The 288,358-nt window shown below is 38.8% G+C and overlaps 3 protein-coding genes across 19 annotated transcripts; all 3 read right to left on the bottom strand.

Annotated features, from left to right (window-relative positions):
* Positions 1 to 18,079: 18,079 nt before the first annotated feature.
* On the bottom strand, positions 18,080 to 26,062 carry LOC121643870 (neurturin-like). Its single transcript, XM_041991457.1, has 4 exons — positions 25,964 to 26,062; positions 25,392 to 25,803; positions 19,550 to 19,850; positions 18,080 to 19,019 (listed from the first exon to the last, which is right to left on the bottom strand). The coding sequence occupies exons 3-4, from the start codon at positions 19,821 to 19,823 to the stop codon at positions 18,586 to 18,588; spliced, it is 708 nt and encodes a 235-aa protein (XP_041847391.1). The 5' UTR covers positions 19,824 to 19,850; positions 25,392 to 25,803; positions 25,964 to 26,062; the 3' UTR covers positions 18,080 to 18,585.
* Positions 26,063 to 28,598: 2,536 nt separating this feature from the next.
* On the bottom strand, positions 28,599 to 30,185 carry LOC121644771 (la-related protein 6-like). The gene is made up of 3 exons (XM_041992952.1): positions 29,926 to 30,185; positions 29,660 to 29,846; positions 28,599 to 29,573 (listed from the first exon to the last, which is right to left on the bottom strand). The coding sequence occupies exons 1-3, from the start codon at positions 29,940 to 29,942 to the stop codon at positions 28,668 to 28,670; spliced, it is 1,110 nt and encodes a 369-aa protein (XP_041848886.1). The 5' UTR covers positions 29,943 to 30,185; the 3' UTR covers positions 28,599 to 28,667.
* A 2,163-nt stretch (positions 30,186 to 32,348) lies between these two features.
* Positions 32,349 to 213,496, bottom strand: LOC121643850 (receptor-type tyrosine-protein phosphatase F). 17 transcript variants are annotated; one of them, XM_041991410.1, is made up of 36 exons: positions 212,931 to 213,496; positions 151,547 to 151,721; positions 140,115 to 140,260; positions 139,144 to 139,285; positions 113,534 to 113,722; positions 111,673 to 111,690; positions 107,681 to 107,791; positions 100,899 to 101,168; positions 99,326 to 99,907; positions 99,005 to 99,138; positions 98,399 to 98,543; positions 94,368 to 94,673; positions 93,396 to 93,589; positions 87,822 to 87,848; positions 84,598 to 84,715; positions 81,398 to 81,970; positions 80,524 to 80,624; positions 79,669 to 79,916; positions 77,768 to 77,846; positions 76,372 to 76,596; positions 67,161 to 67,303; positions 65,480 to 65,491; positions 63,336 to 63,448; positions 58,509 to 58,541; positions 57,029 to 57,126; positions 53,771 to 53,894; positions 53,276 to 53,451; positions 47,589 to 47,708; positions 46,464 to 46,618; positions 43,995 to 44,280; positions 42,936 to 43,114; positions 38,868 to 38,994; positions 37,837 to 37,962; positions 36,185 to 36,339; positions 34,821 to 34,956; positions 32,349 to 34,330 (listed from the first exon to the last, which is right to left on the bottom strand). In XM_041991410.1, the coding sequence occupies exons 2-36, from the start codon at positions 151,644 to 151,646 to the stop codon at positions 34,262 to 34,264; spliced, it is 5,760 nt and encodes a 1,919-aa protein (XP_041847344.1). In that variant the 5' UTR covers positions 151,647 to 151,721; positions 212,931 to 213,496; the 3' UTR covers positions 32,349 to 34,261. The 17 variants fall into 17 exon arrangements, with proteins under 17 accessions (XP_041847344.1, XP_041847343.1, XP_041847346.1 ...); XM_041991409.1 differs by lacking the exon at positions 212,931 to 213,496 and adding an exon at positions 169,781 to 170,092; XM_041991412.1 differs by lacking the exons at positions 111,673 to 111,690; positions 212,931 to 213,496 and adding an exon at positions 169,781 to 170,092.
* Between the last annotated feature and the right edge of the window lie 74,862 nt (positions 213,497 to 288,358).

Below are 288,358 nucleotides of genomic sequence, written 5' to 3' on the forward strand. Positions count from 1 at the left end.
ACAAAGCTCTTATGTAATTACTCAAACAACTTCTTGTACAAATTCCTCACAGAAAACAGATTCCAGCTGCTGTTTTTGCTCCTCTTCACACTGTCAGCCTTGGTTAAATGCGTTCAAAAAAAGACCACATTTTTAAGACTTGTAACCACCTGTGAGATGGAGCATGTTTATAGAAGGCAGATTTGTAAATGAGTCATGTTTTGGCAGTGTTGTAAGGACAGTCATGTCAGAGAGGATTACTTTAGTCAGTGAAGTTTAAATGAGGATTTAAAGTTCTGATCGAGAAGTGAACGAAGGTAAATATCTTTCAAAATCAAATGATCTCAGTGGCAAAGCAGGTGCCACATAAAAAGCTGTCTTTTAAACAATAGTAAGAGGAATATGATCTCTTTTCAAGATGCCCTGATGATTCTTTATATGTTTACATTTATTTTATTTGCAAGAAATCAAAAGAGATTTTGGAAAATAAAAACTACTTTGACGCGATTATCTCTTTAAGGACGCATTAGATGCCTTTCCCTTCAGGATTTGAAAGTTGCTTAAATATGGTATATTGGATAGAATGAGATGCAAAATGGTTGGGACTTTAGTTAAAAATATAAATCTAATAAAATATGATTAAAAATTGTGCATTTATTAGATATTGTTCAGTCTGTAGGCTGTTTTGGACCTCTTTGTTGTGTTTATTTCCTTTTTTTCTTTTTATTATGTGCCAGATGTTGTCAATTTGTGGCATGTCTGGAATACAAATAGGCCAGATTAAAACCCATATATATATTATTTCAGTCATGCTGTTTTAGTATGTGCTTGTGTAATTGGGCATTGTCTGCATAGTACAATAAATAGCTTCAAAACCTGTATTCAACATTTAACATGGTAACAGTAGTAATCCATGCTATTCATACTATTCCTGATCTTGTTTTTTTTTTTTTTTTTTTTTTTTAAATTTTGATATGAAATCAAACTTCCATTCACACACACAGACACACGCATGCACGCACACTCACTCATTCACTAACATGCATGCTTATGCAGTCACTGTGTTGACCTGCAGGTTTACTAGCTACAGTTGTGTTTTCATATATCTGTTGCTGGTGTTGTTGTTGTCATTGTTCATGTTTTTCTAAGTTTGTTTTCTTGTAGGTGCTCCTGATGATTCTCTGCTTTGTTTTCCTCACAGAGGCCTTTAGATGTTTTCTGTTAAGTTTCTTTAAAGTTGTAGCAGTTAGTTGTCTGTTTTTTCTGTTTGGGTTTTTATTGTACAGTTGTTGCTCCTGCAACAACTCCTTCCTTCTCTTATCTGCCCACTCTTCCCCTTCCCTTGTTCTGCCTTTCAGCTAACATGCAATTTAGCAGTAACCAAATTGAAACATAAAGACCAACTGTCAAGGGCAGTGTTATTATCACAAAGCTTCGATCCCCTTACATCCATCAAGCTCTCCTTTGGTAAAGCAGATGTGTTCGGCACAGTACGGTGGCTGAACCCTCATTCTGCTTGCTGTAATGCTGCACAGGACAAGTTGTCTCTTCACCAATGATGACCACACACTGTACAGGAAAGAGGTGGAGCAGCTGACCAGGTAATGTGATGACAATAACCTCTCCGTAAATGTGCAGAAAACCAAGGAGGTGGTCTTGGATTTCAGGAGAGGCAGCAGTGAGTACCCACCCTTGACGATCAATGGCACGTTAAAAGAGTCAGTAGTACAAAGTTCCTTGGAATGCACATTGCTGACGACACTACCTGCTCCATTAACACCACTGCTCTTAAAAAAAATAAATAAAAAAGCCCAGCAACGCTTTTACTTCCTGCAAAGACTAAAAAAGGCCAAATCCCCTCCACACATTCTACAGAGGGACAATAAAAAGCATCCTGACCCACTGCTGCAGACAGAAAATTCCTACAGCTAGTAGCAGCAGAGAAGATCATTAGTGTCCCTGTACCTCAGACATTAATAGAGGGTGATGTGTCAGAAAGGTGACATGATGGGCCCGCTTATCCTTAACACTGTTTCTTTGTTCTCCTTTCATCCACAAAGAGACTTCAGAGAATACAAGCCAGGACATCCAAACTTCATAAATAATTCAGCAGCGCAGTGTTTCACTTTTCTGTCATCCATCTTTAACACACTCAGTGAATGTAGCATGCACTAATTCCCACAAAAACTTTTTTTTTTCTTTAATTTTACTCCTGCTTGGGGTTTAAAGATCATGGTCATGCAACATGTGTCTTTTGCCTTGTCCCTTACAGACAGATTTATACCCATAATGATGAAATCCTCAAATTCTTTCAAGTTGGGAAACTTTTTAATTAAATGGTTTGAGCTATTTGCTTAACAGAGTGGTGAATTCCTCATCTTTACCTCTAAAGCACGATTCCTCCCTAGCATGCTCTCTTTGTATAATCAGTCATGTCACTGACTTATTTCAGTTAAACATGCAGTTGTTTGCATTTTATCGCAACTCTGGAAATGCTACAACTTTTGTGGCAACAAGAGGGCTTCACTTGCATTATTTATTTATTTAGTTAGTTAGTTTTTATTTCCTCTTCTTGTTTTCTTATTACACTTAGCTTAAATGAAGATAAATTTTTTATTTTTTTTTTAATTTGAAGCCATCTTGGCAAAGCTGCCTTGAAAGTTGAGAATCAAATGTGAGTCTTGGATGCAGAAACACCCAGTAGAACATCCATTTTTAAGTTATTCTGTAAAACAATTAATTCAATGTTGATAAAAACCGATTCTTTCTTATTATGGCAGTAATGCCAGATTGTAACAGGTTATGCGAATGTAGGACATTTTCCCTTTACATCAGTCTTATAATCGTTTCTCACGTTTCTTTTTCATGTGGGTACTTCTTCCATGACTGCTGCTCTCTTTAAAAAGCTACATTTCTGGAGACAAATGTAGATATTGATATATATTGTTCTATTTTGCTATGGTTACCTCAGATAGGGTTTTTTTTTCCCTTCAACTTCCATTCCCTTGTAGTACCACATGGTGGAGCTGTGAGGTAGAAAAGGTGAGAAACAGGTAAATACTAATAGTCCAAGATTTATTAAGGAATTGCAGGCCACTTTAAGTTCAGAAATGTATCAAGCATTAAATATATAATATCAATAAGGTATCTGTAAGTTCTGGATAGGTTTGAAATGTTAGAAATATATGCTTTTGACAATTTTACGCTACTCTTGACATGATTCAGAGTTGCACAAAAGCCAAAAACACAAAAAAGAAGCAAGAGAAAGAAAAGTCTGCAAACAAACATTAAGTAAGAAAACAGAACTTTTAAACATTTACAACTTAAATTAGTTGTATCTTCCTCAAATGTTTGGTAAAATTAGCATTTAATTAGTTTTAAATCATCTCAAATCTGACATAATTCAAATTTTAGGCAGATTTCAAAGTTAAAACTTGTTTTATTCTGGATCTTGTTATAAGACATCGAAAAATAAACATGTTTATTTTAATTTATAAGACCCTGCCTGAGTAGAAACAGCAGTTCATACTGGTGTAAAATAGCCGATTGACTAAAGTAATTAATTTGATAATAGTATGTAGGCTAATAAAAAGCCAAAGTCCGAACAGAGGCTTTGAGGAGCAGCTGAGGTGATCCGCAGGATCATCACTCCCTCCTGCTTTCTTGCTCTACACGTTGCCCCACTCCTTCTTCCCCTCCCGTTAATCCCCCTATTTCATCAAATCCTGCCACTCCCAATGATCACCCCACCCCAAAGCCCCTACAAAATACTCATGCTCACTTCAAACACTTGCAAACCCACTAGCACAAAGAAATAAACATCATAGCACGCACAGGTCTTTATGTATCTGACTCAAAGCAAAAGAATTTTTAACTTAAAATACTTCTTCCCTGCCCATAATGTTTGAACTGAGTAGCTCTTTTATAAAGAGCTAATGGTCCACTTACAGTTCAAAGGTTTTAAGGTGTGGAGCATTTTCCGATCCACGTGGAAATCAGTGACCTAACAGTTGAAAATACCAGCAAGTCACTCAGAAAGCAAACCATCAGAAAGGAATATTGTGAGGCAGTTAACTGTCAGCTGCTGTCAGCTGCAATATCTCTGAATTCTGTCAAAAACGCTGGCATCCTTACAGCCACACTCAGATCATGAAGAAAAGACTCAGACTGGAGGACATACTGGTGGTGAAGTACTGTAAACACACACCAGCCAGCTCACTGAATACCCATCGAGATGGTTTCATCCAAGAGCTACTTAGAGACTACACTACTAAATTAAACGCCATGTGCACCCCTAGTATCACAGCCTCAGCTAAGCTACTAAAGAAGGTAAGACACCTGGTTACTGTACTCTGATCCACACTTATAATTAGCAACCTCTACATGTGAATCATAAAATGATTGTCCTTAAAGTAGATCTTATATTGTTGTCTTTTTCCCCCAGACATAACTCCATGAATTATTGATTATTTAGGTTTTAAGTATTTATGAATGGAAACAGCAAAGTGAACATGAATTATGAATTAATACAAGGTGTCATTAGCATCTGTGACTTGTGCGCATCTATCTCTCTTATTGAGTTATCCATGATCTAACATTTCCCTCCAAAAGGAATTCAATATAAATCTTCTCATGTAATTAAAGATGTAACACCCACTGTCTCAATGTAATAATATTTTTATATAAAAGATGAAATACAGCCAAAATGGACTTTGTTAATTTACCTCTGGAGAATTCAGAGTTGCTCAGGAAGAGAAGAAACACCTGCTCACTGCAGTTGTTCGGGCTGTTTGGGTTCTCCAGAGTCAGTGCTGCATCCTCCATCAGTCCAGCTTCTGAACTCCCTAACATGTGCAGCTGGTCATGGGAGGGGGTTGTGAAACTTTGGCATGTTTATTGTAGATCTTGTCAGCGTTGTTACCAACAACAGATGTCTTGTATACACTGACACTATTACACATTTATGTGGCTTTCCTTTACATCTGCAAACACACAACCATGATTTTGTAAAAAGTCAGAATGCTGTGTAAAATGTAAAGAAAAGCAGAATGGAATGATTAGGAGATCTCACACACCCTTATTTTATTCTCAATGGAATGTCAGTTGTTGAAACACACATTTTATCTTTTAAAGGAAAAATTTGCTAATTTTCTATTTGATGTCAGCAACACATCTCAAGAAGTTGGAACAAGGGGCAACAAAAGGCTACAAAGTAATTGGCACAAATGAGGAGCATTTGACAACTACTGCAGTTACCTGGCGACAGCAGTAGCATGAGTATACAGGGAGCATTTCAAAGAGGCAGAGCCTCTCAGACGTTAAGCTGGACAAAGGTTTACCAATATCCAACAAACTGTTGTGGAACAGTTACAGAAAAATGTTCTTCAGTGTCAAATCTGAATGATTTGAAGATCCCACCATCAACAGTGTATCATATCATTAAAAAATGTATAGAATCAAGAAGAATATCTACACGTGAGACATGGCTGAAGGTCTGGACGCTTTACTCCTCAGGCCTTTACGCAGCACTGCATTAAAAACAGACTCTTCTAGAGTCAATTCTCTACTGATAACCACAAAATGCAAAAGATTGTCTGTGACCACTGCTCCTGCTATTAATAGCTTCTTAGTCTTTTTAGAATCACTTTTTTTATTGCACTTTTAAAAATGTTTTATTTTTTATGAAATGGTGTCATGGCTATATCTTTGTACCGGTTTAAGTTTCACTGTTGCCACTGGTCCAGGTAGTTGTTCCAAATGAGAACTAGTAACTGACCTTCCTGGTAAATAAAGGTTTAATTTAAAAATATACTGACTGCTTGGGCTTAGGAACACTTTCAGAAATTATTGTCTTTGAGCATAGTTCACTGTGCAATACATAAATGCTGGTTAAAGCTCTATCGTGCAAAGAAGTCATATGTGAACACAATCTAGACATACCACAGCCAAAGCTCATTTAAAATAGTCTGAGTCAAAGTGGAAAACTGTTCCGTGGTCAGATGAATCAAAAGGGACCATCCAGCTTGTTATCAACAGACAGCTCAAATGCCTGCATCTCTGATGATATGGGGTTGCATAAGTGCTTACTCATCTGTGAAGTCTACATCAATGCTGAAAAGTACATAGAGGTTTCAGAGCAGCATCTGCTTCCATACAAACAACTGGTCTGCCTGCAGTCCCAACCTTTCACCAACAGAAAAAAAAAACATTTGGTCATTATGAAACAAAAAATCCTGCAACAAAAGCCCAGTAATGTTAAGCTGCTACAATCCCAAATCAGACAAGGATGAGACAACATTCCTCTCCTAAGACTCCAGCAACTGGTCTCCTCACTTTACAGATGTTTACAGACAGTTGTTGAAAGAGAGGATGCGACACGATGGTAAACATCATCCTGGTCCAACTTTTGTGAGATGTGTTGCTGCTGTCAAATTCAAAATGAGCTAATATTTTCCATAAAATGGTAAAATGTCTCAGTATCAACATGTTGTTTATGTTATACTGGGAATAAAAGATGAGTTTATAAGATTTGCAAATCATTGCAATATGTTTTTATTTACAAATTATCCCAACTTTTTTGGAATTGTGGATTGTAAAATAAATAAAGAATACATGTGTTTTTCTCAAACATCAACACGTGGACAGCTCACAACTGACCTTGTCAGCACAAGATGGTGAATCTACCAAAGAATATGTGAAAGAATTTAAATAGGGAATAGATGATGTTTGTTTAAAGTTTTTTCATGGCTCATTTTTTAGTTATCTGTTGGGATGAAGTTTTCTTTTTCTTAGTTTGGATCTCATAAAATCTTACATCAGGAAAAATAACAGGCTGTAAGGATTATTTCTTGAAAATGGTCAAAATACAGTCTAAAAGTAGTGCTAATTTTTCTAAATAAATCAGATTTTGTGATCAAATTGCTGCCACGTGTCATAACGCAATCTGAGTTGCTTTGATTAACCCAGGATCAACATTTCTTTCTGGTAGGCCTTTCACATCACTGCTGAGCCTGTGCAGACATTTTGGTTCAAGGCCCTTTTCTGCAGAAATGTATGTTTATGTCAGCGATAAAGTGGTTTCTTTTTCTGCAATTCTAAATATTTTAAGCATATTTTCAGTGCTTAGTGTATGACAAACTAGCAGGGACGGACGTAAAGACAGCAGTGTAAATAGTGGAGATCTTTTTCTTCTTTAGCAACTCAGGCGAAAGTTATTGTTTCACAGTGGAATTCTTGATATGTTCTCTTTAACTACATCCAAATGTTTGAGGATTTTATGGCTTTGATGTGATGAAGACATTTACTTTTATGTTTTTCTTGAAGCTGTTTGTAGAATATGAAATTGCTCAGAATATAAACTGCTGAAATCAATTTACCCCCACAGTTGTAGTAAACACAAGTCACAGTCAAGCTGAAACATGTGCAGCACTTGGCCAAATAAAACCCATGGGGTTTTTACCCACAAATATACAAAAGTTTCCTCTGACCGTACATCAGCCAGTATGTTCTGTGTGACTGCTCTCTGATCGAATTTAAACTCAAGCTGACTTCTGTGCGCCTGCAGTCATAGTTTACAAATGAACTCCAAGAGCTGGTGTTGCCTCATTGAAGCTGAGCAGGAAGTTGTATAAGTTGTGATGTCTGGAATTTGTTGGGATTTGTGTCTCCTGGGGAAAGCAAGCACTAAGTTTTCATGTATGTAAAACTCAGGAGGGGTGTCCCCTGCTTAATTTTACATGCACTCAGGGGACGAAATACAGTTAAAACATATTAGACTTGAAATAACTTACAGCCACAGAATAATCTAGTACAGCTTGATAGCAAAGAAAGCTAATACCTCACCTGACATACACTACCATGATTCCTGTCAAGTAGACCTCCAGTGTAGTGTTGTCGTATCAACTCCAAATCAGTGCTTGGCGGCTGCTAGGCGTGTATTCACCTCAAATAAATCTTGTTCTTGAATTTCTTCCACATGAAAAACACTGTATAAATTGTTCTGTGGCTGCCACGTGAAAAAGCCTCTGACTTCTATTCAAAGCTAGATTCTTGCTCAGATATTTTCACACTGTTGAGTGGAGTTGTCACGAACTGTTATCATTAGCATTTCAGATTAAACCACATTTCCCAAAAGTCTCTCCATTGCCCCTTTTGTTAGTGTTACACTGGACTTTTTTCCTCACAAGAACATCACAATTACACCTTATTAATCAATCTGTCTCATGAAAAGGCTGTGGATACAATTAGTGGCACCTTTAATTTACCAGTTCTATGTCATGTTAAAAAATTTCAAAATGTAACAGGAGAAATGCCCTTTAATCAAAATGCATAGGTTTGTGGGGAGGCTGGAGCCTATCCTAGCTTTCCTACACCATTTATAATTGTTAACATCTCCCATAGACTGTACGGTGATGTGGTGGCTAGCACCATGGCCTCACAGAAAGAAGGTTGCTGGTTTGAGCCTCGGCTGGGGGGAGTTTTGAACAGGGGCCTTTCTGTGTGGAGTTAGCGTGTTCTTCCCGTGTATGCATTGTACAGTGGGGCAAAAAATTATTTGGCAGCAAAGGATTGTGCAAGTTATCCCACTTAAGACGATGAGAGAGGTCTGTAATTTTCATGACACACACACACACACAAAAAAAAATAAAATAAAAAAAAACATCCAGGAAATCACGTTGTATGATTTTTAAAGAATTTATTTGTATAATGGTGCAGAGAATAAATATTTGGCCAATAGCCAAAGCTCAACTCCATACTTTGTAATGTAACTTCAGTTGGCAATGACAGAGGTCAAATGTTTCATGTAGTCCTTGACCAGGTTTGCACACTGTACCTGGTATTTTGGCCCACTCTTCCATGCAGATCTTCTCTAGAGCTTTGATGTTTTGGGGCTGTCGTTGGGAAACACAGGCTTTCAACTCCCTCCACAGATTTTCTATTGGGTTGAGGTCTGGAGACTGGCTAGGCCACTCCAGGATCTTGAAATGCTTCACATCCATGAGAGCAAAGTGATGTCAATTTTGTTCCCATGGCCTCAAGAACAAGAAAAAAGTTCTCGCTTCTAGCAGAGTATGTAACAGCCTTTAGTGTTGGGCACATGCCTCCATGTAGGTTGCAACTGCAATAAAATGAGGGAAAGTTTTCTATTGGAAGAAGCGTCCTCCTAAAAATGAAAGGATGTGGAAGAGTTGTCTTCTGATTGGTCGAATTCCTGGAGGCTAGCTGAGAGGGGCGAGCAAATGGGTGACAATGATTTGTGAATGCCCACTATCAACCAGGAAGTTACCACAGCTTGTAAACAGAGAAATGTATGACAAATATGCTGCTTGCTTGCTTGTAGTTGTTCAACAAAGCCGATGATGACTTCCATCCACTTCACGTCTTAACGGTGGGTTTGTTGGTGGCTGTATAATCCCGTCCTGGATCCACAGGTCCTGTTGCAGAAGGAGTAGGTGCAGACTCAGTGCTATGGCCAAACTGTAAACTATTGTTTATTGGCCCTCTCACCCAGGAAATAGGCTATAGCCTTGTTGTTTTAATTAATACACTTTTGAATATAATTTTCATTTATTTTTATTTAGAAGTTACTTTTATAGTTGTACTAAATGATCATAATTAGAAACAGTTCCTGCTTGTGTTTTTCTGCAGAGAAAACACATTTCTTGAAATATTTGTATATTATATATTATATATATTTTGTATCTCAATAATGGGCCCTTAGGCCCAGTGTGGAGATGCCTTTTTTTTATCCTCTCCAGCTACATCTTACTCCCCTAATGTTACCTTTCACCTATATCTAAGACAAGGAGCGCTGTACAAACGGCTGCTGCCTCAGTTATGCCTGATCCTGTTTGTGTTATATGTTGTTATTGTCTAGTCTTGGATGGGTTGTACTGGAAACACAAATTTCCCTTCAGGAATTAATAAAGTATTTCTGATTCTATTTAATCTCCAAATCCACCAAATCTCACGATAGTGCACAAAGTCATTGGCTAGCTTCAATGAAGTAGTAGTAGACTGTTTTCTTTGGACAATGGCCATAAGAAAGTGGTTAAATAATAACACAAGGAAAGGAACATGTGTTAGGTGTAACGCTGCAAGAATCAGTCAGTATATGCAGCTTGGATTTTTCCACCAACGTGAGGACAAGACCTAGCAAGATCAACCGCTGCAGCAACCTCAGGTACATGTGTCCTTTCTTCTCCTCTGCCTTTTGAGGCATAGTCTACAGCTGGATTATACAGAGGAAAAAACAAACAAACAAACAAACAAAAAAAAACGGATTACTAAATTGAGTTATGTTTTGCAAACCTTGCATGCGGATTTTATGTATATATACACAGTATGCAGATTCATTAAATCAGTTTTTGATTTCTTTTTTTTTTATTTTATTTTAGATACCCATCATCTTTGAGGAAGACACACGGTTGAACAAGATCATTGCAGACCTGTCAGACTTTCTTGCTGGCTACAATCACCTGTCTCCTGAAGTCTACACCATGATCTTCAGGGAAAGGATCAACTTTGTCCTAAATGTGCTGCTTTCAAAGGTAAATCAGCAGGTGAAATTATACATTTGACCCAAAGTGCAAATCATATGTACAGAAAGTAACTTTAGCAGCAAGTTTTCCAGGTGATAGATTAAGGCATTCAGAAGCAAACTTGGACCAAACCACATCACACATGGATCATTTTATTGTTTATATGGCAACTACAGGTAATTCCTTTCATAAAAATTAAAGGCCTTCAAAACTTAGTATAGATAAAACAACTTATGTTTTACAGAGTTGAAGTAAGTTGCACAAACTTAAACAAGATCAGTCAGGTTGAGCACTGGTGACCTTTCTCTACAATTAACTTATTGAAAGTACTTGTGCAGGTTAGTTACTGAGCTCTGCCCAACATTTCCTCTTTGACTGGGATGTAGAAGTTTATTGAGTTGCAAGATTATAATGAAAGCATCTGTGTTGAGCGTCTTTTGTTCTGTGTGAAATGTCTTGACATGGGGGGGGTTAAACATGGGTCTAAACATATCTCTCGTAATATCACTGTTGAGCTTTTAGTTCAATTTAGTTTAGTTAATTCATTTTTGATACAATCCAACAGAACCAGACGAAAGATCAGCTAAAATGAATAGGAGCAAAAAGAAAAATCTTACATAAACTGCTCTTTTTTTACATGGCAATTTAATCCAAATACATCACTGTTTAGATGTTTTGATGTACTGACCTTGGCCTCAGACTGTCATTTACTATAAAGTCTGATTATTGGTTAAAATTACTAGATTGAGTTTGATATTCATAAATGAGATGTTCTATTTTTTATCTGTTGGTTTGGATCAGCAGAACTGAATTTTAAGTGTTGGCAAAAGATGTTTTTTTTAAATCGTAGAGGAAAATGCTTATTTTTAAATTTTATATAGGCAAATATTGAATTATTAATCTAGAATTTGTTCTTTTATGAATTCACTTGATAAATGGGACCCGCCCACAATTGACCAATCTGTTATTAGAGATGTGACGTTCATGAACGAATCGATTCTTTTGAACAGCTCTTTTAAATGAACGATGGGAACCGAGTCACAGCTGTGAGCCGTTCATTTGTGAGCCATTCTTTTTATATACAAAATTTCTACACTGCCTTTATCACATTTGTGACATCATAGAAGTCTGATGTCCAACACGCTCCATTCATGTGAAGCATCTATAGACAGAGTATTGTTCGGAAATAGAATTTGCACTGACTCCTCAGGTTTATCCTTTTTTTAATCTACAATTTTCCTATGTTTTTTGTATAGTAGATTTTATATAGGTACATATTTTGATTGTTTGTCATTGTTATAAATCATGAAATTTTTTAAGATATTGTAAGAACGAGCCAGTCTTTTAAATGGCTCCTCAAGATCCGGCTCCCTTCAAAGAACCATAAATCCCATCTCTACCAGTTACTATGTCCTGGTGCCAGGACTGAACAACAGGACACCAGGGGCCTCATTTATAAAACTGTGCGTAGCAAAGCAAACTACAGGCGGATTTTGTGGCGCAGAAAGGAAATGTGGCTTATTTCAACTTTCAGATTCATCACAGCGTGCAAATGCTTGTCCTACGCCTGTTTCCATTTGTAAATCAGAATCAACTCTGAATCTGGCGGACATGAGGGAGCACCTTCCCGTGCCCACATGGTGGCTATAATGGTCAGGTGAACGCAATATTCATCACATCATTTGCATGATGGCTTGGGAGGGAAAAAGAGAGAAGAAGTGGATTTTCTCGGAATGTGAGATGGAGATCCTAATAGCCAACATTGACAAACGCAAAAAGGTTTTATTTGCAGGGCACGGCGTGAGTATTACTTCTGTAAGAAAGGTAGAATTGTGGCAGCTGGTGGCAGATGCTGTCATCGCAGTGTCAGAAGGTAAGACACGCCAGACACGTTACCATGCAGGAGATTGAAGTTCGAATCCCACCGGGGTGAAGAGTAACACCTTCCAGATGGGGTCTTAGGGCAAGACCCTACAGCTCACAGTAAATTGTTTTGGAGACAAGTCTCTGAGTCAATAATGGTGCCAGTAATGTAGTCTTTTATTTTAATTTATAAAATAAATATGTACAGATAAATCTGAGATTGGTAGCAGTTTATTTAGTGTTAAATAATATTTCTTTATAGTTCCTGGGTGTTCCAGGTGGGTTGGCAGTGCTGCTAGAGAGGGTGAAGCCAGAGACTCCACGCAGCACCGCAGCAGACATGTCCTCAGAGGAAGTCCTGCAGGTGCAGAGCAATACAATCACTGCTATTACCAATGTGGCCAAGGAGCTGCAGGAAATGGAGACTGTCTTGACAGAGGTTGAGACAACAATTAAAAAAGGATTGTGTAAAAATAAATAAATAAATAAAGGAAATCCACCTCTTGTGTGTTTCATAAGTGTTGCATCACTTCTAGACGCTCCAGTCTGTCCCATTCTGCTGGATCTCAAAATAAATGACCAAACTTACTTTACGCATTTTATTTTACTGACTAGTACATGTTGGCAGCAGACTCTCCACCTCATCATTTCCTTCATCTTATTCTGTACCATTGGTGTCGCAGTTTCCTGTTTTCCCAGGTTTTGTGCAAACGCCATGGTCAGAGTTTGTTTGGAGATAGGAACATTCTCCCGCCAAGTTTAGTTTTTATGAATCCCAAAAGTTGACTATATTTGGTGTACACCGGTTTTTGTACCTACGCCAGCTTTATAAATAAGGCAGGACAGGACATTATCAAGGGGCTGCGGTGTTGCTGATGCTAATGTTGGGATTATTTTGGGAGAAATTGTGAATTGTAACGTTATTTTCTCCAAAAATCATTCAGTCAGTTACACAAATGAATCTTATACACAATGTCCTGCAGCCTAATCTTAGTTATAACAAAACTGTGCCAAATATTTGAAAAATAAATAGAAAATTTACAGCCTTTGCAAAAGTTTAAAACAATTTCTTTACCAACTTTTGATAAACCATTATGACAAGATTGGCATTTTGAATCCCAGTACAGAGCTGTTCTTTACTGGGATGCCTCAGTAAGTTTTCCAATCAGTCATTCTCAGAATTACACACCATGACTGCAGCCCCTCCCAGCTGTCATAGGGTCTGTTTTGATCAATGAAACCAGGTGTAACACACTTACTTTTGTGCCTACTTTAATCATCTTGCTATCTTGAGAAAACAAACTTCATTTTCTTGAGATAACGAGATAAATTATCCCGTTTTCACAAGAAAATGGTCTTCATTATCTTGAGATAACGAGAAAATTATGTGTTATCTCAACATTTTAAAAAAAAGAATAGTCAAGCAAGGCCACTCTCAGCTTCCGTAGAAAATTGACATATGTTTACTTGGTCTTTTGTCTTCTGGTCGCTCATAAACTAACTTAATTTTGTGGTTTTTGTGTTAGAAAGAAAACATTTCAGCTTGTTCTGTGGTTGATTCAGAGCCAGTGGACAGCTGGTGCTGGAGAGACAAATTGCTGTTGAATTTTCTGTGATGAATGCAAGTTTCTCTCCACCTCGACTCCATCTGGGTGAGCGCAGGGTGAATCCAAATGTGTTATGATGCTAAAAATTGCAAGAGGTTAATGATAAAATATGCGGGTACAGAAATGAATGAATGATGAAGCCCTTATTAAACTATTCTGCATGGTGGTCAAACTAAAAGCAAGGTTATTTATGTTCATCTTTGAAAGGTTTACTTGTATGAGAAACAGTGGTCTGGCCTATGAGGGATGCATTTATGAATCAAGTCAAATTAAATTTGCATTTTAGTTATGACTACAAGTCTCTTTAAAGGGGAGCCACTTGAACTAAAGGTTTTAAAAGTGAAATAAGGGACTATTATTTTCCTTTGTTGGAGCACAAATCTCTGTTAGAAGAATGATGAATGTGGAGCTGGTTCACTAAAATAAACCACCTAGCTTATAATGAATAGACATGCCATCCAGTTCAATGGTATATTTTGTCTGTATGTTTTTAACGGTTTTTTGGGGGGAAAATTTAGCTTTTGCAACAAAACAATCATCTCTGCTGCTTTGATAACTTCAAATTATGATCCGTCTGTTGTTGGTTTTGCTCTTTTCATGAGCTACGTTGGCTAAATGACGACTACATTGTTGAGTATTAAGACAAAGACAACTGGCTTGCTTTGATTAATTTCTGCTTTGATTTAAAATGATAGCAGTCACACTGATTGATGATCATTACACAACCTCTCTGGCCACCTGCCGTGTGGTTTAAACGGCTTTTTAGAACAGAAGCTGCTGTGCGTCGGTAAAACAGATTATTTCAGATGAAAAATCCTATAAAATGATTGTCATGAAATTGCTGCTTTGCTTTAACCTGCCACATGGTTTATTCATTTAAATCTGATCATAAACATCTTCAGCTTGACTCTCACCACACATATCTCCTTTTTATTGACACTGACTTAATTATTAACAGCACCACTATTTCCGTTTATTATTTCTTCATTTTAAATACAATCTGAGTACAGTTTTTCTTTTTGACACTTCAAAATCGTTGACTTTGGAGAAATGATGAGCATCCAAACCTTTGAGCTTATGTTTATTCAGCAGTCAATATAGAGTATTAGATAAAACATTTTTGGCACAGTTGCTTGATGATAATAAGCTGTCCCGTTTTTGTGTTATAATCTAAATAAATATGCAATTCCATAATTTATTCCCCAAATAAATACAATAAAAACTACAACAAAGATGCACCGCATCCCTAATCCCTCTCTTTACTTCCTCCTCAAAGAAAAAGAAAGAACAAAAAACATAATTTACTATACTTCAGGCAGTTACAGTAAATTCAAAGTGAATAAAAATCATTGAGGGGGAAAAAGATGCTTAATAATTTTACTTTAATGGCTTATTGTTGTTTTTTCCTACCAGGCAACACAATGCAGAGGCATGTTAAGGGCCAGTGGAAGGCTATACTGTGGGTTATGGGTTAAGAAAAGTTTAAACACAATCTCTGATCCAAATGTCTGCTTCAGTTTTCTGCCACTGAGAAGAAAAAGAAAACATGCCACTACTTTTCAGTGAAACCATTCTTCTGTTTTCCACTGGAGTTTTGCAATCAGCTAAAATCAGTGAGAGTGTAAACTTTCACAAATTACACCCAGAGACAAGAATTAAACAGGTTATTTCACCTGGAACCTGAGATGAGAGATGTTTATGAATGTGACTTTGTGAAGTCACTGTGTGTTGCCTTGACTTGGTGTGTTTTGGCAATTATTTAAGCAAAAATAATTCTGGAGGATTATGGGTGATTACATGTTACATACAGGAGTTATTTCAGGAAAGTAGTTAAAAAAAGGGAGAGTTGGTCTATGGAGAGCGGATGGGGACATTTTCATATTGTTTTGTTACTAAAATGTAAAGAAGGTTTATTTAAAGCTGTCTAAACAATATCAGAATATATAAAACACTATAATTAACGGTGGATATCAAAACTGGAGCTATAGAGAGTTATTTTCTCTCTTTGTCAAATTCCTTTCAACAACATCTCTTTTACCAACACATTTTCACTCCCAATTTATCACATGATGCCGTTTGGTCAAGAGACCCACTGATCAGTTTTCAATGCACGGGAACTGCTCTCTAGATGCACATTGCCAGTTATCCCTCTGCAGTGGCAAGGATGGTCTCTATAGTAAAGGGTTATTAATAATTATTAGGTAGAGTCAGAGGAGAAATACCTGCCTCCCAAGCATGTTTAGCCCTGTTTCCACCAACGGGTTTAGGTCGGCATGAGATGGTTTGGGTCAGTAAACCCTGATCTCTGTTGGTTTTCCACAGTCAACCATACCTTTATGCCTAAACTATACTTGCTGTTAGTTACGTGTGATATCATGGATGCATCGCATATTTTGCATCTGTTTGACGCAGGTTTTTTTTTTCGCATGTCTTTAGAAACTGACGTTATGTATTCACGAGCTGCAATATACAAGTAACCACTAGAGGCAGTGTAGGGACTGGTTTCACCAGATGTAAGCTCAGAGGAGCAACAGTAAAAATGAAAGAACGTTTTCAAGACAGTCTTGCTGACCAAGTGTAAAATTACCCTCATCTTTATGATGAAGCAGGGTGACAAATATGCTTGTCACAACAGCTGGAGAAAGATTAGAGCAATTTTAGAAGTTGACTTACAGATGTATAAAAAGAGGTGGACTCAAGTCCAAGACTATTATGCACGCTGGAAGAGATGATGAAATACAGAGTGGGGGCAGTGCTAATGGGGTGTTTTATCCATCAGTTAGTACACAACTATACTGACTCAGCAATTCCGTCAACTTCTGATCTACTGAGCCTAATATCCCACAAAATAGTACAGTAAGTATTATACATATAACAGCTTCTTTGAAGCTGTTTCGTTTCTTATAACGGCAAAATACAAACAAGGAGCTAATGTTCAAAATATTGTCACCATGTTTGTTGGTTTGTTTACACCCAACAAATTTGACAACGTTATCCAGTCTGGTTTCTCTGGTTCCCCCTAGTGGTGTCCTTCAGTAAGAAGTGTAGTACACAAGCAAGTATGTGAACAATTATGTTCAAAATGTAGGTGGTTACATATGTGAACGCAAGGTTAAACAGCAAGTAAACTCTCAGCCTTACTCAGTAGGTGGCGTACCAGCCAGATAGCAATAGGATGCATCAGTTATATAAAAGCATGATATCACAGCGGCATGACGCCTTCCTTGAATTATAACAAAGAGAAATACGACACAGAAACAAGGGATGAGAATGGTGGACATCAGGCAGTTTGTGTTTTGTCTTCTTTGCATTTGTTTTTAAACAAGAAAAAGTCTGCTGTACACATGGCGCTGTTGCCTCTTTCGACCAATCAACAGACTGCAGTAAATTCCACCCTTTTGGGTGGGATCGGCAAGACTGAGTAAAAAGGTAGGATGGGTTAGATTGGATATTCTGGGAGGCGTCCCATATTTTACCAGTGGAAACAAATAATAGAACAGAATAAAATAAAAGAAATAAATAACGCATACTATCCCATCCGGTACCAACCTGGACCTAATGGTAGAAATGGGGCTTTTGAGTCAAAACGTGACTTTCTTTTTCACTTTTGCAGGAACACTTCTTTTTTTATTGTTTTTTATTTATTTTCTTGGTTATAGTCAGAAAAATATGGTTTTGCATTAATATATATAAAAGTTGTTTTTTTTTAAATGTTTCCATGTTGCCATGGTGACCTATAACTGTTGTTTTGCCAGCTTGGGAACCCCTTTTTCTTATGTTCTGCATTCAAAACCAACACAGCGGACTTGTGACCAAGTATCAGTTTGTGACCAGTTGGGAGAGAGAACAGGTTGTTTTTACCTGTGTAATAACACTGCAATCAATAACATTAACACATATAAACAGGGAAAAGAAGCCACAAAGAAATGGTCTGTGATTGTAACACTTCAACACACCTTTCAGTCAGCATATGCACAGAAGATATCGCCACTATCTCCACTTTATTATCAGTTCAGTGGTCCAAACTGTCTTGTGCAGAACTTAAAGTGAACCTCAGTGGTAATATGTATTTAAGTTATAACTTCTACATTTTTAACAGTTTTCTTTTTTTTCTTTTTTTTTTTTTTTTAAATTATTGCTCTGTAAACTCCTGGAATTGGACAAATGTGGGTAAGAAGTGCAGTAGCAGCAACTGTCTAATCCACCCTGGGTCATCATTATGAGTCTAACACATGTAAAACTACTCAAATGCCATGAACACAATGTTGCTAAATTGTTGTTACACCATGGTTTACAGTGTTACCACACAGATAGAAAAGATGTTTTTGGTATGAGCTTTTTTTTTCTTCTTTTATCTTTTTTCATTTTCTGTGGAATTCAGACACACCACACCCCTCACTGGCCATGTGATTTGGTCCTAACGGGGTGACAGGCCCAAAAACGTTTCCGTGGAGCAGCCATAAACATATTCCAATAGTTTCCTCCTCTCTTTGAGCTTTTTGTTTTCCATTGTTTATCTTTAACAGCATCCATGTTTGAGTTTTCCAACAGAGGCTGAGAGCAGTGTAAAGAAATTGGAAGTCTTCTGCTCTGGGTCATACACACTGACATGCCTTTGCTGACACATTCTTTATCACATGATATTGGAGGTCGTCGCCCAGAAAGCGCAAGTCCATATCATATTCAGTGGGTCTGCAGCAGGGTCCACTAACTTTGTGCCTTAGACCCCGCTGTTTGAAGCGTGTCCGAACCACGTGCTCCATGGCCATGTCGTAATTCTTCCGGGAGGCGGTGCATTTACCAGTACAGTAGTGCACCTTAACTGTCTCCCCGCTCTCATAGCCGAGACCCAGTTGACTCACTTTCAGGTTCAGTGTCCTCAGAGAGCATTGTTTAGGCCTGTGGGCTCTTTTAGTCCTTCTGGGCTGCTTCTTGCCAGCAGGCTGGCTTTTCGTTCTCTTCCTGTCTAGCAACGTTTGAACCACGTGTTGAAGCTCGCCCTCTGTGAAGCTCTGGAGCATCATGGAAACTGAAAATGAGGACAAAAAATCAACAGCAGCATTACTGACAGGTGGCAAATAGACACATATTCAGGTTTCTTGATAATTTTGAGGTAAATATTCACAACATTTATGAATTTCTACAGAACATACGGAGCAGATGGCTCACTGAGATACTGTTGGTAATAAAGGATAATAAAGGTCAGGTGCTAACAGCTGTACAAAAGTTTATTTTATCTAAGATCTTGATGGTTACATACTGTTCTCATAAGCAGCAGCGTGACAGAAAGCCTTATAATTCCATAGAACCAATTACACTGATGAATGCCTATCTTTGAAACCATGACAGAAGAAAAGAGAAGGCTATTTATTCTCATCTTATATAGTTTTTATTGCACTTATGGTGAGCCAGTGACCTATGAGGTGTCAACTGATGTGAGATATTAAAACCTGCTCTATAAACAACAGAGTCAGCTTGTAAATGTTCTGTGTGAACCCTGACAACCTTCTCATGAAACATTATCTCCTAGTCAACAAAGGAAGTAATCGTTCATCTTACACTCTGACAGGAGCGTGTTCATGTTGTTGTCTGCTGAGCGGATCTTCCTATGAAGTCCTCCTGTCTGCTGCGACAGTGCTCTTGAATCTGCTGAAGAAGGTGTTCTCGATGTTGATTCTGATGGCGAGGAATCTCTCGATGAGGGCGAAGATGCGTTTGGATGTTTTGTCTTGAGTTTAAACTGTCCAATAGTGGTCATGTTTCTAATGAGGATGGTGGACAGGGCTGCACCACAGAGCATGAAAGCAAAAGTAGCACCTTTCCATAACTTCATCTTAGAACGTGGAGGAGCATTGAAACTCTGTAAAAAGAAAGAAGCAAAAAAAGAAAAAAAGAAGCACAAACGTCAGGCATGTTTAAACAGTCACTCTTTCAATCATGGAAACCATCTTTACAGCTTGACACATTAAAGCGGACAGCCCTGTGCTGTAATGGTAATTCTTTCATATTTCTGTGACCTTTCCGTAACGTAAAGAGGCTTTACTTTACTCCCAGTTTACTTTTTCTGATCTGCTGTCAGCTCATTTTCACTCAAAGTGGGTTCATGATCCCAGAGCCCTACATCACTCGCTAACACATGAGAATCCAGTGTGTTTTTAAAGCTGTGTTGATGCAGCCTGTAGAGTAAAAAATATGACTGCAGCTTCATATTTTGCACCCTCCCTCTGTTTGACAGTTGTTACGGGTGAAATTATTATTATTTTTAGTTCAAAGATACCTTATGGAAATGATCATATATTACTTTTTTTTATTTTTCTAGAAGTAGATGTTCTTTTAAAGAAGGAAGAGACATTCCTGCTTTACAGGAATCTCTTAACCACACCTATGTGCAATGTTATGTATGATGAGACCTCAGTGTACACGTGCGCTTGTACATCCCTTTATGTTAAACAGCCCTTCCCTCTTTATAGGCACTGCAGCCACAAAAAGTCAGTGTGTTGGACTCCTGCTTCAAGTTTTCTTTTTGCTGCTGATATTTGAGCTGTGTTTCAAGCTCACTTCTTTGTATTTTTCATATCATGTCACAAGTGAGTAAAGCATTTCCCTTGAGCCGGAAATGGTACACTGGCAGCGACTAACAGCAAATCCAGACCAGCATCCCAAAGTGCTTTGCCAGACTGGATTTTGTAGAGCTTGCATACAGGCGGCTGGACTGTTTACAGAATTTTACAGATTTTTGTCTGGTTTATTAGAGAAACAAAAATCTCACATTAATATTTTCTGTAAATCTTCAGCTCCTGTAGATCAATTTAATCACAACAGCTTGCAAAAAACTGTCCAAAGTGGTAACATTTAGGTTTTCTAGTGGGCTCAAATGTTTTCAGTGGAGTAACTAAAGAAAAGAAAAGGAAAAAAAAAAAAACAAGTATAGGCAAATTACAGTTTCCACCGAATCTGAGTGTTTTGGACCACGCTGAGAGAAATAAAAACAAACTGCACACATGAGTTGCAGTGGTATAAACAGCATATAAACAGGTATAACCAGTCCATTCAGTGAAGGCGTGACTCATCACTCATAATTCCACATGGGTTTGACATGGTGAGGAGTCTCTGCACAATAGTGTTCATTTGAAAGTCAAACATGTCACCTCACAGCCTCATTTGATGCACAGTCTATGTAAATTAAATGTGGAACTGCAGGCCGGCTATATGTCTGATGTTGAGTCTCAGTGTTGTTTTTAACACTGAGAAATTTCACTCTGTTTCTGTTGGGTCCGCACAAACTATTCACATTAGAAATCGTTCTGTTACTGTTTTAAATGTGAAAAATTCTTTATATTAAAAGCAAGTGTCATATGGTATACGGCTGAGAATGAGATTGCTGTTTTTCTTAGTGTATTAACAGGTCACTTTGGGACATTTACTCATCCTTGGAGTTAGCCGTTTCACACAGCAGCAATGCTTTGGTGTCATCAGCTTGTTAGCTCTGCAGCTCATCTTGATAAAACAATTAACTCATCAGGAACAAATGAGGCCTCCACTATCTCTGTGGCTGACACTGGACAAACCTGGTTTCTCAAATACTGATCTCATGTCCCTTAAGACACTTTGATTGTCATAATTGCTCCACTCAGAAACACATTAGTTACATCTGCAGTCGATTGGCAGCAATAAAACTGCCAGGAAGCATTCTGCAGCTTGTTCAGATGGTCACAGAAGATTAATCAGTACAGACATTTAATATCCTCTGCTGGCCTCTGCTGCTGTGGACATAAATATACAGATATTGATAGGGAGAAGGGGGTACTGGTGTTTTCTTTGGAGAGAAATGGAAATTCATGGGGGGGGAAGCTGCCGTTTTCCAGCAAACAGAGAAGAACAGAGGACATAGCGGAACCCCAGAGGTTTCCAGCAGAAGGAAAACCTATTCTCAAACAGAGACATAAAAGCGCAGATGAGCTGCAAAGACAACTAAACCAGCTTCCACACATCCCCAGCATGTCTGACAAAGGCATTGTGCGGCGATGTGCCCATGCACGCTCCTTTGTGTGGAGACGATGGCCAGGTTGAATCTGTGAGGCCCACTTAATCTATTCATAAAGAGAAGAAAACTAAGTGAAAACATAGGAGTTTTCATGTAGGAATTTCTGTTTCCTGACTGAGTGGTCTGAATAATACAGCACACCTGATGCAAACTGTTCAGTATAAATCACCTGAAGTGCTACTTACAAACAGCAGCCAAGAAGATCATTAACATGTTCGAGGCAAACCATGAAAGTGAATTGTTTAGCCAAGAATTTTAGAAGTTTAGCTGAGTCTGTCAGAGTCATTCCTAAGACATGACATATGCTGCAACGCATGCATTGTCTAGTTAGAGCCCAGTCCTCAACCATCAGCCGAGCTCTTGTCGCTGACTCAAAGATCGCATTATCCCAAAGGATACAAAAAAATTGATGTTTTCAAGGAATAATTGGGTCAGTGGCCATGGTGCTGCTAAGCCGGCGGTAATGTAATTACAGCAGCATGCCACTCATGTCTCTCCACTAGTGCCAGAGGGGGAGACACTCAAAAGAATGCAACAGCCTATGGATGATGAACCAGAGATCTGTCAAAATGGAGATAAGGGGCATCTGTGGTTAGCAATTCTGAATGAAGCCAGCAGACAGGGGGGCTTTCTTGTCAGCTTGCTTGAATCTTGACCAATGTGGAATGACTGCAGTGAGGAGAAGATCACAGAAAGATGTCAATGAAGAGCTTCTTTGTGCTGGAATAAAAGCAGATAGCAATGTCTCTCTATTCTTTAGCATATATATACTATATATATATATAGTATTTATATACCCTAAATACAGCGTGTTTTGTTTCACACTCTGTAACTATGTGACTCACATATACCATAAACACACATAAGCAATTGCGTGGTTTCACTTTTCCGAAATTGTCTGACGCAGATGTTCTTAGATAAACTTTCCAGCCTTCCATTGTTGGCCAGACACACTCTCCTTTGTCACACTCCAATAGCACAATCACATGATAATCTGTTTTACATAATACTGCTGTTCTTTAATATCAAGAAATCTTCACTGTTCAAATCTTTGTCTGTTTGCCACTGTACAACTAGAGGCCTCTACTTACAGAACATTAGTGCCACACTGTGCGTTCCAGCTCTGCTCTACCCATGTGATCAGCTGTGTCTGCCTTACATTGAACACACCCCATAAATACCTGCAGTGAAAAGATAACAGCAGCGTAACAAACAGTGGGGAAGGCACCTACTGTGTTGTTGCAAGAAAACAAGGTGCTTTATGGTGTCCCAGAGAGACCTTGTCTTGTCTTTTCTCTCTTAAGTGAGCATCAGGAGGCCTGGGGACAGCTAGAGAGTGCTTGGAAAAGGTAATAGGGACATATTCCAAAGATCAGGGCGGGATTAGCACTAATGCTTCCCGGGTTTATCTGCAGTCACGTGGATAAACACCTGGCTGCAGTGTCGGTGGCGGAGCTCAAGTCTTGCTGCGTGTGTGTGTGTGTGTGTGTGTGTGTATGTGTGTGTGTGTGTGTCAGTGTTAATCCATCTGACACCTCAAACTCAAGGGTTAGGCCAGCATGTGGAGCCTAGTGAAAGAGAACAGACACTTCTTCCTCTAAAACCTGCACTGTCCTCAGAATGTTAGAATAGTGAAGGAGCAAAGTGGCTAACTTGGTGAGTTAAATCTGTGGTGTTGGCAGCATAAGGTTGTAAAATAAAGTGGGTGATCTGTGCCAGGATTGGCTGCTCTAAATGCAGCCTATGCTCTAATGCAAAAGAGAAAGACTGTAATTTCGCTGGGCAGCCACATCAGTTGGCTCAAGCTCTGTCAACCAGCAACCAAACGTTGATTAAAACAAAGCGTCTTGTTTCCGAGAAAGCTGCTGTTGAATATTGAGAGAAAAAGCATTTTTGGGAAATGGCAGAGATAAAATTTTACATTCTATGAATTGCATATCAGTTTAATTAATTAATTAATTTACTTTTTTTTATTTGGAAGGTCTAATATCATGTCCCATGGATCAAAACGGAAACACCAATTAATCCCGATTAATCCAGTGATTTGATGGCCCTTCACAAAATGGTACAACTTAAACTTGTTGCCTTTTAGGTGGCATTAATGTGGTGTAAATACACACTTATAGATGGACATTTGACACATGGGGCTATAATGGGAATTCCTAGGTTTAGCTCTGACAGCATGTTTAAAATAGCCCACTTGACACACAAAGAGAAGTTACATGACAGTTGGCAGGGCAACGTGGTCTTGCTTCATCAATATTTGTGAGAGAAAGATTGATGTTGTCTGGGCTACTTTTTACAGAGTTTATTAGCTGCTATTCTAGCTGTTAATCTATCCATGCCAGATCCTCTTTTAGCAGAACAGCATCGCCTCTAAACCCACGTTAAACATGTCAATGCTTCTGTTTCAAAAGGTTGACGGCCATCTGGCACATGTTGAATACCACTTTCAAATGAAAGCAAGTACAAGCAAGCACAAACATCTGAAACATGAGTTTGACAACACTTATAACCTATGCTTTATGCACCTTTATTACTATTATGCACAAAGTGTTTGTTTTAGCAGGAAAATGAAAAAATAAGATGGAAAGATGACACATTATGAGGTTCTTTGTGATTTCAGCTTTAGTCATAACCAGATTTGGAAGTTTATGAAAGTTAAATGACTCAGTTGACTTTGGGCTTAACCTCGATCCGGGCTCTCAGGACACCGCAGATACAGTATAATCTGTACCTATGATATAGGCTTAGTGCAAAGGGGATCATCACTTCAGTAAGTATTATTAAGTTTGCTCCTCTCAGAGTACCTCTATGTTACTGTGAGCCTGATCCGCTAAATAATTTGAACTATTAAAGGTGACGCTAGAAAAAAACTAATCTCTGACATAATAAATGTAAAGAAAAATATTTATATGAAAACATTATTTCATTAGACACTTAAGTGGAACAACTTACTGTAAAGAAAACCAGAGTATTTATGGAGCAATTATGCATACAAATGAAGCAAACCAGCATATTAAGAGTGACAGGAAAGAAAAATACCACACAGACAAAATAAACTTGTCTTTGTGGTTTGGGTAAAAGAATTGTAATAATAATTCTTTTTCTTGTTTTTGTTACAGCATGGTGGCATGCACCTTGTAATCAGTGGTAACCACTCTGCAAACATTTCGTGCCAGGCTGCAGTGCACTACTGTCGTGCGGTTCCAGCAAGGGCCGCTTGTTGATACAGATAATCCAACGTGTGTTTTCTGCCACTCAAGCACTTAGTGAGGCATCTCTGTCAGCAGCACCCAACGCCTTCCCACATAAGCTGCCAGCTTAAACCAACAAAAGAAGATGCGCTGTCCTTACCGTTCGGCCGGCTAATCCAGACTTAGCTGCGTGGCGTCGTCTTCAGCTGACCTCCTCAGACAAGTGCTGGCTGGGTAAGTCCATCATCATCACTGGCAAGGAGCGAGGGCAGGACTCCTGATTCTTGTCATTAAAATAATCGCAAGCCCTTGCCCTGCAAGTACGGGAGATGTCCTGACTTGATTCAGGTCCAGGATGTCTTATTCTTTTTTCATATTTACACTTCCATAGAACTCTTTTAGGTTGCAAAGATCAAAATCAACATTCCTCTGATCGAAAGCAGCCACCTTGTGCCACTCAGGTTTATCCATTCAAAAAGGTGATGAGTGGATGACTTAGCCTCAGTTCAGCAAAGTCTTGAGAACGCGCTCCACCATGCAGAACCTCTGGTCTATTTTTCAGAAACTTTAACCTAAAACAGAAGAATGGAGCAGTACTGAGGTACAGTGGCATGCAATAAACAGATCGCACAGATGTTTTAACTTTTATCCCATCTGTTGTGAAACTCTCTCTCAGACCACTTTATCTCCCTAGAAGCAGTGCTGATGGAGGGACAATACACATCTCCTTACCAGCAGCAGGTCTTCTCTTCGGCTCCAGGGAAGGGAACAATGCGGGTCGAGAGGATGGGTTAGGGTGAGAAGGGAGAGCGTGGTTATCGTAAGTGGAGCACACAGCTTCTTTCTGATGCCTCTGCCTGCCTCCCACCCCCCTCCCCACCTCAACTGTTGCTCCTCCTCCATAGTTGTGCTTGTGGGCCGAGTCGGATTACTCCTGATATGTTAATCTTCCTGGCTCTAACTCCAGGAGCACTGAAGGATGCTTTGGCCTGAGCAAGGGCTTACATTCACCTTCTGCTGCAAGAAAGCCTGCCATCTTAAGCAGGCACTTGGTAATAGCCTCACTTTGGGAGATCAGTGCCCTTGGAAGGGTCTGCTGAAGCAAGCATCTTCCAATCTTTTATGGGGAATTAAGAATGTTTACAACCGGTGTGAAAGGTGCTAAGACAACTTTAACCCCATTTAAATAGAATTATCACAGCAGAGGTATTTCATGATTCAGTCTACAGTTGGCTGGGGATAAAACGACAAGTGTTATTGTTGAAGATCTCAGATTCTCCTTCAATACAAACCAGTGTTTTAGCCCTTGAGCCCTGGAGCAGCAAATGAGGAGCAGATGGCTGTGCTTTTTGAAGGTATCAGGCCCTCCAGACTGCAATCTAAATAAATACCCTATCCCCGGAGGAAATGCGTCAGGTGTTTGGGGTCAGTAATGTATAAACAAATGCCAACCAGTTTAGAGATGAGCAAACTGATGGACGACGCAGGGAAGAGGTAGATGAGGTAGATATATACAAAGCCTCACAGGTGCTGTTTGAGAGCATAAAAGCTGCTAAATTAAATCTACACTCTTGATCCAGAGACAAGGGTCTGGAATAGAATCCAGAGCCATAGATTGTAAAAACAACAGCCATGTGTTGTAGAGAAAAATTAAACCAGCATCACAACAGGAAGCAAATAACAAAAAACTCATGCTGTTAGAATGAAATGTAACAAAAATCTCATTTTAACAGCATGAGTCATTCTGACATCCTGGGGCCAATTTGTAAACAAATCAAGCTTAGAAAAGTTACACTAGTAAAACTGAAATATGGCTCGGCACTAACTTTCTAGGAGTCAAAATTCCTTCAGTGTGGAGTGGGAACAAGTAGGAAAAACCAGAGGAATTTTGTGTCATACCAGTGAGGTGACAGTATTGACCTTAAAGGCAGATTTCTCTCATAGTTTAAAGCAGGAACAACTAAAGCGTCTCTTTTTACAAGAGATGATTTCTAGTCTTCAAAGATTTTGGTGATTAGCAAGTGTGAAATCACCTAGATTCCCACTATAAAAACACTCACAGTTTTGTGTCTTGTGTTTTGACATACAACTAAATTTCAGTCCAGGGAAGCATATCGTTAGCTTCATAGCATAATTGCCTAAGTCATATTTGAAGGTTTTCCAAGCAATGATTCACAGTCTATCAGCAATATTAGCAGCGCACAGTTAGACAGATATAACAATTTAGCTGAAATGTGACTTAGGCAATTATGCTATGAGGCTAATGATATGTAAATGCATAATTACTTCCAGTTAGCAGGCAAGATTGTACTTTTTTAGCTTTGATAAAAGTCTATCAGCACAGAAACGTTTCCTGACATGAGGCAGAAACATTTCTTCCCTTTGTATATTGTTCACAGATGTGTAGTTTTCATAGCCCAGCCCTTTACTGCATTTAAAGTTCAACAGCTGTTAATTGCAAAATCAAGTCAAAGACAGCAAGAGTTAAACACTTGATCTGTATACAATGAAAGCTCTCACTCAACAGCTAAGATTACATTAGTCACAATGATACTATGACATATGAACACACACAGACAAGAAAAGAAAACAATAAAGTATGTTTCCAATCTTGATTTGACTGAATCTCAAGCACAGTGGATTGAACCTTTTCCACTGGGTGTGGATAAATGAAGAAACACATTCTGTTTAGGTTTGGGCAAGATTTTAAGGAAGCCCTCAATCAGTAACACTATAAACAGACCATTCCAGTCGAGGTGTCATTAGAAAGGCTGGAAATAAGGTACAAATGTTTCTGCTCTGCTCGTCTTGCACAATATGCGGTTCAATGATTGGACAAGTAACCCTGCGCCAAATGTCATCTCGGGAAGTGGAAAACTACTTTTTAAAGAAACAAAGTCTAAACAGGCATTTATGAAAAAGATGCAGACAGACAATGAGGGCTTTTTCAGAGCACTTCATGTTTCTTTTTAGTCTGAGAAAGTGGTAACAAGGTAAATTCATCCTGGCCAAAGAACAAATATACAGAGCAAATTTGCAGTTGTGACCAGACAAGCTGAAGCCCCAGAGGTGCAGAGGCCACTCATGTTTCCAAAGAAAGCTCATATGCCTTTCAAACATTATCACTTCAGCTACTAAATACCCCTCCTCAGACTAAAATGTTTTCTTCTACCTAATATGTATAAGCTTTTCTATGTATTCATGTCCACAACTACATAACCCTGCGGACTCACAGAACAATGTTCAGAGGTAGTCATGTGAGCACAGTTAAATGCTGCCCTCATCTGTCAGAGGTTTATTACTACACACTACCAGGGTTAAACACACTCTCATCAACAGGATTTTGTTGTTAATGCAGATGATTTTATTTATTTAAGCTTTTAAATTTCTGCAGCATTTTCCCATAAATCAACCGATGGTGCTCCATCCAAAGAGTTTAAGCTCTTTCACTGGCATTAAAACCCTTTGTTTCATCAGGACCAAAGGGCTGACGCAGCACTCTTTGTTTTAGGCAGGGGCCATTCAGGTGTGTACCCGTTTTTGAGTTAAAAGCTTTGGCTGCAGATTTTCGCTTGAGTACCCATGGGCTCCTGGAGCTCTCTTTACAATCTCCAGAGCATAAGCTTAGCCTACTGTACCTTTGGATCGGTCCACAGGACTGGCTGTAGCTGTTAAAGACTCCTTGTGTGGAGTAATTTGAATGTTCTTGAAGCTGGTATGTGTCTGGAGTTTCTCCAGAACCAGTAACAGTTGAGCAAGGTTCCTGCTGGATTAAGTTTGTGGATATTTCAAGTGGATTTTCTTGGATGTCCATCACGAGTTGATCCATATCTTTCTCCTCTGATGGTACACATTTGGTGAAGTTGTGTGCTGAATGGCTTCCCAAAGGTAACACACACAAGCCCTTCCCATTAGACTTATCTTTTGCTGCTTTCAGGGTATTGTAGGCCCTCCGAGTTGCCTTCAAACTATCAAATTTCACCACGGCACACAAATATTGGCCAAGCTCTTTGTAACGTTTGGCATAACATTTCAGCTCTTTGGGAAGTTCTTCTCCAGGGTGCAGGATCCAGACAGAAGTGCAGCCGCTTGTAATGCCAAACTTTTGGAGGATCCTGAGTAAGAGCACAGGATCCTCGGGACCTTGTCCTGCTCGGTTTTCTCCTCTCTGCTTTGCAGAAACGTCCCAGACAAGGAGGAGCCTGCTTGTAGGGGAACACAGCAGCCATTCGGGAAGTGGCTTTTTGCGTCTCACTTTAGTGCATTCATCATTCACCTCCAGAAGGTCTGAGCACTCTGCAGCTGCCAGAGTCATGTACCAGTTTGTAGTCAGGGCCTTTATCTGCAGCAAACATTGACAAAGTGGATTGTTTTCATTCAAATAGCTGCAATTCATAGACCACACAGAGCACACAAAACGTTGTTTACCTTTTTCAAACAAGTGAGAAGCTTGATATTGATGTAGCCCATTTTGTTCTTCTGCATGTGTTTGAGCAGGAAGCCGTCCTCTGCCAGGTGACTGTCGGAGAACATTTCCTCCAAGAGAGTTTGAATCTTGAAGCAGAGCAGCTCATCTTCACAGTTTTCATCCTCTTGGACAGACTGGGCATAAATTCTATGACACATAGCCCATAATCACAATAACAACATCAAAAACTGTAGATCAGTCAAGCATATGTTTTAACTTTTCTTACCCATTCAGATCACTCATGGTATCTCCTGCAGTATTAGTGTAGTGATGATAAAAAAGATGCTGAACTATACCACTGTTTTAGTTTTGGCTGTTTCCAAGTAATGTAAATACAAGTGTTCAGCAAAACCAGTTGGTTAGATTGAGTTAACGCTGCTGGAATCAATGCTGCTATAATCAATGTGTGGAAAATGTTGTCAGTTGTCACGGTAAAGATGTCAGTTGCTTGTGTGGAAACAAAAACAATATTTTTTAAAATGCCACAACCAACATTCCACACAACACAATGCAGCTTCAACCAAGAACCTGCATTCAAAAGAGTTTATTCTGCTGTACGTGAGCTTCATGTAGGCATACTATTTTATTAGTGCTAAAGCTAAGCTCCACTCTGCACAGCAGAGATAACAGCAATGTGTCAACACAAAAGAGCTGTGACATCATTATGTGTGCACATTTCTGCAGTGCAGTTAAGAGCCTAGAGCACAATTAAATCAGAGGAAATATGATGCTGCTTAACTCCCACACACACAAAACTGGATATATCAGCTTTTAGGTGTAAAAAAGCAACAAAACTGTCCTTTAAATCCAGCTTTATATACTTTTTGTGTTCTTCAGTTAATTCATCATCCTCAGCATGTAACTGCTACTACATGGTAAAGGCTACAAATGCATCACTTACATGAAATCCTATGTTTCGGTCAAAATAATTTCCATCTATTTGATCGATGGATGATAAAGACAACAGCGTAACCCTCATCCTATAGTTACATTACATTAGCAGGTACTGATTTAACTTTGTGTGTGATTTCTATTGAGAGGGAGACTGAGTGTTACTGAGGGGAGCAGAGATGATGAAAGCTGAGTATGAGCATGCACACCCACACAGACACACACATTTCTAGATAGCCCAAAGTCTAACAAATTCATGAAGAAGTTAGTAGTAGTGATATGAAAAAGCTAAATCATATTTCCTTATTCTGTGATAAAATTGTAACACTAAAAACTCAGAAAATAGGATTAATCTCAAGAAGTACTTGTGGTTTAAATTAGGTTTTAGTGACAGTGTTGTCTCAATGGCAACACAGATGATTGTAAGAAACCAACAAAAAATCTCAGTGACTCATTCCTTAAGATTTCTCCAAGGTGAGCAGTGAGCTTTCAGACACTTATGAATCAACACTATATGCCATCATCACTGACACTGAGATGAATTGCTTTTCGGATTGTTAGCAGAAGGTGGCACATCAGTCATGGATACTACATTTTTGCTCCTATTCTTCAGAAACTCAAATAAAGCCCACCGATGGTTAGTGCTGTGGCTATTAGATTTCTCAAATGTTTCTAACCCATGAAAATACATGACATATTCTGTTTAAACAGAGCAATGTTCACTCTAAAGCAGCCAGGGGACTAGTAATAACAGCCACTAGTGAGCAGTTAGCAGAAGTTTTACACTTTAATGTTGATGCAAAACTGCAAAAAAAAAAAAAAAAATATATATATATATATATATATTGTAAGATCTGTAAAATGCAGTGGTTTGTATTGGGGGGGGAAAAATATATATCTATATATAAATATATATATATATATATATATATATATATGTAAATTAATTAGTGATGACAAGATTGTTACCACAGCCAATGAGAAACCTCAGTCTGCTAAGGACAACTTTAAGATTCAATTGTTTACAGTAAGAAGCAGGGTAATGTGATGCTAGATTTAGCTTTTTCGAGCATTTACTCCCCATCTTAAGGCACTATGAGTGTAAGACTAAAAAGCTGCTGCAGAGGTTTCATGTCTCCATGGTAATACGCAATCAAATAATACTAACATTTGGATTCTTAAACTGATCAATTCTGACTGGTACAAAGATAAAAGCTGACATCACAAACGCTCCTGGAAAGCCTCACCCTTTTCCAAAGCAGTGACAGGAGCAAAGACAAAAAACACAAATTAAGATGTGAAATTACCAGACATGTTACTTAAGAAATGACTAACCCATCATCACCGAGACAGCTAAGACATCTGCTGTGTTCACTGTGAGATGTAATTGAACTCTGGAAAAGTCACTAAGAACATTATTATTATTATTTTTTATTAACTTTTTTTCTAAGGGTGGAGTGTTTATTTGGGGTTGAAGGTGCTTTCAGAAGTAGGTTGAGGTGGGTATCTCTTGTTACACCCTTGCTAAAGCACATAAACATTTATAAAATCAATGAAATCAGCTGAAAGAAGGAGCAAAAGAAAGCAGTTTTCAGCAGAATAAGAGGTGATATTCTCAGCAGGTAAAACAAACATATTCCTGATGTCCTTGTACATGAAAAGCAAAAAAATCAAGCCTGTAGGACATCACGCTTTACAAGGGAAGGCTTTTGTGAAGAGTAATAAAACAGCATTAAGAAACAAAGCATCACAAGCCAGTCTTTGTACAAAAACCCAATTATTTCACTTTATTAACATCAATGTTTTTCTTTTTCATCAACAGGTTCTTTTTAAATTCCAGTTCTTTATCAACAGATAGAAAACAGACTGTGTACAACAGATTGAACCCCTACAGCACTAAGCATTCACAAGGTAAAAATGAACATTTTTGTGTTTTTTTTTTTTCTTATTTTATGTTTTTGCCAGCGTTTTCAAGTCCCCCCTCCCTCCTTCCGTTCCTCCCACTGTCACAACGCTTAGGCCTCTTGGATCAGACGCTCCCCTCCTGCAGTTCGTGTGGGAGAAGGTGTGTGCTTGACGAGCGAGGAGTCATCCACTTTGATGGATGAAAGAGGGGTGTGGTGAGGGGGGAGGGGTTGTGCTGTTTTTCCTCATTCAGACGGACAACCAGCTGTTGAAGTTACTATGATAGTACAGTAGATACAATGGTGATTCCATTAATACACATTCTAGGACAGCAGGCTCTCTGCAGTGTCTCTAGATAGATCAGCAGTATTAATCATTTTTACCAATATATTTTTGAAGCTGTGTATATATCTATGTGTAATCGTACATATATATAATCAATCATAATTATATATATATATATATATATATATATATTTATAGTTCTATTTCTGTATAAAATAATATCAGGTTTCATTCCAAAGGGCTGAGTCTCTGTCCCTCTGGTAGGAATGGTTGATTCTGTACAGGTACCGATGTTGATGGCTCTTCTCCTGAGCCCATGTGAACCACTTCCACATCTTTCTGGTCCGTGTGGTTCCACTCCATCAAACTGATCAGGCTAATGACAACAGAGGAGATGGGAGGGACTTGAAGAACATCTTTATTCAGAGATCGGGAGTTTATTTTTCTGTTGTCTACCCTTTGGGTACAAAAGTCTGTTTTCTTCAGGTAAATTCTCCGCTTTGGAGGTATGAAGGCCTCAATGCCACAGGCTTCTGATGAAAAATAAAACCAAACCAAAATAAAAAAAGAACATAAAAATAATGTGCTTTCCATTTGTGTGCACCTCTGATTTAGTATAGATCCTTGTTAGATTATTTACTTGTGTTTTTAGCTAGCTACCACATTAACAGAGGGATGACTAAAGCAAGTCTGTGTCCTGAAATCAATTGATTTGATTTCAAAACTGGGTAACGGCAAGTGAAAAGGCAATTTGAGTTACTGAACTGAACGTGAACAGAAATAACTATTATGACACATAAAATGAATGAGAAAAAAAAACCAACAAAATAAACCATCATATGACAACAGAAATCTGACAGCAGCTCAGAGAACAGTGGTCCTCCTGTATTAGTATCTAGGAACATGTCAAAACACATGTCCTGTGTGCTAAAGTACCCTAAAAATGATTATGAAAATAATGCATGCCCAAAGATGGGTAGTTTAAGACAGAACAAATGTCTGATATTAAAATGATTATTAAAAGCAACATAAAAAGTATACTAAACAATAATATTTGACATAATGAATCATAATATAGACAATACAATTAACAAAAAAGAAAAAAAAGACAGAGAGGATGCTCTCTTAGTGCTACCAGTAGCCTTTGACAATCAGGGAGGTTTGGCTTCGACAGAGCAGAGGGGCGAGCTGCCGGTCTGCGCTGTCGGATCTGTACAAGAGTTGTCACGTTTGTCATAGTCACTGTAATGTTTCAGGTATTATATTTAAAGCAAAATCTCAGGTGGTTGGATTACTCTGCGTATATCTCTGTGATTTGTTAAAACCCTCAATGGGTCTGCAAGCACATCCCTTTCTTCTTCCCCTCTGGTAGCTGTGAGGGGGTCGGATTTTAGGGGGTCAAGTGAGTTGATGGTGGCTGAGATGGGACACTTGGCACACTCCTGAGAGGTCTGACCGGGGATCCTGCTCGCTGGGAGTGGTTACGTTGCATAGTGGTCAAAGCTCCCCAGGTACTCCAGTGCTGCCCTGTAGCACAGCTGGTACTGGTCCTAGAGAAAGGAAGAAGGCATTGAGCAAGACTTCATCCTTTCTAATTCCTAACCACCTCATCTAATACTATGTTCAGAAATGTAGAAGCATAAAATTCCGAGAAACATTTATCCAGGAGACTCCTCTTCGTAGCTTAGAAGTAGCTATAGTACTTGTAGGCATTACTGAAAGTTATGACAGTTTCTAAAGTTGCCTTAACTTTTTTCTTTTGATTTTAAAACTTTACAAACTCGTTCAAATTCCCACTGTAACTATGTTTGACAAAAATCTGAAAAGCATGGGTAGCACCAGATATTTTTGTTATGGGATTTCCTGTGGGATGATGCCCTCTAAAACCTCTATTAAGGAGGGATTTGTCACTAAGTCTTTGTTTTTATAAAGCCCTCTTTAAAAAGGACGTTTGGTAATGTCAAGCATACTGTATATAACATTGCCTTACAAACAAGAATCCAGTCTTTGTACAAGTTTACGTTTGAACAACTTCCTTACCTCGGTCTGCACCATGGCAGGCCTCTGGGTGCGGAGCGTCTTTACTGTCTGGAATAGGTCGACCACACCTTCATACCTCATCCTCTCCAGCACGATGCTGAGGGTGATGAAGACTCCAGTCCTACCTACCCCGGCACTGTATAACACACACACACAAACACACAGTATATAGTGATTATTACACCTTCTGCAAGATGAAATCTCACTGATGAAGGATGATTTGAAGTTGCTCTGCCTGGAAAGTTCACTTTTGTTCATTTAGATGTTATTACTTTTTGTTTACTGAATTCTTGTGGAGAGACACTACAGCTGAAATAATACATTCCAAGGTGGTACAAAGGATATAAATGAAGACTTGTGAGTATTTCACAGTAGAAGATGGTATCATACATAATATTAAGAACATGAGATCAACCTGGCAAGTTCTATAATAATGAACTATTTAGCAATCATCAGCTTTTATTATTTTAAAATTATTTTATTGTGCAAGTTCATTTAAAAAAGAAGTGTGCTCAGTCACGTCCTGTCTGCATTTCAAAGGCAAATATACTCTTTCAGACCCAAACACATCTGGCACTTTCAGACTTCATCTACGTGGTTTTCTACGTGGCTCTATCAACCATCTCCACCAACAGGACTCTGTGTAGTTCTGTTACAATATCTTACCTTCATCTGGGCTCATTTGATGTTATTATGATCCCAACTGCCTGAAGTACCTTATTTTTCATGTTTGCATTTTGAAAGAAAATTCTTTGCTGCACATAATCTTTCTTATCAAGCTCACAGTCGAGGTTAATTCCAACGTCACCCCCTATTTGCATCCTGGAAATTGTAATGCTAAAATGTTCCATTATTCTAAGAGTTAACGCTGAAAATATTGTCTTGGGATTTGGGATGCTTTACTGTCGGGATATGCTTTCTTTTAGATAATTAAAGCACATTTCTTTAAACATTAACTTGATTTTGTAATTGTTCATTTGTGCAAATTAATGGGTATTTAATCAATGAATGCCTCATTTGCATAATTAAACAAAATTCCAAGAGAACTGTCTTTCTCTAAGAGTTCAACTGGGGGGAAGTTTCATGATATTTATTCATTGAAAATGTGACTCTTTTCACTTGAAGTGTCCCCTTGGAGATATATTTATATTTTAATTATTTAATGTTAAAAATAAGAAAGGTTTAATTCTACAAATTATTATAAGACTCATAATCGCTGAAAAATTTGCTCTACCAAACAGTAGTTAATGGAGCTGTGTGTTGTGCTTAGGTCAGTGTCTCACCTGCAGTTAACAGAGGTCAGGAAAAAACAAAACAAACTCAGTGTATATGTCTAATCAATACAAGTCCCACCCCCTCCTTACCTGCAGTGTACAGTGATTGGTCCATCCTGTCCAAACTGCTCTTTAGTTTTGTGCACTTGTCCAATGAAATCAATGAAGCCTTCTCCAGTTTTTGGCACTCCTTGCTCAGGCCAGTCAGTAAACTGGAACTGGCGGATTGTTCTGGATTGTCCATCCTGAGGGGCAACAAAGAATGTTTTTTCTTTAACATTTACGTGTCCCAGTATAAAACACTCCCCAGGTTATGCTCCATAGATTTCTCTGTTCTCTGCATTTAAACTAAAAAAAGAAAAAAAAACAGAGGCTTTCAGGATGACGCCTGTTAGTGTAATTAACCCTGTTGGTCTAATCTTTGAATTTCAAGATGAGGAGCAATACGAGTAAAGCTGAAAAACAGGATGGGAGACAAAACCAGTAAGGCTGCATCACTTGTGTAACTGCAACTTAGAAATATCCAACAAGGATGCACAAATTTTAAAGCACTCTAGAGTTCGAATGCACAAATCCAATTTGTGTGCATACTTGGAATGTACTTCTAAATATATCAGTACAAACTCATCATTTGCTCCACATTTTTTCATACAGAGTGGTCCAGAGAGAGCTTCTGCTGCCCTGTCTGTGTTCAGGACCCTAAAACCATGTTCAGAAAAGTAAAAATATACAATCAAACACATATTCAGACCAGATAAATTGCAGAGAATAGACACACACAGATATAAAAGAAAGAGTGAATGTGGGATTAGAGTGTTGCTGTGGTGTGAGCCTTCAGATGACAGAGAAGTGTATTTTTAGCTCATTGAAACTACTGCATCACAGGGAGTTCCAGTACTGGCCCTCAGGGGCTGAAGGCTATGCTTTTCATGTATTTTCACAGCAATCTCCAAACGCACATCCGCACAGACACAAGCATACACAATCCATAGAGCCAACATGCTGTTTCTAAATCTAAGTAAACATGTTTGATGGTGCATTCACTAGATGTCAGCCTGTCAGGGAAAATAACATGGGACACCTTTTGATCACCTCCACCTTGAAATCACAGCCGGTGTAGTTCTTAGCGTGACTGTTAGTATTTGTATGAAAACCTAAAATTAACCCTTTCATGCAGGAATTATTAAGAAACAGTGCCACATGTTTTTTTTTTTTTTGTTTTACATACATTTTATCTCTGCAGACATATACTGATGCCTTTATTTCTTCAGCATATTCAGCCTTTATTTATTTAATTTATTTTTTTATATACTATAATTTTCATAAAATAATAATAAGTTTTTATTTTTCTGTAACATAAATATTTTATAAAAATTAGCTGTATCACTTCATTTACCTGTTTGTTACTGAGGCAAATTCAGTAATTACAGTGTATGTATAAATATATTTATTTATTCTACAGTGAGTGGCAGTGTATTGGATGACTCACTGATTTCTATTGAAGTAGCAAATGTACAAATACACCATTCCCACCCATGAATATTCTGTAAAACAGCTGTCAAATAGATGTCCACTGTAGTGGACACTGCTTGAAAGGGTTAAGAAGGATTTGGGTGGGTTGGTTGTTACGTGTTAATCAATCATGCCCTTCCACCATGACAAGCATGCTTGAACTTCTTGGAAAGCACACAAACACAAGAAGGAGAAGGTCTGATTTTCATGCACAGAGTGGACCAACATACCCTGGCATCTGTGACTTTGAACTCTCTGAGGATGTACTGAGGCATGTTGTACTCAGCCATTGGATCCACCACGAAGTACTGGTACCTAGCTGAACGCTCGGCTGGCCAGTACTGATGACATTTCTCCTGTAAGAGAAAAGGGAGGCAGAAATGTTTAGCAAAACCTTTTATTTCACATAATGAGAACCTGGTATACAAATGCAGGATTTATTTTTAAACATGGGCTGCTGTAACGTTATTGATCATTTTGAGTCATGAGAATGTCTGTGCTTAGAAAAGAGACTCCCAGCAGACTAATCTGTGGTTCTAAAATACTGTCTGATTCATCTTAAAATGACAAAATATTTACATAGTTTGTTTGAGGGGTTTTTTTTTTTTTTTTTTTTTTTTTTAAAGGAGCAATTTGAAGTTTTGGGAGACGTGTTTATTCGTCCCTTTCTGAAAGCCAGATGAGGTGATCAATATCACTTTTGCGTCCATCCCTTAAATATGAGGCTAGAGTAAACAGTTTGTCACACCAAAATAACTGCCCTAATGACATAAGCCTATTGAGGAGAACAAGTCTTGAGGTATTTGACATGGCAAAAAGACGAGTTGGAATAAAAGACAAACCACGCACTAGAGTTTTATCATCTCCTGTAGCTGCACATCCTCAACAAGCAAGAGAGTGATTCTGAATGTATGCTAAAGATTAATTTTTTAATTTCATATAAATGCTCAAGAACATTTATTAATTTTTAAACAATCAGAAGGAATAAAAGAATGGGGAAAAAGAACTTTGGATTTATAGTCAAATCTGACACAGTATCATTTTAGTTTAAACCCAGGTATGTTCCAGCCACTGTGATAAGGAACTGAACTTTGAGCTGTGTTTATTGTTCAGGTTTGGAATGAATAAAATTTGAGCAGTGTGGCGCAGCAGCTTAGCTGAACCGAGCCAGCATATAAAGATTATTATCATCCCTTGAAATGGTCCAATGACCTTAACAGGTGCCCTATCTATTGTATTCAGTGTGTGTTTGTGTTATTACCCGGCCCATCTCTCGTAGCTTGGTCAGCATGACGACAATGGTAGAGTTGTGCTCCCACAGCATCCTCCAGAAGTCCTCAGTGGTCTCAGCCAGTGGTCCCTGTGTGGCCAGGTAAGCTTTCTGCTGTCTAAAGGTACACATTGACACAGAACAGGTGATCATTATTTATTGACATTAAATGCTTTTTTACAACGGGCAGCATGAAGCATATATCCAAACAATAACCACAGTGTGTAGCAAAGAGTGTACACTCAAAACCTGATATTTTATGATAGCATACGAGGACCATCACTGTCTTTAGGAAAAAATAACAGAGCTGTGGGAGATAAAGACAGCATTCCTATAAAAAAATCTTAAGATTTGTCCAAGACTAAAAACTCAATATTAGACGGAAATTTGTCTGATTCAAGTGAAAATCTATTGGAAATAAAACATTTACTGTTTGCTTTGGTTGTTTTTGGAAGTAACCACACTGTAACTTTGCAATGTTGAATCTATTTTGTCATGTCACATGAGCATTATGCCTGCAGTGGATGACCTCATTAATTATACTTGATCAGATTTAGCAGTGAGGAAAAAGTCAGGATGTTGCTCCAGATTCACAATATTATTGTACTGTAAGTATCTGGACTTGGATGAAGATGCTCTTATTCTTTAACATGTTTCTATGGGGCACCTTTGATAAGATAAAAATCCAGCAAAGCCTGCCCTCTACTTTAAAATTAAGTTGTTTTCTTGGTCTTTTCTTTTTTTATGTTTTGAACTAAAGTCTAGTCTCTGGTTGGATTATTTGATGCAAGTGTATATCTGTGTATAGACACTAATATGTTCTTGGCCCATATAAAGGCTGAAAGTTTTAATAGGCACTGAAACTTTATTTATTTTCATTTTTTTATTAATTTTCTTTTTTTGAAAATTCTAACATCAATTTCAAAATTCTGTTTTTCTTTATGACTTTATGAAACTACGACTTTATTGTCAGGAACTGATTTATTTGCAGTTTTATTATACTCAATTATCTGGGTTTATGTCATGAAAATTTAAGTGTTACAAGTTTCTGACTTTAAAATATATGAGGAATATTTAGAGATTTTTTTTTTCTAAATTTGAATTGGCTCAACTTTTTAATCTAACTTTATGCCAAATAAAATGTAAAGGGTTTTAGGATGGGTTTGCTGCATCATCCCGGCATTTTCAGACTGGTCCTTGTACTTGATCATTGTGTTGTTTTGTTTATTAAGCCCTTTGACACTGATCGATGAATCATGTTTTCATGGCAACATATGAGAAAATGTCAGGCGGCTCAAGACCTTTGCACAGCGTTATACATAAACAGACACAACAGTTATCTGCTCTGAAATAAAGGGGATAAAAACCCTAAAACATTCATGATTGAAAGCATTCAAAAAAGAATGCCAAACCATTCTGTCTCAGTACTCTGTACATACTGAATGTATGATTTTCAGTGCATTTAATGTACCAAGTAAGTCATTAATGGCAACTATAATAATCCTCAGGCAATTCAAGCCTATATAGATCCTCTTCTTCTGCTCTGTAACACTACAGAATTAGAGAGCGAGCCTACTTGATATGCTCACAAAACTAGAGATGAGCTCATCCGCTGATGTGCCAGAGCTGTGCTGGTATCCTACGTGACTTTGGTCCAGCTGAGCAGTTCTTTTGTCAAACAGCAGGTGGTAGCAGCGTGCTGCTGAACAAACAGAGCTGAGTAATGCAACATACAAATGCATGCATAATTAAATGTAGACACACTCTCACATGTTCGCAGCACATGTTAACTTGCATCCAGGTGTACGCATTTATAAGGCCAGTGGTTTTGCATGTGCACTCAGACATGCTGCGACTCACACGCACACACTCAGTCACACACTGAGCCATGGCTGAACAACTGATGAAGATGCTGCAGGCGAAGCACTAATGTGGAACTGAGAGATTAGAATATGCTCAGGGCTTCACTAGTACAAGAACAGAAACAGCAGATTGGTGGAGAAAAGAAGAGACGACATATGAGGAGAGGAAAGCAAGAGTAAGGAACCAAATTTAGAAGAAGCGAACGGGAAAAGGGGGGGAAAAAAAACCAACCATAGAGATCTACAAAGCATAGAGAGGATGTGGAGAGGAGATGAAAAGAGCGAGCACTGCTCTTTCCAGCTGGTCATCAGAGTGCAACACAGGACTCACTGCTGAGGACAAGAGGCGAGGAAAGTGCTGGAAAAAGGAAGTTAACAGCAGAACAGGAAGAAAGGGACAGCAAGGAAAGCAACGCAGGGGACGAATGGTAAACTTCAAATTGTAAAGAGTGGACTCCTTTAACCTTATAAAATGTCCCCCAGCCAAAACAAAAAAACAACAGCTTTATCACACAGTACTGTCTTCTCTGTTTGCAGTTTCCCGATGAGCATGCTGCCAAACAGCACAGAGTACTCTCTGCCTCATCCCACATGACTGCAGTGCTGGAGGACATGGTGTTTCATTTCAACCTCATTACAATGCTAAAACTCCAGCCCGCATCGGAGCATATCCAGGGCTCGCGCCCCTGATAGCATAGCTGGAATCAATGGTTCCCCTCTCATTAGCTTAGCATATTATTGGCTTTTCTTGAAGGCGCTGGGGTGAAGGGCACTGGAGGCCCCCGTTTAGTTTTTATTTATGCTTGTGTTTTAAAAGCAGCTTAATTACACAGTGCCGCTGGTGCACACAACAGGTCCCCACCCGGATGTCTGTCTCTGCCATGATGTTGGGGTGGAAAATCAGGATAGTGAATGAGAGAAGACGATGAGAAGAGAAAGAGATCGAAGAGAGCTGCAAAAAAAGACAGGTTGAAGAGGAGAAAAGAGAGAAAGAAGAAAAACAAGGTGCTATATGAACAAGTGAGAAACAGAATCTGTAGGAGGGAAGAAAAAAAGGTAGGAGGGGATAGGGAGTTAGAAAACACTCTTCATTACTATACTCGCTTGCTGCAATTATGCTATTTACACTGCAACAATGTAGGCTGAGCCTCTCTGGAGCACCTTCTCATTAACAACAGTACTAAAGAAAGGTGGGGTCCGGGGAGATGGGAGGTGTTGTCTTTGTCTTTGCTCAATCCCTGACAGAACCCTATATGGACTAAATGGCATTTCACGCTCACTAAATCCATCCCTTCACTTAAACCACAGAAGAGTCAGCTCTGTCTGTCACTCCCCACACTTATAGAGATATAAAACAGAGAGCTGCCTTTTCATCTTCTTCCCTCTAGGAAGCAATTTGGACTCACAGAGCACACAGGGACATGCAGCAGTTTCGATATAAAGGCAGTAGTGGCTCAGTGAACGAAAGCCACATAGACAGAACTGGGAGTAATTCTTGCAACTGGATACTGCCCACTGTGGCCTCATCTCCAATTCCCTCCCATACAGTTTTATCCAGTCCACTGTGAATACCTATTGCATTTTTCACACCTGTGACTACCTTTGATGCCAGAGAATAACTGCAGACCTGTTAGCATTCAGTGCAGCTGGGAAAGTTACAGGAGGGTGATGCAATTTTGGTTGTGCTGGATCTATGCCACAGGTCATCGGATTTTAATTCATCAGTGACTGACAACTTAAAGTGCATAATCGTATATTTAATTAAAGGATGCTTACATCCACATTTGATGACCTACACTGTATGAAAAGCTGTTTGTGTAAAGCCTTGCAGTTTTGGAGAAGGAGCCGAATTATTTACCAGGGTAATATATATGTAATCAAACTCACCATGTTTAATATTTGGCTGCACGTTGCAGCATGTTGAAACATTAGTAAGTGGTGAACTGAAGGCTTTACTGGGCTTTAAAGAGTACAAAATGTGCTTTTGTAGTTTCCACTGTGTGTTTGTGTGTGTACATTCACATAAACAAGGTTACAACCACATTATTTGTAAATATTTACTCATTTCCACCTGTTTAATGAATTGTTGGGTTTTAGTCTTTACATGGGATTTGTTTACTAGAACAGCATGGAGGAAGGCCCCCCTCTGCTATTTATCCTCAAAGAAAAATCTGAGAAATGAGAGCCCTTTGCTGACCTGTATCCATCAATGCAGCTGGCGTTGATGTAGTCAGAGCCCTCGACACCACGGATGGGCTGCAGGCAGACACGGGTGGACTCAAAAGGCATGATGTTGACCAGCCGGTTCTTGAACTTGTTGCAGGGCAAGTTGGCGCTGATGAAGCGTGATGTGTGGGCTTTGGAGTTGGCCAGTCTCTGTTTATTAAAATGTGGAAAGAAGCAAAATAGAGAAAAAGATTGAAATATAAAAAAAACATGGGTGGCCTGAAGTAAGCAAACAAGGGAGCCTGAAACACTTCTCTGACAACTCTTGTTGTTAGTGATGTTTTCTCACAGCAAATATGAAGCTCTGACCACAAAGAGTCCTGGAGCTTGCTTGAAGGACTGTAGGTCTGACACAAGCCTGTTGCTGGCAGTAGACAGACCACAGATGGACAGCACAGGAGTGTGTACAGACAGTCATGGTACTGCAGGAGAATTTGTGTGTGTGTTTTGGCCAGACTGTGTGGGGATGGAGATTGTGGCCGCATGTACGCCGCAATCATTCTCTCACTCTTTCATTCTCTGTTGGCAGGAGTGTAGATGCTATTATCACTTCAAACAGAATGGATCATGGTCATAAGAGGGCTAATGGCAGAGCCGCGCTGGGAGGAAAGTGTGTAATAACATCACAGTCGATGGCTATTGACAGAAAGGGTCCGTGTTACGGCGACCTTGAACACTAGCTGTGTGTATGTCAGTCATTTTGTAATTGTCAGTGTGTAGGTGTGTTCATGTGTGTTTGTTCTGGTCCATTTGTCCCTGAAGCATGTGTCTGTCTGTGCTGATGTTGCTGTATGCAGGGCTGTGATGCCTCAGCACCAATGTCACTGAGATAAACTTCTGTGCATCAGCTGATTTGGTAGTTTAATTATTTCTCACACTGACATGTCAGTCTGGTATGAGTTTGCAAGTGCAGTATGCTGCACCTTTAAGGTCTGCAGACTTTTATTCAATATAATGAAATGTTTTCATCTGGATACACAAGGAAAAATTCACACAAAAGATTAAGTATTAGAGAGTATGTCTCAGTCACCTTGAACTCCAGCTCCATAGATGTGACTGTCTCGCCGGGTGGGGGCTGAGTGAGTTTCTGGATGTGGGCGTACAGGTTGCGTGCGGGCACCTCAGTGTTGCCACAAGTGGCAGCCTCCATTAGGGCTTCATGAATGAAGATGTACTGGTCCTCGGTTTGAACCATGTAGTTCCTCTGAGCGCGCATGCAAGTCACGTGGCCGTAGATGTCCACAGTCTTCTCGTGCTTCATACGCTCTAACATGGCATCGATCACAATGAAGCAGCCAGTCCTGCCCACGCCCGCGCTGACGGAGAGAGACGGAGGAAAGTAAACAACTGTGCTTTACTGTTTGTTTTGAGAATCATTAGTGTGGTCAAAGAGGTGTTGAAATCAATACCTGAGATGCATTAGGATGCACTGTGAATAGTATTGTAAGGTAAATTTCTCAACCCTAATTTAATCTTTTCTGGGCTTCACAACTGAAAATAGAAAACTAAGCTCACTGTTAGGATTAGTTAGTTACTGATAAGAAAATTGACTTTTTTGTGGTGTTTTGTGATCTTTCCAAGTTAGATATGAGAAACGTATTTAAAGACCCACTCCAATGCTTATTTGGAACTATTGAAAATGTTCTCAGTGGTCTTTAAATTGTGATTATGAATTTTTTGGCAAAAATCACAAAACCTGTGCCCTTTTCCAGGACTCAGCTTCTGCAGAGGACCAGTAGCTTAGCAATTTTCCTGAGTTGTGGGTGGAGTCATCACTTTTTCTGCAACCCGCTATTGCATATAAGTGTCAATCCACCATCTCTTCATCCTCAGAGTCAGAACGGGAGGAGAGGGCGGGGCAGGGGCTTGTGGCCTCGCCCTGTGGGTTTATGACGTGTAAATGAAGGTCTCCCTGAGCTCCGCTTTTTCTGCCCGCCACTGATTCACAATTATTTAAATGCAAAAAATACTCAGAAAAGCCATTTTGATTAATTTTTTCACAAGATATGTCCTCTAGCATCAGATAAAAGGCACATGGACATGTGAACAACATGAAAAACATGACTTTCACCGGAGTGGGTCTTTAATCACTATGACTACAGTGCTTAAAGAAGTGACAGAAAGCAAAAGTAATTGTTTTCTTCACAGTGGTTGCATTATAGAGCACAATTAAGCACCACACCTGCACAAAAAAAAATATGGGAAGATGCTGCATTTGCAAATTTGATGTATTTCCCTTTTTTTTTGCTCATGGAGAATTTATGAGTGTGTGAGACAATGATTTGAAATTATTCCTATGATTTTTATAGTTCACATGTGAATGCTGTCATTGGTTGGTGTCTATACACTCTCAGCTGAAAGGCTGCAGCCTAAAAACTTCCTAAACAAAATAAAACAGAAAAGGGGAAATAGCAGTGGACAATACGCCACCACACATTTCTACTTAGTCATAAGACATGAGGGATCATTTTGCTCTTAGGCTGTATGGTATTTTATTAAATATTTTGCTGTCTATGCCTTTAAGTCTTCATTCACATATTGTGCACATACTAATTTTGCCAATTTCAGTTTACCTAAATAAATTCCTTAACCTCTTCTTCAGGAGGCCTATTTTTTTCTGCCTCCTGTCTGAAATGTCATACCCAAATATAAATGAACTATATCTTCACAATGACATGACCTCTATGAATTATCTTGGTCTCAAAAGAAAGCTGAGACATGTACAGAGGCGTCAGAATCAAAATGTGTGTTACTGTGTGAAAGTAAATTCATGTGGAATACAGAAGAAATTTTAATGGTTATTCCCTATACATTCCACCACCACAAAACAACAAAAGTAAAACATGCTTTAAGATTATGTGATTGTTGTTTTTGTTTGCTAACTCATCGAGTTTTTGTCACACAGTGATGAGACAGATGTCTTAGTAACCAGCCGTTTCTGCTTTCATATGACACATTGTCTGTGTGGTTTGCTTGAAGTTGAGAAATAAGCAGAAGCTCTAAAGTGGACAACGCTGTTCTCATGTTTCTGTTACATTCCCATTTAATTGCTTGGGGTTTGAATTGTGTTTTTTTTGGATACCAATACTAGGTAAAGTCTTTTAGATAAGTTTCTTTCTGTGATTTAGGTATGCTGCTTGTTAGGACTGGTGCATCTAAATAGAAGAAGTTAAATAAAAAGAACACCCAGTGGTCTGTGGCGGCCATGCAGCAACATATTACTAAGGTAAATAAAATTGAAAAGAAAATAACAGTGCAGAGATCAACAATAGGATTTTGTTATCGCTATCTTTACAGTGCATTTGCAAATAATCTTGCTATGACACACCCCGGTAAATTCCATGACTGTAAATAAAACTTAAATGCAAAACTTGGGTCCATTTCATGATTACCTGAGGTAAAGGTGAAATATGATATTTGTGCTACACAAAGCTGATCAAAAGAAGAAATAATCGTCCAGATCTGTGAGTATGCACAACTTATTCCCTCATGTACCCACCTGCAGTGGACCACCATGGGTCCTGCATCTGGAGGATTGCAAGCCTTTACCCGCCGTAGGAAGGCTAAAATGGGTGTGGGGTACTCAGGCACCCCGTGGTCAGGCCAGGCCATGAACTGGAACTGTCTCACCTCTCTTTTCTCACTGGAGCCATTCTGCAAGAAAATCATGCGAGTCAGTTAAGTAGAAAAGTGTCAGATTGGGTTTAGTGGGATATCCTTGTATGCTGATTTGGAACTGGCTGCTTTTCAAACAGAGACTTTTCATGCTCGACAAATTATGTTTTAACAAGAAAAGGTCATACTGCTTTATGAAAAGGAGATGAAATTGTATAGTTGAAATCAGCAGTCTTCTCTCGTCTTTCTCACGCTCCATGAGAATGTATTCCATTACTGCATGTCATTAACTTTGTGTGTCTCTCTCCGGAAGTTTATGCTGTTTCTCCCTCCCTATACCTCCAAAGCAGCACACTTCTGATCCCAGATTAGTGTCCTAACTTGTTTTTTTTTTCTTTTTTCTAAAGTCACTGAGGTGACTGTTGTTGTGAAATAGCACTATATGAATAAAACTGCACCAAATTAACAACCACAACTGTAGATATTTTAAGCAAAAGTCTCCAGTTGAATCCTAACATTAACAGCAGAAGATAACACTCTGCTTTTTAGAGCTGTAATCATTCTGTAAGCACTAGTGTCGATAAGATATAACTCTGAAATTGAACTTTAGCAGTTGCTCTGAGAGAGTTTCCCTGAAATGATTTCTTGTCATTATTCCTGACTGAAACCAAGAAATTGCTCTGGCTAGAGACTTGTGTTTAATTAAGAATTATAATAATGTTAGAAATAATCAGTGAGTAATAGAGAAAGAGGAATAAAGGATAAACCAGCAGTGCAGCTAAGTATGTAAATCAAAGTGGAAAAAATGACATTTTTTACTGCCGCGAAGAGAACAAGAGCTAAATATTGGAAGTTAAAAAAAACAATTACATCATTGAAAAAATTATTCAAGTATAATAACCTTTATCTGCTGTCAGAGAAATTAAAAATTACATTTGAAAATGTGATGCACTACTGATGCCAGTCATGAATAAGCCTCACAGAGTAAAGGCAAAAGGCAGCCTCTTACCTTGTAAAGGGCGAAAGTACGGACGCTGTAAGTAGCTAACTCCACAGTGTCCAACATGGTGACCTGGATCATCCCGTAGGTCTCTGTTCCTCGTGATGGCCAATACTGGTCACACTTCACCTAGCAGAACCAGAGAGAGAGAGGGCACACTGTCAAGGCTGAACTGCTGTGAACATCCAACATGAGAGGCTTGTTGGATCACACCGATTAACAAGGAAGGGACATTAAGGAGGTCAGATCAAAGGCTTTGTCCACTGTCTAATTAAAAACTGAAGGCTAAGAGTCAACTCCTGTTTCACCAAAAAACATGCACAAGTGAGTCAGGCTTTTGCACATGCAGTCATGCGTATTTGTATTTGAAGCACGCTTCAAACGAGCACTTTGTTACCAGCCTGTGATCTTTTTTAATTAGTTAATTGTCCGGTGGTTTACAGCCCTTTGTCATGTGTGCTTTTGGCATGTTTGTGATGACTGGCCCCTGTGGAGGGAAATGTGTTTAAATTCTTACTCTGGCCATGAAGGGACAGCAGGTTGGGCCACCTGGCTCCATATGTGCACAGAGCAAACTTCACTGTGACTAGAACTAAAGTGGTCACACTTTACTGTCTCTAAAAACTCAAGAGTGGCCTTTACCAGTTTCTTGATTTCCTCCTTGTGGTTTAGCATGGTGCAAATTGCATTATATTATAACAAAATTCCAAAGATCACTTGAACATACGTGAGCTTTTTCTCATAATGCTGATGGACTTCACTAATGAGTACCTCAGGAGACTGGCTTGAATTTTCAAAAGGCAGTAAAAAGGAGTTCAAAACATTCCATGCATCTGCACAATCAAGATTCATTCAGTTTTTATAACAAAATCTAATAGCTGTCCAGAAGGTGTCATAGTTTACTTAAGCTACGAGTCACATCATTATTTGAACACTTAGCATAGCCGGTTGATTGGTCCTCTCCCTGGTTTCTGGGCTCACTTTATTCACTGTTGACGCTTTCAAAACTCAGCTCTTTGGAAACTGATCCTTTTCATTCAGCTGGCTGAATGTGTTTAACAGGAAGCCCAAACAATTTTCAGTCAGTTAAAGTCACTCTAACAAGTATCAAGAACAGCCAATACTTTCAAAGGTGTGCCAAAGGTCTAATTTTCCAGAATAAAAGTAAAAACCTTTTAATGTCACAACGCCTTTGACTGAATTGACTACCATAGATTCAGAAAACATAAGGAGCAGTTGTACCACAGGTAAGCTAATCATATTGATATCGCAGTACTGCGCTGACATTTTGAAGCACTTTGGTTGTCTCAGTGAGCCACTGTAAATTGACAAGCAAAATGTGTAAAAACCCCTTCCCCCCACCCACATTCACCCTCCCCTGGAGACAGCTTTCATTCAGAAATAGAGGCAGATCTTGCAGGAGAAACTCAAGTGAGTGATGAGGAACTGCTTGCAGCACAAACATATGGATTAACAGTCACTGCAGTAATGAATATCTCTGTGCCGTCTGAGGTTAGGTGGGATATTCTTCCCTGAACTGACACACACAAATAGATGCAGAGACAGACACACAGGCCACAGGTTTCATCTGCCTCTGCTTTGAACCCTTCTTCTCACATGTCGTCACCTGACCTTTTGCAGCAGGCGTAGACTTCTTATCTACACACACACACACAAATACACATACACAAAAGAGTAATACCTCTGGTCTCGTTTCAAGCCCTGACCTTTTTGGGTTTCACTCTGAGGGGGGGATGGGTGCAAGTGGAAGATGAAATTTGCCTCCTGTTGGATCTCATCACTTTTGTCCAGCTCCTACACTATTTGGTGTAAAACATTAGTCTGGGTGGTGGGAGGTTGACTCACTGACTCACAGTGTGTTAGTGATTTTTGAGAGAAACAGGCAAATAATGAATGAGTAATTATGTACAGGAAGCGGACTAAACGACTGTAAGATCCCAAGAGCTCCCTGCCTATGCTTGTTTAAGAGTAAGTGCATTGAGAGGCTGTTTCCCTTCCTGAAAGCTCCGTTCACTGTGACTGACCTGTTGCACATGCATTGAAAGACACAGGCATCATTACACATTTAACAGAATCTGTTCAAATGAGAAGAAATTAGTTTTTCATTGTTTTTAAGAGTAATTTCCTGTATCTTTTTATGTCTTTTTTTCCCCATAGAATCCAAAGTCTCCATTATAATGGAAGAAATGAACAGATATGGACTAATTATGCCCATTTATGTGCCACTAGAAAAAAATTATTATTGTCTTAGTCCAACCAAAACCAGACTTACGAAAAGCGTGTTAACATGTTAGTCTGACCAGAAATGTGAAATTGAATCTCTTTAAACCAGACTAACACACAAAGATAGTGTGACTACAGGTCAAACAACTCTGGCATGTACACACTCATCTCGACTTAAATGGGTCTAGGTGTGCTACACACGCTCCAAAATTCAATATTTTCTCATCTTTTTGTTAAAACAATAAAGCATATGTGTATATTAATACAGCCAAATTACCAAGACAGCTAAATGTGTCAGAAATTGTGACCAAAAAGCAACTTGTTAAGACTTTAGATTGCATTAAGCATTTTATTTCTCTAATAAAAGCAGTTTTTTTTAAATCACTGCAGTCTCATCTGACAAAATCATGATAAAAAAAAAAGTCTGCAGTGAATTCAGTTATTACAAATAATTACAAATATGACGAAGTTAAAGCAATTTAAAATGATTTTACACAGACCACAGTGTTGAAAAGTGGGACATCAGTAAATAACTTGATTACCCTCTTGTGCATGCACACTGGGACCAGGATGGCATGATTTGGTTTCATAGTCCCAGAAAGAAGTATTGGACCCGATTTCCACAAGTCACACATTTTTCACATCTTATGACTCTTAACTGGTACTTTGCAAATTAACTAATCAAGAGAATTTTTTACTGTGTTGATTACTGTGTCTCAGCAGTACACTATCACAAGATCCACTTCACTCAGCAAAACAAAATGTCAGTGTGATGCAAGTACAACCCAGATACATGCAAATCTCAACATTTGACTCATTAGAATAATTGCACTAATGGTCACAACCTTTTAACTGGGGCCAGTTGGGAGAATTGAAGTCTTCACCATTTCAGACCATCAGCATTGCTTTTAATGCATTTTCTTTTTGTGTAGAGGATCTGTAAGATCGGCTCTTATGCTGTTGTCTTTTAGTTTCTCACGTTAATGGTCATGGGGGAGGAACATAAAAGTTGGAGAAAGTGCTTAATTGGAAACAGAATTAATACATACCCCTGAGTGCTGGATGAGTCATCAACATAATCGTTTTCCAGGAAATAAGCAACTCTAAAATACCACTAAGAACATGAACAAATAGTCTAGTTTTTTGTTGTTAAGACAAATTCTGATGCTACAAAAAATACATATTCTTAAAATAGAATTAGACTAAACTAAAAGGGGAATTAAAGGACACATTATGTTATGTTAGCTAATTTGATTTTTTATTAACCTGTAAAACTGTTTGATGCAGTTTGACGTCTGATTTTTCAGGGTGGCTCCACTTATTTAACAATGTTTTCTATGCAGTGGCAATTTAAGCAGTCTAATTCACTGCTGGCAGACTGTTAGGAATCTTTTAACTGGCTGCAACAGACATATTTGTCAGCTTACTAAATATTTACCCTCCATTATACTGAGTGTTGTAGTTGTGATTTATACCCCCCAGTTTAGAGAGTCATACAATACAAAATATTAAAGTGCAATACAGTGGAGCTTTTTTAAAGATGGAATTCGCCACCATCTACTGTTTACTCTTTTAGAAGCCTTACTTGCAGGTTCACTGTACTCTAGGTGTGAAAAAGTCTGGTGGAAACTGTGTTCACTCTCATATTGTTGCTTTAAAACGTGTGTAGGGGGCGGGGACAGATTCAGAGGCTGTTTCATTTATCTTTAAGTTGCTTATATTGTGGTGTTTCAATTTCTTTAATCCCTGTGTATGTATGTGCAGCTGCGTCTCTGGGATCAAAGCAGGACCGACTGTTTATCTGTCACATACAGCTCTAAAATTGCCACTCAGACACACTAAATATATAGAAAGGCATTTGTGAGTGAGCCAGTGTCCTCGCCATCAAGCGAATGAGTAATAAAAATCATCTTATCAAAAGCATCCGTGCTGGAGATATTCTCCAAGGCGCAAATAAATGAGCTCTGCTCCAAGAAGATGCAGTGTGCTCATAATTTGCCTAAATGATTGATTGTACTGATAGCTTCAAATTAAAACAGATGATATGTTTTAAAGCAATTTAGACTTTTACTTTGACTAAACCATTACTTTCTTAAGGCCTCTGTATAGATAAAATGAGCCTCAGGTGATGTTTCCTTCCAAAAATTGATCAATGTCTAGGATTTTGGGTATGAGCTTTTTCAATTACATTTGCTGTTACTTGCATTTCTTAGTCTGGGGACTCTTTCATTAGGATGCCATATGCACACACTAATAAAGTACCACATACTGGCAGGGCTTCACGCTGGCTTTTTTTTTTTTCCTCCAAGGAATTCATGAGCACGATTTTGTGATGGTAATTAAATAAACCAATTCCAACTTTGAGTCTCAAGCTGCCATGTGCTCATTCTTTTTGCTTTTATTAGCCTGGATGTATTTAAGGAGGACGAAAATGTTGTTGGGTGACACTCCTCTTTAGCTCCAACTTCAGGAATTCATTATAGTGCCATGGCTTTAGAGGGCCAAATTCAGAGCGCAGCACAAATGAGACTCTGTGAAACATCGGCGTAGCATTACAAAAATAAATATGCAGCAATCAAGAGCCGGAGTCTCTGTGCAGTTTCATAATGGCAAGGTTAGTATGATTGTGAAAATCTAAAAATAATTACTATGTGCCTGTGCATGCTATAATTTAACTGAAAATGTTCTTATTTTCACATTGGGTATGCAACTGTTCTCTAATGCAAAGTTGCAACCCTATCTCCATAAAAAGTGGCAAACAAACAACAGGAGTCTAAAGCTGCTGCTCAGCGTTACTTCCCAAACAAATTCAGGCAGAATTCCAGCTGAAGGTTTTGGAGACTGCTGAAGACTCAGGAGAAAAGAAGCAACATGAAGTGATACTGTCCACAGACAACTGAAGTACCCTTTGAAGTCCCTGGGACTTTGATCTGGCTGACAAATTCCATATGCCTGCAGGCTTTGCTGTGTGTTAAAGTCCCTCTGTGTAAAGCTACATGAGAATAAACCTATGCATGCCGGGATACTCTATATCTGGCCACCTCTCTGTTTCTGAGCGTCAGCTGTTCAGGTATGTTGTTGAATTGTCGACTTCAGTGGCTTCAAGTTTTTCAAAAAATGACTTTCCTGGTATCACACTTGACTTCTATCACAGCAGCTACTGATTGATTGCTTTAATCATTCATTTTTGGAAAAGGGAAAAATGATTACTTTTATACTACAAAATAGCAATTTCTCTTTAATGATTTTACATCTGCATTCCAAAATCCATTTTATTGTGTTTTGATGATTGTTATGCAACATCCAACAATACTTCTTTGAGTGTGCGCATACCAGTGAATGTTTGCATAATTCTGCTTGTTTGATTGCATAATAAAAACAATGTGCATGAACTAGCTGCTAAAGAATGAAGCATAGTAATGTATAATCAGTATCACTGTGTCTGTCCTTACCCGTGACTTTTCTTCCAGTCTTGTCATCATAACAATAGTGTTGGACCTCTGCTCCCAAACCATCCTCCAAAAGTCACTCAGTGTCTCTGGCAGAGGCCCCTGAGTAGCGATGTAGGCATTCTGCTTCCTGTAGCCGTCGATGTAGTTGGCGTTAATGTAGTCACTGCCTGGAACGGCTGGAACAAAGACAAACGGTTTCTGTCTCTCACAATATGGCTCCAATTAAGATTATTTTAATCAGAAACATTTCAGTCAAGATGAATAATAAATATTTGGCATCTGTCTTTCTGACAATCTGTGCCTACCAGTCAGTGACAGTGCTTTAATCAACACTGACTGACCCAAACAAGATGGCTTTGTGGATAAAACTATCAGCATTTGAAGCAGTAGCAGGTATCCAAAAAAAAAACCTTGGTATATGTTGCAGAAGCCTGAATCAAGAACTGCTGCAGTCAATAGAAATCTGAGGAGTTAAGTGGTTTACTGAGCTCCTACCATCAACAGAGGTGAGCACCACTCTGGAGTGGTCATAGGCGATGACGTTTGCATAGCGGTTCTTTGGCTTGTTGACTTCCATGTTGGAGTTTTCCCAGGTAAACTGCTGGCCTGGATCAATAGACTGAGACAGAGGGTAAGGGGAAAAAAAAGAGAAAGTAAACGACAGAGAGATGGAGAGAGAATGATTATGAGAAAGTGGACAGAGAGGAAAACAAACAGAAGCACTAAAGGAGATACTTGAGTGTGACATAAGTAAAGAAATGGAGCAAAATTACTCTCCTGTCAGTCAACCAGCAGTAGTACGCTATGGAAATAACAACCTTTAATATAACATATTGCACACCCACATCTTGACTTTAAGGATTTTGCTTAGACTGACGTTTGCATATATATTGCTTCAGCTGCTCTTTCTGGATTATCAGCTTCTTTATGTATAAGATTTGATGCCACTGATGAATGCTAATGAAGTACAAATGAAGGCAATCATTGTGGTGATTTAAATCTATCCAGAAAGCCCACCATCCACAGACTGAGCCAAGGGAACATCATTAAAAAAAACAGCATAACAAGTATGTTTGTTTGAGCTGCAAAATAAGGAAAATGACCAAAGTTAGCAAGCTAAAGACAAATCTCTTCCCCCTTTCTAATGGCCGTATTAAATGTTAGTTTTGAGAAGTCACATGCACGATTTCTTTCTAAACCATGACTCTTCTCATCTGAGCGTTCTTTCATTTTTCATCTACAATTTCCATTGCCTTTTCCTTTCTATTATAGTTGTTTCATCCTCTCCCTACTAGCCCCTCTCCATTTTCAGCCATTTCCCCTCTTGCATCATTAGTCTCTTGGGAAAAGACGACAGCAGACTGCATACATATTGATCTTAGGAGATATGTGATGGCCTCCTATCCCCTTGCTGGATAATGTCACAAAGTCTCTTGTTATTTCATATCGATCCCCCTGCTCACTCTGGAACCTTGTCCGGCAATTTTTCAGGCTTTTCACCTTGCAAATCCAGCTGCAGCTGGAATGACACCAAAAAAATTTCTCCACTTATTTAATGTGCTTGTCACACAGGTAGGAAAAAAATGACAAATTAACCTCCCACCCTGAAAGAGCATTTGACCTCCACATCGAAAGATCTCCTTCTCATTCCCCAGTTATTTTGTAAATCAAAGGTAGAGCTTCTCTCCTGTAAACAGGATTTGCTTACTCGCTCTCCGTACGATGACTTTTATGTTAAAAGTGAAACGTATGAAGGCAGCAATACCGTAAAAGCTGTTTCAAGCTTTTTTGGAAAGTTTGTTTACAGAAAAAGTTCCGTACATGCTGGTTGCTGCTGAATAAGATATGAAAAATCTGATGTGTTCATACGCGTGAAATTCTTCAGCACATCTCCCAATTACTTAGCCGTGAGAGTCATGGGGCATAGCCCTGTTGCTGCTGATGAGCTCAGCACTGCCAATTTCTCTGCCCGTGCACAGCAATATGAAGAGAAAGATTTCATTTGCAGTCATTTTCATTTGAGAGCTCAGTGAACACAGCAGGTATGCTAGAGTGATGACAACTAGCAAACAAGTTAGGTAGAGAGGTGAGAAACAAATGCCCAAGGTGTTCTCAGTAAAACACTGGAACTACTTTCAAATGAACATAATGATAGCGCTATGACGACTATGGCATGATGTTGCTCCTGGTGATAAAAAAGGCTGTCAGGGGGTTTGCAGCGTGCCTGATTGACAAATTCTGCTCATTATCCAGAGTGTTCATTACTCAGCATGATGCAGAGTGGCGTTGGAGGTAGAGGAAGTGTCAGGCTGCCTAAAAACATGTGGGAGAGGAAGTGGTGAAGCCTCTACAAATTCTGTGCCTTGGGGTACGACACGACGGGAGCAGCCGGCGAACGTGACTGAGACAAAGCGCCATGAGCTCTGCCACAGCGCCTCGGCTGGCACAGAGAAGAATGGCCATCTGCTGGGGCAGTGGGGGGGGTTAGAGTCTTCCCTGGCTTGGAAGGACTTTTGCAGGGAGGGAAACGAGGCTGGGCTGCCTGCCTGCAGTCATTCAAGCCAGTTACTCTGGTTGGATTTGTTTAAACTAACTCAACAGGCCAGGGAGGGTGATGGGCTGAAGAGGAACTGAGAATCACAAGAAAGCCCTTAATTGAGTGCAGATTTTTTTTTAAATCAAGTCTTAATAATCTCCCCAGTTAACTAATAATATATGCTGTAAAATGCAAAACTTTAAAACAATGAAATGGCTGAAGATTTCTGAGATGTCAGTATTCCTTAAAGCAACCTCTACTCTCCAAACTGACCATATAACCATTTAAATGCTCACAGCTTTTGTATGAAACTGCATTAGTTTTGGCAAGGAGAGAATGAAGTCTTAAGAGAAGGAGGCCTTACTCACTCATAAAAAAAAACGCAGACTTTCTATTTCAATGTAAGAATTTTTAGGGTTCTAAATCTTTTATGCTTCATAGTGCAAGAAAACAGGCAAATCTTAAAACAAATATAATAAATAAAATATATGGCAATTTCTTGGAAACTAGTCCTGTGGTGCTTATGCCATGAAAAGTTTCTTTTGGAGTGTGAAATATTTTTTTGACCTATCAACACAAACAAACGGACACAGGAAGGAACGTGGCCTTCAGGATAAATGTAAAAGCAAAGCTCCAGTCTCTTCAGCAGCCTTGTTAGAGCCACCAATAGAACAGCGCTGATTAGATCAGACAGATCCAACAATCAGAGCAAATAAATAAAAGACAAATCGTGTTTTTCTGTATTCAAGGATGCCTCTACTCTACATCTGGCCTTGCCTAGACCCCAAACCAACTATGTACCACTTTAAATGCAAATTTGCTCCCTTTCTCGCTCTCTCCCCTTTTTTCATGGCGAGGAAGAACACTGAAAAAGATAATCCCTCACTGAGTTGCAGTAGAGAGACTGCTTGCAAAATCACATTCTTGTGGGAAACAGCAAGATGCGCACAGATTGCTTAAGCGACTCGCCACCTGCTAGTTTGGTAAAAAAGCATCACAGCATTTAATGTAAGTGTTGGGATCCTGGTGGGATCTGTAATAGAGTTGTAAAAATGACTAAAGAATGTCTATAAAAGAAGTCTTCCATAATCCATTAGAATACATGCATATGAGATCAAAAAGAAAAAAAGTTCCTTGCAGACACAATAACAAAGAAACACATTTAAATGCTCAAAAGAGCAGAATCACTGATGCTGTTTTAGTGTATTAGTTCTTACCTCATACTCTTGGGAAAAGCGAAGGCTGTCATTGGCCTTAAGTCGCTCTATGTGGTCAGCCAAGTCAATAACAGGAATGGGTGGGTGCTCCCTCATTCCTGTGAGAGAGGAAGAGGAGGAGGGGGAGGAAAGAGTGAGACCTGTGTTCCTACATCAAACATGCACATCGACTTCAACAAACAATGATTGGACCACAAGGTGAGTGAGACTGCAAGTGGGACCATGAGGTGGCTGTGTAACAGTGAGGAGAGTGCATGTTGTTCAACAATGCATGAGGACAGGGAGAGAAGAGATACGGGAATAGAGAGCGCACAAGTTGAAACAAGCTGGTGACATTTGGTGACATTTGGTGATATCATCATGCTAAGTGAGGAGGACGGAGGTGGGGCTGGAGCGGAGATGTGCATGAGTGATTGGGTGAGCGTGCTCCTTGAAGGGAGCATGAGGCAGACATCTCCCCGACTCCACAAAGCTCAGTTGGTGGCTGAGGTGGAAAAGGAGCAAGAACCCACAAGTCTCTACAAATCAGTCACACTGTCACTTTGTAGCAAGGGGGAAAAAAAAGTGACTGGTCACCAGCCAAAACTCATTTCTTTGAAAATCCCTTTCCTTACAATAGACTATCTTTCTGCCCAGCCTTGAGCATTTGGGCTGGATTAATTTCAGCGAACCCCCCCCCCCCCCCCCCCCCCAGATTCCTCATCGTTGGGTTATTGGATGATTTATTGCTAATCTACCGACACAAATTCCCCCTCTGCCTCTGAACTTGGCAGGGCTATGTACTTAAACGGATTGCTGGGAACTTGCCTCCTGTGTGTAGAAAGTTAATGGTATGCATTGCATGAAGAACCTCCAGGGTTAACCACCTAGCATCATTAACCTTACATATAGCCAAGAAGTCATATACATCTGGCACTTTAAAAAGGTCTTTAGTGTATACTAAGATTAGCTCCTTTAGCTGAGTGTTTTGCTAAGGTCAAGGAGCAAGTTTTCAGGTGAAAGGCCTTTGCTGGCTTATTATTCCTGTAATGCTAATGCATAATGGCTGGTAACTATGGCCACTTTACAAGATGAGCCCTGACCAATTACACAAATTTAATACGATCTCAAAGAGGGAGCAATGAACACATTAACATCAGTGTGAATGTGTTTGTGCTGGTGTTTTACAGCTAGGTTTTTGGTTAAATGGAGGGTGAAGTCATAGATATCAAGGCTAATGCACAGCAAGTGTAACTGTCCGCACTGCTCAACTATCCAGGAAAGCATGTAGTCCTCTACTTCTGCATCATAAAGGTGTTGTGCAAAGTTCACAGCCAGAGGAGGGCCATTGCTGCATCCTCAGAGCACCAAAGGCTACAAGCTTGTCAGCTTGTTATGTCTGTCAGGATTGCAACAAGGGAATGGGTTCAGGAGCGAGTGAGAAAAAAAGAAAAGACTGCATGTGAGGGGGAATATGCAGTAGGTGAGAAAACAGACTAACTTGGAGTGTTGGGGCAGCGATGAGAGCTGGGACCTGTTGAGAGAGGAGAGTAAAGGAAGGAGGAAGAAGAACACTCGATCAATGGAGGTGGCTCAGGATCTGACTAAGGCCAAAAAGTATCTGAGAATAACTTTTCAAGCTAGTTAAGCAAGTGTGCAGCATATGGTATGAGGGGCTGTTTGAGACATTATTCAGAATTACCCTCTCACAGACACATGTGAAATTTAAGTCATTCACACATTATACTGAAACCTCTCATTTATTATACTGAAATCATTCACACACTATAGTGAAATTTCTAAAATCACATTTTACTAATATGTATGAAAGGAATTCTACTAGTGTGTGTGAGAGGGAATTTCACTTGAAAGGGAAGTCATTTCAGTTGAAACGGAAATCACGTAGTAGAAAAAAACAGGAGCGCATTTTCAAAACAAACAGAAGAAGAAGTTGGAGAATATTGCGACAGATGTTTTGCGAAGACTTATGCTGTGTTAATATTTGTTCAGTCGCCTGGAAGTAATCTCAGTGAAGCAGCTGGCATCTCCAATACCATTTTGGCCTCAGCAGAGACAATTAAGGGTTAACACGACATCAGCCGGACAACTGACAGTAGCAAGTCTGAATGACACGCTAACTAGCCACCTAGCATAACTCGGCCATTGGGATATACAGTGCTGTAAAACGAAGACCTGGACAGCCGTCTAGGTCTTCGTTTTACAGCACTGCATATCTTAATGGCCAAGCTATGCTAGGTGGCTAGTTAGTGTGTCATTCAGACTTGCTACTGTCAGTTATCCGGTTGCTGTTAGACCTAACCCTTCTAATAGTATCTGCAAAGGCCAGTATAGTATTGAAGAAGCCAGCTGCTTCACTTAGTCATCATAAACTCATGACCACATCAATAGAATTAAACAATCCCACTGCCATTGAACAGAAGCTACACCTGCTATGTTTTCTGCAAACAAGATGACAAGTTGAAAATGTCCGTGTCCCAGCCACAAATTTTAATATAATGTTATAAATACAACAACACAGTTACTATCTCAGTTACATAAGCAGGGTGCTTCAACACTGACTTAAACACTGACAAATGAAAACAGTAACATAGGGTTGAGAACTTCCTTTATCACACACTGAGTCAAGGATGACACAGGGAGCTGTTATAGTATGTGAGAGCATTTCAGTATATTATATAAGAGGAAATTTCAGTATAGTATATAAGAGGCAGTTTCAGTATAGTGAATAAGAGGTTTTACTATAATGTGTGAATGATTTCAGTATAATATATGAGAGGTTTCAGTTTAATGTGTGAATGACTTAAATTTCACATGTGTCTGTGAGAGGGTAATTCTGAATAATGTCTCAAACGGCCCCTCATAATATGGGGTTCACCTCTTAGGACAATACAAGTAGAAAGGTTTGGACTGTTAAACAAAAAGTCAAACCCTTAAACCCTACACCGCCAATAAATTAGGAAAATATTTAATTAGTTTTAACTTTTGTTAGATTTTGGACACCAATTTGGTTATGGCTTGGGACACTTTTACACAAATACTGTACAGAAGTTTTAGCCATCTCATTTTTTCATGTATTTGTGAAGTTATTGATTTATTTTGAGAGGTCACCTTTTATGCTCCGATACAAAACTTCAGATTCATTTAGACAGTCAGTTACACGGCATTCTTTTATAAATGGTGCAGCACAAGGATTGGACAAAAAAAATAAAAAAAAAATATCTAAAAATAACCTTTAAAAGACCACCAGAAAATCTGGAAAAGTCTTGCTCATTACCACTTCAAGATAACAAGGAAAGCTGACTCCTTGTAAACAAAATAAACGAGGTGTTGAGCAGGACCAACACAGGACTGTACATTTACAAGTTATTAATGTTGGTCAAGCTGAACACTTGACCAACATTACTCTCCTCTTTCTAAAGAAATGACCTAACCTTTGGGCTGATTTAAAACAGGGATCTCAAACCCTGGTGCAGCAGGTTTTGGTGTTTCCTTACTTCAGCACCCCTGACTCAAATTAATGGGTCAATGGGGCTTGACAACCAGCTGTTGAAGACATTCAATTTAAATCAGGTGTGTTGGAGCAGGGTAATCCCTGTTTTCAACTCAAAATGTTGCCTGGGATCTCTTTTTCCACTAGACTTTAGTTTAACCATGCCACCACAATTCCAGATATTGGTTATTACTAGGAAAATTTGGTTAGTTTTAAACAAGTGCTATATTCCCACGTATTTATTAAAAAACAAACAGGCACAAAAAAACTCTGCAATTGAACCCATTTCGAATGAGACTGAACTACTACAAAACAGCTGGAAGGTAATGTGAGGCAGCTAAAAGTGCTTATATCCATAAATGGAAGGACTGTGTTGTTTTATAAGAGTTATCATGGTAAAGATGCCCATTTAGGTCCCACTGATGGAGAAGCCTTGCTCTTAAATCCTATTGAAAGTTTAGGAAGTGTTGTAAACTTGACTTAGAGTGGAGGCAGGACGAGTGGACTAACTACTCAGTTGAAACAGAAATGATTGCTTCTTTGAAAAGACCCAGAGTTTTATGTTTTCCAAATAGTGGTAACAAAATCTTTAGCTACACTTTCAGAGAGTTTTCACATAATACCTTTGGATAGCATTGTACAAGAAGGAGATGGAAAACATTTCTGTCCATGCTCCTCATCTTTTCTTCAATTCATATGAGCTCTAATACTAAAGACTCTGGTTCATGTAAGTAGTTATGGCTATGAAATTCAATAAATTATGGTTATGGTTGCCAATAAATAATCAAATTCCATGTGTGTGGTTCAGACTGAAAAATCCTCAAACACTGTCATACCTTGTCGTGTACAACATTATTACTTGCAGAATGAGATAAATCCTCAACTTGGCTTACATATAGCCAGAATATCCCTTTAAAAATTCCATTGTGTGTATCTAAGGGATTGTGGCAGCTGTAAATGATCTGACAGTCCACACATCATAAAAAGTACTAAAAACAAGTGGTTTAAATGAGATATTTGCAAATGCTATCTGATCCAGGTTTGTCTGAGATAAGTGAAGTTAGGAAGAGCCAAAAGGCAAAAACAATGTCTACCAAACACACACACACATAAAACATGCTGGAGAGTTCAGTATGTTGTAGCACTCAACAACAATCAGAATCAGAGCAGGAATGTTCACCTGCTGGGGATGAATCAAAGAGAGAGAAAGAGCAGGAGGACAGAGGAACAGGCTTTTCAATATTCACTCAGCTCAGGCTTGAAGTTGCATACGATTTCACGATCTAGACACAGCCTCTGATTCTCGATAATCACTACTCTTGAAGCAACACAGAGAAATGGTAAGGGAGAAAAAGAAGGAAATAAGTGTTGACGTACAGGGAGAGTGAGAGGGGGAAGAGAATGAGAGGAAAGAAAAGAGATTACCCTACGGGGGGAAATGGAAGACAAAAGACGAGAGAGGTGGAGTGGGAGGATGGCAGAACAGGGCTCTTTCAGCGCAGCAGCACTGCTTAATTCCTCTGCAGGGGTTCAAAGGGGTTGTGCGTGTGTGTGTATGTGCGTATGGCAAATAGGATCTTTAATAACCCGTGAGAAGGGATTCACATACGCTCACACACACAAGGAAAACACACAAACACGCACACTCCCATGTGCACTGGGGTTGACATTTTCTCTCAGCTCCATTGTTCCCTCGGCCTGGCTCACCTTGACATCAGAGGCAGCAGGACTCATTACCAGCTGGGGGGGGGGAAATGAAAGGAACTCATGGAGGGAGGAGAAGCGAGGACCAAGGGAGGAGGAGGAAGAAGATCAGGAGGAAATAGGAAGAAGGCTGACGCTAAGGCGGGCACCCTTATACATATACCCCCTATCCCACCCACTTCACTGCTGTGTGAGTGGATAGAAATTGAAATCACTCAGCCTGACTCTACTGTTACTGTCAGCTGGGTATGAAATCCAAAATAATTAGTTTATTTTTTGCATAATAGCCATTTTCTCTTTCTTTCTTTATTTGAAAATTGGTTCGATTTACAGCCCGAGGATAAAGTACAGAATAAGCAGGACATATGAAGTTCACACAGCAACGCCTGCTACAAGGTACAAATAAACAAGAGACCCATCAAAGGGCTGAAGCAAATTGCTTCTGGGAAGGCTGTTAAGAATTTAGATGAAAAAAAAAGAAAAGAGAAAAATATAATTACGGAAAGCTATTGAAGTTTTAAATCACCTTTCGACATTTTCCATCAGCAGTGAAGATGGAATCAGTGTCTGAATGTCAGAAGAATAATCATTTTGGAATGAAGCCCCTTTAAATACACATCACAAAGGCAGTAAAGGCTAACATTCACACCATCAAACAAACACAAAGACGTTCCTGAGTTATTCCAGAATATTCATAATTTTTTTTTCCGACTACCAAATGACTCAGAAGTAAGATTAACTATGACCCAGAAAAGGGACAGTTTTGTTGCATTTTGTGTTTGACATAGGCTTTGACATGTGGCATTTTTTTCTAAGCAGTATGCAGGACAGAAAAACTTGGCCCAGGTCTGGAAAACAGCGCAGTCCACACACCTACCAGCTAAACCAGTCGCATATGAACGATTTTTGGGCTGCATCAATTATGCCATTCTGGAAATCCGTTAACAATGCCAATCCCAGCATTTTAGTTCTTGCATGGGACATGAGTGTAGAAAGACTCTTGCATCATCTCTACCATCCATCACAGGGACAAGTGCAAAGTGTGAAAATGAAGCAAGCTCAGCATAAACCTCACATTCACACATGTAGGATGGTAAGTCTGTCGTTTATTACCTGGGGTCTGGTAGTTGAGCCTTCTCATCTCAACTGGATCAGAGGAATTGGCCAGCAGAGAGTCTTTCACCCCACCTGAGTGGTCATCCTTTGGTAAGGGTGATGCCCGCTTCCTGAAGTAGCAAGAACAGACAATAAGGCAATCAGTACATCATGCTGAGACCATCTACTAACTGACACAACAGCTCGCATATCAGCTCTGTAAGCAAACTAAACATAGAAATGACAGGATTATTTATAATTACGTCAATTATTTTTCAATATTCACCTACTCCAACTCATTTGCACACTTCAATGCTCATATAATAGCTCTCTAAACTAGTTCTGAGGATCAGTAATTCAAGAGCCAGTAAGTACCTGGGCCTCATCCTCATTAGTTTGAAAAAAATTGGAGTTTAATGTTTTTGAAGAAACGGTAATTTTGCTGGAGTGGGCTAGGTTGGGTTTGTTGCTGGCTAGGTGACAGCTGCAGCATGGGAATGTGCACGGGTGTGTATTTGCAAAGACTGAAATGTGTGCTTTTCACTGCTGCGTGTTTGTGTGCTAACAACACATTGTGTTTACTGGCTTTCCAGATTGAGAGTAAAACAGGCGGATGCTGTAATTAGCTCATCAGCTGGGTGGCACAACACTGGATAATTAGACCAGTTTTGCAGCACCTGTGCTGCCAGGCCTTGCCTAGATGAATCTACCATTGCGCAGAAGCAGAACAGCATAGTTCGGACTGGCTCAGCTCACTCGACCATGGGTTCGTCCATCAGGCAGAGAAAGGGAGAGTAAACGCAGCCTGCCTGTATTCAGACAGCCAGCATCTGTTGATATACACACGCAAACAGGCACGCAGATGCACGCACATATGCACACAGATACAGCTGCAGACTCACAAGCCTTCTGACAGCAAATGGAAATGGGCGGAAAGAAGCATCAGGGTGCCCTGTGGAAATTTCACATCTCATTGCACTCCATTTGCAAGTGGCAAGCACGGGTTTTGAGAAGGAGCAGGGCCTTCTGTTAAGGCACATCGTGGTGAGAATACACAAAGCTGGTGGCGCAAACACAGCCTTAACCTGGTCCACCCTCAGATGCTGGGGCCTGAGCCTCAACGCCACCTGTTATCTTCTGCTGCGGGGGCTTAAGCTAATGCTAGTGGCATGACGACTAATCTTTGACAAGCATCTTTTCCTTCCCAGCCGAGAGCTGAGACAGACCGTATCCAGTTTTCCTAGAGATCACTGCAGGGGCCATGATGGGCCGAAGGAGGGGGTTAGAGCTGAGCATCTGTGATCTGTTCTCTACACATTTCATCTATTCCTCTGACCCAATCAGACACCAATTTACATGACGCTTTAGTGCTGTCCTAAAGTAAACATGACAGCAATCCCTGTGGGGTTATTCATGTCTGGCTAAAAGTGAGGGTTAAGATGTGTGAGAATGTAAGTACACACACGCTCAGGCAGTGTGAGTGCATGAGCTTGTGCAGAACAGAGTGCACTTAATGAGGGTAGAACAGGACCCTTTGTTAAGACTCCTGCCACGGGGAAACAGAGAGTGAAGTAAAAAAGGCTAAAAGTGGCAGAGTGAGTCTCGGAGGAAAATGTCAGCCTTAAAAAAAAAAAAAAAAAAAAAAAAAATGGAAACATGTCTTTTTCACAAGTTTGCCCATCTGGCATTTACTTGACAATGGCCTGTTCAGCAGCAGGTGATGCCTTGGCATATTCAGATGGGACCAGTCTTGAAGGGGCACCAGTCAGTTGGTGGATAATGAAACACAGCACGGAGACAAACACTGTGCAGAGAGGATGATCTGAGTGAAGAACATGCACTGGTACATGGACATAACCCTGGAGTTCCTTCGACCTTAGTTACCAAGGGCTGCAGAGTTGGCTGCTTCTCGTGTTTATTTCTTCAAAAACTGACCAAACCACACTAAACAGCAGTTTGAAGAGATTTGCTTTTAATCCTGTTTGAAGCTTTTCTTTGTGTTTTTTCTTCTTTTTGCTGTGAAATATCTATTGAAGCTGAGAGGCAGCTGACTCTGCAACCCCAAAGAAACTTATGAACACCACCAATTTCACAACACAAATGAGAAGGAGTTGGGTAGCAGAGGATGAAGATATGACTGATGCAGTAGTGACAGTACCCACCTTTCCTGTTTGCTGCATTGGCAGGATCAAAAAAGAAGGGGGGGGGGGGGGGGGGGGGTGTTAATGTGTAATTGCTATTCATGAACTTTTGAAATTTAGTCTTCACTATTTTCAGAAGGGTAAAACTTTCAGCCAAAAGTTGAAAACAGTAAAATAAATAAACAATCTCTCTCTCTCTCTCTCTCTCTATACATATGTATATAATATATATATATATATATATATAGAGTTTAGTTTGAGAGTTTAGAGACAGCATGATCATTGTTTGCTTCTGGTGTTTGTCTTAGTGACTTGGTAGGTAGCAATAATGACCAGAGCTGCAGTATGATTATTCCTATGCACATTTACTGCCACTCCACAGTGAAAAGGGCACACATCCCACCTCCTTACTGTCCCTTCTGTCAATCCATGTCTACGCAGAGAAAGGGCTTCCAGACGGAGGATGTGCTACTCAGCAGTGAGCTGTCTCAAGGCCTATTATTAACCAGTCCTTTCTAAGTCTGCTGGAGACAGCAGCTGCACAGCAGTCTGCAAGGCTGTGGATGGCAGGCTGGAGAACAGGTATAATGTGAAAAGTAGAATGTGTAATAGAGCCTCCAGGACAAGATAGGATGTGGGACTTAATCAGGAGAAAGTCAAGTGAGGTAAATAATGGCTCGCAGGTAATGCTTTCCCATCCAAAGGTAGCTTTATAATGTCCAATCCACATTACCATTTTAATTATGTTGCTCTGTGGACAAGTAAATGATTGTATATCACTTGCATGCCTTAAAAAGAATAGTTAGGTATACTAATTATTACTTAAATTACATTTACCATTTACTTATTTTTGTAGCTTTTCAATCGGCATAAAAATGACTATGCAACTACTCTTTTTTTATTTCAGCCCCATTTGGTTAGCAATTAACCTGTCATTCATTCTATCTGGCTATTCATTTATAAATTTACTTTAATTGAATAAATGGGGGAAAAAAAAAACCCAATACTATAGCCAAACCAAAAAAATAAAATAAGTAAAATGAATATAAAGACAATTAAAACAGTGTAAGCCTGTAACATGTTGAAATAAACCATAAAAACTTTTGTATTTGTGTTAAATAAATCTCTTTAAATCATTAAATCATCAGATAGGGATTAGATTATGTATTTGTTTATAACAGCTAGTAGTAGTCTCCACTTATCTGATCCTACAAAGCATCTCGTTGGCCTGTTTGTAATCATGTTGTGCTGCACAGGAGCAGCTCAAGTGCTTTAAAGAGATATTGACTGAGCTTTTAGCTAAGCCCTCTGTTACAGCCTTCTGTTTCTTATTTGAAATGACCAGTGGTGTTGCCAAAACACATTTCTCACTCCTACCCAAGAACCTCTGACAGCCAAGCTACATTTTTATTACAGCAGCAATGTCAGCTGCCAATTCAACTGACACTTAAACACAGCATTGTTGAAAACAGCAACTGGGCCAGAATATTTTGTCTGAAACCCAAATCAAAGCTGTGTTTGGTTCCTCTTCCACCCCACTGCACACTCTGGTAAGGATAGGGGATATAATCCGTTGGTATGTGTGCACCCTTGCAAGTGTCTCATTACCATTCCTGATGCAACCAAAAGAAAGTTAAAATCTCAGCTGCCATTGCCCTTCTACCTCAAACAGGGAAGACAGACTAATAAACGTGAGTCTTACTTTTTAAAGAGGAGGATGGCAATGACGATGATTATGATGAGGATCACTGCCAAAACTGGCCCCATGACCCACAACATTTCGGGGTTCTCTGCATCTGCTGTGACCTGGATTGGGTCTGAGTAGGGACTGGCTGAAAATGTCATCTGTAAGGGAAAAGAAAAGAGGGAAAGTACAGAGCATGAGAGGTGAGTCACTTCAGATCTATAATATATAACACACAAGCTTTTTCCTTCATAACTCAGAATCATCTGGATTCAGAAGGCATTGAAATACCTCAGACAGACAATGATCTGTTATTATCCAGTGTTTTCTGTGACGAAAGTAAACAATGGAAAACAAATGTATAGAAGTAGCTAATTAACCTTATTCATAGCATTAAATATGTGACTGCAGATTTTTTTGTGACACCCTGACAACTCAGCTCTTTTATGCTAATACTGGGCCCCCCTTTAAGGATGCAGGAGTACAAGCCAAAACGTTGTGCACCAAACTCAAATGGCTCAATTTCTCTTGAGCAATAACCACCTTCAGTGATGAAATTATTTTCTATTTCTGTCTGAGGAAACTCAGACTGAGACAGCGCGAGAAAAAGAAGGTGCGAGATGTAAAGACAGAAAGCCGGAGATAAGTGTGCATGTCCCTTGGTTTGCAGAGATAAATGGGGGCACAGACGAGGACTCATCTCTTCTTCATTAGTGTTCACACCATGACGGAGGAGGAGGAGGGGGAGGTGACGGTGAGGGTGTGTTTCCACCTTGGTTGTAAATGAGACATATTTCCACTTCATGTCTCTAAATGACAGAGAGGGAAAAAAGTGGGGGGCTAGGTGTGTGTATGACTGTATATAAGAGAAATGGATAGGCAAGACAATGGGGTATGGTGTTTAAAAAAAAGTCTGAAGAAGCGGGAGAACAACTGAAGAGAGCAAGCTGACAGATGAGAAAGAGAGAGAGGGAGGTGTGCTGTATCTGTCATTAGAACTCAGTGTGTCACCTATTGAATGTTGATAGGAAGTGCAGGTAGAATGTAGGGAGGGAGGTGTGTGGAGTGGTATGGGTGACAGATCACAGACCTCAGAGGGAATTAGGCTCCCAGCATGCAGCAGGAGTGGCGGGGCAGCAGGCGGCAGTAATCCACATCATTAGCTGCATAGCAGCCTGCTCTTTGGCACACAGGCAGATATTAATTGGAAAGATAAGCTGAGATGAGCTCAAAGAGTCCTGCGCTCTGTCATATAGTTCTGTTATCTCTCGTACTCTTGGGCAACTGCCGGAAAAATTTACATTAAGGGTGTGCACGTTACAGCATGTCTCAATCATGTACGTGCAAACCAGCGTGCATGATATTAGACACAGGCATAAGATAACTCAAGCAGGGAAGTGAAAAAGATTCACATTTTTATATAACAGCGGTAGTTTACAGCAGCATTCTTCATTTATCTTTGTCTCTCACAGACACAAATACACGCTGAGCACATGAGACCAGTTCTCTCCTGTTCTGTGTGCGTTTGGGAGGAACCCATTATCTGACAGCAAAGAGGAACGGCACCGTGATGGGACGCTGCTCATGTGACGACACCGCAAGGCTTCCTGTTCTTTCTGGAGTGCCCAAAAAAGCTTTAGGACATTGCCCTGCAGGGAATCCTGGGAAAATGTTCCTTTTTTTTCTGGTAACAAATAACTGCAGCTGTGCTTTGAGACAAGGATAAGGGAGGAAGAGCAAGGGAGAGAGCTGGACAAAAAGAGAGGGCTTTTTGTCTGTTGGTCACGGCAATGTAGTGAGATCATCCATTTTAACAGCCCTAATATCTGATAAAAGCTCAGTCACGCAGCTAATAATGCTTGTGCCCTCGCAGAGCAGTATCACAAAGAAGTAGCGGTGCTGTGAAGGAATGCGTGAACCTGAGATTGTGTCAGCGACAGTGACAGACATTAGGGTATCTCTTACACTCTGAATCTTTGTGTGTTTCTGTGTGTACAGTGTGGATGAGTGCGGGTTTGGGTACGTAAAAGGTTCAAATCCTTTCTTGTGATCCCTGCATACATAGATATATAGACGGGCTGGTATTAGGCTTTACATTTTAGACTACAATCTTTCCTGTTAATGACCATTTATTGCACATGATATTTGTGGTAAGGCTGACGATTTCTGGCCATTATTTCAAGTCTGCATTTCAACTGGGTGAAGACTGCCCTAGAGGGGAGAAGGTCAACTTTAAGGGTCATTTCATGGTCTCTTCGTTTACATGTCTGGATGAGGCCTTGTGGCTTTATCTGATGTTTTATGTTTCCATTGATATGTATGAACAAATAGCTGGATGAAACTAAGAACTGTTATACTGTACTTCCATATTGTTTTCTATCTGCAAGTCGACTACGAGTTTACTCCCTTTTACTGGCATACTTTCTTTGCACTCCTGTCTTCTGATTAATGTAACATCAGTCAGGGGAAATTTTGTTTTAGAAGCCCTAACTGACATATTTTTAAAAATAGGTATTAATCTTTATAAGGATTAGCAGAATTATGAGAATATTAGTGGGCTTTTAACTAACAATGGCATAAAATAAAAAGAGAATTGAATAATTTTATGATGGCTAATCATCTACTAAGAGTTTTACTTTACTTTGTTGCATGGTGCACAGAGAGGAAATAAAATCCTCCAAAGATCCAGAGATAAAAATCCCATAAATAGATAATAAAGACCTTTATTAAGCACTTCATTGCCAGCTAAAATTTCATAATCTTGAGGGCCGTAATGAGGACACCTATGTGGATGGCAGACATTGGCGATTGTACAGATTCAAACTGTACTCAGACATTAGCAAAACTCTACTTCAATGGGAGCTTGTAGCCTGTTTTCAGGAGATATAAATGCTCTTTGTCTTAGTTTTCCTTGTGATCTTGTTTGCCCAGGAGCGCCTTATCCTGCTATCGCGAGGTTGTTTTTTATTCTAAGATGAATGAATGTGGAATGCATGGCATCGCAGAAGAACTTGTACCTAAACTGTAGCATAAACAAATCCCACAGTTTTACTGCAATGTCTTGATTGAGTCACAAGGAAACCAATGAATTGGTATTAGTACTATATCATTATCATAACCTCATCAACTAATCAGGAGCTCCAGCTATCAAGGAGCTGGATCAAGTACTGTATCTAGAGCTTGGTTTCAATATAAGTAGCATTAATTCATTTTGCTGTGTCAGTCACACTTAATCCATATCTCACTTTGTATGCTATTCAGAGCTCATTTCCAGCTAAGCTAACTGAAGTGCTTTCTCAGTCATCAAAAAATGATTACAGAGTAGCTCAAAAATACCAAGAGCTGGACCTAAACAGATTTCATGAGACAATCAAATTCTCAAAGCAAATTAAATATTGGATACAGATTTTGATAAAATTCTGTGAAACTATCCCTGGTGAGAGAAGAAGGCAAATAGAGCAGTAAGAATACAGCGAATTGATGCTTGCTAACGAAACAAATCACAGCCTGCTCAGATGCAAGCATTATGAATGAATGAGTGCAAGAAGAAGTGTTTGGTTATTTCTGTAAGTGTGTGTAGCTGTCAGTATATGTGTCAGTGTGAGCATATGTGGAACATCAGTATTTCAAAGCCTTTTTTCAAACTCCTCTGAGCCTCCACAAGCGAATGTGTTTGGGTCACAGCCGCTGAGAGCGCACGCGTGTCTGTATGAATCCAAGTGTTTGAGACACAGAAAGTGAACAAGAAAGGATGATGAGAGATGGCATAAAACGAGAGGACGGGGAGAGAAAGACTGAGGCAGAGGTGCTACGACACATGTAGCGGCAGTATATCGAGAGTGCTATCTGGCCCGTGGGCTACACAGCTTTGCCAGTCAGCCACTGCTCCGCTGTCCCCTGAGCACAGAATTCTCTACGCGCAGCACAGGCACGTTTGTTTCAACTCGGTGTTGACCCTGCTGGCTCCCCGCCTCTCCAAAAGTGGCTTAAATAAGCCGCAGGGCGTGCGCCAGACAAACAAACAAACATGCAGAGACGCCTGTGATGCATCTTCATCTCAGCCTCCCCGGAGAGGCAGCGGAACCCACACGCTCCGCCTCACTGCATGACAAAAGGCAAAGACAGGGAGAGGAAGGGTTTAGAGATAAAGACTAAAAAAAACGGAGGTGCAGAAAGTGAAGAGAAGGACACTATGAGTGAGGATGTGTTTATCTGTGAGAAGCAGAAAAGTGGCTGCAGGGTCCAGTTTAGCCTCTGAGATGACCCCTCTCTTTTGTCCTCTCCTTGTAATTCTTTCTCCACTCATTTTTCCACCTGCATGTCCCCTCTCCTGTCCAACATCAGAAATTAAACTTATTCCTGCTCTCATGAAGTTTGAATATCAAACCCAATTTTGCAAACTTTTACAACCAGACTTTGATTTACCATAGTTGATGTCCATAATTTATCAGTAAGAAAATATAGAATTGCGTACAATAAAAATTCTTTTGCACAAAAGACATTCTGGATCAAAGGCACAATTCCCTTGAACTCCCTACCTGCTGTTTTCAAGCAGATTCAGGATATTAGGATTCTCTGCAACAGTCAACTTCTGGTTCAAAACTGGAAAAGAAGTGCACCTATAACTCTAATTACATTCTAATAAATCTTTAAAATACTATTTTCATCTGTTTCGTTTCATTGCAGGTTGCTGCTCCTGTTTCATCATTATATGGTGATGATTTTTAACAGTAACATGACATTATAATCATTGCTGGATCCATTAATAGTCATCAAGACAACATTAAGACTGTCTGCCTGTTGTGGTCTGTTCTGACATTTAAGAGACACTTGATCAGACTGTAATCCACAGAATTTGAAGGGTGGTATTTTTGGGAAAATGCTTTGGGAATCTACTTTACTTTCTTCTCTCTTTCAGCTTTTGTGGTGTTTTTTCCTGAAAAGGCAGGTAGAGATGCTCTTGGTGGGTGTACTCTGAGAAATGTTGTTTAGGTCAGTGGGATATGTTAAAATAACATCAAAATGAGTGGACAAAAGATTTACCTGATGTGGATTGATGTTAATCACATCACATATAAGGTTTTCATGTCGCTGTTTATAGGTGTAAACACTTTTATGGGAATTTGGGTGTGGCTTTTAAACTCTGTGTTTGTCCCTCACAAATGAACTACTATAGAAATAAAAAAAAAATCAGGAATATCTAAAAGAATCGCTACAGGGAGATGCCTCTAGCAGTGGATGTGACAGAACAGCTGATCATCTTTGTTTCCTACATTCCTATCACCCTTGAAAAGTTAGATATGAATGTGCTTGTGTTTCCCACCTGAAAACAAACCAACCAAAAATTTGCTTCTTGTTTTCATAATTTCCTCTTGATAATGTTAGTCAAATCCTGTCCTCAAGGTTCAAGCCCAGAGCAGACGAATTAGTGCTATGCAGCCAATTCTTCTTACTAGTGAGGAAAAACCTTAAATGCCTGGATGGCACAGCAAGCAGCAAAATGCGGTGAACTAATTTGATCACGCTGTTTTGGTTTCTTTTTGCGCCAAAAGCTCACCTTTCTCTTATCATAAGAAAAGCACACATTAGCACAATCCTCTCCTCTGCTGCTAGTTTACCTCCTCTCATCTGAGCTTCACAGGCTGGACCGGACACAAGGCAAACATTTTGCCTTCCTCTTTTCCTCTTTCCAGCACCTCCCCTCCTCTCTGTCTCACATCACACAGTTTTTCATGCTACCTCCTTCCCTCACTCTCTTCTTGCATTAAATGATACTGTTTATACACACCCAGCATCTATCATCCCATTTCACAGTTCCTCCGGCTTGTTTATCTGCCTTGGGTGCTGGGGAGACATGAAGGCACACACTCTTCTCCTTCCTTTCTCTCATCCCCTTTTGCCTTTCCTTCCTTCTCCTCTTCCCTTTAACCATTGCTGGCTGCTTGTGGCCATTGATATACGAGAGTTTATTAAACCCTGGCGGTCTTGTTTGATCTACACTAGAGGAGTTTGGGGTGGCAGCAAGGAAGGCTAGTAAAGACACAAGTCATTTATTCCAGTACTTGTTGTTTTATTCTCCTGGGGCTGGTGAAGATCTCGCTTCTGCCAACTGCTCGATCCTCCGGCACACTTTACCTTCTGTAGCAGTGTGTTTGGTAATAAACGTTTACAAGTGTCGTGTAGGGGGTGACAAAAACAAATGTTGTGCTGTGGTATCTGAGTTTCCCAAAGAGTGCAGTTAAGGGATTTATTTGGCAATCAATGACAGCCTGATAGTTGTAGTCAACAAACAATTCAGCATGTTTAATGTGGACAAGAAACCAAGTTTGGACAAACAAAAAGAAAATGTTTTCAATATGCATTGTAATAATCCTGTCATTACAATGATTGTTTTATATAAATATGTTTTTGTAAATCCCTTACTATAGTTTTGAACCAGGGATAGCATACTTTAACCTTTAAAACTCCATTAACAGTTAAGTATAACTTTGTAGGGTAAATTGTGATCAATAGTTTACCCCTAAGGTGATCAACAGAAGTTTTCCAAGCATTTATATCCTGTTCAGGTTTACAAGCTGCAAAAATGTGGTGTTTATTCTGGGACTCCATATGGTAAATCCACAATGTGTTACCAGTGATAATATTATTTATCGCATTTCCGTAATTAAAAAAAAGATTGTTATCACTCCTATGTTGCTCAGAGTGCTCTATTTTTACCTGAAAACTAAGATGAAGCAACTTCATGTGAAACTCTTTACCAAGATGACAGCCTAAACTGATGGAAATGTCCAATCAGGAGCGTCCAAAGATCAACAAGTGACAAGAAAGTTATATGTCTGTGTGAAAAAAACAAAAGTATGGCTGGAATAAAGCCAAAAGCACGTGGTGCCAAAAACTGAGTTAGAGCTGGTTTTGTGAGGATAATAGGTAAATAGTAGCCTAATATAAATAAGTGTAAAAAAAATAGAAAAAAAGAGAAAAAACTGGAAGAAAACATGTGAATATGTAAATAGATTCTTTTATGTGCTTTTTTCAAAGCAAATATTTTTTACCCCTTAAAGCCAGGACTAAAAGGAATGATATGCTTGGTCACTGTTGATGTGTGCTATTTTTTACAAAGTACTGTTAGTAATAAATTCTGTTTTGCTTTTTTTTTCCTCAGCCTTTATGGTGCCCTATCTGTTCATACACTCATTTTACATAATTCTAGCCTCATAATCTGACAACTGAGGGTGAGGCTGTGCTTAAAAGGGTTGAGGCTACATGCAACTTTACCTAAAAAAATAAATAAAACAGGTGGACCTAAAATAGCAAACAAAATATCCTGCCGTTTTGAATGTTGAAGGAGTTTGTTTTATCAGCACGATGTTGCTGCCAAACAGATGTTTTATTTTCTCAAAGAATTCCAGCAGTTTAGTAAAAAGTCAAACTAAAGTAAAAACTAGAAGCTCCACCTTTCCTTCATACATTTACAAAAGCACAGATGTTCAGCAGTGGTTGGCAAATAATTCTCTAATTTCTCACTTTAAGTCATACTTGGCTCTTCACTTTAAATGTTTAACTAGTGATTGTTCCTTTAATACTCGTTACAGCTACTCCACATTTTAGGAAAAATGAAAGAAAAAAAAAAAATAAAATAAATAAATACAAAGCTGCATTTCTGCTGCACAGTAGCATCATAGGGAGAACTTGTTTTGGTGGAGCTAGTGGGCATTCATTCAAGCCATCTCTGCAAATGTTGCCATCATGGCACAACATAAATCTTTATACAACATTGGCAACTCCAGCATGCAGGTTGCAGCTGAGCAGAGCCTGCTTTTTTTTTTTTTTTAACAGTATATTTTGAAAACTGTAACATGTAGTGAGTAGAAGAGGATGAAACGAGTGGCTTGTTGGCAGGCTTGTACCAGCAGTTGACATCTGGTGAGTCAGACTACAGTGTTGGCAAGGTCTCTGTCATGCTCCGAAGCAAAGAATCTATTAGAAAACCATCCAGTTCAGAAAACAAGGCATCTCATTTTAATTAAGATTTTAAGAAAACTGAATAAAGCAGAAAAGCTGCCAATATCCAGATTTGTTTAAGTGAAGGTAAACACAGATGGACACACCCTGTGAATGATATCTGATTAAACCAAGTGATTCAAATTGAAAGGTGGGTAAGTGCTACTCAGTTTAAAGGAAGGGAAACACTCACAAAGAGACAAATCATAAGCCTCACTGATCCAACATGGCGTGTCTTGCAGGTACGGTGAGAGTTTTGTGCAGCGATGGGATTTGAGCATCTCCTTTGAAGTCAAGTATATCATGGCTGTCCAGTACAGCCTCCTTTGCACGTCCCTCCCCTCCTATGAGTGGAGGAGTGGGGATTACTGAGGGAGGAGGGGCTTTCGGGACATGTAAAGCAGCGTTTCAAGGGAATCAGGCCTGCTTTACAGACTCCCTTGGCCCTGTGACCAGGCCCTCGTCTCCCTCTTAACTCCAGCCTCACTAATCAATCTCCTCTGCTGTCTTCACAGTGTAGAAAGATGTGAAGAGGGAGAGAGATGCCAAGGGGGCAGAGAGAAAGGGGAAAAAAAACCTCAGAGGAGGGAGTGAAGAGAAAGAAATAGGTGAAAAGTCCAGGATTTGGTTTCAGAGATGGAGCACTCACACTCCCCCCGTCTGTGGATGCCCAGGGCCCAGCTACTGAATATGCATGTCCCGGGTACTGGAGGAGCTCAGAGCAATCGCAGACTCTCATTCCTCTTGCACTGAAGTTTAGCCCAGACCATCCCATAGAGAGCTGGGCCTCCATGTTAGTGCTGTTTGACGAGTGCATAGTGCCTCCACTTAAAAAGCCAAGAGTCTTGTATTAGCATTCTTAAGAGATCTGTGCGGGACACTGCTGGCTCCAGAAATGGCAGAGCTGGATTTCTGATGTCATTGTCAACTGATAAGGGAGTTATCAAGACAAGCTGCAATTACTTTTAGAGATGGCGACATTACAGGGTAAGTGGCAGTAAGAACAACAACAATTTGCCTTGCCACTGCTATTTTGGAAAGCCTGAGTAGTTTGAGCTTGAGGATTGGTAATAAACTTGAACATTTTGTGTGGGAATAATTGCTCTCTACAAATAAACAGAGTGTGCAGAATTTGGTTTTAATTTTCTAAATCCAAAGGTTAGATGGCATTCTGTAAAGTAAAATTGTCTACCCTAATCAGTAGGAGGAAACAGTGTGTCTGTCTTACGTAATTAGCAGCGCTGTCTGTCTCTTCATCTTGAAGTACTGCCAGGACAAAGCAGAGATACTCCTGTTGACTGATCAGGGGCTTGTTGTAGAAGCCGTCGTACTGTTTCTCATCACCCAACGTAAAGCTGGTTGGCAGGGATTTTAACTTGGCTGCGATGTACGGCTTGGAGGAATCCAGGTGACGCCTGCGCCTCAGGACCGGACCCTCGCTTGACCTAAGCAGCTAGGGGTAGGAAAGAAAAGTGTGAAGGTCACTGTCAAAAATAGCAGGACATGTTGATGAGACATCTGATATCTAACAGCCTGTCAGCGATGCCGCAATGTACAAGAGGTTTTCATAGCATACAGGTAAAAAAAAAAATCTTTGTGTGGGTTGAGTTTGGACCAAAACTAAATTTTATGCAACGGTGCAGTTGAACTATTGAATTTCATCATCTTTGAAATTTAAAATAACAAAACCTTTGCGCTTTGGTATAAGTTCAGGCCTGGTTCTGCCTCCCTAAGAGATAATGATTCCACAGAGCTAAAATGCCCCTTGCACACTGATATAACAGCAAACAATGCAGCCAAGCCACGAAGTGAGCAATTAGCGTTTGCTCCAGCACACAATCTCAGCATTACTGCCAGCCTGGTTAATAAATGAGCAGGAGCATACAGCACTGCGGCATTGTGTTTTCAGCAGCATTTTGTTTTCTGTCAGTGTCTCACGTGCTGCTCCAGATGTAGCTTTATTAAATCATTATGTTGGAGGGAGGAGACAATGGCCTGCTCAGTGTTTAATGACTCAGCGAGTCCCATCTCTTTCTCTTTCTGTCTCCTCTGTTATTTCTACAGGGAGCTTGAACAATACTGATTCAAACCAACAAACCTGGTAGTTTACTTAAAAATTATGCTATTAATATTTAGGAATGCCACTTAAGCTTAAATTCTCTCATGAACAAGCTTTATTCAAAGAACAATAAAGCAGTCATGAATCTTTATCCTCACTTGAATAGCCTCTGTAAAGCCGTTTGCAAAGCTTGCAAACCAAAACTGTAAAGGTAGAGAAGGAATTTGTAAATACTGCTTTAAAAGGTCCTACATAAATAAAGTTTAATTAGTTAACAACCATGCCAATTGTTACACAACATCAAGACTATCCTCTGTGCATGCAGACAGTAAGATTCAACAGATGGGCACTAACTGCAGACCTGGCATCCAATCAGGATGCCCCCCACCTACCCGAGTGAGTCATTGTTTGAAGTCTCTCTGCCATGCCGCCTCTTCCTCACTGAGCCCAGGAGGGTAGAGCTAATTAGCTACTACCAGTGACTCCCTACCCAGTTGGAACAGAAGATGCTATTTGTGACCCCTGACCTGGCACATTAGCCAATCAGCCACTGCCTGGCACTCACCTCATCCAGGTCCATCTCGTCTGGATTCTTCCACCGCCGAGTCGACTGGGACACCGGCACCACTACGATGTAGTACCACCTGCCAAGAAAAGTAAATCCTGTGTTAAGCCAAAACTGATACACATATACACACTGGGCTCAAAGTGGGCTGAGTGCATTAATAACACAGTCAACACATTCAAAGATACTTTCGCTGCACGACTTATTGGGCTGAATTCAAAAATGGAGGGGCTGCAAAAGTGGGTCCAACCGCGGTCGAACACCAGCAGATCGGCACTGCATTCTTCAATTAATAGCTAATCACTAAGAACATCTGCCATGTAGACTGGAACAAACGCTATCCCAGTGAGGGTAGCCTTCAGCTAATAGAGATCCCCACAGGACTCCTAAGGTTAATAAGAGCGGTTATGTGAGTGGCCATGTATGTGTGTGTGTACCCAAATAGTAGGAAATGAAAGACATTAAAAAGGCATTTAGGGTCAAATTAAGAGGGTTAGGTAATGGATGAAGGAGCATGTTTGCAAGTACACAATGTAAAAATGTCTGTGTGTTTATTTGTATTGGCTCTGTCTTGCTGTCTTCCTTGTGTTCTCCCTGACTGCTTTCTCTCAGCTAAAACTTGTTTTCCCATTGCAGCATTTTGTAGGACGAGCTGCTGCTGACAGTGAAAGCAACTCTCCTTATTTCCAGGCTTCGCATCTGTGATTCAACAGTCACTCCGGTCTGGGAGTTGGAGAAGACATGTATAACAAGACTCCTCACACCCCCTTTCACCCATACACCCACCTCTCAACTCTCCCATCCCCAATCACCTGCACACTTTGTCTGTCAATCTGTGCTGGACCTTAGTCAGCCTCGACAACCCTGTAATCTTTTTACCAATCAACGCTGCGCTCCCTCCTTACAAAGATGGATCTGTATGTGTGCATCTGAAGGAAAGGCTTCACTTACAACCCTGTTCTCAACAATTTGCGTCAAACGATAAGAGAGCTTGACCTGATGGTAAGTCTCAATTATCATCAGCTTCTATGTAATAAAAGTGGCTGAGAGCAAAAGTTGTACTTGGTATTGATCGCATACAAGTGTGCCATTTGAGCTTCTGTCGATGTCAAAAAAGTTATTTGTTTTCTAAGTTGTAAGTGTATTAACAAGCAAGTGATACTTTTGGGGCAGAGCACAGCTGACAACCCCAAATTAACTGATTAACAGCATTCATTTAATTTGATTTATTTAAGTATCTATTTTTTGTAGTGATGCATATTGTCAGTGAAAATACTGGTTAATATGTTTGTTACTTTCTATGGACTGAAACTGCTAAATGAAAAATAATACAGAAAGATTATTAATATAATATATATATAAAAATATATAATATATATAAAATATATTAGAATAAATGATTCATTAAGAAAATGATAATAAGTGAACCAAAAACATTTGCAAAAAAATGTAAACAAGTTAATTGTAAAACTTGGCATAAATTCACATTTATTATTATTTACTTTGTTTTAATGAGTTTTTTTAAGTTACTTTACTTTTAATTGTCAATTTTGCTAAATTATTAATATATAAATGTATATTATTATTCATTTCTTTTATTATTTTTAATCCATTTCCTACCACATGCATATTTTTGTTTCAATAATTTTTTACATTATTTATATACTTTTTATATTTACATTGCATTTTTTTCCTTTATTTCCCCAAATTTTCATGTATTTCAGTAAAAAGTCTTTATACAATTTTGCATTGTTATGCATGTGAGTGTTATTTTACGGAGTAAAGTCTCCCCCATGGTAGCTCTTGCCAGGTATTTTCTGGGATTGAAGTATTTACTCATTATTATTTTATTGTTTTGTGTTTGGGTTTGTGTAAGCCAGTCTTGACGACTCTGAACCGACCTGACAGGAGCAGTGGTCTGGACTTTGGGCAGGTTGATGGTCATCTTGCCACCGTGAGCCTGGTGAGTGCTGGGCTTGGTTTTAATCAGGTCAGGGGCAGTGCGGATGGACACCTGCTGCTGCAGACCTCCAGCAATGTTGCCTCTGCTCGTCAATACAAAAGAGTAGTCGGTGTTGGGCTGCAGCTGTGTGATCAGCTTCCTCTTCAGGTTCCCCATGACCTCCACACTTTGCTGGTTATACAGGATCTGTAAGCACACATGGGGGTAAGAACAGACTTATGGTTGAAGACCCACTACTCTTTTTTTCTGCCTCCTAACTACACACATAAAGCCAGAAAAAAAAAAAAAAAAAACCCAACACACACACACACACACACACACACACACACACACACACACACACACACACACACACACACACACACACACACACACACACATTGACCTATGGGAGGTCCTCCATCTCACACCTCATCTCACATGCTTCAGAATCACGCTTGGCCATTGGTGCATATCCAATAGTTCTTTACACGTCAGATTGCCTCTGCTCCTCTTAAATGAAGTGGGAATTGATGCAATATAATTTTGACAGATTATTAAACCTTTGTAAATGAGTATGAATCTGGGTTTCCTTCATTTTTTTTTTGTGCAAATAGGAGAAGCCACCTGATCAAACACCTACAACAACAATTCTATAGCAAATATATAAGCTATAAATATGACATGCAGCACTACAACTAACAATGATGACTTATGTCCATTGGAAAAATAATTACTGCTGTGTTAGATTTAATTAAGATGTTTTTTTATAAACATTTTATTCATAATGGTTATTATTGCAGCTCTGACTCACCTTAAAAGGAAGCTGGGATTTGTAGTTTGGTGGCAAATCCCAGGTGAGCAGGACGGATGTTTTTGTGACAGCTTTGACACCAAAGTTAAGGGTTGGAAAATCTAGGAGGGGGAAAATTCTTTGATTAATATATTTAGAGAGATATCTTTTACACTACAAAATGTGTAATTTGATTTCACACCACTTTAAAGCAAGTAGCCCCCTCAGTGAACAATGTGAACAGACAGTATCCTTACAACCCAACATGACAAGCAGCGGTGTTGTTCAAAGAACAGAAACAATCACATTCACGCCTGATTATAGATCACACAAAAATAGCCTTCATCTCAGTAAGCCTGTTTCATGTGTTGCAACCCCATTCATAACAAGGGACATGCAACAGGCCAAGATCTCTGTGATTACCAAGGAATGCTCATGACAGTAGGAGTCGCAACTTGTGTCCTAAAATAGGCATCAAGCACATTAATAAATAAGAGATCTTATGCGTATAAGATCACAAAATGCATGAGAAGGTACATGCTGGGAATGCTTTAGATTTGTGTGTAATGGGATGGAGAGATGAGGATGCGTGGTAATGTGACTGTAGCGCGTAATGAGATTAGCACTCTATAAATCAATAAACAGTGCTGCAATACAGTGAGTGGTAGAGGAGAAAGACACGGCTGATAGAGACGGAGCCAGTTCTACAGTCTGAGACAGCAGTAAGTGATATGGAAGTCATGTATGTGTTCATGAACATTATGCTGAGGGCAACACTGTGGTGTAATTGTGTTTATGTATGCATGTATTTAACCCTCACATCCTGTTTTCAAAACAAAAATCCCTGTAGTGTTTATGTGTAAATGTTAGTTGGGTGTTCTTCCACTTGTCCTACCATTTGACATCGTCCTGCTCTGGATGCTGGGGCTCAGGGGTCCCCCGCCCTTGCTGGTAAACGCCTGCACACGGATGTCGTAGGTTGTGTCGGGGTTAAGGCCCAGGATAGTCATGTGCGTGTCAGCTGTGCGGTTGGTGCTGTTTTGGTGGCTGTTGATGTCCCGGTACACAACCAAGTAGTAAATGATCTTGCCATTTCTCTCTGCTAGCAGTGGGGGCTCCCAGGTTAGCTGGGTACTGGACTGAGTCAGTCCAGTGACTTGGAGATTGGTTGGATAACCTGACGGCACGTCTTCAGGAGTGCTGATCTCCTTCACGTAGGCCTCGCCAATGCCAGCGCGGTTACGGGCGCTGAGGCGAAAGATGTAGGTGGCGCCTTTGTGCGTACCGGTGACGGTGTAGTGGTCGTCTGTTTTTCTCAGCTCGCGTGAGGTGTAGGTTTCCTCGTCAGTGCGCTTGTACTGGAGCTGGTAGCCCATCAGCTCCCCAACCATTTCCTTTGGGGGTTGCCATTGGATCAGTGCCGTGTTGTCCATGGTGATGCTGATCATCATCGTGGGCTTGCCTGGTACTGAAAAAACAAAAAAGATTGAAGGCGAAAGAAAGATGACTTGAAATGTAATCCCTCTAAAAATGCAAGACATTTTAAATCAGGGTTCTCAAAGTCAAATTGCTCAAGCGCCGCTGATGATTTCGCCATTCCATAGGATGGTGAAGTTAACTTTAAAGGACAAGAAATGGCATTATTATATATAGTTTTCTGGAACATTTAGTACAGGTGATTTTTTCTTGCTTTGACTAAATAAAAATTGATAAGTTGGTAAAAAAATCTTGCACAATAAATAAATAAATAAATCCCAGAGCTCACGTGTAGCCTGATAGAGGTCATAGTTAAAACCCTGAAGGACAGCTTCAAGATGGTTATCACTCAGCCTGAACCTGTACTTGCATTCATTAAAGTTTAAAGTGGAGAAAAGCTTCTCACAGAGATACGTGCTTCCAAAAACACTTTTGACATTTCTGGGAAAGATCTTAGGCAATTCCCTCAGAAATTGTGCAGTCATGTCTACTTTTCCCTGTGCTTCTCTGAATGTAGTATTTTTAAGCAGCTGTTGAACTGCAAGTCAATCATTTCATTTGCAGCACACGTGGGACACTGTCCACATCAGCTGAGAAGGGGTCTGCAAACAGCTGGAAAGTATCATGGTGTGCCTTAAAGTTAGCAAATCGCTGATCAAACTCCTGCAGCTGGTTATCAATAGCAGACACATAGTTCTCCCCACAGAATGCTGTGCCTCCTCCACACAGATGTGACCTGTTCATATTTCAGACATTTGCTGCACATTGCCTGTTGGTGTATGATACAGTGCAAAACAACCGCTAGATCTGCGTTTTCCTCCTCCAACTTCCTTTGTACCAGCGCTACCAGTTCGTGTTTTGTACCAGTCATGGATGGGGCTCCATCCGTGCTGATGCCGACCAGTCTTTTTTTACGGCAAACCAGCGCGTTACACAGCTGCAGAAAAATAACCAAGGGTGTGGTGGGCCCATGTATTGGACACACACTCAGTAACTTCTCTGACACCTCCAACTGTTCATTGATACCCCTTAAAAAAATGGCTAGCTGAGCACTGTTATGTCTGTGCTCTCAACAAGTGCCACAGAGTATGCAGTGAAGGTTTGTGCTTTGTTTGATATGTTGCTAATGGGCTCCGCTGCTGTGTTTGCAGATAGAGAGAGATTACTGAACAACTCCGAACAATCTCCGAACACAAGATATCAGCTACTTGCACGTAACTTGCTTCAACCGCAGCATCAACGTCCATCTTGGCCTTATGGAAAAGACTTTGTTGAAAAGTTAATCCTCTGTGTAGCTGTGTCGCTCTTTTATTCCTCTCGTTTCCCACGTATTTCTCATACTGACCCCCATGTTTAGTTGAGTAATGGCGTTTGAGATTGTATTATTTTAATCCCACGACTTTTTCCTTGCATATCAGACATGTTAGACTTCCACTGAACTCCACAAAATAAACAAATAAATAAATACTGTGACGTCTATTGTTCTTGAAATATTCTGTGTTCACTGTGTACCTTTCTTTTCTGCTTGGGAAAATCAAAGGAACAGCGCGGTAAGTGTTGGGCGGCTGGGAGTTTGAGACCCTGTTTTAAATGCTTGAAATTTATGAGGATAAACAAAATCATGAGTGAAAACTGATTAATAAAACCAACTTTAACCCAGCTGCTTTCTTTGTTCATTTCATGTTTGGTTTTGGTAAGTGGAAACATTTATTTTTAGAAAAAAGATACATTTGTGGGTTTTTAAGCAACTTAAACTGATTTCTTTTCCACTCCAAGAAGCAGCTTTGTTGCCCAAATCCTAAAATACATGCCAATTAGTGCTCCCATGGACAACTCTGCAGACTACCATCATATAAATAGATGGCATTTAGCTATCCTGCAGACTGTGGTGGACCACAATTACTGGTAAAGATAGTTTTAAAATGGTTTATTATTGTTGACTGGAGTGTCAGCTCTAATTAGTGGGATGCCTTGCAGAGCAGTAAGATGGGTCTATCATATCCAGAACCTACATGCAAGATGCTTTGCATGGTAAAAGAGTGGTTTTAACATTCATTTCAGGACAGTGTTCATTCCTGCATCTCCAAGCAAATCGCAGACTAAGTGAAAATTAGCATGTTGACCTGGGGGGCAAGTTTCCATCACTACAGAGGTATTTAACTCATGTCAGAGTATCGGCTGTGCCCTTACTATTGAATACAAATTTCCGATGTTATTGAATTTAAGCAGGTTTTCCAAATACGAAAAAGAAATTTTATTTTTCACACAGCATGCAACTTCCGTTTTGATCAACCTTGATATTTCAATGGATACAGTTGAATAAATAACACTTGAAAACTCTTCACTACAACAAAGCAGCCGGCAGACAGGTTGGACTGAACACACTGAAGGTTACATACCTTATTTAACAGATTTCAACTAAACTGAGAAGGTCTGGCAACTGAAACTGACATGGTATTTCAGTCTTGTGGGGAATCTTTTAATCCAATAGTACAGTTAAAACCAGGAAGGTAGAGGTTATTGTCTTTAAGCCTTAAAGATAATTCCACAGTCCTCACTGTAAACAGACACATATATTTCTCTGTTTTACATGAAAACTCTGATAAAACCACCTCTGACCTGCTCCAGTTGTAGTGATAACTTTAGCTTTGCTACGAGCTCCATCTCCTTTTGTGGTGTAGGCTGCTACGGTGACAGAGTAGGTGGTTTCAGACTGCAGTCCACCAATGACGGTCTCCTGTAAAATGGTAAAATCACAAGGTTAGACATAAAAAGGAATCAGTCAGCCTGAATGAAACAGAGGTGAGTAAAACAAACCAAAAAAAAAAAACAAACCCCCTTCAAACAAGCTCCCTAAAAAAACATAAAAATAATAATAAATAAATAAAAATCACACAGCACCAAAAAACCATAACAGGATTAATACCCCACTTCTCCACCCACTTATAATTCCTTGATCGGTTTGCCTAGAAACAAAACATTTAATGTTTTAAAGGCACACAAAACAAGACCAGAAACTTTTCTTGGTCAAGAAAAATTCCTGAGCCCAATTGTAAAGGCACACGCTGAACCCATTAACCAACAAACCAAATGAACCAGAACATCACCAGTGTGTCAGTGTTCATGCCTGCTGCATGGATAAGCATGAGATTAAACTCCGAGGAGCTTAGGCTCATCACTACTCTACAGTCTGTTAAATTCCCACAATGTTGGAAACTTCTGACAGTGGGAGGGTGTTCAAACTCTTTGAAATAAATCTACAAGAAAAATAACTATTAGAATTTTGAATAATAAAATCAAACTCTTGGTTTTTTATTTTCCTCTGGCTGAGTGTCCAAACAGTCTTTGCACCAAACACAGACACACTGAGGTGGTTGAACAAGTCAGTAACTCAGCAATCAGGAACAAACAGGCAGAAAAAATAAAAACAAAAAAACAACCGAGGTAACACACTGTTATTGGTAACCTGCTGCAGAGCTGGCACTCACTTCACCAGACTGCATTGGTCTGAATAAAAACACACCCACACACTGGAATTAAACACTCTGAGCTTGAAAAAAGCCCATATGCAAACAGACACACACACACACACACACACACACACACACACATGCAGACGTACATACTCACCAATAAATATATATTCATACTAATACATATAAATATGAAATCACACAGAAGTGTGCATGCATGTACAGGCACACAGACAAAAAATGTGTACATGAGCACACACTCAAGTATATTCACAGACATGAGCACACACTTAAGAACAAATGAATGCCTGAGGCTTAAGCACACATGGTGGAGTTGTCTGTTTCTGTCTGGGGCCACTGAGAGGACGAATACACAGATGCCTACAAGCCTTCCTGCCAGAACTCCTCCCAAACTTCAGACTTATACTAATATATGGCTTTGCCCTATTGCTGTTTCTCTAGCTAACGAAGTTTTAATTTCCTTAACATAGAAGAACATTTACCAGTCTCTATAAGGAAACTCTGCTCGACAAAGCTTTTTACTGCTTCTCTCTTTAAGAGACATTAGGTGCTTCAATGCTAACCTTTAAGAGAAACCGAGGGGGGCAAAAAAACTGCTAAATTACTGGATCATAAAACCATTTTAGCTTTATGGAGGAAGTCTCATTAGTTTAACCATGCAAAATGGCTTTAACATTCCCAGCAATGGCAGCCACAGAGATAGTCCCTCCCTCTGAAGTGGCAAGGTCGATTCAGGTCTACTAACACTTTTGAAACTCAGCAGAAAATAGAAAAAGCAAAGCTTCAAAGTTTTCTTTAGAGCAAATGCTTAGAGCTGCACCAAAGGGCATTAAACAGAGATTATCAAGTCGACTAGCTATAGAAATGTATTCATCTCTATTAAACCTCTCCAATGCCTACTTCACTGGAGTAGAAAAATGTGGCAACATAGTTAAATATAATTGCTTCTTTTAGCAAACAAAATAATTGATGTTTCATATATATATATATATATATATATATATATATATATATATATATATATATACCACAAAAACTAAAAAATGAAAAATGTCTTAGAAAATCTTACTCTCCATGGGACAGCGAGTCATGCTAATGTTTCTGCTGTAGACATCTGCTGTGGCTCGTCACACTACATTAGCTACCTGGCACACTGAATGCTAACAAAAAATATAGATGTGTGAGCAGATGACATCCTCTGATGCCGTTTAGGTCCATGTCTGTCAGGTATTAATCAACGCACTAAAAGCAGAGGGAGAGGAGGCAAGCCTGACTCATGGTGTGTGGGCGTAGCTGGAGGAATCAGTGCAACTAGATTCTCGAACTTAGGGTTATCACATGAATACAACAAGCTGCATGCACCATGCTGTCCTAATTATTTTAACTAAATAAATAAATATTAAATAAAGAAAGAATCTCTGGTGCAGCTATATAAACAGATGGAAAAAAAATTATTCAAACTTAAAATCTGCACTAAATGTCACTGAAAATAGCCCCTATAAATAGTCTCATACTGTTTCTTAAAAGCTGTAAACCTTTTGGATAAAGACTTCCTTGCCCTTGTTTGAATACTGAAACAGCATTCGCTATTCAGGCAAGCTTTTACTGAATGTCTGACTAGGAACAGTAAGTGGGTCTGCATTTATGGTTGTGCAATATGACGTCTAGGAGGTAATAAGCCATAACAAAGGGCTGCATGACAGCCATGGAGAAGAAAGCTGCCATCCCGGCAAATGAAAAGAACATGAAAGGCTGGTGGAAATCTCAGAGATGTGTGGTGCTGATAAAACTCACAGCTCCTCCCTTCAGATAGACATGTCATCTAGAGCAGTGGGGGAGACAGCAGGTTAGGTGAGCCTGATTAATGTCAGCATCACACTGAGACAGTGACACACAGCCTTTGACTGTCTTTATGCTCAGTAGTGGAAAGAGATTAATGCACACTGTACTGAAGGCCTCAGAATTATACATGCACAGCTGTAACTTGTTCTTCTTATGCTAAAATGTTATTATTTGTTCACCTGTACACAATCCTAAGCAGACATGTACAAACAACCCATCCATAAATAAATAAATAAATAAATAAATAAATAAATAAATAAATAAATAAACAAATAAATAAATAAAGATGCATGTTTCTTGCTGTGGTTATGATGGGATTACAATCTTTCATGAGGATTCACGCCGAGTGAATTACAAGCATAGCTTACACAGGAATAAACACACTCACACACATACACTCTGTCTCATGATCCATAACAACCAAGCACACACAGCACCCCCAAACTGCAGAGGGGAGAAGAACCTGCCCTGCAAGACAACCCAGCAGCACACATGAGGGTTACTCACATGCTCGGTGGATTCTTCAATATTCCACTGATGGGAGAGAAGACACGGGACACAGGGCGGGGGGAAAAATGAGTCAGAAACAACACAACAGGCACAGAAAAAAAGCCCTTGTCTTTTTTTCGCTGACAGATGAATGGTGTCAAAAGAGTCATGCTTTAAAAAAAAAAAAAGAACTGAGATGGAAGGGATGGTGTAAAAGAGAAAAAAGACATTAGAGAAAGCTGAGTGACATAAAGCAAATTGGGTAAACGAGTGGAGCTATTGTTGTGGAATTCATTGCCATACATGATGCACTGCCTTGTTTCCCATTTGTCTTTAGAGCCAGTAAAATCCTGAGCACCTGTTTGATATGATAACTATCTCATCGTGGACATAAGCCATCAGCTATGCAGAAGCTACGGCGCATTTCCTCTTTCCTAACAGAAAACTGAGGGAGGACCTTTTCTCATTACATTTCAATATGTTTCCAAAATGTTCTCCTTGCTAGCTGTGCTTGGCCAAGTGATTCCTGGGGGAAGTGAAAGCCCATTTCTTGCCGCGGGGCTCCGTCAGCGCCGAGCATGAAATCCTATTACCAGTGCCGCTATGTTAGCCCTGTGACATCAAACCTCATTGATGCAGAACGCAACGGCGGCCGTTCACCAGCAACGCGCTCCACAGTTCAGTCACTGCAGAGGAGCGCACTGATGGGTGGCCTGACTGACAACAGGCGGGAGAGATGACAATGCTTACATTGATGAGGGACAGAGTGGAGAAGAGAAAAAAGGGAGGGTGACAATGGTGATGGCAACTACTGTAGAGGTGGAGGGCAGAGGCAAGTGATGAAGGGGGATTACGGGGGAGATGGATATACTGGTCAGGCAAAATAATGTTGAACCATCAAGAATTGTTGTTAAAGGGTCAGTACACCCAATTCTATTACCTCACTTTAACTTTACTGGTGATCTACCTGTTGTTGTTTGGGGTTTATGTGCTCAAATTAATATCCATGGTTTAATAGAAAGAGGTGTATAAATCATTTTATTTAGAGTTCTAGCAAAACAATTAGATATGACATACAAAAAATGTTCTTTTAAATTTTAAAAATCGTAAGTTGGAACATTTTTTAAAACTTTAATAATGTTGTTAAGGCTGTAGAATTGCAAATATACATCACTGTTGAACATTACAATGATTATATTAACAATATATGGTGTTAATCTCAGGTGGGTTAACTAGGGCTGCATTACATTTCTCCACTTGTGCTGCATGCTAATTAGCTGAAGAACATGTACAAAAGAAGTTCCTCAATCTGGAATGAAGTCCTCATTAAAAACATCAGTGCTTGTCCTATTTCAAGTCTAATTTTCTGTTCTCTTTGCAATATTGATAATGCTTGTGTTGATATTGAGATAGCCAGGAATTCTTTATATATGGTGCAACCATAGTTGTTGTTATCACAAGCCCAATCTGTCTAAAGAGAGGCAGTGTGTTTTCTCACTCATCGCTGAGCTAAACTTTTATCTGCAATGTTTGAAAAGAAATTGGTTATTAAAGAGAAACAATTACATTCCAAATAGGAGCCAATGACCTTCAAAAGTCTGCAATGAATAATCTTTTGATTTCATTTGATCATATGTCATTCTTTGTATATTTCTATTATCATAAAATACTGTTTTTTCATGACATTCCTCCACCGACACATTCAATGGTAAGCAACATGTTTTATTTATTTATTTTTTTTCTAGTTTTAAGGCACCAGACTCAAAGTTACTGCAGCAGACAAACTTGGATGAGCTGCCTGTCTTTTTCATTTTCAAGCTTCGTCTCCTTGCTACTCCAGACTTTCACAAACAAAGTCAGTGAGCTTCACAGAGTAGTGAATCATTGTTCACAGGAGAGATGCTGGTCATCATCCATTATTGACTGTTGGCATATGAAAAGACAAAAGGAGCAAATTCTCCACCCTTTCCTGGGTGGATGGTCTTGATTTCCAAACTGGGGAGTGAGGCATGAGCGAGAATCAGTGAGGTCCCATTTGTGACTAGCTGAAACATACTGTACATTAAAAAACTGCAGCCTCATTCATCTGTGACATAGCAGGGTACTAAAAAAGTGCCATTTAAGAACAGCTGCCGCTTCACTCCATGAGTAACAGTTTGTGATGTTCCTAATTGATCAATTTGTTTACTGCCAATTCAACTCAACAGAAAAGTGAACAGATCAAGCTTCCAAAGTTCCTATCTCATCTTTGGGTGAATCCCTGTCTATTTAAACTGTTTTCACTGTCTTAAATCCACAGGGGAATTATAAATTATCCTCCATTTATATCTCCAATACCAACACAAGCTGAAAACACATCATTGCTGATAAGCGTCGTTTGAGGAAACGGAGAGGTATAATTTGCAGGCGAGTGAATGCAAATGTGATGACATGGGCTGAGATGGGTGGCTATAAAAATGGGAATAGGGGGGAGGAGGGGGTGGTGGGGTGATGTGGAAGAGAAGGAGCTGTCATGATTGATGGAGTGAAACGAGCTGAGGTGCTTCTTTTCCCTTTTTTTTTTTCCCAATTTCAATTCAACTCCAGTCTAGGGCAGTGAAGGCCGTAGAAGCAGTGAAGCATTACCTCGCTCACATAAACTACAAAAACGCATGAGTGGTCAAACCAAATGAACCTGGAAACTAGTGCTGAATAGAGGGAAACTTGGGGAGAAAGGGAAAAAGTGCTGAAAATATACAGAGACACAGAAAGCGACTAATGGCTTTAAATGCCCCATATTCTGCAAACTTTTATGGAAAAACATGAGCCTAGAAGTCTCTGTGAGTGCACAGCGATGGAGCAGACTGTGTGGTGTGGAGCTGCTAGTTGAGGTTCGGGCCACTATTCCAGCAGAATTGTGGTTGCAAAAGGGTCGATAATATCACACTGTTAACATGGCCTCTGGTTTAAATTTAGCAGGGAAATGAGGGCGATGTGTGGGCTCCTGCTTGAAAAGAAAAGAAGCGCTTAAACCACCCACGCACAGGCGAGCTCTCTTAGCTCTCCCCCCAGCATTTTAGCTAACCCTGAGAGCGGGTGAGAAGGAGCCAGAAACAGAGACAAAGAGAAGTGGAAAGGCGATAGCGATTTCAACAGGATCTGCAATTCAATCAAGCGGCTTAGAATTGTGATTGAAGTTTAAGTTGAGGTTTTGGTTTGCTGAGCGAGACCTGGAAATTTTGGATTTTGCTTCCCCCCCTGGCAGGTTTACACTGCATCTAATTCCGGTGAAAGGGCTGGCGTGGAGACGATTTCACAACAACTAAGGAAAATTTTTGAGAAGCACTGTAAGGTGTACCAAGAGAGAAGAAATTTGCTTTTATCATTTACTCATCATCTATTACAGGTGTGTGTGTGATGAATTTGCATGACTCTAACCTGAGTCATGAACTCTTCCTGAGTAGCTGGAACGCCTCCTACAAGGTTGATCTGCGCAGTAAGCATGTTGGCTCATGTTATCTTTGTTTTTTTTTTTCACTTGTTGTCAGGGTACGTGAATGGGAAAATGTGTGAAAAAAGAAGGGATTGTTCTAAAACCAGTTGGGCGAACAGGGATAAGGGACTGCTGGCTGACTGTGTGGTCTTTAACGACGTCCGGGCAAGTCCTTGCAGGTTGGCTACTCACTGATGTTTTGCAGAAAACAATCTGTTGAGGTGAGTCAACCGAGGGTAACCGACCTGCACGCAAGCCTCTGGTAATTACTCAACCAACCTTCATGCAGGATAAGTGTAAAAAGGAGGCCACAGCAGAGAAGGAAAGGAGCATAAGGGAGGGAGAGGAGGAAAAACATAGGCAACACAGAGGAAATTCTGGGGTCTGCCAGGGAAGGGGTAGTGTGTTTGAAAGGTGTCCTGGCCACAAAACTGGAACATGAGAGATATACCGAGCGCCAAATTACAGTGTGCCTTTGTGTTTATTGTGTGAACATGCCACAAATGAGACATGGCAGGGAGTATTGTTTGCATAACAAGTAGGGTCATGTTCAGTTCAGATTTCACAACGCAAAACAAAATCATGATGAGCATGTCGACATGAAGAAAAACACTTCCAGGAAGACAAGCAGCCACCATGTTTTTCTCCTTTTCCAGACCAAACGGTGCTGTCCTGGCTGTCAAGGGCTCCCTGACAGTCAGCTGCAGCTGCCAGAAACCACTGCTGTAAAACAAAGGCTGGGCTGTTTGAGAGCTGAGGGCTCACTCTTTGACCAGGTATAGAGACATGCCCAGGCTGTATTGTACCAGCAAGAGCTATCAGTCACATTTACTCTGAGCTATCTCTGGTCAAACTTGATGTTATGTTCCAAAATTGTACTGGCAGTTCTAGGTGTCCCTGAAATACAACTGGGATCTAGTTTTTTTTGCTCCAGCTTAAGATTACCATGGATGGACCACACTGGATGTACCATATCAAATCATTTCTCTTCTGGACTGCTGACGTTAATCATTCTGCTCAGTGTTACTGCAAAGGTCATTGCTGGGGAACTAAACCCATTCAGCTTAAAGTTGTCCATTTAAATTTTTATTTCTCAGCCTCTGAAGAAACTAGAAACATTAAAAAAAAAAAGTTGAAGAGGTTGAACCTTCAGCTTTAGCTGTAAATTACTGTGTTGGCTCTCATCTTCATCAATATTTGTTAAAAATGCTTATAGTTCTTGAAAATGTTAGCTTCGCTCCAGACTTGAAAAGTAGAAAGATGCATATGACGCTCCAGGTCATAATAGGCTGACACCGCCGCTACTGTTTATTAGCAAACACAGCTCAGAGACACATGCAGAGGCTCTTCTTTTTTTTTTTTTTTTCTTCGTTTTTCCTGTGGCCATTGAACACTTTCTTGCTCAAATTACATGCTTTTGTTAAAGGCCACCGAGGGTTAGAGGGAATATGTGTTTGTTTCCAATGCTACTCTCAGCAAACAATCAGAGGGAGGCTCTTAAGCTGGTTTCTCTTCTTTCAAAAGAAGGGAAAAAGTGAGAGTGGGGTTTTCTTGGTTTAGAGAAATTCATGAATCTTTGAGTCCCTCTTAAGGATTACAATCTCATCCATCTCACGGTGTTGCACAGCTTTGGGCAATTCGGTGCTGCCTGCATTAATGTGTAAAGGGTGGTGTCGGGGAAATAACTCTAATTCATAAACATGGTAACAAGGCAGTGCATATGTATTACTGCTAAAACCGCAAAGAGAGGTGCATTGATTCCACTAAGCCACATCCTGATGCGGCACACAGAAAATATCTAATAGCTATTACTGTAGAATTTAAGTGGATTTTGTTCTGACAGCTAATCCAAAGCTGTGGGAGCAGGGTACCAATTTAGAGTCAAATGTCACATGTGGCAAAAGATTAAAAAAAAAAAAAAGAGGGGGCGGGTAAATACTGCTGTCTACAAATAAAAAAATTCTGGATTAAATGGAATGAAGTGTGAACTCAAAGAATGGAAGGGAATAGGGGGATAGCTGAGGACGAAACTCGTGGAAAGTTTGCTTTGGATAGCTAAAGTTTAGGCAGTAAAGAAGAGACAAAAAAAGACAGGACAAGAGTGAGACATCAGCTTGTACCTGAGCCTCTGGCAAAGCAATGTCCATTATGTTTGGTTGTCCTCGTGGTTCGCCGTTTTCAAGCCGGGAGAAGATGACTTGGTAGCCTCTGATTTGGCCGTGCTGCTTCACCTGCAGGGGCGGCTTCCAGGTGACCCGGATGGCTGTGGAATTTATGGCCTCAACCTCCAGCTTCCTGGGGGGTGCTCCTGGCACTGGAAACCAAACAAGGAAGGGAGGCACAGCAGGGAAAAATAAGAAAAACGAAGAGAGAAAGTAATAATTAAGGGGAGAGAGAGTAAAAATTCAAAATATGCTGAGACAGGTGGATCTTCCTCAGTTCACTGATGAGGAGCCAGAAACTATTCAAAATATAGTAACAGAGGCAACTGATATCAGAACGGGCCATGAATCAAATAATCTCCACTTAACTTCAGATGTTCTAAGACTGCTGTGTCCCCAGAACACCCGGTACACTACAGCATGCAGTCTAGTCATGTCTGTAATGCCCTTAATTCCTGTATGAAATTAGCTGTGTTGCAGCAAACTTCAAACACATTAATTATAGACGACTCTCTCTTAGGAGAAGCCGCCCTCCATCACACTGCAAACAAAACGAGGAATGAGTGAAAGAGAAGGAAAGAGTGAAAGAAGAGGGTAGATCTGCTCCACTTCCGTTCCCTACACCAGAAAAAGATGAAAGCATTCACACAGTGGAAGCACAGGAAAGTGACACAGATCTGAAGCCTTAACCTGCCATAGATGTAAAGTATTAACTACAAAGGACTAAATGGAAGGAAGAACAAAAGAGAGAGACGGTGATCCCAATTAGCCAAATACTGCCACCTCATTTTCTCATAATTTGTCAGTAAGACAAAGAAAATTGAGCTGTAGAAGTGGAAAATGGTGAAAGAAAATAGAGACAGTCTGTTGCAAGCAACAGATGTTGAGTGAGTCTGAGAGGGTTCTGCTTCAAGGGAGACGTGGACCTACCATCTTCTTTGGTTCTCATCCTCACTGGGTGACTCTCAGGGCCTGGGCCCACATCAGTGTGGGCCCTCACCCACACCTGATACTCTGTCCACTTCTCCAGGCCTTCCAGCACATAGCTGGTGGTATCCGCCCCGATGTCACCCTCATCGTGCCGCTCCGTGTCCTCTCCAGTTAGGGCCTGGTAGCTGACCGTGTAGCGCACAATGGCGCCGTGGCGGCTATCGGCAGGCGGTGCCACCCAACTCACCTTGAGGCTGGTGGAGCTGAGGCTGATCACATGTACCTCCTGAGGGGGTGCGGATGGGGCTGCAGGGGGAGGGAGGGGAGCAAAACCACACGAAGGAAGGGAACGGATCAAGCAAACAAACAAACAAACAAAAAAAAAAACAACTCAAATGCAAATAAAAACATGGAAAAAAAGGAAGCTTTTTGCACTGCAGTCAATATTTATGACAATACACATGTATTTTTTTTTGTAAATTTCAATTATTATGACTATTATGGGCATGCTCAGCCTGCCAAAAAACTAATACAAAATTGGGAGATTGAATGTGATTTTTTTTTTCTACATCGAATAAAAAAAAAGCTTCCATATGAAAAAGGATGTTACCTCCAGACTGAGAGTTTGGATGAAAAAACACATTACCAGACCACTGCTGAAGCTGTGTTTGTCACTACTTCTATGCATAAGGCCATGAAACTGCAGAGTAAGGTGGACAGAATATAAGATGTGCCAAATTTTTACAAGGCAGTGTTTTTATGAAGACATAATTTGTCCCTAACTGCCCTCTGTGCTGCCTCTTGCTGTAAGCAGAGGGAGCAATAAACTGGCCACAGACGTGTGAGCTTGTGAACAAGTGCTTGACAGTGTTGACTGGTGTTAACACACTGATGCAGAAGCTCTGGGCTTCGTTATGGTGCTTGGCTGCAGCTGAGATGGGACAATTACATACACAGCCTTAATTTTATGATCAATAACTCCTAAAAATATTCCAGCCGCCCGTCAGCATCTGGTTTGAAGCCTCTACCATTAAAAACACCATTTTCCTCAACAGATGGAAAGTAAATCTTAAATGCTTAGATTTAATACACACAACATGCCACTCTGTAACCAGCTATACAGTTTTGTGTTAAAACTACTGACTCAAAATTATTCTTTAATTTAATTTCTACACATAATGTTATAATGACCACATCATGCTGTAATATTTAAGTATGCTGTAATGTGTGTAAACAGCATGTCTACGGAGCTGAATATCTGTGAGTACACTTAATGACTACTGAAATAGAGATGCAATTATTTGCTGCAGCTGCAGTATAAATATCTTAAAACTCTCAAGTCTAGAGGTAAAAAAAATAGACCCAACAATTTTAAAATGGAAAACAAAAGCAAAATTGAAAATATCTACCACAGAATTTACATATCCCATGCACCTAACTTAATCAGAAAAGTGTTTGACTCTACACAAAAAGGACATATTTAAAAGAGAATGAAATGAACCGAGAGAAAAGGAAACTGAAAACAAGGTGTGCTTTTTAAAGCATGCACATGAAATGGATTGTTTTAATGAGCAGAGCAATGAACAGTGAGTTCAGATATGAATGTAACAAACAAATGCCAAAATAGAAAACTCCACATTTACGCTGCAAAGGGCTTGATAAAAAGAAATGTGAGGTGGTGCCTGATGCCTGAGAGAGTGGACAGAAACCTACAGAGACTCCACAACACCATATATATTGGGAAAAAAAGGTGCCATACAGAATAAAAATAAAAAAAAAGTTCTGATGATTTGCAGAATGATCCTCATATACTTTAAAAACTGATGTTACTGCTGACTGAATAAGGCTTATTCTGTTTTTCATATTTTAAGACTTGCAGTTTCCACTGTGAATTCACTGCCAAAGAAAAGACGGTTTGTCTGCAAAATAGTGAGCAGAACAAGCTCAGTGTGTCCTTCTTTTTGGATATTTTAGTGTATAAACAGAGCAAACTTGTTTTGTGTGAGGTAAATAGGGGTGGAAGTTGTGTTGCATTATTAACAACCAAAGAGAAAAGTCCTCCTGAATCAACCACTGCCTGTCGAGGAAAAAGCTGAATTTTACAGTCTGTTGGAAAACTTATAGTCAAGGTAGGTTTTTACCATCCAGTAAAACAGACATTCATGCTAGCAACACGAGTGTTCTTACAATTAGTCTCGGTGAACAATGTTGGTTTACATGATTCATAGTGTCCACTGTTTATTCTTGATATTGTTAATGTTTCTTGTTTGTTCATCAAATTTACTTTTTATGACATTTTTACACAGCTGTTTGCTCTCCTCTTGCTGATACAACTTGGTAATTTTCCAGCTGTGAGAGTAAATAAAATATAATATCGTCTTAAAATTATAGTTCAAGAGAAAGAGATGTGGTATTGGAATGTATAAAAAAATGGCCGATCAGATCAGGATCCATAACAAGGAGTGGATGGTTGAATCTTTTTTTTTTAACCTTGTGTTCTATTGTAAAAAATCTGAAACTACTCAGACTGCTCCTTGGCTTAATGATATGTAGCAAGCTTAACAATTGTCTCATACGGTATATATATTTTCCCATTCAATTTTAGGTCAGGCATCATGCAGCTTTGTCAAGCCCTTTGCAGAGCGGCAGAGACTATACACAGCAGGAAAATATAAATACAGCTCAGTTGTGTTCATTGCTCTTACTCTCACAAGCAACAGCACAAGTAAATGTCACGCTTACCCACCGTTTGTTTACCTCAATACCTTCCCAAGGCCCTTGCTTTTGCATATCCTACTAATACATAAAATCTTTTTGAAAATCTTTGAAAAATACTTTAATACATTTTGTGTCTCCAGCTGATAGGATGCACAGACACAGACTCATCATCACTAATGCCCTCAATTAAAAGTGTTCTGCACTTAGCTTAGCTTCATGCTAACTGTCCCAATGAAACATTTTGTATTTAAATATGTGCATGTTCACTTTCTTTGTTTAGAGCCATGTGATCCTGTTACTTACTACACAGACACTGACAGGCTAAACTATTACAATACATAAAATGCAACGACCACTGCTGTACTTCACACTAAACCTGCTAGTGTTATAGAGAAACTTGACAGTCAGACGTATACAGCAAAAACTACTGGAAGTTAGGTCTAAATGCGCATACTAGTGTGAATGAATGCAAATCCGATGCCACTAATAATCCACAATTCCATAATTACCTCTAATTATTCATTGCATTTCAATCACATTCCAAAATTAAACATGTCTACTGTCAGGTATCATGCTCTCTGCAAGCCAGTGTCTGCGCTCAACCAACAATCCTTTGTGAGTGAACAAGACTCTGACACTTCTTTGCAACCATGAATGGACTGTTTCTACTGTTCAAACTAAAACAGACTAACAAGACTTCTTTTTATTCAACTTCATGGTATCAGTTTGTAAGATTCACCTCATCTGAGTACACTTAAATTCAAAGTATCGGTACAGTTACAGTTAAAATTTAAGTGGATTATTCAGACGTTTTTGTGCAAGACACATAAGCTCCCTGGAGGATGTGGTGCAGGTATTGTACCACCATGGCAAAAAAAAAGGGGAAAATAAGAGACTGATGTGACATTTGAGTTCTGGCACTCTAAAAGCACATAATAACATGAGGCGAAACAACAAACACAACACACAGATGGGGGAACAAGACACATTAAACGTACCTTTGACACGGGGCCTGCCCTCAGATAGACGGACAGGAGGGTTAGTGTTGGTGACAGGGGGGAGACGAGAAACTGACCAGGATGGCTGCACTGTCAGCACTTTATGTTGTGCTGAAATTGACTTGACATTTCAGTTGCTTGCACTCTCTGATTTAACTCTATAAAACTCATCTTTTGCCTCACTCACTGAACAGAACAACCTAAACCTGCTTCAGCCGGCTGCAGGGAACTTTTTGAAATCATTGGTTAGTGAATAACAAGCAGATAAAGCAGGCGAGAGAGAGACAGCGTGGGGGACAGAAATGGTGTACTTACTGGACTGAGCGGTACGGGCCTCGATGGGCTGGGTGTAGACACCTAAACCCATTTCAGAGCGAGCAGCCAGGGAGAAATGGTACAAGGTGTCAGGCTTTAAACCATCCACAGCGTAGGAGCCCGCTGGGTTGAATGTCACATGTATCTGGAGGGTTTAGAATTGGAACGAAAGAAATGAATAAAAACAGACTCAGATGCACAAATCTACTCATGTGTTTTTTTGTGACAATATTATTTAATCTTCCACTAAAATCCTCCCAGTCGTACATGCAGCAAAGAAGAGCTTGGAGCCAAATGTGAGAGCAGCTTGTTCCAAAAACAATTTGCCCTCAACTGGTGCTGTGGTTCAACAGAGTTGAATGAATGGCCTCAGCAGAATCCAACAACTGTCTGTGTGTGTCTACAGTAGATTCCTCTCGTCAGCTGGGGACGTGACTGCATTACTACAATAATACAGCCTCAGCTGACACCTCTCACTCGGTGAAATTGCATCATAAAGAGGAAGATTCATTCGTCTATGCTTTTGCAGTCAAAGATGAGACAAACTCAGTGTAGGAGAGACTCTCTGGCCATAAATTAGTTATAACTTGTTGTTGGTATTCTAACCTTGTTATCTGAGCCAGCCTCCCAGTACTGCAGCTCATACTTGGTGATGGGGTCCTGTACTGGCCACAGCCAAGTTAGTACGATGCGTGTGTCCAGCTCAGCTTCAGCCTCAAAGCTAGACGGCTGGGCAGGCACTGGCATGAGACAGGTGAGATGGCACAAGTTGAGGAATAGAAGGAACAAAATGAGGATTCTTCATGTTAAATGTTCCCCACATTACAATACAGAAATCAGATTAACATTCCTTCAGCTAGCAATACATTCCTGATTTTTACACACATGAACAACCCTTAGAGCCACACACAGTGGCTGGCTGCTCACCTCCCTGCTGTGTTTTGACTTGCAGGATGTCAGAGGGTGGCCCGTCACCCACAGAGGTGAAGCCCAGCACCCTGAGGCTGTAGGTGGTATCAGGAATCAGCCCTGAGATGGTTGTCAGGCTGCTATCGTCTGTGTTGTGCTTCTGCCAGGCGCTAAGTGGAGCCGTCATGTCAGTGCTGTAGTAGACCCGGTAACCCCTAATTTGCCCGTTGGGCTCATCTGGTGGTGCCCACTGGACGAGCATTGTGCTGGCACTCAGCATGCGTGCTTGAACGTGCAGAGGCGGTGAGGAGGGGGCTTGTTCACCGGTACGGGTCTCCACGGGGTCGCTGGGAGGCCCGCGGCCAATGTTGTTGACAGCCATGACGCGAAACTCATACTCAGAGTACGGACTGAGTCCACCGATGCTGTATCGTGTGGTAGCCACACGCTCCACTTCTTGGTAGCCGTTGTCTGAGGACTTGGCTCTGTATTGGATCATATAGTAGGATACCTGGTCAGGGTTCCCCGAATCCCATGTAAGAGTCACACTGGTAGCTGTGGTCTCAGTCACAGTTACTGAGGTGGGGGGCTTTGGTAAGGCTGAGGAAGAAAAACAGAGAAGCAACACATTTGAGCTTATTTCAGCTTAGCTTTTTAGGTAATTTGTGGAAAATTGGACATTTGACACTTCTGGACAACAACTCTCAAAATCTAGACAAAAAAAAAAATAGAGTAAACAGAGAAAAACTCAAATGGAGAAAAGATGTGACACATCATGTAATTTTACATTTTGTAACTTTTTCATTAACTTATCCTTGCAGAACTGTCAGCGACAATTATACCAAAATGAAACAAAAGCCAAGACTGAAAACCCAATTTTGTGTTTAATAACTGGTCTGACTGTTACTGACAGTACAGAAAATTGCAAAAGTGGTTTGTATTCTAACAAATGCAAAAAAGCAAAACAAAACAAAAAAAACAAGAGGGTTCGCATCAAGGCTTCCTAAGGGAAGGAGGTCTGTGTTGCCGTGGTCCCTCTAATGACTGTGACATTTTGTGTATTGATCAGCTGAGTAGAAAGTGAAATCAATAGAGACAAATACTGATACAAGAGGCTGTGATAGGTAGACGACATGGACTCAAAGTCATGTACACAGTTGGATTTAGAAACAGGCAGACAAAAATAGACAAGCCACGGCATCAATGCATTGACAGCAAGACCACAAACCATGACAACCTCTTATTTATATCTCTAGGTATCAATAAACACTGGGTTACAAAGATATTTGGAGGATATTAGGAGATTTGGAAGCCTCTTTTGCATCATTAGACAAAAACTAAGAAAGCTGATGATCCACCCCCTGGTTGTGTTCTTATTTTTGTCTCTGTGTGTATGTCTGTCTGTCTGGTATACTGTGTATTTGATCTAAAAGCTTGAATAAAAAGGTTAAAACAAAAAATATTCCAGGGGCCATTTAAAGGTAGATAATTCAGCTTTAAAATATTTCATATTTTCTAAATAAATCCAAGCATTCACATCAGCAGTAGACAGAAAACCGACTCCGAACATTTAGAGAAGAATGACACTTACCTTTCACAGTAACCTGAGCTGTCGCTTCTATTATGCCAAGAGAAGACATGCCTATGCAGGTGTAGTTGGCTGATTCACGGATGTTAGTAACTTCCAGCACGTTGCGTCCCATTGGCATTTCTTCCTCCTGGGTCAGATCCTTCCCACCCATCATCCACTTGACATAGGGCATTGGCGAGCCCACTGCCACGCAGGTCAAGTTGACGCTACCGCCTGGCATCACTTCTTGGTTGGTGGGTGGAATGGAAAATCTTGGTGGGACTCTTCGTACTGATAGGATCAAGTGAAGAAGGGGGAAAAAAAGAGTCAACAGGTAGGATGTATGAGGTGAATTTGATGCCTTCTTTTTTGTTATTTCCTGAATGGTCTTTCTCCATGACAAAGTGCAAGGATAAAAGCTAACTCAGAAAAGCTAATAAAACTATATGAAGGGCTGATTGCTTTTGTCCAAATATACAGATGGGTACAAAGGAATAAATGGACTGTCCCAAAGTGGTTGAGGAAATTCACAAGAAATCTTTGAGGGGGTGTTTTATTTCCTTGCCTGCAAAAATAGCCCAGTTTTTGCTGGAGACTATGTGTGGACCTTCTTTGTCAAAGTGTCAAATGGTGGTGAGAGTTGCATCACTGAGGGACCCTGTGGAGATGCCATTGTTTGATTTCTCCTCCCGCTCCCTCTCTTTCTGGTTCCTTCTGCTCAGCCTGCTTTTCTCCCTCTCTGTCTCTCTCACTCTTTGTGTAGTTCTGATATGCAGATAGGTTGACATTAAAAAGGGGTTCCCATGGAGACAAGAAGGGCCCGTTGACGTCGCCTGGGACAAGGCAAACACCAATTCAGAGGCTCCATGCCATATTGAAAAGCCAGTCTGGAATAAACAGGCAGGCAACATTTACATGTGATTTGTTTTCTGCTTATATGAGAATACAGAGTAAGTGCTTTCCATGTTTACACATTTCTAGTAAATTTTTGCCAACAAAGTTATCCTTTTGACGTAGTAAAGGGAACCTGACATCACCGTATGAGGATCCATCACCGAGACACCTGTTAAATTTATAAGAGGTTGCCAAAGCATGCTTTAAACCTAAGATGGTGTAGCTCTGACTTCTTTATCCAAAGCCAAACCAAGCATTTAGCTCCCCACTGAGGGACCCATTATTTCTATTCTATTGCAGCTGTTTGTATATCTTCAAGACACCACAGCAAAAAACATCTTTGTAGAATTCCTGCTGCCTTTTCCCCCCAATGCATTCCAACATATCTGTGTCTCTCTGAAAAATAAGTAAATAAATAAATAAATAAATAGATAAACGAATGAATAAATGAATGAATGAAAAAAAGCTCTTGACTGTAATTGCTCTTATGCACCGATCTACATGAAAATGGATTTTCAAATATGAGTCTCCCTTTACCACCCCCTTTACCCTCCCTTCCCCCGATCTAATTTGAACCGGAACGTCGTTACAGCCATGCTTGTTATTCCCCTCATTATGTGGTGAAATGGAAAAACACAAAAGCACCTTTTGAGATTCCAGTCAGGAAAAGGCTGGTTCTCTGGACCGCGCTATAATAAGGGGGACCAGGTTCACATTCATCAGAATTTTCCCATAATAACGGAGGTGCTGCGTGTAGACTTTCTGCCGTTTTAATCAACACACTCATGTGGGCTGAGTCTACTTGGCTGAGTATCAAAAATAATTAATATTCCAAGTCTGAGCTTCGAAAAACAACTCATGTTTTTTGGAATTTGGCCTTGTGAATTTCTTTTACACAATTTCAGAGATAAGACTAGGAGCGGGAAAAAGGTCAGGCAAGCATTTGGGTAGAGCAAAGATGATTGTCCAGTAATAATGGTAATATGTTTTCAAATAGGTTTCCAACACAGCTACACCACAGGACATTCATGCTAAAGAAAAACATACATTCATTACATACACATTTACATTAAATGTTAGGGAGAAAACTACAACCATCTGATCTCTTGAGGTTTCTAAGGACATGGGTGATTTTTGCATGTAAAGAGTGGACAGGGTGAGAAGTCTTAGCACCTTGGGAACAGGACAGGGGTGTCATTCTCAAGCAAAGCATGCACAGGAACTGAGGAAAGATATTGAATGGGATAGGAAGTCTGAGTACACTCGGAGGAGAAGGGATACAGGAAGAACTTTGCCCAGTTCTCTCACATAATTAACTGAACAGCACACTTCCCATGAGTACTTTCAGAAACATTTTGCACTCACGTTGGTGGCCACCTGTGTCTTCTCATACAAGTCAAACATTCTTCAAGTGGAGTTATTTTTCACAACATATGCGTATGAAAAAGACCAGCCAGAAAGAAAGCCCAAATATAAACCTTTAGGCTCAAAGTAGCTGTTATTCTTTCATGATTCCATAGACTTAACAGTGCTAAGAGCAGTCTGTCAATGGGGGCTGTGTATATTGAACACTTAATGTTCTGAATAATTCATGGCGTGCGGTTAAGTTTGGAGAGGTGCTGTGGAACAAAATGACTAGAGGGCAGGTAATTGTTATCGATTCCCCCGGAGCCTCTCTCCTGTCGAGAGCGGCTTGGAGAGATGGGCTCTGGGACTCTATCAAAACCACAAAATAAGCCCTGTCTCCACTCCGCCCGCCTGCTTGCTGGATACCTATAAATTTAACTGCCTTGACAAAGTGCCCAAGGATAGAAGAACCTGTTCAGTCAATCAATATCTGGCAAAAACTGGCACAGAATCAGCAGGCTCCAGGGCTTCCTGGCAGCAGCACAGGGCTGCCATGATGGCCGATCATCGCCCTGTCAGCACTCCGCCAGCTCATTCTTAAATATTCTACAGGTCAGCTCTTTGCGTGGCAGAGTTGTGCAACTGGTACATAATCCACTTGCACAACATCCATTTGAGTGATCATTTCCAAAGAATTCCTCCTGCCATGAACAAAGTGATTGCCAAAATTCATTAACTGAGTTCAGTCAGATTCTTATGTAGAGGACCAAGGACCAAAAATCATAAAATCTCTTTTATAAACGTGTTAATGATTATGTGTAAGACTGTAACTTAAGTGTGTCATCTGCTCTATCTTAACAGCATGTAATTTTTTAAAAAGAACCAGATCAGATCCTTTTTATTTACCCTGCAGGGCCTTAAGCAACATCACTCGGATACTGGTGGATGTTTTGTCATCTCATTAGGCCAATGAGTGCCTATCACATTCCCTCGTCTCTGGTTGAAGCTGTCCATGGTGGTAAACCAGACATAATCTCCTGAGAACAGCTTTGTCGGCTCTGATACCCATGTTCCTCAGTGGGAGAGCAGAGATGTTGCTGCTTAAACACCTGACAAATCCGGTTGCCACCTGAAGTAATCCATCACACACCTCTGATAGGCCAACAGAGGCCGACGGAAAGTCTCAGGGTGAAAGCATCTACAGGTTGTTTTCTTTGGTGGATGCAGTTAACAGGAACAATAAGGGCGGAGTGAGTAAAAATTCACAGCAAACCGAACACAACAGGGATCAAATAATGGCTTAAGCTAGGTGCTTTGGGCCTCTTTTATATGTTTTGGCAAGACTAATCGAAACAGCGTTTGGGGGAGTGGCATGAGAGGGCATGCAAGAACTATTCAGGGATCCATGCAAACAAGTAGACAACACTTATTACACTGCGAAGGATTAGGGAGAGCTATTAATTATATATTTGTCTCTATGGGTTGGATCTCAGTGTCTTCACCAGACAAGGTGGAGGTGGTGAATGACCACACCTACAATACAGGAAAAAAAAGGCTTTTCTAAATGGAAGGGAAGGGACAGAAAGTGAAAATGACCAACCTTCACGCTGATCTGTTTGCGGGTGAAGTGATTTGATGGAGGTGAGCAATGGGATGAAAAGACAGAAAGTGAAGAGGAAGACAGTGAAACAGACAGATGTTGTTGCAGACACAGTGGAGGTTAGTGACATGGCGTAGAAAGGCAAAGTAATGCTTAGATATCACAGCAAGGAGAGAAACAAACTTTTAATAAAGGTTTAAACCTGTCCTTATCTTATTTCCCCACTTCATCATGTATTGTTTCTAATATAAACATTTAGTTTGATTGATGATCTCCTTTTTTAAACTGCATATATTTATGAATTTCTAAAAATCATAAACAATCCCTGACTGTCCTAAATTGTCCTCTTTATAGATCTGAGCTGAAATGATCATTTTGCAAGTTTCCCTCCTTGATGCGCAGACATACACACATAAAACAGCATGAAGATATTTTGATATAAAAAAGCCCAGCTGCAGCACTTTATCCTCAGTGACATATTGACATGTCACATGGATATATGAAAGAGTGCCAGCAGACAGAAGCTGACATCCTCCTCCGTTGTGGGGATAAGCACTTGACAAATGAGCGCTCATGCACAATCACAGCATGCTTGTGCTTCTGCCCACGTTGATGGAGTCCTCCTTTAAAAGAGGGTCACCGAGAGCGACCCACAGTTCCACACCTACAAACACGGCCGCAGTCTTAATGGATGACAAGTGGAAAGACATACAGTTATTAGATACCCAGATGGTGGAAAGGAAAAACAATCCATGAGCAGCCCCCCCATCCAGTCCACAAAACCACCTCCTCCTGCTTTACCCTCATCTTCCCCCAACCCACACAGAAATATAAGGACATCACTCTCTGGTGGCTCTAAAATGTCAAGACAAGGGTGGTAATGGTGGTGCTGGCAGCATGTTTGTGTATCTGCAAACAGGAATTAGATCAAGAGTGGGAAATAAAAAAAAAGAAACAAAACACATTTGTAGATGCAAAAACACTAATCCATAACAAGTACATTGAAGCATGACAGGTGTGTGTGGTTGGTGAAGAATTCCCCAGCTTTTCCCATGATGTTCCTTTCATTTGTCATCTTCAAATAGCCCCAAATTTATTGGGCTCTTCAAGACTAAAATTACTGCTCTACCCAGGGAGGATGTCGCTTTTAGAAGGCACTGAATTTAATTAAGTGATGCATTTTTATAATTAAAAAAGAGATAATTGAAACAGTTAATTTCATCACTGATGTATTTTCTACATCACATTGCATTCAAAATCATTGTAATCAAGTGTAATTTTATTATTGTAGAAGAGGAATCCACAAACATTTTTGCAACACATAATAAACAATGACCTGTTTGTTTCTGTAACTTGTTATGAGTCAGCTAAAAGAGGAAAATCAGACAAACATGTCAGAGGCCACTTGTCTTGAGCTGCTCATGTTTTAAACCCAATCTAGCTGTGAAGAGATAGCTTAGCCTCGGGTCTTGTCTCCTTGCCTTTGCAATGGTAACAAAGACAGAGAGAAAACATGGCTGGAGCCTTTGTTCTTCATTCCAGTCAAGTACACTTTAAAAAGGTTACGGTTGGTTTGATTTCTATCTCTCCACTGGTGTGGTGAGGCTGGTGGAAAAAAGTTGATATTAGGGCCAGTGGGCTGACAGCTACCTGGGTGGTGTTACAGACTATAGCAGGGCCTCCAGGCTCTGGCTGGCGCCACGCCACACAACTACTGTAATTACCTTTGAGGGGAAAAAAGCCAGTGTCTGCACCTGTGACAGACATGTCCTGATTAATGGAAGAGACTTACATCCTTTCGTCGGCTTTGCTGTTTGGCTGACACGCCCCCTCCCCCCGTCAAGATTTAAGATCTAAACTAAAGATAAGCTTTGACTATAATCCTCGAGCATGATTCTACCTCCGATTCAGGAGGGAGTTTTGGGTGTTGCAATAAAAATTTATGCTGTTTCCTGCCTATAGGAAAAAAGCTAAATATTAATCTAAAGGAAGGAATTGTGTTCAAGAACTATACTTATTTTTTCAACTGCTAAGCATAGCTTTATGGTATATGGGTAACAGTGAACACTCATCTACTTATTTCTTCGTGATGAACAGAAAAAGACACATTAGCCTCTGTGACACTATACTTTTAACAAATTTATAAAATGACAGCCTGGCGTGTCCTTTCTTTACCATGACACTTTCACTCCCGTCTTCATCCACCCACTCTAACAACCTCAGCAGCTATTGTGTTTCATGTGCATCAGACATGGTGGTGTTATGTGCAGGAACTGACCTAGACTTCTCTCTCCCCTACAGTGGCTTTTTCCACAAAGTGTACAATCCTGCCCTTACCCTGCATTAGTCTGCTTACAGAGACAAAACAGCAAAAACAAACCCTGAAAACTCCAAACCCCTCCTCGTCTTTAGAATCTCTGTGTTGTGCTGGTAGAGGGGGAAGAGGAATAATGGACCCTTTCGATACAGTCAATATAAAAAAAAGAAAGGAGTCCTGGCACCAGTACCAGTGGAGGAAACGGTTTCAATGCAGCTGTTTTCTCAAGGGCTGCACCTGGTTGAGTTCACAGCGGTTGATGTTAGTTCAGCTCATTGGAATGGAAGAGATGGGATAGTAGGGATAGTGGTGAAGACAAGAGACAGAGAAACAGACAGAACTAGTGGAAAAACAGCTCAAATACCGGATATTACACTTTTTTTTGGTTTTCATCAATAAGAATTATAAATCATTAAAATTGTGTTTTTGGTCTAATGATGTGCAACAAATTTAATTGCAGTCTGCACACTCCCACACACTCTTAAACTAGAGCTTGAATCATACTATGCCACAGGTGCAGAGTGTATTTTAAAAGAGACATATTGAAAGACTGCACATTTGCTTATAGCTTGCAAGTGCTTGAGACAACAGAAATGACACTTAGGATTGATTAACTCTACAACTGAGACAGACATTTGGCTTTACCTCTGACGTAGAGATTGGCAGGAGCAGAGTAGCGGGTTCCAGCGCTGTTCATGGCAACGCATTCATATTTCCCCTGGTCAGACTCCTCGCTGTTCTCAATTTGCAGGGCTCCTGCATGGAGGATTAACAATTTTAGCAGTTTTGACATTTGACAGAAACCAAAGCACAAATCTATACCGTGACTCACCACAGAGCCTGCGGTCACTAGTCTAACCGAGTTCCTGCTCAGGCATGAGCTTTAAAGGGAAAATACTAGAGGCAGCAAAAATGTTTAGCAACTCTGGCAAGTTTAAGAAAACTGCTAATTGAATGTTTGTCTGCTTGCATTAGCACTGAAAAAAGACCGTGACAGAGGGTCAATTTATGGTTTAAATAACATGTCAAAAACACCAAAGTCTGATGAGGCTTTCAGCTTATGGAAATATGTGACAAACCATGTGTGTGTCACAGGGGGTTATCTGTCACAACCAGATGTTTGCATGCAGCTAAACTATGCTGCAGAAGAGTGGATAAAAGCAAGCACCTGTTCAGTATCATGTATTTCTGTTCTAAGCATTTCAACCAAATGACATTATTTAAAACCTTCAGGAGATTTTTATTTCCATATACAACAATGAAAAACAAAGAATATACTTTCAATTCTAAGGTTTTACTTATCAAAACATAATAAAAACATATATCTGGTCCTTACCTTTTCTGGCTTTTTTAGTACATACAAAAACAACAACACAACATAATATACTGTGTTTTTCATTATTTAGCAAAAGACTAAGCTAAAATATAGAAACAATGTGTAAACACTCAGTGAAGCCATGATTTAATAGCATGTAGAGCCACCATCAGCAGCAATAACAAATACAACTAAGTAATAATTTTTTGGATGATGTTATCAGTCTATTAAATTAAGTTTGTTTTTTTTTAATCGACATTTTCAGGAATTTTTATTATCCAGATTTGATTTACTAGGGTAAAAGAAATCCTGGTGATATACATTATTTACATTTCCAAGGTACTCAAAGGTCCAGAAAATTTGTTGTAATCAGGCTGACACCACTTGTTAGTACGGAAATCGGACACACTTCGGGTTCTTAAAAAAAACAAAAACAAAAAAAAAACAAGTTTAAAGAAGTCGAAGGACGGTTCTTTTAACTTTTCTTCCATACTCATTGTTTCGAATTGCTGACTTGGTAAATGATTAAAAAGAGCCTGGACCTCGTTGTCTGCTGCTTCACAGCTCCATTTTTCAAATGTTGTTAAAATAAAATAAACATGTTTGCAGTCTCACGCCGGTTTATACGGAGAAACATGGAAAGCTGCAAGTACATGTGGAATATGAAAATTCCTATCCCTCTGCTCTGTGCCTTTTTCAGGGAACGTTTGGGGATGAGGAAAAGTGTTTTAGCAAGTTAATGTTTTTTTTTGTTTTTTTTTAATCCCGGGTAAATGAAGAAGTTCCTGCAGTGGATAAGGGTTATTAATGTGGAGGAATTCTGGCCCTTCAACTCAATGAGGTTTGTGGGCATTTGTTTAGACTGCGGTCTTAGTCCTGCCACAGCACTTCAATCAGTTTAAGGTTTGAGCCACTGCAACACCTTGATTCCTTTTTCTTTTTGTATCCTTTATCATTTTTTTTCTTTCTGCTATAGATTTGCTTTTGACCTTGAGATCATTGCCCTGTTTACTCAGTTCTTTAGCTGTCGGATAGATGCACATTTAACTCCAGCATACTTTGGTTTACAGAGGAGTTCAAGGCTGGCTCAAGAACTGCAAGGACACTGAGGTTTGTTTAGATGAAATTTGCAAACCTAAGTCACATTGCCATGTTAAAAAAACAACAAAAAGCAATCTTTGTCTTGGCAGCCCTTCAAAACAAGCCATACCTGTTTAGTCTTTTTTTTTTTATTGTACTGTGGTGTAAGTTGGCCGGCATTTTCATTCCTGAAAAAATTGGCACTGGCTCCAGTGTTTTCAGCTTGTGAATAATCTTTCTAATCTTTCGAACTGTAGAAAAAATGGACTCTACATGATTTGGACAATTTCGATGATTTGTCCCTGTAACTGTAAACTTTGCTTTTATATTGGTGCTCACACATGCTGATGATTAGTAATCAAGTGCATTTGATTAGCAGAACATTGTTGCTGTATACACCATAAATTTCTTTGAAAGCTAATCTTACATGCATTCCTGCAAACTTGTTTTTATCATGTTCTGAGGTAAAACCTTAGATCTGAAAGAGGGTACACTTTATTTTTCTAGATTGTTACACACTGAAGTAGAGAATAAGTCATATTTTTATATACAATGTGCATCCACAATCCAACAAAAGTTTTACATAGAAGGTTAATGTAGTAGATGAGTTGTAACTGATGATTTGCTTGATGGCCTGAGTTTTGCAGCAAAACAATTGCCAGTGCAGTTAGCAGTGAGGAAATTATTTACCATGCTTCACCAAAGGGAGCTTCTCCACTGCCAGATGGCTGTGATTAGTATTCACAATTCCAAGTTGTTGTAGGCAACAGAGAGAAGGCCAAGATGTTGTTTCAAACAAAGTATAAAAGCCCGGGGTGGTCATTTAGTCACTCCGCTTCCACAGCCATCATGAAATCACCGCTACTGACTTGCATATGGACGGCAGATGAAGCAAGTCAAGTTCTGACACTTTAAGAAGCACGACAGCAAACTTACCTTCACCATAATTTATAAAAATAAAAAATGCATGGTTGAAAACAATGTTATTCTCTTAGCAGAATACATGTAGTGAGTGATAACACTTATAACTTCTCCCAAAGCAGCATGGGGCTAGCAGGAAAAACCGCAGCCAGCCACCATGAAGTTTGAAAATGACAAAAATACTCAGCATTAAATGAGATTAGGATAAGTTTTTCACACCATGCAGTATGAGATGAATTTAACAAACAGGTTCACCACCAACCATAAAGAACTCGGAGCAAGACGAAACCGAAAAACAGGAGTGAAACAGGGCGGGACTGGGACATGTGTAAATACCACTTCAGTTCTCATGACAACACATCCCTCTGAGGTGTTTATTTGGCTTGCTGAGCTCATCGCTGTCTGATTCAGCACTGACATGCACCTGCATACTAATGTCGATGTCACCAATCTGTCAATCTGTCAGCTTTCTCATGGGAGAAAAGTGGGAATACTACTAAAATTTAGAAGGATCCTTCTTCATGACAGTTGTCAGACTGCAACACAAAACCACTTCAGTTTCTTCCAACTACTTCAAGACTTTCTGGATCTTCTACAGCTTCTATCTATGAGGCATTGCTGCCGAAAACTCCTAAAATGTGAAACATCTAATTAAATATGCATCATATAGGAAGCTGTGAATGTACACAAAATGATAAAATCATTCAGCTTGCCCCAGACATCCAACATTAACTTCAGTGGTGTTGGGTGAAAATCATGTTTTTAGTCAGAGAGAAAGAAATGATTTTCCAAAAAAAAACAACAAAAAAAAAGAAGAAAAAAAATCCCAAAACGCTTAACAATCTCAATGAGGCATCCAGTTCCCATGCTGGTGGGCAAACGGTGCATAGGCTGCATGCAAATTAGGTCATTTCAGTTTACACTGAAACTGAAAATTAGGCAGGTAGATCCTTGTGTGATGATGGTCGCCTTTAGTTTTGACTCCATGGGAGAGGCTGAAGCCAAATAATGGTCTGTGTTTCCTCATCAATGTGGGTAACGTCAAGCAGAGCCTTAAAAGAGCTCATTTACAAACTAATACAGTGAACCAGTGCACTATCATTCATGTGACATCAAGGTTGGTGATCATTTGTTTGTTAAGAATCAGACAGAAGACAGAACATGTTGGGAGTACACGCAGGAGAACGTGGAAAAGGGACTGGCGCCGACAGTGTAGATGGACCAGGTGATGTGGCGATGGGAAGAATGTAGGGGTCTGATGTGAGCGTGAGGGAATGGTGTGGACGTTATATTTTCCAATATACTATTCATTCATTCTTACCTCTAATTGGGGTACCACCTAGGTGGGAGTAATTTTAATGAAAACAAGTTTGAAAGATTTGTTAGTAATCCACTTACAACAGTGGGAGAAAAGAACATGTTTTCTGACAAGCCATAGATACAAAAAAAGAAAAAAATAAATAAATAAGAAGAGGCCACTTATTACCACACTATTTTATAATGCTACAATATGGAGCAAGTATGAATATTGGACTGTACATGTCTAAAATGGTTAAAAAACAACATGACCTTTTAGAAGGATTCCTTTTGTCAGACAAATATTGAATAAAATGCTGCACATTCTGGTTTTTGCAGGCAACAACCACACTTATCCTCGCTTCACAGCAGCATTAAAGTACTATGAAGACATTTTTATTCAGCTTCCTAATTTAATATGGCCTCCACTCTTTTTGCAGATAGTAGTAAAATGGACAGTGGCAATTAATGAAAATAGCCCAGAGTAAATAAAGTGATGGACAGCAGAAAGTATTCACATCAGACATATAAGCTGAGCAGAAGTTAGTATCTCTACAAAGTAGGTGAATAGGATGGTGTGAAAAGTGAATAAATAAGCCTGTGAGCTCATTAAAAATTGAGCAAATATGTTAGAATAATAGGAACAGTATCTGCCTTTTCCTATATAAACTCCACTGCTTTTTTTTTTCCTGCCATTGCAAAACTGGCCCCATTTCAGGTCATATGCAATAATGTAAATCCTGATACAGCAGCAGATGTCAGGAAAACAGTGGTGGATAAAAAGAAATGTTAGTCTGGGGGCATTATATATCAGCACATTTTCAGGCACTCTCAATGTATGTGGGAAAGAAAACTAATTAAAAGTTTGTAGCTGGAAGTAAAAAAGAAAATTGTGTTTTTTTTTTTTTTTTTTTTGCAGAATTTTATCCTTGCACTAAAAACATATTAAATTACAAGGAGTTGTCTTAGTATCCAATTTGTAGAACTCTGTTTCTAATTTGAGCTCTGCTTGTAGGAGTTCATACTTAACATTGCAAGAACATGGAAAGTCCAAGTGAACAGACTCAAATGATCTAGCTTCCACTGGACAGCTCTTTTCTAGGGAGGCTCTCATCTTTAATCTTTTGGGTCCTCAAATCTGCAGCCTAGTCTCAAAATTTTTAAGCTGCTATTTCATTATGGATGCCTCACAAAGTAAAATCTATTCCATGTAGTGGGGTTCACTACCTCAAAAAGTGAGGTCAGCTTAGCAGAGTGAAAGACGGAATTGAGTCAAAAGCCATTAATCTTTCCACCTTGCATGCTTTCCATCAGATATCGGTCAGGAAGGCGCTGTTAAGTTATGAATGGGACTGCTATGATCAACAAAGAGTTTCTCATTAGTTTGAGTTTGAATCCTTGCTAATGCATCATCAGTTGGCCTCATTGTGACCCAGCTGCATGTTTAAGGGAGGATTAGGGATTATTTAATATGGTGAAAAATTCTCCTTCTGTACTTCTAAAGGTTTAAAAAGTTCATGCATCACTGTCAAAGACTACAGGAACTCTGGGAAAGTGTCATTCCAGCTTCTGTTACTTTGTTAGTAGCTGATGTGCTGCTGTCAGGAAAAAAAAACCTGTAAAAGAACTCAGCAAAGTAATCACAGTGACAATGACAAGCTGAGTAAAAGTTTCATTCCCTTTGTGATGAAAGTGAATCCATGAAATCATACAAGACAACAAAGGCTTGTTTTTGTTTTTTTTTTTACATTAGCCTCATGTCTAACATAATGTCTGTTGGTATGTTGGTATGGCATCTGCAGCCTGTCTTGATCATGTTTACATTATTAGTGAGTCATTTACACAAAGACCTCAAAGAAATCAACTCAGATTCTGTCAAGTTGTACCTGAGCGGAGCTGTTTGATGCGCCCGTTGCTGCTGCTGATGTCCACAGGAAGCATGTCCTTGAACCAGGAGATCTCTGGGTCTGGGTTTCCACTGGCCGCACACAGCATTGTGGCAGTCCTGGTCCTTTCAACCACTTTCAGCTGGGGGCCCATATCAATGGTGGGGAAGCCATGTGGGATCTGGTTCTCTGAAAATTAGCAAAAAGTAAATTTTTAGAAACGCAACAGACACAAGGAGTAAGAAAATAAAAATAAATCAATATATACATAAAATGTAAATATTCTGATTCTGACATAATAGCTTTCAACTTCCATAAGAAGACTTCATCAGATGTGTTCAGCTGGCAAGGTCAAGGACGAGGATAAAAGGGAACAAATACATTTCGGGTGCTGCAGGCCAAACAGTTATCTGACCATACACTCCCCCACACACAAAATTAGTGTGCGAGAAGATACTACAGAGGAAAAACAGATCTGGGGCTGATTTAGATTTGATAGGGACAAAATGAAGAATCCTGTTAGTAACTGATTATCATAGCAGGCTTATTAACCAGCACAGGGAGTCTCAGATTTTGACAGAGGAGGGATGGTTATAATCTGCCACTGGGTACTCATGCATACTGTAGATTAACTGCCCTAGGATAAGAAAACAAAACAAACTTATTTTATAATACAACTCATGATGCATGTTGGGTTTGTCTTCTACAGTATGATCCTAAATCAGGATTTAGAATTTCAAATATAAAATATATGCTGACATGCGCTGTGTCAAGATAACCAAATGATGGCTAATGTATCGTTTGGTGATGCTTTCACGCTTAATTCATTTGCTCTGAACTTTTCAACTTGGTCCAAAAACATGAGATAATGCAGAGCCCAAGTTTTTACCTGAAATACGGTCCTTTGAGTCCTATACGGGAAAAATATGCAACACTCAAGATGTTTTCAAAAAGTATGAGGAAAAAGAGGGAGGATTTGAGAGGACAGGCAGTGATTGCTGCACTTGAAATTGGTGCTGCTATAGCTAATGTCATCATAGCATATTTATAGTGACAACAAAATTAAGGTGTTTGTTCATTTTTCTCCATCCATCCAAATATAGACAGGCTGTCAACCAAACTGAAGACACATCAGCGTCAGAGACGTGTTTATTACAAACTCTGAAGACGTGCCATGTAAAGTTCTTTGGTGTGCAGAGCTGGAGTACGAAACCAAAATTAAATGGATTACATGTATTTAAAAAAAAAAAAAAAAAGAGTCTAAAATGCTCTTTGACTATTCTTAGACCCACCTCTGAGATTAGGTTTCCACAAATCAGGAGGAGCAACATCCCTGCACATGGTATCCACTAGATATTAGACAGTTACAGATGGTAATTTGCTATAGAGGAGTCAAAGTCGAGACATAAGAGTTAACAGCTATTTCGGTGGAATTTTTGCCAAATTGAATTTATGTTCCCACTCAGCACCCACTTGTGTACTGTGTCACTTAGATTGTTGTATTGTGTGCCAGTCTGATAAAGGTAAGGAAACTCTCACTCACTCTGATACTCACATTAGATAATTAAAAATCTCAACTTGTTATAATAAAAATCTGGGTTGAGTTAAAAAAATAATTATGTGCCTTCTTTATACTGTATTCAATGACATTATATGTCAAAATTACTCAGAAAACCAGTCAAGAAGTCACTGACGTAGACGAGTTGAGCTAAAAAAAAAAAAAAAAAAAAACTAAATTAGAACCCTCAACCTTCACTCATTATGAAACCTAACAGCGATAATAAAGGGAAAACATGTTGGCTCCTGAGAGGTATGGTTATTAGCTCACTCTTGAACCAGTAATCTTTTTTTATCCATCTCCTTGTATGTAGATCTGTCATTAAGGGCAAAGTGTCAAGATGAAATAAGCACTAATGATCAGGCCTTTGGTTCACCACAGAAAAATATGTAGCTACAGGTTGTCTAACAATAGGCGAAGGAGGACACATCTAAAGGAATGAAAGAGAATATATAGCTATTCACCCATCCATCAATTATCTTTAGCCATTTATTCTTTGCAGGGTCCGAGGTGGTGCCAATCTGTCACGGAGCAGGAATTCAATTTTCCAAACGTTACTTTGATGGGCCATAACAGAACGGTTCACTTAAACTGACCTTTGAGGAAGTTTTGCAAAGAAAATAGTTGGGAAGAAAGTGCCAGCAGGCTGCTGTTGCTGCGGAGTAACCAGGTTCTGATTACCACGCTAGAATGGTCACACAAAACTGTGGCTGTAATTATATATGTTGATGAATCTCAAGGAATGTTAAGACTGAGGACTTCTCTGAGCCTACTTTGAGCACTGTATTTAACATATTAAACTACATGTTACAGCTCCACTCACTAAAAACATAAATGAACTGAAGACTGCTTCAATAGAAACAAATGTTTTGACTACATTCTCATCCTTTTAATTGTATTCAATAGGACATCACACCTCCAGAAAAACAATTGGTTTGTCTGAGTCAAAAATCCATAAGTAAACTTATATAACTTGAGTATAAAAGAAGCATGGGTGTTGTGTTTTTGTCCTTATCCTCAGTATAGCAGTTGTTTTTCCTTTCACCCTTGTATTTGGCCTGCAGCCCAGATCTTCTCATATTTAGACCCCCATTGACAGGTCTCTGCAAGGCCTCTTATCTTTGTGGTGAGGCTTACTTCCTTTCAAACAATGCAGAATTAGTTTTCAGACATCCCAAATGATACCTTTACAAAAGAGGATACCTCTATAATACAAGCTTCTCCACTGTTAGTGTGTTATTGAATGAATAGTGGTAACAGCATTGTCGCGCCCTGTGTTCCTCTGTGGTTTACTCTCTCTTGGTTTTCAAGAGAAAGAGAAGGACAAAGGTAGAAAGAGATGGAGACAAAGATGAGACCAAGTGGCTGGAAAAATACTGTCTGGTGTGAAATTAAATGAAACCTAACCCTTTAAAGCCCGACCCAAGAAAAAAATGCAACGAAAAGTCTACTTCTTTGGATCTGAATTCTTTATTTGACAAAAAAAAAAACAAACAAAACAAAAACATTCTTTTTATATTCATCATTTATTACTGTGTGGTGTCAAAATCTTTGTAGAGCATTATTGCATTTTTATTGTAGAAGGCAAGAATCTGATTGTGTAAAACAGCATTTTGAGTTTTTATCATAAAAATTATGTAAAAGGTCTCAAACTGTATGGATCAAATATGACACATACAGCATTATAGGGATAATGTTGAAGGACCAGTGTTCAAATTAGGGTTTATTTGAGAGGTATATTTCAAATTTGGTGGTGGAAGATAACAGATCCCTATGCTGCTCCTCATGAGATGAAAAGTGGGGAAAACACTGAATTATGCTAAACCTAGAGGGGAATGAACTCCATTCTCACCTACTTACAAATTGCTTTGAATATTTCTATAATGGTTCACCTCAGAGGACGTCCCTCTGAGTCAGGACCCAGTTTTCTTCCGCACCTCCACCACTGGGCAGCTGGCAGTGGGGTCCGCTGGTTGTGCTATGATTGATTGTGTAGTGATGCGGTGAAACATTTCCACATTCCACAGTCTCTGGAGTCTCATAAGCATTTACAAGATGTTGATCTTTTTCTTTTTTTATTTTATTAAATTAAATTATTGTAATGTTAGTAACATTTTAGTTTACTGATAAGACATGGCTTAGTTTAAAATTAAGAGTAATTACTTGTGGCGGTATGAGGAAGAAGTAAACATATTTAAATCTGTCAACCACCGACCTAATGTAACACTATTTATACATCAAGCTGTTTGTACTTATAGTACATGATCTGACCCCCAAAATCACTCAGTCTCAGCTAGGAAAACATGTAGTCTCTCTTCACTCTGGAAACCAACAGACTCAATGAGTATGATGCTCTAATGTCCATTACTCCAAGTCAGTTGTCCTAGGAGGACTAAAAAGTGTGTTAGATCTTATCTCCCTAAAATGTATCTAGAGCAACATTTAAGTTTGCAACATGGAGTTCCCCACTGAAATAAACCCTTTAAACTTCTAGGGAGAAAAGGCACTAAAGCTACAGAGTTTTGTAAGACATTTCCCACCCAACCCTGTTGTTCTGCTGCATAGAATATTTATGATTAGCATTATTGGCAAATGCAGGTGGGCTGTGAAACATGCAAACCAATGGTAAAACAGGGTGAAAGACCCCAAAGGAGTTATTACACGAGTCAGCGGCTTTGTCATATCAGAAACCACAAACAGGGAATAATTTAAAAGCTGCTGCAAAGCTTACACATTAATCTAAGATTGACTTCTGCTTAATGTTTGTGTTGCAGGTGAACTATTATAAGAGTTTTTCAGAGTTGTCTGATTAATGGAAAGTGACCGTGGTGTATAAACTCATACTCGTTAAATTGTTTAATGTTAGACAGGCATGGGTGCACGGATACCTTTTATGTATAGAGGAGGGACAGCACCATTTAGCTGACGTGTTGCTTCCAGGGTGTGTTCTGCTGCTGGTTGCTGGGGTTTTGCCCCTTTTACAGAAGCATAACATTAACATAAGCATAAAAAAAACTACAAATCTTTGACTAAAATGTCCCAACATGCCATTCTGCTCTTAAGAGTTTTGACATGAGGGGCCTCTAGTCTTTTAAATTCTGCCTCTGAGCCTTAGCTTGGACAATAACTTCTGAGTCTTTAAAATTAATGTTTTCATGAATTTTTGAAGCAAACATAGTCAAGTCAATTACCATGTCATCAAACATCCATAAAGAGCTTAGCAACTACAAATGTTTTAAAAGATTTAAAAGGTTTAAAGCTCATTGTGACAAATAAAATATCTCTGAAGATTACAGAAACTAGCAGAAACAATACCTACATCCTTGCCATTGAGCTAAAAGGAATAATTGAGAGCTTTTTCCTTACACTCATCAAAGATCGTGTCAAGCTATTGGGTAAGATTTTGCATGCCTTGTCTGCCTGTTTCTACTTTTGCAACTCCTGCAGCTCGCCTTGTCTGCCAACTTGTCATCCCGAGGAGACAAAGACATGCCTTTGTTCAGAGCTCAGAACACAGAAGGGATGGGGAAAATTTGGAGATGAACCAAGGAAATGGTGCGGGCCATGCAGGTTGATGTTTCTACAGATGGAGGGAATTTTTAATAAAAGGATCCAGTGTATCGGAGTGTCATTCCACACACACACTCACACACACACAAAATAAAAATAATAAAAACAAAACTCCACTCCTCTGTCTACTCCAGGCAGGAAAATACAAAGCAAAAAAAAAAAAAAAGATGTTGTGATAAAAGTTAAAAAAGCACTCCATTACTAAAATGAACAGAGGAGTATGAAGGAAAAAAAAAAGAAATGAAAGCATACTAATATTTTAAGTCGTACTTTTAAGAACATTAATGTGTTCTACTTTAGTCTATGGCTTCACTTTTCATGCAGACTAAACAATCTGCTATCATATAGCATGCAAACCTTTATTCTGCTAGCAATCTTACACGGTGTTAAAGATGTCTTCCACTGAGAATACCAGTGTTTTTAACCAGTGTTATTTAATGAAACGCCTTGGATTTGCAAATGAGTAAGGCCAGAGGCAGAGGTAGAAAGGCAGACTAGGTACACAAAAACTAGTTCTTCCATGATGTGAAAAATAAATAGGCCCATTGTTCTCTCAACAGCCGTTTAGCACGCACACAGTCAGCCTGCAATACGAGTAGCTTAGTAGAGGAACTTGGAGTATACATTGGTTAAAGCAGAAAGAGAAACAGTGGAAGGGGGTTGGGCTTTATGCGGTCTTGTTGTTTCACTACTCAATTAGGATAGCAGTGGGGGCCTTGATTATACACAAAAGACATTGGGGAAACATTGGCAAGATCATTCCTAAAGAAAAGATGCTCTAGGGCTATAATAATTGCGGAAATTAAAAACAATAGGTAGTAATCAAAATTATTTTGTCACATAGGTATGTATCTGTGACAGCTACAGGCAGGTAAAGTAAGATTTAGATAAGAGAGGTAAAAACAAGTAAAAGGGAGAGGGAATGGGAGGGGAAGAGGAGGGGGCAGGGGAGGGTTGCATGCCAACCTCCTGCCAGCTCCAATTACCAGTGTGAGTGGAGCGTGGCAGCAAGGGCGATGGGTCTAATCAGAGCCCTGCTGAAAGAGCCCCATCCCTGTCCTCCTGTCCCACTGGGAGGCTGCTGGAGCTCAATCCCACACTAACGTCAGCCAGCGTTTTTCCCACAACCCAAACACACTCATCTCAATGAGGGCAAACACTCCAGACACCCCACTTCCCTTCTAGCAGGGGAGCCCTGACACAGCAGCAGATGATACAAGACTCGCTTGCCTCATTTCCATATCTGCTTCCTTCTTATAGTCTTAAGTGCAAGACGAGGGTGAATGTCATGTGCTGCTATGAATGTTTAAAGTCAGGATGTTCAGGAGAAAATAAGAGCCCCAGAACATGGAGGGGAAGGATACGGCTGGGAATATCTATGAGAAATTGCTGCAGCAGCATGAACAAGAGTTGCGTCAACATATATCAATAGTTAATCTGAGCCAGCATCAGTGTTTGCCTTCAGATAACGAAGGTTAAATAGCAATCTCATTTTGGAACAAACATAAAAAATAAATAAAAACCTTTATGATCTCCAATGTGATACTGCTGGATGAGAACCATCAATATATGTTAATGTTGTGAACCAAACAGTCACAGCTACTGTCCTAATAGTATTACTACTCTGAAATCTGCTCCTTTTAAAAATAAACTATTTCAACGCGTATTAAGAAAGTGGATGCTTCAGCGGATATATAAAGGCCATCTTGAGTTATGGCAAACTGATGTTTGTTATGCTTGAGAACCGAAACTGCCTCTTTTTAAATTTTTTTTAGCCGATAAATTTTTAAATGTTCTTCTTTGCGGTATGCCGTCCTTCAAAGGAAGCTAAATATAGTGCATTAAGTGTTGTCTATGTCTCAACTAGTCTTGAGTCGAGTTGGCACTGAAAAGCATAAGAGCAGTTTGTGGAAACAAAGCACATGGCCTGCAGCTGTTTCTGGGCCACAACACCGGCGATACAGCCATTTGCATCTGCCTGAGACACACAAGTGTGTGAGAGGTGTCAGCGGCAGCAGGAAGTGCAAACAAAAAGCCAAAGCTAACACAAAATCAAGCGAAAAAAGTCTGTGAATTGCTGGATTGCTGGCGGTGTGTCAGCAAGTTCGCTTGAAAAAACTGTAAAGGTGGCGATGGCATTACCCTGTGTTGGGTACTAGTAATGGATAAAAACTTATGTACAACAGTTTTAGAAATCATCTGCTTTAGTTTGGTTAACTTTCTCTTTGGGTGCAATTATTAGGTTCAGTTAAAATTCAAGGTGCATGTGTGTTTAGTCTAAAATCAATTAAAAAATGGTGAGTAATGGACCTTTCAGAAAGGCATACTGACCAGACTGGTATTCATGCATTTGCTTCTAAGCCTCTTACACATATTTGCCATGAAGGGCATGTGAGGAGGGGCTTTTCTTTCCAGCTCTTCAGATGAATACTAGCTGGCAGAGATCCCACTGCAGAGGTCTCCTCAGCAGGGATGACATGGTGCACCCCAACATCAAAGAACCCTGGCCGAGGAGGCCATTGATGTAATTCTGATGTAACGACATGAAAAATGCAGAAAATCTCAGTGGAAAAGAAAACAAAGACAACAAGATACAAATCCAAACCAAACTAATTATTCTCACAGATGAACAGAGCCGGTGTGAACATTGATGGGTTAGGTGATTATACAACGGCCTTAATTGAATGGATTAGTCTGTTTACTACAGGTGGGATCAGGTAGCCGGGTAAATGAATGCAATTGTACAATGTGCATTGAAATGTGCACTGAACATCTTGTCGAGCCTGTTGTCTCTGGCACGCCATCTCTTAGACCAGGTGTTTTGGCAGTTGCTATGGAGATAGCAGTGAATCAGACAAACACTCCTCTGGAAATATGAGCTGCAGGCAGAGGCACACCTGCATGCAACGGACCATCACAAAAATACAGCCATAACAAAAACAGTGCAAATGCTGTTGTTAATACACACCAACATGCTTGTGGTGGCATCACTGAGCAGTAATTCTGCTGTTTATCTAAGAGTCCTTTGAGTAAAGAGACTGTAATGCATGCCATGACCTTTGAAATAATATACTTTTTTTGTCTAGCTGAGCAGAACATTTGGCCTTACTTCCACGCCTACAGGCAGATAATCAATAACAGTCATCTAATTCCACCCCCCAGCTCTTTCCTTTCCTTCCTTCCCTCCTTCTCTTTTTATCATCTCTCTCTCTCCACTTTCCTATTTATCTCTACTTCTCCCTCTTTCTCATATCTGATATCATACTTCCACTGTCGTCAGTATGATCTACAGCCCTGCCAGATGCCCTGTGCCTGTTATTTATGCTGCAGCGCACCGGTTAGTACATCACCCTGGCCTCTAACCCGTTACTGCAACCCAGGGGTGGTCTTCTGGATTCACATGGTTATGCTGACTGAGTCACCTTGTGGGACAAACGCTGCTGCACAGAATCACATCCTCCATTAACTTGGCTGCACGCGTAGCACAGCTGTAGGCTTTCATTTTGATATTGCAGCTCTACTTCTTGCCTTGTGGTCCTACTAACAGGACTCTGATTGAAGACCCTTGAGATTATGGTATTCCAAAGTGCACGGTTTGTGGTTTACTATTCATTTTAATATAACTGACTCTAAGATGGAAAAACCTCAAGGCTCGTAGCAAATTTCTGCGGTAATGTGATGTGGCTAATAAGACAGGCTAGTCCTCCAGGTGTCTTGGGAAAAAGAACAAGGACAGGACCAAAAAATTGGAAAGTGTGACGGTTAATGAAATCGTCCTACAAAGAGAGGCAGTGAGGTGGTTTGCAAATAAATTAATTAATTGATCCTCTTCACAACTCAAATTAATCATCGGCTGAGCTTTCCTGTGACATGTTTAGTGTAATTACGGCGGATAGAGATGGCTTTTATGAGTTCTCAGAAAGGCAGTGGATATAGTAGAGTGTGGCAGGTTCTGTTAATTAAATCCTCACTGACTGGGCTCCTGTGACAGCCTTTACTTATTCTCTCAGTCAGAGATAATGAATAATACACAGAGTCTGCAAGTCAATGTCGACGGCCTCAACTTTGATTATGTAAAAGTTTGCAGAAGCAATAGGTATTCAAATACATTACATTGTGACATGACCTATTAACTGCCCCCCTCAGAAGAAGCAAAATCCAGTAATTTCATAAGTGACCATCAGGAGCAAACAAGCAAGATAAACATGACCCCGTCTGCAAATTGCTTGGCTACTCTTTGCAAGTGTGAACTTGACATGCAGCTATCAATGTTTCAGCTCTAATTGGATTAACACTTGACTTTAATTAGACCTAAAACAAATATTCTACTTCATATAAACCCTAGAAACTAGTCACCATTTTCTCACGTTCGTTTAATCACCATCTTGGTTCTAATCTCAGGATAACTTCATGTGGGAAAGGTACAAACCAAGTCCATAATTGATGACAGAACTTAACCTCAGAAGTAATTAGAGAACCAGAAAGTTTGCCTAACTATTTGGAACAGACATAGTCAAATACTGTAATCTTTTGCAGTTGGGGGACTCAAATATAACATTAAAGGCTGCCTGATATCCAAGCATAAATCATTTTTATGTCAGTGTTCTTTACAATGATATTCAGAAATATTAACAAGAGCATTAGAAAAACCACAAAAAAAAAAACAAAAAACAAAAAAACATTATTTGTTCTCAAAAGATGGGAGATGTGAATATTAGTTTTCTACCTGATTTAGTTTGTTAAACAGTTGGTGTGAATGGCATTTTAGGACTCATGTAGGCTTCCCAAAACCTCCCCTAATATGTACAAAAGTTTATACACTCACTTAAGACAGGTTCTATGTCAAAGGAGACTTGACATGCATTCGGAGTAATGAAAGAAAAAAACTTTTCTAATTAACTTGGACCAGGCAAACATTAAAATATTAAACTCAACAGGTGTTTCCTGTGCATCTTCCAAGATATGGTATATGCTATAGTGACACTATGTAGTCTCATTTAATCACTATGAAGAATTTGTCCAAACATTTTTTTTTTTTGCATTTTTTTCCAAAAGATCTTACACTAGATCACTTACACTAATGAGCAAAGTTACTGTCAACTACAAGACCATTCTTTTCATATCACTGCGGTTTAATCTTTGCCCTCCACTGCAAGGGGGTGTGAGGAGAGAGTGTGGCATGATTTTTTCCCTCTTCATTTATCTTGGGTGGTGTGGAAAGATGCTTATACCTATAAATGGGAAGGCAAGAACTTGAAGCAGTAATGTTTAATTATAGATATAATGATGTGGCATGATCATTAGGAATCTCCTAAAAAACACATGTCCATGATTAAGATCCACGTCTTCCTGTGGGTTTATCTGTTACTGTGTTGAAAGTGAAAGCTAATGGGTCTGACCTGGTAAGATTACTGCCACACATTTATGGTGAACAGGCTGTTCATTCAGACCGTCGATCAACACATTTAGGTGGCATCCTATTAATAGAAAGCAGGGTATGTCTGAAAGGGGCATATGAGTCCTCAAGACAGCAGATCTGAATCACAGCATGCTTGCTTAGTCATCCATCGCTTGTATACGGGTTAAAGAATAAATAGAGATGTATTGCGTGAAAACTCAACTATGCGTTTGACAGTTGTGAGCAGACTGATCAACCACAACATTGAAAACATTGCTTATCAGCTTAAAGAAAATGAGACCAGCTCTTTTTAACATGAGTAAAAGGGGATGTTTAAAGTAGACGGTCCAGTGTTGAGACAAGCCTACACCACTGCAGCGTGTGGCACACTGGATAAGCAAAAAGGTCTTAGTGTGTAAATGTGTGAGGAAATGGGGTCAGGGTGAAAGGACTCCCATTAGTCAGCTCACTGAGTGTAGGTATTAGAACCCTCCTGACATGCAGCAGGTTCATCCATCCATAGCCAGTCAGGGCCTGGGGAGCCGTTGACTTCTTGGCCTACAGAGCTACGAGCTGGACCTGCAACCTCCAATAGCAATGGCCCATAGTCCCCCACCCTTTTCTTTTTTATGTGAATGGAAAGAAAATTTAACCTTGTACTGATTTTATTAAACTGTTCATATAAGTTTAATTTATTGCTGTGTAAATAGATTTTGTTACAACATCATTCAGAAAATGAAAGTAAGTATATGCATTAAAAAAAAGAAGAGATCAAATCACCTTTTTGTTGACGTAACAGCTGATTTTTCTTTTGTTTTTTTCTTTTTCATTTGTTCAGAGCTGTGCAAAATACATGAGGGCATTAGACACACTGCTAAAATAACACACTTCAATAAAACACCTCCAACGACTGAGGACTAAAATAGACCATAGAGGTAAATCCATTTACAGGGTTTTTATATGAGATTGTTAATTGTTTCACATTGTGCAGGGATTATATTTTTCTGGTATCTGAGCGTTGACAAAGACAAACACACGCAGCTTTCACTGATAGCAACATCAAAGCATTTGGATAAAATCAATCACTCATTCTAAACAAACCTAAAAAGTGTGCAGTTATGAAGAGGAACACCAACACAAAGAAGAATTTGTTAGAAATCTATGACATTAAAAGGTTGTTTTACTCTAAGATGTATATTTAAATACAGAGTAATCTCAGCCTACACCAGATTTGAATATTATATAGTGCCATGGAGAGGTTAATAAATAAAAGACTTCTTTGTTAACAATGTTGCATTCAGAAAATGCCACCAAACTTGGTTTTAAAGTGGAGTTTGTGCCATGCATGAAACAGTTAACTAAAGAAATGAACCGACTGATATGTTGAAACCTCAAACTGAGGGTGCAGGTTCACACTGCTTTTCATTTAGTATTTCAAAAAACGGTTTGATTCAGGACCAAAGTTTTGAGTGACAGCTCCCATCACACTTTGAGCTTAGATTCAATGACACCTCTCCAGTTTCTAACTAATTTTAATAGATCTTCACATTTTGATGCTATACACTCTCTTCTGGCCTCTGGCTTACCTTAAGACAGGACCATGCAATCAAACTAAAGACCGTGATCCCACAAGCAAGTCTTCCATAATTCTGTAATCTATAAAAGTAAAAGCCTGATTGTCCCTGTTTGTGTCTGATACTTTGCAGAAGACGTCAACTTACAGAAAACTGTCTGCTCACGATAATGCACAGATAATAACGGATGTCTACGCCCTGACACATCTTCAATATCTCCTGAAATCCAGAGACAAATGTCAAGATGAGAACCAGAACGTGGCGTGAAAATCAGCAGAGGCCATAAGTGCAAAATTACAGTGATGACGGGCAACGAGCATGACAACAGCCAGGGGCAGCAAAGCTTTTCTGCACATGCAAACTTATTATGTTTAATAGCTTTGGAATGAATTCTTTCACCAGGAAGCTAATTATGTAAAAGAAGAGGAGAATATTTCATTCAATGACAATTTAATGTTTTTTTTTTTCTAGTTTTGTATGCATACTTAAACATATTATGAGATCTTAGGTTCCTGTTTCATAAATCACTCCACAAAGTATTCATTGCATGATAGTTAGCTCTAGCGGTTCTAGGTTTTCTGTGTTTATCAAAGAGCTGTACATCCACAAGAGACAGCAGATTTACTTTTAACAGTTTAAAATGCCTTTTGAAAAAATAAAAGACCCAATTGCTGTTAATTGCTCACATTACCGTCCACAATGATGTAGATGATAGTCACAATATAATTTCAATCTATTCAGGGACTTCACAGCCAAAACTTGAACAACAAAAACAACTAATGAGAAGACTCTTAACTTTTTAAGTAATAATTAAATGTCAGGCTTGGATAATCCTGTATTTAACTAACTGCTTTTATTATGTTTTTGCCTTTTCTTTTTCTTTCTTCCTCTCCCTCTCTGTCCATCGAGGCAATAGATAGGATCAGTACTGATTGCGTAGACATGCCAGGCACTGCAAATACAGCTTGAATACAGCAAAGGCATGGAGCAGTTGATGGGCAAATGCAGATGATAATATGTTGCCTTAAAGCAAAAATGACTCCATTCAGATTTCTAACACATTCTGTAATAAATGTAGTCTGGTGTCAAATCTCATGGGACGCATTAATTAATTGGAGTCAGTTTTAAACATGAACTAAAAGATATTCATTGGTCATGCTACATTATTCTTCACTGAAACTAAAGATAATGGCAACAACATTGTTAGATGTTTCACTTCTTGCTCAAGGAAACTTCAGCAGGGTCTAGCCACTGATTAAAACCAAACTATGCAACAGTTATGCAGTGTAAAAAATCTTTGTGCAAGGATGCAGAGACTTAGTTTCTGGGTCACCATAGTTTGCAGAAGCTTTTGCATCACTAAAATCTACACCAGCTCCTCATGTTGAGCACAGAAAATGTGATTGACTGCTTGAAACTAGGGAAAAAGGAGGGAATGTGCAGCGAAAATGGGTTGGTATAATCATAAAAGGCAGAAAAACTTTTTTTTGATTACCTGGTTGCCTTCCTTTTTCCTTCATGTGGATTTTATTTTATCAGCATAGCAGGCCTCTTAATTTACGGGGCAAAAAAGCAAGTGAAATAAATACGCAAGATCTTTAAAAATCTACCTGCCCTACATACAGTGTCCAAGTCCTTGGAAGCAAAGCATGTAAGGATGCAAATTGTGTGGCCAGGAGACTGATTCCACCTCGCCATATTGTGAAAGTCCTTGGGAGAAGCATGCATAGACAGATGCAGTTTGTATCTGTCAGGCTGGATATGATCTACAACGCTGGGCCTCCAGCCAGCAGATGGTGGGGGAAATTAAATCCGTGACACAGACTGTCACAATGGAGCTCAGGAATATAGTTCACCTGTAGATCTGTGTGTGTGTGTGTGTATGTGAGGGAGTTCAAACCGGAATGGTTTTGTGTGTACATTTAGGTTTGTGCTGCTTTATTGTTTTAGCATATTGACAAAAAGTCTGATTGAGTAGCTATCTCAAAGAAAATGAACTCAGTGCCTGCAATGCTGCATTACTTTCATCAACAACCCATAGTATGCAATGCTAAATATGAGCTAGTTATTCACGCTCTCCAAGAATAAAGAAAAATAAAAAAAATAAAAAGACAAGAAAGCCCCAGCAACATTCACAAAGAGAATTACAGACAGAAGAAGTAATGTCAGGAAAAAGGAGTTAAACAGGAAACCTTATTCTGGTCATTGTGGCTGATCTGAATAGCACCAAGGAAAAGGTAGGATTAAGTTGTCAGAGGAGTGGGGTTCGGTATTAAATCATTCCTATATACCTTCTGTATGTATTTATCTTGCCTAGGAAGAGGCGCAATGAGATTTCTATGCTGTTTATCCAGTCAGGTTTGTTGTCTGGACTTGCCTGGCTCCCGAGATATTTATTACTGGCATTGTGTCGCAGTCATTTTCTGCCTCTGCACCAGGGACTATAATGCATGGCAAGCAAATAAAGACCTTTTCTTACCGGTGAGGCCATAATTTGTTTACTGCCTCCAAACAGAGCATCATTAAATATATTTTACACAAGAAAGTTGTGATACTGTCCTTGATTTCATATTTAAAAATGTTCATTCTGCACACATCCGTATAATGACACTTTCTTTTCTCATTTTGAAATTAGAGAACCACACGACTAACTCACAGGGCAGATATCTATTAATTCTATCTAGCTTCACAGTTTAATATTTGGCATATTTTCACCAAATAGGGCTGTTTATTTTAATAAAGCTGAAGCTTTGAATCATTGCATATTTCTTGCTTGACCTTTACAAGAATTACATTTTTTTATATTATATGTTCATAAAGGAGTTGCAAGGGAACTTCAAAAACCTTGTGCTCTGAAGGAGGCACTTTCTAATTCACACCCTGATAGCAGAGGATTCTGATAATGATGGCTCTTTTGATCTGCTACCATTAGATAACATTCCTCCTCTCTAGAGACAGGTCTGCTCTTTCCAAAAGGACAAGATAATGTTCTCTTGCACAGGTAGGAAAAAAAATCAGAAAAGCCCAAGAATATAACTGAATTTCTGCTCATTTTCAAGGAATCTTCAAGTCACAGTGAACTCAGCAGCTATCAGCTTGACATTTTTTGTTTGCTTTTGCTTTTAATTCTGGAGGAAGTCTGACAAAACCAGTCCCAGAGAAGCTTGCTGTGGGTGAGCTGAAGCAGATAGGCATTAATATTTACACTTTCACGAGGTTTGATATATGTGATTCATACAAAAAGGACTAAAATTAAGATTTCTAGCCTCACTTGTATATTTGGTTTGGAAATACAGAATTCATGGAGACAAAAGATGATGTTTTCCATTCTGTTCTCACAATGTAAAAGGGTATTCCTTGCAAAGACAACATTTGTATTCTAATGCTTTTTTTTCCTCTCTCTCTGAGATATGTGAGCTCCAATTACATGTTTGTGTTGAATCTCCTCACCGAGAAGCTTAATGATTTGTGCTCATTTGGAAAACAGAACTTATTACCTCTAAGCTACTTTCAACCGCTGTAGGCCTTTTCCCAGAACTTGTCAATTTTGCAACTCCCTGGTTGCAGATAGGAGCCAATTAAAACATGTACTTTTAAAGCCTTTGCTCAAGACGGTCTGATCAGAATTCAGTGCTGGTTTTGGAGTAAACTTGTCAAATCCACACAGCAAAAACTATCCCTTGCACAGGCGAGCTGCTTCACTTTTATCATCATCATTAGTGCCATGACATGGTTTTGACACCACCTAAGTCATTTCTGGATCTGAGTCATTGCATTTTACATTTTACATGCTCATCAAATGTTAAAGCTGTTGAAAATGTGAAATATTGCCTCGACATGAGGCAGTGGCAGCACACTGCATTTAAGACTGATGTTGTGAGCTGAGATGTCTTTTCTGCGCCGGACTAGTTTACTTCATACATCACACAGACAAGCACCATTTACCTAGACATTTACTGAGGCAGTTCAATTCGATGGGGGGTGCTCAAGGTCAGAACATTGGCATCGTTACCCAGGTAATGAGTCATTGTTCCCCTCTGGTCATCCCACTACACTACCCTACTACAACAGCAGCAAAACACCACCATACTACCCACCACAGCCAACACATAGAGACAGCAGGTGAGGGGCAGACATGTGAAAAGTATAGAGAAAATTGGGTTTGGGTGAAAGAAAGAGGAATAAAGACTGTAACAATATGTCTCAATCACCCCCCGGTTTCTGCTACATCTTTATCTGTATTAATCCTTACAGGTCAGACAAGCACATGGCTGACTGACTCTCTATTTTTCAATCGCACAATTAAATATGTGAGCAGCCATTTTTGCATGTGAGGCAAACAGTAAAAACATAATGAATGAAAAGAGGAGTTGCCGCTAAAGCTGACTTATGACAATTTAGCCAAGATCAAAGAACACAACTCTGCTCTCTTTGTTTAGTATGTATGTGTGTGTGTGTGTGTGTGTGTGTGTGTGTGTGTGTGTGTGTGTGTGTGTGTGTGTGTGTGGAATGGCGGAGCTGTCTCTGGGCCTGTATGTAAGTCTCAGCAGTGTGACCTCTCGGGAAGGGGCGTGAGAAATGCGACGAACAAAGAGTGGGGCTGTTACAGCGTGACAGAATTACTGAACCACTCAAGACTCGTGCTTGCAAAAGTGCTAAAGCTAGTCTTAGCTGATGTGAAAACATGCCTTTGTAACTCCCCACAGGTGACAGCCCAGGAAACAAAACCTGTGGGTATGCCTACATGTATAGGTCCAGCCTGATGTGCATATTTATGATTATACAGTCATGTTAAAAACAAAGTGCAACCTCCTTTAATACTGAAATTTCACTTTTCAGTACATAATACAAACCATCTGGTGTTTAACAAGTCTTAAAATTAGATTAATTTAACCTCAAATGAACAACAACATGTGGCATATTACACAATGTCATTATTTATAATAATAATAAAAAAACTGTAAAATGCATTAGCAACGTATAAAAAGCTAAGGTTTGATTTAGGAGCTTGTATGGACCACCTTCATCAGCAGTAACTTCATCTTCTGTTTGGCAAAAGCAGTCTAGTGTAGAGGAATTTGACCCACTCTTATTTACATAGTTCATCAAGGTTTGCAGGTATTTATACACAGCGCACTTAACCACAGCAGCATGTCAGTCAGATTGAGAAATGAGTTTTGTCTGAACCATTGCAACACCTCCAGTTTCATATTTACTGGTATGCTTTGGATCATTGTCCTGTTGCATGACCTAATTTCAACAAGCTTTGGCTATCAACACATGGCCTCATATTTGACTCCACGTGGACCTATTTTGGTATAAAGAGTTCATGATTGACTCAATGACAACATGGTATCCAGGTCATGTGGCAGTAAAACAAGCCCAAATCATCACCCTTCCACCACTGTGCTTGGCAGTTGGTATGAGGTGTTTGTGCAGATATGCTGGGTTTGGCTTTCACCAAACATGGTGCTGTGAAGACCAAATATTTAATCTTTTTTCTGTCTCCAAGACACATTGTGTCAGGAGTCTGGTGATTAGATGAAGCTTTGCAAACGTAATCCATACAGTCATGTTCTTTGTTGAGAAATGCTTTCTTCTTTCTAAAAAGAGAACCCTTCCAAACAAGTCCTACTTGTTTTAACTTTTCTGGTCAATTAGGAGGTGTGTGCACTGCACAAGTACACATCTGTGCATATTAATCTGAGGTTCTGCATAAAGAATTTGTAAATTCTCATCTGAGTAAAATAAAACATAAAATGTTTATTTGTACTCTGTGGGAATATGATTTAAAAAGTTACAACTTCAAAGAAATGACAAATGGGAAGTGCAATTTATGATTACAGTTTCTTTATCATTATTTACAAATCAACAGCTGTGAGATAACTGTCAAAAACAGGTCATGGGGCAGACATTATTCATGGTGTAGAATGTAATTATTTAGTACTAGGACGGCTGTCTGAGGGCAAAGATGGAGATAATTTATGCTCAACTTTAGCTGAATATGCACGGATGTGTACTTGTGCAGACACGTCCTAAATTACAACGCTGTTACACCATATTTTTCTCAGTGTGCTGTCATAAACGCTAACATTTAACATGATAACTGAGGCCTGTAGAGTGTGAGATAAGTCTTGGATTTTTTGCAGTTTCTCTGAGCATTGCACAGTCTGACCTTGGGGTGAAATCCTGGGCCAGCAGCTCTAGGAACAGTCAGCAACTGTCTTGCATGTTTTTCCCCTTGTGAATAATCTCTCTTACTGTAGAATGATTCCAAATCAGAATGGACCCCAAACTGTTTGGAAACAGCTTTATCACTCTTTCCAGATATATTGTGAAGCAACTCTATGATCATTGCTGATGTCTTTCCTCTTCAACATTGTGTTCACACACCTAAATGCTCCAGACCGGCAAAATGCTCACACTTCAAGGATCAATTGGTCAAATGCAGCTGATTAGCAGCATCTGGCTGCTACTTACCCTCTCAGTTCCAGTGAAAGCAGTAAGGAAGCTTAATTTTTCACACACGAATTCTGCATTTTGACTCAGTTTTTATGAAATGAATAATGACCCAGTGTCATATTTCATGTTGTGTTAATCATCTGAATTTGTGCTAATGTTATTTGTAGATCTGGGAAGACCAGATAATTTTCAATATTGCGCGACTCATAAAACTTTGAAACAGAAGGGGTGGGATTTCTTTTCCACTGTACAACATATGAGATGGGATAGCATTAATCTTAGTTATCATTGGACAGCTTTAACCACCTTAACATCAACTCAGAGAGGGGCTGTCAGTGAGTCTACAATTATTCGCTGAAATTTACAGTTGTGAAAGAATAGAAATTAAAGAGAAAAAGGCTAAAACCTTAAATAAACTCTTTCAAAAAAATTCCTGGATGTGTTAAACAGAAAATTAGCATTACTTAAAATACATAATAAAATCAGAACAACTGAATTAGACAGAGTAATCTAGACACCATAATGCACTTCTGAACCTTGATACTTTCCTTCACATAGCCTGTAAATCTGCACTGGTATGACTGTCATAATCCCTATTTTGCAGGATTGGCAGAACAAAATAAAGAGCCAGTATGTGAAATAATCATAATTAATGCTCGACCTTCCTTCGCTCTGCTAAAACCTATAATCCAAATCGACTTAGCACTATAATGACTTAACTGCGTGTCTGGATGGGGATGCTCAATGTGTTAAACTTCATGTGTCTTCATGTGTCTGCAAATTCACATGCGTTTGCATTTATGTGTGCGGCTGTGGTGGTAGAGGAGTTAGTGTTTTATTTTAGAATGCAAAAAGAAACATGACATTTTTGCTTATGAAGTCATTTTTTCAACCTTTATGTATTCAGTGAAGGTTGACTGAGACGTGACATGTTTTTCAGCAACGCTCAGCTTCTTTTTTTTCTTAGCACATTCACATTGGGAGACCTGCGCTTACTGAGCAGCTGTTCAAGTCCTGTGCCTTGCTCAAGGACACTGCAGTGAATTTAATTTACAGGAGCTCAGCAGGTTTCTTGGTCACTTTCTCCAGATTTGATCATTTTGGTCTATGAAGTGAAAAAGCCGACTTCATATGTAAGACAGGCTTCTCGAACCTTCAGGCTACCTCTGGCCCATTAAGGACGAGGATCATTAGTCTCCATCAGTTTGGCGCTGCCCCCTATTTTCTGATGTAGTGCTGCTAATATGAACTTGATGTATCACTAGGCTACAAACAATAGTCTAAATATAGAGCAGAGCTGAAGTCAGTGCTCTGTCAGGGTATACATGTTAGTGCTGAGAGTGTTTGTGACAGTTAATACAGTATGCATGACTTTGTATATGGTTGTTTGTTTGCATGCACTCACACAGTGCACATCTGAACATAAGCCCAGCTCATCCTCAGGGTTCTCGACAAGCAGATTCAAGGAGTTATTTTGATTGAATATGATGGGTGGTTCTGTTCTTCCCTGGCCCCTGAGTCCGCATTAAGTAAACAAAGAATAACTATGAGAGACAAAACGAAAGGTTGTTTACCCTTTCCAACAATTTGCAATTTGATGTGTGCAAATTAATATTGAGCTATTTTGAGCTCTTCTCGTTTTCTTTGTCTTGTGATCAAGGTAAAGCCCATGTCACCCCTGCTGCCACATTTGCATAATCAAAAACGTCATTCTTTGACCCTTGCTTGTTTTAAGTAGTGTTAGATGATGTCATCAGTTCAGATAACACGCCTGTGACAGCATGATCAATCTCAACAACTTCTTCTTACACTTCAGTGTTTAAAGGAATGTTTTCAACAAGCAGACACACTCAAAAGCAAAAATTACAGGCACATGTTTTACACTGTATCAGGTGGCAAGGTTGTCCTTATCTGCTCTGGCAGACATTACTCACATCCAACTTGTACAAGCGACTTCAAAACAGTCCTGATTCAGAAATAAAAGTATTCCTCTCTATACCTTTTCAAAGGTTTGACAAAGACATCAACTTCACCATTTTCTTTTGGCTGTCTGCCATTTTGCTCTGGGTGGATTAAGCAGAAGGCGTCACTGGAGATTGTAAGCTGAGAACAGCTGTCCACAGCTTTTTATGAACCTACATTGTTTTGATTTGTTTGGCTGAAACAATGAGCTGAAAGCAGCTCAGGTGTTGACATGGAGAAGGACCATCAACACAAGCCACTCCTTCACTAAGCATAGAAATACTGTGTCATGCAGCTTTCAGTGGGTGTGTAATATAGACTTTAATAAAACATTTTTTAAAAAACTGTGCTAACACTGTGATGGTTAAAGGTCTGCAGACCATGTCACACTAAAAATCAATCGACATCAAATATGCATGAGTAAAGTCCTACAGATAAAGGAGCCCCATGACAAGTCTGATTGGTATGTGAGTGTGTGAGTACTGATAAGACGACTTCACACAATTCTGCTGATGAGTTGTTCATTGTTGAGCATTACTATCCATATTCCTCATTTCACTAACAGAAGGAGTTCACCACTGGTGAACACCCCTTTTTGTCCTTATAACACAAACTGTGATTAATCGAATCACATTCTCACGATCTTCAGATCAAGTCAGTGCTGTTTGCTTGTGCATGCAACAATATTCTTCATGATACTGTGCAGGAGAGGGGTAAATAGAAAACCTCTCTTTGTACTGACGAAAAGTCCCTTCGGGAAGATTACGCAAGCCAAGGCGATGATATCATCAAACTGGCGTGGACAGAGGAAAAAAGAAAGGATGGGTGAAAGAAAGATGGGATTTGAACAGAGGATGGGAAGGCTGTGTGTGAATGAGAGGGGATCTGCTGTAATGCAATTGTAATGCTATGGACAGCATTTATCCTCCTTCTGGTTAGCTTTGGAGCTTTTTACTTCAAAGTTTCTAATGAAATCAACTCCTGTGGTGACTAGTAGTCACATGACTAAATTATAATCAATAGAAGAAAAAAATTGCTTCAAAGGATGTCTCTATCCCGGTCTGAACCCCAGCGACCACCATCTACCAAGAAATACAGGGCTTCCCCTCCTCCCTCTCCTCATCCTCCTCTTAGATCATCTGTCCTGGCAGAGCAGGGCACAGGAGGATGTGCAGGAGGTTCACAGAGCAGCAGAAGAATTCACAACAAAGATAACATGCCATGATGCGTTCAGGGTCCTTGCTGTAGTTTTGCTACTACTGACAGTTGTTCTGAGATCAAGCCTGGACCCAGTAGGATTCCTGTGTTAGTTAGTAAAATAAGGAATCGAACACGGTCAATTTGTGGGGTGAATCGATCTAATCTGTTAACTGTACCTTGTAAAACTCAGAATACAACAGAGACCAGTGTAAACTTCATAAAGCTGCTGTACTTAATGTTAGATCTCTCCAACAAGTCACTGTTAGTTAATGACTTCATCATTTCTCATAGTTTAGATTTTCTTTTTCTGTCAGAAACATGGTTAACAGAAGACACAAGTGCTACAGTTCTTAATGAAACAGTACCCCCTCATTTTAGTTTTATGAATAAATGTCGAAACGGGAGGAAAGGGGGAGGAGAAGCTGCCTTATTTAAAGATTCATTCCAGTGTAAAGAGATTTCCTTTGCTGATTTTACTTCTTTGGAATATCTTAGTTTTATTTTAAAGGCATTCCTAAAATCCTATTTCTAATCATCTACAGACGTCCAGGACACTGTAAATTTTATTGATGAATTTTCTAAATTATTGTCGGTTATCTCTACTGATTTTAACTGTTTCATCTTAACTGTGGATTTTGACATTTATAGATAACATGACGGATGGTAATGTCAAGGAATTTTGTTCCATATTGGATGTTTGGTTTGTGGCAACATGTAAAAGAACCGACCCACATTCGAGGTCACATTCTGGACCTGGTTATTACAAAGGGTGTTGATATTTCTTCTGTTGTGGTCGCTGACTTGGCCTTGTCTGATCATTTTTGTATTTTGTTTGATTTACTGATCACTCAGAATGTCCAACCAACCTGCTCCTCAGTTAGGAAGAGGCACATTAATGAAAGAACAAGTGCTAAGTTTGTGGAGGCCATAGCTATGTTACCAACAACCAGTGCTGAGTCAGTTGATGGACTCCTGGATTATTTCAAGTCTTGAATGTAATGGATGCTGTTGCTCCGATAAGAATCAAGAGCAACTTGAGCAAACAGAAAACACCATGGAGAAACAACACTGTGGTCACCAGCCTAAAAAGAGAATGCAGAAAAACTGAGTGGTAATGGCGGAAAAATAAACTTCAAATTCACTATGAGCTGTACAAACAAAGCCTGCGTAACTATAACAATGAGCTGTGCAAGACCAGAGAGCTGCATTTATCTGAAATGATTAACAGGAATGTCAACAATTCTCGCACTCTGTTTGCTATGATTGAAAAACTTACAAATCCTCCTATACAGATAAGCCTAGAGCTCCTTTCCACTGAGAAATGCAACCAATTTGCCAACTTTTTTAAGCCAAAAATTAAAACAATCAGGCAAAATAATAATTCCACACAGTCACACAAGAAAACTCTGTGTCTAAAGCCCGGAAATAATTCTGATGTTATGTCGCAATTTAAAATAGTTGATTTAAAAATCCTACAAGAAACAGTTTGGCATTTGAAATCAACAACATGCACTCTGGACATGATACCATCCGACTTTTTAAAAACAGTTTTTTCCTCAGTAGAAAATGATCTCCTACTGATAGTTAACAGCTCACTGGCATCAGGCATTTTTCCCAAGTCACTTAAGATAGCTGCTATTAAGCCACTTCTAAAGAAAAGGACTCTTGACGTCTCTATAATGAACAACTATAGACCTGTCTTTAACTTCTCTTTTATTTCCAATATTATTGAGAAAGTTGTATTTCACCAGCTTAATGACTTTTTAAATGAAAGTGGAAATCTTGATAAATTTCAGTCCGGCTTCCGACCCCATCACAGCACTGAAACAGCTCTGGTCAAAGTGTTAAATGACATTAGGTTGAATACTGATTCTGGTCAAGTATCAGTCCTGGTTTTGATGGATCTCAGTGCTGCGTTTGACACTGTAGATCACAGAATCCTGTTGCACAGGCTGGAAAACTGGGTTGGACTTTCTGGAGCGGTCCTTAACTGGTTCAGGTCCTATTTAGAAGGCCGGAGTTATTTTGTTACGATCGGCAGCTATGAATCTGAGCTAGTGGCCATGACCTGTGGAGTCCCCAAGGGGTCAGTCCTTGGACCTCTTCTGTTCAACTTGTATATGCTCCCTCTGGGTCAAATATTACAGAACTATAGCATTAATTATCAAAGTTATGCAGATGATACACAACTTTATGTGTCTCTGTTACCAGATGACTGCAGTCCAATAGACTTATTGTGTCAGTGTCTGGAGCAAATAAACACCTGGATGAAGGAGAATTTTCTACAATTAAATGAAGACAAAACTGAGATTATTCTGTTTGGTAGCAAAGAGAAGAGGGTCAGCATTGGCAAACATCTGGAGACTCGGGCTAACCTTGGAGTGTTGATAGTCTCCTACCTGATTTTAAGCAGCCACATCAAAGCTGTCACTAAGAAGCTTTTTACCAGCTCAGAAACATCAACAGAATTAAAAGTTTAGTCTCCCAGAAAGACCAAGAGAAACTCATCCATGCATTCATCTCCAGTAGGCTGGATTACTGTAATGGTCTTTTAACAGGACTTCCTAAAAAGAGCATTAAACATCTGCAGCTCATCCAGAATGCTGCTGCTAGAGTTTTAACCAGGACTAAGAGATCTGAACACATCACACCAGTTTTGAAATCTTTACACTGGCTTCCACTCAGTCACAGAATAGATTTTAAAACCCTTCTGATTGTTTACAAATCCCAGAATGGTTTAGGCCCAGAATACATCTGTGATATGTTCAGAGAATATAAACCTAGCAGAGCTCTTAGATCCAAAGACTCTGGTCAACTAGTCCAGACCAGAGTCCAGACTAAACATGGAGAAGCAGCATTTAGCCATTATGCTGCAAACAAGTGGAACAAACTGCCTGTGAAGATTAAACTTTCACCAAATGTAGACATTTTTAAATCCAGGTTAAAAACATTTCTTTTCTCATGCGCCTATGCATGAAATCTGCATGTTAACTTTTTTTTTTTTTTAACTTATCTTGCTTTTAATCATTTTAATGTAATTTATTATTTTATTGTGATTATGTGTTGATGCCTTTTACTATTTCTAAATATCTGTAATGCCTTTGTTTTATGTAAAGTACTTTGAATTGTCCTGTACATGAAATGTGCTATACAAATAAACTGCCTTGCCTTACTGCTCAGTGACATGGAAGACTGTTTAAAGAGATAAACATAAATCAAATAGATTAATTCTATGAGCAAGTAAAGGAAGGGGGGTCTGCGGAGGTCAAACATAGCCTGCAGTCATGGAGAGTATATTCATACATGTAGGAAATGCTCATATACCAAAATATTGTTTATATATTTTATGTGAAGCATCCATGGACAGGCAGGGGATTACTAATTTTTTTATTAATGTTCATATGCACCACATAAGGATTTTAATCGGTAAGCACAACTGATTGGTTGTAGCTTTGTTTCCTTATGACAGATGCATGACAAGGCTAAACAAAACTAGGAAAAAGGGTAAATACTGCTTTATAGCCAGCAAAGTGAAAGTAAGTATAAAAATACAATTATATTCCAAGTCATACATTTGCTGAATTGGGGAGATTTTTCCTACCTTATTTAAAAACACATTTCTTGCATTTTCTTGAACCTTGTGGAGTTTAGATTAAGGTATACCTGCTCCTCCGTGACACTGCCAATACCCGGAATCCACAGATTTAGCAAATGTTTACGCATGAATTATTTAGGCAAACACAGATATTTGCTTTTGGATGTATTGGAATAAAGGCTTCAAAAACCATTGGCAGGAGGTAAAGGGGGAAACAGCTGAGAAGAGTGAGTGTCAAAGCAAAATAGAGAGAGAAAGCAAGTAAAAAAATTAAAGACAGACTTATCTTACCTTCCAGCACTGTAAGCTTGGCACTGGTGTTGATCTCGCCAATGCTGTTAGTGGCTGTGCACTCGTAAATGGCTTCGTCTCTGTGGGTGCGCAGCGGCTGAATCCGCAGTACGGAGCCTGAGCCGTCATCAAATTCAATCACCTGTGAAAGCCACAGCAAAGCAAAAAGAGCAGGAATGTTATTTCTAGTGATCTCTTTTACTTTTCCAATTCATTTTAAATTGCAGATGACTGCTTTGTACTTTATTTTTGTTTTTTTCTCTTTTTCTGATGCAAAGGTTCTTTGCGACTCCTGAAAATATTTAGCAAATAGTTCTATTAATGAAGTAACATGAGAATATAGGAGACACTATACCCAAAAGAAACCCAGCAAACATTTTATTACATAATCTCAACTTGGAATGTAAATATAAAGTTACCGTAGTTACATTTCAGCTGATTTCACGCATTAATTCCACACAATGTTTTATATCAAGGAGCTTCCTGAGTAAACTTCTCACATGAAGCTCCTCCTGATCAGAAGGTCTCGGGGCTACAGCGCATCGGTGAGAACGGCTCATGTTACAGAAACAGGACTAGTCTGTAACAGTGAGATTTTCTACCTAAGGCATTTGCCTGTGTTCATTTGTGTTCAAAAGAGGAAGGAAAACACTTCAAGTAATACATCAAGAGGGTGTATAGGCAGAAATGGTGACGCTGAGAGACAGAGAAGGATGAAGGTAAGAAAAGATGGAAGGAGATGAAGAGGACTGGTAAGAACTAAGATGGAGTGAGATTAGAGAGAAGAATTTTTTTCTGGTTTCAGGTGGCGATTCAATGAATGTGTGTGTGTGTGTGGGTGCATCTTTCTTAATGAGAGGCTTAAAAAACAGACGAAAGTCGAAGCCTGTAATACTTTGTCACATGCAGTATTTGTGTTCACCTGCATTTTGAGCATACATGTCTGTAAAAATCAATGACCAAGTACCCACCTCGAAGCGCTGAGAGCTCACTTTCTTTCCTTTTTTCATCCAGGTGATTCTGGGCTTGGGCTCTCCGGTGGCCTGGCACACAAACGATGCAACTCCGCCTGAAATGCCCGTCTGGTCCTCAGGGGATTTGATAAAAGTTGGCGGGCCTGGGAAAGATGGAATAAAGGGGTAAAGGGAAGGGGTGGAGGGAGGGAAAAGAGTTAATGGCAAATAAAAAGCCAGAGAGCAGAAGAAAGATGGAAAGGTGATGTTGGTACCTTTTCCAAACCAGCATTTAAAACTTGGCTATCTTTGGGTATCACTTTCTCCTCACAAAGGTAACCATGAGAAAACTCACACAGGCATTGTTGTTGTAGCACACCTGCAGCTTGGTCATGGGAGAAAAATGTAGTCTTTGTGTCTGACTGACATTGTATCATGTTGAATTCCCCACCTTTATTTTTTTTTCTTTCTTTCTTTCTTTTGAAATGAGCATCTAAACCTGTTGGAATGTCTGGAAAAGGCAGCTACTGTGTTTTGATTTTGTACATCTTTCTGTCTTCACAGATGTTTGTTTACAACAACATTGTAGGCTACCTTGGAGCATTACAACCAGCTGTGATTTCCTCTGTTTGCCTTAAGGGTATCACTGGGCACCACACCCAGCATCATTGTGCACAGGATAATGGAGTGTGCATTTCATTGACAACCTGTCAAAAATGACACGATGCTACAATGAGCCACCTTAACTCCATGTTATAGCTTCCACGCTCTTTTTTTTCTTTTGCATTACATAAGGTCTAAGACATGTATAGTCCTGGCTTCTGCAACGTGAGACAATGTCTTTATTACCAGCTTCGACAGCTCGTGTTTCATTCGAAGAGTCATGAAAGAGGGAGGTGGGAAACACCTAAACCGCAGACAAGCAGGCTGCCCCATGGAGACAAGCACAAAGGGGTAAATCATTATGCTGTGTACACAGAGGAGCTGTGAGACTTTCTTCACTGAGCACACACTAGGGACAATCCAGCCATGGCTTCCATCATTATTCTTGTTTTTATGTTTTCTAATATAACATTGGTGGAAAATGGTGGGACGTGAGGTCAGTATACAGTTAGCATAACATTGCACCTCATTCAGATACAGGGGGAGCCTTTAGCGATAACTTTCTCCAGGCCCATCACTCTCTGCTTCCCCTTGGTTAGAACAGGAAAGCTGGTGCTGGGTGTCATCGCTCCAGGTGCTGTCTTTAGGCAATAGCAGGATATACAATAAAATGGATACTGCAGGCAATGAAATGCACATGAATGCATAATACTTCCGTGTAATAAGGTTGCACACATTTCCACTGGTTGAAGAACGGCACTGCCGCAGAGGAAGACACCAAGCAGGAACTTAGTGGCATTCATCCTTTTTTTTTTCTTGCGACAAATAAGAGATATATGATTATTCTGCTAATCTGAAATTATTTTTTACTTGAACTATTTCCAATTTTCAAACCTTTCAGAGCATTTTAACATGCATGAGTTATTCATTTTTTATGCAGCTGAATAAATCTGAATAAAACCCAGACAAAGACACAGGTTTGCACGAGATGCAATGTTTACATTCGGTATTCATAAAAACATTGTTAATATTTGTGTCTTTTTGACTAGGTTATTGGAAAAGCTCTTATTTGTATATATATTGAAATAACATATTTACAGAGCATGTATATGAGATATTCAATCTAGGTTATTGTAGAAATTCACAATCTTCAAGGTTGTCCGTTTATTTAACCTTTAAGCAGGAAAGAAAAACTGCGAATTGGAGTATTTGAACTGGCTGGGTGCCACGAGTGTTTTGAGACAACAAACAGATGACAAGGCAGTTACAGCTGTAAATATTTATTTGCACTTGCATACTAGTGCTGCACAATATATCAAATGTTTATCTTTGCTGCAACATGCACAATATTAATTTCTCAAAGACAACTGCAAGATTGCAAAGAGATTTTTGACTTGAAACTGAAGCATCAGTGTGTTGATGATTGCTGCATTCCTCTCATGGCTCTCATACACCAAACTGACGTGAAGAACCAGCCCTGACAAGAGGCCCCTGCTGGGCCTCCTGCATCTGAACAAACAAAAAAGCACTTAAATGCACCACAAAGACAACTTCCAACTGTCGCTTAGTGAGCACAAACAAGCCTGTGCATGAACACAGATCTCCACAGAGGTTGTAAAATGTAGGGAGAGCAAAATGATGACCAAAGCCAATGACCAAATGAAGACTCCTGCCTTCCCCATGCCTTCACTAACCACACTGAACAACAAATCAGGCTTAGCAGTCTCACCGACACAAAGGATGGCAATTCTACAAGTTGAATCTTCTAAAACAAAACAAAACAAAAAATAAATAAATAAAAGGCTGGCCGAGTCCAGTAACTGGGACCGTGTGTGCCCACTAAAATACAAGAGACAGACATTTACCAACAACCCAGAAATGCCTGATGGCTGATTACTGGTCTGGTATTTATGAACCCTTAAAAAAATCTGCATGTGTGCATGTTCTACAGCTAGCTAAGATGTACATGTGTAAAAGTGGGAAGATCACCATCTTATACTTACATATCTTTTTATATATTGCAAGCCATATCATCATCACAATATTCAACATTATTATCAAATCTTCCATATTTTCCAAATAGTCGTATTTCAACCTTAATGTGTTATCAAAGAATTTCCTCTTTTTTTTAAAAAACATTTTTAATTACTTGTTCAATGTAATTTGCTTTGAAATAATTCAAATCAACATTAATTCTAAAAACGCACAGCAGTGCAATCCATCCATCCATCGTTATTCCCTACAAACAGCTGAAATTTTAATATTCTTCTAGATCCTTCCAGGGACAAGATTCTGGGTGCAGCAGCACAGCTATAAATCCTTTCCTATAGCAGCAGAATGGGACTCTGACACACGTGCAGGAGGCAGCAGGGAGAGCTGTATTCATGATTCAAACCTGATAAGCTTTAAGAATGTATGCCTGAGCATGCATCAGTGGGTGCATGGGTGGTGAACTGCAATCCTTAAGATGTTGTTATTGCCAATCTGACTTTCAAGAGTTGCTGCAAACATCTGTCCATAGTAGCTGCATCTAGACTGCTGTGAGGTCTTTTCATTTTGATACTCAGATAAACAATCAGGAGGCATTAAAACTTCTGAGCATGCTTCAAATTAATCATGTTTTGCCACAGACTTAAGTCAGGAGCAACCAAATCTTAGAAATCATAAGGATTTTAGGGATCAGCAGAAGACCAGGGTAAACTTGCCATAATGAGCAGCTTTTCCTATATTAATCCTCTCAAGCACGTTTCCAAAGCTGACCTGGGATTCTTAAGGTCAAACTGTGGCAAGTTTGAGGTTGTCCATCATTAATCCAGATCTTAGCGAGCATTCAATCACAAAAAACTCAAGAAGGTCTGTGGTGACCCTGAACCCCAGACTTGAAGATGGGGTTAATAGTGGTCCTAACACACACCAACGAAAGGCCAGAAGCATTTATTTCTGGACTGAGAGTTTGTGATCCTTCATTTCTGTGCCACTGCAGGCGGGTGAGGATGTCAAACTGGTGGGTTTGTCAGCTCTTTTCTTAGAGAGACAAAATCCAGCTTCAACCTTTTTTTCTTTGCCTGTGTCCCATTTTCCTAGCTGTCAGGCAGTTGTCACATGAAAACAATGGAAGGGACGAGGTGGAAAACACAGCAGCCTACCTATGCAAATCCTTCTCTCAGCCATGACTGCAGGATTTGAGCTGCACTCTTTTTCTTCGTTGATACGTCACGTTCAAACCTCCTGTCTTGACAAGGCTTTAACATTTGCTCTCTTTTCTCTGGCAATGTGTACAATATGCTGCCGTAACCGTCCAGAATAGCTTTGGCTGAAAGCTGCTGCAATTTTAGGGTTAAGGTTAAAGACTCAAACAACCCTCATTTAGCACATTTTGGCAACATTACAGCAGCTCTCTAATTACTATAATATTAACACTAAAGCGGGTTATCTAAGTTAAAATCAAAGCCGATAAACATATTTGGATTACTGCTACAAATCAGGAAAATGCTGCTTCTAATTACAAAATGAATGTGATGCAAATCAAAAAGTGATGCTGTTCACGAACAGCCGTATGGCTCGTGGCTTGGGTGGGAAAAACGCACAAACAGCTTTTATGTAACTAACACTGAATAAATTAATTCATGAAATTAAACAAACTAAATTTAGTTAAAAAAAAAAGACTTATTTTGTGAGACTAAGTGTTTCTTGAATGTTGCAATGCATACTGATAGATGTAAACCTCATTATTAAACAAATCAGAGTTATTAGGGAAATGAATGTAAGCCTTTTTAATGCCTTATGACCAAAAGCCTAATATAAAGTGCTTCTGATGGTAATTATTAGTGCTAATTCATAGCATTTAGCCTGTATGCTGTAGTGTAGCGATTTAGTAGAATACACATTAATGATGCACATTTGTGCCCTGTTGATGTGAAATTTAAATTTGACCCTGAGTGCAAGCTATCGACAAATCTGCATAGATCTTGGTTTTAGAAAGCGCTGAAGGAGTCTGAGGGCTGCTGGCTGCTCTGTGTGTGGGGGATTAAGCACATTCTGTCAGTTAACTTGCCTGCAGCAGTATTTGTGGGGTCTGAGGTCATTAGTTAGATAAAAGGTAAGGAGAGTTTCTGAAATAAAGAAGAGGGCCGATCCCCTTATATCGGGATGGGTGATTCAGGAGGTTTAGAGAAAACAGCATGAGAAATTGATCCTAAATGTGAACTAATGAAACCAGGAGAGGATCAAATTTTGCAGGAAGGACAAAACAGGGAGTAGTTTTCTCAAATAAGAATTTATGCATAATAGTTTAATGACATAACCAAAGTTATACACTGAAAAGTTTATTTCCTTTTTTTCCTCGTTAAAAGCCTCAGAGCAAGACCTCTAATACATGCAGCCACAGCAGGGAGAATCACGCAAATGGCTCTTGTGTGGCTAACAATTAGTGTATTCCCAAGCCTGCCAGAGTGCCCAATGAGAGCTTCTCTGTTGGGTAGAGTATCAGGGATCGATACACACACAGCAGAGAGAAAACCATTAATTCTTATTAATAATGGATTAGCAAGTTATCATTTTCACGAGGCAACACTTAATGGAAATTTGTCTGATGGCATCAGCACTGGTTGTTTTAATGGAACACTTCCATTAAAGCCTTTTCAAACCATTAGCAGGCAGCTTGTTTGCAATTAATTCCGTATGAAGCTGCCTTCCCTGCAAGTTATTTAACCCGATAAAGTCAGCTGCACTTCAGGCTGTTTGTTTAAACTAATAAACATCATGTTTGTTATCTGCACGTCTTTTTTATGGTTGAAGCTGAATGAGCATTTGGTTCTATATTAGTAATGACATGTACTACATTTTACAATTTACACTTAATATCTCTCTCTTTGGTCAGTCTGTTTCAGTTTGACATGATTTATTCCTATTTCGTGTTAAAATTTGAATCCCATATCTGTCAAATTGAATTCACATAATGAAATAATAGAAATCTAACAGTGTCAAAACTAAAATCCAGCAGCTCGGAAGCTCCATTAGAGTCCATTAGGCCAGCCAGCAAGTAAAGACCTTATACGTTATATAGATTTTTTTTTTTTTCTGTAAATTGTCAGAAAATTCTTTTCACTTATTAGTGAACCCAGCAATAAAAAACCCAAGTATATTATATGTATTACAATATAAGACGAAAAAAAATGTATGAAAGACATTATTAAGAACAGGAGTCAGACTATGTTCCTGAATTTTGGATTAAGAACACTTCTCAGTAGTTACTGATTCATTTTCCAATTAATCACAGTTTTATTGAAACAAGGTTGTTTCCTCCCTAGTAAACTACTAAATACATACTGAGTAAGATGAGGCAGAGACAGCAGGTTTGGTGCCGCATCACACTGAAAAGATCCTGGATCTAAACTAGAAAAATGTCTGTTCAGGCATTTGTTGGTTGGTTCGGCTTCCAAGGACTGTCCTCTCCAACTCTTTAATATTCAGTTCACACTTAAGATAACACAGCATCCAAAGCAACTTTTTTTTTTTTTTTTTTTTTTTTATCAGAATGATAGAGTAGTGGCTGAAGATAGATCAAGTTTTCTGAGTGTTATCTGAACTAAAGTAAAATCTCAAGAGTGATGTGATTCATCATCAGTGAGATACTGTACTTAAAATGTTTAAACTTGGAGAAAAGAAAAACATCAAACTTTCAATACCGCTGTGAACAAGGAAACGAGGCTTTCTATCAGGCCTTCCAATCCTTCCTGAATTATTCAAGACAGTGGAGAAGAAAAAGAACGCTAAGTGCAATTACCCATCACTCATCTCTTTCCAGTGTGAACAACATTAATGTAATAGCTTTCATCTTCTCAGGCTGATTATGAACGCGGGAGGCATCTCTCAAGTCCTTTTTCACTCAGTCAATAAACTATATGCCATGTGAAATGAAGAAACAAAAGCTTGTAGCGGCCATTTAAAGCAACTGAAAGTATGCAACGGTAAATGCTTCATTGTGTGATTTTGGATGGTGAGAAAGTAGATGTTCCTGGTATCACACGACTGGGAGTCTGGGGTGTTATATTACCCGTGGTATTTAAACTGGCGCCCCAACCTAGATCTAGTCAAAGATGACTCACTATCTCTGACTTCTTTCAACCCACCTGCTTCCTTATAGGAAAGTTTTAAGACAATGGAGATGGAGGCAGACACCACAATAACTATTTGTTCTGATTTAACACTTTTTGAAGTTAATCGCATAAAATATGCCAAACTGTATATGTCAAACCCCCCACCCCCTTTCTTCCATGAATAAGCTTTATATGAATGCGGCTCTGACCTATAAGACAAGCCTGCTAATGTGGCAGCTGAACTGCACGGCTCATTTACACAACCCTAGAGCAACATCACCTCCGATGGTGAAATTTGCTCATTTGCACTGTTGTGAAACCGAGCGTTTTTCCATTCTGACACAACGAAGGACGTCTGACTGTTTGGAGGCATGTGTGGGTGTCAACCCGGGGACACTTGCATACAAAGTGAAACACAAAGAGGGAAAAGACATTCTGAATGCAGCTTGAATATGTAATAAGTTATAGAGCACGCTATCTTTATAATGGAATCCAAGCCACTATCTGTTAGCTGCTGTGGGATCTTTGGAAGGGGTTTCGGTCACCTGACAGGGGCCCTTTCCTTTAGACCCTGACATTAATAGACCAAGTGGGGAAAGTGTTAAGCATGTTAAGTTATCCCAGGAGGCGCCGGAGACGCAGATGCCAAAGCGGCTTCAAGCGTCTTTGGAAATCCCATTTTGGGGTTAGCTCATCATCCATCACCACACACCCTCCTGCGACCCCACTAACCTCATTAATTTGCCTTCCCTTGATTAGCTTTTCCTCTGAGACCATAAAGAACCCCTACCATTGTTCTCATCTTCTTACCCACATGGCCCAGAGGCCTTAAGTGATTCTGCTCTCCATTTGCCAAAATTGAAGAGAAAATTAAATTATGTAATGACAGAAATATGGCACAACAATGAGATTTTGGCATATCCATGTGCTACTTGTCATCTTCCTTTATGATATAAAGCTGTGATAAGCTAAGGTGACTACTGATTAACAACTTGAGATCAACCATGTTTTTTTCTGATCCCTGTGGACAAGCTGGTTGAGCTTAATCAAATGCTTTAAATTTCCCCGAAAGGATGATTCAAAAAGGATACGAGTATGTATAATCTGTCCAATTGAATGTCAGTTTAATAGTATTGAACTGCCAAAAAAGCCAGTTGGGCATGTTGTAATGCCACTGATACTTCCCACATATCTCTCACTACAAATTAAATCTACATTAACTTTCTAATTAAAGTGGATTAGTTCAATTCAGTGCAGACTAACATTAAGTAAGAAAAAAAAGTAACAGTAAGTAAGTGAACTGTCAATAAAGACATGATTATGAACACAAAAGTGAAATGTCTCCTGTCATCTTCCCTTATCTGGAATGACACTGGCAGTTCTTGTCATCTGGTGGCACTGCAGAGAGCGGGGTACAGCAGAGGGTTTGGGTGACTGCATCCAGCCCTGCTTCTGAGCTTGTTAATTAAACTATTAATCTCACATCATTAACCTACAATGGCCCGTTCCTTCCTGAATTTTGACATGCTGCAGTAGTTTATGAAAACAACTTCCAATCAAATCTCTCCAGCCTCTAAAAACCTCTGACCCTCCATCTTTGCTGCCACTGTTCACACAATATACCGCTTTCTGCGGTGCATTTTTCTGTTGTTAGGCTTTCCTTCCACCTGTAGTTGTAACTGGCTGAATGTGTGCAGACCACAGCTGTGTGCTAACTGCATTACTCACCGAGTGCCTCTCCAAGGTGGATATGGTTACTTTTAATTAAAAAAGAATCAATTTCTGTCCCTGACAGTGTTTGAACTGGGTGACCATATGGACACTTAAAAATACAATCCAATTTCCAGACCCCCCATCTGGCCACCCATCACTTAAACCACTTTGACATTTCCATTGCATCATTCCATTGTAGGAGCTTAAGAAACTTCCAAATCAATCTAAAAAGGTCTTAGGTTAACTTATAGGTATATGCAGCACAAAGAAGCTATGCAAACAAAGGGATTTGCAAACTTTTGAGTCTCCAACAGATCCAGAACTGGCTCTTTAGGGGCTTTTTTTGTGTAAATCTCATATATAATTAGTGTAACGCCCCAGGAAACCTTTTGTTTATGGTCTAGGAACATGGTGGTCAATAAAATTTGTTGAGTCAAAATGGCCGTTACTTGGTGAATTTGATATAAAAACCACTTTAAACTTGTTGAATTAATCATATTGCCACTGCTATGAAAGGAGTGGGACTGGACACAAAGAAGACCCCGGTGGTCCTGCTGCACCTCACAGGAAAAGCTACACCAGATCATAACAGGAGAGGAGAGAGAGAGGAGACACATACATCAAAAGCTTATTAAATCCTATGAAATAACTCACAATGACAGCACCACAAAAAGATAACCATTACATTTAAGTGCTGGGTATGTGTGTCTTTGAGGGTGACCTTGTGGGCCACCGGCCCATTGTGTACGAGGGAGCCGCTTGATTAGGCCGAGCTCCCCAGGGATCGATGGGACGTCTGTAATCAGCACTCAGAGTAATCACACTGTATTGTCTGCTTACTCAATGATGGCATAAGATGAATGATGTCACAAAGCCATAACACGGATAGTGCTGGTGGACAGTTTCTTGTACTTATTTGTCCTGCTAAATCATGATGAATGGTTAGATTCTGAGATCTGTATGACAATAATCTTTAAAACGCAGCCATCTTAAACCAGCAAACATATAAATATGCAGTTAATAATAAAAAAAAAAAACACTAAAAACTTTGCCTAACATGTTTGCTACCTGTGGTTTCTTTGGTTGTTTAACTTTTTGAGCAGGGATACAAGGTCAGACCAAGCTCATGTAATCAGAAACTTGCCAGGCTCTCCGCCCATAATATCTGTCTGGTATCTGCCCTGTAATACAGCAGATCCAAACCAGAAATATAAAGCTCACATAACAAAGTTGCATACAAATTAAAGGCACCAAATGCACACAACCCTGCCATTAGTGGTAGGTGTTATTTTTGACCCCCCCACAGCTGTCTCATTTTAATTCTACGTCTTCTTGCTTTACAGGCTGGGTAACAGCAGTTCTGGGCTTCTTCCTTTGTGTGCTAACATTAAATTAAAACCATATCTTTACCAGACCAAGTCCAGTGTTTCTATATGTTTTCTCTTGCACTTTTAAATCATGCATCAGTGTTCAGGTGTAACTTTACTAAAGAAAAAAAGTCTAGTACTAGCTTGTGGCATCAAAATATCTTTGTCTGTTAATTAAAAAGCCTGACTCAAGTGTTTAATTCCATAAATGATACCATCACTGAAATGAGAGACTGGGGCAGACCAATTCTCTAAGATGCAGAGGGGAAGAAAGCAAAATGATTTGGTGGCTGTGTGCATCTTTGAACACCTCTCTGCTGCTTGGTGACGTGGCAAATGAGGACCATATGGACAACGATGTAACGATGTAACCCAGCAAATGAACTGCAATCCAGCACATTTGCTTATTGTCCACTTTTGCATGTAGATGTCTGCACAACACAGATAAAAGACAGCACAAAAAGCAGTGCAGTTTGGTAATCAAGGCCACATCCAAACTCATAGCTGCACTGAGCACCTGATGGACTCAGCAGATTCTAATAATTTGGTGACATTTCTTTTTTTTTCTTCTTTTCACTGTGAACTCTGAAAAAGTATATGCATCAAAATTTAAATAATTTTTCTTAATTTCAATGAAATGCAGGCATGAAAGTGACAAGAAAAGCATCTTAACAGGGGAGTAAACAAGATTCCCAACCAGCATTAAATAGTATTTATACACCATTAATTGTTTTATGTCTACTTTACTTCAAAATTCAAAAGTATTTTTTGATATTCAGTTTGTTTTTCAATAGCAGGATCTAATAGTTTCAGTGATGTAGGAAAAACAAATAGATTTGAGTTGAACACATGTCTGCAGAGGGATCCAGTTCAGTGGGTGCTGGATTAATATCTTACTTAAGCACTACAGCTCCAGTCAGGCTTTGATTTGTTCTGATCAAATTACAAGCGGAGCAAAGGAAGTCTTGCCAGACCACAAGATAAAACCCAAAGGACTGCAAAAAGTTTTTTTTTCCTCTCTCTCTCTCCAAGGTCAAGTTAGAAATACTGTACAAAGGAAGACACACGACAAGATACGGGGCTGAGAGACAAAAGGCAAAGGGTACAGAAAAACAAATCTTCTTTGATGTGTGTTTGAAAGGACAGATCAGTTGCCGTGGTTGGATGAGGGTGGGGAAACATGAGGGGTCGGGGCATAATTGAATTACAGTGACCCAATGACAGCACTGTAGGTGAGGTCATGTGTTGAATTAATTCTGTCCCTGACCCTGTCTTTGGCAGGGCAGTGCCTCTTGGCTGCCCCCAAGACCCTAAGGTGCTGCAACAGAGACATTTCTTTCAGTGTTTTTTTCCAGCCAAAACTGTCATTCAGATGGACAATTGGGCACAGAGGCTGATGGATCCCATGGCCTCCACTGTATGTTTATTTTTAATACAGCCATTAAAGCTCTATATGAGGAGATATGTAGACTGGAATTCGCTGAAGACAGAAAATACTTTTTATATTTTATTTTTAAATGAGCAACAATGCTGTGAGTTCTAGTCAATGCATAATATTCATACTATTTACTACTAATATATCAAAAGGAAGGCTAAAATTCTGTGTCATGTGTTTTCACATTGCAAGCAAGCAAATGCAGGATGCCACAAGAGAATGAGAGAAACTTACTGTCTGCCAGAGAGGAGAACACCATGCAGCTGAGTAGAAGCAGGAATAGTGATGCCCCTCTGGGCAGGAGAGGCCCTGACAGGTGAATATTAGGCACCATGTTTCAAGTTGGCACTGCTCCCTCTTCAGTCCTCTGCTAGCAACGTCCCACTCTGACAGGATCAAAGACTAACACCTGGGAGAATAAAAAACAAAAGAAAGAAAAACATTCAGAGGTACAGAAGCATTAGTATTCAAACTCACAAGACATTTGCATATATTTGAATGAGCAGAACACAGTTAGGCAGAAATATCAAAAGCAAGTTGTGGAGATAGAACCAAACAAGAAGTAAATTTTGTATACTTGCAAGGAAACAGCACATGGCACTAAAGATCTTTTTTCACAATCAACAAGGTACCTAATACCCACAACAAATCCTGCTCGGGGCAGAGGACAATATGAGGGAAGTGAATGAAACATGTAAACTGAATCAGCAGGGGAGGTGAGACAGAAATGCAGTGCAGTTCTATAGAGGGAAATTATTTGAAGAAATAAGAACAGGGGGGTCAGGAGGCATGCTTCAGCTCCTCTGCCTCTCTCCAACAACAAGGATCCGTTAAAAACCCAGAAGACCTCCTAAACAACAGTCCCAAAGGAACAGCCCACTTAATGTTTCCCATTAGGAAATTGAAACTGTGTCATCCAGATGGTTTCAAATCACACAAAGTGCCATGATCTCATTGAATGACAGCATGTAGGCATTAATGAACATATAAAATACAACAAATCAAGAGGGGCTAGAGGGTATTGTTGGTTGGTTGAGAAAGCAGCAGCAGGTGTGCCGCAAATGAACCAAACTGTTTAACAGACGGCATTGATCCATTGTTTTATGAAGGAGAAAGAGACACAAAACAAAGACTGTCCCTCAAATGAAACTGCACAAGCACCGATGCTTTGTCTTTTGAGGAATTAGATTTAGTGTCGGAAATTACCCAGTCCATCGATTAAGATACGACCTTAAGTTTGTTATACCCTCCAGTTTCAATGTCTAATTCTATTATAAACAAAGTAACAGTGTATCCCCATAAATTGACCTAACAAAATTTCTAATCCATGTGTTCTTCCCCACGGCCATCTGTGATGAGTAACCATAATGCTGTAAAGAAGACCACAATATGGCATGGACAGATATCTCTGTTTTAATGGAATTAAATCAGCATGTCCAGGATTTGAGAGAAAAAGAAACTACAATGAAAAAGTGAGCCTACTGTTGTCTTCAAGGTCTCACTGTAGAGCAATTTTAAAAGGGGGTTGCTGGAATAATTCCTCAGCTCTTCTGCTCAAGCTCACTGCCCACTTTACAGCAATGATGAACAATACTCATTGCTCTTATATAAAGAGGAAAAGAGGAGCTCACAGTGTGGAATATCTGGAGGCTTGCTGGGTGGCCAGTCAGCTTTAGTCTATTCAGTTCAGCTAAATAAGTTAGAGTGTCAAGGACACAATGCCTGCAGTAACTTGAGAAAAAACAAAAAAAACAAAAACAAAATAAAAAAAAAAAAACATTCTTGAGTCTGTGGAGGTCTTGAGCAGCCCATTACCCATGTGGCTTTTTTAATGCGGGTGGAAATAAAGAAAAATGTGCACGACGGGCACCTCGTCGTGCACCCTCTTTGTAAATGCCACCAATGAAAACATGTGGTGGGGGATCTTCACAAAACAAATTTTTTTTTTTTCATTTTAATCATTTGAGTGCCCTTTTTAAACTATTTGGACAAGCAGAAAAAAAATGTACAGCTTGGTGACACAACAAGAAGGAATGCATCCTACCTCACCTGGTCAGAGACGCAGACAGGTATCTGACAGCCAACTCTTTATCACCGCATGTCACGGTACAGGAATGTGCCTCCAGGCTTTCATGTCTGCTGAACCAATTTCCAATTCCAACCACACCTTGCATATAAGGAATTTCCACAGACTGTACATTCGTCATCATCTTTTGCCAGTGAAAGTTCAAGCTGTGATCCTATCAGGCTTTAATACGCTCCTCCCTGCACGTAAACGCTGGGAGAAACTTCCACAAGTGCAGCTGAAATCATTTTAAACCCCAAAAAATTAAGCTTTCCTCATCACAGTTAATGAGAAAGCGGTTTACTGTTGGAGTGTTAAGCTGCAAAAGTCAAGAGAAGAAGGAATAACAAATAAATAAATAAATAAATGCACTGCTCAGGGTGCCAAAGAGCTGGATCACACCCTTTCTCTGCAACTGGAGTTAAAGACATTCAGAACTCATTTTTATTTCAAGTTAATACCCCAAGTTAGCGGTGCGAAATGAGTGTCACTCTCATCAAGTTCGTTGGCTGAGTAATTTGCTATGACACTCATTTTAATGTACGTCAGTGCTGCGCTGGTTCATGTCGGAGGGAAGGGAGAGAGTGTGAGGCTGATAGAGTTGGCGACTCGCCGTGCTTCAAACCCTTGGCGGTGGAAGGATATCTTTCACAGCAGATGCCAGCGAGAGGCAGATGCTTTTCATCTTCAATGAGGCAAATTCCTAGAGCGAGGCTTTTCTTTATTTATTTAGCTACTTATTTACCCCAGTAAAGTTTAGTCCCACCCAGCTGCACATAAAGACTTTGGGGCAACAGTTGCCACTATGTGTATTTGTGTGTGTATTTGGGATGTGGCTGCATTGCAAACAAGAGGACACTCTTCACAATCCTTGTATGGCAAGCTTAAATAATTATCCATATTATTTCAACAGGAATTGAGATCTTAATTAATATTCACAATAATTAGTCAGGATGAATTCTGGAGCTAATTGTTTTACAGCTACATCAGCTTCAATTAATCCAGTCTGAAACTGAAGTGAACAAACTGAGGCAGAAATTTATAAACCAGTAAGCCAGAACATAACGAAAAATCATTTTTCTTGTTTCAAATTCTGCTGTTACAAGTTGCTGGAGGGTTTTGTTACAAAAAAAAAAACAAAAAACAAACTAACATTAAAATCCCCAATTCATACATGTATTTACACCCTTTTTTATGCAACTTGGAATAGAGCTGTAGTGCAGTCTGCTGAATATTACTGCTCTCTAGACACAAGAAGTCCCACACCTGTCTAGATCAGGTGGTGCCTGTCAGGGTGAAAACCAAGTCATGAGGTCGAGAGAACTGTCTGCACACCTGTGATACAAAGTTGAGCCAATTAAGGTGCAGATCTGTAAAGGGATACCATCAAATTTCCGGAGCGCTCAAATTGGCCAAAAAAGCTTAACAGCTCCATCATTCAGAAAGAAGGAAGGAGTCATTATTTAATCTGGCTGGGGGCAAAGGTTTGGTTCAGGCAAGAACCAACAAACAAGTGGTCACTTTGAGAAGAGATGGGTGACTCGTATAGAAGAGCCACAATTTATGGAGTACTCCACTACTCAGGGTTTTATGAGAGGGTCCCACACAGAGGCTATTCCTAAATAAAAAACACATGACAGCACACTGTATGGTACCTAGATGACCAGGCAAATCTTCAAATCCAATTAAACAGACTAAATAAGGTCCATCAGCCCCAGCTTGAAATAAAAAAGTGAAAAGGGATGTTTTTCTGCATCAGGGATTGGGAGATTGTGGTTGCAGGAAACCTGCCAGGCTGGACCTGAACCCAGAATATACATGAAAACAGCTGTGGAACAAAGCTCCTCCTCCAACCTGGTTAAACTTGAACAATTCCACCACTATATACAGAGAACATGATTTTTATAGCAAATATTTTGTATTTATGTGAACACAATTAGCCAACTACCCACAAAAAGCTGTCTTCATTTGGGAAAATAGTAGATGAAGGAAAGACTCCTTCATACCCTCCACCTCATTCAAGGACATGTTGTGAATCAACACTGCATGGGGGAGGCTGTGTTTAATAAATTCAAAACTTCCTCATCTGGGAAGACGTACACTCATAACATCCCCAGACTTCTTAAACTCACTCCACAAATTGGAGGTGTGGGTGTTGATTCAGAGGTCTTCAGTGAGGCTGAACACTATTTATGGTGCAACACTGGGTCCGCAATTTGTCAATATGTCAAGATCACGTATCCTATTAGGGGGGGATGATTCTGTTGTGGTAACATCTTGTCTAAACGCAGAGACACCATGACAGAGAAGACAAGGTCACTGAATTGAACTCGGCTAAACCTTCTATCTCCCACTCAACAGGACGTCCACGCTTAATCTGTCAGGAAGAGGCTTTAGATTCTTAAGTGTTTGGGGAGTTCTCAGGAATACAGAGCGTGACATACAGAGAGTGCGGTATATAAATTGTACAAACAGGCAGAAGACCACGAGATTTAGAGAAGTAATTAATAAGGGAAAAATTAGGTAGGACCATCTAAAATAGTAAAATGTGGAGGACAAAAGAGCTGTTGAGTCAGGTCTTCAGGGAGGGCAAGTGTGCACACCTAACGCACACCTATCCTGTTTGCTTATTTGCCTCCCACTTCAGGTGCCTGTCACTCAAGTTATTAACCCATTGTGTATGTGTGTGGTAAAGGAGTGGCCACCCATAAAGAATGGTAGTCTACAGACAGACAATGCAGGACACAGCTGCGCCAAAAGAGCACAGAGGCTGAGTAAACACCACCATTACACTAACTACAGGTAGCATTTCTGCTCTGTCGTTTCCCTCCCTCCTACTCATGTTCTCTCTATTTCTCCAACTCTATTTAATGGGTCATCCTGAGTGCGAGGAGGTGGGACAGCTGAGATATATAGCTAGCTGTGTGGGGAGCTAATCATGGCCGTCTCTGGGGGTGATAAACCCAGACCAGAGAGGTTTGTATTTGCGAAGACTGCAATGGCTCCATAAACGCAGTTACAAGCTGATTTTCAACAGCAGTGTTTTGGTCCTTTATTAGTTTTCCATGACCCACAAGGCCCAATATATATATATATATATATATATATATATATATATATATATATATATATATATATATGAAAATGTAACGTAACCAAATAGGGGTTTCCTTTCAACTCCAAAAGCCTTGTTGCATCCACAGGCTTGATGGTGCATGTCGTTTTTTTACAGGACTGCAACAAGACCCTGCATTGAATTCACCTAACAAAGTGTAATGTCCTGTGACCTATCGAGTTTTACAGCACTTCTGTTTACAAGCTGATTCCACAAAGTTAATTGTTAACGCTTTATTGCCGAACACAAGCTTGAGAGAGTGAGAGACACCTATAACAGACAGGAACTCTTCCTTAAATTGAGCAATAGAAAGCAAGGAGCACGAACTATGGTGACCTACAATGACAGGACTCGTGAAATAAATCACGAGCATAGTGTCTGCCTGCATGGATGACTCAAACAAACTCATAAGGGGTGATTTATCAAAGCTTGACAAATAAGTAAGGACATCTAAAATATATGCAAACATTTGAAATATATTACAGTCTCCATGACGCAATGTGATGTAATCTGTGACGCATGAGAGTTGGGCTTAAAGCCTCACACTCTTGATAATGCCTGACACAGGTTCTAACTTGGCTCTGAGCAGAATACAATGACTTTTGGATATTGGCTTTATGCATATAATACAAAGTCGATTGACATTTAGTCTGGCTGAATGAACCCTTAACACATCTTAAGCACCTCCATAAATTTTCCCTGATGTAAGGATTTACATTCACGTCTTGGTGGGCCGTACCAATCTTTTCAGCTGCAAATCAATCCAGGAATGAAAGGTGATTTGTTTTACACCAATACGTGTTACAGAGACTAGAAGAGACATACCAGAGTGCCACTTCCATTTGAATTTATTGAGGAGTGATTATTGGTGATGTTGTGCTGCAGAGCAAGGAGAAAATGGCTTGCAATACAAAGCGCTGAGCAAAAGGCCTGCAAATAAATCAAGAAACAGGCTCAATGTGAAGCAGACATCCATCAAATAAAAGAAACGCTGTGGATACCCAAACCAATTAAGTGTATGAAGTAGATTTCTGTACAGTAGCACCAACCTCAGATATATGGAAAATAATCTAGCTCAGTTTGGAAATTCCACTGAAATATTCATAAAACCATGAAGTTAAATGAAAAAAAACAATGTTTAACACATGAGTCTCACAAACACACAACAGGCGAGACACATTTTATTTCGCTTCAAAAAGCAGACTCTGATCTAAGGACCTTTTCTACCTACACCTCACTATAAATATTGAAATGTGTATTTTTAATTCCATCCAGTCCATTTACATTTCAATATCGGAGACTGAGAGCTGTGGCTTAGGCAGGAGAACGGGTTTTCATCTGATCGCAAGGCTGGTGGCTCGATTTCTAGCTAATCCACAAGGCCGAGCCTCTGATTCTGTCATGGTTTGGGGTTTTCACTTGACAGTTATGAAAGATTTTGTTGTAGTAGACACGTGAGATTCATGAGTTATATTTTCCTTCATACTTCAGTTATTTTTTACTTTGTAAATATACTTCCCAGTTTTCTTTCTTCATGGACAGATTGTTTTTCTACTATGTATTTAAGCTTTCTAATCATTCTTTTGTTACTTTGGCTTCCTTCTGTTTTCTGACTCATTGTAAGTTGTTTTTGTGTTTTGCCTCTTGCTTGCTTGTTTGCATCAGTTACTGCCTTCAAGATTTTGGTCTTGCCCTGGAAATACAGTTGTAAAATTTAACTGTAACCCAAGAACCTCCAATTACTCATCATCGCTATGCAAGGAAGCCTTCAGCCAACACTGGTGTGTAAATGATAAACATGTCAAGAAACATGCTGAAAGTTGAAAAGGTAGCAGATTAGTGCTGACTATTTATTAATCTTTCTTATAAATCATTCTCTTTGTGATTTGCTCATTGCTTCAGTCTTATATTTAAGTGTCTAAAAATGATGAATGATATATCAGGACAGTGTAGATGTATGATGCCAACAATCCTCTTCTACTTCAAAGACTAAAAAAGGGGTTTTAATAATTCTTTGTATTGAAAGTTAACAAATGAAAATGAATAATTAAGAATGTGTTCTGTGCCATGGCCAAATATTAAGTTAGCTGCATAAACTGAGACACACTTTCAATAGCAGATGCACATAAATATCACAAGGAAATTCACGCTGCCAAGGAAGAAAGATGAGCTAAGACGTCACCACTTGACGGTTTGCTTGCGGACAGATGGTGCCATAAAATGACTAGGCAGGCAGCACAGAAGGCACGGACTCCCCCCTTCACACCAGGCAGAGGACTTCAACTCCCCCACCCCCATCACCTCCTAGGCAGAAAGCCCCGTCTCAGCCAGTAAAAGACAAACAGAGTGAAGGCATGTGAGCAGAAAGACTGGCAAATACACAGCTCCACAAATCAATAGCTTGCCAAGCAGAGGCAGTTGTTCAGGCTCAATCCACGGACAGACATGGATTTTCAACAACCAGAAAGAGGAAAAAACAATGTAAAAATCAAGCATTTTTAAACAAAAGAAAAGAAAAAAATATATAAAAACCAGTGTCAGCATGTTTTCTGGGAAACATTTGCATTTGTGTTCAAAAGGTGGCATTAAAGAATAGCTTTATTGGATGAAACTTTGTATAAGATGATTAGGTTTTTTTTTGGGTGGGGGGGGATGGGGGGGGGGGGGGGTGGTTTAAGAGCCTCATGCTATTAAGCAGGTGTCCCCACTGTTCTAAATCAATTACCTACAGCCAGTCAGTGCTTAGAGTAGGGGGTATTGTAAATCAGCTTGGTGTCAGGCCAGATTAGTAACTGTAAAGAGCTGGGGGTGAAGCGCTTTGGCCATCGTGGACCCTCCAGAGGCCGACATGAGAAAGAAGCTGTGGCCTTAGTGCTCAATGACAGAGCAGCAACTCTGGTTATTGTTTGCAACAATAGTTACAAAGACTGGGTTTGTATAAGGATGTAAGACTGGCAGAGACCCCCCCTCCCCATTCTTTCTCTGCTTTTTATACATCTTTTTGGAGATAATAAAGCAGGTCTCTTTTAAAATCAGTAATGCATTTTGCAAGATGTTTCATCAATTTAATAAAAAAGCATTTTGTCAAGGACTTCATCAAAATAGCACATCCTGTCTTTCTAGATACAATTTCATATTTCTTTAGAAATAAGGATTTGCAAGCTTAACCTAAGGAAATTAAAAACTGGCCGAGAATAAAAATAGCCAGATTGCTTCAATTAGCCATTTGTCCAAAAAGTGCTCCAAAACTCTCCCATGGATAATGGTTTGTGCCAACTGCAATCTCACAAGCAGCTCCTTATCTCACTACATTTGTTAAATGCAAATTTGCCTCTGAAATGCTGCTTTGTCAGGCACAAGGTTCTCTTAGGAAATAAAACCATTACACACAGAGGTGATGAGATGTAGCTGTGGACTACATTCACTTTACAACACTTTATGTCCAATAATTTTTCATGTTATGTGCCATGTTTGTTTTCAAACTCCATGTTGACATATTTTACTGTTTCACCTTATGGCAGAGCATGTGAAAAGGCACAGGGGACAACTGTGGTCTGAGGAACAGAAGAATAAACTCTGTTGATTCAGAGAAGGGTTAGACAAAAAGCCCCTCCTATAAAATCTAGAGCTTGTGGTGAGAAAACACTGTACCTTATGGTGTCAGGTGCAAAGCATAAAGCTCTATTTAGAAACTAGGATCTATTCATAAGAAAAGTGTCTTCCGGAAAGCTGAAAGGCACACAACATGAAACAGTTTAGATCTAACATATTCAGCATACGTTTGTTGCTATTGCAAAAAAAGGATTCCCCCAAAGGTCCTAATCCAACTCCTGTCCCGCCTTTTATTCCAGACGGCTACCCTCTCAGTCCCTGTCTAACTAGTGAAAAGAGGCAGATTCTAATAATCCGTTCTGTCTTTCTGTCAGTCTGTGTTTCCCTCCATCCCTCTGTTTCCTCTTCTCTCCCAGAGCATGCTTCCTTGTCTGTCTCTTAGCCCGTCTAAGCCATGAGCCAGCCTGTTGGAGCAGATGGAACCATATATTCCCATTGCTCTCCGGAGGCCGGAGGATTTAAAATGTAAAAGAGATGAGTGCAGAATTGGCAAGGGCCAGTCGATAAAGGGCAAGAAAAGTAGGAAGTTTCAGCCTAAACCGTGTTCATCAAACAAAGCCATTATGCTACGTAGAGTAGGAATAAATGACCAAGATGCAGTTTCTAAACTAACCTGGCATGTGTATGCTTAATTAGTAACTAATACATTTTGTCCAACATGACACAAGCATTTGTAACTGTGCAAAAGTCTTATACCTTCCTCATTTATATATACAGTGTTTTGCCTCCAATGAGCCAGACAATTTTTTTAAAGACTTCTTGAGCAATAGTTTTTATGACTTTCTGAAGGTCATTTTTCTTTGAACATTGGCGGGTTTCTTACTCATTTTAAGAGGAAGGCTTTTTTAAGCTATTTAACACTTAAAATATGAATCATTCAAAAGATGAACCAGTGTTGTGTCAACGCAGACTTAAAGAAAAACGATTTTAAAATGCACTTTTAGATCTAGTTTTGTCATTATATAATTTCTCTCAGTGTAATTTTCACTATTTTTAATGTTTATTCGGCACATTGCTGTAAGGCTTTTAATGTTTCATGGAAAGCACTTTAAGCAGTCTTGTAAATGAAATGTGCTACACAAATAAAACTCGCCTTGTCTTGCTAAGAAATCAGTTGTAGACACACAATATTTGTTCTGAATTAATTCGCTGCACGTATGGAAAATAACAGGATAACACAATTTTCAAGCACGGTGTGAAATGTGTCCATGGAAAAAATTAGGAAACCGGACATGTCATTAGCAGACTAAGGTCGAAAAGCACTATTTACAGGAGATTAACAATTTCTGAAAGTGAAGTCCTTAAGAAATGTGGGAAAGACCAGACACAGGACCTGAAGGATCCATCTGGCACAGCAGTTTAACCAATCTACCGTTTACTGAAATGGTCTCCATCAAAAGGTGGCTATCCAGAGGTCATTTACAGGGAAGGAAAACAGGGAGAAAAGGCTGAGGTATGCCAAATGACACAAGAACTGGACTGAAAACCAGTGGCACCAGGTCTTATGGAGTGATGCATCTTCCCCAGAGCTCAGACCTCAACATTTTGAAGCAGTGTGGGATAATTTTGATAGAGATTGGAACAAAAGGCAGCAACATCAACAGAAGAGCTCTGAAATGACCTTCAAGAAGCCTGGAGAACTATTTATGAAGACTACTTAAAGAAATTATAAGAAGGCTTGACTAGACTTGAGGGTCAAGACGGGGCTAGTAATTAAAGGTGCTTATATCAAATATTGACATTAAACTTTTTAGATTATCCAAACTGCTTTTGCTTCATATATTTTACTTCCATTTATGTTTGAACTTGTTTCACTATGCACCCATGTTCAGTGTCCTTAATGAATACAGAAATCAGATGTGACTAAAGACTTTGGCACAGCACTGTGTAATGAATAAGGATTAATCACATATGTCTTGAATTTTCTTCCATAATGTGTAAATGTACTTGTGTGTAATTTCCAAGCAGCCTCAGAGGGCGAAAAATTAAGCTAATCAAAAGTGCAAAAAAGCAGTTCTGCTAATGGCCACTTGAGGCTATCAATCCTCCTGTTAAAATGCAGAAAGATACAGCTGAAATTAATATGTTTACGCCCCAGTACAAATCATATTTTTCTTCTCCCTTCTCTTCTTATTCTTCTAATTTCTACAGTTGTATGGAAGGGTAAATGTTTACACATCACCCATTTTAATAATACTGAAAATGGTAGGTACCATGATTGGTGGTCACTGGATGTGTATCTGACTTCAGATTGCCAGTTAGATCCATTCATTACATGCAACCTCTCACCCAAAAGAGCCAAGGAGGAGACTAAGACTTCTCAATGACCATCTTTAGGTAGAGGGACTTTTTTTTTTAAAACTAAAAAACACTTGCTTTCTTCATCATTAATACACACATAATTTGTTGCAGCCATAAATCCACTGAATGCTGACTGTTGCTTACTCACCAGAGGCAAAAATAAACAAGAATGAAATCAGGATGTTCCTTGGTTGTCTGTTGTGGTTACATTAGCTGGAAAGGTGGAGTCAGACCTTCTTTCCTCAACACCTGACCTCAGGCCACCTTTCAGGTAATGAGAAAGTATCTGGACACTGCATCTGTCGTCTGGAGGAAGAATCTGCTTCGTCCTCAATCTCTGTGTGGCAGGATGACAAGCAGGAGGAGTGAAGAACAACAGACGGATGAGGTCGTGAGCAGTACAATCGATTGCCAGCTGACTGGCAAGCTCTATTATACTGACAGGCCAGAGCCACAACACGCTGACCTGCACTTCACCAGTGTCCTCATTACTACCCATGAATCTCTCTCTGGGACCAATCTCCCTGGCTCACTCCCCACTCCAGCTCTGTCTTCCCTACAGTCTCCCTGGGAAAAGCATAGTATTGAAATTTTTTCCACCAGGCTGATAGATACATTTCAAAAGAGGCAAAAGCCACACCTAAGCCACTGCTCTATGGTTAATGTAGCATACCAGCAACAGATGCAGAATAAAGACAGCGTAGGATACAGAGCACTTTTCTTGAGGAAACTGCAGACTGGTTGTACATTTAATCTTGCGCTGTCTCAAAGAAATTTCAAGTGTCTGCAAGGAAAAGTCTCTACCATATTTAACACCTCACCCCCTTGTTATACTGAAATTCTCAGTCCTTGGTAGACTTATTTATACTCACTCCCCTACCCCACCTTCCTTTGCACAGATAGGATTTACCTGCAGCTGAGACAGCCTCCAGACTATCAATTACCACCGGAGTAGAGTTGCTGTTCTGTAGCCTGACTAACAAGACATACATACACATCACATAAAAGCATGCACAAGCTCTGCTTTTACATACAGATCTTTTGAACCTATCAACTTAAGAGAAAATCTGGGTTGTCTGAGTCATCCAATTTTACTGACTTACGAAATACTTTGACAATTCACTTAAATACAAAGACTTTCCAGCAAGAGCTCTGCTAGCGATTCAGTGCAAATATAAAATGTATTAAATCAAGCAAATTGATACTTTGAAGTCCTTCCAGTTGCTGGTTAATTCTAACTGAAGATGCCAGAGATGTAATCATGACAACATTCATTACTGCTATTCATAGAAAAAAAAAAGAAAAAAGTAAAACGAGGAAAAACAGGTTACTACAAATGTTACAAACGCCAGCTGAAAAATAGTCTAAAGCAGAATTAGAGCTATTACCAAACGTTTGGCCCAGTATGATAAAAGAAGGGAAGGCTGAGACAAAAACTGTAATGTAGTAAAATAACCAAAACCACAAACTTGGAGTCTTCAATTAATTTGTGTGGTCATGATGTTTGACTGGTTCCCAGTGTTCTGAAAACAGACATCTCCTAAATTCTACCTGACATGGCATCTCGCTTTCTGACAACGATTAGACTGAACACCGGCCGCTTCACATACAGGAAGACATGCAGGAACAGATCCTGTCACTCACCTCCCCAGATCCACCCTGACGCCTAAAGTGCCTCTGTCAGGTCAACAAACGAAAAGCCATCACAGCCACTGTTGCAGTCATCAAGTTGAAGTCACTCAGCAGACTGGTTAAATGCTCCCTTCCCAGGTCCTGTTTAACCTGGTTGAGCTGTTTTTGAGCTGATGGCGTTAAGTTTTGTCTCTCAGACTTACAGCTTTGTCAATCACAACAGGAACCAAATTCAGCAGATGACCTAAACTCAGTCCCGGAGCCAGGACACAGTCACAGGTCTCGCAATTGATTGTTGTGGGCGGGTCCTGTTTATCAAGTGAACTTTGAATTTCTGAGATAATAAATTCTAGAATAAAATTTCAATATCTGGCCCACATTGAAGCAAATTAGGTACATGATAACATTAAAAAACACATACTTTCCTCTTCTATGAAAAATATATCTTATGTCGACACGTAAAATTGGATCCAGCGGAAATCAGTTGTGACCCGACAGATTTAACAGAAAATACAACATATAATTTATGAATAACAAAGTCAGTCTAGTAATTCCAACCAATAATCAGACTTTAGTCAACTAATAAACAACATATTGTCTATGACCGAGTTCAGTTTATCAAAGAACCTAAACAGTGATATCATGAGAGATATATTCATCACCTCAACAAAACGTAGATGTTTTCATTATGATCTTGCAACTCAACAAATTTCTACATCTCAGTCAAAGAGGAACAGTGGAGGAATGCTCACTAACCTACACACAAGTTCATTTTAAAGAAAACCTAACATGCTAAAATACTGTTAATGAAAATGTAATTGAGGCTTACTACACTTTATAAGGAAGAGTCAGACTGTGTTTAATCCAGCTGCAGAAGTTGTCTCCAATGCGCACCTGCAGGAACTGATTCTAATTATGATGATTTAGTGCTACTTTCAAAATCATTGTAAAATAATTATAAATGATAATGATATTCAAAAGTATACAAATTAAAATAAAAAGACTAGTTCCTGGATGCAAGGGCCTGATTTACACATTGGGGATGGCCAATGCCCGGGTCTGCCTAAGCTAATATAAAAGTCTCGTATGGACTACAGACTACACTGGAGTTATGCTCAGTGTCTCTGTAGTCTATCCAGAAGGCCCCAAGCTTGTGAAGAAAGATCTGAGAAAGTGAACTTCTTTCAAGTGATGCATCGTGTCTAGTCATGGAAGTATCATGGTAATCATTAGGATATCTTATTTGGGTCAAAAAGCTAATAAATGTGCATTAACAATGAATTGAAATCTCCTTGTAAACATCTGAGGCGTTTGCAGCTCACCATCAAACAATATATCCACTAACCTCATGAGACACTGAGCTAGGGGATTTTATATTCTGTATCTAATAAGTGCAAAAATGTACAACCCATAATTTACCTCATTAAATTAAACTGTCTTATCAGCTATTTTTAAGGCATTTCCTTGATATAAATGGGACATTTAAATTTAATCTTCAAACACGGGCTGCAAAGGGGTTTCCGAAAGTATAAAGAAGAAACTGGTTATCCTACTCCCCCCCCCTGTCCTCAACCAGTTCTCCTGTTTTACTGTCAGCAAAGACAGCAGAGGCTCCCATGTTTACTAATGTAGAAGCAGCCACTTTATCAGGAAAGAGATTTGTAGGGAAGAGGTAGGGGATTAGCCATCAAATTACCAGGCAGACAGCATCCCTGCTCCAGGGTTGTGAAGCAGTAATCTCCAAGGCTGTAGGGGTGGGGATGGGGTGGGGGGTCCAGATAAAGGTTTGGGATTGGTACTGAGGAACTCCAAACTGCACAAGTTAACATAAAAGTGTGTTTCAAGTGTGCTTTTTTTGTACTGCAAATTCTCCCTTCACTTTTTTTTTTAATGGAAAACACTTTTTATAAGACCGGCCTACATTATTTCTTTTTTTAATGTTGTTGGGATATATGGTATCACTACACAGCCCAACACCCAACAGAGCAAGACTGTGGATTTGGGAAAGCTTTTAAAAAGGAATGCTGTAGCTAGGCAGGGCTGGTGGAATTAGATTTCAGTGGCCATGCCTGTGGTTCTTGTATTGTCACCTCACTGCCCTCGCTTAAACAAGCAGTGCTCTCCTCAGAGAAAACCCTCCGGACACAAGAATGTTTCATCAACGCCACAGCCCCTCAGCATCTTTACCAAGCCACAGTGGGCCAAGAGGCGCTGCATGGGCAGGCTATAAATAAGTCAGGCGCTATAATGAAACCAAATGAATCTCCATCCATCTTCCCAAAACATACCAGAAACCTCAGAACTCTGCAGGAAGAAGAGACACTGCCTCTGTTGGAGAGCAAACTATATGATGAACAAATTGTTATCATATTAAATACGTCGCACCATAAAACACAAAAGCTATACAAAGAGATGGAAGTTTGACTACATACAGACCAATGTAAGCCTTGCCAAGAGTGTGAAGGCTTATTATTCCATTAGAAGTGACATGAGTGGGTAGATAAAGGAAGGGACAGGAGGGTTGGTAAAGTAATGAAGTAGAATGTCAGGTTTGCGCGTGGCATTTGCAGAAATTGGAAGACTGAGCAAACAAGGATTCTGGTTAAGGCAGTGGGATAAAACGGCTACTTGATTATACATTCAGAACCCAGTACCAAATAAATGAAGCGTCAGTGTTGTTTCTTTAACTGCAAATAAGCATCACAGTTCCCTCTCATACTAAAGAAGAAAAGCTCAAGCTGCAACCTTACAATGCCTTTAATGGTAGTCCACAAGCAACCAAACTGACCCTCTTTTCCTTCATTCTAAAAATGTATCAGACAGATTTTAGTGGTATAAAATCAAGCAAAATAACAGCATCCTACTGGTAAATAAAATCAGTGATCCCCAGCCTCCTCCAGTTTTGAGAGAATAGCCTAATGTGTGGCAGAATATGTATTTTAAGCATAAGCTTTGGCTTCATCACACATAAAGACTGCAAAAAATTCAGCTGATCCTGGAAATGGAAGTAGTTTCAATCAATGTGGAGGTGTAATGGGATGATGCAGAATTGAAATGAGTTTTGTACAATGAGTGAAATGTCCTCCCTTAGAAAGCAAATTTCTGTTCCCATGGCTGTAATGCACAGACTTTCTGTTTTAAATGAAAGGTGCGAGGCAAGGAGCACATGGCTTTAGCTGCCCATACAAGATATTTTTGCAATAAGGAACACAATACAGTACACAATGTAAAAAAAAAAAATACTGCAAAAGACATGAAGTGTTTTGAATGCGATCTAACCTGTGAGCACTCTGATCTACATCAATTCCTTGTAAAGAGACAAAAAGCTAAAGCTGCATTGCTACAAATAAAAAAGCTTTTTACAGACCAATTTTAGTCATTACTTACTAGCAACAAAAATAACATCACCTCCCCCAAAATAAACTTGTCTTCTAATTTAGATTTACTCTCATGTCAAATCTTAATATGTGTTTAGGAAGCTTGTGTACAAGTCAAAAGACAGGCATAGACCTAGTTCAATCAAACAAGCTCTCTGCTTGGGGCAGCTGAAAAAAGTATTCTTGTCAAAACACTGATGATTGTAGTGGTAAAGATGCCCTTTTTTTCTAAACCTTCTCCTCAGCACCTGTCACAGTGAATGAGGCGCTGGATGGAAGAAAGAAGCATCACAACGAAAACCAGAAAGTGACTATCAGCACTGCCAACACATCACACGGCATTGGCCTCTGATTGACATCACACTTTATGCAGGATTTATCTGGAACACTTATAAGCTAAATAAACATGTTATTTCGTTGGAAAAAAAAGACTGACAGTTAGGTGTTATTATAAAACAACTACCTATAACTTTGTCAAAATGAGGCAACAATTTCTGACAATCCCTGACATGTAAGAAGCTAAAAAAAATCCCCCGTCTGCATTTTAAAACCAACACTTCAGATTCTGCATCAAAGATGTGAACTCATTAATCATATGATAAAAGCTAACAGGTTTTTACTTACAGTATGTTTCATAGACCAATGTCTGGCTCAACCGACACCGTCACCATCACAGACATTGATCTCTGATTGTAAGCAAATTCATTCATGTCCCAACTGGGATATAAGTGACTGAGCAGATCCATCATGTGTTAACAGGCCATTACACATCACCCAATTCACTGATGATGAGAAATCAAGTTCTATGGAAAATCCATATGCTCAGCCTATAATTACATGAGGAATTCAATCAGAGGGGTTGACTGATTGCACCTCATAGGGTAAAGAAGAAAAGATATCAGTCAAGTAAGCAAAGGATGTTATGTATATTTGTTCAGGAAATCTAATAAAGAACACCCATACAACAAACAACACTAGTTTTTTTTTTTTTCCTCAGGTAACATCTGAGACATCAACTAATGCTTCACTGGAATATAACTAGTGATAGAAACACTGAACACAGTTGTAAAAATGGAATGAAGGGTCAGTGGCCTGCATTGTGGAGGTGAAGGAGGACAACCTACAGGTCAAGCAGTGCAGACTGGGATTGGCTTTGTTTGCACAAATTACCCCAACTGACAGTTTTTTGTCTGTTCGTTTATGCTACTGAGCAGCTGAGCAGACATTTTAACAGCAACTTCAGGCTTGAGATTCAATACTTCTGGGTTTCCTTTCTGAATTGAGACAAACAGGATTGAGAAAAAAGTGGCTACCCTGACTTATTAACTGGAAATAAAACATTAACAATGAATAAATGAACAGGCTTTTTATGTTTAATGAAGATGAGAAACAACTTTGTACTGCAGTAAGGAAGACCTGTTTTGATGTCTAGATCTTTCAAAGGCTAAACAAAAGGGGACAAACATGTTGTCCTCATTATGTCTTTGGGAAAGTTTAAGGCAGCTTTGATGAAAAAAAGATATTTTAGAACTTTGTCCAAAAGTTGTATGTTGTAATAACAAAAAAAAAGGAAAAAAAATATCAGAGACGACATTTTAGCTGAAGGGGACAATAACGGCAGGTTAGTCTTTGTTAAAAAGAAGGTGGGAAAAATGTATTCACAAAGAAAAATGTGACATAGGATAAAGTTTATTGAGTCTGAGCCCCCCCGGAGAAAAAAAAGGAAAAAAAACTAAATTAATAATTTATGACTTCCAAAAACTCTCCTCTACAATTATCTGGGATTGTAGTTAACTGAAATTTTACCCTCTAAATTGCCTGTGGCGATAAAAACAACTGGAAAAACAGGTTGTTAGCCTGAGTGTAAGCCTAATGCAGTAGAACGGTAGGGTGCCTCACCTAAGCAGCGGTAGCTAGGGGACATTCTATGGCCCTTCTATTCAAAGTCCTCTGAATACGTAGGGGAGGGCTTGCACCAGACAAGGCAATTTGCCAGAGAGCCAGCCAATAGAGCCGAGCCAAGACGAGGTTAAACTATTGTTTTGGCTTCACAAGCAAGAGTGAGCAAGGACAAAAGTAAAGGAGACAAAAGAGTAGTAAGAAAATACATGACCACTCAAGTGTAACACATCAACTTATTTTGTTACTTTTATTATAAAAGGTAAGTTGTGAAAGGCTATCGGGAGACAAAAAGAAAAAAAAAAGCCCCAAAAAAACAACTTGGATATGTGGGGAATAAAGTTCAGACCAACTCGGAAAAGTCAAGTGACTTACAAAAATGGCACCTGTGCCTCACTTGTTTTTAGAAAGAAAACAACTTTTATAATCTTAATAGCTTTTAATAAGTTCTGATAACTGAAACTTACCCATACATGCTAAGTAAGTCCACTTATAAAGAAATCCTTTTCATTCCTTTTGTACTGTGAGGCACTTATTCCAGAAAGAGAGAGTATCCAAATCCTAGAGAAGAAAATCCAGCAGTATCCACAAAAGATTATCCCTGAGTGATGTCTTATGAAAAAATGGGAGAGAAAGAAAGCTGTCCCCAGTCCCTCCTCAGTTATTCCATTCACAGCTTTTTATTAAACCAGCGGAACTGTCTTGGCTCTGCAGCGACTGGTTTCCAGCTGTGGCTGTGGAGCTGTGCGGTGGCTTGGGGAGAGATCCTTCAGAGGCAACGCTTGTTCACACACTGAGTGTGGTGTTCAGGGACGGTCCGGGAGAAGCCAAACCCACCATGTGATGTCACCGGTGTCAAATTTCAATGTGAGGAGGAAGGAGGTTGTAGGGTTTTACCTTTTTAAACTGTGACACAAAAAAACATTTTTTTTTGTTTCACTTCTAAAACGAAAAGAAAAGAAAGGTCAGAGGTACACGTGATGTTATGTGCACCTTAGAGACTCCATTATGTCTTATCTGCTGGCCAGCTTCCAGGGAGAGTCTGTGACCTAATGGAAGCTAAAGCAGGTTAATGATACACCTAGAAAAATATCCCCACTGCTTTTAAATGAACTTCCTGCATGTGTTTCCGATTCAATTTTCTGTACCATTATTACTGAAACTTACGGGGCTAACAAAACATGACCTTGAAATATATAATTTGTGTTTATTTAAGGCCAGCAACATGTTGGAAGGATAATGAAAACTGCTTCAAAAATAATTTGGCCTTCTTTCTTTATCTTAAGAAAAAGTAAGGGGTTGGTGGGGATAAATATGCAAAATCCTCATTCTTAAATCAGCAAGGAGTTTACTACACACAAACAAGTATACACAAACACACTGTTTCTCATTCCCTCCGGTCAAACTCTGCTAGCCATGGAGCTAATCATCCACAACAGATGTTCAGAAATGTTCAGTCGGATTTATGACGGAGCTCAGAGGAACAGCCAAGTCAGCCTCTGGTGCTGTTTTTCTTTTCCGTCCTACAAGGACAAGGGATTGCACCGAGAGAGGATGTCAGCACAACAATTCTCCCCCCACCCCACCCTTAAAACATTTCCCTAGCGCCCCGAGATTCACCATCCGAGACGACTGTGCCTTAATAGATCACAGCCTAGGGACCTTGGGGAGAGTTTTGCTCATTTATCCCCATAATACTGTGTGGACTGTAACTTGCAGCAATGCTTCGGCTATGTTTCGCCCTCCACATAATGATTTTTTTATGTATCAGTGACAGTGCTGACATGGCAACCCACCTAGACTGAGACAAATAGTTTTGTCGTGATATATAACATTGTGTTCCACTACTAATCAAACCATGCATACATAATAACCGGTATCCTCAGACAGAGTAAATAAACTGTAATTTAATATGCAATTCATATTAACCTGAATAGGGCAGTAACTTAAAAACACTGGCATAACAAAACCATTCAAACTAAGATTCAAACAGGCACTCGTCAAGGTTTCAGCTAAGAGCAGCTCTGCCGAATCTGTTCATGAATAAACTCTGCTGAGGAAAATGGCGATTTGCAATGTGTTCTACATTTCTGTGATTTTTCACTTTGTTGTTAACAATGGGAGACAGTCTGCTTTAACTGGAGCCTGCAGATCTGTGCACACAACAGACTTTTCAGCAAGGAGAGAGAGAGAGAGAGTTGTTTTGTCTTTAATATTCTTTCTAGTTTAGAACAAATGGGATGTGGGTCATCTAATTAAAAAGTCATTTCAACAACCAAAAATATATTCAAGCTGCATTTGCTGCAATAATGTTAGAAGAAAATGGGATGTTGAGGATGCACTGTGAATTGAAACTTCCTACGTTCAAACTAAAAAATAAAAAGAAAAAAAAAAAGGAAATCATTCAATCTGGACATTTTGGAAACCTTTCATTTCATTACAAACTCAAGAGAGCTTGAAGGAACCTTCAGGAGAATAAAGACTACACCCACACACACCCGAGGAGAGAGAGAGAGGAAAAAAAGTATATTTGTGGGTGTAAAGTGTGCCAAATCAAAGTCACATGAATCTGAAATGAAATCGCTGAACAAACTGCACTGCAGTAAAAGATGGAAGTAAAGATTATTGGCTGGTGGTCCTAAAAGCAGAGAGGAAGATAAAATGTGGCAGTCGTTTCATTTCGAGTGTAATCCCATTTCAGTGAAATGTAAAACTCCAAACGCAGATGGCTCTTGGGCAGTATCCAGTTAAAAACTGTTGCTTAAAGTGAGGTATTGTGGCTCAGGCTGTTCTAGAACTGCCCCCCCTCCAAAATCTTGAATGGAGTTGGTAACAACACCCCCCACCACCAACATTGTTACAACCACCCATCCCCCAGTCATTTCATTAGATGTAAGGAAAGTTGACAACCTCTTAAATCTGAAGCAGCTTTTCATTGATTTAGGGCTAGCCAACAAACAATACCCACTTATCTGTAGGAAAATCTAGATTTTGTGACATACCTGTTTTCTTTTTGTTTGTTTTGGGTTCTATTTTGGTTTTATTTTATTAAGTTGTGCAAGGTTTGTTTTGTAGCCCGAGGGTTAAAGAACACATCAAACTACAGATACTCAGCTCTTCTGTGGTAGCTACAATCTTCAGGTCGGGTGGTGCTGCCTGTGTTAAAATGGGCTGAATCGCATTGGCCCAGGGCTTTATCAGTATAACTGTCTGCACCAAGTCTGTAAAAACATTTAGCAAACTTCTCTTAAGCCTCTGGGTTAGAAAATAGGTTTCTTGCCGTCGGTCAACCAAAGCAACGACTGAATGAATGATCGTTGCTTTGGAAAAAATATGCTGCATTTGCTGCATTTTGAGTCTACAGTCGTCCAAAAACATATCAATAAATGTGATGCATTATCTAAAATAATACAATTCTAAAACTCCTTGTAAAAGAATCCAAATAGATGTGCATTACTTCCTCATCCATAGGGGACACTGTCAAACACAATCCTGGCTGCAGGCCAGTGAAAAAATGCTGACCTGTGTCATAAACACTGAGCTGTGAAAGTCAGTGTGCTGCTGCTGATGGGCTCTTTAGACCCGCACTATGTCATCATGTCCAGAAGCACAGCTGGGCAACACCTGTTAGTTTTGCATTCCCAGGCAATTCACAGTGTACTGACGCTTGATTACTGCCACCAGTTTGTTAGCTAATTCACTTCCACACTGCAGTTGTGGGATTCATATAACACACATGGACCATATTGAATCTCACAAAGATGGGTTTAGCATATTTACATATCGTAAAGTAACATTTAACCTCATTCTGTGATTCAAGATGAGTTACAGGGGTAAGTTTAGGCCAAGCAAGAAGTATAACAAATACATAATTATATCTAAATACAGTATAGTTTTCTTGGTGCAAGTCACCAAATTATAATGAATTTATTGAGGGATTAAAATGTGCAGTGTTTTTACAGTTTCTAGTTAACAAAAAAAAGCTATCAACATTGCAAAACCGTATCCATCATCTGCCACATAAAAAAGACTGAAAATGGGCTTTTGAGCGTTGTACTTTTGCTCAACACTCGTCAAGGACACACTGTTGGGCCTGATTTTTTTTTTTCTGTCTGCAGATAACACTGGCTCCAGCACTGAGAGCGAAGTTGATGGTAAAAAAGCGACAGGAGGTGTAAAAAAATACAAGGACATAAGAAAAAAAGAGAGCACAGAAAAAAAAAACAGATAAGACTGTGTTTTAATGACTCTGACCTTCAGTGAGAGCTGACATGTGTACGTGCCTGTAAAGATACTGTATGTGTCCACATATATGGAGCATGCAAATTTCAAGTCCCTGTGCCTCAACACTCAACAAGTGTTCACAGAGGAGGTGGTGGCTGTGTCTGCATGCCTTCACTGACTTGTGAATTGAGAGTATAAAAAAGGCTAAGACTAGAAAGGTAGAAGCAATAGAAGAAGGGGACCTGCATTGCTTGTTCTGGTTGAAAATGAGCGCTCTCCATTACACTTTGTTGTCGACAATTGGCAGGGCACACTCTCGAAGGGAAGAAACCGAGCATGCCTCTGAAAGCATGAGACAAATCATTTTTATCTGGGACCCCGGCGGGTATTGACAAACTGAGGATGCATTTAGATAGCCCAATTAAAATGGGGAAATGAAGCAACATTGAAGCACTTTACAGCATGGTGCCCTCTCTCTGCCCTCGGGAGGGGGGAGGGGGCACCCTGTGCACCATGGGCCTCTCTGGTGACAGTCTTCCTCACAAACTATCCTCAGTGACAGAGTAAGAAGGTGGCAGGGAAAACAGAGCAGCGGGTGGCTTAGAGAAGTCCCTTTGAGGTGAAATATGGAATATGGGAAGTGGTAAAGTTTGTGAGAGGGAAAATGGAGCCAAAGTGACATTAGATCATTTATATTGTTTCGACTTGCATGCCTAATTTTTTTACATAGTGCTCTTGGGAGGTAATAGTGGCAGCTTTAGCACAGACAAGGTCCTCAAAGGTATATAAGCAGGGTCAAAACCAGCCAGAAAGACTAGGTACTCAATACGTCTCTGTAAATTGTTCATTAAACTGGCAATCAGTGATTTGGCAGCCGGCTCCATGTATTTAAATTTGCTTTAGCAGGTGACCTTTAACGTCATCCACTTTTTCACACTGTCTTCCTCACCCGAGAACAATTCCCACTAGTTTTAAGTTTCAGACAACTATTTGTCTCTTTGATCAATGATCATTTCACCGAGATTACAGTCAGGCGCATTTTTCAAAAAGATATCTCGGCAGTGGCATCCACACAAAAAATTCCATTCATCAGACCCCTTCAAGTGTGTTAAAAGGTTACAAGACCAGGATATCTTATGATGTCTCACCTTCTGTGTGGGTGGAGTGAGAGTGATAGCAAAAGCTGCCAACTTGGTCCTTCAATGCAGAAAAAGTCAGCGCAGAGAAAGAGAAATGCTGTGACCAGCTGTTCAGCAGCATTACACTTCACAGGCTGTATTCAACAGATCCACAAGCTGTTTCAATGACTCCTGTTTTGCGAGGCAGTGAAAAACTAATCTCATTGCCTCTTTTAAGTATTTCTTACTGAATGTTTGTAAGTCATAAATTTGAATTTGTCTGCTACATGCTACAGTCATTTTTGTACTGCTTTTTGTTAAATGAAGCCTGTGATTTACATTTGGCCATCAGGGAACTGAGAAAGCTGCAGCCGTGCAAAGGTTTATGCACATCCTAACCATGAAATGCAAAAATTCTCCTTTTTGTGTGTTGTTGGTGCTTTTTTTTTAAACCAGATATTCCCTGTGAGATGGAACAAAAAGGCAGATGCAGCTTAAAAACCGGCATTGCAACAAGTATAAGTCTTGCATATGAGCATGTAATATTTGATAGAATAGTTTCTGCAGTAGCTCAGATGGAGCAAGTACGCTATGTGCTGAGACTTTGACAAATTGGTAGAGCTTTCCGTGAGAGGTTTCTAATAAAAGCCCCACAGAGCAGTCTCTTCTAACCAGAGGACACTACATTTTGTCTCTGGCAAGTCAGACATCCAGATGCTTTCCTTCAATAAATTTCTGACTCAAATAGAAGGCAAGGTGGAACAGCAGCACTCAAGAAGTGGCCAGAATGACTAAAGTGTAAAAGTGTTGTTTTCTGATGCACTTAAAGCTTCATGATGTTGGTGCTAAAATGTTCCGACCTACAGAGGCAACAGATGTGTTTTTTTAAATAAAGCATTTCATTGTCTTACAAATTTGCCTTTGGCATGTAGGAAGAAAACAACCTGGACACAAAGGGATATATTAAAAAATAAAAATAGATTTCAACATCATAATAGCTCCCATAACGAAAGCTTAGTTTGCAACCAAGTTCAAAAGAAAGGAGACAAGAAAATATCTGCCTGAAAATTGAGAGTTAAATTCGTGCATGTATAACTAATAATGGACTATTCGCTCACGGCTTTGAAATATTTAAATAAATAGTTTAACAGATGATAAAAGTGTCATGAGGGGTGTCAAAAGTATTACAATGAAGTGTCAGATGTAGACTGCAACAAAACATAATTTGCATTGCAATCTTATCTGCATTGCAAAAGAAAGCTCAATTCTCGTATGAAGTTTTTTCCCCCCTCACATATAGTGATACTTTAAAACTGAAACAGAATCCATCGACCATGATTTAACCTTTTTTCTTTATTTGCTAAATCCACACCAGCTATCTTCTTCACTTTATCAGTGGGTAAAATCTGAAAATGTGTGGCGTATAAATAAAAAATCTCCAATTCATCCAAACACATACATAGCATGCATGAGCACCCCCACACCATCATCACCACCACACACACACCCTCCTTTCAACAGATGAAAAGCCTGTCAAATGAAAGAGTAATCCATCACTTGTGCCATTTTGCATTTGCAGGGTCGCTCTCTTCAACAATGGCTTGACTGACAGGGAAAGATAAGGACCCTCTGTTGACCAAGACAATGGCAACATCATCATTCTGTAGCTAAAAGAACAGAAATATAAGTTGGTTTTTGGTTTTGAAATTAGCATTTGACATCTACGAGTCAATTTATTGATGTTAAATAGCCAAATAAAAGAAAAAAAAAAGAGTTTTTTGAAGTAATTTAATACTGAAGTAGTGCCCATATAACCACTGAATTATCCTGTATATTAAATGTTCATTACACTTTGTCTAGACCAAACAACTGACCAAAGCTTAATGGAAATCTAAGTCTATGTCACAATTTACCAGAAATCTCAGTGCTTTTCTCTTCATTAACCATTCATCGCTGGGAGTAACAAATGGACTTCAACTAACTAGAAAGCTATGGCAAAATAATTAAGGAAATTAAATATTCAACATAAAACTTCTTATTATAGCATCAGTGCCTCATAAATTTGTAGCGAATAAATGAGTGGATTAATTTGGGTGCTAATGGAGAAGAAAGCCAGTCATTTCCCTTTGTTCCCATTCAGCTTCATTTAGTCCTCTAAAAGTCACACCTACTTATCTCTGGGATTTCTAGCCCATGGTGCGTGAGGCGAACTGAGCTCAGGGCATTGGTCTTCATCGCTGTAAAATATGATTCTGTGTCCAAGGAGCAAGCTAATAATGACAAAGATCTGGGCTTAAGTGCTCCAGGTAGAGTGTTTTTTTTTAATGTCCTAACCTTTCTGCTGTTTTCTAGCTTTTGATGGGGGAGTTTTTCTAAATGTTTTAGAGCTAAAGTGTAGGATTGTGACAGGCCAAAAAAAAGAAAGAAAAAAAGAAAAGCCCGCATTTTCATTCATTCCCGGGGACTTAAGGAAATGTAGGCACATCCCTTAAAGTACATATCTACCTAATAAAGACTTTTTCCAGCTTTATCTTGTAAACTTGTCAATTTACTAATATTTAACTTGTTTTAGAATATATTTGTAAGAGCACTAAAATGCGGAAAAGAATGTCTTCCCAAAACCTCTCACTTATATTTTTGCCTTCAACACAATGTCAAAGCTTAGTAGGACCTCTGTGACTGGGACAGTCAAATCAAGCCGACTATAAGGAAGCTCTCTAAGTCCAGGCGGGTCATGTGAGGCAAAAACCTAAAGGTGTCACTGACGAAAATGGATAGAAACACTTCATGTATTTAACATCAAAAGCAAAAGATCCAAAATCAGCCGTTCTTTAAGTTATGCATTATTTTACATATTATTTTCTTTCCCTTAAAAAACAAAGCTTATCCGCTCCCTCTGAGGACATAAAGATTGGTTCATCTCATTGCACTTCACTTTTATCAACAATCAATCATCCAGCCCACTTAGAACTTGTTGCAGGCATTGATCTGCTTCCACATGTATAAACAAATCAATGCCACAAAGGGAGTTACAAAACTTGTCAAACAAATTACATTATTTTATAGGTTTCCGTCGAGTTAAAATAATCATTAAAAAATGTTGGTTTTTTTTTTTGCCATCACAGTATATACATTGGGAGTGGCAAATGGATCTGCATTCCTAGAGGTACTAAAATTCCATTAAGGCTCCCCACTGTCTGATGTGTGGCATAAAGTGGGCCACCATGTTGGTCACACTGAAGCACACTTAAACAAGCCCACTTTCCCAGCCTGAAATCAAATATTTCAGGCAGGGGTCAAAGCCATACAGTAGGTCACGTATTGCTACCCAGTAAACACAGCATGCCATCATGGTCACAGATCAGACTTTAAGAGGTGCAGCATGCTTTAAATTTAGACAGCTGAAAAGGTACAGCCGCTCCTTGTTCCACAATTTGATCTCTCTGCTCTGAACCATGCAGCTGGTCCCATCGGAAAACCCCAAACTGAAGTGGTAGTGAACCGTGATGCAATTTTCCCCACCATCTCCTGATGCATTTTGCCTGCTTTTAAAACAGCTCCCTGCCAGGAAAATGTTCAGATCACTTTTGATCTTTTTAATAAACTTTGCCACTGCGCTTATCTCTGACGATATTAAAAAGAGCAGTGTGATGCACAAATGCTACCTCTCTGTCACTGTGTGACATTGGGCCTGGTTACACTTGTCTTTTCAATTTGACCTTTACATTTCAATGTGGCAAAGCTAAAAACATCTGACCACGCTGATCCTTCCAAATTTGTCTTTTAAATGCAAACTGCGTGCATCGATCTATAGCAACATCTGCATCCTTAAGATACTTTTAATAACTGTCCTCACTACACAAAGTGTGCAATTAAAACCATGACCATCCTATAACAATGTGAACATATCTAACCTCCCTTTGCACTTTACGTTTCCATAACCAATTTTAAGTCTCACTTTCCAATACAGATTGGTACCATTAGCTAATTGCATGATATTTACATTCATGCTGGGTTTCTGTTTGCACACTGAACTGGCAATACTATATTTTGCCACAGGAAAGATAGGGTGGAAGTAAAAAGCAGGAACAGCCTTTAGCTAAATGTAAAATAGAAACAAACATGCAACGTCAAAAACTCACTAAGTTATATCAAAGTATTCAGGTGGTGTTCATTTCATGTATATTGTTTCAGCTCAAATACTTCATAGGTGTAAAGTAATTAGTGTCCACCCAAAGTATATATATATTTTTGTTTTTGTTCTGCAAATTGAGTCATGGGTACCTACAACCTAAATTTGTGTGTCCTCTTACAGTATCTCACACACAGCAGCTAATAAAGTGTAAAATTCTGCTAAAGTGTTGATTCTTTTTCTGGATTCAATAACACAAAGGCTACCATTTGCAAACAAAGGAGTAAAATCCAATCAATACACATTATTGGCTCAGCGAGAGCCAGGATTTGAAAGAAAACAAAGAATTTGTCTAGAGGGAAATCCTTTGAACTCTGAGATCTGAAACTAACATTTCCTGTTAACTCTCCTGCAAACCTTTCATTCATAATTAATAGCAAACAGACTACAATTTGCAGACAAAAAAGCTAAATGACATCAGCCTTCCATGAGAACAGCACCCTGTTTAGGATGTAAGTAATCAGAAAAGACAAGAAATTACCAAAAAAAAAAAAAAAAAAAAAAAAAAAAAAACATGGTGTGATCTGTTAAGTCTGAAGGGGAAATGCTCTGTATACATTTCCAAAATGTGAGAGGATAGTAAAAAAAATTCCTATAACAGAAGTTGGAGTGTGACTAATGGGTGGTGAAAGAGCTGGTCGGTAACCTGAACTTCAAAATAATCTTGCTCAAGTCTCCATGGCCACGATGTGGGAGCAGTGAGCGGGTGGGGGTTGACAAGGGGAATGGAGGACCACCTGCACATCCAGCAGAGCCAGCCCTGTACTGGCACCACCATTTGTTACGCTCTAGATTCCCATTACTTCAGAGCTAGGTCAGCTGGGAAATCCATCTACTGGTGTCATGTTTATCAAACTTCTATGCAAACTGTAAAGATGGGAAAGCGGGCACAAGGACCATGGTGATGGAAGAAAAGGAGGTCTTCTGAGATCTTTCAGTGTGAGAACATATGCAAGCACACCCATTTTAACTTTAGTTAAAACTGTAATTACCGCCTTCTGGTTGCACACCTCTTCGTAACACACACAGTTCTTGCTGTTTATGACTAAATAAGAGGCATGAACTACATTTTTGCTAAACATTATGATATCACATTTAAGTAACCTTATCCCATTATATGTTCTATATGTTATAACTTCTGCAGTTATGGCCAATAAACCTGTTTTGTTCACTTAAAACATTCATGTTGACTAGCTTTGAACCAAGTTATTTATAAGATGTTACATTTCACACACTAATGGAGTTATTTTTACTTTTGAAGACCAAAAACTGATCAGTTCATCCCTGACAGGAAGTTAATATTTGTACCAAATCTGAGGAATTTGACTTAAGGTATCTCTAAAATAGCACATCCATGAGAGTGGGATGGACCTACAGAATAACAGACAGCTTGAAAACGTAACACCATGGGACATGGCTGTCACAAGCATAGAGGCATTTAAAAAAAAATAAATAAAAAAAAGAACAGGGAGAAGCCTTATTTACGAGGCTCAAGAGTAAAATAACTCTGCCTTATATGCATGTAAACCAGCGGAAGTAAGCTTTATGTCAGCCCTAAATTAAATTAACACTTGACACACAGTGAAAGCTGCAAACTGAGGTGCTGTTTTTTAGAGGGCAGAAATTATCGACTTTGGTTTAAATGGCAGCTGAGAAAGTCTGCTTCAAGTGGAAAGGACTTCAGCCTCCAGTGGGTTCAACCAATGAACCTATAACAGTGGAAAATTAAACTTAATTAGACTGGATAAACTTGCAATGAACTTTTTTTTTTATTTATCCAATTTTTTTTTTTACTTTTTCTGACATTTAGAATGAACAGTAAATCTGACAATGAACTAAATGTTTAATTATCAGGAAAAGTAATTGCTGCGGAATTAAGTCTTAGTTTATCTAAAAGTACATTTTAACTTATTTCAAATTACAGGAAAAAAAAAAAACAAAGAACTGGAGCCAGATTATTATATGGAAATCAATTTTGAGGGGGTCAAAACTGGCTGCATATGCAAATTTTAGTGACAGACATAGCTGAAATGTAATATTACATCTTTTTTTAGACTCCTAAATGACTGGAAAACATGGCTAAAAGAAAGTTTTTCCTACCTAAAGGCTTGTCCTTCCACGATTCTCTGTATCAATAATACTGACACCTGCACAAGACACTCTTTAAGAGACCCAGTCAGTCTGCATTGCTGTGAAATAAATAAATGAGAACTGACAATCCTTGTGATAGCCCATATATCCTCATGAACAGGATACATCCTCCTCTACTCTGTCTAGCCCCTGTGGATTTTACCCAGAATCCAGGTGGCTTTGTTTCCCACAACTAATGACACAGCTGAGATGAAAGGAGCACCTCCCAAAAGGTATAAAAATAGTTTAGAGTTAATTGAAGGTTTTTGCAAAATCTGAAAAAGACAATGAGCGTGTTCTGTAACTACAGTTAAAATCTGAATCTGAAAGCAGTAGCACTGAGAACTTGAACTACTCTGTCAGGAGCTGAAACAGACCTTGAAGAGCGTAAAAATTGTATTAGTTGCAACAATGTAAGGCTCCCAGTGGGATTTTATACCAGACATGAGGGAAAGAACAAGGATGTGATCAAAATTAATTTAACTGTAACAGTAATTACATTTGAAAGACATTTTTCCAGTGAAAGTTTAAACAAAGGTCTGTTATGTTAGCAAATTACCATGACAACATGTTGACATCATTTAATTTAAATAAACTTATCAGTATTTTAAGCTATGAAAGTAGGCATTTATACATTCAGGCATTTTGTGCTCTTGAGCTGAATCAAATTGATTTCAGATCTATCATCTGAAGATTTTTTCACATTTTCCATGTAAAATATATAATTTCAGATAAAAGCATTGTTCCACATGTGTCATCATTCTGGAAAAATAGCTTGAAATAGCACTTGTTAAAATCTGATTAATGTCTCTATGACCCCAATTAAAGGAGTCGTTGTCAGCTTTCATGTTCAATACTTTTGATAATCGGCCACAACCCGTTTCAGAGACCATTGTCGGGACAAATTCACTCCTAACACACCTCAGACCAAATGATAGGTTTATAGGAAAATTTTAGAAGAGTTGAGACAATCAGGCATTTGCCATCCTTGGTCGGGAAGGGGCAAAATCGGGACAAAAACCGACTGATAATCTTTATGCGTGTACCTAGCTTAAGTTTAAATAAAGCAGTGTCCTCATCGTGCTGCTGTAGCTCTCTGTGGGACTATACAACTGTGGTTGAACCTCGTATTTTAGTGATGCAGAATCACAGTCTGTGACATTCTGTCTGCAGCAGCTACATGTTTTGCTTTTACAGTAACAGGTAGATCTACTCTATCTCCCCATATTCACTGAGAAAGTACTTAAAAGGCCTCTAGAACAGCTTTTCCAAAACTGGGGGTCCCAAGATAATTTCAGGGGCTCACCAGATCATAGTAAAAAAAAGAAAAAGAAAATAGCCTACATTTATCAAACACCAACATATGTTATCTTGGGGGTTGTGGCTCAAAAAGTCTGCGGATCACGGCTCTAGAAGTTGCTGCAGAGGAGCTTCACTCATATCTTCACCACCTGCTGAAAAATGGAAGTTTAGCCATTTATTTGTTGTTTCTGATATTACTGCAATGTATGTAGTCACTATTATTATTAGTTAATAATTTTATTATTAAATTAGTGAATGTTACAGTTAAACTTGGTTACTAATAACAATAAACATATATCATAGTTAAAATAAAGTTTGTTAAAACAATGCCTACTTTAAATTGTAGAGTGACACAACAGAATGAATGCTGTGGTGTAACAGTGTGGATGTATGTTTGGATCCAGCCAGTCAACCAACAAGCAGCAGCAGCAGATGAAACACAGCCTGAAACAGGTGAGTTGTATACATGTCAATACGACCAAATCCAAACACAATTTGGATGTAATCCTATCAGACAGTTACAATCTTTACAATATTCACATCAGACATGCATTTAACTCACCCTGGTCTATAAAAGTCTTTTATATGTCTGTTGTTGTTGATTAATGTCTGGAATGGTGTATGGGCCTTGGAGGAGGTGGAGGGGGAAGTTGGGTGGGTGTGCCAAACAAAATCTCACCTAGGGCACCAAAGTGGCTAAGGCAGGCTCTGACCAAGTCACATGTCTGATGTCAAGTTTTAGGACTGCAGTGTAACTGGGAAGCAAGAATTTAAGAAGTGAGGTCTTCATACAGAGTCTTAAGGCATTCTATTGCTTTTAATGGTAAAACAATAAACCTATACAGCTACAATACCTCCAATATTAAAGGTCTGAAAAAATAAAAGAAAAAAAAAGATCAAAAAGTTAGTCATATGATGCATTTCTACAGCATTGCTCTAAAGCTCCTAATTACTTGAGACATTTTGCTTAGTGCCTTGGCATTTTAGCCACAGGGGGGCTGATATAATAGATTGAATTGGACATGTTAGCAGGAGGACTTAAAAGGCTGATTCAGGAGTCTGAATCCTTTGCGTCACTAAAATTGTGTAAAACATTGCCCAGATACTACAACAGAGCATTTGAATCCACGCTATGGGTGATGTGATGGATAGAATTTGCTGTCATGCTTTTTTAGCCGAGGTGAGAAAAATCTGTGTTAGGCTAAACAATATAAAAGGCACAAGCCATTTGCAGAAACAAACAATTACGCTTTTAATATTTCATGCAAATCTAGCCAACCTTCACCATCACAGGAGTAAAACAGCAGTGGCAAGGCCCAGATAGAGATGTTCATTAGCCCATTGCTGAGACAAACACATTTGATGGATTAAACAGTCAAATATAACATGATGCTTGAACTGCTGTCCTGGTTGTTAAGGGAGATCAAAGTCGGGCCTGAGGGTCTGGTAAGTATGGGGAGCAGGATTGGTTCAGCAAAGCTCCAAAAGAACAAGTGCTGGACCAAGGAGATATGACATCAGACGTGAACACTGCATTCCCTTAGGCCTGTTCTTTCAAAACTGTCAGCCTTCCCTGCACCAAATGAGCTGCAAAGGAGGGTGCAAACATTCCTTCACAGAGCACTTCTAATCTAACAATGAGCATAAGCCTAATTTGGTAATGCACCATCTGAGGGAAGCTGGCTGAACATGGAAAAAAAAAATCTCTTCATTATTTAGGTGTCACCCTCTGTGAATTCTCAGCTTACTGTAAAAAACGTGACACATTTCATGCTAAATGAGACTCCCAGAAAAAAATTGTAATTACTTTCCCATGTATCATAATGTGCTTAATTAGTTGTTCCTATGAAACATATGTAAATGCTTAAAACCCCGAAAAAAATTTCACTAAAAATGTGTTTTGCTTGACAGGGAACCACAGCTTTCAAATGTCAGTGTTGTGGAGATAGTGGATGCAAACATATGAATGCATGTTGGCACAAGATATGCTGTCAGGGACAAAACAGGATTTGTTTGGAGATATCCCGATAGCTGAGGAGACAGAGGTGATGATAAAATGCTCAGCTTTCAAGCACATCATAACATACAATGCAGGCCTAGGCAAAGGTGGAGAGTGCTGTGTAGTATTTTTTTAAGGAAGGTGTGCATTATAGGGTAGTTTAAATGTAGTGTATTTAGTATAACTCAGGAAGGAACCTTCTATAAATCGAAAAGTCTGATGATACCAGAACTGCAGTGGAAGATGACAGTTTAGATGACTGATATTTATTTCCTGTGTCAGAGTTTGGCAAATCCTCAGTCTCAGGTTAGTAGATCAGAGAACCATACTCATGGTGAACTGACAAAAAAAAAAAAAAAAAAAAAACCTACAATATCTGTTGTGTTAATACAAAACTGTTTCAATTTATACTGTGTGTATATCTTATTAAACTACCACTATTTCGTCAAATGTGAAAAAAAAGGGAACAAACAATACATAATTAAACTTCAACCTCATTATCTCCTACTAAGCCACAGGGTGTCTGATACTTCACAGAAAGCTAATAACTCCAGTCAAACTGTAACTTTGTCTTGGCCTTTATTATTATGTTACTGAGCTAGCTTTTAAACACATCTGCTTTTTCGGTCCTCCTTTCTTTTCAATCCTGAAGATTTCAGTAAGAGTAAACAGACAGTCATTTGATCATTTATTAAATCTTACAATTATTACAGAAAAAATGGAATGATGTCCAGGTTTGAGTGCAATAAATATATAAACCCTGACTGTGAATAAATAAGTAAATAAATTAAATTAAATGCACTATCTACCTAGAGTTAACTAGGCAACTAGTGATGCAATGATTAATTTATTTTGGGTAATAAATTGTTTATCTCTGATTATGTGAGCAGCACATCCTGTGGCTGTGTAGAGATGTTCTTCTGTTTCAGAGGGGTCAAAATATTGGTCTGTACAAAGCAAACAAAACAACTTTCTGAACCTGTGGAAAAAAAACTGGGTAATGTAACATCAAACCTTGGAAGGAAAGTTGTGAACTATCTCAGAGGAATAAAATCTTGTTTGTTTTTTCTTTAACAGTGAAAAAAATGCTGCAACATGTAAAATGTGAAAAGAACTAAAAGTAATGGGAATATATGCAACCTTCACAAAAAAAAGAAAAAGCTGATTCATTACAAAAAAAACAATTATTTTCTATATAATATAGAGAGATGGTGTTTGGTGGTGATTACACATTTGCTAGTGAGCATAAAAATTGTAATCTGAAACAATGAAGAGAAAGTCATGTGGTCAGATGAGTCCAAGTTGACCCTGTTTCAGAGCGATGGAGTGAAGTGTGCATCAGGGTGTGAAGAGCAATGACTGTGCAGCCTATTGCCTCCCATACAAACTTGTGGAGGAAGGGTTGTGATCCGACTTTGCCTCAGTTGGTCAGCTCTTGGTTCAGTAATGTGCCCAAAAACGGAGGTTAATTAACAGATGCTTTTCTCCCGTAATAGATGGGCACATTCCAAGCTAACAATGCTGGGATTCATCAGTCTCAAATTGTGAGAACAGGTAGTGATTCAAAGCAGGTGATATGTTTCCAATTTATGCAGACTCATCCGGCTCTTAAGTCTTCTGTCTTTCTTCTATTGCTGTGTTTTCAAAAGGCAAATGTTCAAGTGAATTAATTCCTACTCAAATTTGAGCCACTCGGTTTCAGTCACCCCTGTCTGAAGTACGTGAAACTTGAAACAGAGACAAACTCCACCGCCAAGGTTTGAGGTGTGTTAGTGGTAGAGGTAAATGCTATTTTGTTACAATAGAATTTGGACTTTTAAATAAAGCACATAATGGTGAATACATGTAACAAACTTCTTCAAACCCAAGGAGAATGCCTTCCTTCATTCTTTGCATTTGTCTGGAAAACAGAAAATTAATCAATGTCTTCAAAATCAATAAACAAAACTGACTTTTAGGGGAAACCACATCCCCTCAATATGATTCATAATTCTCAATTGTGTATTTAGAAGTTAGTAACCAAATTACACTCAGCTGTTTCTAGTAAGCTGATTTTGTCACTGTGATGGAAGAGAGAAACCTTATTTCTGTAATTTAGTATGGTGGATTAGAGGACCCTGATTTCCCCAGGTAGATTTTCTCCAGGGAAACAGCAATTTTACCAGCATGTCTACTTTCTAATCGGTTACAAATGCTCATATGCATGACAAAAGACAGCAATCAGAATAGGTAATGACACCACGTAGCCAGATGAAAGGGGAGATCATCACACTGAACAGTAAATTACTATTTAAAATAAGTGTTTCTATTAAATAGAAAAAAAACAAAACACTAAAAGTAAAAGTAAAATGGAGAGGGCCCTTTGGGAATGGCAATGCAGCAGTCTTGGTTATGCTTGCTCCCCCCCATCCCCACCTCTTGACCTTTTCATTAGATAAATAGGGCAGACCATTCTCCAGCTTTCGCTCATGATTGACAGCATCTGGCTGTTTCCGATACGTACCATGAGAAATGTAGGGACAAAAGCCTCCATCTCCTCCCCTTTCTCACAGCTTCCTCTCTTTTTTTTTTGCCCCCTTGTTTAAGACTCTCAGAAAATGAGCATGCATGATATCATATGTCTTTGAATGGTCCACAGATATAACAGAGGGTGGGATGCAGCAGATGCTGATTTTCCTCACTCAGTGTTGTTTTTCAAGAGGAAGCTGAATTGATTGGTCACACTTTGCACAAGGACAGTGGTAGTACATTTTCTCAGACACATGTTCATGCATTCCTTTGTGGATTTAAGCACATTACAAGAATTATTTGGTAGGTCAAGTCAATGCATCGGTGCCAGCTCCTCAGCTGATGTTCCCACAATGTCTTCAGTTTTGTCTAAAGTATTGCAGGACAAGTTCAAGATCAAGTGTGGTGCACCATCTGCCATGTTGACAAGTTGAGATTATTATACTTTGGATAACTGGAGTCATCTAATTCCTATATATGTTTGATAGAAAGCTACAATAAGATAAAAAAATGTCATGTCATGCTACATATGTTCTCAAATGAAGTGGTATGAAATTGGGTAAAGAGGTCCAGATACTGAAAACGAATAAGACATCATAAATAAAACGATAAAATAAAAAAGATAAGAATGAATAAAACTAGATCTTCAAGCAGTTATAATGGGGTCCAAGCCCCCAGAGCAGCTCCTTCCCCAGGCCACCACCTCCCTCAGCCTCCGCCGCTTTCTCTAACCACCACTGCCCCACACACCCCTCGTTCCAAATGTGATGCAGATGCAAACGCCCATGACATTTTATGAGCCAAACTTTTACAATGCTTGGGTCAAAGCCCTCAAACAAGTTAACAAAATATATTTTGGCATTTTTATTATATTTTTGAATAACAAGTCGCCATCACATCTTGATGTTTTTGGTTTAACTGATTCAGTAATATTCAGGGTACAAGCCGATATAAAAGTTTTTGTAGCTGTGACATTTGGTTTAGGAGTTATAAGCCAAAACATACTAACCTCTGGGCTGACAGATTTCTCTGCAGAAGGTATCATATCTTTATATATCTTATCATATCTTACAGTTTAGGTTGCCCAGACACATTTTATGCAGAAGAAAAATAATACCTAAATAAATAATATAAACAGAACAAAAACAATAGGGTTCCAGCATGCTGGAGTGATGCTCTGCGGGCTTATATGAGATACGAATAAGAGACACGATTATTAGAGACACGATTATTATCTTATGAGATACGAATAAGAGTAAAATAACAACAATAATGAGAATGTGAAGGCTGTGCATTTAAAGTGGAAACAGTCAATGACCTTTATCTAAATTCCACCTGGTGACAGTGTCCACAAAAAGTTGGTGCAGCTTCTTATTTAATTTACGGCAAAATCATTAAATGATTGGTTTCACAATCAGTTTATTATGCTATAAAGTGTTTAATGTATAAAATGTAGAATTCTTTGGTCAAAAAAACATTGAAACCCCCAAAACAAATAACATAAATAATGCTAACTGTAAAAATCACAGAAGCACAACAAATAGCAAATACTAATATTTATTATGCTCACAACAGAGCATTGTTCATCATTATTTATACTGCGGTAATAGTCAATCAACCAATTAGTATTTATTGTAGAGCCACTGAACTGTATGAACGCATTTGTTGCCACAGCTTTGATACCATCCAGCCAAAGCTTGAAAGTGTGTACTTGAGCCTTTAGCAAATATCAGGAAAAAAGAGTCGGGCAAATTCCTTTACTAAGATTCAAGGTGTCAAAAAAAACAACAACAAAAAAACAAAAAAACAGCTGTATTGCTCAGATATCATGGAAACTGCCAAGATTAACTTAGAGGTGGGCAGAGATGCCAAAACACTTGAAGTACATTTACTTGAAAATTACACTGTGACTGGAAGCACCAACAAGAAAAACGCTTTTAAACCAGTTTAAAGATGTGTGATTTTCTGATTTCTGTCTCCACCAAATCTTTTCAGAGGGCGGATGGCATTTGGCCTTTGTGTCTACACAGTCACCAAGTCGTTGAGCTTTCAGAGTGCACTCATTTCTCGAATTAGATACACTGCATAACCTGACTATAATGGAGATATTTTAAATGATCGTCTTTTTTCACCTGCTACTTTAAAAACTGGTAATTCAAATTACTGTAGAAAAAAACCCATATTGTCAGCTGATGTCACTTAATTGAAGCTTCTTATTTTTTTAACTCAAAATATGATGTCGTCCTAAACTTTTGTATTTTGTTGCCTAAACCAAATCAAGTAGTTTTGTGAGCTAAATCTAACTAATAAAAAAGTCAAACAAAAGTTAAGTGTTTAGGAAAGTCCTACATCTCAAGTAATGGTTCACAACTTCAAGGGTGTCACCATATGTCTGACTTGAAAGACGCCTGTAGCATAGTGAAGCATGAAGTACAAAGCATGTACAACACAAATTCTCAAGTCTAGAAAGCTTTTTGAGTTGGTCATAGCTATGACAGCTGCATGACAATAACATTTCACAGGGGTGTTCTGTGACCAAGCATGTGAATAGCATGTTGACTGCTGTTCTCATCTTTTAAAGCTGTAGACTACTCCACTGAACAAACACATATTCAACATCTTCATAAGAGAAACCTTCAGGCGCTTCTTCTATGTTTTCACCATGAGGACGATACCACATGATTTATACCAAGGTCATTCGTGGCAAAAGATTAAACTCATTGCAACACCCATTAGCCTGCCCAGAGGATAAATACAGAACGTCTTCGGCATTGCCATGTTTTATTCATGCAGCTTCAAGAACAGAACAAGCAGAATAGGAATAGATAGAATCATGGAAATATAAGAACTTATGAGCAACTTGTGAAGAGCAGAAATCCAAAGTATGAGTAGATCTCATTATAATAACTTGGCCAGTATACAAAAAACAGGAGACTGAATTTCTCCTGATTGCTCCACAGGCTGAGTAAAATTTCATAAAATGAGGCATAGAAAAAAAAAAAACAAAAAGCCTAATTTCAGTACAACTATAAATAGCATCCACAGAATGGAGGGCATTCACAGAATTTTTAGAGTACCTCTTTTCCTCTTTATAAATCTCACAAGCGCTGACTTCAGCAGGTAATGGTACTAGCGTGTGGTACATGTACTACCTCACTAGGTGTCACATTCAATTACAGAATCTGCATAATGACTAATGCTGTTACCATGGTAACACCTGTGATTGATTGCTTTGTTAAGAGGAATAGTTACACACCATTAAACTTTTGTAATAGTGCATGGCAGTCATCTCAATAACCAGGGACAAAGCAATTACCAAGTCATTAAAAAAGGAATAGACTGATACAACATTGTGCACACAATTATGAGTGACATTCCTTGAGATCGGCCTGTGTGACTGTTTCCTTTACATAAAAATTACATCTGTGTGCTCAAGTGCTCTGTCTTAAGACTACAAATTTTTGTGCAATCAAAATATATTCTTACCATCTTGGAGTAAGTGTCTGTATTGAAATCACTCTTCCTTTCACCAATGAAAAACAAAATTCACTGCTATTTCACATCTTGTGTCGCATCCTCAACTTACGCCACAGATACTTTAATAGTGTCATCTTGAATGCTAATTTCCACTGGGATTACACTCAGATGGATTTCGATAATAATTTGATGGCTAAATCAAGGAAACTTGTTCAAAGGAAAGTCATACTCTGTGCCTGCAAGCCAGAGGCAGGGTACAGCAACACTGGCAATGATTGAGAGAACTCAGGATTCAAATGAGAGAGAGGAGATGGAGTGAAACAGATGTGCTGTTGTTTTGGAGAAAGCGGCATGCACACACAACCACACACCCTGACACACAAAGCTATATACATGTGCATAGACAGCAGCGCTACTCAATCATCCTCGTTGAGGGCCAATCCATCTATCGCTGGTTGACTGAGATCCAATCACCATTCCCAACAGGGCCACAATGAAAGAATGGCAGACTGTGAAGAAGCCCACTCTCTCATGGTAGATTGATGGGACAAATCTTGGGGCAGTTCATGAGGCATTCCATATCACGACAAACATAAGGATAAAAAGTCTGATGCCATAAAAACGGGCCTTTGACCTTTCTTTGCTGACAAAAAGTGTTTTGCAACGATTTTTAGCAGTGGAACTATTAGAAGCCCATTAGGTCCAGTTTTACAGGAAACAAACAAACAAACAAACAAACAAAAAAGAAGCTTAAAATGGAGGTTTAAGGGGGACATAATTTTTTACAGAACAAGTAGCATGCTTATTTTTACCGTTTTTATCATCGTTTCCTGGACAGCAGGAACACCCACTAAAACAAGCCAATTTGGGTATTTAGGTTTATCATCAATGCACTGAAGGTTACAACTTAACAGACCAGTAAACTTCCACCATCCAGAGAACAAACATCTCTGTACGTCAACATGAAGAAAAGGCATTTCACCATATTCTGATATCTCAATAATAACACTACCATTCAAAGAAAGAAAGAAAGAAAGAAACCATTAAAGGCGTTAAACAGGAAACAATGTTTTGTGTGGTCTTTTCATGACTGAAAGATGTAAATATGGACAAAAAAAAACTTTAACTGAAGCTGAAAGTCTTGCTTTCTGTTGGGAAAACAAAATGAATTAATCACTTTTGACTTACCAGATTAATCCTTTCATTAATTAATATGCTGGGTTATGCTGGCTGTTTTACAGTGTAAGTTGGGGCCTTTAGGGGAAAGTCCTCAGGAAAATCCCTGAGTGTTACTTTAACTGGTTGTGAATAATTTAAAATGCACTATTTTTAACAACACTATAATTTTAATTGGTCCTCGTTTCAGATTTCACATTCATGACTTGGTTATGTTATCTAACTGAAGCCTTTCTGTAAATGTAATCAGCAGCAACATGGAAAATCACAGAGAACGGCTATTCATACGCTTTGCCAATGCATTAGTGGAGTCTGATGAGGAGGTGTGAGAAAACAGAAGAGCCAAAATATACATGCAAGGTGCTGCTGGCTCTGCTTACAGTATTTAGTCTGTGTTTGCAGTCATTTTCTTAAAAAGTCATCCAGATACATCTGCTGTGCGGGCTAACTGCCTGCACACGCTACAGTTTTCATCAACTTCAACTTAACCCTTGGTTGCACAATAAAGCAACAACATTGATTATTTATTTGTGTTAAAAAGGCTTAATGGCATGATGTCATATCTGCTCAAAGTGCCACTCTGACTAACTCTGGGGTGGCACCTAGCAAAGCTGTCAGAACAAATTTCAATATTCAGATTTGAGCCTAATGAGAAAACCCATTCCAAGTTAAACCATCTCACAAAATTCATTAGATCTCTTGTTTTTTTCATGAACATAACAGTCCCAATTCTCTCTCTTGCGATATTGCAGCTAGTTACGACAAGTGATGAGAGACTTCATTTCCCATGTGTGACAGGCAAAAATTTGCAGAATCAACTCAAATCCTTCATGAAAATTAACTTTGAAAGGCCAAGTTTATGGAAACAGCTCCATTAAGAATATGCTAAACATTCAGTGTGTCTTGCTTCCATCCGTCACACATTAAAGGGCAGAAAGCCCACAGCAGCTTGCACGAGTTCACCCACAAAATTATAGCTTCCTGTGCAGCATCATCGTATGATCATTTTATTGATGAAATAAGCCTGTAGGACCACAAACATCTTTGATCATGCAACAAATCTGTAAGGCTCATATAGTTTGTGGAACTGCATATTTGATCATTTACAGGAGCAATAATTTATTAAACTTATAGAATAATTAATCTTGATTTATAAGCACGACAGTATGGGAATATACTGATTGCAAAAACTATGGTATGCAACAAACACGCTGATGAAATTTGAGATTATTCATAGTGAGCACAGCAATTTTTAATCAAATCAATCATTATTTTTAATGAAAATATGTCAATACAAAACTAAAGAGATCCTGTACTGTGCGCATAAAAAGTAAAACTCCATGTTTCTATGTCTTTCTTTTTCTCCTCCCTTTCTGAAGAGCCCATGTTTCATCAAATAAGCTTAATATATTTCTACATGAATTCAACTACTACTTCAATCTCTGGCAAATAGCGAATAACACAACTTTGCTGCAGCTACTGAAAAGCTTAAACACTTCCTGTCTCCTTGAACTTACTGGTGTGTCTAAATCTAGGGGAAAACAAAGGAGAAGGTTGAGAGAGGATCTGTGGCTGCAGCCTTGGCCTGATTTTTTTGGAAGACTGGTATAAATGACAATAAAAAGCAAAGTATTTGTGGAATTTGCGGGGAAAATAAGCCACTGCATGTTGTAGTAACACTTAAGAAATATCTCAATAGTGAAACATTAGCTCACAATTAATTAGATTTTTTAGGATAATGAATGGCTGATAATCTGGTGTGAAGTGCCACTATGAGAAAATAAGAACTGAATTTGACAATGGCTGAACAGAGAAAACATAGCAGACTGGGGGAAAAATAAACCCAGGTGCCTTTTTATGAGCGACAGGTTTCAAGTGACTGGGCAGTTGTTAGTATCAGACCTTTCTTGTAAGAATAATCCTAAAAATGGAGATTAATAACGCATTCAGCAGCCAAGATACTGAAATATTTGGTGATGTCTTCAGGCAAAACTGCCATTTACTTTTTATCCTATTGCTCCTGTCTAGATTGACAGGAGCAATATAATCCCCATCTTCCCTGGCTGTTTATTGACATGTGCTAGAGGATCCAATCATGTGCATCCACCCTCACCGCCCCTACTGTGTTGGCATAAGACACAAACAGTGTGTTGGCCTATTAAACAGCTCAGTCAAACTGCTGTAGCACTGCTCCTGGTAATGAAAACAAGCATATACTCATATTAGGGAAAAGATCTTCAGAACAGACACCTACTGAGCTCTGGTCCTGAAGTGTCAGTCTGTCCCTTTGTTTAATGTCAGAGAAAATCTAAAAACAGTGGTTCACAACCTAATTTCCCTGATGACTCCCTTCATGCAGCAACAAAAAAACCTTTTAAGTATTAAACTTGACTGAATATATTGCAAACTAGATGTTATCAAACACCTGTTCCTACTGTACTTTCCTTAAACAGAAAACATAACGGTGCTTTGCTAAAAATTGTAGTCATCTGTAGTCATCTATGTCAACAGACATATCCTAACTGGGTTGGACAATGAAAAAAAGAAAACTTTACATTAAGCTCATCACTCATGTCTGGTTTTCATTAAGTGATTTTATTTTATAACTTTTTATATATGTTGAACATCAGCAAAGTTACAAGGCCCAGATTGCCCTTAAAAAGTCAGGAGTTTCTCCCACAGAAAGCATTGACCCTAAACTATTGAACTCCCTCAATGGTAGTTCAGGCTGCTTTTCCTTTACTGAACACCACCACCACATAACACATGCATAATTCCCACCTGGTGTTAAGGTATACATCAAACAATCAGTCCAGTCCATGGTGGTGGTTTCTAACTGAGTAAATTGGCCTAGAAGAATATAGGTCACTGCCACGATAAGAGCTCTTCAAATTCTCTGAGTACTGTCCAAAGGAGTTCCAACATAGGAAACACTGATCCATCCTTTACAAAAGAAAGGAGCTAATTCTGTCCCACAACTCCTTGTGGCTGCGGGTTAAATGCAATGTTTGATTATATTTATCCAGTCATACTAACTGGGATTTGTGGGGATAGATTTGACGATGGGGAGTCGAGTGAAAGCAGCCTGTGACATCAATATATTTCACTATTATGGTGTTTTTCTTTTCTTGTAAGCGCTATTGAACTCTTATTGCAGTGTGGTTCAAGGTTCAAGTTTAGCTTTATGGTCGTCTTTACCTGCATCGTTACATTTTTCCTTTACCTCTTGACATTTTCCAGCAAGGTCAAGGAAAACAATGACAGGAGGAACAATCAAAAGAAAAGACAAGGCTAAGACCATTTTTTTCTTACATTAAAGCAAATAAACATCTTCTGGCATGTTTTTCTAACATTGTGTAACTCAAAAAGTCAGTACAGATTAAACCTTGGCACTTGTTTTTGACTGGCATATGATGGTATCTAATCCTAAAAGCTAATAATTAAAATATATCACAAATCATTGCAGCCAAAATTGCTGCTGATATTTAGGTTGTCACACATCCAAATAAAGACATCTTGTATATTTATCTGCTGAGGTGGACTGGAATATTATTGACAAACATTTACTTGCACTTACACACATCTGTGATGGAAATTCCTGCAGATGAAAGCCCAAGGGAGGGAGATAATTAGCAAAGCAAGAAGTTGAAAGGCTTGCCTTTTCTTAGAGCTCTGCAGTAAAAATAAACCCATTGATCTGACAAACCCAATTAAGATAGGGATGCATATTAAGGAATGATTACAAAATTAATGTTAGCAGTTTTGTTCTTCTAATTTAGCTTGATCAAGGTCAATCAATGGCATGATTCTTTGCAGATTGAGAACTGAGGGACAGCTCATCTGCTACCAACACAGGTCAAGCTGTTTCTAATCAATAGGCACATCTCTTCCCTCAAAGATAAACTCATTGCAATGCTCCAGAGGTTTGCAGGAGGAAGTACACACAGTCCTTGACCATGATATGCTGCTTAAAATGTAAATGAGCCTTTGAATAATGGGACAAGTCAGCAATGAATATGCAGACAACCACAAATTATTTTTGCTTATCTTATAAATCATCCTCTGCTCGTTGGCATTTTGGAGGACCCCAGATTGGGGTTTTGGAAATATTGGCTACTGTAATACATTTAACTTCAATGTATGGAAACTTTCTGTGCCAACAACCTCTGAGATTTATGACTTAAATTTTCTTTGGGTAATTTAGTCACTTGTGGACAGATACAAGCGTCTTAACCTTATGTTGCTTGTTCAGATGATTGTCCTGAGCCAGCATCTGGGCTTATCATCAATGATTTTTAGCATAACTTAACCCAACAACCAAGATTGGATAGCAGAGTCCAGATTGAACCTGTTCCCACTGCTTACTCCTCACCCTATTACTATTAACACAATAGTTCCTTGGATTTTTTTTCTCACCCACTTACATTTAATCAACATGTCAAAATGGGAGACCATCTGCCTATGTACTGAACCCAGGACCTGCAGATTTTCACCACTTGCTCACACCAGTTTTGTGTCAGGTGCTGCAAGACCCCTGAAACCCAATCCCAATGCCATTTTCTAGCAGATAGCATGCTGTATCACCTGATCCAAAGCTGCTCAAACAAAGAGCCAACACATCTGTTTTTATTGAATTGATATCAGCACAAACCATCCAGTGTTGTTGTCTGCCTTTCCTTACACTCCTGCCCTCTGCCAATCAATAATATGCTATTGTTTTCAAGTGTAACATTGCTCATATTCCCCAAAGAACAATGAAAACAGCCAGGAAGTCTGCAGTTACAGTGTCTGGTGATGAGTGTCAGTCAGTGGTTCATACAGTCATTGTTTTGTGGGAGAAAATGCTTTGTTATTCTTTGCTGTTAAACATTTCCTGTATGCTAGTTATCAAGAAAGGTGTCCAAACACAAAACAACGATAGTTACGCTTTACTTTAAATAACAAAACAAGAATGAAAAGTTCCATTAAAGTTTTATCTTTAATAAATGAAGCCATCCAAATTAAAAGGTAAAGACAGCATTACTATTTTTAATATTTATCCAGTTGTCAAAGATATTTCCAATGCTCTTCTCAAGTTAGGTTACAGCCACTTTAATTCCTCTGTGAACTGTACGAGCTGCATGTGATTTAATATGATACAATGGATTCAATTCAACATCAAAGGAGTCTAAAGATCAAAATAAAAGGTTCAAAGTCAAGCACAGCCTTATATAATCCCCCATCAAACCTTCCAAACCCACACGAGGCCTTTTTTTTGCTGACTTATCAAGAAATATTTCAATATTCTCCATGACAATGATTCAGTTTTGTTTTAGGTACTGGGTCAGGGTTCAGGGTATTGGGTTAAGGTTAGTTGTTCTGCTACAAGTCTGAATGTGTGAGTCCCAACTTATGACAACCACCAACTAACTTTGAGTGTGATTATTTAATTTCAAACCATATTTTCAAGTCTATCAGATCAAACAGCGTAGGATGCCTCGGAGGGAATCAATTAGAGCTCCAATTAAATTTTAGGTAAAATCGTTTTGTTTATTTCCCTGAAACCTGGACTTTTCTTTGATATCTGTTTATTTAGTTGTGGTTCCTTGGCAGATAAAGTATGCCTGAACATTACTTTCAAAACAGATCAAAGTACCTCAGCATTGTACAGGTATAAAAGCACAGATAGGACATGCAATAAGAAAATAAGAACACTTGCCTGAGCCTAATTTCTTATCAGCGTTAATAGCGTAGAACAGAGGATAGTTTGCATAGTGTCATACCAGCCACTAAACAATGTCAAAAGACACGACCAGATTGCAAGAAATGAGCTGCAAAAGCTGACGAAATTGCAATAGGCTTCATTAAATCAAAGATGGATGGTCTTTTCTCAGTCTCTAAAAAGAAAGGAACAAAAACTTAAAAGAGTTTTCTTCATTATCTCTGGGTCAAACACTCTGTGGGTGTACTGCTTTTTACTTCAAATCCCATCTCATACAGGTAGGCTTTGAGTGGCTGGACAACTCTCGGCTCTTTCCTTAGTCTATAAAGTGTTTTATAGATAAAGAGCAATGAAAATACCATTATGAATCTACTTTGGCCAATGAAATGTACTTTTTAAAAAAGACTAAATGTAGCAAAGGGGTTGATACTTGAGTTACATAATGTTTTAGGTAAATTGTGATGACCACATATCGATGAATAAATGCACCCTGCCTTAACTCCAGTGGGCCACACTCAAAGGTGAAGTTGTAAACATTGTTTTTCCAATCAATGGTAAGAGCAGCAAAAGGACAAAAAGCGGTCAACAATCTTGCCTGACTGAAAAGGAAAAAAAGTCAGCCAGAAAATTTAATATTAACATCACAAAACAGAAATTATTTTGCTACTTGGAGGCCATTGATTGAGATTTGCCTTTTAACTTCAGGCTGCATTATAAGCCCTAAATAACGGTCTGTATGTCCAACAGCCAGGATTAAGGACCCCTCAAACTGCAACAGCATTGTGAAGCTTACCATATTTTCTATCAATACAGCTACTCTTTGCTGTGTGTATCCATTTAATTAAAAAAAAAAAAAAAAAAAAAAAGGAAAAACTATTCCCTCATTTTCCAACTAGATCCAAATCACATGAGGTGAGTTAGTGCAGAACACTGCACAGCAAAGTAAAGAAAGAGAAGAAAAAAAGCTAATCAACATGCAGGGACAGGAAGCTGAGTGAGTCCGAGTCAAGCTGCCAGATAAGGATCTGTCTGACACAGGGCCTTTTAAATAATCCACTTGTAAGTACACCATTTAGAAACATTAACAACCAGCTTGGAAAAAGCAGTATTCTGATGTGAGGAAAGGAGAGCAGGAGGTTTAAAAGATGGATGACAGCTTGGACAGACGTCATGTGGAGACCTTTAAAACATACAGTCATTAAATGTCACTCATTAGAACCCAAAGTAACTGCTGCTGATCCTCTGCAGAGTTTCAGAAGCTCCACAGAGACTAGACATGTGCGCCCCACTGTCTTCATGTAGATCTTACATAACAATGGTTAGATAGAAGTAGGAATTCTTTAATAGGGAGGACTCCAACACTGGAAGCAGGTGATGTTTGCTATAACATTCTCTGTCAGGTTGCATTTTAGACGCTTCACAAAGTAAGTCAAATCCAGTTTGTGCAGCCCTCGTTTGCGATTTGACTTTCTTTTCCACTTGTTTTATCAGGCACAATAATTCCGATGAGAAAGGCAAAACAGTCGCAGGAAAGAACTTGCTTGATGTGAAAACATAACGCTGTTGCCGTCATAACTATCGCTTACAATGCCTCTGTTCATGTGTAACCTTTGTTGACTTAATAAAACTCATGCCAAGGATAAAGTCATCTTTGTATAATGCAGAAGGACCAGTGTGTGTGAATCTAACTGGAGTTTGCTTAACTTAAAAAGAACTAGAAAATGCTTAGTCCCTCTGAAAGGCTCAGGGACAGTGTTCGCCTCATTAATTGCTTTGTGACAATTGTAGGCTTTAAATTAATCTGTGCTATTTGAAAAGATCCAGCTTTTTCCAAATATTTTGTTTACTCTGTCAATTAATTATCTCAACTAACGTGGCCAATATTACCTGGCTGAGAGAAAGTCTAAGCTGCTGGGAGTCAATGCATGGATATAAAGCTCATTAGTGTGGAAAACACGCTAAGGCAATCAGCAGGCTTTTAAGACTGAAAAGTCCGTGAGAATTTAGCCACATTATTTTACACTTGTTTACAGAGACTACAGAGAGTGCTTTCTTTTCTTCACAATTTCAGATTAAAAGGAACCATTTCTGGGAAGCCATTTCTATTTCTTTGACAGTGGTCCCTATTCAAGGCAAGGATAAGGTTCATATCTATATTTAAGCCTAGACAAAGAAAGATAAAAGGTGAAAAACTGCTTATCTTTCTGCTGACATATTAAGAACTAAGGCTACTTCTTCTACTCTACAATGTTGGTGTCATACATTTACTTTTCCTTCCTTTTCTCTGCTAACTACACAGGCAGAGTGAACATAAACTGCACAACTGCAGACTACAAACAGTGATGTCGGGTGGATGCTTGTGAGTTTGTGTGCATGTTCAGGCACGCTGTGTTGTTGGGGTCTCATACCTATATGCTCGAAAAGAGAGCCTAACTATTCAGTGCATCTTGAGCTATAAATCAGGCCTGGTCAACCTGGCCAAGAGCATTTTCAGACCCATTTGCAGAAGATAATGCCAGCTATTCCTCCCAGCCCCAGGGACAGGAGAGCTAGCCTCATGAATCATTGCCCTTTTAGAGGAGCTGCAGCATGGATCTCACCGTGCTGTGTCCATAGGGTCCTCTTGACTCTCCCTGGTAGGCAAAAACAAAGGATGGCGGTGGAGAAAAATATTTGAACTATGGCCGAAAGATACAAAAATCAAGTTAAGAAACATAATGACTCAAAGCAGACAATAACAAGGGATGGCGGTGACAGTGCAACCTTTACAATAACTACTGCTAGTCTCTGAGAGGAGAAGAATATACCCACAGATCCAAAGGATAGGTATCAATCATGTAGGTAAGAAAGGACTCAGCCTCAGCTTGCTAAATGAAACATGTAAATGGTTTACATTTGTGTGTTAGTGCCACCGAATCTTGTCGAGATATTTTGAGAGGTCATCCCCTGGGTGTTGGTAGTCATCTCAGTGACGGAATATAAATGTGGAAGATCAAAATAGCTGACCATACATAGACATATCTCTGTCCTCTTGGGACAGAGATATGTCTTCATCTTTTTGTCATAATATAAAAATTGCATGTCTGTTTTGTGTACAATATAAGAACTTTGTGGTGTCTCACTGCTCCAAGCAATCAATCACCCAAGCGGAAATCAGATTTCCTCCCCCTCACCTCGTGCATGCATTATGGGATTTAGTGGGTTAACAGCACTAATAGATGGCGAGGTAGGTAAACAGAGCATGCATTTAGCTAGATGGGGAAGGTGATGACGCATCTGCTCCCTCTTTTTCTTAGGTCGAATCTGGGTTAGCTTAGCTTTTATCTGAGCACTCCTCCCTGTCAACACATCTTTCAGTCAACCTGCAACCTGAGCTTGCACACTTCATGGCTGGCAAAATAAGTTTGACTACCACTAATGGGACACACTTCTCTCCCACACCAGGAAAGATGGCATGATCAGTTTACTAATTTAAACCAAGTCACTTACACAAGCACAGTTGGGCTGTCGGTATATTTTTGAGCAAACTGGAGACAGGCAAACTAATGTCAGGACTTCATTTAATAAACTACCTTCCTCATTCCTCATTACAGCGCTGGCTGCCATGAGCTCCTGCTGGTTGATTGAGTCACTGCAATTTGGTGCTCTATTTTACCTGCACAATATTTTGTGTACTGCATATAATAATAATATATGTACATGGTGGCCATTATGACTGGATAAATTATTCATGTCATGAACATGCCGACCATGTTCACTTTAACCAAATTGCCAGACTAAAAATGAAACTTTTGTAGCAAAAGTTGGTCTCAATAAAAATTAATTAGGGAGAAAGTCATAAATTCAACTTCAATAGTTGCAATGGTTATCGAAATTACATATAAGGAATCACAAGTCAATTTTACCTCAAAATCAGGTTTAAAGGAAGAAATGCATTAATGCAATGTGATATATTTATCTATGTTTGTACCAGTGCTGAATTAGATGGAAATAAGCATCTTTATTAATCTATCACCAAAAGCCCAGTGGGTGCTCATCATTGTCTTTGTGCCATTTTGAACCACCAAGAGTAGAAATTCTAAATTCATATTGTTACATGTCAACACATATAACACACTTAATATTTAATGATCACCATTTTATCTCACCATATTCAGTGGTAGATAATGTAACTGATTGTAAGCTGGAATTAAGGTGCAGGTATATGTAATTGCTATTGGTTGAGTTTACAATGAACCTGCTTTAAAAGCCTCTCATCTTTGGCAATATCAACAGGGATGAACTGTATAAACCTCTTTAGCTTCATAGTGCTCCACTTTTGTTTGCCTGATGCTGACATGCTGCAGATACAAGGGGCATTTTGTTGGTCAGATGACTGTTATAACAAGCCCTGTTTCTTTACAATGTTTTATTTTTTTAACAGTTTATTCTGAATACTGATGGATCAACAACAAAGACAATGTTTTGCCCCATTATATGCAGCAGTTGTAGTGCATGGCATTGAAGTTAAACATTATATATTTTGAACTTTTTGTTTTCAGTTGCCTCTGGTGGTTGGGTAGTTCAGTTGGCAGAGCATATGTCTCCCATGCAGAAGACCAGAGTTCGATTCCCCCAGGGTATGAATATTTGGGTTGGGTCCTTAGGCAAGACCCTTAATGCTACTGCCGAACCATTCTAAGTCACTTTGGATATAAATGAATGTAATGGTGGTCTGATGCTAGCTTTGATTCTCAGGTGACAATATACTGCAGTGGGGCATTTTCCTTAACGAAACAATTATCAATACATCTCCATCTAAATTTGGCATGTTTATCTGTTTTATCATCAGCTAGTTTTTGTTTCCTTAGATGCTACGTCATGTTGTTCTCGGACAGTAGCCTGTGGCTTGCAGTTTTAAAAAAAGACACAGAAGTCTAGAAGAATCTCCTGAGTAGAGCCCATCAGAGGGAAATGCTCATTCTTTCTCTGCTGTTGACTGGCTCTGACTTTATCCTTTTTCTATGACAGTGAGAAGAAGCCTTTAAGAGAAGAAGAGCGCGCGCACACACACACACACACACACACACACACACACACACACACACACACACAGAGAGAGAGATAGATATAGACCTGTTAAATATTAGACACATCAGTACCTCAATGAAAGAAAAGACCAAATCGGTGACTTTCTGGTGTCCAGGACAGCCATTTATTTATTTACTTATTTTGGCATGGCAGGATTTATGCATAAATTTCTCCAGAGGATTTTTCTAAGCTGTTTGTCTCTCCCTCCTAGCATCTCTGAGTCATCAATGAGCCGATTTCATCCCTAAGGATTCTCTGTCCTATTATGGCTAATTTATTTTAATGTGTGTTTTATATTTATGTCTGTGTATTGTGTGATGTCATATACACTTTGTATGACATTGCAATGTATAAATGTCTGCTTTTAGTGAAATTCTATCGAACTATAAAAACAACTAAATAGATTGAATGTGCTGCTGTAGAAAATAACCTTTAGACCTTGCTGAAATGGAAAACAGCCTCTTATCCCATGTCATGAGACATTAAATATACAATAAATACCATTTATACAGGCAGACTGAAATGAGTTCCCCTCCCTTCACCACCTAAGCTATTCTGTAGCCTCATGCTGTGTTATTCTATTACTTTCTCACTAGAGTTAGGAAATTTGACATGATTTCATCCTTGCGCTGCAGCGTGTAACCTTGAAATGTACTTAATGTGAGTCTGATTAATGTTTGTAATGTGCAACTACCTACTGGGTCATTTATATGATCATAGCCCATATTTATATATATAAACAGGGCACAGGAAGCAACTTATCATGTTGGTCAGTCCAAAGACATTACATTAAAAGCCAGCTCACAAGCCCTGATGCCTCCACATTTTCTGTGACTTCATTGCAGTGAAAGGGAAGCAAAACTATGCATTGCAGTTTTATCTGTTGGCAATTTCCACCACTTAAATAGAAGGTGTTAAATTCTAATATTACCAGAGAGGGTGGATTTGTATAGCAAGCGATTATTTAAAGAATCTAAAAAAGGTTCATGTTTATCCACCACAAATATTATTGGCCTAAATTCCCAATTACTTGTAATGATGACTGGAACATTAGCAAGCTAATCTCTTGCCAAATGCATCCCTGGACACACTATTTAACTGTCATTGTGTTATTTTCCTTAAATAGAATCCAAATAGAATTATTAGTTTGCAAGCATCTTTTTCTATCTTAGATGTCACACGTTACATCTCCATTACTGGTATAATTACACACACCCCAGAAAACGTATATTGCCGATCTTTATGGTCTGACCATACAAAATTTTCTTCACACATTTTAGCATATCAGGGGCACAAGCTGGAGCCCCGGGGGTTAAATTATTTACAGTAAGTAGGCTCACATTTTAGTATTTAAAGTTTTTGTGCAATTAAAGCTTAGCTGTGAGAGCAGTCTTTTTAAAGCTTTGCTCAGTCAGTAACTCAGTCACTGAATTATTGCATTACATGGTTTTATTAGAGTCACTTGTCTTCACTTGTGTCACAACACTGGCTGTGGAGGCTTTCTAGACACTATGCTGCAAGCAAAGGCCAAAAGTCATGGCAGGATTTGACAGCAAATCATTTGCACTTAATTGCATTTTTCTTCTCTTACCTAGATCATTGTTTTCACTGTTTTAACATTTATGTGACGTGTCTTTAATTGAAGCTACTGAAATATAGCAGATGAGGCTTGAATGTAAATAATGATTTAGACAAGACAGAAAGATTTTTGGCCTGGAATTAAGGAAAGTACTTTTGTTTTTCTCCAAGTCTGCCATCTTTATTTACTGCTCTTATGTATCCACTGCTTCACGATTAGCTTCCATGTGACACAGTGACATGCTGTCATCGCTAATGGTCTCTGATGGCATCAAGGCTCTGTCAAGTGGACACAGTAGGTGCTCAGAGCCGAGGCCTTCGCTAGCCCTCTACAGATGAAGAGCTGTCATCTCTGTCCCTCACTGCCAAAGAGCTCCGCCCTCACTCCCTAAAATCCCATCCATCTGCCATATCAGCGGGGCAGACGGAGTGCAGGGCATGCACTTTTCTGCCATGTAATGCTGTGCTTTAGTCCCACCAGCAAGTGGCAATAAGGGCCACAATCAATATATGGTGATTTACTGAGTTTTTTGTTTTTGCATGCATAAAATATATATCTTAAAACAAATGCCACGTGCTTATTAAAAATCTTAACATATATATTCAATTGTCAATAACTATTTCTTCCACTTCCATATGGGGAGAAAAAGACTGCTTGGTGAGTGTCCTGACAAAATGTCATGATGCTTGATTTCCAAAACAGTCAGCATGATTTTTGCACCTTGGAAATGCACATAAAATCTGTGTGTGCTTGTGTAACTGTATTCTCACTCAAAGTAGTAATGGCTGAGGCAGAAACTCCCTTGAGCAAAGGAGCTTTTAGAGAAAACACACAGCGAAAAGCTACAGTGTGCTGTCCGCCTCTCAGCAAAAAATAAGCATGCAAGGCTAAACCTGCAAATTCATGATTCTTAACATCAACAGAAAATTGCATTATGCCTGCCAAATGTTTCCAATCAACACTCGTGCAACTGTGTCAAAGCATGTTCATTGTAAACAGTTTAGAAAGACTTTTTTCTGTCTTCTCAGGACAGTATTACCGTGTGAGGCTAATATAAACTCCTATTTATGAAAACTGAAAATCCAGCCCATGCTCGGGGTGACGAAATGACTCAGTGTTAACTGCAGTCGATGTTTAATCTATGTATGTGACATTTTATCCAGCCAGATAAGACGGCAGACTGTTTGACCTTCATGTTATGTCCTGCATCAATTTGGCTACCGACCTGTGTGTTTGTGTGGGTATGTGGATCTGTGCGCGCTCTAATTAGATAAGAACGTGAAAAGAATAGGAAGACAATGACAGGTGAAACGAATGACACCAGCCGGTGAACCGTAGCTCTATTTGTCCCCATCCAGCGTATGTCAAAAATGAAAGAGTGCGTCATCTGTGCACTTCTGCTGACTGGGCAGATGAACAGCCGAGGCACTGAAGGCTAAAACCTATGTTGCATGTTTCTGTCAACCTGCTGGAACATTTACCAACACGCAAGATGTGATAACATGTCTGCAGGGCCATAATGTAGACCAGGCATCCACAAAATTTATACTAGCATCTCAAACAAAAGATATAATAATGCTCAAGCTACAACAGTAGAGAACATGAAGCTACTTGGACCCTTGATAAATAATGAAATGCACAAGTGGATTTGATGCATTACAGCAGCATCATGATGTCATATGTTTTCATCTCTGCAAAAATAACAACTGAAAATGAACTCTTATGCTTCCATTATCAATTTACTGTGACATCCAACTTTATAACAGTGTAAAAAAATATGATATTTGAGAGCACAATATAAAATAATGGAGCTCTGTCCAATTTCAAATGTTTTTTGTCAGAAAATGACACAAAAAGGCAGCTCTGTATGTATGGTGGCAAACCAGGAGACACAAACTAAGATTGAAAATCATATTGCAGCATTATTTCACAGATACCAAGAAAATTGCATGGTCAATTGTTCGATTCATTACATGGATCCAACCAATCACACACAAATGCAGCAAGAGATGTTACATTGCACCCCAAGAATAAATGATATCATCAGTTTACACACACGCCATCAGTTTCATTCATTAATCTTTTCATATAACTTGTGGGCCACAACAATTTACTAATATTGCCAGCATGTGAGCAACAAACATGCTCAAAATCGTGTCTGGAAATTGCTTTTATGTTGTTTTTTTGTTGTCCGAATGGGTTGTTTTGGGCAGCTTTGGCTCTGCTGATAAAAGAGGTTGTCCACTAGCCAGTTGGTAGTGGGTTTGATCCCGGACTTTACATGGCTGAGTCACATGTGTTCCCCAATAAGTTGCTTTAGAAAAAAGAAAAAAAGGTCTCCAAATGTAATATGCAATTATTTTAATATAAAAAAGATGGAAGCAGATTTTTCTTCTTATTGATGTTATGTTTTAGTTATCAAACTTTCAGTTAATTAGCTCTCAGATTATTTCAGTTAAACAGCAAAAGTTTCCAAGTGGAAAGTACTACAGCTGCTGTATTCACTTCATGGAAAAATTGTTTCCCACACAACCAGTAGAGCTATCAAGAGTCAGTACCTACATCATCAACTTCAATCAAACCTGTTATTACCATGTTTGGATAAAAACATACATGATTTCAAAAGTTAGGACTAGCAATCCTGTTTAATACTGAACATATATTTACACACCATTATTGATATTTTGATGTTGAAGCCTCTGTAACTCCCTACAGTAATGCTATAAGAATAATATCAATTTGGGAAAAGCAAACAGCAGACACTGATGTAGGTGCCCTGATGTGGGAAACAAAGATAAATTCTATAACAATTACAATCCACTTTTATGTGTTTGGTGGTTACAGGTTTTAATTAGATGGGCTGTGTGGTGAAAATGGAACGCCATCTGGGACCAACTGAGATCACAGGGACGGCAGATGAATAGCAACAGTTTCTACATTTCACTGTAAACTTTGTTGTGCATACCAATTGGCAGCTCAGTGCGCATTGTAAGATTTCCCACAGTTGTCTGCAAGTTCAATTTCTCACATCAGAAAATATCTCGACACCAAAAAGAGAGATATTTTCAGTCTACTGGCAAGTAATAAGCTAAAGACTTGAAATCTCACAACCTTTATCTTTAAATTTTGAAATTTGCATCAGAAATTTTATTCAACTTGGGTAATATGAAATAAACATCCAGCCATAATACCAGCTAGAGTGATCCCGTCATCTTTACCGTATGTGTTGCAGTACAGAAACATTTTTTTTCTTATTCAGATTGAAAAGTCTTTTGAAATCTGAGTAATTATTTTTTTAATACAAAACAACCTCATCTCAACACATCCTGTAGTTTCCTCACATTAAAGCCGCCATCAGTGAGCCAGCTGCACCTGTTGTTGAGTTTTAGCCATTAACACAGAAATTCAGAGAACAATGAAATCCTAAACATTTAACCTTCAAACTCCAATATCCTTGACTTGTTAATCTTTGCACTTATTTCTAAGAGAAATGGCTTCCTTTTGATCTCCAGGAGCACTTTTAATGAGTCATGTTTTAGAAGGTGAAAAGCTAAATTAAGGCTGCTTGATTCATTTAATCATTAGCTGTTGTGTAACATGCTGATACAGAGCAAGTGCATCAGTGGTTCAAGGTCTGGACGGACAACTCGGAATACAGTTCTGATATATATTAAATGGCTTCAGGAAAAAAGTGTGCTACCACTTGAAGAAAAGGCTGCATAATCAAAACCAGACACACCCTCTATATCTAGGAGGTCCTTCTGTCTAAATGAAAAACAGACAGAACTGATTAACCTAACATTTGGCCTTTCAATGTCATCCATATTCACTACTTCAGTCAGCAGCACTCATGCACTTTGAAGTTAGGAAAAAAAAAGAGAATCACACAAGAAATGGGTAAAAATAGGGCTATAGTGGTAGCTCAGGCCATTTTTAGCCCATGTGTCTGTTTTCACTTTGCCAAATGCAGCGGTGCCCTGTAAAACATTGGTGTAAATGGTTTATAATGTCACCAGTGGACTCTGAAATGGGAGACCTGGTTTCAATCAGCAGTCAAATTGCTCCTACATTACCCTTGCAGACAGAGTAGTAAATCACTCTTTGCCTCTACGCTGCTGACGTTAAAGAACAGGCATTGTTAAAAATCCACCATGCATGCTGCTAAGAGCACCCTGGCTGTATGAGAGGATGGGATGCAAAACAGGACAATAGCAGCTGCTTGCAGCATCCCTACAGATGCAAAAGCAAAACATCCTGATCCTACGAGCAAAACAAATCTGCACCTTCCATTTGTATTAGAGTCTGAACCTTGATACCAAGAGCAGCTCTGAATGTTAACTTAAGTAAATAGACTTAATCTACCACACCCATTCTAGGAGAGCCATCACAACCAGTTTGAACCAGTTTTCTTGGTTAAAAAGGAGATTTGGTTTCTCTGTACCAACGCCCTCCCAGCAGTCCAGTGAGGCATCTCGGGGCAGTTATAAACTCCTATAAACACGACAAACGCTGAACCCACCCACCACAGACCAACACACTATGGGTAAAACCTCTCATTAAAACTCCAAAGCCCTGATATTTTAAAAGATTTTACCCATATGGAAAGCATGCGAAACGTCAGCTGGGAGAGGTTTGCGCCGAGTGGTTTTTCAGCGTGTGGCCACAGACGAGCTGGAGTTCTTTAACAGTGCCAATCAACACGGACCCTGCCAGGGACTACCGGCATATGAGGAAGCTGACACAGATGCTCTGGCTTCTAGCCTCAGACCAGGCCTGCAAAGGAAATACCAAACACAAGACCATATAAGTGTTCATACAAGCCAGGATGTAACCAGGCTCAACAAACACTGCAAACAGCAGTTATTGTTCAATATGGTTTGCTTACAGTAACGGAATTTGTAATTGTGGGTTAAATATCTTGCAGTGTGGTAAATTTCACTTTTAATTGATATTTAATTTACTTTTCTGATTATGTCATTTCTTGCCTTTTATATGTTACATTTGAAAAGTCAGTCTCTGCCAATCGATTAAAGCCATCTTGAGTCTGACTGTGTTTCTGTGGCAGTTCTGGATGTTATTTCTTCAGAGTCTCTTGTCATCAAGGCAAACTTTACATCCACCACTATGGACTGTAGTTGAAGACAGTGCTCCTTGTTCTGCTCTTTGCGAGGCCTGTAGGAAGCTGAAAGCCCACTCCAACCAGATCCAATAGCAGGTATAAAACTCATTCATATGCTGCTATGCCAAACTTCCATGGACAAGAATGCCATAGAACCTGCCAGCGGTGAGATTGCTGCTGACTACCATCGCTAGCTGCAGTGGAGCCTAAGACCACTTGTGGAACAAGACAACCACTGGAGAGGCTAAATGATATTTAGGGTTTTTCCACCAAAGTGGTTCTACTGCGGGTTTGGAGCCAGAGCCTAACTTAGGACGAATTCTTTCTGTTTTGCGAGAAGAATTGGTCTTACACTAACACCAAGTCTTTGTTGGGCCATAGAGATAAACAGCTTGTTTCAGGATGGGCTAACAGAAAATAGATTAAGTAAAATGTTGTGACCACCACTTTTAAAAGTCCAACTTGTATTCATATCTACCTAATGCACCACATTGGACAGCATTCAGTCACTGTTTTCAGCTGTATTTATAAACCATGTCCACTTCTACGTTTACAGATATTGTATTTTCCTAACACCCACTGGCTTTTATAGATCACCCTTGAAACCGCGTATATAAACCATGTCTGCAGCACTGTTCATATATGTCTGTGTTAAGACACAAAAGTCAGCATTGCAAAGAACATGTGCAAGATTTGTCTGTTGTTTCTAATGACTGCACTGGTGATATTAAGACATCAGAGAAAACACAAAAACCCTCTGATCTATGAGAATAAACTGTGTCCTTGGACTCTTTTTGCATAAAATTTGAGAATACTGTCAAAAGTACTATTAATAACAGAACCAACCAAGTTCTTAAAAGCTGATGTTAATACCAAGGGGTTTTAGCACCAGCAATGGAACCACTTTGGTCTAAAAGAAGTCATCAAAGCCTGCCATAAAAACAATCTGACAGCTCTGTAGACAGAAAACAGCTCAATCAGCAAAAAACATCTGCAAAACATCAGCAAAAAAAAAAAAAAAAACATCTGCAAGAAGCTCAGCTTCCAAAAAGATGCAAAAAGCAGCGGCAGAAATACAAATTACCACTTCTGTTCATGTGATTGCATGAATCCTACTTTAGTCTTTAGGGAGAGTAATAATTTGAATCAAGGATAGTGATTCTATCAAAAGACTATCATCTGATGTGTTGGTCAGATCGCACACCACCCATACAATTCCTTCCTTACTGAAAATACAGAAGATATTTTTTCAACACTTTATTGGGATAAAAACCAGCTGTCAAACAAAGTGATTGTCCACTACCGTAGGTAGGTAGGTAGATATATATATATATATATATATATATATATATATATATATATATATATATATATATATATATATATATATATATATATAGATATATCTATATATATATATATAAAGTTTGGTCACCGATGTACATTACCACCATGCATCTGGCCTTCAAAATCAACTGCAACTTGCTTAATTCTAAACCAATTTTCATGTAACGTTGTTATCTTCATGAGAAACTGGACATCATTCTTTAGAACTAAATTTAGTTAATGTGGGCAAATCTAATATACCTACTAAATGGCCCCATTTTCATGGACTCTAAGCTATTAACAACATTTATTTAGTATTTCAGTCTCCAAATATGGAAATGAGTACATGCTTTCAATTTTAAGATGTTGAGAAATAACCAAAATGTTAATTCTTCTCTGCAGACACCTAATAAATGGTAGAAACATAAATAAAAAAAGACTGTCATTCAGTGTACTTTGATATATTTTATTCAGCATTAAGTCAAACCACTCGTTAAAAGCATTACAGCTAAGGTGGCTACACAGTCACCTTTTCCTCATTTGCCTCTCTCTCATCCAGCATTTGCCAGTATGAACTGTACAGCCTGGCAGGTGACATCATCAGCTAGAGGCCTCTGCTTTTTTCTGGCACCAAAAATCCCAACAGAAACACCATTCTTGAAAGAAACACACACACAAAAAAAATCATCCTAGCAAGGATTTGCTATCCACTCTATAATCCTTCAGGAGTCATGGTCATGTAAGTCACATGTCTTTTGCCTTCAATTTGGTTTGAGAGTAAAGTTAGTCTGATATCTTGTGTAATTTGTTACAATTCAGCAAATACACTCGGTGATATAAAATAATAGCTAACCTTACAGCAAGGAAAAAAAGTTATAATTTCATTGTGCAATAGCTTATACAACCCACAGATGAACAGAATAAGCAGGAAAAATAGCAAGAGTAGACAGAGTGATGAAAGCTTGCAGCTTTCCTGCAAGCTTTATCTATTCAACATGATGGAAGAAAACCTTAATGTTTCGGCAGCATGGTACCTACAGTACTAAGCCTGTCATCACATAATTCAAATGATAATTTATCATTAAATAAGATAACAAAATGTCAGTCTGAATTGTAGAGCCAAACAGTACCAGGCAGAAACCTGCTTGATTAAACTATTTACAGACAGACTCCATTAATCAAAGTATACTACATTATCTTACCAAAATACCATAAAAAATGCTGACAATGTGTAGACGCCAACTTATTTGGAACTTAATATAAAATTATCCCAAATCCAGAATTAACATACAGCTTGTTACTGTCTCTTTTTTTTTCCCCACTTGGCAGGAGCTGAAGGTTAAAAACCCAAACATGCATTAAGGCCTTGGGTTCTGTTGCAGAGAGCCTCTGATGCAATTCCAAGAAACTAACCCACTCTGTATCATCCTGTTACACTTTGGCTTATGCTTTGGTCTCTTCATTGTGTCTGTGACAGCTTTAACCGGATTCATGCATTGATAAAGGATGGCAATGAGGCTATTTCAGTATGCCACTCACTTTCCAAAATTGCTTCCGATCCTTTCTTTGAAAAATATAAATAAAAAAAAAAGAAAAAAGGGGGGTGGATAATCCACCTAATAAAACCCCCTCCCTCCCCATGATTAAGTCCACTCCAGACCTGAATAGGCCTTTTGCTTATAGACGATAAAAATGATGTCACAAAATAAAATTTAAAATGCAATTCTAAAATGGATGTTTGCTCATATTTTGCAACAGATGCAGGGAGCAAATATTCAAGGTACCAAACCTGCCACTGCAGCAATTGTTGCAGTAATAGTGATTACTTTTTTTAATCATTTGAAAAACACATACACTTGATGGGCACACCAAAAAACTCCTAACACCAGTGTCTGAAGATGATAAAGAGACAGCAAAGATTTTAGGGGTTGGGGCGCGCTCGCTGATGCACTCGTGCACGCGCACACATGACATGGAAATGTCATGTCTTGGGAGAGCCAGAAATCCTGTGGCAAATCATTAATAATATGATGGGTCAAAAAATGGGAGCAAATCATTGCCTTGCAATAAATTTTGCAAGGGTGACGACAGGCTCGAACCCCTACAGATCACCATTGCTTCGTGTTCTTTTTTCTCTCTTCTTTCATTATTGATTCTCGACAGATTTTTCTGCATGATTAAAGATTTCATCCATAGAAAGACCACCGCAACGTCAGGCTGTTTCACTGTGAAGTGCAAAATCGTGCATTAAAAATCACTTGTGAATTAAGTGATTTTTTTTTCTTCAATATTCTGCTTCGTGTCCTTCACGTTAATTCCCGCACGTAGTCTACCCTAATTTAAAAAGATGGCAGAACATTTCTTTTTTTCAGCAGACAAATAATTATCAGCTTTAAGTCTGAAATGACACAAAAGTTGCTGTTGGCTGTACATTGCGAGTTGGAAATAAATAAAACAACAATAAACTGCATGCGTGGCTGCCTGACGTGAGTCGAAGCCCGATTTTTTTCTTGTTTAGACGGAACTGAACGTTACACATTTAAAAAGCCTTTTTCAAAGAATTCAAAACAGGCTAAACAAACATATTTATGAATGCTGTCAGAGAAATTCCTGCAAGTTAGGTAACTTATCAGCAGCGCGACAAGCTGCGTCTCAAGTTCAATGGGGGACATTCAGAAAGATAACGGTGCACTTACTGAATCTCCTCTTTGTCACCGCCGTTGGCATTTCTCTCTTCCTGAACCACAGTCCCGTCTTCAGCTGGAAGCAAGCACAACAATCCACTTCATGTAATTAACAGCCACAAAACAGCGGAGTTACAACCAGCCCGGAGAGTATAAGACGAACGCGGGGGGAGGAAAGATACGAGTCCACCTCCAGAAAAACACGAGATCCTATCCCGGTCAGCCGACCGGGGTCGTAGAAACTGGCTCTTTTCGTGGCAGCACCCGTGCTGCTAACGGGTTAAGGTCAGCCCCGCTCAAGTGTTCAATGTGGCTTCCAACACACGAGAAGGCGAGAGAAAAATACAGTGTTTCTCTTGCTAGTAAATGAGTCCTCTTGCAAGTTAATTTTTGAACAGAAGTCGGTCCACAGTCCCCACAGAAGGCAGGGAGTTACGTCTCTCCCCTCACAGTCACGCTTCTTTCTGCCTCCGTGGTGAAAACACATACAGGTCGGTCAGCAGGATTTTCGGATTCATTCGGCTGCACTCGCCTCTGTGTCCATTCATTACTGCCTCTCAAGTCCTGCGGAGTCTTAAAACGTGCGCCAAACGCGAGTGTCACCCAGTTATTTCCGCTTCTCTGTGCAAATCAAAGGACCTGCTTAACAGGGACATGCATTTTGAGAGTATATTATGGTTTAGGACAGGGACTGATTAATAAACAATGGACGCCAGGGCACAGACGTGGGCGCCCCCACCCACCCATTTTAATCCCCCTGAACACCCAGACAAATAAAGCCACTAAATAACATTAACCCATGCTAATAAACTTTATGTTGTTGTGTATTAGTCAATATTTTTAATGATTGTGCATCACTTGTCTTTGTTTAAATAAATTTACAACTGTTTTTGATGTTTGTATTACTTGTCCAATATTTAGTCTTGATAGTTTCTTTGGCTCTCTGAGGCGTGTATCTCACTGGCTGGTTTGTATTTCATTGGTCATTTGCATTTGTGCCACCAAAATTAAATAGCCCTACACAAAACAGAGATTCACAATAAGGTATCTTTAACTGAAATACTTAATGTATATGAAAATATGTGTTCTGCCCAAGCAGCAACCTCGGCTGTTAAAATGTAAAGTCTATGCGGAAGTGCAAAAAGCTGTAGTTGGCCCCTCATCCACTAGGGGCTGGCTCCAAAACAGAGTCAATCCCTATATACTCCCATGTGGAAAAACACCAACTTCACAGCAGAAATAAAGATGTTTAAAGCCTGATACAAAAAACATTTTAGGATTAATAGGTCAAGTTTACCTTCATGGCAACTGTGAGGGGGGTGCATTTTTTTCTAACTCATCCATTTTGATGTTATTTAATCTTGATTGACAGGTATCCAATATCCGTGGCAAGAAGGGAGAGTGTAGCACAACCGTGGTTTTTAGCTGGCTAACAGTGCACCTTAGATTTAGCCCGCCTACCTCCATTAGCTGGTTAGCTACCATTAGCTCCGGGTTAGCTCTGTTAGCGCTTGGAGTTTAATGGATGTCATAGCAAAGTGAGCCCAAACTTTTGAATAGTGGTGTACATTGAAGTTTTCAAAAAGGGTCTTGTAATTTGTTTAATTCTTGAACAGATATTCCTGTTCATTCAACAAGAAATACAGAAATGTTGTTCATGTGTAACCTGGAGGAGTTATACATAAGTCATGTTTTACTTGAAGCAGCAAACAAACAAAACATTCTCAAGTTTCTCACCATGTAAATGAGACCATGGTGAAACTGGTTGGATGTTTGACAAATTCAACCTCCATCTTTATCTTTTCTTACTTTTCTTACTCATTTTTGACATGAAGAGGAAATACTTGGTTTGGGGCACTTTCCACAGCATCCTGCCACGAAATATTTATAATCTGACTCGTATACTTTTAATTCTTCCCCTATGAAGCGTCAATTGCCTAAGTAGCTGTAAATGTCAAGGTAAGGTAAATCAGGTAGCAATATCTCCATCAGTTCGATGTGTTGAAGTTTTTTTAACCAGGAATTTGAAAAATCATACGAATTTTGGGCACCAACAAGTGCACTTTTTAATGTTTATGTTAATGTTTCTGTCTGTTATTGTACTTTTTCCTACCTGGCCTATGGCTGGCAGTCACATAAGCACCAGTGCTTGTCAAAATACAGCGAAATATTTAAAAATATATGGCAGAAAAACACAAGTTCCAATTTAAATAGCTTAAACAATTAGCTAACACTCACACACACACACACACACACACACACACACATATATATATATATATACTTACTTAAATAAATAAAGCCTGTTCCCAATCGTGTTTGGGCATTATTGAGTCCAATATTCCGAGGCACAAAGCTTGACATGGCTCACTTGATCTGTGAGTGTCCTACTAGCACGCTCATTAATCTGCCCATGGTTTTAGGTAATAGAGGCAACTGAGGGTGGATACAGAATTCTTAATGAACTTACTTCTGATAACGGTTGAATTAACTGCTTCTCCTGTTCTTCCTGAGGATCCTTTTTGACAGTTTGCCCCTAGATCTCACTCTTTGGCATTTTTCAATTAGTAAAGTCCTGTATCATCACTTTAAATAAAACATTTATAAATACTGTCCTATTATCCTTGTTTCCCTTTTATTTTCTTCAGCACATAAAATGCATCTGTAGCTCTGTCTACATCTTCGGCTCAACTTTTGATGGCTCTGGATAAGAGTGTCAGTCAGAATTAAGAAGTGTATGAAAAGTCCCTGATTTTTCAGATATTTTTTTCTTTTTCACCAGGTGTTGATATTGTTTGGTAAGAAAGTCATGGGAGGATGATGCAGGAATTATTCCCAAATATTCAAGGACACACAAGTTTGTTACCAAACTGCTTTTGACAAGAAATTCTGTGCATGGTATAATATCAATATAGATATTAAGAAATGCCTTATGTCACTTAATCAAGGACAGATCCTCTGAACTCGAGAATTTACAGGTGAGTTTTCATAAAGTGGACAGAGAATGGGTCCTGCTTACAGTGCAGCCTGGCTGTTCTCATAAGACACGGTTGAGCATGCAGGACATCGATGCTTTGACCCCAGGTAATGAGAACCTGAATATCTTCAGGATTCTGACAACCCATCCACTCTGCCTTCTAACCTTACCATGATCAATTGTTAGCTTGGCAGAACCCCTGCTGAACTGCAGCCTGGCTATCCACCACACCTTCCTAATAACTGGTGTAAATGACGTTTACACAAGGTTTTATGCTACAATAAATGTCTCAAAAAGTGGGCCATCTGGTGGGTCTTCCCCTCCCAGTCACACACACATACACACACACCAATTGGTACCTGTAAATTTGTACTTTATCTAATGTAAAGAGTTGCTATGCAACCTCAAATTTATTGAAAATAATTTCTGCTGCTTTGACATACAAATGATAACCCTGATCAAACCACCATGTTCCAGGAATAGAATGCTGCCAGACAAATAAGAGACCCATCCAGCATTATTACTCTCAAAGGGAGGCCATTGTTTTGATACAGTAACCATCAATATGTAGGTGCCAGACAGAGAAATTGGTACATGTGCTCAATAATGCTGCTATGAATCTCTAGTGGCCAATAGCAGGCTTGCTTTTCAGCTGAAGACGTCTCATGTGGTCGACGGAAACCCATAAACAACCTTTACTTGTGAAGGTCAGAGGCAATGTCCTCTGAGCTTTTCTTTCTTTTTTTTTTTTTTTTTAAGCAATGTTGCTAAAGAGTCCTCGGAGGGTAACTCTTACTTTGTCAATGTCATATTTTCTTCACTGACAACCAAACATTGTGCTAACAGCACATATTTATCTTATTTTTTTAAACTGTGTGATCTTGTAAACTCCTGACCGTTTCAGTTCAGTCATGCAAAATGATTTCACATAGTTTCATCAAGGTTTCACAAAACTATGTTCTCATTCAAGCGCAAAGCTTTTTGCACATCGGTGCTATACTAATTAAGGCTTGACATATAGACTCTTAAGCCCACATTGTTAGTCAGTTAAACAACTTATATCTGCCAGAGTATTAGAACAAAACTCCCACTCAAGACTACTTCCTGCTCATAATAATTGCTGTGATTTGGAATAAATGGCTGAGTAAATGAGTGCAAATCAAAAAGCGTCTGAGGTACCATTTCAGCCTCTAACCATAACACTGTTAGAGCGAAGCTTCATACATGGATCCCTTTATCAGCTGTTACTCTTATTAATCTTCTTTTTTTAATATATATATATATATATATATATATATATATATTTTATTGAGCTCTTTGGGGAAATTAGTCAAGAGAAATTACTTGTAAAGAGGTTCATTTCCATCTACAGTAAAGCCCCTCACTTGGTACTTCATAGTTTAAAGGCTGATGTAATACTGGTTCAGTTATTTTTCTGCCCCCGCTTCGTGTTACAAAGGAGTTTTGAAAGTAGAATATAGACCACAAAATAAGTTTAAGCTGAACCAGAAGAAAGAAGAGAGAACTGTAATTTTATTATAAATAGAAAATTCTGCTGATTCCTGCATTGTAAACATGAATTCAAAACTTTAATTTTGCAGTGGTAATAAAGTAATAATACTGTATGATTGCAGAGGTGCAGCAACATATCAGCAACTTTTTCCTCATTTTGAGGACAGTTAAAATTGATTATCTGTTTAGATTTGTGTGTATCATAATAAAGTATAGAAAAACAGTAAACTGTTAAATAACGGGACAATGTTGATTTGTTTTCTGTCTTTTCTCCCCAGCTTTTATTAATCAGTTAATCAATCAAACTTTATTTATATAGCACTTTTCATGCAGGATGGTAGTACATTTGATACCAGCTAGTGGGTACCAGTGTTTTTGACATTTCAGTACCATAATTAATTCACTTCTGATTGAATTTCAGGTTTGTTTCCAAATAATGGAACAGACCTTAACTTTGATTATCCTGACATTCAAGCGAACACGTGTCAAATTCACAGAAACTGCATCTCAGTCCCCCTCAGATATTGTGTTCACAAACCGTAAGCATAACGCTTGCGGTCAGAGCTGTCAGCAGAGTTGAGGTATAAGATTTCAAAGCACAAGAAAATATCAGTAACTGGAATTTTGTTGTTCACTGCAGTGTTTCATGTGTTCAAAGAGATGCTATCTAGACATTTAGGAGTCATGAGATCCAAATATGTGTGTTAAATTCTGGCAACAAGCTTATGTACTGCAAAAAGAAACTGATGAGTCATAGATTAAAAATTGCTTTCCTTGTCACATTGTACCTGTTCTGCAGGAACTTATTCTTTGTTTAAATTGGTTGTATAAAACACCACATTTAACTTGAGCTAATCATTTTATAAAGACATTCCCAGATATTAAAATCAGTTTTATATAAAATTTAGATGTCATTGCTTAAAATGATTTAGTCTTTGCTGATGCCTGACAACCAAAGTGAACGCACCTGTTATGACTGACACTGAAGTTGAGCTTTCAACATTAACTGAGAATAAATCAATACAGATGCAACTGTCACAGTCAGTCAGTGTTAATAAAATGTTGTCATTTCTGTAGTCAGATTTAACAACAATAAAATGTGGATTTAGTGACATTTTTTTCAGCCTTCTTCAATAATCAGCCTCTTTTATATACTTCAGTGTTTTTTCATAACTTGTGGAGTGAATAGAGCCGCAGAGAGCTGTAGCATTAGTAATTCCATATAATGAGTTCCTGCAACAAATTGCAACAGGAAACAACTACAAATCAGTTGGTGATGAAGGAAAAGGGATAAATATACTACTTACTGATTTGCTGTCATGTCCACTTTACATGCAGAGACTGCAGCTAACAGAAAACAGTTAAGAAAATTGATTATTCTATTGGTATTCATCACAGACCCTGAACATTATTTAATCAATCAAATTAGTTTCACTTTGATTTGACCAAAAACTGAATCGATACAGATTCTTCCTTATGGAACAATGCCAGACCTGTGTGCTCTTCTTAAGTTCACTGTTTTGCTATTGGGATTAAATTCCAAGCTCTTTAATGTGTTGCAATCATGCCAGAAATAAGTGGCAGATGTTTAGAGTGCTATGAGTTTTGTTATATATAGTCCAACTTACAAGTAACTTAATAATTTACATCATGTTTCTGTGAAACCTGAGTGGATCTACAAATCACCATATTTCCACAGTGGTGACTATTCACAGTAGAGTCTCACTGTAAAGATATTGGTTCATAGTCCACTTTCCCGGCTTTATATTCATTCCATGCCTCCATATATTACTACATATTATGTGAACATATCAACATATTATGTTAAAATTATATCATGTATAGGTTTTGTGTTACTTGTAACTGACCAGTTTTAGAATCACTGCATTGGCTCCCCGTGTGTTTCAGGATCAATTTTAAGGTTCTCTTATTGGTTTTTAAATGTCTTAATGGTCTTGGGCCTTCTTATCTTTCAGATTTGCTTTTACCTTATGAACCCTCGCGGCCCCTGAGGTCTTCCGGTACTGGCCTCCTGACTGTACCTAAAGTCAGGACACATACTCACGGAGAGGCAGCTTTCCAGTGGTATGGTCCTCGTCTGTGGAACAGCCTGCCGGAGGAGCTCAGGGCTGCAGAGAACGTTAATGTTTTTAAGAGCAAGCTCAAGACCCACCTTTTTAATTTAGCTTTTACTTAATATTTATCCATTTTATTTTTATTTATTTTATTCCCCTAGCCTATTTATTTTTCTATGTTAACCCATTTTTTATTTATTCTATGCTTTTATTCTATTTATAATATTTTTAGGTTATTTCTCCAGTGTTTCCTTGGAGGGGGCTTTCTGCACCGGGGGCTTTCATCGGCTGTGGCTGCTGCGGCTCCGTCCTGCGGGTTCTTTCGGTCTGGTTGGGTGGCTACCTCTGCCTCTCACTTGGCCGTGTGCCCTGGGTCGGTGTCCTGGCGGTCGTGACCTGTGAACAGCTCTCGGTGCAGACGGCTCCCTGTGATAGTGTTTCCTTACCTGGCTCATCTGTGCTCAACCTCACATTAGTCTTTTAATATGTGCAAGTATGTGTGTGTGTATGTGTGTGTGTATGCCTGCTTGTACATACTGGTATGTGAGAGGACACGGGGAGGGAGGGAGTTGTGTGTGTGTTTATGTATGTGGTTGTTTGTGGGGGGGGGGGGGTGTTGGGGGGGGGGGGGGGGGGGGGGGGCATTGTTTTAACCATGGAAAGCACTTTGGGCTGCATTTATGTATGAAAAGTGCTCTATAAATAAAGACTGATTGATTGATCGCTTGATTGATTGACACATATGACCATTCTGGGTATTTAACAATATATTTTAAATTTAAGATTTAGATTTAAATTTAATTAAAAAAGCATTTCCTTTACCATCCATCTTACAATAACTTTTAAAAACCTGACGTCCTCTAATTGGAGGACTTTGTGAATAGATTTTGACTATGGCTATTTTGGAGACCTTGCCTGAACAGACTTTACTAAAGCCATTTTAGTCTGCTTCATTTTTATCGTTGCCTTTGCAGGAATAATATTCACATATATTGTACTATGATTTGGTTTAAATTCAGAGCGATAGCTGCATCATTCCACAGGGATATTCATATTTTTATTTTCTTTTGTGCTATCTTAATTTATTCTTCATCAGAAACAGAAATATTGTTATTACACTGATTAGGGCCTCCCTTTATAATGTTTACTTATAAAAAAAAACAAAACAAAACTCTTTTTTTTACTTATTTAATTTTTTTTATCTTTTTTTATTATATTTTTGACATTTTGATTTCATTGGTGTGCACCCTAATATTTTACTAATGACATTTTCAAGGCTTCAAAAATGTTAAATGTCTATGTCTTCCTGTGAAAATTGTAACTTGCCTGTGTTTTGCATGTTGCAAAATGCCACATTAGTGATCTTTAGTTAAAAAATAGCCAGAAAAATCAGATAACAGTTGGATTCTGTCAATTCAAAGTCATTCAAAATGAGAGTGATGAAACAATATCTATAAATTTGAAGTAACCGGTCCTGCTGTGTTATCATGTAAACAACCAAGCATTGATTTGATTCCTGTCTCACAGCACAGACACATTTGTTTCTCAGTTCTTAAAAAGTAATTTAATCCATGTCAGTTCTGGGTTTTTGGTGCATCTCTATAGTTCTTATCAGTGCTGTTGAAACAAGATAGATCCTGCTGATTAACTGACTTCCTCTTAGATTTCTGTCAGAAAACTGTTTGTTAAATTGGATAATCAGGGTCATTAGTGTGATACGGTCCATGTGCATTTCATCAAGAAAAAAGAAAGACGAAGAAGAAGAAGAAGAAAAAAAAAAACGAAAAACAAAACACATTAGATGTGAAATTTTTTTTTATCTTTTTCAGACTCAGCATGCATTTAATTACTCCTAAAATAGTCAGTTTAGGTCCCAGGCTGCTTGTTATCTATCTTGACAATAGAATTTAATTGCATTTTTATGATCAAATGTTGTTGTTAGTGATAGATTTCATTTACGTAACATTATATTGTGTATTAAGGATTATTAGGTCATTTAAATGTATTTATGTAAAGACTCCACAATCCAGCGGGCCCAGTATAAAATCAAACTATAAAGTCAAATTAGATGAATAAACAAAAGTAAGCTACACATATTCATATTGGGGATTATGTGAAGATAACAAATCCACATGTGTTATAGTGATTCAAAACTTTATATGGGTCAACTTTTCTACTGCTTTGCAACAGCTGTAAACCGTTTTAATCTTTACAAAATTACTATTGGTATTGACCATGCAGATGCAGTAGTAATTTAACATTTGTGGACATTAAATTATGCACCTGGTTTTGTTGCATAAGAAGGATATTTATTGGAGTTTTTCTTTAGGAGCCAAGATTGTTTAAATAAATCACAGAGAATTATTGACACAGCTTTGTGCTGCAGAACTTACTTATGATTGCATTTATTTCTTACCAAAGAGTATCTGTTTGATGTAGGGTATTGTTGCTGAGCCAAAGATGCACAGACTTTGCTCAACACTTGCAGAAAAAACAGAGGTTGAAGAAAGAGATTCTTTTTTTTATGTTAATTGTTTGGAAAGGCAGGAGATTTTACAAAAAAATATTATTGATCATCAAATCAGGCTACTTTTAACTGACTAGAGGAGAGCTAAGACAACCTGGAATCCATGAAAACATACACTGGAGATATATTTTAGAGATGCTCCGATGGCAAGTGAGAATGCAAATGTCCTCAATTTTCGCTCTGGATATGCTGATTTCCGTCCAGTCCCCAAGCACGATCTCTGGAACATCAGTGGCTGAGTGACTGTGTGAATAGCAGCAAATATTTCAGAGCAAGTTTAGCAGTTGTCTGTACTGCTCTTCACTCTGTCTTTGCTATCTTGTGTATGCAAGTACATGTGGCGTTGATGTCAAGACAACAAAAGTCATCAAATAAACTTACCCACTATTTTGGCATATTGTAAAAAAAACTAACAAACAAACAAAAATAAATAAATAAATAAATAAACAAGGATTTTCCCCGTGTCATTTTTACAACACATTTAACTTCCTTTGAGCTGTAGACAGCATCCCGTCCCTCACATTTTCAGCTGTGAGACCATTTCTCTAGCATAAAGAGTTCTTTAACATTAAAATCCAACCTACCTTCAGTGTTTTTACCAATTAAGTGTCCTGTGTTGCAGAAACAAGAACAGGCTGTGCCTGTGTCACTGGAAAATCACAGGCTACTGATTATCAACAGGTCCACTTGTTTATGACTCTACACTGACTCATTCCGCTCCCGGTAGACTGCTTTGGTCATTAAAGAAATGGTCGTGCCTGTATTTGTAGATAAATGCGGTTTTACTGTAAGATCTCACCAGCAGAACTGGTTATCCCCATCTGTGCTCTTTAATGATTTGTGACCATGATTTTACTCAGTACAGTAAATCTGCCCCTACATTTGCAGTGTTTGTGTCAAGTCTCCTTGTTTTACTTGCTACTGGACAAAAAATTGCCTTTCAAACTCTTTGTAATATCATAAATCCTGCTGATACCTACACACTTAAAATGTAAGATTTTTAGGAGCACACAGATGCTTTCCACCCTTATAGCCATCCAGTCTCCAACTCTAAACATTTATCATTCTGTCCAGTGAAGCTCAAAGATCCAAGAAAGATAACAATGGCTGAGACAAATTTTTGAGTGATGGAGGGGCTCTGACATATTACACACTGTATACTGATGATATACTATACAGGCAACTGTTATAAATGTTTTGGCCAAAAGGTCATACAAGAAATGACAAAATGTAACTGACACACACAGTGACCGTGAGATCTCTAACAGACACCCCTTGCAGGATGCTTTCATCTTATGTCTGTTGTACAATTAATGCATGACTCAATGAGGCAGGAAAACAGTTAATGGAAGTTAATGATGAGAACACACAGAGCTCTTGTATCATTAACCAACATGCAGTCAAACATGCTAATGATTGCAGTTACCATCCCTGCAGTTGGTCAGAGTAAAGATCTGCTTTTAGTTATTTGTTATTATGCTGCAACATTCTGCTCAAATACATGTGTTTAAAGGAGCACTACATACAGGGGGGTTGCATGGGTACTACAACAACTGATCAGGTGGTTCTGTTATCAGTGTCAAGCAGAAACAGCTTATGTAAGATTCAGTGGGCAGAAGAGACTCCCATTGTACTTAGTGAGCTGATCATTAACCCATGATGTGTCAAAATTATTATAGTATAGTTCTCTGCTTTCTGGTATTTATTAGAGGGCGGAAGACAAGTATCAGATTGTATTCTACAGGATTTTGAGCAAAGTTTTTAATATAAAGCGAAGCAAAATGTCTCAGAAACTTTGATATATCAAATATGTCACATTAGTATATTCTATAACTGTGATTTATCAGTTAAGAAAAAAATTCCTTTAAAAGCATGATTGTAATTTATTTTATATGCACCAGTAAATGCTATTTTTCTCCATCACAAGCAGACCACTTAAGCCCTGAGAGAGAGACATGAATGATCTCAAACGTTTCCCTCCTTCAAAGCCTGGAATCACAAGAAACACACAGCACAATTTCCACAGAAGCTATATTTAAAAGGCCCAATGTAGAGAAATGAAGAGGAAGCGACAGCACCGCAAGAGACAGAGAAAAGAGAGAGAGGGGTGGGTTGGAATTGGATGAAGGACACATAAGCTCTCATTGAGCTGGCAACAGTGAAAAGAGTCCTTGGTTATTGAAAAACAGAAGAAATCAAAGGCAGAAAATTCCTGCAGAGGGATGGGGGCAGAGAAAGAAGCTTGTCCTCCTCTTCATTGTATTTTTTTTCATTTTTTTCCCCTCCACTGTGGTTAAAGTAGTTAGCCACTCAGTGATAGAGGAAAGATGCATGGCAGCCAGCAGGTTGGCGAAGCCCTTGAGCATAACGATCTAAGAAGAAATAGGAGGCGACACAGCATAAATTGTTCTTTGTTTTGCAGTGCAGAAGATTGTGCCGTGCTTAACACTACTTTTGCAAGAAAGGAAACAGTGACACTGAAAGCAGCATCTTTCTTTTAAATTACGTTGTGTGCTGACTAACACATTGTTCATGAAATGCTGAATATCTATTACAATACGTGACAAAACGTGATATTTTGCATGTGATGTCATACACTACTCCTACACTAGTGGAAGTGCAGTGCAGATGTTGCATGTAAGGACACTAACAGCAAGGTCATGACATTGTGGACACAGTGCAGAGTAATGTGTGCTACATGACAGCCTAGGAACAGACTCTAATTTATGGAAGAGGTCATCTCTTGGTAGCCAGCTGTCGCAGATGTGAAGTCAGTTGTGATGGATGCAACAGACAAACATAATCCCCCTGTTTCTTCCTGCCATCTCAGTCAGCGTTTTCCCTAAAGAAGATTGGGTTGCACGAGGCATCCCTCACAGATCATCACTGGGGGAATCTGAAGTTTCAACTGTACAGAGCATCCCTCAGACAAGTGGATATTAGCTAGTTAATTTTTAATTCCTGAGATGCAAGGGAGCCACACTCTTTCATGACTGGAGGGAGAGCTAATGGATCTGGATTAGGTATCACGGGCGGATATCTGGGAATGGCCCCAGGGGAAAACTGTGCAGGTCTCTCCATTGAACACCATTAAGAGTCTTGAAGTAAGCCAGAAAGCTTTTCAAAGACACACTGTCCAGCTATTGACCTTTTGGCAGTGCAGTGGAGGTCCTCACTGAAGAGATATTGAGTGGAAGCTATGTGTGGTTCATTAAGCCATGATGGGAGTTAAAACATGGCTGTTGATAAGGTTTGCACCTAATCTAACACATAGCCATAGATTTCTGTCTCCCACTATACAAATCTCCAGGCCCACCAAGAGAGATCAAAATGTAGGATCTGCATGGCCAAACAACACCCAACTGCTTTTGAGGCTTCAATTTTCTTTCAGTGAATAAACTTACTGTGAGCATAAATGCATACACACAAGACAAAAACAGAAGATTGAGACAGTAATAGCTTGTCTAGCTGAGTGTGCGTCAAGCCGCTCCCCGGACAGATAGATTAAAAAAAAACCTCAGCCATGTTTTCCTTGATGTCTTAAAATAATTTCCTTGCTTTCAGTAGAATTGGCACTGATGATTGTTTTTATTGACTCAGATGTTCCATTAGTCGAGGAGCTGCTTGGGGTAAATGGTTCATGACAGCAGCACAGAGCAGGCTGATGATGCCCCGTCACTAGACCTCACACTAGGGTTATTAACTGGCCGCCACTGCAGCAGAGCACCAGCGTTCCCCTGACAGTGATGCATACATGGACAAAATATAATACTGTCCACAGCTTCCTCTGACAGAGTGTGAAAGAGAGCTAGGACTAAACAGGAGGATGACTGGGTTTTGGCTTCAAAGATACAGTGCTGATACAACACAGAAAGACTGTAGACAAAATACAGGAAGACAGAAAACACCACAACATGTCAGAGATCACTTAGTAATAATAATAATGATCTTGGCCATGAACTCATGGCTTTGTGAGGCAAGTGAAGGGATCAATTTGGGATGTTTTGAGCCGGTTTTAGAGACAGGGCTTGGAATAAGCCGGAATTAAGAATAAATATTTACTAGTTAAAACGGCACATTTGTGATGCTTTCCTAATCTCTGCTTAAAGTTGTTTTAGTTAGTCTGTGACTATGGAGTCCTGGATTAAGCAAAGTAAACCTGGTGACAATAAAAAAAACTCAGAAGAGAGTCAAAAAACCATGTACTAGTGTGAATCAGAAAATAAGATCAAATTAAAAGATGGTATTCAAACAAGTTGTGCCAAACCAAACAATTATTTAAAATTGTAAAACTGCAACAGAGACAAAAAAAGTTTGATATTTTCAAAAATAAACAATACCTTCCCTATTTGAATGCTTTTCTAACTGAAGTGCTGCATTATGAAAACATCTCTGAGTTCAGGTCCTTCTTGGTCATTGACCAAGCAGAGATATTAGCTCTAAAGCATTTCCTTGTACATATGAAAGTGGTCCTGACAAGTTATTTAATCAAAATAAGTCAGTGGGTTCTTCCTGTCTGCAAGCAGTCTTTTTACAGGCCTCTTTAGTGCATATTGGTCTGAATTTAATTAATTCATATAGTCCATACTCTAAGCAGAAGTTAAACTTTCCCCTTTGAAAGACTAGTTTAAGAATCAATTTAGTCTTAGATTAGCTCTAATCATCATTCTTGCAGCTGGTTCAGTTTAATCCAGAATAAGCCAAAACTGGGATTTATAGAGGCCAAGTCTCTGCAAGTGACTGAATTAATTCAGCTACAACAGCCATCTTAGTCTGGGACTAGCCTTAAACTCTGTCTCTGAAACCGCCCCTTTGTGCCTTAAAGATGGATTTCTTCTAACCAGGGATTATCGCCATGGCAACTCTGGTCGGAGACCTTACCTGCTCTGGGGCAGGTTATCTTTGAGATAAGAGATCAACATGTGTTAAAGTGTGGCTTCCTGACAAAAAATAACACAAAAAAACTAATCAATGTAATGAGACACACAGCTTTCAATGTAATAGCCACCTGAAATAATTAAATGAAATCACGTATCTATTAGTATTAAAGCAAGACTGTGTATTCACGAATCCTAATTTTTTTCTACTCAACACAAACCAATTGCAACTGACAATTTAAGAAGCAAAATGCCATTTTACAGTATTGGGTTGGCTGGATCAGCAGCACATTTTCTAATATGCAGCTTTATTTTAACTGTGGAAACAGAGTTAAATCTTTTTCTTTCTTTCTTTTTTTTTTTTTTTTGCTTAATTTAAATTGCTATGTGAAAATTTCAGAGGCACAAAATGCTCGAAAACATTTATTAAGGTGCAAATTTAACATCAAGTGAGAAACTCCGTTTTATGTTGGGGACGGAAATGAAAATATTTTTTAGGCTCTCTCACTCAGTTTAGTTTCATCCAGGAAACTAGAAGCCAAGGTGACAACTGCGTGGAAGCCTATGGTTGCATCTGTTGCCATTTCACGTCTAGTTTTCAGTTATAAATGCATGTTTGAAATGCAGTGTTTACTGTGATGACATGTCATCCTGTCAACTGGGCTCCACAGTAAACAGACATGCCAGTGCAGTGCAGCAACTGACAGCCAGTATGGCTGTTGTGTATCTGGGAAATATGCAAACACACAAATGCTTTGTGTGCATTTTTATAATTCACACACAGCTCAGAGGTGGTATCACTCCATGAGCACCTAATATGTGAAGCAGCATTACTGCCTGTGGCACCAGATAGAGCCATGCTGTCACGCAGGACTGATTAGAGCCTCCCTTTATAATCTCCCCTCTCTGTCCTTTCTCCACACATCATTACGGTAATACTCCAGGCTCTATTACCCCTTAGCATCCTGTCAATGCCCCACTGCTACTGCCTCCCTCCAACCTCCAAGCGGGCCTCAGAGGGGTGATGATGATGGTGGGTTAAGGCTGGGCCCATGTTCCCTGCAGCATGGCAGCTTTAATTTCACGCTTTGTTAATGTCCCTATTGCAAGCGCGTGTCCTGCCTGATGCCCTCCGCAGCCCCAACCAGGGCTGCATCCGTCCTGGCTGCCCTCTGGTTGGCTCAAGAGCAGAGCCCAAGAGGACTGACGGAAACTCTCCTTCCCTTTTCATTCCTTCTTTGCATTTGTTGCCCAATTGTTGGATATTTCTTCCTCACAACCTGCCCACCCTCTGCTTACCTTTATCTCATTTTCTAGCTGCTGTGCACTCTGTCACTGTCTGTTTCACTCTCAACTGCCCCCCTCTCTCATTCCCTCTCACCCATGTCGATTATCTATCTCCCTTCTATTGCAGTCTCTTTCCCGTTCAATGCCTTTCCTCTCTCTGGTAAACAGCTCCTTTTCTCAGCTCAGCCTACTTTTACGCCATTTACTGTACCTTTTTCATGTTCTCTCTCTCTCCCCCTCAATTGCTGCTCTTTGTCTCTTTCTCTCTCTCTATTCCATTATCTTTCCCTTTAATTTAGACACACTCTGTTTTCATTTGTGTCTGCTAACAGTCTCAATTTGGATAAAAACGTTTCACTGCATCTCTCCCCCCATCCCTTTCCCTCTGTGTCTCCATCTACAAGTCTTCATTTACACACTGTACCATCTGTATTTGCTAAGCACTGAAAGGCTGAGAATCATCATTCTGTCAACCTGCTCCCTCTGCATGAGTCGGCAGCCACTTTCAGGCATCCCTAAAAACGCTACCATAAGCACAAACTTGTTGAACCATTATTTCTAAGAGTCAGCGTGAATATTTCACTGAGGAGGTGAAATAAAGGCCTAACATGCTTCCCCACTCAAATACAGCATCCTTACCATCTTTCTCTGTGTTGTTTCTTGCTTTGCTTGGTAATTTACTACTTATAATAGTTTCATTAAACTCACATAATGACTCAACATTTCTTTTTAGCTTGTTTTCAAATAGAATGTTTCATATGGTTTCAGTCTAAAGAATAAATGCCGATTTGTAGATTTTGATGGCTTCAAGCAACTCTGCAGCACATCCACCTCCTCATATAATAAAAGAGAATATGTAAAAAAAAAAGGGTAATTCCATCACTGATCTAGATGCATTTGTTTATAGTGATCATTATTTAAAAGAATGCACCAATAATGATTTAGGATCTTTTCAGAACTTCTCAAACGTTCAACTTGAAGCAGTTGAAATTTCTGAAATATGGTCAATCAAGGAGCAGAAGCTGCAGCTCAGGCACTTTTAAGAAAAGTTTTCTCTTCTTCATTTGCCTCAGCTGCAGTAAAACAAACAAACAAACAAAAAAAAACTTACTAGCCCTGCTATTTATTTTTTTAATGATGCAAGTTATCAGATTCCTCTGAACAGCTAATCAAAAAGCAAATTAACTAACCATTACCGTGTGTGTGTCTGTGTTAATGGGCCTGCAGATTAAACCTTTCCACTTTCAGACTTCCTGAAAGTAGAGCAAGTGAAAAAAAATAAAACCCTAAAACAAAACAAAACGCTGCATGACGTTTCAGCCGAGTTTTTCTTCATGCACCGCGTCATTTGCTAGCAATCAGATATAAACACACTGGCCATTTTGAACAATCACCTTGGCTAATTCAGCAAAGAAGAAGACATTTTTGGCAGTGAGGAAAAGAAAGAGAGAAAGGAACAGAGCAAGAGACAAGATGGGTCAAGGTAAGACTGACTTACTAGAGAGCTCACAGTGCAGGTAGGATGCAAGAAGAATGCTAAATTACAACTTATTTTTATTAACTCAAAATATTTTGCCACAAATCCAAATCTGTATATTTGTTCCTTTTGCAGTTTCCATATAAAATAGTTTTAGTCTTGCTTAGAGAGAAAAGTAGCTTATTCCTGTCCTGTTTTGTATTTTAGGGTCATGTGACCTTAACCATTAATTCCTTTAATTTACCACCAGAATAAAAAATATTGAAGTATCATGAAGCATGTTCTCCCATCATCTAAACTATCTAAACTATAGTAATATTCCAACTGCATGTTGTTTCTGTTAAATAGCATTAAATGTAATCGCCTCAGTTCAATTCGATTGATGCCAATTATGCTGGACTCTTAAATGTGAATTCATATTGACTGTTGGAGGGTATTTTGTGTTTTTCAAAGTAATTTTCTAGTCCATTAATAAACAATTTTTCAAGGATTTTGGAGAATTCTAGAACTAGAGAAACATGCATGTAAATAGTAAAATCTGTCTGTCTCCAGCTTTATACACTGGTCCAACTTTACCCATTTTCATTTGGTTTGGAAATTTACCACTTCGAAATGAAATGATAAATTACCGATGTGTGTTAATGGTCCTGAGATCCTTTCTATGACCTTCTTCACAATTTTTATATCAATATTATTACAATCTGTATATGTTGAGCTTTTACATTTATTTATAATATCAATTTCCTTTTCCTCCACAGCTGAATGGAACATTGATTTATGATCCCTCACAATCAAGGCATCATCCCATTCTTCAGATGGCAGATTTATGGAAAGTAGTCAGTCACTATTTTATGCATGTTCTTTAGTTTGACAACATAACAGACAAAATACTATGGGAACAGGTTACTGAATACATATGCGAAATATGAGCAGAGTGAGATGGAGACACGCAAAACAATGTAACACTGACACAGACTAGAAATGACAACAATAAACTGACACGGTGAACATGCCAAGTTATGACTGAGGTCATCTTTTGTGAGTTTTCTTTCAGATTCACCAGCCCATCTATGAAGGAAAGGGGCTCATTTGATTAGTCATGTATAGAATGTCTGAATGAGTATTTCAGATACTCTTTGTGTATATGCTTCCAAGATGTTTAACTATGACACTGCATGCAGATATGAGTATGTGTAAACACTACGCTACCAAGGCTATAAGCTCAAGCTTAACTGGTGAAGGCATTAATCACTGCTTATTCTAGTTTATTTAAGCTATTCCTCATCAAATTAGTCTTTAAAGTACTATTTTCAGAAAGTCATATGCAATCAGTAAAAAAATAAAATTATATATATATATATATATATATATGTTATATATATATAACATCAGCAATGCTCTGACTATTTAGGCTGTGATTAGCTTGGAAAGGAAAAGAAAAATAAACAGTCACCCAAATGACCAATTTTAAAGAATTACAGTTTATAATTTCAGGAGACAAACTGACTTTTCATTGATTAGTTTTTTTGTTTGTTTGTTTTATTTCCTTTCTGTATTCACAGTTTTCTATCCAACCAACTAAGTAGGTAGCACAATAGAATGAATAATGAAATGGAGGCTTCTCAGAGGGAAAATGGGTAAAAAAAGCTCATTTTTAAAAAGAGGGTCTTGTTTCCCAAAACAAGGGAGTGGGGGGGGGGGTAACAAAATCTCTTTGTGAGTGAAGTCATGTGGTGTCCTGTGGGAGTGCATTGATCGGAGGTGAAAAACTGAGGCAAAAGGATCACCTATCAGATTTACTTTCACACAAACATACTTTCAGCTTAACCCTAGTCACACACATGCTCACACAACAAAATATTTATTCACTGCATTCACACCCTGGAAATAGCACCTTTTGCCAACCTGCTACACTATAAAAAACAGACTTAATGACACAATTCAGGAACCATTTCTAAAGATTTTTCATCTTGAAATGGTACCACACAACAATAGCCCACAGTTAGAACTTATGCTAATGGCTTGGCAGCTGCAGTTGAGCCATTAACACCACCATGATTGTTTGTCCCTGAATTTGACTTGTCTCCTTAAACTTAATCATGAAAAATTAACTCGCCTTCACAATAGCCATAGCCAGTTGGAGTTTTCTGGAAGCCATTTGTTGCTAGGTTATGGGCATTTATTAAACCTCTCCATTTTTTTCAATAATTACTGCTTGTCCTACTTTGCTGGATGCCACAGTTGCTACATAGTCTGTTCAACATTTGGGATACTGTTTTCTTCATTTGCTGTCACACACTCCAGACATAGTTCTAAACCTCAGGCAATGGTGCTGTGACACATCATTGTTTAATCTTACATTACACTTGTCTCAGATGATAGCCTGCATGACTGGTTTTGTGTCTGTTTGAATGCCTGGCTCCATGTATATGTGTGTCTGCATGTATTTGTGATGTACACAGTGTCCAACCTCTTTTGTGAAACAAAGAAAAGGATTTTTTTGTTCTTTTTTATGAGTGTGTGTATCTCTGCAATGCTCCAGAAACAATTGTTTTTGCAGAACACTGCAAGGAACCACACATAGTTTATCAGTTTTCTGTTACTTATATTGATACACCTAAAGATGCTCCTGCAGGTAAGATATACAGCAGCATGAAGTATGGCCTTGTCCACCGTGAGAAGGTACTGAACGCTATTTTGTGATGAGATGGGGAGCGGTCCAAGGTGACCCTTCAGTAATATATGGGCTGCAGCTGCCAAGGCCTCCCAGGAAGGTATTTGTCATCAACGTCCCCCAAGTATAAGGTAACCTGCAAATCAGGTTATCAGTCTGCTGTTTTTGATAGGAATGGCACAAAAACACAGATTATCTTTTCAATGCAGTTCAGCATTGCAGAAACAGACACAGATCTATGAACTATACACACTCACACACCTACCCACACACACACGGTCACCCTATGTAAGGATGTATTGCCATTTCTCAAAACACTCAAAAGTAAGTGCCAAACTTTGACCAGACCACCTCAGATATGTCAGTTTAAAACTTTAACACTTTATTATACACAATTTGTTTGGCTGTAAAGACCTAAAATGTTAAAGTCTGTTATATATGAGGAAAGTTTAATGTGCTTTCTGCTGTATTGCGAGGTCACAACAGCTAAAGGTGCTCTAATTGGCATTTCAGTGAAAAGCTTAAGTCTAACATTGATTTACTGTAGAGGGATCTGAGAACTTTTGACATTTACACTTTTAAAATGGTAGTAAGAATTGTCTAGCCCCTATACTTTTATCCATCAATACTGCCTTCCTGAGCACTATTGATGATTGTTACACAGAGTTTATCTCTCCTGATAGCCTGGGGCACACGCCCACAGACAATAATCAGATCTCAACAGTACTCTGCTCTCATATCTGGAAATATGTAAAATGTTTTTGAATAATGAACATGTTCACCCCCCCAATCACCTTGTTGCTATAAAAGTCCGGGCTGCCACTCCAAAGAGCATGAACTCTCCTGCACAGCAGCAGCAGCGGAGCGTGTAGGCGGGAAAGGGGGGGATGGGGGAGGGGGGGGGGTGACAAATGTGCAGCATTATGTGCGAGGAGGCAGGAAACGGCACAACATGTCAGGATACAGATGCCTGCATCTCCCTCGCATCGCCTCTATTGATGTGTTTCAACCCACAGCTTTAATTGTGTTTGGCTTGAAAATATCTATCTGCCTGCTTGCAGAAGTGGTGGGAGAGCAGGGGTTAATGCAGGGGTCAAGCAGCTCTACAGTAAGTGCTGTATGGAGCTGCTCAGGACTGTGCAAATATCGAGTTACACACACATCTTCTATAAACCGTGGTAAGTGTGAATCTTCAATTCTGATTCTGTTCTGATTCTATTTTAAACATTTCAATTAAATTTGTCTCCATTGCAGTTTTGGGCTGAAAAGCAGTGTCTTTTTAAATCTAAATTTAACCACAGCCATACCTAGGATAAGACACAGTAAGCAGCCTGGTGGTGGCCCTTTTCTCTCTAGAGGTGTAAGCTGTGACAACCTGAGCAAAGAAATAAGCCCTTTTGCAAGCAAGAGCTGACCCAGAGCCAGTTAGGTGACAGAACTAAATAAAGACAAAAGCTGCGAAGAGGCTTTGTGATGAGCAGCTGACCACGCGGTCGGTTCAGTGTGTCAGGGTGTCTGAACAGGTCTTGAGCTGAGCAGGTCTGGGCGCCTCTCCCTATCCTTTTTGTGTCTCGTAAGGTCCTGACTGGGTCATCTGGCATGCTTCTGTTGTTTATTTGTAGCTGAAATTAGCCACAGACTTTGTTTTTAAATTGACTGAAGAAAAAAAAGCAGGTCAGTGAGCACAAGTGGCATGTGTTTATCCTTTTAAGTGTTAGACCTCTAAATTAATTTTAAATGTTAAGCAGTAACTTGATTAATCCAAGATTGTAAATATATAAAAAGGCTATATTTCTCTCGTAGCAGAAGCCTGACATGAAGAGCTAAATATTCCTCATTATACTAACTGTTTCCACCACAAGTTATAGAAACTGCAGTGGCATTAGAGAAAATTAAATGCAACGGATATGACAGTTCATCACAACTGTCTACCTCATTTGCTCCATAGCAACAAAGCAGAGGGGCCAAAGATATATGGAGTAACATCACCCAGAAAGTGGGACAAAGCTCTGGAGTCATGGAACACATCTAAGAGGCTTGGTGAGATCCTATTAAACATGCTTTCGTGACACCTGCTCCTCTCGGCTCTGACCAGGAAACAACGGGCTCCGCTGACCTGTATCTTCATCATCACACAAGCTTGAACCATTTCTTTTTGCACTGACATCCCACAGATGAAGAGCAGCTGGAGAAGCACAGAGGAGCTAGAGCCGGTAATTCATAAAGGGCACTTTTGTGATCCTACATCAGAGCCTTTCTGTCTCTCCCTCTGTATGATGAAATTGAAAAATATAATGGGGTAATGTAAAGCCCTTTTGGAATGGTTCTTTATATTACTAGGATGAAATGACTCTATAATGAAAAAAAAAAAAACCCAACAACAACAACAACAACAACAACAAAAAAAAAAAACTATTTTAAAATTCATGAAAGACTTTTTTTTTGGTGATTGGTCTTGTGCTGTAATTGCTATAGAGGTCCTCTTTCGATCTTTTCATTTCTATTAAAACCAACTTTCCTGACTCAAATATATTGAAGGACTCACTATTTCCATTGTGTGCATTTAAAACCACTTGCATAAAAAAATTTTCTAGACTGAATTAGAACATGAAGTTGCTTTTAGAAGCATTTGTTGGACTAAAAAACCATTAACTGCTCCAATTTATCACCATCAGAGCTATTAGATGAAATGTCATCATCTGAGCAGCTGTAAGCAGTGCTGCTTTGCATTCACTAAGTTAATTCCTGCACAGTATTGACTTTTCAACACAATATTTTAATTTCTCTTAATCTCTATTATGCAACCGTTCTCCCATGCATGCGGCACAAGCATTAGCTTTGCACACACAATCATAACCAACTCTATTTATTAGACAAACACTATTATGAAAATTGTCTCACATGAGTCAAGACCCAAAATTGTTGGGGGATGCAGAAATCAGTGAATGAATGGCCTGTGATGGGGTTAACGGTAGAATGAAGTGACTCTGAACAAATAGGATGGTGGACTCAATGTCATCAGTGTCTGTTGTAATTGAACTGATGACATATTGATCTTTGGGTTAATGAAGACAGAGCACACAAGAGATGCGGTGCTTAATTCCACTATGTTTAATTCCTTGGAATGCTAACATGAATTTTAATACATTGGAAGAATAAAAATGATGAAAAAGACATTTCTATCTGTAGGGGAAAAACTGCAAATGCCAAGCAGCTTGCACACCAATGGGCGATCAGTAATTCAGTTGAAGTAAACAACTATTTGTTCCCTTTTTTTTTTTTTTTTTGTAATTTTAGCCTTTTCTTTTCTCAGTAATAACAACACGGTGACATTGCTACATGATAGATGGGGCAAGAAATCCAAGCCATGGGACACACAGAGGGGTTGTAAATACTGTATGTCAAAGATCCAATTCTTGTAATCTATTTTTATTTAGAAATAAAACCAAAGATAACCTGAAATACTGGTAGGGAGCCATTAGTTTGCAAGGGGGAACTCTTTGTTCAGACATTGTATTTGTAACTGTGTGAAAAACTGCCAAACGTTCAGCCAGTTGTGATGATTTTAAATTGCAGACACACCTTTTTCTCCACTGTCATTCAGTGCATGCATTACGAGACATAACAGGTAATGGACTGAACAAATTACAGTCAAACTGAATGTGCTTCATTCTACTGAGTTGTACAAGGAAAGAAAATACAAGGCAAATCCTGTACTTTGAATTAAGCTTTTTCAAAGGAACTTTTAAATGGATATTTGCATCCACTGATATTGATTTGCAATTTCCCCTCAGTGATGAAAAAAACTCATTTGTCATTAAAATCTTTCATATAATTTCATATCTCCCTTTTGAGAGTTGATTGCGAAACAGAAGAACTAACCATTTTTGAGGTAACGACCGGAACACCTAACCTATCAAAGTTTTATGGAAAGTCTTTTCTCTGCCTACCACTCACAATGATTTTCAGTCAATATGATTTCACATAAAATAGCTATGATTATTTTGATATAATGTTGGGTATAGTTCTCTGCTTCCTAGCTCAAATGAAATGAAATAAAATAAAAAAATACTTCATTAATCCCAGATGGAAATGCATTTTTTTGTTTTTTTTGAGAAAAATTTTGAGCCTAGATTGTTTTTTATCGTCATACCTGCCCTTTTGTCTTGCATCCAGCTTAGAAACCTTGGGAAGCAATGTCCCAATGTTTTAAACTCTAGCATGCACACTTACACACACATACACACACACACACACCACTGTTATGTGATAATCAATATTTTTCACTTCTCCAGTGAGTAGTCATAATATTTTGGCTCTTTGCCGTGAAATTCTCTCCAACATCCCTAAACTGTCTATTGCACTGCTGTCTATGAAATAAAAATCTTTAAAAAATATGTCAAAAGTAGATAACTTCATTTTTTTTACAAAGGTTCAGTAGTTTCGTTTAAACATTGAGTGCTCTGTATTGAGTACTGTATGTGCATGGCATATTAAATATGCTCTGTGTCAGTCTGAGAAAAATTCATTACAATTTTGCTAGTGTGAACAGGAATAACGACCATACTGATATAATGCACAAAAAAAGTATTACACATAATAACAGTTGTTAAGAGGAAATATAAAATGTTCGACTTCTAGGTGCATCTGCTGCAATTATTTTTAACATTACTGTATCTAGACTGGATTACGGTATAGGGCCGTTGGTTGGACATTATTTTACAGAACTTTTTTTAAAGGGTAGCAAGCTCTCTTTTTGTTCATTAAAATGTTACATACTGCCATAATTGTAGAAAAAAAATCCTTTGCATTTGTTCCACTACTTAAAGTGTAATAAATATATTCTTCCCATATTTAAACTTTTTCCAGATTCCATATTTTTATCTAATCAATACAACTTGCCTTTATCTTTTGCAAATTGGAGTCTGATTGGCTGTCATTAATTAATATGTGCAAATGCACCAGAGACCTGCTGCAGAGCAGCATCCTGGTCTCTGACCAAATTTCCAGTGTGCTAGGTATTCTGGGGATGTCAGCGGGGGACGAGTTGGCGAATGTGGAGGGACAGCTGATGAGAGTCAGAGACTCAACAGGAGAGACTTGGAAAAACAAACATGATATAAAACAAATATGATATAAAGCAGGAAACTACAGGCTGCTCAGGAAACTCAGGAGAATTTGGTGAAATGTCTGTTGGAATGTCTGCACATATTTAATGTTTCCAGCATGTAACATATGACAAACTCAATAGAGACGAGTTGTGGAGGGAAAATTGCAGTTCTCTTCAACAACGACATGGCTGTGTGATGTAGGATTTGTGGCTCAGTGAGGTAATCTCGGGTAAAGCTGGTTCGTTTCTTACCCAGGTGTTATCACCATGACAACTTGTGTTGGAAACCTAACCTTTTCCGATGTAGGTTTGACACATGTAAAAACACTGGTTTCTGAAAAAGCTCACTTTGTTGAAAATTCTTGTATAATATCTCTGCCTTCGGTTACTCATATAGTGTAAATCCACTACAGTTTAACAACACCCAATCATAGCAATAGCGTACTGTGTAGCATGAACTATACAACAGTGTCCAATGACACTGAAAGTCTTGTAATTTGAATTTGGGTTGAGGATTTCTTTTTAAACCTTTAATGTTCTGCTCAATCATTTGATAGAACAAATTTTAATAATTATATTACATTCAAAATATGTTTATTAAAGCTGACAAAAGCATGTTTACCTCCACCTTGTTAGTTATTGGCCTAGAAGCCAATGCTTTGACAATGGCACAAACAATTTCTTTATATATGCATAAAATAAAATAAAAAGTCTTATTATCATTGACCCAAAGAATTGGCTTATGGACATTGAAGGGTTACTAATTCCATAACAGCAAACAAATAAATATTTACAGTTTCCCTCTCCCCTAATTCTTTTCAAATAGCTAAAATCTATTTAAAAAATAAAATGAATAGTTCTCGTTTTAAAGCATGAAGCTCATACAGGAGAGGTTTATATGCCATTTAAAAGAAGGAAAACACATTTCTTCTGTATCTGGTTTGTTTTGCAGACCAATTTCTGCTTTTCAAATAATTTGAATAAAGTCTTTTTTACACCTTAATAACATTAGAAATTCAGAGGGAGGGACAAATTCAAACAACAGAGAAGACGCCACCATATTGCTAATTCCTTAGTTATGTTTCAGACTTTCATATATGAGGGGATGAAGGACAGACCTAAAAGTTATAATGAACATTTAAGCAATGAGGAAGAAAATTTGTTGTTATTGTTGTATTCTTTCATTAAACTGCGTCTTTAATTGTAAGAAGTTTTTTTTCTTTCCTAATATAAGGTTCATACTCAATCCATCAACCCATTACATGCATGGTGTCAGAGCGTTGCTGTGGAGGTGAATGAAACACAGCTGAGTAACTGTGAATATAATGTAACAAACAGAAAGAACAATTCAGAATTTGTTTAAGATTTGATCCATAACCTCTGTAGCTGTACCACAAAACCAGAGGTTTTAGGGAAATGCAATGTGGACTACATATAGGAACCTGTGGCTGCATGTGGGGAAGTGACAAAAACCTGCTTTAATGCTAATAAATAACAGCTACTGTTATTGGTTAACCGACTGCATTAATGTTTAAATTGCATGTGAAGGATGAGTTTTAAACTACCATTTATAATTATCTTGTAATGCTTTGAGACACTGTTGTAAATCCTCAGTTATGATATAGCAGTCTATTACAGTTCACCACAGTGTGTAACCCCATGTTTTAGCACAGTCTTGTCCAGCTCATGTCACTGGCTGGGAGCTGGCCAGTGAAGAAAGTGCCACAGAGAGCAGCCTTCCATGGAATCTCCTGGCAGTAGGAGCGATGAGACAGAGATGAATCACAACCATGTCCATTCCTGCAGCTTTCAGCAGCGATCGGCCCATGACTTTTACCCCTCCTTGTGTGTCTTCAGCGGGTGCACAACCTTCAAAGATAACAAATCTTGCAAGTGTCACCACTCATTAACCAAAGCAATGTGTCCTAGGCCCTCTCTCCTCGGCCAAGTCTGCAGCAGTTCACAGACAGAGTCATGATAGCCACTGTCAAGCTCCCTCATCATACATCTATCTTTTCCAAGTCATGCAGTGGTAAGGTGAGTAATCTATGACCTCAGACAGTTTGTCACCATGAGTCATTTCAGACCAGAAAAGCTGCATAACATGGATCTTTGTTTCATATCTAGTTGTTTTTTTTCTGCATACAGCAGAATTAGATGAATATTACACACAGTCCTACGTCAAACCACTCCATGAACAAAGATAACGCTCCTCTGAATATGTCTTATTAGTAATTCATGGTAGCGTTGTCTAATCAGTGCATCACATTACATTTCAGAGATCTTGTAGTTCAGTATAAGCCAGTTCTCATGTGTATGCATTAGAAATAAAAAGTGGAAAAAGTAGCTTTTTGTTTTATTTCCTTTCCCTGTTTAACTTTTTAATGTTCTGTTTTGGAAAAATAGTGAAAGATAACACAAGGCTGGGGAAAGGAAAAAAATAAAAATTATAGGAGTCTGTCATCAATATTAGTCTCTTTAAAATCTAAGCTGGTCTGTGCATTCTCAAGCCCTCACATTATTCCAAAGGAAAAAAAAAAGTCTATTGCCCAGAAAAGGGTATCTCAGCCACACATGCACACATAGATTTTTTTTCCCTTCAATCCAGAAACAGTTTCTGACTATTGATCGCTCCCCTCCACTCTGTGAAAGACACATATGTCTAATCAGTGGAATATTTGCCAAAAAATGGAATAAGACAACAAGTGAGTGAGGCTGACATGTTAAGCATTCCATCAAGCTGAGTTGTGGGTAGACTCAGTTAGCTGCTCAGATACAGCCCACAGATGCAGCACAATTAAAACAGCAGCAGATGGAATGAGGTCTTCATATCACTTAAGCTGCAGCCTACAGCAGATCAAAAGTTACTGTTTGGAAACTATATTCCTTGTAAATAAACCAAGAATTATTTTGACCAATTAAAAAAAAAAAGACTTAAAATGTTTTGGTGGACAAAATTACTGGCATCTTTTTGATATTTTCTTAAATTAGATCATCAAATGAATTAAAAAGACACAATTTCCTTGTGAAGGTTATTAGAATATTAATTAATTACAGAAAATAGTTTTACTGTCTAAAAGTATCTTCGTTTTAATTTTCTTAAATTAAAACAAAACTACTGTGTGTGAAATCTAAACTACTAGATGTCATTATCAATAAATGAGTAACTAAATTAAATAAGAAAAAGACGATAAGCTATTAGGCAGTTGCCAAAGACAATGAAATTCACCAGTTTATAATATTTTTCTTTTTTTAATACTTTTTTTTAAATATACAAAGTGCATATAGATGTAATTACAAAACTTTGTTTAAATCTTCAATAAAAATGCTTTCTGTGGAAAAAAGTTTACAACAGCCAACAAAATCTGTGTGCCCAGAAAATTACATGGAATATTTTTTATTTTCCAGCCAAAGTCAATGTAGTACACAACCAGATGAATATTAGTCAGCTGATCAATTTATGTAATCTTGGTAACTCAAGTTAACAATGTGAATATCTGCTGATACCAGTGTTAGACCAATATGTCTTATACCCATCATTTTATTATATACAAACATTGTGTTTTTGTTTTTCAGTGAATTTGGACCTTTTCCCCTACAAAAATGTCCTAATTGAACAGTTTAGCTTATTTGTATTTATATATAAATTTCATTTACTTTGTCCACTATTGTTCTGTCATTTAAAATAATCATATATTATAAAACACAATATAAAACCTATAAAACCTAGACAAAATGTAGTTGTACATTTTTTTTTTTAATTATTATGGTATTCTCTTTGACAGATATTGAAACCTTCAACATTTTCTATTTCACCGTCATTGAAGGTATTAGGTAAGACATATTTTTTTCAGAAATGCTTACTTATATTTATAGGTATATTATAGGTGATTCATTTGTAAAAGAAATGTTTATATATATATATATATATATATATATGTATATGACATCCCCAGCAAAGTGGTACATTTCTCTCTGATCATTGGGAACATTCTAAGCTTTTTGAGCCATAGGGGCAGTTATTTCCTGACCATTCCCACTCATAGGAAAGGAAAAGTCTCTCCCATTGAAGCTGCCACATCTTAACTAGCCAATGTCACCAAACTGACATGTGCTGAGAATTTGCAGAAGACAAACCACAGGAGGGAAAGACAGAGATATGAATTGAGAGAGAGAGAAAAAAAGAAAGTGGCTGAGAGACAAAAAAGAACCCTGAGAAAAAGTTTCTAACAATGACAATGAGCAACATGGTTGTCGAAAGTCCTACTGTTGTACTGATGTGAGATCAGTCAGATCACCAGCTGGTTCCTCTCTGGCAGAACTGGATTTCATTTTACAGGCCAGCGGTGACAATGCTCTGACAGGTCTGTTTCCATGGGAACGCATTTGTCCCTTCTTTGGAGCATGGCCACAAATGAGGATTGCAGGACTTGAGGAAAAATTAATGACTAATAATGATTTAAAGCATAGTCTCCGGCAGAATATGAAAGTTGCTCCTGCTCTTCTAGTTTGTTAGTTTCCTCTGAAACTGATATCTGGCGGGCTGGAAAAGAGTTTCCTTGAGTGGCTCTCAACAAACATAATGTTCCAAAAGTGAAATACAGCAGATATAAGAGAGGATGCCAGGGCTTTTCAGAGATGTGAGAATATTGCGGTAGTCACTTGGCTATAAATTAGAGAGGAAAACCGGAAAGCAGAGGGATATTTAGATATTAAATTTTTGGCATGGACTGATGTGGATTTTCCAGCTGCAGCACAGCAAGCAAGACTGCTGGAAAGTGGCAAACCACGTTTTCATGCCTTGGGACTAGATGCACCCATCTAAGTATGTCAGAAGAGGTGGATACATATGAGAGGCCAATAGGAGATTAACAGGTGAAAAACACTGGCTGTACAAAAAAAAACAAAAAAAAACAAAAAAACAAAAAAACGGTGACAGACATTCTGTAACAACAGAGTTCCACTGTTCAGAGCTTCTGTTTTAAATGGCTAGTATCATTGCAATTGTAAGGCAAGTTTATAGCACATTTAATGTACAAGACAATTCAAAGTGCTTTACATAAAACAAAAGCATTACAGCAGGGTGCAGAAGAAGCTTTGCAAATCTGCTTGAGAAGAGATCAAATAAAAGATGTGCAAATAAAGATAGAAAAAACTAAAAAATGATAGGATAAAATGCAAGTTACATTGTGGGGGATTAACAACTGTTTTGATAAAAGGCAAATAGAAAAGTTATTTAATCTGGATTTAAAACAGCTTAGAGTTTCAGCAGACCTGTAGTTTTCTGAGGGTTTGTTCCACATGTGAGGAGCATAAAAACCGAACGCTAGTTCGGACTTTAGAAACACAAAATAGACTTGACTTTGATGATCTGAGGGATCTAGTTTGTTTATAATGAACCAGAAGATCCTGAATGTATTTTGGCCCTAAATCATTCGGTGCTAAATGGAGACCTGCATGGACAGTGTTAGAAAATAAATACATGGACAAGTTTTTCTAAATTCTGCTGAGACATGCCTTATAGAGAGTATCAAGAATATACATCCTCATTGTAAATCTGATGCTTGCATCTGAGGACTCTCACCTCAGAGTTTGACAGAGTTGGTTCCTTAGGTTTGTTACATTTAGCTAAAGGCTGTTTTTTAAATGCAATTACTGAAAAACTACTTTAAAATGACATAAACACGTACAAAAGTAACTCAATTTTAGCAAAGACCTGCCTATTTACAAAATGATAAATTTAGTTTCTGTAGAAGAACAAACATTATTAGCAGATTGTAGTAGCCTTGTAATTAGCAGAACTAATCTGGGCTAACTAAAAGCTCCTTTAGTGGCCCTTTAACTTTGTTGGACAATGTGAAAAATCTGAAATAAAGTGTCTAAAAATAACTTAAATTTATCTGCTAACACTACAGCTAAATGTCCAATTTCTCTCATTAGTCAATAACAGCATGTTTTAACTTGTTTTCTACGGTGGTACTCCTTTTAGAATTGGGAGAAAGTTTAATCAGGGTGTGACAAAGGAATGTGGTCAAAATGAGAAGCAATTAACTTTTCAATGTGGATCTGGAAGGAGGCTTGGATCTAGGTTGTTTATATTCAGTTGTACAGACTGCTCTTGTTTGTTGTTAGGACTGACATATGGATTCTTGTCCAGCCGTCATTTAATTTAGCTTCCTTAAGTTTTATACAAATTTTTCAAAGCTTTTCTTCTGACACTGGCTGATTTTTAGTGGTTTGTAGTACCTTGACCATATATATATATATATATATACATGCATGTTTGAAACAGAATGGTCCTTCCAACAGCATGTTGATGACACTTCAGCCTGCCTAGTGCAATCAGCTTAGAATAAGTCCACTGCCATTGTCCTCCTGCGTTATAATACCCCTCTTTACTGCTTGGGGAGTATTTGTCTAATTTATGCTAAATCTGTGTGTTAATGTTAATTCCTCACATTTGATCGATGAATACTAAGCAAAGATGCAGTTTTATGTTTTGCTCATTATGAAATGAAAGAAGTTAATAAATAATTTATTGAAAGCCACAGAGATGACCATCTGGATGCTGTTTATCCTCCATCACAGTAATACTAACTGAATCACTACAGTTGTCTTACCATTTCCATCTCCTCCTTCTCTATATTTCTAGCTGGCTTCCACCCATTTGGTTTGGCGCCCTGCACCTTGGAGCTCCTGGTTTTTCTGGTGAAGAAAATCCTGGCACTATTTCTGCAATTCCTCCACTTCACTCCAACTCCTCGCCTTCTTCTATTTCCCCAGACATGTTCCCAGAAGCCTGTTCTTTCATAGCACAGCTGAGCTCTCCAGATTCCTCCATTTGGTCTTGGTGAGAACCAAGTTGGAGCAGTGTTGAGAAGGCGGTTCTGTGGCCCTTCTCCAGTTGCCAGGCCTGCCAGGATCTGCAAGTCTTTCCAGTTAACGCGATGGTGCCAGGGTGGATAACAGTGGGAGGGGGGAAAGAAGAGAGGATGGAAGGCAGGCAGTAGGATTCTAGGATCACTTTGCTGTGACCCATATCCCTCCATTCTACTCTGAATGCCTCAGTATATAAAAAAACAACCCAATTACTGTTGACCCCTGCACCGCCTCCAAAACACAGCAGCAGCGACTAATTAAAACTGAAAGGGTTCCCATTCCCCGCTTTGTTTTTGCTCAGTGTGTGGGTTTGAGTCTGTATGCACTTGCATTTAAGTGAAAAGCCCCAGTTTGTGTGAGAATCTGCATATTTGCAAGTAACAGGCAAGACTGCACAAAAATATTTATGCTGAAGGAAACTGTGATTGTTTTTTATAAACCACTTGGTCTGAGCAGGGCAGTTTAAAAGCAAAAACAAAGCCTAGAACCGTCCAAACAGGCTGTTTCTTTCTCACTAGCTGGACCCTGGGGGCCTGAAGCGACGAATCATCAACCTGATGCTATGTCTGGCACTGACAGGAGCTTCCAATCCAATCTCTATTTCATTCAATTATCATCCCCTGCAACAGGCCCCTGTGTTGCTTGCCCTCAAGAGGAACTTGCACCGCACCCACAACTGCTATCTGCACTGCTCTCTTGACTAAAATCCATTCCTGTTCAAACATAGAACCCTGCCATTCACATAAACAACCAGTTCAAGAAACATAGCTTTTGGGAGGTTTGCTCACTCAACAATAAGCCTTATTTACTACCTAAAAACATTTAAGTGAGTAAAAACAAAACAAAACAGAATATAAATATGAAACTACATTATGCCCGTCAAGAAAATGTGCAACAAAAATCTAGTGATCTGTGACAATCTCTGACAAAAACCTGGAGCTACTGACAAATAACTGCTGACTGAACTTTGCCAGCTTAATTCGTCTGGTCTTTTCTACCCAAATGACTTAGAGAGCAAATGTTAACGGGAAAAAATGTAGCTTCAATTAGAAGTGCCAATGCCACTTCATATTAATTGCCAGTACTATTTGAGCTCACTGAACAAACCTGAAATGAGAAGTAATTTAAAAAAGGTAAAAAAAATCCTGTATTTTAAGAGAAGATGTCATCAATAGATTGGTCTCTCCTCTGTAGAAATACAGCACTTCTAGAATTTATGTTCAGTTCATATGCACTGCAATAAGTCTCAGTACATAATTCTTTGTCATGGAGCTGACAGGAAGAACTTGCCATGCAGGGACAGCTTACTTGGAGACATAAAGTACATAAAAAAGGTTTCAAATAATTCTACTGTGACTGTTTCAATTTCCCTGGACTTTTTACAGTCCTGACAATGACAGAGGTTTTTAAAACTCGGTTCCACTCGGATTTGTTCTGTTATCATTAAACTATAGCAACATTTATATGCTTTGTTTGCTTTTATCAAATCCTAATTTAATTTTTAATCAAACTATTGTCAGACATGTATTGATTTTTCATTACAAGCATTAAAACATATGTGATATTCATATTCAATACGACTTTAATGGGCTTTTTCCAAATGTTAATTGTTGCAAAACAACTCATCATAAAGAAAGTCACTCCAGACTATATCATGCAGTCTTCTCCTGCACAATTAGCCAGTTATTTATGGGCTTGTTAAATTGGAGATGTTACTTTCGGTCTAAGCTTCTTAACCAGCCTAAAGTGCAGAGACGTCTTGTCAAATCAAACATCCCCCTGTAGTGCTATTAGTGTCCAAAAGTTTCACAGGGTATCTTTAAAAACCATAAAACAACTCCAAATGTCAGCATGCACATAAATTACATATTTATTAAGATGTGCCTTGCTGTGTGGATGTAAATGTTGCACACATTTCAATTGCAATTTATTGACTGCCATGACAGTGTGGCTGGAGCTGCTTTCGTCTTATGAATCTTTCTGTCAGCGTTTAAGTGTGTGCTTGTTTTACTAAATTTGTGTGGTATGAACACCAGGATCTCCATACCAGTTGGGTACAAAAGCTTTGTAGGTACGATGTTGGTGATTCCTCGCAAATTAGAGCTAAGGGTTGGGGGCCGACACACACATACAATAAAACAAAGACCACTGTGTCTGTTTGTGCAATTTTTTGTTACCTCTGACCTTCTTGGGACCAACTGTCTTCTTAGGGACAAGGCAAAAGTCACTTCTGGATCCCAGATGAGGTTGTGTGATACAGCTAGGCATGAATTTAGGTTACGGCAAATTGATTGCGAGTGTGAATGTGATTTAATGTAATTGCTGGCATGGGCTTTAGCATCATGTTTAAACTCTTCTAATGATTTAAATGTAATTGTGCTTTCTGTTTTCTTGTTTTATTTAGTCAAATATTGTGTTTTGCACCTCATGTTGCTGTAGTGAAGACTTTATTTAGAGTTATGTGGGAGAGATGTCTTGTATTATAAAATTCTAAGACTTTTCTATAAGGGTTTTTAATATCCGATGGACTTTATAATCACCTCGCATGTGCCCTTCCTCCTTGTCAGTAAGACTGGTCTCTCTTTCTCCTTCACCATCAGCAGCACCCCTGCGTCTCCTCTGGGAGACTTCAGCCCTTCTACCACTAAGCAGATGGTCAGGGTTGAGCACTTAATAGGATTCAGCTGCACATCAAAACTGTCTATGTATCTTTAAAATGAAGTGGCTATAAGATATATCACAGTATCCATCAGATTCATGTTGTCTTGTAGTCTAAGTGAATAACTAACTCTTCATTCCTATTTTACTTCGATGCACTGTTTTTGCCAATGTGTTCTTGTGTTAAAAAAACATGATTCTGTTACTTAAATGTATTTTAAGAAACATTAAAAGGCATGAACATTTTTAGCAAAAGCAAAAGAATCTCCTGAATTACAAGACTACAAGCCTGTACTTCTGGTTTAATGTGCCTGTGGGTTCCTGATGTCGATCCAGCACAAACAACACAAAAAATTTCTAGATTTCACAACAGGAGTGGGACAAGGGAGAAGCTAATTCTGGTAGAATGGAGAAAAACAAAATTATAAATGATATCCTTATCCTGGTCTGTACTGACATAAGGAAAAGAAAGAGATTTTAGTTTAGGAAGCAGCAACATTATTCATAACAAATTAGGTCTTCATACTGGAATACATCACAGCTGACAACAGCACTGCAGCAAGAAAGTTGACAGCTTTATTCGTTCATTAATGATCCAAACAGGGAAATGAAATTGTTGCATAAGCCAACAAGTGAACCTGTTGCTTGTTACACGCCTCCTGTTTATTTTATGGGAGAGTGCGGGAGCGGTTGCCTTTGTGTCAGATCTGGTCCAGGCCCCCAGGAGCAGAGGCTGTGCAGAGCATGGTGAGGACAGCCACATCAGGGTAGCCCATAGACAGCTGGCTCCCTCTGATGATGCACTGGCCTTGGCATCCTAATTGGCCCCAGTGCCTCAGCCAGTGCCTCAGCCAGGGGATGTGGTGTTTTTATATTTGTGCACCCATGTGTGTTTCTGCATGTGTCCATCTTTGTCTTTTTGTGGTGTAGGGTGTACAGCTCTGATTATATTTTTTCTCTGCATGCATCTGTTTCTGTGCTCTACACATCTACAGTCTGCCACCTGCTTTGTGTATGTGAAGATGTTTGTGTTCAGGTGTGTGTGGTTTTCTTGTCATTTTGAATGTACACCACCAGCGCTGTGGGCCGCTATGTGCTTCCACTGACCTTTCATCTGCCACATTGCACTCAACGCACACACACACACATGCACACATACACCCACACAGGACACATGGTTTTGTTTAATCAGGGAGATGCTTCATTAAATGCATGTGTTTATTTATCATCATATGTGATCAAAATGTCATCACTTAGGCTCCATTGCATTTAGCTGACATAATGCAGTCAATATATGTGTGTGCCATTAAGCATTCAAGTGGGTGGCTTTGATGTGTGGAGTGTTTGTTTTTGCCCTAGCTGCTGTGACTATTCAAGAATTATAAACAGAAACAACTTAAGACATTTGCATTATCCTAGACCCTCACAAATGTAGGTAATAATAATTGTCATCCAGTCCTTTATAAAACTGTCCAGTGACCTAAAGTGGCAACATTGGCCTGGTGGGGAGGGAAACTAGAAACTAAATGAAAAGGTCACAGGTCCAATTCCAACAACAGTTTATGTGTGCATCACTGATGAGGAAGACATTTCAGTCATTCTCGCCGCAGGGGGCAGGATGCATTATGCATGGGTAACTATTTCTGAAGAATATGTTAAGAAACCTCCTCATTTCTCAACTATGCTGTATCTGGCCAATGAAAGGAGTTGTTGTGCCAAAACAGACACTACATCAGGACTACATGCATATATTTCACATAGCTCATCAGTGTCATCACTGCTCCTACAGTATTTTACTCTTCCTCCCTTCTTGTTCAATCTTAGGACCCCATAGTGAAGCTGCGGGCTATAACAGCAATTTTAACATGACCAATGTCGAGTGACTGGAAAAATAGGCTGCGACTTGCTTGGAATTGGAAGTATATAGCGGACCAATTACCCCTGTGGTGATGGCAATATACTAGTGTAGCTATAAGCTGTAGCTGCTGTGGGTGTAATTGATGTTGCTCGGTGGCTGCCAGTGAGGTTGGAGGCATGTAGACCACAGAGACATTTCCTCTAATAGGCCCTGCCAGGGGTCATGGCACACACTACACACCAAAGCACTTACAACCTGACTGGCTCTCCAGTGTCTCCTCCAATGCACACCGTATGACATGGCTGGTGGGACACTACTGTAGAGGGTCATGTTAACCTAAATTCAACTCTCTCTCTATTATACAAAGAAAAAAGTTTACCAAGTTCATGAAGCATACTTTATGTAAAGTAAGGTCCTAACATTTAACAAAATTATACCATACTTAAAAACTGACACGGTAAAGACATTAGCATGTTTTTTTTTTTTTTTTTTTTTTTTTTAGGTGATAGGAGGAGGTGCTAACTTTGCTTACTGGTGCTGGACAGGTATTGGCATTATCAGAACACTAACAGTGTTTTCGTACGTTGTTTGGTACAAGCCTTGGCATTTGCAGTTACTTTCCTTTACTTGCCCAGCAGCCAAAAACAAAGAAAAATCAACAAGACCAACTATTGTGAGTCATTCATGTACAAAACTACAGAAGCCAAGAGTGGCCAGGGTCACTATTTTTTTTAATACTGTTTTCTGTGATAACAGGGTCATTTAGCTGGGCAAGAACCCATGCATACACAGGGATAATGTTCCCCTCAGAAACCTACTTGTTGTTATGAAAAATAATAATAATAAAAAAAATCAAGTATGTGCATCAATGAATTATATTGGATTTTATTGCATGTGTTTGTGGTCTACTAGGAGAATCATGGACTTCCTTCAAAACAGTCCTCATCATTTCTGCAGTCACTACACCCGGAGCATACGTAGTGATGGCCCGAGGGTGAGTAACTCAAGAACACAACGGTAGAATGGCTGGGCCTGGGCCACTGTTTCTCCTATGCAATGGTCAGTTCTTAGTTAAATTAGCTTTTCTTTTACTTTCTTTTTTGCAACTGGTTGCAAGCATTGATATCTACAATAAAGAATAGATGTCTCAACCACGCTGCTGGTCAATGGAGTGGAACGTCTGCACTGGTGGCCATTTTGAACCAGTCAGCTTGCTCACTCATAACATTGCTTTAATGGTGCATGCACTTCATGCATGCACAATTTGTTTGTTATAAATGTGGGAAATGTAGCTATGACAATGCACACTCATAAAGAATACTTATGAATAATGATAATGAATAATTATAGCCAAAGATTCTTGAGCGGAGCTTCAACCATGGATTTTCATATGAAAATAAACAGATAGGTGCAATGAATACACACACGCAGAAGGTATTTATGTTAAATCAATATTTAGGCTCCTGAAACCCAGCATGCAGAAATACAATGTGATTTTCTCTCTCTCTCTCTCTCTCTCTCTCTCTCTCTCTCTCTCTCTATATATATATATATATATATATATATATATATATATATATAAATATTAACAATATAAAATAATTTTATTTATTACATGTTTAGCTTAAATGCAACATAACACATTATAATACATTATTCTCATTATTCAGTTCAATGTCTGCACCCCCACCCTGTACAGAGAACTAGACTATTGTGGAGATTTGCACATGGGGGACAGAGATAGAAACAGAGAGATGTGAGTGAAACAGTGGAATTGAATTTAACACTGAAAAGAACTTCGAGTTACACTGATATACAATTAAATGATCCAACTTATAATTTCACTAGACAAATACACAGGGCATAGCAGAGTGAGAGAGAACGTCAAACCAACGCAAACTACACCTGTGTTATCAAAGTACAAGCTGTTGTAAAACAAAATTGAAAAGATAATAAATAAATAATGATACAAAACAAAACAGCCCAAACAACAAGGCTTGGTTCATACCTGTGGAAAAGGACTGTTTTGTTGAGCTTCTGGTGCATGTTGATTCTCTGTAAGTTAAGTGTACAAAGCAACAACAAAACACATCCCATTTCTTTTCACACAATTGGATAACTACAAGAAAATTTCCACTTGTCCAGGCACAAAGCTTAGTTCCCCAAAGTGGGAAACTATTAATGGCCAGCTCTGTCAAACAGTGAATTAAATAATAGTGAACAGTGGTACACAAACAGTTCCTGGGAGAAACTGTTGCACAGTGTGACAGAGGTGATACTCTAGGTTATGTGAAATGTTTTTTGGGAGATAAATATCAACAGCACATTCAGCTGTAGATGATCAAGATAGCAAATAATCATGTTTGAAATAAATAAAGTAGCACTGAGTTACTTTTTAACAAGTGTTTCAGTATTTTAACAGAAGTTGGGATAACACACTGAGGGGGATGTTAACAAACTCACTTTTATGTAATTAAGAATCAAAATATAATTTGTACTACAAACTACATAAAACGGTTCTGCAAAAGTAACAATACACTCCCCATTTCATAAGGACATGAATCATCTCAATATGAGTCTGATGGACTGTGCTTATGTGGAAACTAATGAGCCACAGATGATATATATCATGTTCATTAAGGGCAAACACATTTGAATAACTCGCTTCTGGAAAAATGATTGATTTCACAATTAAAACCTCCACCTGAAGGTTTTACAGTTAGCATGCTGTATAATTTGGAGAACAATACCCTTGGCTGGGAACTCAGGTTTCTGCCTACAGTTTAAAACTGGACTGAACAACTCTGATGGGGCTGAGGGCAAAACAAACAAGAGCAGGCAGATTTTGGGGGGAGTGCTGTGCTGTCTCCATATGATTGGCACTGAAATGTAGGGAACTGGGCAAATATTATTTCAATGATCCAATTCTCCAACAAAAACACTAACTAATGCATTCATTGAATGCTCTAGGATTAATAAAATAGTCCCACTACTTTAGATGTTTCTTTCCACACAGTCCACTAGTGTGAGATGTGTTGCATTTATGCATCAGCTTTACAGGTACACTTTCTAACCCTGTGTAACCAAGGCAACCACCTGTGGGTTAAGTGTTTCATAAGAAAGAATTTTAAATTGAAGTTCAGCTACCATGTGAAAAATATGGCCAGAATCTCAGTCATAAGTCTACCACATAATGTAAAAATGGACTATAACACCATTACTGCTAAAATATAAACACAATATAAGCCTTACCAGTTATATTTACTCAGGGGTAACTTGTGCTGCATTCCACATATCTGACTTTGTGAACTACGTGCCACTCTTCACACAACTGCAAGTCAGGTAAATGAATAACCTTCAATGGAACGATTACCTCATCCTGATTAGCATAACACTGAAGGAAGAACAAGTACTGATTCAATGTGAGGCAAACTTTTCAGCACACGTGAATATCTTAAGTTAAAAAGACCTAAAGCCGACTTTTGATCCTCTCTTTAATTTTTTTTATGTAATTAACAGTGTGGTGCGGACTTCATATTCCAAGATACAGAGGGGCAGAAAGCATAAGGATAAATGATGTCATGTTCCTTTTTTTTCTGCCCCGATGAAGAGTCCAATGAAAATCCTCCTGCCCTGAAAATAAAATACTGGTCTAAACAGTGTTTATATGAGTTTTTCTGAAGTTCTTTGATTTTCTTTGTTCAGCAATAATTTTGTTTTTTTTTTTTAGGCTCAGGAAAGAATCTTGGCGTGGATAGTACTGTTATTTTTCACACTCATATATATATATATATATATATATATATATATATATATATATATATATATAATTATTATGTAATTAAACTTAACCCATAAGAGCCCGATGTCACATACAGTTTCTGAGACAGTTTGCTTCAATTTATGGCACAACCTTTGCTCAAAATCCTGTTGAACACAATCTGATACTGATAATCTGTCCCCTAATAGGTACCCAGAAGCAATATGTCATGTTGAAACTGCACCATTCACATTACAGCTTATGAAAACCCAAAAATCTAAATCTCAGAAAATTAGAATACTGTGAAAAGGTTCAATGTTGTAGTGTTTAAGTGCTACACTCTAATCAACTAATTAATCCAAAACATCTGCAAAGGTCTGAGCATTAAAATGGTCTCTCAGTCTATTTTTAGTAAAATTCACAAACATGAGGAAGGTTGCTGGCCTGACTGTTGTGCAGAAAACCAGCACTGACACCCTCCACAAGGAGGGAAAGCCTCAAAAGGTAATTGCAAAAGAAGTTGGATGCTCTCAAGGTGCTGCATCAAAGCACATCAATAAAAGAATGGAGAGGCAACAGTCCAAGACACTTAAAGTTCAGTCTGAAGTTTTCACAGTCTGTGTTGATTTGGGGAGCCCTGTCATCTGCAGGTGTTTGTTCACTGTGCTCTATTAAGGTTTTTGGAGATGCTGACTTATTTTCCAGCAGGACTTGGCACCTGCCCACACTGCCACAAGAACCAAAACCTGGTTCAATGACCAAGGATTATTGTGCTTGACTGGCCAGCAAAGTCTCCTGACCTGAACTCCATCTATGGGACACTGCCAGAGAAAGATGAGACACATGAGACCGTTATTGAAGCATCCTGGTCTTCCATTACACCCCAGCAGTTCCACAGGCTGATAACATCCATGCATAATTCATGCAAAGGGACTTTTCATGAACTGTAAGCCATAATCATCAAAATTATCATGAATAAATGCTTGAAATATCTCACTTTGCGTATAAGTCTATAAAATATGTTAGTTCCCATTTTATGTTGAATTACTGAAATAAATTAATCTTTGTTCAATATTCAATTTTTTTTAAGTTTCATGTGTATATTCATTTATTTATCTCAACGGACTATGATGTTTATCTCCATGGACATTGCAGATGTCATTGATGTTTACAGATGACATTGTGATCTGTAGTGAGAACAGAGCACAGCTGAAGGAAAATCTAAATAAGTGGATTAATCCTGGAAAGGCGAGGATTGATTAGCTGAAGCAAAACAGAATACATGTGTATAAACGAGAGGGGGGACATAAGCAGCATAGTGAGGCTACAGGGAGTGAAGATAATGATGGTGGAAGATTTTAAGTTGTTAAGGTCAACAGTCCACAGCAAGGAAGAGTGTGAAAAAGCGATGAAGAGACATGTACAAGCAGGTTAGAACGGGTGGAGAAAAGTGTCAGGTATGATAAAAGACTATCGGAAAAAATTAAAAGAAAGGTGTAAAAAATGATGGTGAGACAAACATTTTTGTATGGCAGGGGTCGCAACTAAATGTGGCCTGGGGCCAATTTTTTTCTGATCAGCTGAATGGCAGGCCACATTTATATATATATATACTACCAGTAGCACTGTTAAACAATGAGTTATGGTAATCAATATGGTCTAATAATGTCTTGGCATTCCCAGCATTCTCAATGGTTTTAAACATGTGGAGAAAGTCTCTTCCACCACCTCCCTGTGTCTCATATTTCCTACTCATTAGCTTTCTGTTGTCCTGAGATGGTATGACCCCATGTCCATGAGTCACTTACCTGTGTGTGCAACATAGACTGTATATAAATCATCCAGAACGCTGCTGCTAGAGTTTTAACCAGGACTAAGAGATCTGAACACATCACACCAGTTTTAAAATCTTTACACTGGCTTCCAGTCAGTCACAGAATAGATTTTAAAACCCTTCTGATCATTTACAAATCCCAGAATGGTTTAGGCCCAGAATACATCTGTGATATGTTCAGAGAATATAAACCTAGCAGAGCTCTTAGATCCAAAGACTCTGGTCAACTAGTCCAGGCCAGAGTCCAGACTAAACATGGAGAAGCAGCATTTAGCTGTTATGCTGCAAACAAGTGGAACAAACTGCCAGTGGAGATTAAACTTTCCCCAAATGTAGACATTTTTAAATCCAGGTTAAAAACTTTTCTTTTCTCATGCGCCTATGCATGAAATCTGCACGGTAACTTTTTTTTTTTAACTTATCTTGCTTTTAATCATTTTAATGTAATTTATTATTTTATTGTGATTATGTGTTGATTATGTGTTGATGCCTTTTACTATTCTAAATATCTGTAATGTCTTTGTTTTATGTAAAGCACTTTGAATTGTCCTGTACATGAAATGTGCTATACAAATAAACTGCCTTGCCTTGCCTTGCCTATAAAAGATGGAAGGAGCCACCGTGATGTCACCTGTAGATTTCTGAAGAGCAAAAGTGAAACTCATTGGGCAGTTCCTACCATCGCTATCTTGGCAGCATCACACATGCCGTTGCAAGGGGCTGTTAGCGTGGGGGTAAATGGTTGACGTCTCCATCAAACTCTGAGCTGCCTGTAGCTACGAGCTAACCGAGCCAACTCGGATCTAACGTGAGCTAACCGGCTAATGAAGGTAGGTGGGCTAAAGGTAAGGCGCACTGTTAGCCGGCTAAAAACTGCGTTTGTGCCACACTCTCCCTTCTTGCCACGAATTTCAAGATTAAATAACATCCAAACAGATGAGTTAGGAAAAAATTCATCCCCCTCACAATTGACATGAAGGTAAACTTGACATATTAATCCTAAAATGGATTTTTGTACAAGGCTTTAAAACATGTCTGTTTCTGCTGTGAATTTGGCCTTTTTAACATGGAAGTCTATGGGGACGTGCAAGTTCAAGCTTTTCCTCTACTGTGTAAAGAATTTCTTTGGTACAAAAAGACTGGGACATAATTTGAGTTAAATTTGTTATCCTAAATAAAGAGATTTATGAGCGTTTTTAAACTATGCGTCTCACATTGCTTTCCATTTCAACATCAAAATCTTTTGTTGTTGCCCTTTAAACTGCTGCATGTAGTACTTTTCCAAGGTCTTATATTATCCCTTAAAACCTTATAAACAGCAAACTATTTGTTTAGTGAAGATATAGAGGCAGATTTACTGTTATTTTGTGCCTGTTGCAAAACCTGTGTTGACAATGAAAAATTAAGAGTTGATATTTGCTAAGAAGGTGCAGTGGTTAAGTTAGTGCCTGAGAGATTCAGCCAGGTTGCAATTTGCAGCTCAATTCCCTGCTGCAGTGTGCTGATATTTGCAAAAACAAAGCTTGTCCTAAATTGTAACATTTAAAATGTCTGTTGCTGCAGGGAAAAGATATTGGCAGGACCAGAAAATATTTGAAAAATATAGATTATCTATTACTCTACACTTATTTGGATTGCCAGAAGTCTTCGACAGGGCAATGTCTAGGTTACATTATTATAATTAATGAACAGGAGAAAATAAAGACTTGAAGATTTATGGAGTTAGAGTCATGTAACATTCATCCATCTTTCAGGATTATAGGGGACTGGACCCTATAATGCAGTGCAGAAGTAAAGGTCATCAGTCCATTGCAGGGACAAAACAAAAATCACTAGAACCATCAATATTGGTTGTGGGTTATGTTTCGTTGAAATGTTGTTTAATGCAGCTCTGTACCCCAACATTTTCTGTCTCCTCCAATTCTTAGTAAACAACTAACAATTTTTATTTGGAAACATTTAAAAAGTTGTGTTCCCATTATTAGCTTTACTGCTGCCCTAGTTATGGCTGCTGTTGCCATGTAAACAAATGGGAGATCAGTATGTTGTGTTGCACATAGGAATGCACGATTTGTTCAGTTCACAATCACCCTGGAGGGTGTTTATGTATTGTGCTTAAAAACTTTAGAAAATATATAGAAAATATCGAGAAATCTGAGGTCAAAATACTGATTTACATGCATACAAGGCCTAAAACAGAATGATTAATTTAGGTAGTCCTTGTCCAAACAACAGCATGCACTCTGCATTTAAAATCCTAGAAACTCATACACAACAAGGCTGGTCTTTAAAAATCTCCTTTTTATTGGAGCGCTTCCTCAGTACATGCTCATAGTCAACCTTAAAACAAGGGTGATGTTATGATGAAACTGTAGAGTAAAAAGGATTAAGTAGTTTATTTTGTTATTAATATTTTTTATTTTGCATTCGCCAGTTCATTCAATTCATCAGATACAGTCTATTACACTGGATGCATTAGTAACTTGTTTCTTGGCAGTACTGCATACTGAAGAAGATGATTTCTTTCAATTTCTTTCATTGTTAACTCCTGTTTTGTTAACCCTAAAGAGTCTGTTAGTTTTTTTAGTTTAACTTGGTGATTGTCCACACTTTATATATTATTCTTTGTTACAGTTAGAAAAGGAAAAAATGCTGACAAACATGTATGAGGACCATCAGTTAATGTCAGTTTTGTTTACATGTTGAAATGATCATTTTTCACTGTATATGGTCAGGAAAAGACTAACTTTTGTGTTAACTTTATTGTTTATTAAAATGTGCACATTATAATGTTGATAGCTATTCTCTATCATCACAACAATCACGATAGAAAAGTTTAATTTTATAGTGACTTGAAACTGTAATTCACTCAGAGGCGATAAGGCTTCAGGATTGCTCTTCAAGGGCAGTATCTGCTGTGTGGATGTGTGCAGCTCAGTTATGTACCAAATCCACAAACTGCTGATTGCCACAAAAGCTCCATAAAGGTCAGGCTGCTTCTACAACATGTCTGTCAAATGCAGATCAAACACCTTGCACTGACACTTTCTTACCTATACTGCACTGTGAGCTAGATATGACGTGACATTTCAGTGAATTTGTCCTTCAGAATACACAACTGTCATATAAAAAGTTTACATCATGTTGTGCTGGCAAGTTCAATTTCACAGAAAACCTATCAAATGATCAAATCTGAGTCTCATTTCCACCGAAGGTTTCCTATCTGACTTTTTCCTCTCTGTCAAACATTTGAATGTTCTGGGTGCCAATAAATATCTCTTCACGCTGTTGCTGGAGTGTTGACCTTTGCCCTGATCTCTAGTACCTACAGTGATGCTGATCAACGAATTAAAGTTATTCTGTTAGAAAGCTACTGAGTGTGAAAGTGAACATGTGAACCCTAATATTCAGAAAACAGTAGCTATATGTTTTGCTGGTTTGAGGAGAGCATGGCTCAAATTACTGTTGCATGTTGTATTCAATCCTTCCTTTTTCAGACCTTCTTGCATTCTGAGTCTGTGTACGGCTCCTCATTAACATTTTATTGTGGCGGATGACCCTGCCATTCATTTACAGACAATTGCTTCCTGACACTGTTTTTCTTTCTTCCTCTCGAAGGAGAGCAGCCCATTCTCACCAGAATGTTAATTCCTTGTAAATCCAAAAGTGGGGCTGAGTATAGAGGGTATGAACTACCTTCTCTTTTTTTGGTAAGTGTTATTAAAAATTCAATTTAGGGTGCTGAAGCATAGACAAAATGATGGGGGGAAAAAAAACAAAAAAAAATGCCGTCAGTTTTGGTGTTTTCTGTTTCTCCTTTTTTTTTTTTTTTTTTCTTACGACACAAAGTCGTTTTCTCACATCTGAAAGGGGGACATTTGCCAGGTTTGTAGTTGGCAGAAGATCTAGGCGACACAAAGAGGGATCGATACTTAGTCGTCTGCAGGGTGAAGTTAGAATCAATGTCTGTTCAGGGGCAGATGCAACAATAGAAAAAGGTGCACACATCAATAAAAATGTCTGCTTGTGGATTTCTATGAATCCAGTTGTCATCAAACATTTTAACGGTGTTCTTAATGTGTGCAAAGCGACTTGGATCAATCATTGCTATGATTGTACAAACACAGAACACATTTTTCATTTGTCTAAAGATAATATTAAAATCCCAAGCAACCAAGCTGTGGTGCAATATAAAAATTATAAAAAGTAATGCATTTTTAAGCCTTTTAGGTACTTGGATCTTACTTGAATGTTTAAAAACCTAAGTTTTACTGAGAAAAAATCACAATATGATTGCATATTATTCTGCATACATACTAACAAAATAGTGTAGAAAATTATCTTCAATTAAGACTGTAGCAAGGCTCCATCACTACAAGGTTCTTTTTTCAGACCCACAAAGTAGACTCCTACACAAAGGATCACTTGGAATGCAAGTGATGACTTTTTATTCTTGTTTCCACAAGAGTTTATAGATATAGCTACAGAGATGTAGGCAGCTCTATCTTTGCTACTCCAGGCGTGGGTTGTGTCCTCTAGGGCTTCAGCACACTCCTGCAGATAAAGACTGAGGATGATTACCTACAAGTTACAGCTTCACCAAACTCTCTTACCTGGCATTGTCCTCTTCTACAGCTGAGCAGAAGCAACACACTGCCAATGCAGAAGGTAAAAGCTACGACACAAAGTTGCTCATTCAAAAAAACTTTGGTAATAATACAGTTATGTAAAAAAAGTCTGACAGGAACTACTCAGCTTGCAGAAAAGTGTTTCGCCAGTTCAGGAGTCTGATTTAAAGCCACAGTATAAAATGATTGGTTTAAATGAGTTTTTCAGTGCTGTGAAATCATGGTAACAGACTGAGCCACGAACAGTGAAGTTCTTACAAAAAAAACCCCAAAAAACCTGAGATTACATATAGAATATAAAGTAAATCATTTTAATGTCTGAAGACCATTAAAATACAATGAGGATTAACCCAACAACTAACATTGCCAACACAGTGATGCTGTGGCGATTTGGTTACTGGTTTCATTCTGGATCGGGCTCTCCTGCCTTAGGTTCTCCTGATGTGTACCCACTTCCTTAAATGAGTAAAAAATACAAATTGTGGGTGAAAATGTTCACCATAAATGTTAATGTGTGGATGTTTGGTTTTTATGTTTCCTCGTAGTATCCCTGTGATTGACATGCAACCTTTCCTGGGTGAAACCTGTAGGCGCCCTTTGGCAGCTGGATTACGCTCCGGCCGCCCCCATGACCCTGAGCAAGTGGGTGTAGAAAAGAGCAAAGACAAAATATTAAATGTTGAAACGAAAATATTTTTATTAAAAAATAAAGAACATCACAATGATTTGGTTTAATCAGAAACCAGACAGCAACATCTGAAGGAGAAACATTGTAAGTCAGTAATAAGGTGCCAAAAGCTGCTGGACTGTGAATACCCATCTGAAGTAGACTCCAAAAGTTAAAATGCCCAATTTTACAATGGGTATAAGCATCTATATTAACATGCTGATGAAAACAACTGAACAAACAAAAGCTGCTTGTTATCTAAAGCATGAGAAATTCATATTAAGACTCTAAGATTCTAAGTGGGGAAAGCTTTAATTTTTACATATATTAACTAATGTAGACAATGTATTTGGGTTGTTGCTTATATTTATCTTTGCATGTCACTAATGGCTGCAAAAACCAAGACAGACTTAACTAAAAGCTGACCTTGTTATTCCATAACAGAAGTTCAGAAAATACTGGTTGACACAGTGGCTGATTTGACACTGTATGAAAAACTTTGTGAAAATGATCCAGAAGCTCCAGTATATTCTCTGTATGTGAGACGAAATCAGGCAAAAAAATGGAAACTACCCTATTTTCCAGAGCTGACCCTAACCGCTTTGGTTCCCTAGGTGGGCCTCCTCCCTCCCTATTTTCTCCTCACACACACCATCTCAAACATTAATGAACAGCCTTATAACAGACCTTTCAGCTTTACTTAATTACTACTCAAATAGCTGAACCATATTTGGCTTGAGGGAAGAAACAGTTGAGACCCTCAGTTGGGCCTGAAGATGTTCATCAGTAAGTTTGGACATGTACTTTGATTTATAAAAGGTTGATGGTGGTGAAGACACAATGTCCACTTGAACATCCTGGAAAGCTGAGGGAAGAATTCTCAAAAATTTCTCAAACATTGCCAAAGCTTGTCTGCTTTTCATTCATATAGTGGGGTCCAAAAATGCACAAAACCATCAAGTTGTTAAAAGCTATGATTTTGGTCATTAGTGCAAACATGCTTTATGTCTGAGTCCACAGGTGTTCATCCTCATAAGTTTTAGCATCACAGACAGCTGCCTCTGATAGCTTTCCTGTGTTTTATTCCCTGCCCGCTAGATGTGAGGAGTTTGTGCTGCATACAACCACCATGCGTTGCATGCCTGTGGTCATGTGACTACAAGGCTATGTTTGACTGGTGAAAATATGGCAAGCACAAAGATTTGGTAAAAAGGTGCATTTGAGAAAAATGCGCAGGCCCCACTGACACTTGACTTTGATGCCAGGTAGGGGGACAAAATATATCGTTTGAGACACATGATCTGCAGCATCATTATGTGGAAATTGCTTTTTTCCCGCTTAGCTAGCCTTTAGTATTTTTAATGTTAGATAAAACCAAATATTTCTACTCTGGAACCTTTTTTCTTCCTCCTCTTTTCTAAACTTTCTGAAAGTTGCTCCTGAGCGCTTAGGCCAGGTTAATTAAACAATTAGAAACAATGAGGGGTGGGGGTGTTCTTATTATTTTTCTGTGTCTATTAAACTTTTATTTTCAAGCGAGAGCACAATGAAAGGTTGCTACTAGGGGATATTTTTTTTCTTCTTTTTTTTATCCTATTTTTTTGTCTTTTTGCTGACTCACAGCGGCACTCCCTCCAGTATGTGTTGCCCTAGGCAGCAACCTAAATGGCCAATGCTAAGGGCCGGCTCTGCTATTTTTTAATGTGGTAAAGTGTGTAGTGGTTTATCCTAAAGAGGCTAAAGAGAACAGGGTTGATCTGGCTTGTTGTTAGAACAGAATTTACAAGCAGCATCCGTCATGGTAAAGAGCTGCATCAGAGCACAGGGTGTCATAGTTATATGTGTAATGTGGCACAGCAACGTGCTACTAACTCGCTGCTCAGTAAGCACTGCCACGTGTGGAACTGAACAATATCAACGCTTTGTATGATGTGTGTGGGAAGACAAAGAGGTATTATAGAAAAAGCACAAACCTCCTTAAACACCTAAGAACAGAATTTAATTGAGGTTATGGTGAGGCAGTCTGAAGTGATGGAGAAAAGAACAGACAGGCAAGACAGACGTCACTCTTGATACTGCAAGCCGATACTATCCAGGTTTCCAGGTAGTATTTGAGTGTAGAGGGAGAAAATGTGGAGCTGTGTCACACTGATGCTGAATTTTGCAAAGTTATTTTCATCTATCTGCTAGGTTTAGACTTTTGTGTTAATGTTCCAACAAAATTTGTTCTACTCTTTCTTTGAATTAAAGCATCCTTTTGTTCAGATGTGCAGTAAAAAATATGGTTATGAAATAAGTAAACATTACAATTTAGCTGTATAAGTTCAGCTTGGAGTGATATGTATCCTTAAGATCACCTCACATCAGTTCAACAGGAATAGGTCAGGATACTTGCAGAGGCTGCGTGTCATTAAAATGTTTATTACTGGGAATAAAACAGGCATGTCATTGTGGGATTTAAAAAAAAACATCTAACAAATATTAGATAGATAGTATAATAATAATAATAATAATAATAATAATAATAATAATAATAACAATTGTTGTTATTTCTATTGACTGGTAATTAAATGAATATTTTTATATGTAGGTATTGATAAAAAAATATGCAATTTTTGTGTCATTTATTTATTTAATCATGCATTTCAGTGGTAATTTGCAAAGCGTTCTATAAAAATTTAAATCATCATTTCCTTCCCCCTCATTGTAGGCTAATTTCCCAAACACATTAAGTAAATCTGTACAAACCATCAGTATCAGATTGGTATTGTTGATACTGGCTTCAATTTTACCTGGTAACGTATCAGAAAGATAACCAGTGGTGTCGTGAATCACTACTTCTGAGTTGTGTCCCTACCATTTTCCACTGCAAAGAACAGCTGAGAGATCCGTGTTCCTCGTAGCCCATTTTAACTGACATGATTGGCTCTGCTCTTTCATTTCTTGCTAGCGTGATTGCCTGTCCCAGCTGTCACTCACTCTGTTGAAATAGCTACTGCCAGCAAAAAAATGAGTACTGATCCTTGTTTATACACACACACACACACACACACACACACACACACACACACACACACACACACACACACACATACACACACACAGAGAGAGACATATACCATAATTATAAATAAAATTAATTTATTAGTTTTTCAATAAAAATAAAAAAAATTTCCTCTAACATCACAAATTCTAAGTAACTATAGTGAGGCATAGTGATCACATTTAGATTTTCTTTTTCAAAATTAACACACCTATACTGATGAAATACTTTGTAGAAATGGTTTATCACTGTGTTTGTAATTATGTAAATGGTCATATTTTTCTTCAAGGTTGTATTGAGTAGATTAATTTAAGTAGTGGAATTCTTTCACTGACTGATTAGAGTACGTTGCTGTTGATAGGTTGCATCATAGTGCAAACTACTTTTTTGTCTGGGCAATACTGATGTGAAACAGAGTTCTTCAACTTATAAAATTACAAAACTCATTAAGTAAAATAGTCCAGTATTAAATTTAGCAAATAAACAAAACAAAACAAAAATTATTCGGACTTGAATATTTTGCATTATAAACTTCTGCTTGTTCAGATGTGCTTTCCATTAAAAACACAATACTACAACTAAATAAACAACCAAACACTTGTCTAATCTAGGGGACTAGACCACTTTATGTCCCTACCAATGTCAAAGTCAAACCTATGCCCTTGTACAGATGTGTCCAACCATTCATCTGAAAAAGCATGGAAAGTAAATGGCTGACATAAGTCATCTTCCACCACTTCTTCCTGCATCATCTCAGTCAAACATGGAAAAAGTCAGCCTTTACTGACACACACAGCCATAACAGCTCTTGTTCTACTCAGACACAGATGATGAACACAGCCTCTCTCAATCGATGGGATGTTGTACCGTTCCCAAAGGACAGATATATGCGGTTCAGTGGTTGTTCACAGGTAGGCTAAGGCATGCAGAGAACAAGCCTAGTCTCTAATTAGAGTTTGTTTCCATTTTTACTTTGTACCACAACACAAAGTCCACAAGAGAAAACAAATTCTGGAAAAAAGTTTCTCTTGACAACATGCAATCTTTACACAAAGAATATCGAGCTGTAAATGTTCGCTGTGTTGCTGAAGGCCATGGAAAACATCTTGCTTAGTTTATCTATTTGGTGCAACAGGATTTTTTTCTACAACACAATATTTTTCTATATTTTGATTTAATAATATCTATTATTTTGTTGATGGTGGCAATGCTGACTGATTAACACCCGGTGGGACCTGTATTGGATAAAGATGAAACAAAGGCAGCTGCTGGTTGGTTCATACAACCACAAGAGATAACATTTCTCTCTTTTCTTTTCTTTCTCTTAACCTGCTGCCATGGTCCAGCCGCCTTCTGTTTCCTCTGCTTCCTAAACCAAATCATCCTCCTCGAGGACCTTGACAAGCAGCCTGTTGCTGGGTAACTAAAGAAGATTTTGGGTCAGAGAAATTATCAGTTGAATACAAACTCTACAGCCTCTACTGTACATAATGATACTAAAACTCAGTCACCTGATAGCTATTCTAGATCCAGAGGTGATTTCCTTTTAAGTTGGATTTTTTCCAAAAGAAAACTCTTATCTGATTCTCATCTGTGTGTGATATCAACCAATTCACAGGCGAATAAATGGTCAGTCATGTAATTTGTGAGATATACTTTTTAATCTTGCTACAATATGTTCCACAGAAGACAGTAAGAATCAGTAGTGTATCCGATCTTGTACAAGATTAGAAGAGTTTCCTGAAAATGATTAAGCCAATAAACAGCAGCAAAGCAGCAGTGAACCAGTTTCCAATCGGCTCGATTCAGCTGAGATTTGATGCAACCTTGGCAGCGACCCATCTGCAAGCTGTTTAACACATGTTGAATTATTTTAGAATGTGAAATAAAAAATTCATGTTTGTAAATAAATTTGGGTATAATATAATACGGCGCCAGTGGGTATATTAATACCAGTTATGTCTAAAGGCATCAATTATTGATGATCCATCCTTTTGTGCTTGGGTCAGTACAGATGAATAAACACCAACAATTACTGGGAAGTGGAAATGACTGACCAAATGTGAGCGAATGTGTTCTCTCTTTTCATGAAATACATTTCACAGTTCTGAGCTTTGACAGAATAGATTGCTGTTGCTCCCCCCTAGCTCACTGGACCATGAAATCAAACGTTGGTGGTCTGACTTTATTGAAGGAAAGTGCTGCTAAATTTTTGTATGAATAAATAAACATTATACTGGTTCTCAGATTGGGATTTAATGCAATACACATGCAAAATTCCATAGTTAAATCCACTCATGGTGACACCAAATCTGTGTTTTGAACCACTTATACTTGATCAACATCATAGCTAAAACTATTCTTATGCACCATACATGTGGTATATTTCCACAATTTTTTTTTTACATATGTTAAACTAAATAATAACACATGTAAAAACTGTTATTGACGTTAACCCAAATATATAAAATATATAACTATAAAATGTACTAAGACTCACTTCTCTAATTTGTACCCAGATTTATTGTTATTAAAACACTATATAACTGTAAAATTAAGGTCTTTCTTTAAAAACCAAGTCTCAAATTAAAGTAAACACAGATTAGGTATCCACAATGGTTGCTATAAATTTTAAATGAGTTATTACAAAGTGGAATCAGCCTATTCCCAGTGGCATCAGTGCCAGTGTTACTGTGTGAGTATTGTTACCGTGTAGTAACCTGTCAGACACATACATTTAGTGTTTATAAGTTTGTAAACCCTTTAGATCTAAATTACAGTATTTTAAATATCAGATTTTTTATATAAGGCAAATAAAGAGATAAAAAATTAAAACTCAGAAGTGTTGTGTCTATTTAATGAGGCCATGAGGTAATACACAGACAGATTAGACCAGAACAAAAAGTTTAAATTTAAATGATAAGCTATCTTTGTAAAAAGGAAATACTTCACACGGCCATAAGAACCTTCTATCTGTAAAACATGGTGGTGATTATAAAATGATTTGGGTCTGCTGCTTTGTCTGAGCCAGTGTGACTTGCAAGCATTGATGGAACAATTAATTCTCAATTATACCAATGAACTCTTAAGATAAAGATTGCTGTATATTGTTCATGACCTAAATTTAAACCTAAGTGTGTCATGCTGCTTGACAGTGACTCTTAGTACACAAAGAATGGCTAAAACAAAAAAACACCTTATTGGAAACACCACGCCAGATAGCAGTTTTATTTTTTTTGACATTGGGTGAGTACTCTTTTTGCAATAAAAACTGCTCTAGCATGTCATAGGAACAGATTCATGAAGGTTTTGGACAATGAACAGGAAATTTTAATGGAACCGTCAAACAAAACCTTCTTCAGCTTATTCAGAAAAAATAACAATGAGAAAGAGTTTCTTAGAATCTGGTAAGTGTTCAACGCCACTGCTGAGTTATTCCTGCCAGTCGTTATCTTTTATGTCTGAAAAATAGCTCTGAAACTGGAAAGCAGTGGGTCACTTAAAATAGACAGAATAGTTCTAACCAAACTTTGCAATAATATTACAGAAGCAAGAGAAATCACATATATAGCTGGCCCAAACTTCATAAAACTGCCTACATGCGCCATGGTTCGGGTTGGGATCAAAACTTCTTTAGTTGTCCTACATGCATAAAATCATGTTGAACAAAGAAAAAAAGGGAGAAGCAAGATCTCTTAGAGGAAATTAATTCCATCATAGGTCCATTGTTCGGTACTTGTGATTCTTTGCACCATTTTGTGTCCAATAAGGTTTGGTTCGGCACATTCACCACCTCCCAAAAAGGCTTCCACATAATACATGAAAGCTTCATTTATATTCTTCTTATTATAATACCTTATTTTAAATTTTTGGATGACTTGTCTGCTGATCCACTTCAACATCCTTATCAGTGGACTTCTACTGTGTTATTTATCCAATCTACAGAGCTCGCCTCAGCCAACTAAAAACAAGCTAAAACCCATGATTGCAACTATCTGAACAGAAGTGGCCCAAGGCCACTGCACCCAACATTCATGTATTAGAAACCATTGTGCTATTTTTTCTTTTTTTTTTTTTTTTTTTTACCACAATTTCCTCTTTGGTATCTTTGACATTTGGGTCAACCATTTGAATTCTTTCACCTCACTGAATGGGCATAACAACAAAGCACTTCTGTTTCTTCTGGCACCAAGCCGTTAATAAAACCTCTTTAAAATCAAGGCCATTTAAATGGTGGCGCACGCTGCCCAGTTATCAGACAATGACATCAGCACCAAATGCCATTTTGTGCAATGGATGTGAGACAAACAGGATGACTGCTTAAATTCCCCTGTGAAGAAGATTAATGAAGCCAACTAGAGTTATTTTTTATAGTGACCAAACCACAAACCACCAGGACACTGAACTCCTACCCACTAATTACTATTGAGTGTCTGTGTGTATTTAGCCATCTGTGGGAATGTGCATTCCTAGGTATGCACGTGTTTGCTTTGAGGTACATAGACATAAGTGCATAAGCAGCAGAGAAGAGTGAGCAAGACAGAAAATATGATAATATTTGTCTGAGTCAATGACTTAGTCACCAGAGTTACTAAAAGCCTCACAGCTAAAGTGTGGGAGGCTTTACTTGTGTGTGTAGTATGTACAGTATGTAGTATGTGTGGATGCTGATATGAATGTGCCCTAAGTATTATGTGTATTAGTGCGTGTGTTTGTGTAATGAAAGGGTGAGAAGGGGGCACTGCTTGGTGAAGCTGAATGAGGAGAAATGACATGCTGTCAGTCTGAGTTGACGGTCACCGCTCGATGCTTTAGCACCTCCTGACACTTTCTATTCAGACAAGGCAGTCCACTGAGCGCCTCCAGCATGCCAAGGGATTCCGCCTTTTAATTGAGCCTTTACCCAAGATTCATTTCATCCACAACCTTCGGCTTTGCTGGGAGCAGACAAAACCATGAGAGTGACAAAACTGGGCCTCACATTGTTCGGGCTGATAGGATGGTGAAACCTAGACCTACATAGAAATGTTAACCTTTGTAGGCATTATCCCAGTTTCCCAGGCGCTGAGACCTCACTAATCTAAACCTCCAACAGATGAAAGTCATCTTATATCAAAGCACCCCATTTTTATGTTGTAGGATCTATATTAGTTGAAATAGCTTTATGGCTAAAGTTAGATCCCCTTAGACAGAAGGTATTCTTGATAAAAGACATACAGTGACCTTGTGCAAAGTACCTGAACACAGTGTGGGAACAGTCATTCTTAGAAAGTGATGAAGCACAAAGATGATCAAGAGAAATCAAATCCAATACAACCGTCATGCTTGCAGATTCTTTAAGTGGTTTTTTAGTTTCTACTGTAACTGGAAAGGTAAAAAAAGTAGTTGGTCCTAATTAAAGGAAAAACAGAAGCAGTCTTCAGGTATTACAATTTCCACTCCAGTGAAGCTCCACCATTAACTTTTTGTCAAAAGAAAGAGAAGAAGAAAAATGTACATAAATAATGATTTGGAAATTATTGTTTTCTTTTAGCTATTAGACAGTTCTCAAATGTGAAAAGCTGTTTTATATTTTGGCAATTCACTGTATTTTAGACTGTTGGACAAAAGAGAAAATGCCAACTATTCAGCACATTAAGATTAAAGTGCAACCAGTTTATCATTTATACCTGCTGGGATGACAGTCTGTACCCGAGAAGATTTTTATTTTCATTCCAATTATAACCATTAAACCTGATTAAAATTCCATAATGTCAAAACCACAAGAAGATATGGACTATTTTGAGAGATTCCAGGCAACCACATGAAAATCCCAATTTACAGTGAGCAGGAATGACATGTGGTCTGGCTACCTTGTTTTTTTTTTTTTTTGCATAAGTTCACCTCAGAATGAGAACCAGATCTCTCTGTGACTTAATCTCTAAAGCCTGTTCTGACAGCTGAGATGAGAAATCAGAGAGAGCACTTGTAGGCTTCATTAGCACCAGCTGGAAAGGAAGGGTCTCACCTGCTGTGACAGATCTTCTCAGACCCCTTGGAGTAAACAATGTGCTTCATTATTCTTTTCCTTGTGTTTTCCACTGGTCCTGTCTGCGAGAAAATAGAGGATATCAAATTATATATAAACTTTTTTGCTACGATATTAATGCAGAGAATCCAATAACTCCAAACATGTGCTGAAAAACTAATTATGTTCACAAACTACAATGTATGCCATGATATAATCTCAGTATTCAAGTGATTTCACTTATAGATGCTCCAAAAGGTGTAAAACTTAATTAGCAAGTGGACGAAATTAAATTAAAAAAAAAAAAAGAAAGAAAGAGAGAGAGAGAGAAAAGCCAGGAGCAAACATAAAGTTCTAGGTTTTATAATACAAATGCATAGGCACTGCTGCAATGAGTTACTTTTTATGATGGACAGATGGACCTCAAATGAAGGTACATAATAAGCTGATAAACTGGTGGTCCTTACTGGGGCTCAAAGGTCGTCACACTTGTTGAGGAGAGATTCAAAACTGTAAAAGACATTGACAAATTAGTCATTGACATAGACTTTAAAAAAAAAAAAAAGAAGCAATTTTTCCAGTGATAGACAGCTCAATACCGATCCCTGTCTGTGTGTCTCAGTGTGTGTTCTGTCTCCCTGCTTGCTAATAAGCAAACCTCACCAAAGGCACAGCTGGCAACTCTGTTTACTCTGTTGCCAAGGCCTGTCCTATTAATACTAAATTTAATGGGCTGGCCAGGATGTGAGATGCACAGTACAGGGATCCTGAAAAAGTATACTGTATATATACTAAATATTCTATATCCAGGAATTATAACAATGCATAGGCAATTATTTAATGCCATGTATGCAGTGGTTATGAATACAGTATGACACACAACTGCATGTTGCTTCACTTGGACACACATAACTCATAAAATAAATATTAATGTTAGCATGCTAGCACAATAACTGTAAAACTGTTGATGTTTAACTTGTCAATCATGCCTGATTAATAAATAAATGACCTTTGTTTAGTTCTAGTAAAGTCTTGCAATTTTTCACTTTGCCCTGTATAGAATAGTCTATCATGCTTTTATGTATATTTTATCATATTCTGCCTTTAACTAGAACTCCTGAGATTCTGATTCAGAGATGTACTAGCATGTACGTGAGCTGCAAAGGTAAACAAAAGGTAAACCCGAACACACTAAAGTAATACAGGTCTGGATTTTGGATATTTACCTCTTTCCTGTGACTCTATTGGGTCTTTTCTGCATTCAAACAATATGGACTTGAGATCACATCAGACATGGGATATATATAGCACAGTAGTTAAAATGCTTATATAATGGCATATTCTCCATGGCATGTATAAGCATTAATAATATAAAGAACCCCTAAAGTACACACAGTGGCTTTAGGAGTCCCTTTTCCCTATCTTAGTTTAATTGTTGCTTGAGGCTACTGTGGTTGTGCAATGGCCACATGATGTTCTTATCTACTTTGTCACTGCATTACTGGTTGTGTGATATTTACATAGACATTATTTACAACAGATTTTAACAACAAGGAAAGTAGATCTGGAACTAACACCTAATACATAGTTCCCTTTAATGTTCTTTTAAACCGTGACCATGCAGTTTGCACAACAGCAAGCCTCCCCCAAGAAAAATACAGTCGTTAGTAATGTTGAGAATTTCCTGCAGTGGCAAGTGATCAAGTCTGCTTTGAAAAATGTCTTTTTTGTGCAACATGAGGAATGTGTTTCTGCATGTTTATCATGAGGTGTTTGTTCATTGTTTAAAGGTGGCTACCTGAGATGCACCGGATTTTAGAGAGAGAGAAAGAAAGAAAAAGAAAGAAAGAAAGAAACACCCCTATGCAATAAAGAAATTAGCTGAAAGCAGATGCTATCTATACTCTCCTATCCTGGCCACACGATTATGGTGCTCGTTCCCTTATATGGTAGCAAACATTTACAATAGTCAGTTTTTTTGCAATTAAGAGCATTTAGCTTGTAGTACTAAATGACTATAAGTGGCACTATTGCACTTTAAGACACTTTAACTCATCATCTTTTATTTTGAGATCAGGTGATTATGTTCATCTTTGATACACTTTCTATAGCTATAAACCAAAGTATGGGCATATTTAATTTTTGACAGGATTGTAACAGTTAAAGATCACTGAAGTCATTATCAGTACTACACTTAACAAGGATAAAGGGGGAACCATTTAGGTAAGAGCAAAAATTCATGGCCATATATCCAATATTTCATACAATATTGAGCCAAAACGATTTTCATCATTAAAAAGCAATCTTATATTTAAAATGCGGAAGTAAAGCAAGCTTTTACTCCTGGCATACAGCTTCTAACATGAGACATCAGTCTTTTTAATGCCCTGAATCACATTTATAACAGTCATCTAAATCAGGTGACCTTTTCCGTAGCAACAAAATCTGCAAAGGACAAAGGTCAACAGAAACTGGATTTTAACACAGAAAGCCCATCTTCAGTTACAGTTTCAAATCTAATGCAATGACATAACATGATTAGTTAAATTTATAAAAGTCATGGTAGAGATCTTCTGACTAAGATTTTAACCAGAACAGTTATCTCTGCCTAAGCGTAACAAAGATATGTGTGTAACATATAAAATGTTGTCCAAAACTCTCTTGACACAAGCCCATAAAAGAATATTTTTGAACTGATATAGTTTCTGGTAGATATTCAAAGACACATTAGAGTAAAGAGACATTTTTCTTTAGATTGTTTCGCTGTAATTGTAATACAGTTTTTTTTTTCTTTTTTTGTCAGTATGATGTTTCTAGTCTTATGCTTTTCTACGTCTTGGCTGTTATAAAGTGTGTTTTGATCTGGTAGTTCATCAACTTCAAGACTGCCCAGTAAGCCTAGTTTAACATACTACAGACTTCCTCTGGGTCTTGTTAAAATCCCTGGCAAGCATCTGCTATTATCTTTACTGTAGGAATGGAAGATAGAGTAAAGAGGAACAGTGCCACAGCATGGGATGTTAGAAGTTGGAAAGCCTGGAAATAAAAAACTAATGTTGAATCAGATGCATTCTCTCTGACATGGAAAAACTGGAAGACCAGAGGCCCAGTAGTAAAATGTTAATGCTTCTTATGTACATAAGAAAAATAATGTAAATACATGTATTTATTGTTTTGTATTTCTTTTTACAGTATTATATATATTATATATAAGTATTTCAGTCTTGCAGATGGTATTAAAGGCAAATAACCAGAGTAGTCTTTGTGGGGATTCAGACAGAAAGCTCTCCATTGTAGGGGTCTGTGTTGTTTGTGACGTGGTCTTTGAAGCAATGTTTCTCCGATGGGGTTACACATACCCGTTGGGGTACTTGGAGACACTCCTGGAAAACATGAGAAAATATTAATAAAGGAGATAATTTGTTATACATTTTATATTTGTCTTACTTAATAGATCTGTCTTCAGTTTGTATAATGAGGTCAGTTTAGGTGGTCGGGATTACAAAGATGTGGAAATGTACACGTAAAATAACTTATAGAGCTTGAAAAGTTACTTTGATCATAATGTGAAATACTGTATTTTTCATGATGAAAATATTTTGTTTTATTTTTGTTGATCCATTGTGACGTGTAAGTTGTAATAAATATGTAAATGAATAAATATCTAAATGTGTAAATACGTAAAATAAATTAAATATGTTAATATAATAGAAATAAATAAATTAATTCATTTTCTGTACCACTAGTTCAATTTGGGTTGTGGGGAAGCTGGAGCTTATCCAATTAGCAGGCGACAGGCAGGGTAAAACCTGGACAGGTCATCAGGTCCTACGAGGAATTTAAATAATATCATTAAAATATGAAATACATTAAATAGATATTATGTTAATAAAATTGATTTTAGAAATATAAAAAATGAGCAATTTTATAAATATGTTTTTTTATGAAAATGTCTCAAATTTATTTTGGAAACCTTTATGTATTTCTTATAGAAATACAAATATATATTGGAAAAAACAAACAAACAAACAAAAAAAACCTCTTCCCTCACCCAACGTCCCATCTTCCCTGGGCAGGTTGGGTGGCTGTTCATCTCTCAAGCTTGGGCCTTTACCAGAGTCCTGGGAGCTTGAGGGTCCTACCAGTATCTTAGCTGTTCCTAGGACTTCACTCTTCTGGAGATACCTGCTGTTTGCACGGCCCCCAGTGCTCCGATGACCACTGGTACTAATGTTGCCTTCACCTCCCAGGCTTTCTCCAGCTCTTCCTTGAGTCCTTGGTTTTTTTTTACAGTTTCTCATGTCCCTTTTTCCTGATATATCCATCATTGGAGATCGCTACATCGACCACTATGTCTTTCCTTTGCTGCTTATCCATGATCACATGTCTGGTTGATTGGCCAAAACCATTTTGTTGGTCTGGAAGTCCCACTGGATCTTAACCCTCACATTAGGAGGTGTTTCACATTGTGACTTAGGGGTCTCCAGTCCACATTCTGCACGGATGTTTGTGTACACTATACTGGCTGCTTGGTTTTGGCAATCCATGTATTCTTTGCCTGCCAGTATCTTGCATCCTGCTGTGAGGTGCTGGATTGTTTGAGGGGCCTCTTTGTACAGCCTGCACCTGGAATCCTGCCTGGTGTGGTAGATCTGAGCCTTGATTGCCTGGTACTTTCATTATTTATAGATTGTTATGCTGTTGTTTTACTGGTCTAGCCCACTTAAAATTGCATTGTTTATGGCCTCTGAACTAAAATGTAAATTGACACCCCTGGTTTAGGGGGCACTTGGCTGTAAAATTATTCCACAAGGGTTACATGTTGAAATGAGGTTGAGAAGCACTGGTTTAAAGTGTTGTTCAGACTACAGTCCAGTTAGATTAATGTGCAAGTTTTATAAAATATTAGAACATTACAGAGTTGTATGTAGTTTACAAACATGTTAGGAAAAAATGTGTAAATGCAGCTTTTACATTACAGTTTACTAGAGTTGTGAAATTAGTTTTTTTTTTTAGTTTCTTCATAATTTCCAAATGCAGCACTTTTCCAGATGACCCTGTTTTGGGAAAAGTTGGTTAATCTTCTTTGTGGAATTATTATAATTCATTATAGTCAACAGCAAATTTATTATAATGACTGAGTTCAATCTGTGCACCAGTACAAAATATGAAATCCAGAGTGACAAGTTTAGAATCAATACCACTATCTTAAAGCCATGTTGTACACAGATAGCATAGACATCCATTATACTGCTGATGGATTGCCTTGGTGTACAGGGGTTGCAAGACAGCCTCAATTTTATTCCTATCTCTTAGATCGTTTTCTTTTTTTTTTTTTTTTTTGGAAAGACTGAGTCTAATAACCTCATTACCAGCCAAAAACTGCAGTAATGGAAAAAAAAAAGAATATAATTTTAAACTAAATATATTTTTTATTTTTATGGCAGTAATCATTTTGTAAGAGTGTCACTCCTCCAAATGGAGTTTCACTCTGTTCTGAAACTTTCCTCTTCTCAGTACCACAGACTTTCTAGTCTGAAGATTTTTCATTATGATGAGTCATGAGGATGGTTGTTTCTGGCAGCCTGAGGTGCAGGAACAATTCATGAGAATTGAAAAGTACTTTTTTCTGCTAATAGAAACAGCAAGTATAGCAGAATTCCTTTTCCTTCACTGAAGCTAAAATCTGCTCCTCATCATTCTTACACAAAGTGAGACACAGACCGGAAGAATCAGAAACATGTGGATGGCTGCTTGCATGCAGTCAGACTCACATCCACAAGCGCTAGCTGTTCACATTCTTAAGTTGTTACTTATAAAGCTTAATTGGTTAGATTCACTCCTTGACCTCCAAACCACCTCTTAAATTGAACTTAATCCTTTTTCTAAAGTTAACCTAAAGGTAAACCCTTGGCATAAATTAAGCCTTTAAAGAATCCCTGAGAGGACTCTTCAAGCTCAGAATGAAAACACATGCACAAATACTCACACAGACGTACATAGTGTGGTTTTAATGTTTGCACTTTGGCATAGAGGTGAGGATAATCTTCTTTGAGTGTCCCTGCCTCTCCGGTGATCTACAGTGTCCTCAGCTGCCAAAGGTGTGAAGCTGCCACACTGTCTGGCTATCCTTGAGACGGTGCCAATCTCTACGGCACTCATGCCAGTGGACATTAGTATCGGTCGCATCCCTCCTTTAGAGATTTATACCCATTAATAATTCATCCTATGCTGCTGACTTAGGCAGGCCTGTTTCTTCTTACTGCACCACACTGGCCCATTTATACGCTCCAAAATGACACATGGTAGAGTAATGTGCAGTGCTGCCTTTTGGTCCATGTGTTTAAGCTGAAAGAAAGAAAGGACAAAGAGAAAGAGAACAGACAGAAAGCTCAATCTCACTCTCAATCTCCATCTCTCATCTTTCTTTCTCAGACACCCTCGTAGTTGCTAGGCTACACCAAAACTAATCACCAGGAAAATTATCTTCATTCAAAACCTTATCTCCAACTTGTGTGAGGACATAAAGTATTTACCCTGCAGTCCAGATTCAAGATAAATAAATAATAATAAAAACACTGTAAACTAGCAAGATGGGTTGTGTTTATGAATATACTTGTGTCCAGTGGTTAAGGATGATTTAGTTGACAATATGCCTAAATAAATCACCAATTCGTTGCTTATCAGTGTTCTCAAATTGAAGTTTAATATCCTCCGCTCACAGCAATTTCCTACATCCTCGAGCCTTGTGTGCTGCCAACCAGACACCCTGGACTTGGATGGAAATCTTTCCCATCACCATTCACCACCTATGAGGGAAAAGATTATGAAGATTAGATTTTCCTTAAATAGATTTTTTATGGCAGCCAGAAACAATGCTATCTTGGAGTCACTCTATATGCAATTCACTCTACCGAATGCCTGACAAAAAGCACTCGCCCTTCATTGTGCGTGAAGCATGGCTTTGTGTGCTTGTGATTGAATCTTGCAGGGGAAGTAATGGCAAATGTTATGACCAGTGACGTAAGGGGATGGAGACTAATATTGTGCCCTGCCTTCCTCAGCAAACCGCTAGTCTATTCAATCTGTCTGCAGGTCATAAAAATGCTACACCTGCATTGGAGTACTGAAGGGGCTGCGCCACCTAGCTTGATGGGGATTTGTGTGTGTATTGTGGTGTATGGGGATGTAAACTTGATCATGACAGGAGCATCAACATCAAAGCAGATGTACTGCATGTTTACATAGATGTGTTTGAGGAGTCCTCACTTAATTTTAGTGCATAAACCTCAGGTGATTTTTCAGATGAAAAGAGAATATAAATTTGATTTTATGGTTACTTATTTTCTTTCAGCTGCCATGCGCACTTAAGCAATAGATGGAGGTTTGAAAGTACAATTAATAGAAAAATGTACAAAAACAGTCAAAATTCAGAAAGGAAACAGCTTGATACAGTTTTTTTTGTACAGATTTTTAATTGGTTGTACAAATAAGCATTTATGGACACAAATAAAGTACTGTTTGTGTGTCACAAAACCATTTATTTATTGTTATGAGGTGATAAAATGCTAAACTAATGATGGACAAGATCCCTTCCACCTCTCACAATGACCCATAGTTTTACACAAACATAGAAAGAGAAGCCTAGTTCATATTTCAAGATTTTACATCTGATTTTTGTGACGCAATGAACATTTGTGAACATTCTGTGAACATATCAAAGATATGATTTTTTAAGCTCACAGACTTGTCTTAGTCCCCGAAATAATATAAATATACAGCTTTAAATTTGGGGCAGTCAACAGGAAAGAAGTTGATTGAGACAAAGGCATGGAGTAACAGCCAATGAGAGCGCAGGAGGCAGGGTCAAGGGACATGACAGTTTGAAACCCGGAAAAAGAAAATAACAAAAGAACAATATTCATGATGGAGAGCAAGGTGAAGGAACTATGGTGTTCTCAGGAAACTGAGCAGAATCTGATTAAAGGTTGATGACAACACCCCAACATCTTCAATTTTTTTTACATATAATATTAATGAAAAACTCGAGAGAGAAGCCAAGGAGACTTTCTCTTGGACAACCAGGTGAGTAAAAGAGACTGAATCCACAGGAGCAACATTGTAATATTAATTATGACAGACATGTCTGTCATCATTTTCTATTTGAAAATCAGTAACTAATGTTGGACGCCATTAACTTCAAGTGTAATTTTAATTCTATTGATATCATATTGTATAGTGATTGGTGGAGGTCAGGGTGGTACCAAAACACCCCATACATCTGCTCCTCAGCATTTAACAGAAGAGTTGCACGTGGCCAATCCATGCAGATGGATGCATTAGCTTCAGCACAGCTGTAGCTTTATTTATATGTAATTATCATAACATTTAAATCAAATAGCGTTTGGTAACAAACAAAAAGCACATGTTTTCCTTGCATGCCAAAACACCCCACAGAAATTCACCAATACCCCAGAATCAACTGCATATGGCTCCAATGGTGTTTATATTAAGAGGCAGCAAATCAGACTCATAACAAGTGACACTAAACCCGATTAGAAAGATTCAGTACCAGTTTTGTCCAAAATCCCAGCTATTGTTAAGATCATGTCAAAAATGCCTTTTTCCTCTCACTGATCCTACAACTTCACAAAGAAAGGCACAACGTTGCAGATAATGCATGCAATTGTATGCTTGTTTCAAGTTATTTTATTTTATTAATGAATTAAGTACTGATAAAAAAACAATGTCTCTTTTAAAAGAAAATGAAAAAATGACATTATGACACATGAGTCTTATGTTCTTATGAATCGCAAAGAAAACTATCCTTGTGAACTGGAAAACCAAAGATAATCTGTGAATTCAGCAGTTTAGGAATTGCTTATTAGACCAGATCAGTATTGAGACAATGTCCGCCTCCTCAAAGAATCATTTAGCTGAATTTCACTCCCTCTGGTCCCCAGCGATTAGCTCCATCACTTAGTGTAGGTGGAGGATTGTGACCTCGTCGCTTTGGGGGTTAGATTTTGGTGGGGGGTGTCTAATGGCTGCAGGTTTCCTGCTTTGGGGATCTGGGCTGGTCCGTTGTGATGGCGACCCTGTTGGGGGCTGTTGGGGGGTGTGTGGTTGGGGTTGCCTCGTGTCAGTGGGGTATGGTCACTGGTGGGGCCTGGGTCTGTGTCCCATCACCGCGGAGGGCTCTGGCTGGGGCCTTCCTCTGCCGGCCTCTGGGTGGGTCCGGGGTCGTCTTCATGGTGTGGTGGCTGGGGTTCGTGCTCCGGAATTGCTAATAATCTCCCTGGTCTCTGGGCTGCCCTAGTCTGCCTATAACCTCTGTAGATGTGTGTGATTGCACAATCACACTGATCTCTGATCCCTCCTCAGTCCTCTTAAGCCTGTTACACACATAAATTTTTGTCGCGATTTTGCCTCTTCCCGACCACGGACGGCAAATGCAAAATTATCCTAACTCTTTTAAGATTTTTCTGTACAATTATCATTTGGTCTGAGTGTCATGGTTCCCGGGGTGGGTTCCTGGTTCTTGTTTGGTTTTGGTCTGTTCTTTGGTTTGTGTTATGTTTCGATCTTGGTTTTTAGTCTGGTGTTTGTCATGTTCAGTTTCTGTTATGATTATGGTTTAGGTTTTTGGGTTTTGTGGTGTTTTAATTCTGTCATTTTGATTTTTACCTCTGGTTTAGTTTTTGGTTTTTGGTTTTGTCATGGTTTAAATTCAATTTTCTCTCTTTTCTCTGCGGTTTCTGTTTCTGGCTCCTTAGTTTACCTAGTCTAATTACTCCTTCACTTCACTTGTTCCCTATTACTCCCTCTGTGTATATATACCTCATGGTTTTCAGTTTTCACTTGTCAGATCCTTATGGTTAATCCCTGTCCTGTTTGGTTCATCCTTGTAGTTTGGTTTTCTGTTCCTGCGTTTTGGACAATCTGGTTACCCTACACAGTTCTGTCTCCTGCATGGTCTGCCTGCAATTGGGTCCTCACCACCACTGCCCATTCAGGACACTGAGGTGTATTATGAGCAGATTTGTCCCGATAATATGTTCAATATTTCAAAACCGATTTCTGATGAACGCCGACGACTCGTGCATTGTGACTGCGTGGATGGTGATGTGTTACAGAATGTAGCTAATCAGAGAGCGAGCTGGCTGGGGAACAAGGAACTAAATAAAGTCTGTGTTCACGCCGTCTCCAGTCTGTTACTTTTTTCAGTTCTGGCTTTTTCTGTTAACAATAGTCCCAAGACCACCATCATTCCCTCGTCCTATATATCCTCTTCCATGCTGTTTCTGGGTTTAAGGGTTTCATGCTAACACAAACACTGAGTTGTCCAGTGGGTTCATACACTAAGAGCTACTTGTATTAAGGTTTATTTTGAGTGTGTGTGTGTGTGCATTTCGGGTACTTTGTTGTATTTGTTATACATTTTTTTCTTTTATTTATTTATTTTGTTGTTGTTGTTGACTTTTTTATACTTTCATTTTTTACTTCTCTTCACTATTCTCTTTTTTTCTGTCCCCTCTGGTCAGGTCCAGCAAGTTTACTTAAATTTAATAATTAAAAAAGAAAAAAAAAAAAATAAGATTAAAATAAAATAAAATAAAACATCAGATTATTAAGAGGAGTCTTATACACATAAAGCTCCCCTTGGCAAAGCACATTTCTCCAGTGCAACACAGCAGTCAGCCCATCATTCTGCTTGGTACGATGCTGGACAGGAAGAAAAAAAAAATCAACAAAAACTCCAAAAACAAATCCGTTATATTTGAATAAAGAAAGTTTAAATTTTAGGAAGTGGTAGTGTTGATCATTATCTTCCATTAAAGCTGTACCACTGAACTTTGGCAGGTTTTCTTAATGAGGCACCCTTTAATGAGCCAGTTGCTAGCATGTGACGCAATGCCGTAAAGTGAAATGTTGCTGTAAAACCACAGATTTTTCCACTCTCTTTTCATCCATCTTGAATGAGCTCAGGTCCACAGATGGCAGGAATGTATCATGATTTTGTTTCTATATGTTTTTTCTCTCCCTTTTGTATGATGAATCTGAATTTGTGGATGTGCTTCCCTATACTCTAAATAATACAAAACTCATGGCTGTTCAGTTTTTCTTGCTGGAGCTTTACCAGCAATAACCATTTAATAACAATTATTCATATGCTACAGTGGCTATCATCCCCTCCTCATAACCCACACACACACACACACACACACACACACACACACACACACACACACACACACACACACACACACACACACACACACACACACACACACACACACACACCATTTTCCTTTGGATCTGTGTCAGTAACTGAGTTGACTGGCAACATACCAATTTTCTATCTGGGTGCTTCTATGCTGGATGGTTCATTGGAGGCGGCAGGGTTTGTTAGTGTCCTGTGGAAGCAGAGGCAGGTAGACAAGCGCTAGCGGAATGTAATGACCCCCACCAGCAATGACTAAGCCTCACCAGCACCTTGGCATAGCTGAGAAAGTACACCTGATATTAGTGACAGCAAAGCTATAATAACACCTGCTGCTTAACTGTTGTCTATGGCACTGAAACAGTAAGGTGAACTGGCTGCTGGGGGAAATGCTATAAGTGAATTTGTGGGCATATGTGTCTGTACTGTAGATTCATTTATGCAATGGACAGTTCTGATACTGAAATATATAGTGAAGGCACAAAAAAAATGTATTTAATGTATTCACACAAGAAGAAAGTTAATCACCCACAGAACTGATGTGTTTTTAATCTCAGAGTGAACAGCTGTTGATTTGACCATCAGGTATTTAAATATGTTAACATTTTCTTCCACTAATATAAAACAAAACAGAGCAAGTCCATCATAGACTGTTTACTAGTTACGACCTTGCTGCTGGCTGCAAAACATGGCCACAATAATCTTCCACTGAAAGGGAGTTAAATTGTTTCATCAAAGTCAGGAAATATTCTCCATGTGAAGGTGCTTGTGGTCATTTTGAAAATACTGCTTTAATCACAGTGGTATTACATCCCAAAATAAAGGTGTTTTTATTCAACTGGCTTTCAAATTTCATTCCCACCTATGTTAGGGATGTAGAAAAAAAAAATCAATAGTCTGATATTAATTGACATTAAAATATGAAATATCTAATTGATTCTTAATTTGCTGCAGCATCTATACCAATGTCATCATATTCGTGGAGCTCGTTTGATGGATTGCAGCAATCGCAGGGTGGCTACATGAAACAGTGAATGAGAATCTGTGTGTGTGTGTGTGTGTGTGAGAGTGCTTGCATGTGTCCTGTATGAGTGATTGGCAAACTAACAAGACCCCGTCTTCAGCCAGTCTTTACGACATAGTTGGGAACAATTAAAATGGTGTGGTTTACACTGCCAGTCCAGAAAGCTGACTGTTGCTCTCTATTCCTCAATCCTTTAAAAATTGTGTGTTTCTTAAAGAAACAAGAGTTCAGACCCTCTCCAGACATGACATTGAGGAATAAATTATAAATATGTGAAAGCAAGCAGACAGAGATTTCCTCGTTTAATCAGGTAAATATTGTATATTTCAGCGAAGGGAACCTTGTGTACTTCATGAAACACTGAAATTACTGTGACTCAACATTTATGGTGAAAAGTAGTTTGCTGACTCAACCAGAAACCTTAAGCATGGGACACTGATGGACAGCACGATTCATAAACTACACTGATGAACTGCAGCAAGTCCGTCTTCAGAATTGTGCAAAATTAAACTAATCAGTCTGCAATGAGTCAAACATGACTACAAATAATTACATTTAATACCCTGACAGATAATTTTTTTGTGCTGCAAACACACACACTGCATACAAACTAGAATTTCCCTTCAACAATGATAAAATTACAAGTTTGAAAGTTCTGAAAAGCCAGGCTAGTTTGCTCTACATGTTATAAACCCTGCATTAAGCTAGGGACATGTGTCCAGTCTGAATGGATCATTTTTCTGCAAAAAGCAGCGTGCGATGTAAAAATCTGAGAAGCAAATGGATTAATAAAAGTAAGAATTACAGCTGTTCCATCTCTGTATAAAGTGGTGAAACTAATGAAACTGCAGCTTGCATAAACACTGTCATTCTGGAGATGCTTTTCTACTCACCAGAATTGGCTGAAAGACACACCCAGGGCCAGCTGGATTAAATGTTCATCTATCAATATATTACATAATAAAACTGATGAAATAAGTATAAAGCATGCTATCTTACTTTTCTAGGTATGGTATAAGTCCTTTTCAAATACAAACATTTTATTTAAGGATCCACCCTTTATTAACAAACATTTCAAATTTAATTGTAATATGACTAAGAAATATTATGCTTTTATAGCCCACAACATTTATGATTACCAACTAAAAACATCTTCCTAATACTTGTTTTACACAAACTCACGCCAGTATCTTGAATATTCATTGTTTATTTTCAAAGAGGAAAGAAGCAAAAATAGCACACTCCTCTGCAACATTCAGAGCTGTCTTATAATATCTCTGTTAGTAAAAGGCAAGAACAGAATTACAAAGTTCACCCTGATTTATAGCTCAGTGTCTTTCTTCCAGATAAACTTAATAAAGCCCAGAAGCCTATGATTACCCTAAACCCAGAGAGTTCATTACTTCAAAGTAGAACCTCATTATTTTAGATTTGCCTTTCAAGTTCACTTTCTCTCAGGATCCAGACTTTAACCGTTAATTACTGTTCAATTAATTTAAGAACTTGTAACCTCAGAGGCAGGTGCTGATACCATGTATAACTGATCAAGTTCAGCTTATTTCCATAATTTTGAGTAATATCACTACAGGGACTGCGACAAATATAATAGAGTAGGGCCTATCGTTAAACAGATAGGACAGAGTACTAGCAAATATTCATACAGCATTTACGCTGTTTGATGTAAATCGTGATTAAACATCACAGTTATTAATTTCTAGGCAGGGTCTGAGTGGATAGTTAATTACAAAAGCTCTGTTTCAACAAGACTTACATTCTCCCAAAATTAATGAAGGCAGTCATAAACCAGGACATATATAAAAATGCCAGCCCACTTCCTTAAAAGAAAACCAAGAACTGATCTCCTCAAGAACTGGATTTAATTCAGAGGGGAGAAAAGTGTTGCAAGGGTCAAACCACAGATGTGGGAGGGCAAAACAGCAATCCTCAGCTAAATCCCTCCGAGTCATTATTAAACATGTATAACGGAATTCAAATGAGCTTCAACAGCCAGTCGAGAAAGTGGGAATTTGCTCTCTGCTCAGCCACTTTTGTTCCTCAGGTTGGAGTTTGCAGAAAGAGCATGAGCTGGTTTACAAAAGATGTGAGCCCTACTAAGAAAGAAATGAATATACGAAATGTTCATGCTGGCTTGGGTGGAGTGTGCGTCCATGCACACAAGTGAGCTGCTAGCTGTCATGATGATTTTACCTCCTCGTTTTTCATGTACAGTGTTGTTGAATGTGCTGTTGCTCAGCAGGGAGAGTGATTATGTGCAGAGATTAGACAGGGGGAGAAGGAGATATAAACCTCAAGGAAAACCTATCATTTCCACACATCCTCATGTGTACAGGCTGGACTGGAGCTCAAACCCCTCCCAGCTGTGGAATTTCTCATTAAATAAAGAGTTCATCTTTTTCACCTTTGTGCTGTGACTTCATGTCAAGAGTGGAGCTGCAAGGCACTCATTTCAGTGTGGATCTTTTGGGGAGTTAGAATTCTGTTTGTCAGCTAGAAGTTTTGTAGCTTTCCAGAGATGGACTCAGTTCATCTGATGTAGAAATGTGCTTTGCAAACTTGCTCTGCTGTGTTGGTTCTGCTACAATCATTGCACTTCACTGATAATCACAGTGACATGTCACAGAGTTGCTGCTGCAAAGGTGAACATGAAGTAAACCAACACAGGTGCAGAAACTGGCACTGTGTTTCTGTCTTTGAATGTTGTGGCATTGATATTTATCTCAAACTAAGAAACAAAGTGGCACAACACCTGCTTTCATTGAGGTGAAAACAAAGTTTCTGCATACTACAATTATGCGAACTGTTTTAATCACTTAGAAATCCAAAGATTTACATTTACATGCAACTAAACTGCAATAGCAGACACATTTTGAAAGAAATGTAAACACGACCGGATTACTTTCTTTGACAATGTGATGAGAAAACAATGCTTTTGGTTGTGCATTTCAATATGTTAATAGTATGAAAATCAGTCATATATTTACAACTACTATGATTACAGATTTAAACAAGCTTTTTTATTGTCATGTTTTGACACTCACAAAAAATCAGGCATGGCCACGGTATGCTTATAATAGCTCACCAGTTTCCAAAACAGCAACTGAAGTGCTTTTGGTGTGAGTAACAAACATTTCTACACCCACACATTTCTATTTTTTTCTTTCTTTCTTTATCTCTAACCACAATCCAGTCACATAATTAGGAAAACTATCTAATAGGGTGGACACTAACGTGCTAGGTTGTAATCTTAGTGTAGGTGTGTGAGTATTCTGATGAAGGTTTGTCCACATTTCACTTGGACTTTGATTGCCTACTGGCTCTGTGGGGAAGAATATTATCACAGAGGTGTTTGTAAAAGTTTAGTGCTGATGTAACATTTCTCACCGGTACGGATGCCAGCTATTAAAGCTGCAGGTTACTAATGACCTTACAGTCATCTCTTTCCTGGCTGGCTGGGCTGCATGGTCCTCTCTGCACTTAGAGCCTGTGACTTGCTCCGAGTTGTTTGACCAATAGGTGAGGATCTGCCTCCTTTACTTACATAAATAAATGCTTTTGGGGATAAAAATATGCAGAAGGACAATAATGGCAGAATTAATGCAGACATTTAAATAAAAAGTGAAAAAAAACAAAAAAAAACAAAAAAACAAAAACAAAAACAAAACACCAACAAATAAAATAATTAAACAGATATTACAAAAAAAATAGGATTATCAATGCAAAGTTAAGTTAAACCAGTTAAAAATAACAACAGAAATGTAAAAGTATATCACATTTTAATGGTTCTTAATGGGAAAACAATTTCTAAACATTTTGTATAATTTATTAGTATCAATTTGTTAATTGGGCCATCTTTATATTTCTGTATTTATTTTTGATTTTGTCTGTTTTGGTCCTCCATGTGATTGGTACCAGTGTTCTGAAGTAATAGGGGGAACTTGTGTTATTCAAACTTCTGAAATCCAGTACCTGCTGTTCTCTTTGTGATTGAAGAGTGTACTATTATCATGCCAAGACCTGAAGCACTCTTGGAGAACATCAAAAGGGAAGGTTGTGAATAAAGTAAATAAGGAAAAGCAGTCAGAATGGACTGATTGTGGAGGGTGGATTTCAACAGCAAATTTCTTTCAGATTCACTGCCCAAGCATATTTTAACCAAGAGCTGACCATTTGATGCAAAAGCATAGTCTCCAAGAATCCCAAAATTTTATCTACAGTGACTCTTACTATTTGGTATCAATGTGCATGAGGGTTTATTAAAAACAAGATTACACAAAATATGGCCTACAGAAGAGGTGTGCCATGGGAAAAACTTTAAGACCAACACGGGAAAACAAGAGCAATTTTTAAAGACAGCCAATGAACATTAAGAGAAAAGGTTCTTTGCCTCAGGCTGCTCAGCTTGTTATCGTTGATTGAACTGAATTCCGCATCAAATTAAAGAGTGTTTGAAGATAGTGTGAGCCCAGCTGTCTGGATTTGAATAGGAAGTAGACACTTCAACTATATAATGATCCTCAGTGCACAATATACCAAGTAATTGCTCAAAAAGGTTAAACTGAGGCTGAATAAATGGCCCAGACAAAAACAGGGATGGAATCCCAATTTTAACAGGAAGAATGTTTTTTTACTTTTTTGAAATTTTACTTTTTGAATAAAATAAAAATATTTAAAACTTCTTCATATCTGCTTACAACTAACATAAAAATATGGTCTCTTAATTAAAATCCTCTTTACCTTCAATTAAAAAAAAAAAAAAAAAGAGAAGAAAAAAAAATTCAATGGCCTCTTTAGTTGAAGTGACTTGGAATGTGAAAAGCTGGAGTGTATTAATGTGACAAATATTCAGAATGACTGTTTAAATCACATTTCTCTGAGGTGCCTTTGAGTAATTACAGGACAAAAGTACAGCACAAACCTATTACAAAAAGATGAAGATGAAACCTTATTTACTAAGCGCCATCAATAGAAGTGCTGGTTTAATTATTATACTCTGATCAAATTCATTAATCTGCCAAGTAGGCAGATTATAACACATTCTATTTCAGATAAATCGAGATATTGTTAACAATAAAATCTTTAATGACTATTACTTCTTTAATCAAGCTCATTGTTATTCCCGTTTCCTGTTTTAGAAAGTGATGATACTGCAGTGCTGCAGCGTCTTCATTTCAAACTTTAATGACAGTAGGCATCGATTAATCAACTTCAGACATTGTGCTGATGTGTATATTTGAATCAGCTGGCAGGAAAGGCAGTTTACTTAACTTTTCAGACCTAAAGTCAACATGGTATGATCATCTGCAGTCATGTAAGATGCAATCTTGGATACCACTAGATTAGTTTTGCACCTGTTGCAACTCTAAATAGTTGTAATTACTGTAGATCAAGGGGAAGATTTAACCTGTCTGAAACGTCGTCCTAGAATGAGAGAATTGTCTAAAGTGTCTTGCCAAGGGGGCACAGGAAAGGATGATGGTGTCTTGTGAATGCAGAGTATATATGTTTCACATTAAATACAGATGTGGAAATTGTGTAAAATGCAACTTAGGCAGAAAATACCTCCTGCAAATGTCTCAAAAGGGAATGATTACACTGTTACCTGAGGCTAATCTCTTTGTTTTGTACACAGTATGTAGTGTCTGGGGGTTGGTAAATACATGCTATGGTTGCTTGTGTGAGTGATTCCATGTATCTGAGATGCATAAATTGATAATTTCAGTTGCTCACTGAACAAAATTGTCAACACAAATAACTGTTTTTTCACTTGATGTACCCATTAAATTGGTAAAAAAACAAAAATCATTTCATGCCAACAAAACAGAAATTTGAAACTATTGTAGACTTTTTTTTTTTTTTTTTAGCCTTAGTTTCTCTGCAATGCCATTATCATACTGGGCCCTATTCATGAAACAGATGTTCGCACGACTGTTGCAATTCAGCTGGAACTGCATTCACTGATCCAAGAATCTTTAGGGAAGCTAAAAATGATCAATTTGGCCTCAGAACCAAAACACATTTTCAATACAACATTTTAGAAAAAAAATAATGTTGCATGCTCTGAGCAGTGGTCGCGGATCATGTTCTTTACTGCTCAAAACCTTTGTCTTTCAAAAACGTTGCACTGGACAACGCGTATGATCTAGCTGAATCTAACATTTAAAGCAGCCCCCCGCCCCCACCTAGGCTCATCAGACCACATCTCTGTCATGTTGACGCCGGCATACAAACCCCTGCTCACCAGAACAAGGCCCTCCTTAAAACTGGTGAGTTTATGGTCCGAGGGAGCCATGACAGCACTATTGTGCAATATTGAATGTACTGACTGGTCCGTGTTCAGAGAGGCTGCAACCAAAGACCAGGAGGTTGATATTGAGGAGTATGCTATGACTGTATCGGGCTACATTCAGAAATGTATGGAGGATGTCAGTGAAACAAAATGCATTACAGTAAGGGCAAATGAGAAACCGTGGATGACTACAGAGGTGCGAGCCCTGCTAAGACAAAGAGACTCTGCTTTTAAATCTGGAGACACAGCTGCTCTCAGAATAGCAAGAGCCAGGCTGAACAAAGCAGTCAGACTTGCTAAAAGGGCCCACGGTCATAAAATCCAAGATCATTTTCAGGACCACAGGGATAGTAGGAGACTGTGGCAGGGAATCAAATCTGTTACGGACTACAAGATCACTCCCCAACCCTGTGATGAGAACATCTCCTTCCTGAATCACTTCCTGAGGCACTCAATAATACACCTGCAGTGAAGGCCACTCCACATCATGAGGAACAGGTACTGTGTCTTGATCCAGCTGAGGTCCGACGGACTCTAAGGAGGATCAATCCAGGAAAATCTGCTGGTCCCAAACAGATACCAGGCCGAGTGCTCAAGGAGTGTGCAGAACAACTGACGGATATCCTTACAGACATATTCAACATCTCCTTGCGTCAAGCTGTTGTGCCTTCCTGCTATAAAGCCTCTGCAATCATCCCGGTTCCGAAAAAACCCACAGTAACAACTTTGAATGACTATCGCCCAGTAGCACTAACACCCATAATCATGAAGTGCTTTGAAAGGCTGGTCAAAAGGTCACATCACCTCCATCTTACCCTCTTCACTCGACCCAATTCAATTTGCATATCGCCCAAACTGCTCCACTGAAGATGCCATATCCACTGCATTCCACCTGCTCCTTGGAACACCTTGAAAATAAAAACACAATGGTTCGAATGCTGCTGGTGGATTTTAGCTCAGCCTATAATACCATCATCCTACAGCATCTGATCAACAAACTGGGTCCACTTGGACTGAACACTCCCCTGCAAAATT

This window comes from Melanotaenia boesemani, chromosome 8 (genome assembly GCF_017639745.1).
Source record: "Melanotaenia boesemani isolate fMelBoe1 chromosome 8, fMelBoe1.pri, whole genome shotgun sequence".
Lineage (NCBI taxonomy): Eukaryota > Metazoa > Chordata > Actinopteri > Atheriniformes > Melanotaeniidae > Melanotaenia > Melanotaenia boesemani.

What these genes read in the sequence shown, in the direction of transcription:
- LOC121643850 (XM_041991410.1), bottom strand. Translation starts at nt 151,646, where the DNA reads ATGGTGCCTAATATTCACCTGTCAGGGCCTCTCCTGCCCAGAGGGGCA. An exon ending in GTTCTCCTCTCTGGCAGACA is followed by an intron (nt 140,261 to 151,546) that starts GTAAGTTTCTCT and finishes CATCTTTCCCAG; the next exon opens with GCCCGCCAACTTTTATCAAA. An exon ending in CCCATGGTGGTCCACTGCAG is followed by an intron (nt 44,281 to 46,463) that starts GTGGGTACATGA and finishes TCTCTCCGTCAG; the next exon opens with CGCGGGCGTGGGCAGGACTG.
- LOC121644771 (XM_041992952.1), bottom strand. An exon ending in TTCTCACTTGTTTGAAAAAG is followed by an intron (nt 29,574 to 29,659) that starts GTAAACAACGTT and finishes TGTTTGCTGCAG; the next exon opens with ATAAAGGCCCTGACTACAAA.
- LOC121643870 (XM_041991457.1), bottom strand. Translation starts at nt 19,823, where the DNA reads ATGAAGTTATGGAAAGGTGCTACTTTTGCTTTCATGCTCTGTGGTGCA. An exon ending in GAACACGCTCCTGTCAGAGT is followed by an intron (nt 19,020 to 19,549) that starts GTAAGATGAACG and finishes CCTCATTTTCAG; the next exon opens with TTTCCATGATGCTCCAGAGC.